The sequence below is a fragment of the Mustelus asterias genome, chromosome 28 (genome assembly GCF_964213995.1).
Source record: "Mustelus asterias chromosome 28, sMusAst1.hap1.1, whole genome shotgun sequence".
Taxonomy (NCBI): Eukaryota; Metazoa; Chordata; class Chondrichthyes; order Carcharhiniformes; family Triakidae; genus Mustelus; species Mustelus asterias.
This window is the reverse complement of record NC_135828.1, coordinates 21,435,103-21,723,460: the sequence shown is the minus strand read 5'-3', so window position 1 is coordinate 21,723,460 and position 288,358 is coordinate 21,435,103. Positions and strand designations below refer to the sequence as shown.

At 45.8% G+C, this 288,358-nt stretch overlaps 3 protein-coding genes across 3 annotated transcripts in view; 2 read left to right on the top strand and 1 right to left on the bottom strand.

Moving 5' to 3' along the window:
• Nucleotides 1–51,963, top strand: part of LOC144480318 (paladin-like) — a 79,046-nt gene extending 27,083 nt beyond the window's left edge. The window contains exons 4-5 of the mRNA XM_078199675.1: nt 19,157–19,312; nt 46,743–51,963. Coding sequence (XP_078055801.1) covers nt 19,157–19,312; nt 46,743–46,892 — 306 coding nt within the window. The 3' untranslated portion in view covers nt 46,893–51,963. The remainder of the gene's footprint in view (nt 1–19,156; nt 19,313–46,742) is intronic.
• Nucleotides 51,964–92,885: 40,922 nt separating this feature from the next.
• Nucleotides 92,886–270,920, top strand: LOC144480306 (A disintegrin and metalloproteinase with thrombospondin motifs 14-like). The gene is made up of 22 exons (XM_078199660.1): nt 92,886–93,214; nt 93,709–94,061; nt 114,232–114,379; nt 155,092–155,288; nt 194,888–194,971; nt 215,757–215,913; nt 225,474–225,579; nt 230,632–230,775; nt 237,313–237,445; nt 239,754–239,867; nt 240,598–240,746; nt 244,308–244,483; nt 246,600–246,733; nt 247,116–247,239; nt 253,074–253,154; nt 253,421–253,584; nt 256,002–256,167; nt 258,407–258,539; nt 259,278–259,485; nt 261,094–261,223; nt 261,676–261,795; nt 268,753–270,920. Exons 1-22 carry the CDS (start codon nt 93,133–93,135, stop codon nt 269,361–269,363), a joined length of 3,714 nt encoding a protein of 1,237 aa, XP_078055786.1. The 5' UTR covers nt 92,886–93,132; the 3' UTR covers nt 269,364–270,920.
• On the bottom strand, nt 270,460–282,204 carry LOC144480140 (steroidogenic acute regulatory protein-like). The gene is made up of 10 exons (XM_078199284.1): nt 282,141–282,204; nt 281,739–281,852; nt 281,073–281,215; nt 280,043–280,201; nt 279,752–279,936; nt 279,284–279,374; nt 278,069–278,161; nt 277,488–277,503; nt 272,480–272,554; nt 270,460–270,710 (listed from the first exon to the last, which is right to left on the bottom strand). Exons 1-10 carry the CDS (start codon nt 282,202–282,204, stop codon nt 270,460–270,462), a joined length of 1,191 nt encoding a protein of 396 aa, XP_078055410.1.
• Between the last annotated feature and the right edge of the window lie 6,154 nt (nt 282,205–288,358).

Here is a 288,358-nt window from a genome sequence, read left to right as displayed (position 1 = left end):
TGTGGGAGGAAACCGGAGCACCCGGAGGAAACCCACGCAGACACGAAGAGAATGTGCAAACTCCACACAGACAGTGACCCAAACCGGGAATCGTACCCAGGACCCTGGAGCTGTGAAGCAGCAGTGCTAACCACCGTGCTACCGTGCTGCCCTGACCCGATCTAGTTTGATCTAGTCTGCCCACATTTAACTTACTGGAAAGGTATATTTAGTGTACTGAGTCAGAATGCATTAGAAACTAACTGATTTGGATGGGATACCCACTGGACACTGAGCTACATAGGTGAGGGACCCATCAGGCATGATCACTGCCCCTTGACACTCAATGGTGTTACCATCACTGAATCCCCCGCTGTCAACATCCTTGGGGTTACCATTGACCAGAAACTCAACTAGTTTAATGTTTTATTAGTGTCACAAGTCGGCGTACATTAACACTGCAATGGAGTTACTGTGAAGATCCCCTAGTCGCCACACTCCGGCGCCTGTTCGGATCAATGCACCTAACCAGCACGTCTTTCAGTCTGTTGTAGGAAACCGGAGCACTCGGAGGAAACCCACACAGACACGGTGAGAATGTGCAGACTCCACACAGACAGTGACCCAAGCCGGGAATCGAACCCGGGTCCCTGGCACTGTGAAGCAGCAGCTCTGTGCCACCGTGCCGCCCTAGTTAGTACATCCACTGGCCACTGAGTTACACAGATGAGGCACATACCAGACAGGGTTGGGCAGACACAGGATATCAAGATCAGTTGGAATTCAGTGAACTGTTTAACTATCGAGGGAGGTGGGATGTCCCAAATCCGGAGAGCTCCTAACGTCACGGGGGTGAATTCAGCAATCGCAGGGCGTGTGTGTATATCCCCAAATAAGTTGATCGTATCCATATCTGTTCCTCAAATGTGGATTGCCATCCTGAGATGGTGGCGCAGTGGGTTAGCACTGCTGCCTCACAGCGCCAGGGACCCAGGTTCGGTTCCGGCCTCGGGTCACTGTGTGTGCAGAGTCTGCACGTTCTCCCCGTGTCTGCGTGGGTTTCCTCCGGGTGCTCCGGTTTCCTCCCACGGTCCAAAGATGTGCAGGTTAGGGGGATTGGTCATGCTAAATTGCCCCTTTGAGTCAGGGGGACTAGCAGGGTAAAGATGTGGGGTTACAGGGATAGGATCTGGGTGGGATTGTGGTCAGTGCAGACTTGATGGGCTGAATGGCGGCACGGTAGCACAGTGGTTAGCACTGCTGCTTCACAGCTCCAGGGTCCCGGGTTCGATTCCCGGCTTGGGTCACTGTCTGTGTGGAGTTTGCACATTCTCCTCGTGTCTGCGTGGGTTTCCTCCGGGTGCTCCGGTTTCCTCCCACAGTCCAAAGATGTGCGGGTTAGGTTGATTGGCCAGGTTAAAAATTGCCCCTTAAAGTCCTGGGATGCGTAGGTTAGAGGGATTAGTGGGTAAATATGTGGGGGTAGGGCCTGGGTGGGATTGTGGTCGGTGCAGACTCGATGGGCCGAATGGCCTCCTTCTGCACTGTAGGGTTTCTATGATAATTCTATGATATGATTCTGCACTGCAGGAATCTCCCCCCCTGCCCAATTTGAAATGCTCTGAGAATGGACTCCTGCAAGTCAGTGCAGGAGTGAGTGACAGCCCCTTCCAGCTGATACCCGATATGGCCCAGGTCACGGGCCTGCTCCAGAAACAGGACTTTAACCTGGTGTTGTTAAACTTCTTACTGTGTTTACCCCAGTCCAACGCCGGCATCTCCACACCAGAAACAGATGACAGATTTAATTTTAAAAGCTGTGTATTAATATATACTCTGGCGGAGCGGAGCATAATGGTTCAGGCTGGTATGGAGCTCCCAGGTGATCAGGCCCGGGGCAGTGAGCACTGTTGACCCAGGGAACCCACAGTGAAGGCTAACTTCACCGCACCGAACCCTGTACATGGTGTTTACATCACAGACAACCCCAACTGCGAAAAATTGCAATTATACACTGCACTGAGATCAACATTGTGTCTGTGTGTGTGTGAGAGTGTGTGAATATCTGTGTGTGAGAGAGTGTGTAAGAGTGTGTGAGTGTGTCAATCTGTGTGAGTGTGTGAGAGAGTGTGTGTGAGTATGTTTATCTGTGTGTGAGTGTGTGTGTGTGAGTGTGCATGTGTGTGTGTCTATCTGTGTGTGAGAATGAGTATGTGTGTGAAAGTGTGCATGTGTGTGTCGATCTGTGTGTGAGAGTGTGTGTATCAGTGTGTGTGAGAGTGTGTGTGTGTGAGAGTGTGTGTGTGTCAGTGTGTGAGAGTGTGTGTGTGTCAGTGTGTGTGTGTGAGAGTGTGTGTGTGTCTGTGTGTGTGAGTGTGTGTGTGTCAGTATGTGTGTGAGAGTGTGTGTGTGTGAGAGTGTGTGTCAGTGTGTGTGAGAGTGTGTCAGTGTGTGTGTCTGTGAGTGTGTGTGTGAGAGTGTGTGTGTCAGTGTGTGTGTGAGAGTGTGTGTGTGTCAGTGTGAGTGTGTGTGTGTGTCAGTGTGTGTGTGAGAGTGTGTGTCTGTGTGTGTGAGAGTGTGTGTGTGTCAGTGTGTGTGTGAGAGTGTGTGTCAGTGTGTGTGTGTGTGTGTCAGTGTGTGTGTGTGTGTGAGGGTGTGTGATGTCAGGCACTGATGAAGTGGGTGTAGTGATTTGAAGGAGAAGTGTTGGGAGTGCAGTCTGGGGCTGTGAGCTGTCTGCAGGCTGGGCCGGGGCACAGATGCCTCTCTGTACTCCTATCAGTGTAAAACCAGACACTTCCTGAAGCTGTGTGAAACATCAGACTCCATCACCGTCTGACGCTTCGGGCAATTCACTACCTCTGCTTCCACTAACCCCTCAAAATTCAGCTGCACAGTTTTAACTCTCTGACATTGAACCGGCAGAGCAGCCAGTGAGGTTTATTCAGTCCTACCACGATCTGAAGCATTTCAATGATATGATTACATCCCAGACTTCGCTCCAGCTGTTTCTCTTTCCCGATTCCTTCAAAGCTGAACGGCACCACGGTAACCGCGTTCAGCTTTAGATAAATGTGAGCTACAGCAACTGAAGCCCAGAGTAAAAAGTATTAATGAGAACCAGGCCGGTGGGGGCATGAGAGGCCCAGGCAGAGGGGGGCAGGCGGGGCCCAGGGAGAGGGGGGCAGGCGGGGCCCAGGGAGAGGGGGTCAGGCGAGGACTAAGCAGAGGGGGGGGACATGAGAGGCCCAGGCAGAGGGGGTCAGGCGAGGACCAAGCAGAGGGGGGGCAGGCCAGGCCCAGACAGAGGGGGGCATGAGAGGCCCAGGCAGAAGGGGGGCATGAGAGGCCCAGGCAGAAGGGGGGCATGAGAGGCCCAGGCAGAGGGGGGGCATGAGAGGCCCAGGCAGAGAGGGGCAGGCGGGGCCCAGGTAGAGGGGGTCAGGCGAGGACCAAGCAGAGGGGGGCATGAGAGGCCCAGGTAGAGAGGGGCAGGCGAGGCCGAGGCAGAAGCGAGGCTCAGGTAGAGGGGGGTATGAGAGGCCCAGGCCGAAAGGGGCATGGGAGGCCCAGGCAGAGGGGGGCAGGCCAGGCCCAGGCAGAGGGGGACAGGCCAGGCCCAGGCAGAGGGGGATAGGTGAGACCCAGGCAGAGGGTGGCAGGCCAGGCCCAGGCAGACGGGGGTAGGCGAGACCCAGGCAGAGGGTGGCAGGCCAGGCCCAGGCAGAAGGGGGCAGGCCAGGCCCAGGCAGAGGGGTGCAGGTGAGGCCCAGGCAGACGGGGGTAGGCGAGACCCAGGCAGAGGGTGGCAGGCCAGGCCCAGGCAGGAGGGGGCAGGCTAGGCCCAGACAGACGGGGGTAGGCGAGGCCTTGTTTCCATACAGCACAAAGAACTTCGAGAGCTAATCTTTGACGCAGAAACTAAGTCAGCATTCAGAATCAGATTGGATGTTGGACCAAAGAAAAGGGATTGAAGGATTGTGCGTGGAAAAAGAGAGGATAAATGTGAGCTGTTGTGTGGATGATAAACATACACAAGATAGGCCGAAGGGCCTGTTTCCCAGCTGTAATGTCTGTATTTCTCCAAAACCTGACTCAATCATGTAGCTTTTTGTTAAAGACTAGGATCTCTTGGCAGCTGAGAAGTTGATCCATCACCAAGAGGTTTCCACCCCACCGGAGATTCAAGGGTGTTAAAAATTGTCTTTTATCCTGGGACTAAGGTCACTGATGTGGGCAGCCAGAGCACTCGATTATAGAGATAGAAATTCCGTATCATATCCTCACAAGTCCCAAAGTGTTTTACTGTCAGTGTGTTACTCCAGAAGTGCCAACACAAGGTAGACAGTTTTCTGCAGAGCAAGATCCCACAAACGGAACGATGAATGAAAGAACAGTTATGCACAGTTTTGGTCCCCTTATTTGAGGAAAGGTGCAGTGGCATTGGAGGCAGATCAGAGGAGGTTCATTAGATTGATTCCAGAGATGAGGGGTTTGTCGTATGAAGAGAGATTGAACAGTTTAGGCCGACACTCTCTGGAATTTAGAAGAATGAGGGGAGATCAAATTGAGGTATTCAAGATGATAAAAGGTGTGGATAATGTAGACGTGGAGCGGATGCTTCCTCTTGTGGAACATTCTGGGACGAGAGGTCTTAGGATAAGGGGCAGCAAATTTAAAACAGAGTTGAGGAGAAACTACTTCTCCCAAAGGGTTGCGAATCTGTGGAATTCGCTGCCCCAGAGTGCGGTGGATGCTGGGACAGTGAGTAAATTTAAGGAGGAGTTGGACAGATTTTTAATGGGTTGAAGGGTTATGGGGAGAAGGCAGGAAAATGGGGATGAGGAGCATATCAGCCATGATCGAATGGCGGAGCGGACTCAATGGGCCGAATGGCCTAATTCTGCTCCTATATCTTATGAAGTTATGATGTTTTACTATTGGTGCTGGTTGAAGAAGGCAGAATGTATAGTGGACAAATTCAGTGAGCTGTCGTGGTACCTCAGGTGATAAAAGAGCCTGAATTTGGACATAATCGATGACAACTCTCTCTCTCGCGCGGAGGTTCTACCACTGAGCCAAGCTCACAGCCGTGCGTAGATTGGAATGTGGCCCGTTTGATCAGTTGTTGACGCTGTTGCAGCGTTGGAGATTCTCTTGCGTACTTTGCGATGTGGCCCTCTGTACTTCAACTTTTCTGAATAGGACACGCCACCACGGTGAGGCTCTCCTTTCAGCCCAGGCCCAGTAACAGCGACAACAACAACTCTCACTTATATAGCGCAGTGATGGGCAACCCAGGCTGGTTGAGTGGCCCTCCTGCATCTCAGTGGGCCACAGGATTGCGACCGGGCTTGTTCACTAACCATGAATAAGATTAAATACATTTAATACACGCCGAATATTTCATAACGAGTTCTAGAAAATTTGTCAACATTTATATATTAATAGAATTGTCAGATGGTAAAAATACAAGAAATATTGACACTTTGGACACAGAGGGAGAGCACGGCTCCCACACTCAGTGTTGTGAGCAATCAGCACACACCTCACTTCACTCACCCTCGCTTTATGTGCGAATCACTTCAGTCACACAGAATAGAATCATAGAATCCATACAGTACAGAAGGAGGTAATTCGGCCCATCGAGTCTGCACCGACCACAATCCCACCCAGGCCCTATTCCCGTAATCACATACATCTACCCAGCTAATTCCCCTGACACTAGGGTCAATTTAGCATGGCCAGTCAGCCTAACCCAGTCATCGAGATTTACAGCATGGAAACAGGCCCTTTGGCCCAACTTGTCCATGCCGCCCTTTTTTGTAACCATCCTGCTTGTCCCAACTGTCTGCCTTTGGCCCATATCCCTCTGTACCCATCTTACCCATGTAACTGTCTAAATGCTTTTTAAAAGACAAAATTGTCCCCACCGCTACTATTACCTCTGACAGCTCGTTCCAGACACTCACCACCCTCTGTGTGAAAGAAATTGCCCCTCTGAACCCTTTTGTATCTCTCCCCTCTCACCTTAAACCTATGCCCTCCAGTTTTAGACTCCCCTACCTTTGAGAAAAGATATTGACTATCTAGCTGCTCTATGTCTCTCATTATTTTATAGGCCTCTATAAGATCACCCCTCAGCCTCCTACACTCCAGGGAAAAAAGTCCCAATCTATCCAGCCTCTCCTTATAACTCAAACAATCAAGTCCTAGTAGCATCCTAGTAAATCTTTTCTGCATATCTTTGGATTGTGGGAGGAAACCGGAGCATCCGGAGGAATTCCACGCAGACACGGGGAGAACGTGCAAACTCCACACAGACAGTGACCCAGAATCGAACCCGGGTCCCTGGCACTGTGAGGCAGCAGTGCTAACCACTGTGCCACCATGCTGCCCATACAGGGGAATAATCTTACAGTAACTCACAAGGCTGGAAACGAGGGGTTTGGGTCAGATACCAGTTTTGCACTCAGTCCCAGTTCACATCCTGTTCATTATTCCCTCCACCCCCCCGAATGCGTGCATGACCCTGCAAGACAGCCTTTCTACCCCTGGGACCAAACAGACTGCACAGAAGAAGCAAGTCTGTTCCAATCAACGGCCATTAGTCTGGGAAATAACCCACTAATTGGGAATGGCCTTTACCATTCGTAGCCCAGTCCATCACACAAACCAGCCTCCCATCCATTGACTCTGTCTACACTTCCCGCTGCCTCGGGAAAGGCAGCCAGCATAATCAAGGACCCCACACACCCCGGACATTCTCTCTCCCACCTTCTTCCATCGGGAAAAAGTTACAAAAGTCCGAGGTCACGTACCAAGAACAGCTTCTTCCCTGCTGCCATCAGACTTTTAAATGGACCTACCTCACATTAAGTTGATCTTTCTCTGTACCCTAGCTGTGACTGTAACACTACATTCTGCACCCTCTCCTTTCCTTCTCTATGAACGGTATGCTTTGTCTATATAGCATGCAAGAAGCAATACTTTTCACTGTCTCCCAATGCATGTGACAATAATAAATCAAATCAAATCAAAATCTACTGAGGGAAAAAGTTTCTTCCTATCTATCCTGTCTATATCCCTCGTAATTGTGTACACCTCAATCATGTCCCCCCTCAGCCTCCTCTGCTCTAATAACCCCAGCCTCACCAGCCTCTCTTCATAGCTGAGGAGCCCAAAACAAACATAATGAATGATTGAGAACAATTAAAATTTTCCAAAATGCACAACCTTGTTGTGAAGTTGCGGAACAATGTGATTTTTAGAAGCTGCATCTTACAAAAGGGACACAGCACACATTTTTTTTAAAAGTTCAGAGAGTAACATCGCATTATAATGGAAAACAAATGGCAACTCCCCCCCCCCCCCCCCCCCGAATGCTTCACTGTGAGGTCACCATACGATGAGGACCATGCGCTTCACATTAACATCATCCACTCATCTTTCCTTGATTGACGGGATCACTTTCCTTGCTGCTGCTTTAGATACGCTGACTGTCTGTCAGTTAAAGGGCCCAGTTCTTGAACAACTCCTTAGGAAGTGGTAATCACTCATTTCATCAAATCAGATCAAACCCAACAACGGGGAATCAGGCAGGAAGCCGGAGGTGTGGCCAATGAGATTAGCCATGACCGTGTTGAATGGCAGAGCCCGAGGGGCTGAATGGCCTCCTCCTGCTTCTGTTCAGAGGACCCCCCGCGTTGGAGCCACCTTCTTTCCAACTCTTTTTTTCTTATTTATGTAACTTTGAATTTTTAAAATGGCTTCAGCCGCTCAGCCACCAATATGAGCAGGAGGAGCCAATCCACAGCCCGGCCTATAGCTGCGGCACCCAGAGAGGGAGGGAGAGAGGGAGGGAGGGAGGGAGGGAGGGAGGGAGAGAGGGAGGGAGGGAGGGAGGGAGAGAGGGAGGGAGGGAGGGAGGGAGAGAGAGAGAGGGAGGGAGGGAGAGAGAGAGAGGAGGGAGGGAGGGAGAGAGAGAGAGGGAGGGAGGGAGAGAGAGGGAGGGAGGGAGAGAGAGAGAGGGAGGGAGGGAGAGAGAGAGAGGGGAGGGAGGGAGAGAGAGAGAGGGAGGGAGGGAGAGAGAGATAGGGAGGGAGAGGGAGAGAGAGATAGGGAGGGAGAGGGAGGGAGAGGGAGGGAGAGGGAGGGAGAGGGAGGGAGGGAGAGGGAGGGAGAGGGAGGGAGAGGGAGGGAGAGGGAGGGAGGGAGGGAGAGGGAGGGAGGGAGGGAGGGAGAGGGAGGGAGGGAGGGAGGGAGAGGGAGGGAGGGAGGGAGGGAGAGGGAGGGAGGGAGGGAGAGGGAGGGAGGGAGGGGAGGGAGGGAGGGAGGGAGGGAGAGGGAGGGAGGGAGAGGGAGGGAGGGAGGGAGGGAGAGGGAGGGAGGGAGGGAGAAAGGGGAGGGAGAGCGAGAGAGAGAGAGAGGGAGAGAGAGAGAGGGAGGGAGAGAGAGGGACGGAGGGAGAGAGAGAGAGACAGGGAGGGAGAGAGGGGAGGGAGAGAGAGAGAGGGAGGGAGAGAGAGAAGGAGGGATAGAGAGAGAGGGAGGGAGGGAGAGAGAGAGAGACAGGGAGGGAGAAACAGAGAGAGAGAGAGAGGGAGGGAGAGAGCGAGGGGAAGGGAGTGAGAGAGAGACAGGGAGGGAGAGGGAGGGAGAGGGGGAGGGAGGGAGAGGGGGAGGGAGGGAGAGAGGGGGAGGGAGGGAGAGAGGGGGAGGGAGGGAGGAGGGAGAGCGAGAGGGAGGGAGAGAGAGAGGGAGGGAGGGAGAGAGAGAGGGAGGGAGAGAGAGGAGGGAGGGAGGGAGAGAGAGAGGGAGGGAGAGAGAGAGGGAGGGAGAGAGAGAGAGACAGGGAGGGAGAAACAGAGAGAGAGAGAGGGGAGAGAGGGAGGGAGAGAGGGAGGGAGGGAGGGAGGGAGAGAGGGAGGGAGGGAGGGAGAGAGGGAGGGAGGGAGGGAGGAGGGAGGGAGGGAGGGAGGGAGGGAGAGAGGGAGGGAGGGAGGGAGGGAGAGAGGGAGGGAGGAGAGAGGGAGGGAGAGAGGGAGGGAGGGAGGGAGAGAGGGAGGGAGAGAGGGAGGGAGGGAGGGAGAGAGGAGGGAGGGAGGGAGAGAGGGAGGGAGGGAGGGAGAGAGAAGGAGGGAGAGAGAGGGAGGGAGAGAGAAGGAGGGAGAGAGAAGGAGGGAGAGAGAAGGAGGGAGAGAGGAAGGGAGGGAGGGAAGGAAGGAAGGAGAAAGGGAGAGAGGGAGGGAAGGAGGGAGAAAGAGAGGGGGAGAGAGAGGGAATGAGGGATCGAAGGAGGAAGAAATGGAGGGAGGGAGAGAAAGGAAGGGAGGGAGAGAGAGATGAGGAGAGAGAAAGGGAGGGAGAGAGAGAAAAAAAGGGAGATAGAGGAAGGAGGAAGGGAGGGAGGGAGAGAGAGAGCGAGAGAGAGAGACAGGAGGAAGAGGGAGAAAGAGGGAGGGCGGGAGGGAGGGCCTCTATCCTTGCTGGAGCACTAGTTGCCTCCTCGGTCTGCCTCAGCGAACTGCCCCTCGGCCTCTGACCTGTTTCCCGGCCTGTCCGGGCCCTGGAGGCTGATTGGAAGAATCTGGAAAGTCTCTGACAGTCGACCATAATCGGCCTTTAATGAGGTGAATTGGCGATCCACCATGTGGAGAAATGGGGAGGGATTTTCCGGTCTTTTTGGTGCTGGCTCAGATGGCAGCACTGGTGTACAGCACACCGTCTGCACCAGCGACCTTTCTCACCATAATCCCCTGCACGTCAGCAAAGCAGGCGCGTCCCACGCCATTGCGCCAGTGGTCTGGACAGGATCCTGCGCCGCCGGCAACCTCGGCTTTCCAAAGACGGGCAGCCCCCAACCCCAACACCAAAAATCAGCAGATAGAACTGCCCACAGACAGGGGATTCCCCCCTCCCCCACCCTCCATGGAGCTCCCCAGTGGGAGCCCCGGACACTGCCCCGTTCTGTGGGGGGAATGTGGTAGGGACGGTATCAAGGGACACTAGAACCGGAAGGTCCACCTGCAGATGTTCCCCCCACCCACTGCTGTGGCTTTCCGGGATCACGAGTTTCCGGCAGCCTCCACCCCAAACTCTGGAGACGGCCCCGGGCATTGTTGAGTCCTGACATCCGCACGCCATGTTGTTCCAGATGTGTCTTCCCGCTGGTGTTGGGCACGGATGGAACATTCCGGTTCATCAGCATCCCATTAGTGGGAATGCCAATCAGCTTCACGCTGGCGGGCAGCTGCGGAAAATCCCGCGGGAATTCACACCGGGGTGAAACCACGGCTTCGGCCTCCCAACAAATTCGCCCACCCTGCCACCCGTCATTAAACCCGCCTCCGGCAGGAACGGGAGATGGGAGTCATAGGCCGGAACTTTACTGACCCGCCCACCACGGGAATCGGAGCGAGCGACGAGCATGGAAAGTTCCGTTGACCTGAGGCGGGATTTTCCAGCCACTCTTTTCCCGAAACCGGAAAATCCCACCCGAGGTCAACGAACCTTTCCATGGACCGCCCCTCGGCCGCTCCGATTCCCATGGATGGCGGGACGGGAATAGTTGCCCCATTGGGTTTGCAGCTGCGGGTTTGTGATGATTGGTTTGGTTTGTTGCTTTCCGCCGCTGTTCCATCAGCGGATCTTTTATTCCCACAACACCTGGAGTTGCCGCTCCATTCAAAGAATCCACTGTACTCCCCGTGCCAATGCAAAGAGGGGCTTTTGTTTGCTCCTGTTGTTGTTGTCTTTTTGTACGAATCAGACACCTTAATAAAGAGCAAGTCCCACGGTGAATCACCTGAAAAAGATCGGAACATAAATAGGAGCAGGCCATTCAGCCCGTCAAGCCCATTCCGTCATTCAATATGACCATGACTGATCAATGCCATTTTCCTGCACTGTTTCCCCCCTACCCCGTATCCCGTGATGTTTTCAAATCTGTCGTTAACTTCCCAGTCTGGAACGTCCTCAACGACTGGGACCCCCACAACCTTCTGGGGTAGAGCCTTCCAAAGATTCACAGCACGGTGGAACAGTGGTCAGCACTGCTGCCTCACAGCGCCAGGGGCCCGGGTTCGATTCCTGGCTTGGGTCACTGTCTGTGTGGAGTTTGCACATTCTCCCCGTGTCTGCGTGGGTTTCCTCCGGGTGCTCCGGTTTCCTCCCACAGTTCAAAAGACGTGCCGGTTGGGTGCTAAATTCTCCCTCAGTGTTACCCGAACAGGCGCCGGAGTGCGGGCGACTAGGAGATTTTCACAGTAACCTCATTGCAGTGTTAATGTAAGCCTACTTGTGACACTAATCAATAAACTTTAAACTCTATGGCAGACTGTGCGAGATGGCGTGGCGTTTTCTGGGGAGACGTGGAGCAGGCGCGGACGTGAGTCTCTGGAAAAACGATCGGGAATTTGTTTTCGTTGGGAATTTCTGGCCATTTATTTATTGTTTAAAAAATGCAAGCTGGAAGTGAAGCGACACTTGATCTAAATCCAGATTGACGTCGAGTGCTGAGTCAGCATGGATCTGCTTTCTGATGCTAGACTGTAAAACCTCGAACGCATTGACCCCATTAAAATACTGGTGGAATGTGCCGGAATGTGATCTGGCATGCTCTGTTGCGTTTGATATTCTTTCAGAGCCATCCAGTGAGTTGTCACATCCATGGCTTCTGTACCGAGAGATATTGAAAGTTTAGGCCAAAGCTTCAGCGTAACTGTAGTTAACTTGAGGACTGGAAAGGTTGTGAGGAATTTTTGGCAAATCGCAGCCTGGAATGTGACACACGTGTGTTCAAATCCAAAGCCGGCATTTAAATACACTTATCGTTTGTCTCTGGAGCTGGTTTGAGTGAGAGCGGCCTAGATTTTGCAGAGCGCTAGGAACAGGGGAAAACTATTCACAAAGAGCTCCCCTTAAACATTTTATCTGAGGCAGTCATTTCTTTTGTTGTTGTGTTCTTTTATTCGCTCAAGGGATGGGCAATAAATGCTGGCCCATCCCTGAGGACATTGCAGAGCCAACCACATTGCTGCGGCTCTGGACTCACAGGTAGGCCGGGCCCAGTGTCAGGACAGGAAATTTCCTTTCTTTTATAGAATCGAAGAATCCCTACAGTGCAGAAGGAGGCCATTCGGCCCACCGAGTCGGCACCGACCACAATCCCACCCAGGCCCTATCCCCGTAACCCCACATATTTACCCTGCTAATCTCCTGACACTAAGGGGCAATTTACCACGGCCAATCAACCTAACCCGCACATCTTGTGGGAGTGTGGGAGGAAACCGGAGCACCCGGAGGAAACCCACGCAGACACGGGGAGAACGTGCAAACTCCACACAGACAGTGACCCAAGCCAGGATTTGAACCCGGGTCCCTGGCGCTGTGAGGCAGCTGTGCTAACCACCGTGCCACCCCCTGAAGGCCGTTAGTGAACCAGGTGGGATCTGAAGACAATCGTCTTCATTAGGCATATAATTCCAGATAATTTTTATTGAATTCAAATTTCACCATCTGCTGTGGCGGGATTCGAATACAGGTCCACTGGATCTCTGGATTACTAGTTCATTGATAATACCACTGCGCCAATGGATCCCACGTGTTGGCAGCACCATGATGGCTTGGACTGGAGGTTAACACCTCACCAACCAGCTAGCCAAATTGGCATTGTGCACTATTACTGCCCAGTGGGCCTGCAAATGGGTGCTTCCCCAAATAAACTGTATCTGTCCTTTTGCTTTTAGCCTGGCTTAAGGAACGCAGATGTTAATGTGCTTACATTTGATGACCCAAGGTTCCGAGCTGGACGGCAAGGCTGGGAATGTCCGTAGGCCCCGCCCGAATTTGGTTTTTTTTTAAATCTGAGATTCCCTCTCCTTTGATTTTTAAAAGTTTATTTATTAGTGTCACAAGTAGGCCTACATTAACACTGCAATGAAGTTACTGTGAAAATCCCCTCGTCGCCACACTCCGGCGCCTGTTCGGGTACACTGAGGGAGAATTTAGCACGGCCAATGCACCCTAATCAGCACGTCTTTTGGATTGTAAGAGGAAACCGGAGCATCCGGAGGAAACCCACGCGGACACGGGGAGAATGTGCAGCCTCCACACAGACCCAAGCCGGGAATCGAACCCGGCTCCCTGGCGCTGTGAGGCAGCAGTGCTAACCACTGTGCCACCAAGGGTGGGACTGGATTGGGAATTTATTTGGAGCTTCTCTCCTTAGGCAGGCTGAAAAGGTCGGGCAGAATTTTCCAGCAGTTCACGTTGGCGGGATTTTCCAGTCCCGCTGCTGTGATTGGAGGCTGAGTGCCAAATTCTCCGTCCTCTCTCGCAGCGGTGACATCAGGGTGTGAACGGCCGGAGAATCCCAGCCGGCATCTCCCATTTCTGAGGGTGTGGGGGAGGAAATAAAACTGTGGTGGAGCAAAAAGACTTTAAAAAAAACACTTCACATTGGAAACGTCAACAATTGGGTTGTAGATTCTGGTGACATACCACAATAAGTTTATCCACTGAGTAACTTGCTTTTTACAGGGAAAGTAAGTTTTTTTTTTAACCAGTCTTTGACTGTTAATAACGAAATACTTTCCAACAATCTTGACCAAGTGGAATAACAGATTGTGGATGGACTGAGGGAATTGAACAGCGCTGCAGTTCCCGAGAGGTTATTCAGCATCAGTATCAAGGCAACTTGCCAGTTGTTCCAATTCAGATAATGGAATTAACCGTGTCTGTGTCCGTGGGGTGTGGAATGAACTGCCTGCAGTGATAGTGGAGTCAGACACTTTAGGAACATTTAAGCGGTTATTGGATAGGCACATGGAGCACACCAGGATGATAGGGAGTGGGATAGCTTGATCTTGGTTTCAGATAAAGCTCGGCACAACATCGTGGGCCGTAGGGCCTGTTCTGTGCTGTACTGTTCTATGTTCTATGTGTTAGAGACAGCAAATGATGCAGACTCGCGATGCCTTTATTGAGGGTCGTGGTGTGAAGATGCCGGCGTTGGACTGGGGTGGGCACAGTAAGAAGTCTCTCAATACCAGGTTAAATACACATCTCCTTAACCTGTGCTTAATGCTCTCTCCACTCACATTGTCTGTACCTTTAAGACTTGATTACCTGTAAAGACTCCCATTCCAACCATTATCTTGTAAATTGAGTTTGTGCCTATTTATGCCCTGTTTGTGAACACAACTCCCACCCACCTGATGAACGGGCAGTGCTCCGAAAGCTTGTGCTACCAAATAAACCTGTTGGACTTTAACCTGGTGCTGTGAGACTTCTTACTGAGGTCAAAGTGCAACAGGTTTATTTGGAACCATGAGCTTTCGGAGCGCTGCTCCTACATCAGGTGAGTCTCAGGCGTTGAGGAAGGAGCAGAGCTCCGAAAGCTGGTGGTTCCAAATAAACCTGTTGGACTTTAACCTGGTGTTGTGAGACTTTTTATTGAGGGTGGCACGGTGGTTAGCACTGCTACCTCACAGCGCCAGGGACCCGGGTTCGATTCCCGGCTTGGGTCACTGTCTGTGCGGAGTCTGCACCTTCTCTCTGTGTCTGCGTGGGTTTCCTCCGGGTGCTCCGGTTTCCTCCCACAGTCTGAAAGACATGCTGGTTAGGTGCTAAATTCTCCCTCAGTGTACCCGAACAGGCACCGGAGTGTGGCGACTTGGGGATTTTCACAGTAACTTCATTGTGGTGTTAACGTAAGCCTACTTGTGACACTAATAAATAAACTTTGATTATTCTGCTCCATACATGGCGTGCATACCAATCGAGATGAGAGGATTCAGTAGGTTACTCAGATGGTAAATAGTACGGTACGTGTTTAATTCTTTCCAAAGCTGTTTGGTATCACCCCGGGACTGATACTGGGAATTCTCAAACGGGACATTACCTCATTTGATCAGTGAGTTGGAAATCAGTCTCCAGACACAAAGGTTCAAGATCCTGAGAGTCCAAAACCACTAACCCATGACTGGAGTTTCCCACGATTGCCTGTGGCTTTTAATTCCCATTCTGTGTTTGCCGCACAATTCCCGATGACTCATGATGTCAGCCTTGTGTAAGGGAGCCCTGAATGTTTTTCACCCCTTTAATGAGTTAAATACTGCCCCCTCCAGCTTCAAATCAAATTCAATCAAACTACGGTTCAAGTACACTCTGTCCACAAACCCCAAAGCCCAACAAATCCAAAAACCACACTTTTTAAAAACTTTATTGACCTTTAATTCTAATTTTCATAGAATACTTATAGTGCAGAAAGAGGCCATTTGGCCCACCACATCTGCACCACTCTCCATCAAGGCATCCCACCCAGGCTCCCTATCTGTAACCCCACATATTTACCCCACTAGCCCCTCTAACCTACACACCTTTGGACACTAAGGGGCAATTTAGCATGGCCAATCCATCTAACCTGCACATCTTTGGAGTGTGGGAGGAAACCGGGGCACCCGGAGGAAACCCACGCAGAAACGGGGGATTTCATTAGATTTGATTTGATTTATTATTGTCACATGTATTAGTATACAGTGAAAAGTATAGTTTTTTGCGTGCTATACAGACAAAGCATACCGTTCATAGAGAAGGAAAGGAGGAGTGCAGAATGTAGTGTTACAGTCATAGCTAGGGTGTAGAGAAAGATCAACTTAATGCGAGGTAGGTCCATTCAAAAGTCTGACAGCAGCAGGGAAGAAGCTGTTCTTGAGTCGGTTGGTCTGTGACCTCAGACTTTTGTATCTTTTTCCCGAAGGAAGAAGGTGGGAGAGAGAATGCCTGGGGTGCGTGGGGTCCTTAATTATGCTGGCTGCTTTTCCGAGTCAGCGGGAAGTGTAGACAGAGTCAATGGATGGGAGGCTGGTTTGTGTGATGGATTGGGCTACATTCACGATCTTTAGTAGTTTTTTGCGGTCTTGGGCAGAGCAGGAGCCACATCAAGCTGTGATACAACCAGAAAGAATGCCTTCTGTGGTGCATCTGTGAAAGTTGCTGATAGTCTTGGCTGACATGTCAAATTTCCTTAGTCTTCTGAGAAAGTAGAGGCGTTGGTGGGCTTTCTTAACTATAGTGTTGGCATGGGGGGACCAGGACAGGTTGTTGGTGATCTGGACACCTAAAAACCTGAAGCTCTCGACCCTTTCTACTTCGTCCCTACGACCCTTTCTACTTTGAGAATGTGCAGACTCCGCACTGACAGTGACCCGAGGCCGGAATCGAACCTGGGTCCGTGGCACTGTGAGGCAGCAGTGCTAATCACTGTGCCACTGTGTTTGTCTGCACTTTGTGGATTTTTGTGGTGAACATGTCAAAAAAGGAGACTTATTCCGTGTAACCTGTATTTACTATTCAATGATACATCCTACATTTCCAGCCAGTTTATTTAGTTTAGACTGTAGCCAACCTGGAGTTGGGTTATTGTGATGTGAGAGGGTCAAGGCCTATTTATGGTATCCAAAAATCCGAATGATCTGAAGACCGATATGAGGCCGGTCCCAAGGGTTTCAGATGAAGCATACTCGACCTGTATACACAGTTCCCTCTCCTGGGACAGTGAGGTTTAGTTCAGTGTGCTAAACTTCCCCTTTATCCAGTGTTTCTGTGTTTCCCTCCATCACCTGTCCTGTTAACCCTCTGTTAAAGTCAGACAGCAATGAGGGTGTTCAATGAGTGAAGATTTAACTTCCGTTCTGGCTTATTTTGAAGCTGAATTTAGTGAATTCAGTGCTAACCACCGTGCTGCTGGTAGCACAGTGGTTAGCACTGCTGCCTCACAGCGCCAGGGACCCAGGTTCGATTCCTGGCTTGGGTCACCGTCTATGCAGAGTTTACACATTCTCCCTGTGTCTGCCTGGGTTTCCTCCGGGTGCTCCAGTTTCCTCCCACACTCCAAAGATGTGCGGGTTAGGTGGATTAGCCATGCTAAATTGCCCCTTAGTGTCAGGGGGACTAGCTAGCATAAATGCATTGGGTTATGGGCATAGGGCCCAGATGGGGTTGTGGTCGGTGCAGACTCGATGGGCCGAATGGCCTCCTTCTGCACTGTAGGATCCTATGTTTCTATGGATTCTGTTTCTAAAATCCGGTATCACGCAGCCTCACACCGGGATAATAATCCTGAAACTGCTGGCTTGCTTTGTTTTTGATAAAAACTCATCTATTAATGTCTGTTCGTGAATCGTTGATGTAGAATCATCGAATCCCTACAGCGCAGAAGGAGGCCATTCGGTCCATCGAGTCTGCAACTACCACAATCCCGCTGAGGTCCTATTCCCATAACCCCACAAATTTACCCTCCTGGTCCCCCTGACACTAAGGGGCAATTTATCATGACCAATCAACCCAACCCGCACATCTTTAGAGGCATAACTCCAGTCCGCACGAGTTGACTCTAAATGCCCCCTGACACCACTGTTGCTGTTAACTGCAAGGGAGGGTTGTAAATGAGCTTGTTACAAGTGGGTAGGAGCAGAAGTAGACCATTTGGCCCATCAAAATGATAAACCTTGGGTGGGATTTTACATCCACGCTCACCCCAAGACCATAAAATCCCACCCGAGGTCAATGGACCTTTGCATGGTCCGTGTCCCGCCCGCTACAATTCCTGTGGCAGGGAAACACCCCCCCCGCCCCTCTCCCCCCAACTCCACTTTCCCACCTTATCCCCATAACCTTTAATTCCCTTACTGATTAAAACTCTGTCTGTCTCAGCCTTGAACATACTTAACAATCCCTGGAAAATGATCTCCCTGCCAGTTTGAAAATGATAGAGTCCTACAGTGCACAAAGAGGCCATTCGGTCCATCGAGCCTGCACTGACAACAATTCCACTCAGGCCCTACCCCTCTAACCCCACGTATTTACCCTCTTAATCCCCCTGACACTAAGGGCCAATTAGGCATGGCGAATCCACCTAACCCGCACAGCTTTGGACTGTGGGAGGAAACCGGAGCACCCGGAGGAAACCCAGGCAGACACGGGGAGAACGTGCAGACTCCACACAGGCAGTGACCCGAGCCCGGAACCGAACCGAGAATGCTAGAAAAGCCCGGCAGGTCTGGCAGCGTCCGTGGAGAGAGGAACCGAGGCCAAGATATTTGGTTTAGTGGGGTTTCCTGCCCTGCAATCCAAAGAGCTGGCGGGGACCACCACCACTGACTGTAACACTACATTCTGGGTGTAGAGGGATATGGGCCAAGTACGGGCAATTGGGACTAGCTTCGGGATTTTAAAAAAAGGGCGGCATGCACAAGTTGGGCCGAAGGGCCTGTTTCCAAGCTGTAAACCTCTATGACTCTCCTTTCCTTCTCTATGAACGGTATGCTTTGTATAGCGCGCAAGAAACAATACTTTTCTCTGTATACTAATACATGTGATAATAATAAATCAAATCAAATCAAACTCCCCTCCCCCCATTTCAGCCCACCAAGATTCCGAGGGTAAATGTTGGAATGTGAGACTCCACCATTTGAGTTGAACCCCAATGGGAGAGTTGAGGGGGGGTGGGGGGAGGGGGGGGGGAGGGGGACAGCGTAATTTCTTGATTTGATTTGATTTATTATTGTCACATGTATTGGGATACAGTGAAAAGTATTGTTTCTTGCACGCTATACAGACAAAACATACCATTCATAGAGTACATAGGGGAGAAGGAAAGGAGAGAGTGCAGAATGTAGTGTTACAGTCATAGCTAGGGTGTAGAGAAAGATCAACTTGATGCGAGGTAAGTCCATTCAAAAGTCTGACAGCAGCAGGGAAGAAGCTGTTCTTGAGTCGGTTGGGACGTGACCTCAGACTTTTGTATCTTTTTCCCGACGGAAGAAGGTGGAAGAGAGAATGTCTGGGGTGCGTGGGGTCTGGAGTCACAGAGCCCGAACAGGTGCCGGAGTGTGGCGACTAGGGGATTTTCACAATAACTTCATTGCAGTGTTAATGTTAGTCTACTTTTGACAAATAAATAAACTTTAAAACTTTAAAGATACTCTGTCAGCAAGTTGGTGTAGACTTGATGGGCCGAATGGCCTCTTTTGCACTGTAGGGATTCTATGATTCTAAGAGACAGTTGGACAGTGTTGTGAATGCAGATGATGTGGGGGTTATTTTAATAAATATTTTCTGTGATTCTATATTCTTATTCTGAAACGCAGCAATTTTGTCTTGGCCGTAACAGATAAAAACAGCAAAATCGAAGAAGGAGATGCAGTTGTTACAGCTGCGGAGTCTGCAGTACCTGGAACGGTACATTTACCTTATCCTCTTCAATACCTATCTACATCTCGAAAAGAAAGATTCTTGGCAAAGACCCTTCAGTGTCTGGATGTGTGAGGTGAACAAAACACCATTTTTAATTTGATTTGATTTATTATTGTCACATGTATTGGGATACAGCGAAAAGTATTGTTTCTTGCGCACTGTACAGACAAAGCATACCGCTCATAGAGTACATCAGGGAGAAGGAAAGGAGAGGGTGCAGAATGTAGTGTTACAGTCACAGCTAGGGTGTGGAGAAAGATCACCTTAATGCGAGGTAGGTCCATTCAAAGGTCTGACAGCAGCAGGGAAGAAGCTGTTCTTGAGTCGGTTAGTACGTGTCCTCAGACCCTTTGATTTGATTTATTATTGCCACATGTATTAGTATACAGTGAAACGTATTGTTTCTTGGGCACTATGCAGACAAAGCAGACTGTTCATAGAGAAGGAAAGGAGAGAGAGTGCAGAATGTAGTGTTACAGTCATAGCTAGGGTGTAGAGAAAGATCAACTTAATGCAAGGTAGGTCCATTCAAAAGTCTGATGGCAGCAGGGGAAGAAGTTGTTCTTGAGTCGGTTGGTACATGACCTCAGACTTTTGTATCTTTTTCCCGAAGGAAGGAGGAGGAGGAGAGAATGGCCGGGGTGTGTGGGGTCCATGGATATTGGTCAATATTGGGGTCACTATGAAAATGTTTCTTGGTATGTTTGTTACTGGAAGGAGGAGGCCTGGTGGTACACTAGTCACTGAACTAGTAATCCAGAGGCCCAGACCCCAGGGACACAGGTTCAAATCCCACCACGGCAGCTGGTGGAATAAAAATTTTGTTAATAAATCTGGAATATAAAGCTAGTCTTGGTAACGGTGACCATGGCAACTATTGTCGATTGTCCATCTGGTTCAAGGAAGGAAATTCTCCGACTTTTGTATCTTTTTCCCGACGGAAGAAGGTGGAAGAGAGAATGTCCGGGGTGTGTGGGGTGCTTGGTAAGAGTTTCTTCCGCTTCAGAGAGAGAGAATCGAAGGTCTCGATCAGGTGGGCAGTGTGTAGCTGGCCGTTCAGTAAACTCCCAGGAGTCCCAGTATGAGGCATGATGATTCCCACTCCGGCTACTCCAGTTTTAAAGCTGCCTCACCCAGAGGGGAGGCTCATGCAGCTGATCAAAGTCTTGCATTGGGAGAGGGGGGGGGGGGGGGGGGGGGAGTAGATTCTCTTTCAAAATGTGGGTCTGAGTGGTGAATTCCTGAACGGTAGATGAATAAGTTGCACAGTGGTTAGCGCTGCTGCCTCACAGCGCCAGGGACCCAGGTTCGATTCCCGGCTCGGGTCACTGTGTGGAGTCTTCACGTTCTCCCCTTGTCTGCGTGGGTTTCCTCCGGGTGCTCCGGTTTCCCCCCACAGTCGGAAGAATGTGCAGGTTAGGTGGATTGGCCATGCTAAATTGCCCCTTAGTGTCCCAAGATGTGTAGGTTCGGGGGATTAGCAGGGTAAATATGTAGGATTACAGGGATAGGGCCTGGGTGGGATTGTTATTGGTGCAGGCTCGATGGGCCAAATGGCCTTCTCCTGCACTGTGGGGATTCTATGATTCAATTAATTTTAAATTGGAGATTGACAGCTTTTTCTGAACTGCAGTTATTGAGGGATAGAAGACAAAGGTGAGTGTATCGGTGGCACGGTAGCACAGTGGTTAGCACTGCTGCCTCACAGCGCCAGGGAGCTGGGTTCGATTCCAGCCTCGGGTCACTGTCTGTGTGTAGTCTGCACGTTCTCCCCGTGTCTGCGTGGGTTTCCTCCGGGTGTTCCGGTTTCCTCCCACAGTCGAAAGATGTGCAGGTTAGGTTGATTGGCCATGCTAAAAATTGCCCCTTATTGTCAGGGGGATTAGCAGGGTACGTTTTATCCTGCATTATTCACGCAGCTTTTAAAAATCACCCCTGTGATATGTGGAACACTATTCGGGCAGAAGCAGTGGGTAAGCATGCTGCCTCACAGTGCGAGTGTGAGCAGGAATCCGAGAAGGTGAACTGGATCTGATGGTTTTCTGAAGCAGTAACAGTTGCTGCTCTCGTTAGAGGGAACAGCGCCTGAAATAAACATTCCTTCAATCGCGACTTGGAAATGGTTTGAATGACTGTTGTTTCCCATGAGTTGTTGCCAAGGAAACCACTGGAAAGTCTTCTGCTCAGAAGGTGGAAAGGCGGGGTGGGGGGGGAAGAGATCTGGCCCATGATTTGATTTGATTTGATTTATTATTGTCACATGTATTAACATACAGTGAAAAGTATTGTTTCTTGCACGCTCTACCGGCAAAGCATACCATTCATAGAGAAGGAAAAGAGAGAGTGCAGAATGTAGTGTTACAGTCACAGCTAGGGTGTAGAGAAAGATCAACTTAATGCGAGGTAGGTCCATTCAAACATCTGACAGCAGCAGGGAAGAAGCGGTTCTTGAGTCGGTTGGTACGTGACCTCAGACTTTTGTATCTTTTTCCTGATGGAAGAAGGTGGAAAAGATTTTGTCCAGGGTGCGAGGGGTCCTTGATTATGCTGACTGCTTTTCCGAGGCAGCGGGAAGTGTAGACAGAGTCAATGGATGGGAGGCTGGTTTGCAGCTCTCCGTTGCCAGTGCCACCTGGAGCTATGGCTGGTCCTGGTAATGCACCCAGGGAGAGGTTCCGGCACATCTAGGGTGCCAGGCGGTGGGTGATTGAGGGCAAGGATGGTGCTTGCGGGGAGTCCCCTGGGGGGTCTCGGATTTGAGGGGGTTGCGGGGGGGGTGGGGGGGGGGGTGGAGAGGCAAGGACAGGAAAAACTAGAGTACAATGATCGGTCTGATATGAGATGACTGTTTTTTTTATCATTTGAAAGGAAATCCAAATTTGAGGTAACGGGATTTTATGAAGCAAGTTTGTGAATTTTCTTGCGTCTAATGGTCCGTGAATTTGCTTTGATTTCTATTGATGCTGACCCAGCCCGCTCTGTGGAATGTCCTGTCTGGCCTCAATGTTACTTCTGACTGAGTCAGCATTGGGAGAAGGGTGAGAGAGAGAGAGAGAAAGTGCGAGGGAGTGAGAAAGTGAAAGTGAGAGAGAGAGAGAGGAAGTGCGAGGGAGTGAGAAAGTGAAAGTGAGAGAGAGAGAGAGGAAGTGCGAGGGAGTGAGAAAGTGAAAGTGAGAGAGAGAGAGAGGAAGTGCGAGGGAGTGAGAAAGTGAAAGTGAGAGAGAGAGAGAGAGGAAGTGAGAGGGAGAGAAGGTGAAAAAGAGGGAGAAAGTGAGAGAGCAAGAGAGAAAGAGTGTGAGAGAGAGAAAGTGAGGGAAAATGAAGAAGAGAGAACATGCGTGAGAAAGTGGAAGAGAGATAATGAGAGGGAAAGGAAGTGAGGAAAAGACAGAAAGAGAGAGAGCGAGGGAAAGTGAGAGAAAGAGAGAAAGTAGACTGAGAGGGAGGAAGTGAGGGAGATAAAAAGTGAGAGAGAGGGAAAGTGATAGAGAAAGTGAGAGAAAGTGAGAGAGCAAGAGAGAGAATGTGTGTGAGAGGAAGTGAGGGAAAATGCGAAAGTGAGAGAGAGAGAGACTAAGAGAAAATGAGAGAGAGAGAGTCTGTGTAAGAAAGAGAAAGTGAGAGAGAAAGAGAGAGAGGAGAAAGCGAGAGGGCTGTAATCTGTTCCTGTTGATGTCTCTTAGCAACGTCTGAGAAAATGACAAAAATACAGCTGTGAGTGAAACTCTTGGGATGGGGTTTCAGTTCTGATTGCTTTGGAGAAGAATGTGATGCTTGAAGTTAACGTGATCTGTAAGCTCAGGGATCGGCCGGTATTTCTGGTTTGTGAGCTATCCTTCCATCCCTTGAGTCCTGAAGCAGCAGCCAATCAGATTTGAGAAGTCCTCTCTGCTGACGTTAAGAATCGCTTTGGAGACTTTCAGCCGAGTTTACGGGAGTTGTAAACCACGATTCAGCGAGTTAGACTATAACGCATGTCACAATTACAAACCGACATTGCGACAGTGTGTTTTCTGGTGTTCAGGAATACGGGGAAAGAAATGCAGCAAAGGGGTCAGTTTGAACAAAATAATGGCAACTTAACGAGGTTTTTGCCCGTCCGTGCCTGCTGTGTCTTTGCCAGGAATGAAGCAGTCTGTGCCCATGGGCAGCAAGACCTGGCAGATATTCGGGCTTGGGCTGATAAGTGGCGAGTAACATTCGTGCCACACAAGTGCCAGGCAATAACCACCTCCAACAAGAGAGAATCCAACCACATCCTCTTGACATTCAATGGCATTGCCATCGCTGAGCGCTTTAGAGCAACACTCAACACATAGGCCAGAATTTTACCATCCCACCCGCCACGGGAATCAGAGCGGGCGAGGGGCGGACCACGGAAAGGTCTGTTGACCTCGGGCGGGATTTTACGGTTTTGGGACGAGCGAGAGCGTAAAATCCCACCCATCTTGTCCAAATCTGCTGCTTTATTGAAGTAAAATTTAAGTAAGTATTCGTACATTTAAATCAAATAGATTAACTAATCGGTTCAACACACAATTACTGCTAAGTCAATCTGAGGCGCGTTGATTGTGCAGTTTGTGAGATGTGTGTGACTGTCTGGGGCTTTGATCTTGAACTGGAGTTTTGAAGGTTTTTCTTTGCTGGAATTTCTAAGCTTATTTTGCTGCTTTTGTCACTGTGTGTTTCACATGTTGAACCGAATGAAGTCTGCCTTTCTGTTGATGCATTAATCGCTCTCTGTGGTTCACACAGCTGTCCTTGTGTAGGGAAGGCCAGAATTGATGCGCATTCTTCACAAATAACTGTCCAGCTGTTTAGCCCCACACCAAATGCAGTGGTTCCAACCTGACACTCATATTGTATCTCTCAATGTAATCGTGCATCCGCCCAACTCACTTTGGACCTTTTTCTCATGTCAGGAACTTAATTGGGCAGCACGGTGGCACAGTGGTTAGCACTGCTGCCTCACAGTGCCAGGGACCCAGGTTCGAATCCCGGCTTGGGTCACTGCCTGTGCAGAGTCTGCATATTCGCCCCGTGTCTGCGTGAGTTTCCTCCGGTTTCCTCCCACAGTCCGAAGGACGTGCTGGTTAGGGTGCATTGGCCGTGCTAAATTCCCCCTCAGTGTACCCGAACAGGCGCCAGAGTGTGGCGACTGGGGATTTACACAGTAACTTCGTTGCAAGGTTAATGTAAGCCTACTTGTGACACTAATAAATAAACTTTGTAAAACTTTGTAAGTCTCTGTGATCTATTTTTAATAATTTGAAATGCAGGACTGATAGCTCTCATAATGGAAGACATCTTGTGAGACTTATCAGGCAGTAATATAGACATGAGCAGAACTCCCATACTAACCCAATGAAGCCTGGAACCAGATTTTTTTTTGTCTGCAGTTGGCCAAGATTTTGCCTCTGCCCAAAAGAAAACATTGCTTGATTGACAGTTCTGACTCGCTGATCTATACTGTCAATTTCACAATGTTTGTTCATGCAAAGCGGTTTCAAGTGAGTGTCGTTTCCACTATTGATACTTTAAAGGGCCTGGATGAGTGACACTTTTATTGGGCTGTAGTAAAAATGAGTCTCTTGTTAAGAAATTGGAAAGTTATAAACAAAAACGTGGGCGCGGAACGGTAGCACAGTGGGTTAGCACTGCTGCCTCACAGTGCCAAGGACCAGGGTTCGATTCCTGGCTTGGGTCACTGTCTGTGTGGAGTCTGCACATTCTCCCCGTGTCTGCATGGGTTTCTTCCGGGTGCTCCGGTTTCCTCCCACACTCCAAAAATGTGCAGGTTAGGTGGATTGGCCATGCTAAATTGCCCCTTAGTGTCAGGGGGACTAGCAGGGTAAATACGTGGGGTTATGGGGATCGGGCCTGGGTGGGATTGTGGTCGGTGCAGACTCGATGGGCCGAATGGCCTCCTTCTGCACTGTAGGGATTCTATGAAATGACTTTTAAAAAATAATTTTATATTCTATCCTCCTGCCGCTATAGTCTATACGGTCTATAGTGGCTGAATGGACATCGAAGAGCCATAGCTTAGTATGAACAGCATGAGGGGCCATAGGGATTAGTTAGGGGGCATACCTTCGGTTGTCATGCAAGACCAGAGGTGGGGGACCTTACTTTAGCATGAGGGCATGAGGAGGACCTTCTGAACTTACCTCTAAAAGTGTCCCTTCAAACAGACAATGGTTCCTGTGACTTCTTGAGGTGTTGCGGACCATGACTATCTGAAAAGCTTCCTTGACTCCTTGAAATTGCTGCAGGTGAGGACATGCCTATAGAGCAGTAAAGCCACTCACAGTGGGAGCGCAGGACGCAGACTCGTCACCAGAGCAACCCACACCCTTACACGGCACTCCTGAACATTTGATTTGATTTATTATTGTCACATGTATTAACATACAGTGAAAAGTATTGTTTCTTGCGCGCTGTACAGACAAAGCATAGAGAAGGAAAGGCGAGAGTGCAGAATGTAGCATTACAGCCTTCGCTAGGGTGTAGAGAAAGATCAGTTTAATGCGAGGTAGGTCCATTCAAAAGTCTGTAACGGACCTCAGATTTTTGTTTCTTTTTTCCCGACGGAAGAAGGTGGAAGAGAGAATGTCCAGGGTGCGTCATCATTAGACTTTTGCTTCCAGATTTTTATTTTCAATTTTCACCATCTGCCATGGCGGGATTTGAACCCGGGTCCCCAGAGCATTACCCAGGGTCTCTGGATTACTAATCCAGTGGCAATACCACTACGCCACCGCCTCCCATTGCTTTATACAATCGCCCAATTGGAGAGAGTCTAACCATTGCTCCCTTACAATCAATGAATCCTCCACCGTCAAATTCCTGTGAGTGGCCATTGACCTTTGAACTGGACCTGCTATGCACGGGAAGCCCGCATTTGACCCAGTTAAGTCCTTTAAGTGACAGCCTAATAGCCACTTCAAATCCATTTCCTGCCTCGCCTCAGCTATGAATAGAGTTGAATCTTGAGTGGAACAGGGGCGCCCCTATCTGAAGCCCCCTTCTGCTTGAGGGTGATGTCTTCTTAAGACCCAGTGACCTCCCTCCCTCCGCACTGTCCACCCCACCCTCAGCCTATCCCCCGATCACCCTCCTCGTACCCCCCTCAGGCCTTCCGGACCCTCACTGCCCAGACCCGTGACCCCTGTTTCTCCAGTTCCTGGGACTTCGGCTGTGACAGCCCCACTGCGGCGCTGGTCCGAGAGGGATGGATTAGCCTTGCTAGGAGGATTGGCCGTGCTGAATTGCCCTTAGTGTCAGGGGCACTAGCTGGGATAAATGCATGGGGTTATGGGGATAGGGCCTGGGTGGGATTGTGGTCGGTGCAGACTCGATGGGCCGAATGGCCTCCTTCTGCACTGTAGGGATTCTATGACCAGAGAGCAGCCGGCCAATTAGATTGACGGAGAGCTCTCTGAGGTGGGACTTCCCCCCGAGGGGGTGTAAAATGGCGGCCGTTGGGGTTGTGTTCCCCACTGACCCTGTGGATGGTGGGGTCCGAGCCCCCATGCCATCCTAATAATTCAGGCTTAAAGCAAATTACTGCGGATGCTGGAATCTGAAACCAAAAGAGAAAATGCTGGAAAATCTCAGCAGGTCTGGCAGCCTCTGTACCCCACCTCAACCCCTTTGTTTTCATTTTATTTAATTTTTAACTCTTTCATTTCTTTATTGTTTTTCTTTATTTTTCTTTCCCCACACTCTTTCCCCACTTTTTTACCCCCTTTTCTTACCTTTTCTCCCCCTTTGCTTCCCTTTTTCCCCTTTTTTTTCCATTTTACCTCTCTCCCACTCATTATGGGCGTGGCCAGGAACCTCCACATCCAGTGAATGAAACAAAACCTTCAATGAACAGGTTACAACCCATGCTCGGTGACGGGAAACCTGGGTCAACGTGCTGGCTGGTTGCTCCAAATGTCGGAACGGTGAAATAACCCGAGATTGGGTGGCACAGTGGTTGGCACTGCTGCCTCACAGCGCCAGGGACCCGGGTTCGATTCCGGCCTTGGGTCACTGTCTGTGTGGAGTTTGCATGTTCTCCCCGTGTCTGCTTGGGTTTCCTCCGAGTGCTCCGGTTTCCATAGAACCGTAGAAAATTACAGCTCAGAAACAGGCCTTTTGGCCCTTCTTGTCTGTGCCGAACCATTTTTTGCCTAGTCCCACTGACCTGCACTTGGAATATATCCCTCCACACCCCTCTCATCCATGAACCTGTCCAAGTTTTTCTTAAATGTTAAAGTATGTTCCTCCCACACTCCAAAGATGTGCGGGTTAGGTGGATTGGCCATGTTAAATTGACCCTTAGTGTCAGGGGGACTAGCAGAGTAAATATGTGGGGTTACGAGGATGGGACCTGGGTGGGATTGTAGTCGGTGCAGACTCGATGGGCTGAATGGCCTCTTTCTGCACTGTAGGGTTCTATGATTGCGTGATGCCTTGGAACCATTTGGTTTGCCTCAATACATCGAGTCGGATTAAACCGAAATTCGAACTTGAGCAGAAACAGTTGTTGGAGAGGACCAGCTGGTCTTGTTTGGCAAAGTTACATTCTTCAGTGACACGCTCCCCCCTCCCTCCCCCCCAGAAACAATCAGTCAGTAGATTCTGATTGCATCACCATGGACTGTGGCTCGATGCTGACGATCCCCTGTTTTCAGTCAGCATGGACTCTTCCAATAGCCCGGGGTAAGGGAGCCTCGCACAGACACAGGACACAACAGCACTGTTCCGACCTCTTGACAACTCACGGGTTTGTACATCAGCCCGGGGGGAGGGGGGGGGGGCACAATGACTCTTGAAAGGAGGGAGGGCAAAGGTCATCGTCACATGGAGGGGATGAGGTCATGTTCAGGAAGTGAGGGTGCTTGACAACCAATCAGTCAACAAGGGTAATGGTGGAATCCTGCTGGCTGGTGCACAAGCTATTCTCCCATTGTTAACAAAAGCTTTCAATCTTCACAAAAGCGCACTCTGTACTGATCAATCTTTCCTCTCCGTTTCTCAATGTGCTGTTGCTTTTCTCCCCCCTAAAGTGTAGCTTTAGTTTCTTCTTCTTAGGGCGGCACGTTGGCACAGTGGTTAGCGCTGCTGCCTCACAGCACCAGGGACCCGGGTTCAATCCGGCCTCGGGTCACTGTCTGTGTGGAGTTTGCACATTCTCCCCGTGTCTGCATGGGTTTCCTCCGGGTGCTCCGGTTTCCTCCCACAGTTCGAAAGACATGCTGGTTAGGTGCATTAGCCATGCTAAATTCTCCTCAGTGTACCCAGGTGCCAGAGTGTGGCGACTAGGGGATTTTCACAGTAACTTCATTGCAGTGTTAATGTAAGCCTACTTCATAGAATCCCTACAGTACAGAACGAGGCCATTCGGCCCATTGAGTCTGTACTGACCCTATTCCCGTAACCCCACATATTTACCCTGCTAATTCCCCTGACACAAGGGTCACTTTACCATGGCCAATCAACCTAACCCGCACATCTTTGGACTGTGGGAGGAAACCGTAGCACCCGGAGGAAACCCACGCAGATACGGGGAGAACGTACCAACTCCACATAAACAGTCACCCGAGGCTGGAATTGAATCCGGGACCCTGGTGCTGTGAGGCAGCAGTGCCAACCACTGTGCCACCATGCCGCTGTGTGACACTAATAAATAAACTTAAACTTTTCCTATACTTCGTTCGCAATGTGGAAATCAGGCTTGCCTCAGAATTTTTAACTTAAGTTATGTTTCAGGGAGAAAAAAATCTCAAGGACTTCAGCTGGAATATTCTGTACAGTTCTGGGCCGCCACACTACAGGGAGGATGTGAACGCATTGGAGAGAGTGTGGAAGAGGTTTACAAGAATGTTTCCAGGGATGGGAAACTTCAGTTGTGAGAATGGATTGGAGAAGTTGGGACTGTTCTCCTTGGAGAGAAGAAGGCGAAGAGGAAATTTGATGGAATGTTCAAAATCATGAGGGGGCTGGACAGAGTAGAGAGGGAGAAGCTGCTCCCCCTCGTAACAGGATCGAGAACGAGAGGTACAAGTTTGAAGCGATTTGCAAAAGAAGCAAATGTGATGTGAGGAGAAGCTTTTTCACACAGCGAGTGGTTGGAGTCTGGAATGCGCTGCCTGGAAGTGAGGTGGAGGCAGGTTCAATCGAGGCATCCAAGAGGACATTGGATGATTATTTGTATAGAAACAATGTGCAGGGGTGCGGGGAAAAGGCAGGGGAATGGCACCAAGTTATGATGCCTGTATTGAGAGCCAGTGCAGACACGATGGGCTGAATGGCCTCTTTCTGCGCTGTAACAGTTCTGTGATTCTGTGACAAATGCGCGGGGCTGGATTCTACGGGGCATCGCAAAGTAGAAAAGTTAGTTCCATTTGCAGCTTCAGACGGGGAAACGCAGAGGGAAGCAGACTATCCTGAATAAACCCTCCCCTCCCTGAGGAACAGTGTTTGAGCTTGCCGGGAGAGAGAATCGCAATCCCATCTTCCTACGTTTTCTCAGTGACAATGGACGGAATGAAATGTTCTCCCCTGAGAACGTTTAACCAGGAGGGAGAGTGGCAAATAGAGGCTGTGCCACCAGGAGGGAGAGTGGCAGATAGAGGCTGTGCCACCAGGAGGGAGAGTGGCAGATAGAGGCTGTGCCACCAGGAGGGAGAGTGGCAGATAGAGGCTGTGCCACCAGGAGGGAGAGTGGCAGATAGAGGCTGTGCCACCAGGAGGGAGAGTGGCAGATAGAGGCTGTGCCACCAGGAGGGAGAGTGGCAGATAGAGACTGTGCCACCAGGAGGGAGAGTGGCAGATAGAGGCTGTGCCACCAGGAGGGAGAGTGGCAGATAGAGACTGTGCCACCAGGAGGGAGAGTGGCAGATAGAGACTGTGCCACCAGGAGGGAGAGTGGCAGATAGAGACTGTGCCACCAGGAGGGAGAGTGGCAGATAGAGACTGTGCCACCAGGAGGGAGAGTGGCAGATAGAGGCTGTGCCACCAGGAGGGAGAGTGGCAGATAGAGGCTGTGCCACCAGGAGGGAGAGTGGCAGATAGAGACTGTGCCACCAGGAGGGAGAGTGGCAGATAGAGACTGTGCCACCAGGAGGGAGAGTGGCAGATAGAGACTGTGCCACCAGGAGGGAGAGTGGCAGATAGAGGCTGTGCCACCAGGAGGGAGAGTGGCAGATAGAGACTGTGCCACCAGGAGGGAGAGTGGCAGATAGAGACTGTGCCACCAGGAGGGAGAGTGGCAGATAGAGACTGTGCCACCAGGAGGGAGAGTGGCAGATAGAGAACATGCCACCTGCCCGCCCCTGACAGAGTTCAGGGCAGAAAGGCTTTCCTGACCAATGAATGATCTTAAATAGGCCAATTGACACTCACCTTAGGGCCTCATCCTGCCACCTGTGGTATTCAACCGGGGGCAGGAGGGGAATTGCCATGTGGGAGGCCTCAAGACTCCTCAGGGGGCGAGATGCGGGGATAGTTCCTCACCGTTGGACAGAGTGGGTAGGATTTTCCGGAGATGGGACTTCCACCCCTTCCCCCCGCAGGGGGTCCCTGATCCCAGGGAAGGCCAGCTACTGCCCACTCAGTGTCTGACAGAGACTTAATTTGGAAGATCCCCCCACCCCCACCCCCTGAAGGAGTTGGCATGGGAAGGCTCTCCAACCAGCAGGCAAGGGGCAGCAGGGTGGCATGGGGTCAGCACGGTGGCACAGTGGTTGGCACCGCTGCTTCATAACGCCAGGGACCCGAGTTCAATCCGGCCTCGGGTCACTGTCTGTGTGGAGTTTGCACATTCTCCCCGTGTCTGCGTGGGTTTCCTCCGGGTGCTCCGGTTTCCTCCCAGAGGTGGATTGGCCATGCTAAATTGCCCCTTGGTGCCAGGAGATTAGCAGGGTAACTATGTGGGGTTACGGGAATAGGGTCTGGGTGGGATTGTGTGTACAAACTCGATGGGCTGAGTGGCCTCCTTCTGCACTGTAGAGATTCTATCACCTTGCTGTCTGTGCCACCCTCACCCGGGTAATACCAGCTGTAAAGGTGAGAGAGAAAGTTGCAAAGATCCAAAATGAAGCACGAAAAAGCTATTACAGTTGAATCCAGCCACTCATTTTCCCAAGCAGAAATCAAAATGTGCGAATCATGTTCATGAATTATGGAGAACATGTAATTTTGTTTGATTTATTATAATTGCAACTTTGGATTTGTAACACTCTTCTGCGGATTACTTAATACATAAAAAATCTTTAGACAAACAGCCTCATTATTCAGGAATTCCCCACAGATCCCTAGCTGGATCTCGGCTACTCACTGGCGAGATGGATAAACGATACGGAATGTGCAAATCCCTCCGACGTTTCTGCAATTTCAAGCACTGGTTTCAAGTGACACTTTTGAAAAACATTACAGTTTAACATTGAACAAGTGTCAGAAATTACAATCCACTCTATAAGGGAACAGGAGGAGGCCATTCAGCCCTTCGAGCCTGCTCCACCATTGAATAAGATCATGGCTGATCTAACTCTCGCTAAGTCCACTTTCCTGCCTGATCTCTCTTGAGAATCTACACCTTCTGCTCTGCTCCAGCCCCTCTGATACAAATGATAAATGGATGGCATGATAGCACAGTGGTTAGCACTGCTGCCTCACAGCGCCAGGGACCTGGGTTCGATTCGCCTTGGGTCACTGTCTGTGTGGAGTTTGCACGTTCTCCCCGTGCCTGCGTGGGTTTCCTCTGGGTGCTCCGGTTTTCTTCCACACTACAGGTTAGGGGGATTGGCCATGCTAAATTGCCCCTTAGTGTCCCAAGATGTGTAAATTAGGTGGATTGGCCATGCTAAATTGCCCCTTAGTGTCTTAAGATGTGTAAATTAGGTGGATTGGCCATGCTAAATTGCCCCTTAGTGTCCCAAGATGTGTAGGTTAGATGGATTGGCCATGCTAAATTGCCCCTTAGTGTCCCAAGATGCGTAGGTTAGATGGATTGGCCATGCTAAATGTGCGGAGTTACGGGGAGGGAGCGGTTGAAAGGGCCTGGGTTACTTTACTTAAAAATGAAGAGTCAGAGGCTCTCGCTAAAAAGCTGAAACTTTGGTTTTACCAGGCTTCTATAAAAGAGAATCTAAATGTCCCTGTCAGAGAGCTGGTGCAGACTCGCCGGGCCGAATGGCCTCTTCTGCACTGTAGGGATTCTTTGATAAAATCCCATCACATATCTTCCCCATCCTCAGCTCTGAAGAAGAATCACACCAACCCCAAACTTTAACTCTGGCCGGGATTCTCCAGCCTCGTCCGCGGCTGGACCCGTCGCGAGCGAGAATGGAAAATGTGGCCTTCCAGCCGAAACTCCGTTCACTCTCAGCGGCAGCGGAAAATCCCAGCCTCGAAGGAGGGCGGAGGAATTCGGCCTCTGTGTCTCTCTCCGCAGACGCTGCCAGACCTGCTGAACCGTTCCAGCATCTTCTATTCTCGTTTCCGATTTCCGGCATCTACATGACCTCTTCGAATCTAAATTCGTGAATTGGAAAGTAACACTTTGCTGCGGTTATTTGTCATGTGTGTGGGATAAATAGTGAGAAATGGTATTAGGTTGAATAATCAAGCAGAATTTTAACCCTTTCTTACTCGATTAGGTGTTTTCTAGCAAACCTCCTGTAACTGGACACATGTCCAATATCCAACAAGGGATTTCTTAGAATCATAGAATCCCTACAGCACAGAAAGAGGCCATTCGGCCCATCGAGTCTGCACCGACCACAATCCCACCCAAGCCCTACCCCCATATATTTACCCACTAATCCCTCTAACCTACGCATCCCAGGACACTAAGGGCAATTTTCGCATGGCCAATCAACCTAACCCGCACATCTTTGGACTGTGGGAGGAAACCGGAGCACCCGGAGGAAACCCACGCAGACACGAGGAGAATGTGCAAACTCCACACAGACAGTGACCCGAGCCGGGAATCGAACCCAGGTCTCTGGAGCTGTGAAGCAGCAGTGCTAACCACTGTGCCACCGTGCCGATTTCAGTCGCAGAGTTTGGGGTGAGTGCGTTGCAAGATAAGAGGGAACTTTAAAGGATTAAGAAGGACTTGCCGGTGTTCCGTTGCTGTACATGGTACAGTCCCACCAGCTGTACAGCACGTCAGAGGCCGCGACACTGTACTGTGGGAAACCTTCAGCCCCCTGCGTCTCCAATGGCTCTGGTGATTCAGATTGGCATGTTTGATCTGAGCAAGGGCACATGAAAGGGACGACTGCCAGGTTAAGTCACAATCAGTGCTGATGAACTCGGAGAGTGCAGCATGTTCACTTAAAAGCCGCGTTGGAGCCAACATCCATCTGAGCCCCTCTCCTTCAGCTATCGAAGCCATTGTCTTTGGCTCACATTGTTCTGATCCTGAAGTGTGTGGGACAATGGATCTCATCGCGGTTTTTTGAAATCAAAAGTGGGGGAATGGGGGGGTGCAGGGTCTTCCGTGATGGGTTCGCTGACGGCGGAACAGGCGAGCCTCGCATCACGCCGTTTACATCAGTGGTCGATCCCGCCAGCGTCCAAGCCTGAGAAAGCACACCGCGGGAGAGCGGGCTGAAAGGGTGGGAAATATCCCACCCTCAGTGTATCACTCTTGCATTGAGCACTTGTCCCATATCCCTTGAATGTTACGATATTTCAGGTGCTCATCTGGGGCAGAGAATTCCACACACCAATCACCCTTTGGGAGAAAACATTTCTCCTCATCTCCATCTTAAAACAGAGATCTCTTATTTTTAGACAACGCCCGCTAGTTTTAGTCTCACCCACAAGAGGAAACACCCCCTTGAGTATCCACCCTATCGAGTCCCGCTAGGACCTTATATATTACCTTATATATTAGGACCTTATATTGATTCTACCAAATTGGGTCCGAATCCTGGAATTCCCTCCCAAACGGCATCAACCCACAGCATGTGGACTGCAGCGATTCAAGATGGCGGCTCACCACCACCTTCTCAAGGGGCAACTGGGGATGGGCAGTAAATGCTGGCCCAGCCAGTGACGCCCATGTCCCATGAATGAATTAAAAAAACCTCCCATGGGTACAAGCCCAGCCTGTTTGTACATAAAACAACCTCGTTATTCCAGGAATATGTCTAGTGAACTTTCCCTGAACTGCTCCTAAAGTAATTATATATTTTTTAAAAACAAAGCAGCGCACCATTCTGCGGATGTGGTCTCACCAAGGCCCTGTAGGAAAAGTTTCTGGCTTGTATACTCCATTCCCCTTGCAATAAACACCAACATTCCATTTGCCTTCCCATTGTACCTACAACAGTGATTACGGGCAGGCGATGGTCTAGTGGTATTATCGCTAGACTATTAATCCAGAAACTCAGCTAATGTTCTGGGGACCTGGGTTTGAATCCCGCCACGGCAGATGTTAAAATTTGAATTCAATAAAATGTATCTGGAATTAAGAATCTACTGATGACCATGAAACCATTGTCGGAAAAACCCATCTGGTTCACTAATATCCTTTAGGGAAGGAAATCTGCCGTCCTTACCCGGTCTGGCCTACATGTGACTCCAGAGCCACAGCAATGTGGTTGACTCTCAACTGCACTCAGGCAACTAGGGATGGGCAATAAATCCTGGCTAGCCAGCAACGCCCATGTCCCACAAATAAAGTTTTAGAAGTCGTAGAGTGGTACAGTGCAGTAACGGCGAGTCTGCACCCACAATAACTACCACTAAAGCCGCGCTAATCCCATTTTCCTGCACTTGTCCCATATCCTTGAATGTTAGGATATTTCAAGTGCTCATCCAAATATTTCTTAAAGGTTAGAGTCGTAGAGGTTTACAGCATGGAAACAGGCCCTTCGGCCCAACTTGTCCATGCCGTCCAGTTATTACCACTAAGCTAGTCCCAATTGCCCGCGTTTGGCCCATATCCCTCTATACCCATCATATCCATGTAACTGTCTGAATGCTTTTTAAAAGTCAAAATTGTACCCGCCTCTACTACCACCTCTGGCCGCTTGTTCCAGACACTCACCGCCCTCTGAGTGAAAGAATTGCCCCTCTGGACACTTTTGTATCTCTCCCCTCTCACCTTAAACCTATGCCCTCTCGGTTTAGACTGCCCTACGATTGTGAGGTCTCCGGCCTCCACTGCTTACCCAGACAGTATGTCCCAGAATCCCACCACCCTCTGAGTGAAAAAGATTTTTCTTAAATCCCCTCTGAATCTCCTGCCCCTCACCCTAAAATGATGCCCCCTTGTGGTTGACCACACAACCAAGGGGACCAGCTGCTCTTCCTCCTGAAAGTGGAGTCACAGGTGGACAGAGTGGTGAAGAAGGCATTCGGCGTGCTTGGTTTCATCGGTCAGAACATTGAATACAGGAATTGGGACGTCTTGTTGAAGTTGTACAAGACATTGGTGAGGCCACATAGAACCATATAAATTACAGCTCAGAAACAGGCCTTTTGGCCCTTCTTGTCTGTGCCGAACCATTTTTTGCCTTGTCCCACTGACCTGCACTTGGACCATATCCCTCCACACCCCTCTCATCCATGAACCCGTCCAAGTTTTTCTTAAATGTTAAAAGTGACCCCGCATTTACCACTTTATCCGGCAGCTCATTCCACACTCCCTATACTCCAAGCGTGAGGAAGCCCTCCCTAATATTCCCTTTAAACTTTTCTCCTTTCACCCTTAACCCATGCTCTCCAGTTTATTTTCTCCCCTAGCCTCAGCGGAAAAAGCCTGCTTGCATTCACTCTATCTATACCCATCAAAATCTTATACACCTCTATCAAATCTCCCCTCAATCTTCTACGCTCCAGGGAATAAAGTCCCAACCTATTCAATCTCTCTCTGTAACTCAGTAACCACAGTAACTCTGTAACTCACACTTGGAATACTGTGTGCAGTTCTGGTCACCCTATTATAGAAAGGATATTATTAAACTAGAAAGAGTGCAGAAAAGATTTACTAGGATGCTACCAGGAGTTGATGGATTGAGTTATAAGGAGAGGCTGGATAGACTGGGACTTTTTTCTCTGGAGCGTAGGAGGCTGAGGGGTGATCTTATAGAGGTCTATAAAATAATGAGGGACATAGAGCAGCTGGATAGTCAATATCTTTCCCAAAGTTAGGGAAGTCTAAAACTAGAGGGCATAGGTTTAAGGTGAGAGGGAAGAGATACAAAAGTGACCAGAGGGGCAATTTTTTCACACAGAGGGTGGTGAGTGTCTGGAACAAGCTGCCAGAGGTAATAGTCGAGGCGGGTACAATTTTCGCTTTTAAAAAGCATTTAGACAGTTACATGGGTACGATGGGTATAGCGGGATATGGGCCAAATGCGGGCAATTGGGATTAGCTTAGGTGTTTTTAAAAAAAATAAGGGCGGCGTGGACAAGTTGGGCCGAAGGGCCTGTTTCCATGCTGTAAACCTCTATGACTCTGACTCTATCCTGTCCATACCCTTCATAATCTTATACAAAGATTTAATGTTGAAGCTTTTCATCTTGCACTTGCCAGGACAATTTGCAAGCATAGCAAACGTGAAGGCCACAACAATTTAAACTTCAGCAGAAAAGAGTATTGCTCCCTTGACATTTAGCATTATTGTGAGTTGTCCTGGTGAGTCCAAGATGAAAAGCTTCGACAAGATGTGTCTTTTTTTCCCATTTAGGTAATAATTTGCCTTTGTAGTTTTTCCTGACAAAATGGATTACCTCACACTTATTCGCCATCTGCCACATTTTGCTGAGTTTCCGGATTTTTCCATACATCTACAAAGCTGGACGCTATCTTGCTCTGACCTTGCTCTTGGATCGTGTCGACATAGGAGGACTGAGAAGCAGGAGTAGGCCACTCGGCCCCTCAAGTCTGCTCCACCATTCGATGAGAGGTTTTGCAAATGACAATTTATGGGGGGGGGGAGTATCTGCATAAAACGCCAGTGATATGGTCGCATGTGAGTGAATTCCTGGGTAAGTAATAGTGTAGAAATCTGCACATTTAATGAAAGGCTGTTTTCAGGAGCTTGGGAAAGAATTGAGGGGTAATTTTCTGAATTCATGCCTGTGGGGAGAAAACGTTGGATTTGTCCCAATCAATTTTCCGATCTTTTACGTTGGTGGCACCTTGAAAAGTTAGAAGAGCCTGAAGGAAGCCGCCTTGGATTCCCGACAGAGATCCCTCGCAGGCACGGTGTCGCGCCAGGGATGTGATTTTGGCAAATGTCCCCCTGCGGCGTGGCGTTTGAGCTGATTGGTTATGGGCTTCTGGCCAAAGCTGATGCCTTCTGGTGATGACTAAATAACCGGTTCAGTCAGTGAAGCTGACGTGAAAATGATGCCAGACTCCTCGACTTTGTCTGCCTCCCGCACCTTGAGACATTACTTACCCGAGGATAAATAAAAGCACAGAAAGACCGCAACAATGCCAGGAATGCAGTCTCGGAGGAATTCCGCAGTCAGTGAGAATGGGAATCAAGGATAAAACTGGCTGCAACTTAGACATTGAGAGACTGTAGTGAGTGGTATAATGGTATTGTAACTGGACAAGTAATCCAGAGACCTATGGTACACCGGGGTCTCAAACTCAAATTGAACAAAGAAAATTACAGCACAGGAACAGGCCCTTCGGCCCTCCAAGCCTGCACCGACCATGCTCCTGACTGAACTAAAACCCCCTACGCTTCCGGGGACCAAATCCCTCCATTCCCATCCTATTCATGTATTTGCCCCTTAAAACTCACTGTTGTATCCGCTTTCACTCCCTCCCCCGGCAGCGAGTTCCAGGCACCCACCACCCTCTGTATAAAAAGACTTGCCTCGTACATCTCCTTTAAACCTTGCCCCTCGCACCTTAAACCTGTGCCCCCCTAGTAATTGACTCTTCCACCCTGGGAAAAAGCTTCTGACTATCCACTCTGTCCATGCCCCTCATAATCTTGTAGACTTCTATCAGGTCGCCCCTCCGTCGTTCTAGTGAGAACAAACCAAGTTTCTCCAACCTCTCCTCATAGCTAATGCCCTCCATACCAGGCAGTGTTTCTGTAAATCTTTTCTGTACCCTCTCCAAAGCCTCCACATCCTCCTGACAGTGTGGCGACCAGAATTGAACACTACATTGCACTAAAAGTCTACCATCCCTTATCCTAAAACCATGACCTCTTGCCCCACAAGAGGAAGCATCCTCGCCACCTCTACTTTGTCCATCCCCCTTATCGCCTTGTACACCTCAACTTGATCTTCTCTCGCTCTTTTAAACTCCAGGGGGTTTTGGCCTAAACTGCCCAATCTCTCCTCCTAAGACAAACCCTTTATCTCTGGAACCAATCTAGTGAACCACCTCTGAAGGGGGAGCAAATTTAAAACAAGAGTTGAGGGGAAACTACTTCTCCCAAAGGGTTGTGGAATTCGCTGCCCCAAAGTGCGGTGGATGCTGGGACAGTGAGTAAATTTAAGGAGGAGTTAGACAGATTTTTAATGGGTTGGAGGGTTATGGGGAGAAGGCAGGAAAATGGGGATGAGGAGCATATCAGCCATGATCGAATGGCGGAGCAGACTCGATGGGCCCAATGGTCTTGGGATGCACTCAGGCACAGACAATCAGAAATAGCAAGTGAATGTTTCGTCCTATCAATCCTTCTTCCTTTCTTTGCACCAAAATCCTGCGGTCTCTTCCCCACCCCCCACTATCCAGCTCCCACCCCACTGCCCTCTTGTAGCCTCTGTCTCTGAAAACTCATCCGATGTTTGTGCACCGCAGCCCAACTTGTGAAAGCAGTGAGTGCTAATTGTCTAAAAGTCAAAGGACAGAATGTTATCCAGATTAGATGGATTGGCCGTGGTAAATGTGTGGGGTTATGGGGATAGGGTGGGCCTGGGTAAGATGCTCTTTCGGAGAGTTGGTGCAGACCCCCTGGGCCGAATGGCCTTTTTCAGCGCTGCAGGGATTCTATGGCTCTAAAGTATTCCTGCCTGACAACCACCCGTACGGTGAAAGCTGCAGGGTTATCGATCTGGCTTCTGCTTTCCCCTGTCGAGGGGTAAAATAGCGGCGGAGACCAAATGATGTCCCCAAATGGTCATTAATGGTCCACTTAGGGCCTCAAGAGGCCTTAGAGTGGAGTGCCTGACTCTGCTCACCATGAGATGGGAGACAGAGTGGGGGGAGTGGACATGAGAGCAGCGGCAAAGCCAACCAGCTCCTTCAGAGGTGCCAGCGGGGCCCATAAAACCCAGCCCAGTGCCTTACAGTCTATTCCAAGAGCAGTGCAAGCCAACTTATGTTGGCTTGTCAAGGTAACAAGGTGCTGTTGTCAAGGTAAAGATTTCAAACATGGAGAGATTTGTTTGAATTTGAAAAAAACAACTCAGGGTTTGAGGTGCTTTGCTGTAGGAAGAATAAGTAGGCCGCACTCTCGTTGGGAAACAAGTGTCCAGTGGGGGGGGGAGACAATCAGAGGGATCTGGGGAGAACAGACATATCAAATCAATCAAAGTTACAACACAGGTTGGTAAGATCATAAAATGGAGGTAGAAGCATTGGAGGAGGTGCAAAAAATATTTGCTAGGCTGATACTAAAACTGAGAGGGAATATGTGGAAATTTGAACAGGGCAGAGTTCTTCTCCTGCGCAGTCTTGGCCTCCTTACCTAAGAACGGATATACTTGCCACAGAGGGAGGGCAGCAGAGGGTCACTTGGCCGATACCAGGGTTGTTGGGACTGTCCTACGAGGAGAGATTGGTTTGACTGGGCCTGTACTCAGTGGAGATAAGAAGGATGAGAGGAGATCTGATTGAGATGTATAAAATTCCAGTGGACACACTGGATGCAGGGAGGATGTTTCCCTGGTTGGGGAATCTAGAACCAGGGGACACGGTCTCAGGATACGGGGTTAGACCATTTAGGACAGAGATGAGGGAAACAGTTCTTCACTCAGAGGGTGGTGAAGCTGTGGAATTTGCTACCTGTGGAGGCCTAGTCACTGAATGTATGCAAGAAAGAGAGAGATAACTTTTTAGGTTTTAATAATGTAAGAACTAGGATCAAGAGTGGGCCATTCAGCCCCTCGAGCCTGCTCCGCCACTCAATTCGATCATGGCCAATCTCATCTTGGCCTCACCTTCCTGCCCGCTCCCCATAACCCTTCATCCCGCTACTAATTAAAAACCTATCTATCTGCTCCTTAAATTTGTTTAGTGTTCCAGTGTCCACTGCACTCTGGGGTAGAGAATTCCACAGATACACCCCCCCCTTTGAGTGAAGTCATTCCTCCTCATTTCTGTTTTAAATCTGCCACCCCTTAGCCCAAAGCTACAGCCCCTCGTTCTAGAATGTTCAACAAGGGGAAACATCCGCCCTATGTGCTACCGTATCAATCCCCTTTGGCATCTTATGAACCTCAATTAGATCCCCTCTCATTCTTCCAAGCAAGAGGAATGGGGAGAAAGCGGGGATATGGCATTGGGATCGAGATTTGATCGTATTGATTGGCAGAGCAGGCTCGAGGGGCCGAATGGCCTACTCCTGCTCCTAGTTTCTACGTTTAAAAGAGAGGGCTGACCAGATAGAATTTGAATAAAAAGGTTAGTTTGATATTTAACTGCGCATAAAGGCGATAATGAAATTCTAGCACATGTTGCAAGAATACTTGCCCATGTCCTATTCTAATCAACTCAATCCTCCAATTTATCACTGCCGATATATTATTATTTCCACAGTGTTCATTCTCAGGGGTAACTGAGTATCCACAATGGGATTTTGAACTTGTTTTTTGGGGCAAGCAAAGGAATGGATTTGGGTTTGCCCGCTCCACTCTGAGCATTGGCTTTGTAAATTTAAGGATGGAGTAAAGATAATTTTAAGAAAAGGTCTTCTACTTTTTGTCGGATGGAAACTAAGTAATATTCTTAAAAGTGGCAGAACGGGGGTTAACGTGACATAAAAGGAGGTGGTAAAATCTTTTGTGATACCTTGGCACCGTGTTTTTCTGCCCCTTGTGGATTGTAAATGTTGCTCTCGAACCTATTCAGGATAATTATGAGGCTGTATGTGGTGATCTAATAAGAAAGCAAGACTCTTAACCAACAAACCAATTATCCTGGATTGAAAGAAACAAGTTGCAACAAATTAAAGAGGAAAGCAAGTCTAAGAAACACATTGTATTGAAGATACTTGCTCGTTTTAAGATAGACTAACCAAGGCTGGTGAGTGGGCCTCATGAGTGGCCCTCCTGCATCTCAGTGGGCCACAGGATTGAGACCGGGCTTGTTCACCAACCATGAACAAGATTAAATACATTTAATACACGCTGAATATTTCATAACCAGTTATAGAGAATGCTTTATCGTTTATGTACTAATAGAACTGTCATCAACTTCAACGGGCGGCACGGTGGCACAGTGGTTGGCACTGCTGCCTCACAGCGCTAGGGAGCCGGGTTCGATTCTGACCTTGGGTCACTGTCTGTGCAGAGTCTGCACATTCTCCCCGTGTCTGCGTGGGTTTTCTCCGGGTGCTCCGGTTTCCTCCCACAGTCCAATGATGTGCAGGTTAGGTGGATTGGCCATGCTAAATTGTCAGGGGGACTGGCTAGGGTAAATATGAGGGGTTATGGGAAAGGGCCTGGGTAGGATTGTGGTCGGTGCAGACTCGATGGGCCGAAAGGGCCTTCTTCTGCACCATGGGGTTCTATGTAAAAACATTAAAAAGCTGACACTTTGGACACAGAGGGAGCGCACGGCTCTCACAGTCAGTGTTGTGAGCAACAGCACACACCTCACTTCACTCACCCTTGCTTTACGTTCGAATCACTTCAGTCACACTGGTAGGAAAAAAACTACACGGATGGAAATCAGCGGAATGTGGCAACACTGTGCATGGGCAATAGTCAACAACATGTCTCGTGGAGCTGCACTCAGAACCCATGGGTTTTCCCATTGTTTGAACCCTCTGCCACTGGGGAAACCCCTCCGGTGGGGGAAGTGTGTGTGTATGTGTGTGGGGTGGGGGGGGTTTGCCATCAGCGGAACTGGAAAATTCCACCGGCAGGAATGACTGGAAAATTTTGCTCGATAGTTTTCTAAATGTTGCTGCAAAGACACATTTTCTATATTTAGAAAAGCATGCCATGAATGAGCTGATTGAACCCAGCATGTGGCCCCCCTCAGGCTGCAGGTTGCCCACCACTGGGATAGACAGATCAAATTGGGTCTAGGATTTGACGTCAATGGATGTACTAATGCCGCACTTGTTTTACCTTCTAATAATACCAGGATAAAGTCTTCCGGAAAATCTCAGCAGGTCTGGCAGCATCTGTAGGGAGAGAAAAGAGCTGAAGTTTCGAGATAGGACGACCCTTTGTCAAAGTCTTGGACAAAGGATCATCTGCTTTGACAGAGGGTATTCTGGAGTCGAAACGCCAGCTCTTTTCTCTCCTTACAGATGCTGCCAGACCCGCTGGGATTTTCCAGCATTTTTCTCTTTTGGTTTCAGATTCCAGCATCCGCAGTAATTTGCTTTTATAAAGTCTTTCGGAAGAATTTGTCATATGCCAAAAGGGAGCCGTTTCACCAGTCGTAATCTTGTTCAGCGATGATTACAATTTCTTTCCTCACTAACAGACGGTCGGCGGGATTCTCGGTGTCCCCCCCACCACCCGTGTTTTGCCGTGGAAGTCCGCCATTGGCCGCTGGGCAGGATCTTCTGGTCCCGTCGCTGTCAATGGGTTTTCCCATTGTTTGAACCCTCTGCCACTGGGGAAACCCCTCCGGTGGGGGAAGTGTGTGTGTGTGTGTGTGTGTGTGGGGGGGGGGGGGGGTGGTTTGCCATCAGTGGAACTGGAAAATCCCACCGGCAGGAATGACTGGAAAATTTTGCTCGATAGTTTTCTAAATGTTGCTGCAAAGACACATTTTCTATATTTAGAAAAGCATGCCATGAATTAGCTGATTGGAATCATGTGTTAACAATTTTTTCAAACACTGGTTTCAGATGAAAAACATACGCGGTTGAAATAGGCCTGTAGAAATCTTTAATAAGGGAACAGATGAATTTCATTTGCGACATTAAAGGTACATTGTTGTTCGAATCTAATCTGATCTAGTATTTTCAAGTTGTTTATGGTACTTTTAACATTTATATTCACCCTGAACTCTAAGCGACTAAAGTAACCGTGTTTGAAGAAATGTTGGTGTCCAGGAATAAGCAAGTGGTTGTGAGGGATCTTCATCTTACCTCACTATCTTTGGAGGAGACGGTGGCACAATGGTATTGTCACTGAACGAGTAACCCAGAGACCTGGGGTTCGAATCCCACCACAGCAGACGGTGAAATTTCAATTAAATAATCTGAAATTAAAACTGGGGTGGCACGGTAGCACAGTGGTGAGCACTGCTGCCTCACAATGCCAGGGACCCGGGTTTGATTCCCAGCTTGGGTCACTGTCTGTGCAGAGTCTGCACGTTCTCCCCGTGTCTGTGTGGGTTTCCTCCAGGTGCTCTGGTTTCCTCCCACAGCCCAAAGATGCGTGGGTTAGCTGGATTGGCCATGCTAAATTGCTCCTTAGTGTCAGGGGGACTAGCTACGGTAAACGCATGGGGTTATGGGGACAGGGTCTGGGTGGAATTTTGGTCGGTACAAACTTGATGGCCCAAATGGCCTCCTGCACTTGTAGGAGTCAATGATTCTAAAATAAATCCAATGGTGACCATTGTCGTAAAAACCCATCTGATTCACTAATGTCTCTTTAAGGAAGGAAATCTGCCATCCCTACCCGGTCTGGCCCACACATGACTGCAGAGCCACAGCAATGTGGTTCTCTCAACTGCCCTTGGGCAACTAGGGATGGGCAATACATACTGGCCAGCCAGCGACGCCCATGTCCCACAAATGAATAAAAAGAAATTAAATAGCCCCTCAAGGGCAACTAAGGATGTGCAATAAATGCTGGCCCAGCCAGCGCCGCCCACATCCCATGAAAGAATTTTTAAAAACAACTGTTTCCTTTCCTTTTGAGCTTTGTGGGAAAGGGGAGGACTTCTTAGGGTGGAAGAGTCAATTACCAGGGTGCATAGGTTTAAGATGCGAGGGGCAAGGTTTAAAGGAGATGTACGAGGCAAGTTTTTTACACAGAGGGTAGTGGGTGCCTGGAACTCGCTGCCGGGGGAGGTAGTGGAAGCAGTTACGATAGTGACTTTTAAGGGGCGTCTTGACAAACACATGAATAGGATGGGAATGGAGGGATACGGTCCCTGGAAGGGTCGGGGGTTTTAGTTAAGTCGGGCAGCATGGTCGGTGCAGGCTTGGAGGGCCGAAGGGCCTGTTCCTGTGCTGTAATTTTCTTTGATCTTTGTTCTTTGGCTGTGGATACGAACTTTGCTATCTGTGGGGTTGTGTCTTTCAGGCAAACATCTCCTGGTCTGTCACTACGTGGGCATCATGCCCAGTGTAGTGATTACAGCAGCTAAGGTGGAACACATAAACATGCTGATGCATGAATGTAGCTCATGTGAATGTGCTGTACTGGCTGGCTATGCTTATTGTGAAATTACAGGTACATGCCCCGCTCTGTGCAGAAACAGAAAACAGTAAACAAACTGCTTCCATTTCCTCTTGTGGGAGAAATGGGCCAAGAAACAGGGAGCCGGTGGGTAGTGGTAACGTAATTCAGAGACCAGGCTAATGCTCTGGTGAAATGGGTTCAAAACCAACTTCAATTCATAAAAGCTGGAATTGTAAGGTAGGCCTGAAATTTCAGGCTGGCGAACTCTCAGCGCCTGCCATCCTGAGAGTTGGCGTGTAACCCATCCCCGCCAACCCCGACAGGCCCACTGCCAGTTCAGGCCCAATTGAGGGGCTGATTGGCAGCGGGCAGGCAGGACTTCCAGCCGCCTTTGGAAGGAAGTCCCGCCTCGGAGAGCTGCCGGCCAATTAGATCCATGCCAGAGGACAGTGCCCAGGTACTGCCCGGGCATGACCCTGCCATGGCAGGGGGGGGCTGTACTCTCTCCTGTATGCCCCTGGTGGGTCCTGTTCGCCTGTTGCATATCCTGGAGGAGCTGTGATGAATCACGTTGGTGTGCCCTCACGCCAATGGGAATGGACAGTCCAACGTGGGGGGAACATTCTGATCTGCATATTCAAACAGATCGAATTCTGTCATTGATGGTGGGGGGGGGGGCAGTGTAAAAGCTGTTTTGCGGCTCTCACTCAATTCTCCGGCTCTCTGCCGTTCCCCCCCCCTTCCGCCCCCCAAAAACAGGGATGGAAAATTACCACCCTCATAGACTTCTTTAAGTAAGGCGAATGATGACCAGCGCAAGAGTTTGCAATTGCTGTCGTTTTTAGCGTCCCTCATGTAATGCCAATTGTATAGGGGAGGCGGTGGCGTAGTGGTATTGTCACTAGACTAGAATCCAGAGACACATTTGGGAACCCTGGTTCGAATCCCACCACGGCCAATGGTGAAATTTGAATTCAGTAACAATCTGGAATTAAAAGGTCATTAATGATGACCATGAAACCATTGTCGATTGTTGGAAAAACCCTTCTGGTTCACTAATGTCCTTTAGGGAAAGAAATCTGCCGTCCATACCTGGTCTGGCCTACATGTGACTCCAGACCCACAGCAATGTGGTTGACTCTCAAATGCCCTCTGACATGGAAGGCAGTTAGGGATGGGCAATAAATGCTGGTCCAGCCAGTGACATCACGTAAAATGAATTTTAAAATTTTCTGGTATCCACCTTCATTACTCGTGGGGTAAGATGTTATGTACACTTGTTGTTTGCATTAACACTGGGTCACATTGGAGGGTAAGTATCTTTGATTCAAATATACTTTAGTTTTTTTGTAAGTAATAGCTTCCCTTAAAGCATTGGATGTAACTGGGCAACACGGTGGCACAGTGGTTAGCACTGCTGCCTCACAGCGCCAGGGACCCGGGTTCAATTCCCGGCTTGGGTCACTGTCTGTGCGGAGTCTGCACGTTCTCCCCGTGTCTGCGTGGGTTTCCTCCGGGTGCTCCGATTTCCTCCCACACTCCAAAGATGTGTGGGTTAGGTGGATTGGCCGTGCTAAATTGCCCCATAGGGTCACGGAGATTATCAGGATAAACACGTGGGGTTGCGGGGATAGGGCCTGGGTGGGATTGTTGTTGGTGCAGGCTCGATGGGCCGAATGGCTGCTTTCTGCACTGTAGGGATCCTATGATTCGCTGACTGTGTAGCAATCACCCTACGGGCGGGATTTTATACCCTCGCTTGGGCGAGGCTCGTAAAATCCCGCCCGAGGCCAGTGGAGAATTCTGTTCTAGGAGCCTGCGGTAAAATTCCAGCCTATGTTGCAAAAGCCCAGGCTTTTCCCTTTGACATCTTGAATATTGTTCTTTATTTAAAATGGTGCAGATTAAGTTGACGTCAGAAGGGACATTTGGAATCGAGGCTCAATCATCTTCTTTGTGTTTGTGTTATTCAGGTCGCAGCCATGGCTGGAATTTATGAGATCCTCAATCAGCTGGGGTTCCTTGAGTTTGAAGAGCCAGAGGAGATGCCTCTTTCTAGACTGTGTTACCGTTGGCTGCAGCACAGCAGCAGCAGCCTTCCCTTCCGAGGAGAGTTTGTTTAATCTGCATTAGCCACCAGAGGAGTGCTGCTTTGCCAGTCGTTGCACAGCTTTGACCTTCCTAAGCCTTCGGAACAGTTTGTTACTTTGCTAGAACGTACATAAAACACACGGGGAAAGGTAGTGGCCAATGGACAAAGAGTTGAATCAAAGCAGGTGGCCGTAGAGAGACGGTAGGGTCAGTCTATTTTGGATTGCTCCAAAAGGGCTGGCACAGATGCAATGGGCCGAATGGTCTTCTGTACTGTGAGCACACCCATGGCTTTGTGCGAAATGTCCAAAAGTTGTTGTTGAGTACTTTTGAATCCATGCGCCCTGAAATTTATCAGCAGGGCCCCTTCAACTAAAATGAAAAGAACAAGACTTAGTCATTCCACAGTGCTTTGAAAGTTTGCAATAATCTATCTAACAATCAACACCAACCTTAATAAGACATCAACATTAGGCACCTCGTTGCCTTCACAGTTCCCTGGAGGGGGAGCGTGTTGTCTTCCAGCACCGTCGAGGTTTTCCGTACCCGTTGCACACCGCAGGGGCTGGGGTGCGGTACTGACCCCTTCAATCCACATTTTCTTTTGGTGTTTAAAGTTTCCATTACAATTTGTTTTTGGCATCCCTTTTAGGGGCTGCTGTCTTGATTCACCCGTTACATTGTTTAATTTAGTTCAGTTGTTTCACGCTGGCACAGTGGTTAGTGCTGCTGCCTCACAGCGCCAGGGACCCGGGTTCCATTCTGGCCTTGGGTCACTGTCTGTGTGGAGTCTGCACCTTCTCCCCGTGCCTGCGTGGGTTTCCTCCGGGTGCTCCGGTTTCCTCTCACAGTCTGAAAGACGTGCTGGTTAGGGTGCATTGGCCATGCTAAATTCTCCCTCAGTGTTATCCCAACAGGCGCCGGAGTGTGGCAACCAGGGGATTTTCACAATAACTTCATTGCAGTGTTAGTGTAAGCCTACTTGTGACACTAATAAATAAACTTAAGATAGTATTATCCCCTTCACATGAAATGAGCATTATTACAAGATGTTATGTCAATGAAACATGGGGTACAGGTATTCAACAGTATGTTCATGGTATGTATCGTGGACAGTGGTGAGACACTGACTAGGAAAAGTACCAGTGTGCCATTTGAACCTTTCACTCGCTTCAGTTATTCCTTCAATAGCTCACTGTACATATCCTCCTTATTGTTCATTCTTGCTGTGTGAATATGCTGTAGAGGAAAGCATTAATTATAAGTCAAAACACATTCCACCATTTCACGGGGCATTTTTGCATTCTGCATGTCATATCAAACACAAAGGCATCTCTCCGCACCTGTGTATCAAATGTGTGCGATCAAATTGCCGTTGAAACATCAGGGGGTTCATTTGGCACAAGAAATGGGCGGCACGGTGGCGCGGTGGTTAGCACTGCTGCCTCACAGCACCAGGGACCCGAGGTTCAATTCCGTCCTCGGGTGACTGTCTGTGTGGAGTTTGCACGTTCTCCCTGTGTCTGCGTGGGTTTCCTCCGGGTGCTCCGGTTTCCTCCCACACTCCAAAGATGTGCAGGTTAGGTGGATTGGCCATGCTAAATTGCCCCTGAGCGTCTGAAGATGTCCCTTGGTGTCCAAAGATGTGCAAGTTAGGTCGATTGGCCATGGCAAATTGCCCCTTGGTGTCCAGAGATGTGCAGGTTAGGTGGATTGGCCATGCTAAATTGCCCTTTAGTGTCCGAAGATGTACAGGTTAGGTGGACTGGCCATGCTAAATTGTCCCTTGGTGTCCAAAGGTGTGTAGGTTAGGTGGATTGGCCATGGCAAATTGCCCCTTGGTGTCCAAAGATGTGCAGGTTAGGTGGATTAGCTGTACTCAATTACCCCTTAGTGTCAGGGAGGTTAGCAGGGTAAATGTGTGGGGTTTCGGGGATAGGGCCCGTGTGGGATTGGTGCAGACTTGATGGGCCGAATGGCCTCTTTCTGCACTGTAGGGATTCTATGATTCTATGAATGAAGTCGCATGCATTGGTTAAAGTTTTCAACTTCCAGATTCCGATGTGCTATCTTACTTTCCAATTAACTCGGCTGAGATGCGGGCTGTTTGTTTTTCGGTATATCCGACACAGTTTAGTGCTTTTGTTCTTGTTAGCGCACGAGAGTGTTATCACAAACAATGCAAAGTGTACCTCTGCTGTGCCTTCCTAAGTGGAGACAGACTGTTAGAGCAGTCTCGGTTTTGCGAAGTATAATCAAAATAATTTCAACGATTTGCAAATATTTTTGTAATTACTATAATAGGACTTTGGAAGCACTGCCTGGGATAGATACAAACTGAGCGAACTGTCCACCTGAGTGTCTTTATTGAAGACAATATCTCATTGAATCAGGCAGTTAATGAAGGTTTTTCTGATGCTGAAAAGTATTTGTAAATAAAGGGAATATTTGTCTTTTTTTTAACTTTTAGAGAATTTATGTATTTAAAACATGGCATCATGAATAACCTTAAAGAGGGGGAATTTTGTGCTTGTCCCACCTCCCCTGCAAAATCTACCTGCTTTAATTTTGAATCATCTTCTTGATGACAAGCTCACTGTTGCTTTCCTAATCTCCAGAAACTTAATGTTCAAAATATAACTTAATTGAACCGTGTATGGAACCATGATGAGTGTCAAATCTTACGCCAAGAATAGTGTGCACAGTTTCTGCTATTTTTACAGTCCACAGTGTTCCCAGCTTCTGGAAGTGTTAAGATAAAAACATCGCTGTCCAACTTGGGCTTGATCCGACTCTTAATCTTAGCCAAAAGGCCATTAAGCGCTTAAAGGACCATTAACTACTGTACTGCCGTGGTTCACATGCAGATTTCTCAGTGGATGTGGAGGCTAGACTGCTGCCAAGTAAGATCCCTTGCCCTCCAGTCGAAGAGGGGTCACGTGTTAAAACCTGGCATGGACAACTGATCGAGTTCGGAATTAAATGGAGGCACAATGGCATCGCTAGGGAATAGAAAGTGGGTATCAGGGACTGGGAGGGGGTGATAAGTTCATAAGATATAGGAACAGAATTAGGCCATTCGGCCCATCAAGTCCGCTCCGCCATTCGATCATGGCTGATATGCTCCTCATCCCCATTTTCCTGCCTTCTCCCCATAACCCTTCAACCCATTAAAAATCTGTCCAACTCCTCCTTCAATTTACCCACTGTCCCAGCATCCACCGCACTTTGGGGCAGCGAATTCCACAGATTCACAACCCTTTGGGACAAGTAGTTTCTCCTCAACTATGTTTTAAATTTGCTACCCTTATCCTAAGGCTATGAAGGACAGCACGGTGGCACAGTGGTTAGCACTGCTGCATCACAGTGCCAGGGACTCGGGTTTGATTCTGACCATGGCTGACTGTCTGGGCAGGTTAGGAGCATTGGCCATGCTAAATTGCCCTTTAGCATCCAAAGATGTGTAGGTTAGGTGGATTGGCCATGGTAAATTGCCCTTTAGCGTCCAAAGATGTGTAGGTTAGGTGGATTGGCCATGGTAAATTGCCCTTTAGCATCCAAAGATGTACAGGTTAGATGGATTGGCCATGCTAAATTGCCCCTTCGCGTCTAAAGATGTACAGGTTAGATGGATTGGCCGTGGTAAATTGCCCCTTCGCATCTAAAGATGTACAGGTTAGATGGATTGGCCATGCTAAATTGCCCCTTCGCGTCTAAAGATGTACAGGTTAGATGGATTGGCCATGGTAAATTGCCCCTTCGCGTCTAAAGATGTACAGGTTAGATGGATTGGCCATGCTAAATTGCCCCTTCGCGTCTAAAGATGTACAGGTTAGATGGATTGGCCATGGTAAATTGCCCCTTCGCATCTAAAGATGTACAGGTTAGATGGATTGGCCATGCTAAATTGCCGCTTAGCGTCCAAAAATGTGCAGGTTAGCTGGATTGGCCATAGGAAATGTGTGGTGTTACGGGGATGGGATGGAGGGATAAGATGCGATAAGATGCTCTGTCGGAGAGTCGGTGCAGACTCAATGGGCCGAATGGCCTCTTCTGCACTGTAGGCATTCTACGAACTCCCGATTTGTCAAAAAGGCATTTAGGTTAGGTGCAGAATAGGTGCATTGGCCATGCTAAATTGCCCCTTAGTGTCCCAATATGTGTAGGTTAGATGAGTTAACCATGGTAAAAGTGTGGGTGATAGTGGAGGAGAGGGCCTGGGTAAGGCACACTGTCAGAGAGTCGGTACAGCCTCGATGGACTGAATGGCCTCCTTCTGTACTGCAGGGATTCTATGATTCTAACACATTTAGTGAACATTGACTGTGCTTCAAAAGTGCTTCATTGGCCACGAAGCTCTCCTTTGACATTCTGAGATCACATAAGGAATTTTTGAGCGTGAGTTCTTTTGTTTTACTTGTGTCCGGTAAGGCTGCCCGAGGAGGTAGCCTGATTTAGATTCATCCTTGGCTATTTAAGGAGACTGTTTTATATTTGTATAAATTCAATAATCAGCTACAGGCCTGCCATTCTGGAAGCAACATGGTAAAAATGAATGATGTCGAAATCTCATATAGTTTCAAATGTTGATGGTTACAGGCAAACAGCTGGTCAAAATATGAAACTGTGCCTTCCGCGTGTTTGACAGTCAGGAAATAAATGGAATTCACCAGAAAATAAGTGCTAAAAATCATGATTTATTTGATTTTCTGAGAACCGTCTAATTTCCCGATTCGTAATTCGAAAAAAATGTAAATTACTTACTCTGTTAACTCTTTCCGTCTGTAGATTTATCTTCGCCTTGTTTCAATAACGTGTTTTTTTTACTTAAGCTGTGCTAAGTTAGAAACAAAATTGTGAATTCTATTTTTCAAAAGGAGGAAGGAAAATCTTTCACAAGAGTGTTAAATTTTATCCCCGAGTAATTCAGTGTTGTGTCGAACTGGCAGAGTGCTGTTGGGCTTCTATTTAATAGCTTTTACCGTTAACTATTGGAAACGTTTTTATTTTTGCAGAGAGCAATTTGTAAATTTTTTTTGTGGACTGCAACACATTTCACACTGCTTAATTTTGTAGTGGAGAAGAGTAAATTATTAAATGTTTTGCACCAAACCTTCTTTTGACTTTGTTTCCTTTCTAAAGAATAAAAATCGGTACGCCTGCTTAAGATGAGAATTCACGGTTTGCTTCATATGAGATGCATATTCCAATCACCTATGTTCCATGTGCGGCACGGTGCCGTTGTGGTCAGAACATAAGAACTAGGAACAGGAGTAGGCCATCCGGCCCCTCGAGCCTGCTCCGCCATTCAATAAGATCATGGCTGATCTTTTCGTGGACTCAGCTCCACTTACCCTCCCGCTCACCATAACCCTTAATTCCTTTACTGTTCAAAAATTTATCTGTCCTTGCCTTAAAAACATTCAATGAGGCAGCCTCAACTGCTTCACTAGACAGGGAATTCCACAGATTCACAGCCCTTTGTGTGAAGAAGTTCCTCCTCAATTCAGTCCTAAATCTGCTCCCCCTTATTTTGAGGCCATGCCCCCTGGTTCTAGTTTCACCTGTGGAGATGCCGGCGTTGGACTGGGGTGAATATGGTATTTGCTACCAAATAAACCTGTTGGACTTTAACCTGGTGTTGTGAGACTTCTTACTCTAGTTTCACCTGCCAGTGGAAACAGCTTCCCTGCTTCTATCTTATCTATTCCCTTCATAATATTCCACTCAAGTAGATAGAGCCGTGAAGAAGGCCTATAATGTGTTGGCGTTCATTAACAGGGAGTTTGAGTTTAAGAGCCGTGGGGTTATGCTGCAACTGTACAGGACCTTGGTGAGACCACATTTGGAATATTGTGTGCAGTTCTGGTCACCTCACTACAAGAAGGATGTGGAGACACTGGAAAGAGTGCAAAGGAGATTTACCAGGATGCTGCCTGGTTTGGAGGGTAGGTCTTATGAGGAAAGGTTGAGGGAACTTGGGCTTTTCTCTTTGGAGCGGAGGAGGTTGAGAGGAGACTTGATAGAGGTTTATAAGATGATGAGGGGGATAGATAGAGTGAACGTTCAAAGACTATTTCCTCGGGTGAATGGAGTGGTAACGAGGGGGCATAACTATAGGGTTCGTGGTGGGAGATATAGGAAGGATGTCCGAGGTAGGTTTTTTACTCAGAGAGTGGTTGGGGTGTGGAATGGACTGCCTGCAGGGATAGTGGAGTCAGACACTTTAGGAACATTTAAGAAGCTATTGGATAGGCACATGGAGTACTTCGGGATGATAGGGAGGAAATAGCTTGATTTGGGTTTCAGACAAAGCTCGGCACAACATCGTGGGCCGAAGGGCCTGTTCTGTGCTGTACTGTTCTATGTTCTATGTTCTATAATCTTATACGTTTCTATAAGATCTCCCCTCATTCTTCTGAATTCCAATGAGTAAAGCCCTAGTCTACTCAGTCTCACCTCATAAGCCAACCCTTTCAACTCCGGAATCAACTGAGTGAATCTCCTCTGCACCCCCTCCAGTGCCAGTATATCCTTTCTCAAATAAGGAGACCAAAACTGTACACAGTACTCCAGGTGTGGCCTCACCAGCACCTTATACAGCTGCTTAGCACGGCTGCCTTACAGCACCAGGGACCCGGGTTCAATTTCAGTCACTGTGCGGAGTCTGCACGTTCTCCCCGTGTCTGCGTGGGTTTCCTTCGGGTGCTCCGATTTCCTCCCACAGTCCGAAAGATGTGCTGGTTAGGTGCATTGGCCGTGCTAAATTCTCCCTCAGTGTACCCGAACAGGCACCGGAGTGTGGCGACTAGGGGATTTTCACAGTAACTTCATTGCAGTGTTAATGTAAGTCTACTTGTGACACTAATAAATACACTTAAAAATTTAGATATTCGGGCATTTTCACTACATGTGAATGTGTACGTTTTACTCCTGACACTGATAATTGAGGAGCAGAAATTGCGACAGACCTGGATTGGCACGGTAGCACAGTGGTTAGCACTGCTGCCTTACAGCACGAAGGACCCCGGTTCAGTTCCAGCCTCGGGTCACTGTCTGTGTGGAGTTTGCACGTTCTCCCTGTGTCTGCGTGGGTTTCCTCCGGGTGCTCCGGTTTCCTCCCACACTCCAAAGATGTGCGGGTTAGGTGGATTGGCCATGCTAAATTGCCCCTTAGTGTCCCCAAGATATGTAGTTTAGGTGGATTGGCCGTGGGAAATGTGTGGGGTTATGGGAATGGGGTGGGGGAGAGGGCCTGGGTAAGATTCCCTGTCAGAGAGTTGGTGCAGACCTGATGGGCCGAATGGCCTCTTCTGCACTGTAGGGATTCTACGAACTCCCAGTTTGTCAAATAGGGATTTGAAGAAACCTTCGCCAGAATTGTACTGCCCTGCCAACCACGGAATCGGAGTGGGCGAGGCGCGGACAACTGAAATGTCCGTTGATGTCAGGCAGGAATTTCCAGTCTCGCTCATACAGCTCCGGTGTAAAATCCTGCCCCTTGCGTCTTTTTGCAATTTGGTAAAAGAAGGTTTAAAACTTAAAACAGGCAAGTTCTGGGTCTGATTGCCTGTGTGTAATCCTATCATTGGGAAGCATTTTCTCCTCAGTTGAAGGGCTGTTTATGCGGCTTTCAGTTCAATAGTTCATTTGGTGGTAATTACTTATAATCACTGGAAAATAATTAACTTAATTAGATTGTAGTTTAATCCATCCGTGGCAAAGGGTGATTCAAATTTAAGGATATCCAAAATCAGTCGGATAGAATCCTTTCATCAAGGCCAGTAGGAACCTAGTCATTTAGTTTGTGCCTGTAGTGTTTGTCACGTCTATTTCAGTCCATTGACACAAATGCCCCTTACGCTTACAACCTGAGGGATAGGTTTTTACTCCAAGGTAAGAATGCAGCAAAGCGAGTCACGTGCCCCACCTGGGAGCTTCAGCAGATTCGGTCCATTGTAAGGGTCAACCTCATCAATACGACCAAGTGGTCCAGGATGTTGATGTGAAAAAGCAACCTGCCCATTAACACTGTGCAGTTCATCAGGGACCCACGGCAAATGGACCCAACACAAAGCAAGTCCTCGAGAGAGCCATCGCAGTCAGAGGGGAGGGCCGCCAGGGCTGACTTTTACGATCAAAGTGTTGGCTTAACCGGATGCAAACATTGGTCTGTGGACACTGGGGCAATGGGCGAATAGAAACATAGAAAATAATTAAGAATCGACTGATGACCATGAAACCATTGCCGATTGTCGGAAAAACCCATCTGGTTCACTAATGTCGTTCAGGGAAGGAAATCTGCCGTCCTTACCCGGTCTGGCCTACATGTGAATTCAGAGCCACAGCAATGTGGTTGACTCTCAACTGCCCTCCAAGGGCAGCTAGCTCCAAGAGTGGTGGGTGCAGTCGGGGGGATAGACAATCTGCTGTAACATCGCAGAATCTGTTTGCTGGCGGGAACCGCTCTTGCTCCTCTTAGCCCACAAGCAGTGCACTAAAAAGCACTTACCCCACCCCGTCCCCTCCTCGGACCTGGCTACTGCCACCTGCCTTTGGCTTCCTGGTTTTGGAAGCCTCAACAAATGCCTTACTGTAGTCACCAACTCACATCTCCAGTGCAGATTACTTGGACAGCACCAAACCCACCGCAGAAGTAGGCATCGTTGCGATGGGTTGCAGTTGAGTTCAGTGCCCCTCCTGCCAGTAATGGGCAAACTCCCCTCCCCACACCCCCTGTCTAAGCCTCGGCCTTTTAATAATCCATCAGCTGAGACATAGAAATGTGTGATATGATAAAGAAGACTGCACCTGTTTTGAAATACTGTTACCTGGAGAGGCAATATCCACAGACCATCCCATGTTTGTGCTTGGTACCGCTCGCAGGTAAGTGGTGTGGGGAAATGTTCAACTATAAAGCCATTGCATATCGCACTAATTAATTAGCAACCAATTAAGAGTATTGGGAATATATTTGGAAAGCAAGAATCTAAATGGGGTAGAGAGACTTCTTGAGTTTTATTCCTTTATGGAATGTGGGCATCGCTGGCGAGGCCAGCATTTATTGCCCATCCCTAATTGCCCTTCAGAAGGTGGTGGTGAGCTGCCTTCTTGAACCGCTGCAGTTCCTGTGGTGTAAGTACACCCACAGTGCTATTAGGGAGGGAGTTCTAGGATTTTGACCCAGCGACAATGAAGGAACGGTGATATATTTCCAAGTCAAGATGGTGAGTGGCTTGGAGGGGAACTTGCAGGTGGTGGTGTTCCCAGGTATCTGCTGCTCTTGTCCTTCTAGGTGGTAGAGGTTGTGGGTTTGGAAGGTGCTGCCTAAAGAACCTTGGAGAGTTGTTGCAGTGCATCTTGTAGATGGTACACACGGCTGCCACTGTACGTCAGTGTTGGAGGGATTGAATGTTTGTGGAAGGGGTAGCAATCAAGCGGGGACTGTTTTGTCCTGGATGGTGTCGAGCTTCTTGAGTGTTGTTGGACCTGCACCCATCCAGGCAAATGGGGAGTATTCCATCACACTCCTGACTTGCGCTTTGTTGATGGTGGACAGACTTTGGGGAGTCAGGAGATGAGTTACTCGCCGTATTATTTCCAGCCTTTGATCAGCTCTGGTAGCCACAGTATTTATATGGCTAGTCCAGTTCAATTTCTGGTCAATGGTACCCCCCCCAAGATGTTGATAGTGGAAGATCCAGTGATAGTAATGCCACTGAAAGTCAAGGAAAGAACGAGGAAACATTCACTGTAGGTTATGATGCAGCTCAATAGTTGGTTCTGCTAAATTTGTATCGACTTGAATATACGAAATAGAAGCAGGAGAAGGCCATTCAGCCCCTCGAGCCTGCTCTGCCATGCGATACGATCATGACTGATCAGTTTGTGTTTCAAATATACTGGCGCTGGAGGGGGTGCAGATGAGATTCATTAGGTTGATTCCGGAGTTGTGAGGGTTGGCTTACGAGGAGAGACTGAGTAGTCTGGGACTATATTCATTGGAATTCAGAGGAATGAAGGGAGATCTTATAGAAACATATAAGATTATGAAGGGAATAGATAAGATAGAAGCAGGGAAGCTGCTTCCACTGGCAGGTGAAATTAGAACTAGGGGGCATGGCCTCAAAATAAGGGGAAGCAGATTTAGGACTGAGTTGAGGAGGAACTTCTTCACACAAAGGGTTGTGATTCTGTGGCATTCCCTGCCCAGTGAAGCAGTTGAGGCTACCTCATTGAATGTTTTTAAGGCAAGGATAAATACATTTTTGAACAGTAAAGGAATTAAGGGTTATGGTGAGCGGGCGGGTAAGTGGAGCTGAGTCCATGAAAAGATTAGCCATGATCTTATTGAATGGTGGGGCAGGCTCGAGGGGCCAGATGGCCTACTCCTGCTCCTAGTCCTTATGTTCTTATGTATTGCACATTCCCATCTGCCACAGGTAACTTCTAATTCCCTTCCTTTGCTGGACAGAAATCTATCTATCTTCACATCAAAAAATATTCAACGACATTTCTTCCACCACCTCCTGAGGCAGAGTTCCAAAGTTGCACAACCAACAGAGAAGGAATATTCTCCTTATCTCTGCCCTAAAAGGGGCAAACTCTAATTTCAAAACAGTGCCTCCTAGTTCAGGACTCACCGACAAGGGGAACCATTCTTTCCTTGGTGTGTACATGTTGTATGTAATATTCAATAGCTGGTTATGCTAAGTTGGCATCGATTCTGTTTAGACCACACATTTGGTCAGTTCTGGTCACCATGTTATATGAAGGTTAGAGAGGCGCTGGAGAGAGTGCAAAAAGAATTTAAGCGGGAGATACGGAATACAGAGGTTCTGAAGAAAGGACGGAGATGGGATTTTCCAGCCTTTTCTGCTGGCGTGATCTTCCAGTCCCGCCAAAGGCGACACCACTTCTCCCCCTATGTCCCTGCCATTGCGATGTGAGGATGGGCGAGTCACGCAAAGCAGTATAGACCTCTGGATGATCCCACCAATGGCCAATGGCGAGCCAACTCTGCCACAGGGATACACACCACGGGGGGGGAGGTTGCGGAATCTCACTCTCGGTCTGTTGCCGTTGGTTCAAGGCCAAGGGACGATCTAAGTTTAAGTTTATCTATTAGTGTCACAAGTAGGCTTACATTAACACTGCAATGAAGTTACTGTGAAAATCCTCTAGTCGCAACACTCTGGCACCTGTTCGGGTACACTGAGGGAGAACTTAGCATGGCCAATCCACCTAACCTATATATGTTTGGACACTAAGGAGCAATTTAGCATGGCCAATGCACCTAACCCGCACATCTTTTGGACTGTGGGAGGAAACCGGAGCGCCTGGAGGAAACCCACGCGGACACGGGGAGAACGTGCAAAGTCCACACCGACAGTGATATGAGGCCAGAATCGAACCCGGTCCCTGGCGCTATGAGACAGCCGTGTTAATCACTGTGACACCATGCAGCCCAAATAGGGGCCTTAAGATTACGGAACTTCTGATAGTGTGGACAGAGAATGAGAGCCTTCATTTCGGGGAGAATCAGAGGAACTTTCTGATGGATATTCACGGGAATAATAGGTACAAGAACAAGGATGGGAGGAGGTTAGAGTTGAGAGCAAACATCAGCAGGGGCTGGATGAGGTAAATGACTGGTTTCTGAGAGACATGTTTTATGTAATTCTACTTAAACAAGTAAACCTGGGGTAATTACTGCTATTAACTCCAAGTACTGGCGGGGTAATTAGTGGTATTTACCCCCTGAGCAATGTTTTTGCATCTTAATTGATCCCTGGCAGTAATTTCCAGCAATCCACAGAATGCCGGATGCAATCATGCAAATTAAACCTAACTGGAAATCTACCCGTCGACTTTTCATTAATCACGGTGACTGGAGGAGGGAACAGAAATTCAGCAAGACATGCTTTAGCCATTATGGGTTTCATATTTTAGTTAAGGATTCTTAAAAAAAAGTGGCGGTTTTTGGCTCAAAGAGACGCAGAAAAGAGGTTTTCGGTTAAAGGAGTTACTTCCTCGAAAAGTGATTTGGAAAATTGCAGGAATGGCGAAATGGGGCTGGCAGGGATTAAAAGTGGCACCTTGGTTTTGAAAAAACGCTCATCCTGCAAAGCCCAAAGATGCACAAGGTCAAAATGACAAACTTCAGCAAAGAAGTTTATGTCACAGAAGTTCATGTAACCCCCCACGACTTGCCTGGGTTTGCAAAATCTCACTAACTGTCCTGTCTGGAGACAACACACATCTCTTTAACCTGTGCTTAACGCTCCCTCCACTCACATTGTCTGTACCGTTAAGACTTGATTACCTATAAAGATTCGCATTCCAACCATTATTTTGTAAATTGAGTTTGTGTCTTTAAATGCCCAGTTTGTGAACAGAACTCCCACTCACCTGATGAAGGAGCAGCGCTCCGAAAGCTAGTGGCTTGTTTACCAAATAAACCTGTTGGACTTTAACCTGGTGTTGTGAGACTTCTTACTATGCTTACCCCAGTCCAACGCCGGCATCTCCCCATCAATTGCACTGGGCCAGGGGAGGAAATTTCAGTTCCCACAGTCACAGAATCACAGAATCCTACTGTGCAGAAGAGGCTCTTTGGCCCATCGAGCCCACACCGACGCATGAAAGGCTCTGGCCTGCCCACCTAATTCCACCTATGGACCAGCACTTGGCCCATAGCTTTGAATGTTATGACATGCCAAGTACTCATCCAGGTACTTTTTAAAGGATTTCACAGGTCCCTGAAAGTGTCAACACAGGTGGAGAAGGTAGTCAAGAAGGCATACGGCATGCTTGCCTTCATTGGCCAGAGCATTGAGTTTAAACATTGGCAAGTCATGTTGCAGCTTTATCGAACCTTAGTTAGGCCGCACTTGGAATATCGTGTTCAATTCTGGTCGCCACACTACCAGAAGGATGTGGAGGCTTTGGAGAGAGTACAGAAAAGATTTACCAGGATGTTGTCTGGTATGGAGGGCATTAGCTATGGGGAGAGTTTGGAGAAACTTGGTTTGTTCTCACTGGAACGACAGAGGTTGAGGGGTGACCTGATAGAAGTCTACAAGATTATGAGGGGCATGGACAGAGTGGATAGTCAGAAGCTTTTTCCCAGGGTGGAAAAGTCAATTACTGGGGGGGCAATAGGTTTAATGTGCGAGGGGCAAGGTTTAAAGGAGATGTACGAGGCAAGTTTTTTACACAGAGGGTGGTGGGTGCCTGGAACTTGCTGCCGGGGGAGGTCGTGGAAGCGGATACGATAGTGACTTTTAAGGGGCGTCTGGACAAATATATGAATAGGATGGGAATAGAGGGATATGGTCCCCAGAAGGGTAGGGGGTTTTAGTTGTCGGACAGCATGGTCGGTGCAGGCTTGGAGGGTCAAAGGGCCTGTTCCTGTACTGTAATTTTCTTTGTTCTTTGATGTGAGGCATCCCACCTCTACCACCCTCCAGGTAGCGCATTCCAGACCATCACTCACCCTCTGGTGCTTTTCCTCACATCCCCCCTAAACTACACACCGTCATTTGTCATAGTATACTTCCCCTCCAAACTTTAAACAATGGCCGAGATTCTCCAATATTACACGTCCCGCCTCCGCAGCCAGCGAGAACGGAGAATTTGACAGTCAGCCAAAACTCCATTCACTGCAGCGGGACCGGAGAATCCCAGCCGCAGGTGAGGTCGGAGAATCCCAGCTGAGAATTCTGAGGAAAGGTACATCACTGCACGACTAAAATAAAAGTATGAATTCCTGTTAATCAGTGAATTGTGTCAATCTATTTTAGCAAAAAGACGATAAAGAAAAATTCACCTCTGGATCACTTCGGAATAGGTTCTCTAACTCAATCCCCAAAGTTTTTGATTATGAACATTGTGATTTATTTTTCATCCAATCACAGCTGATTTCAACTGAACTTTGACCTCAATTCTGGAAAAAGAAATCGGGAGGTATTTTTGGTCCCAAAATTTACAGGGAGGTGGTTTTGAAGAAACATCGATGTTTCCCTTGGAATCTGCTGGATTTAACTGTAGGCTATCATTATTGGACCCTCTTTCCGGCCACAGTCAACCCAACTGATTGGCTAGTGGAGGGTTGACCTTTGGCACCAGCTCGCAGCCGAGGATTGGAGGAGAGGGAAGGAGAGACCGAGGGTCAGGACATTGATCAAGCATCTGAGGTATGCAGCCTCATGAGGCCCAGTGCTGGTTAAAGCTGGAAGCAGGCAAACTGGTTTCTGGTCGGATGTTTGTACTTGCTAACCAACCCAAACATTTAGTGGGAGGCAGACTGTCATCAAGTGGCTGACCAGGAATCTCTCCCGCGCTCTTCCTGCTTGCCATTGTCAGGAAGGATATACAAGTTACTGATCAGTCTATTCTGGCCGCATTATGAAAGCACCGTCCTTGGCCATCAAGTCCTGTGGTGGGACTCAAACCTGGCGTTCCTAGCTCAAAGGCAGGGACACTAACCCACTGCGCCACAAGAGCAGTGGGTTAGTTGACAGGTAGCCATTTTAAATATGGGAAAAGAACCTTTCCTCTGGGTTACCGCTGTTTTTTTTTAAAGAAACAACAAATACAACCATAAATGCAAATATAACTAAGCCCTTTGAGGTTTTATTAGAAGCAGAATCCTAGCCAGTTGTACAAGGGTCCAGTTGTGATGGGAGCATACATCTTGGCTGGAATTCTCCGGCCATAAAATGTCAGCAGGAATTTCCACTCCGGATCACAGGCGGGATTGGAGAGATGGATGAGAGAGCAACCAGGACTCCATTGACTTCCCACCCATGATTACAGTGTGGGATAGGCTGAATGGACGTAGGTGTTTGCCAATCCGATATTTTCTGTATCTTTGTATACAGCCCATATTTGCAGTTCGAAGTCAGGAAGAAGATTGCGCCATGGACTACTTAGAACGCACAGTGGCACAGTGGTTAGCACTGCTGCCTCACAGCACCAGGGACCTGAATTCGATTCCTGGCTTGGGTCACTGTCTGTGTGGAGTCTGCACGTTCTCCCCGTGTCTGCATGGGTTTCCTCCACGTTCCCCGGTTTCCTCCCACAGTCTGAAAGACATGCTGGCTGGGTGCATTGGCCGTGCTAAATTCTCCCTCAGTGTACCCGAACGGGCGCCAGAGTGTGGCGACTAGGGGATTTTCACAGTAATTTCATTGCAGTATTAATGTAAGTATGTGTATTATTGTGTAAGGGTTTCATCAAAAGGCAAAGCACAGCTGTGTAAAAAGCGCTGCGAATAACAACTTCCATATTAAACAAAGACTGCATTCTCTTCTCATCATTTGCCAGTGTTAACATGTTTCGAGGCTTTTGTAATGCAGTTATGATCCATTAATGAGAGATGAGGTAATCAAAAAGATACAATAATCTATCTAGCTAACTTGCTGACAGGGTGATAAACTGTGATCTATGCTGTAAAACTCAAAAGCAACAGGAGACAAAATGACGGACAAATTTAGCTAGAAGTACCAGGAGAATAATCTGTGAAAATCACAGATGGTGATGATGTGGAGATGCCGGCGTTGGACTGGAGTGGGCACAGTAAGAAGCCTCACAACACCAGGTTAAAGTCCAACAGGTTTATTTGGAATCACGAGCTTTCGGAGCACTGCTCCACTCACCTGATGAAGGGGCAGCGCTCCGAAAGCTCGTGATTCCAAATAAACATGTTGGACTTTAACCTGGTGTTGTGGAAGTAAGTGTGAGATTCACTTATTACTTTAGCAGACACCTCTCCAGTTAAAATCAATCCGATAACTCTGTTTTCCTACACCTAATTTTATTTGATTATTCGTTCATAGGATGTGGGCGTTGCTGCACTGTGCCAGCACTTATTGCCATCGCTAATTACCCTTGTCCAGAGAGCAGTTAAGAGTCAACCACATTGCTGTGGCTCTGGAGTCACATGTAGGCCAGACCCAGGTAAGGACAGCAGATTTCCTTCCCTAAAGGACATTAGTGAACCAGATGGCGTTTTACGACAATCGACAATGATTTCATGATCATTATTAGTCTTTTCATTCCAGATTTTGATCACGTGAATCTTCCTTACTCCCCCTTCCCCCCAGCCCAGGAGGTGACAGGTTGGCCACACGGTTTTAAACCACATGATGACATGTCCACCCGCCATTAATAATACCAGCAGTAGCGGGATGAGGCCCCCAAGTGAGCTTCAGGTCTCTATGTGTCAAAAACACCAACAACCTGTCCTGGTCCCTCCATGCCGACACTTTAATAAAGAAGCCCACCAACTCCCCTACTTTCTCAGGAGCTAAGGAAATTTGGCATGTCCGCTACGACTCTCACCAACTTTTACTGATACATTATAGAAAGCATTCTTTCTGGTTGTGTCACAGCTTGGTATGGCTCCTGCTCTGACCAAGACTGCAAGAAACTACAAAGGGTTGTGAACGTAGCCCAATCCATCGCGCAAACCAGCCTCCCATCCATTGACTCTGTCTACACCTCCCGCTGCCTCAGAAAAGCAACCAGCATAATCACCGCACCCGGATATTCTCTCTTCCACCTTCTTCTGTTGGGAAAAAGATACAAAAGTCTGAGGACACATACCAACTGACTCAAGAACAACTTCTTCCCTGCTGCCATCAGACTTTTGAATGGACCTACCTTATATTAAGCTGATCTTTTTCTACACCTTATCTGTGACTGTAACCTGCACTCTCTTTCCCTTCTCCCCTGTGTACCCTGTGTACTCTATGAACGGTATGTTTTGCCTGTATAGCGTGCAAGAAACAATACTTTTCGCTGTATCCCAATACCTATGACAGCAATAAATCAAATCAAATCAGATCAAAGACCAGGATGGAAGATCCAGGGCAAAGCACCAGTGAGGAGGGGCAAAAAAAGGGGGGGCTATATAAGAGTGGTATACAAGGAAAATTGAGGGAAGATAAAACAAGGGCATGGAAGCTATATTAATCTGATCTTTCTCTGCACCCTAGCTGTGACTGTAACAGTACATTCTGCACCCTCGCTTTTCCTTCTGCCCTGTGTATTCTGAATGGCATGCTTTGTCTGTATGGCGCGCAAGTAACAATACTTTTCATTGTATCCCAATACATGTGACAATAATAAATCAAATCAAATCAACATTAATTAGTTACTTGAGGACCTCAATAGGTGCCTGGCTCCAGTGTGCCACCCTCCCACTGAAATACATACCCTTCCCACCCTGTAAACACATCAACCAGCCAGAGCAGAAACTTGCTTCCCATTAACATGTCAATCCAGGGATAGACACATTCACACAAAGGTTTCTCAGAAGCAAAATTAAGCCATTAATTATCATCTCTTCTTGGGAACCAATCCAAAAAAATATGATTTTTCAGCCCGTGTTTTTGTAACCGAGAGAGCGTCATTGGCTGGAAGACTGGTGGACAGTTCATAGAAACAGACTAAACATCTCCAATTCCTGTTTATGTTTCAGACGTAACTGTAGCCACTGGCTCCGAGTGTGGAGAAAGCATCCAGACACATTAAGAACATTCCAGGACACTTGTCGGGGCTGCTGGGGGAGAGGGGGTGGGGGGAGAGGAGAGGAAACTTGATAAATCCCTCGTGCCGATCATTTTGCTTTGGGAACCCGGCTCCTTTTCTGAGTGATGCACGCGACGCCCAGATTCCTTCGCACTCAAGATGCTCGGAGCCTTCACAGGCCACGTGGCAAGCTGGCTTCAGGACAACTGCAGTAACAGAATCTCATCGCACGAGGGGTACAGCGGCTAGATTAGCAACCCTACAAACAAAAGCAAAAGAGATAAATGCGGTACGCTGGCACAGTGGTTAGCACTGCTGCCTCACAGTGCCAGGGACTCGGGTTCAATTCCAACCTTGGGTCACTGTCTGTGCGGAGTTTGCACATTCTCCCCATGTCTCCCCGGGTTTCCTCCGGGTGCCCCGGTTTCCTCCCAAGCTCCAAAGATGTGCAAGTTATGTTGATTAGCCATGCTCAATTGTCCCTTAGTGTCCAAAGGTATGTGAGTCAGGCAGAAGGGCGGCACGGTGGCTGCTGCCTCACAGTGCCAGGGACCCGGGTTCAATTCTGGCCTTGGGTCACTGTCTATGTGGAGCTTGCACCTTTTCCCCGTGTCTGCGGGGGTTTGCTCCGGTTTCCTCCCACAGTCCGAAAGATGTGCGGGTTAGGTGGATTGGCCATGCAAAATTGATTCTTAGTGTCAGTGGGGGACTAGCTAGGTTAAATAATTGGAGTTACGGGGATAGGGTCTGGGTGGGAGTGTGGTCGGTGCAGGTTCGATGGGCCAAATGGCCTCCTTCTGCACTGTAGGGATTCTATGATTCTAAGGAAGTGGTCTCCAAAGTCACAGTACTAACTTGGTATGTTTTTCGGCACTTTAGTTGCTTACCAGTAGAATTTTGTGTCCTCCTGTGTTAGAATCTGGGATGAAATATGAAGTGTCAGTTTGTTGAATGTCTCCACAATTTTGAAAATTCTGATCTTGCAAACCTGTTGTGTGATGAGGGTTGGTTGGACAGGCTGGGCTTGTTCCAGCTGGAGTTTGGAAGAGTGAGGGGTGATTTGATTGAAGCCTATGAGGCCCTGAATGGTCTGGACAAGGTGGATGTGGAAAGGATGCTTCCTCTCTGTTGACGTGTTGGCCTCCAATGACTGGCGACCAAGAACTTACAACAACAATCGTTTATTCAGTGATCTGGGCAGCTCTTAGATGCTTCAACTCTGCACGCTCTCCGCGGAGAACTCCCGTGAATCCATCATGTGACCTTTTACATCATGACATCATCAAGTGACCACTCAATCTACACCCTTTATGTGGGAGTCCAGAACTAGGGAGCACTGTCTTAAAATTACAGGTCGTCATTTCTCAAATGGCGCTCACAGGATGGTATTTCTCTACTTAAAGGTGGCAATGCCATCTGTCAACACTGGAAAGAACTCCTGAAGTGTTCAGTGGTTAACACTGATGCCTCACAGCGCCAGAAACCCGCGTTCGATTCTGGCCTCGGGTCACTGTCTGTGTGGAGTTTCCACATTCTCCCCGTGTCTGCGTGGGTTTCCTCCGGGTGCTCCGGTTTCCTTCCACAGTCCAAAGATGTGCGTGTTAGGTGGATTGGCCATGCTAAATTGACCCTTAGTGTCAGAGAGATTAGCAGGGTAAATACGTGGTGTTATGGGGATAGGGTCTGGGTGGGATTGTTGTCGGTGCAGGCTTGATGGGCTGAATGGCCTCCTTCTGCACTGTAGGGATTCTATAAAAATCCTCCCAGAGACACAGTGGGGATTTAGAACTTCCAGAGGAACATCCAACATGGTCTTTATTGCCAGAACAATACCAAGAAAAACGTCGAGAACAACACCAGGAAGTCTTCATTGCATTCATCGATGTGACTAAAACATTTGATTCAGTAGATCACAAGTCTCTGTAGACTGTGGTTCATCCCAATCCTGCAACTGCTTCATGATAATGAGTGCAACTGTCCTGAGTGGAAGATCTGAAATAGATACCTTTAGCATTCAGACTGGGTTCAAGCAAGACTGTGTATTAGTCCCCCGTACCATTTACAATCCACCTGACAGTGACTCAGTTTAAAGTTTCTTTATTAGTGTCACAAGTAGGCTTACATTAACACTACAATGCAGTTACTGTGAAAATCCCCTAATCGCCACATTCCAGCGCCTGTTCGGGTACATTGAGGGAGAATTTAGCTTGGCCAATGCACCTAACCAGCACATCTTTCGGACTATGGATGGAAACCAGAGCACCCAGAGGAAACCCATGCAGACACGGGGAGAACATGCAAACTCCACACAGACAGTGACCCAAGCCAGGAATCGAACCCAGGTCCCTGGCGCTGTGAGGCAGCAATGGTAACCACTGTGCCACCATACTATTCACCTGATCGAACATCAACTCCCTCTGGTGTCAGTATTAAATACCACCTAAATGGAAACTCTTTAACCTCAGTCACCTCCATAATTCTTTGAGAACATTACGTGTGCGGTGGACAATGGGGAACCTGTGGGTGTGGTGCATCAGGATTTCCAGAAGGCATTTGACAAGGTGCCGCACCAAAGACTGCTACATAAGATAAATGTGCACAGTGTTACGGGTAATGTATTAGCATGGATAGAGGATTGGTTAACTAACAGAAAGCAAAGAGTGGGGGTAAATGGGTGTTTTTCTGGTTGGCGATCAGTGACTAGTGGTGTGCCTCAGGGATCAGTGTTGGGACCGCAATTGTTTACAATTTACGTAAATGATTTGGAGTTGGGGACCAAGTGTAGTGTGTCAAAGCTCGCAGATGACACTAAGATGAGTGGCAGAGCAAAGTATGCAGAGGACGCTGAAAGTCTGCAAAGAAATATAGATAGTCTAAGTGAGTGGGCAAGGATCTGGCAGATGGAGTACAATGTTGGTAAATGTGAGGTCATCCATTTTGGTAGGAATAACAGCAAAATGGACTATTATTTAAATGGTAAAAAATTGCAGCATGCTGCTGTGCAGAGGGACCTGGGTGTCCTTGTGCATGAATTGCAAAAAGTTGGTTTGCAGGTGCAGCAGGTAATTAAGACGGCAAATAGAATTTTCTCTTTCATTGCTAGAGAGATGGAGTTTAAAAACAGCGAGGTTATCTTGCAGCTGTATAAGGTGCTGGTGAGGTCACACCTGGAGTACCGTGTACAGTTTCGGTCTCCTTACTTGAGAAAGGATATACTGGCACTGGAGGGGGTGCAGAGGAGATTCGTTAGGTTGATGCCGGAGTTGAGAAGGTTGGCTTATGAGGAGAGACTGAGTAGACTGGGACTATACTCATTGGAATTCAGAAAAATGAGAGGGGATCTTACAGAAACATATAAGATTATGAAGAGAATAGATAAGATAGAAGCAGAGAGATTATTTCCACTGGCAGGTGAAACTAGAACTAGGGGGCATGGCCTCAAAATAAGGGGAAGCAGATTTAGGACTGAGTTGAGGAGGAACTTCTTCACCCAAAGGATTGTGAATCTGTGGAATTCCCTGCCCAGTGAAGCAGTTGAGGCTACCTCATTGAATGTTTTTGAGGTAAGGATAGATAAATTTTTTGAACAGTAAAGGGTTACGGTGAGCGGACGGGTAAGTGGAGCTGAGTCCACAAAAAGATCAGCCATAATCTTATTGAATGGCGGAGCAGGCTCGAGGGGCCAGATGGCCTACTCCTGCTCCTAGTTCTTATGTTCTTATACCAAAACCAAACCGACCACCATAGACATATGCAATCCACAGTTTGTGGATGTTTACAATGTCATTGGCCACTCTGCAAGAGATTTTTAAGCCCTCTCAATCTCTTCAATTCTGTATAGAAGAAACTCAGTCTTCTTTAGAGTGTTGGCAAAACAAAAATTCATATCAATTCAGCCCTGGTCAGCCAAATATTCCACCTCCCAGTAATGCTGACGGAGAGATTCTAGAGTATGTTGGTATTCCCCAGACCTTGGCAGCCACCTGTCTCAAAAAGCCACCATTAATGAGGAGATCCAACACCGGATCAGCTGCATCAACTCAACCTTTGACAAGCTAGGGCAGCGAATGTTTGAAACAAAGACCCCCACAAATCAACAACAGTCCCAGTAGACGGAGAAAAAAGGATTTTGAATCATTTTTTAATGGTCAGACTCGCACAGGAACACTGACGGAGTGGAAAGGATCTTGGCACCACGGACATAGTGGGCGGGATTTTCGGGCCTCGCTCGGGTGAGACCGGAAATTCCCGCCCGAGCTCAATGGAGATTTCCGTTGTCGGACGCTACCAAGTACCAAGAGGTGGTAGAGTTCCGGCCAGTACCTCAAACATTAGTCATCACCTCAGTGGAGCTGGGGGACAAATGTTAATTTTGGGAGATAATGGTTTATCAGTGCTCCAGCATTTAAGATTCGGCTTAGAAATAGAAACGCAACAGTGAAGAGGCCATTCGGCCCATCGAGTCTGCACCCACAATAATCCCACCCAGGCCCTATCCCCGTAACCCTACATATTTACCCCGCTAATCCCTCTAAGCCACGCATCTCAGGACACTAAGGGGCAATTTAGCATGGCCAATGCACCTAACCCGCACATCTTTGGACTGTGGGAGGAAACTGGAGCACCCGGAGGAAACCCATGCAAGCATGGGGAGAATGTGCAAACTCCACACAGACAGTGACGCAAGCCGGGAATCGAACCCAGGTCCCTGGAGCTGTGAGGCAGCAGTGCTAACCATGCCGCCCAATGTGCCTGCTTCTTGACAGGTTATTACTGGCTTAATGAGTACTTGACTATTTTCTAAATTTCTCAGGTTGTATAAGCCATGCGTGGCCAATTCAATGTTTGAGGAGACACAGTAGATGCCTGGCTGTACTCACACATTACCTGCTCTGTCAATGTGTCAATGACAGTATTTTGCTGACAGTGGATGGGGGTGCAATGCTCCCCTCATCCTGAAGGGGGCTGCAATAACTCCTCAGGAATAAGAAAGGTCTTGCCTGTAATTTTCAGTGATGCCCAAGTAAGCTCCCACCCGTACATAACACATGCTTCCATTTTGTTCATGGGGGACGGATGTTAGCAAGGCCACCATTTATTGTCCAGCTCTAATTGACCTTCAGAAGGTGGTGGTGAGCTGCAACCTTGAGCCACTTCAGTCTGTGTGGTTAGGTATACCCGTGGTGCTGTTAAATAGTGACTTCCAGTATTTTGACTCAATAAAGATGAAGGATGAGTCATGTATTTCCAAGTCAGGATGGTTTGTGGTTTAAAGGGGAACTTTCAAGTGGTGATGTTTCCATTTGCCTGCTGAGGCCGCAGGTTCCGAAGGTATTATGGAAGGAGCCTTGGCGAGTCTTGTAGATGATACATTCTACAGGCATGGTGCACCGGTGGTGGAGGGAGTGACTGTTTAAGGGGAAATGGGTGTTAATAAAATCCCTGCTTTGTCCTAGATGGTGTTGAGCTTCTTTTGATTTGATTTATTATTGTCATGTGTACTATTATACAGTGAAAAATATTCTTTCTTGCGCGCTATACAAAGCATACCGTTCATAGAGAAGGAAAGTAGAGAGTGCAGAATGTAGTGTTACAGTCAATGACTAGGGTGTAGAGAAAGATCAGCTTAATATAAAATAGGTCCATTTAAAAGTCTGATGGCAGCAGGGAAGAAGCTGTTCTCGAGTCGGTTGGTACGTGACCTCAGACTTTTGTATCATTTTCCCAACGGTAGAAGGTGGAAGAGAGAATGCCCGGGGTGCGTGGGGTCCTTGATTATGCTGGCTGTTTTTCCGAGGCAGCGGGAAGTGTAGACAGAGTCAATGGATGGGAGGCTAGTGTTGTTGGAGCTGCACTCAACCAGGCAAGTGGAGAGTATTCCGGCACACTCCTGACTTGTGTCTTGTAGATGTTGGACAGGCTTTGTGAGGGGCTCAGGGGGTGAGTTACTTGCCGCAGAATTCCCAGCCTCTGACCTGCTCCTGCAGCCACTGGAATTATGTGGCTGGTGCAGTTACATTTTTGGTCAGTGGTGATTCCCTGGATGGTGGGTTTAATAACCTCACTAAGGTCAACACTGGTATAACACTGTTTTATTAAATCTCAGCGCCTGGGTGTCTCCGTCCTGCTGCAGCCTCCATCCGCCATCACAGCCTTTGATATCATAATGAGTACCTTCCACCTGATCTACCATTGAGGACTTGTTTTGGATTGTGCTTTGTGTCTGGTTTCTGCCCTCTGACCTTACCGTCATGGGTGACCCTGTCAGGGGTTGAAGACTCCCAACCACATGGCTCTCGGGATCAACGGAAAGCTCAAGCCTCTCCACCACGGCAAGGTGGCAATCCAAGGAAAGGGTTAGCCGTGTTCGACACCTTCGCAGAAGCAGACCAAAGAATCGGTCTCAGCCTCAACCACAAGAAGACTCAAATCCTTTACTAACCCGCCCCAGGCAAGATCCGGTCTCTCCCTCCACCAGGATCGGTGAAGAAACCCGTCCAAACGTGGAACATTTCCCCTACCCTGGGGATCCACCTCTCATCTAAGGCTGGTGCGGGGATCCAACGTTGCATCCAATCCGCGAGCGCCACCTTTGGACGTCCAAGGATGAGAGTCTTTGATGATTGCGACATTCCTGCTGACACCAAGATCCTTGTGTACAAGGCAATCATCCTGTTGTGCCTTGACACACAGTGTGTTTTTAACCCTTATACAGTGGACAAAGAACTGTGAGTCGACTTCTTATTAATACAATAACTTTTATTCATTCACACAATTAATATTAGTTACTGTAGTTATTTTTACAGAACAATCAGAAGATTCAAACTTAACGTTGGACTTTGACTTAACTTTGAGTGACTGACAAGTACCCAAGCAGATATTGGCCTGTATCCATGTGTTAGTCTCTGCAGTCTCCTCAGTATGGTCTGGTCTGATCCTCTTCTTCTGGGTCTGGTCTGTTCTTCCTTCTTCTCCTCTGGATGGTCCAGAGTCGTCCTTCATGGTGGTTGGTCTGTAGAGTCGCCGCCGCTGGTAGCGTGTTGCGTAGCACCTTTATCCTTTGATTATTTTGCACTTTTTAGGGCAGGCCCTCGATCACTGCCAATCAATCGATCAGGGCTCGATCGCCGTGATTGATAGAGTCCAATCAGGTGCTGCCACACCGATTCCGGGGTGTGTACAAGCAGCCATGCCTGAGGGTGCTGGAGGCACGCAGGTCACATACCTCCCTCCTGAATAAGGTGCCCCTTTGTCTGGTAAACACGTATGTTTGACCAGAGAGTGTCCATTGTCTTCGAGATTGCCTATTTCCTGTGTAATCCCGATGTTTAAGGCTGCTTGTCTCAGTCCAGTATTCATTTAGAGCTGCAGCCTGTTTGTCTCAGTCTTCACACACACTTGGCCATCCTATCCCATCATGCTTTGCAATCGCCATCTTTGGTGGCCTGTTTGTCCATAATCCTCCCAACTCTTAAATACAGCTCAGAAACTTGGATCGTGTACAGGTGCCACCTCAAGCCTCTGGAGAGGTACCATCAACTCTGCCTGAGTTCTCCATGTCAGCTGGGAGGACAGGTGTACTAACATCAGCGTCCTTGCAGGAACCAAGATCATCAGCATCGAGGACATGACCATTCGAATCCAACTCCGCTGGGCCGACCATGTGCTTAGGATGTCAGAGTCCCAACTACCAAAGCTAATCTTCTTCGTCCAGCTCAAGGAAGGCTCCCAACAAGAGGAGGGAAAAGGAAGAACTTCTAAGACACCCTGAAGGCTTACCACAAGAAATGGAACACAGGCATCAACATCTGGGAGACGCTTTCTCAGAAGAAATCTACCTGGAGGAACCTCCTGATTGAAGGGATACAATTCTTCGAGAATATACAACAGCAAGAGGAGGTCTAGAAAAGGAGCAATCTCCACTCCAAGGACCAATAGTAAAATTTGCAGATGATAGTAAAATGGGTGAGAAAGTACGCAGTGCAGAGGATATAAAGATTCTACAGACGGATATAGAAAGGCTAGGAGAATGGGCCAAAATTTGGCAGATGAAGTTTAATGTGGATAAATGTGGCAGTTGTCCATTTTGACAGAAAAAATAGAAAGACAAATTATTATCTAAATGGAAAACAGATTCAAAATGTGTCTGGGCAGAGGGATCTGGGTGCCTTTGTTCATGAATCACAGGAAGTCAGTATGCAGGTACAGCATGTAATAAAAAAGGCAAAAGGGATGTTGACATTTATTGCAAAGGGACTGGAGCATAAAAGTAGAGAAGCATTGTTGCAATTGTATAGGGTGTTGGTGAGACCACATCTGGAGGATTGTGCACAGTTTTGGTCTCCTTATTTGAGGAAGGATGTTGCGGCAGTTCAGAGGAGGTTCACCTGACTGATTCCGGGGATGAAAGGGTTAACGTATGAGGAGAGCTTAAACAGTTTGAGCTTACACTTGCTGGTGTTTAGAAGGATGAGAGGGGATCTGATCGAGGTTTATAAAATTTGAAAAGGGATTGATAAAGTAAATGTAGACTAAATGTTTCCTCTTATGGGTCAATCTGGAACAAGAGGTCACAGGTATAGGTTGTGGGGCAGTAGATTTAAAACTGAGATGAGGAGGAACTATTTCCCGCAGAGGGTGGTGAATTTGAGGAACTCGCTGCCCCATAGCGCGGTGGAGTCTGAATCGTTAAATGGTTTCAAGGAGGAGATAGACATATTTATGATTAAAAAAAGGGATAAGGGGATATCCCATATGGGGAGGTGGATTTGAGATCAGGAAGAGATCAGCCATGATCTGATTGAATGGCGGAGCAGGCTCGAAGGGCTGAATTTGCCAACTTCTGCTCCTAATTCCTATGTTCCAGATCCGCCTCCCAGAAACACCTGCCGAGTGTGCAGCTGAAGTTGCGTCTCTAGGATGGGGCTCATTAGCCACGCAAGGACCCACAGAAACCATGACACAGAGTTTCTTAGCTGGACAACCATACCTGTTAGCAACTGATTGCTGAAGAAAGAAAAAGAGCTTTATTGATACAGAGGGAAGGCCAGGCTGCAGCTTACAGCAAATCAAGGCCAGTGCTATAGACTCGACATACCCCACAGTCCAGACCATGAGTGTGGCTTTTGAACTCCCACCACTCATCTCTCATTAGATGAGCTCCCTCTTGCTCAGTAAGGAAAATTCTATTCCAGGAAGTCCATGGGAAGATTTATTAATGACCGCCCACTATAACAGTGGGAGATTCAGCAGTCACAATCCTATCAGGTGTACTGTTCGATCCAGGACAAAACAGTGCGCTTGATTGCTACCCCTTCCACAAACTCACTCGCTCCACCACCAATGCACAGTGGCAGTCGTGCATGCCATCTGCAAGATGCACTGCAGGAACTCACCAAGGCTCCTTCAACAGCATCTTCCAAACTCGCGACCACTACCATCTAGAAGGACAAGGGCAGCAGACACATGGGAACACCACCACCTGGAAATTCCCCTCCAAGACACTCACCATCCTGACTTGGAAATATATCGCCGTTCCTTCACTGTCGCTGGGTCAAAACCCTGGAACTCCCTCCCTAACAGGACTGTGGGTGTACCTACAGGGACAGCAGCGGTTCAAGAAGACAGCTCACCACCTCAAGGGAATTAGGGATGGGTAATAAATGCTGGCCTAGCCAGCGATGCCCACATCCCATAGAATCATAGAATCCCTACAGTGCATAAGGAAATTAATTTTGAATAATTGGAGATTCCTGAGGGTGACTGAATTGTGACTAACCAAACAAACTATGAGAGCAACACTGCTGCTTGAATCGAGGTCTCCAAATACAAGTGAGCCATTTGTATGGCAATGCCAGTGGCACAAGTCAGTACGCCCTCAATCTGGTACATACAATCGGGAACCAACTGCCTCGCATCTCACTGCTCTTCAGTGTCTATTGATCTGTCCAAGGTCAGAACCTTGGAAAGCTATCAGGCCAGTGAATCCCTACATCAAGGTTATCTGTATCTAGTTTCCAAGCATGCTGAAGGCAGTCAAAAGACAAGAGCCAAGGCCTGTGAGGCATGTTGCTCAGGATACCCAGTGCCGGATACCACAGTGCGACATCTATGCCGATGCGGATCAGGGTAATCTGAATTGCGTCTGGAGGTGGACGGCTCAACTCAGTTCCTAGTGGGCAGGAATTGGTCCATGGTACTAACTGGCAATTGGAAATGGGATAAAATTGGCATATCTCCGAGTCCCCTTCTGGAGGTTATGCTGAGGATGAGTAGAAAGAGTACATTTGGGGTTGAGAAAAATATCAACCATGGTCGAATGGTGGAGCAGACTCGATGGGCCGAATGGTCTAATTCTACTCCTACATCTTATGGTCCTATGGTTACGTTCTATCTGATTGGCATGGTGGCACAGTGGTTAGCACTGCTGCCTCACAGCGCCAGAAACCCAGGATTAATTCCGGCCTTGGGTGACTGTGTGGAGTCTGCATGTTCTTGCTGTGTCTGCATGGGTTTCCTCCGAGTGCTCCGGTTTCCTCCCACAGTCCAAAGTTGTGCAGGTTAGGTTGATTGGCTATGCTAAATTGCCCCTTAGTGTCAGGGGGATTAGCAGGATAAATATGTGGGGTTACGGGGATAGGGCCTGGGTGGGATTGTTGTTGGTGCAGGCTCAATGGGCTGTAGGGATTCTATGATCTGGGAATGCTTAATGTTGGCTTGGGAAGAGTTCCCCTTGCCATGATGTGTGCAGTAAATGAATCGAAAAGGACGCTATAGTCAGATCCCTGATTATATTATACTGTCACATCCGAGATGTCTTTATGCAAGTCAGTGGTACTCCGATGTGGTTGTATATTATTTTTGGAAAGCCACGGGAAATGAACAGCTTATGAACTTGGCATAACTTGAAATGCATAACTCGGACAGCCTCCCAGTCTATATCCGTGATCCCACCCTGATGCTGAAAGTAAACTCTCCGAATCAGAAAATTGTTCAGTATTTTCCTGCTAAAATCAGCCAAAGCACATCTTCCAGAAATAGGCTGGAGTTTGAAGGATTGTCCAAACAACAAGAGTGTGCTTCAGAAAGGCAGTTTTATAAAATATACACTCAGTTCTACTTTATGGGCGGAATTTTCCCGTCCCGCCCGCCACGGGAATTGTAACGGGTGGGACACAGACCATGAAAAGGTCCGTTGACCTCGGGCGGGATTTTCCAACCTTGGGGCGGGCGCAGCCAGAAAACTTTGCCCTATGTGTATGACCAATATGGCGTACAAATGGCTTGAACATTTTAAAATGTTACCTGACATACATGCACCTTTACGAAGGTTGTTTACCTTGGAGCAGAGAAGGCTCTGGGCGGGGACCTGACTGAGGTGTACAAAATTATGAGGGACAGAGATAGGATAGATAGGAAGAAACGTTTCCCCTTAATAGAGAGGTCATTAACCAGGGGTCATAGATTTAAAGTTGTTGATCCAGCAAAAGGGACTCTTCAGCTGTAGGCAATAAATTGAAACAAAACTTACTCCAACTTATAAACCAAAGAAAAAGGCTTAATAAAGAAACTTCATTATTCCAACACTTGAGGCCTCACCCTGGGCCATTCCAAGCTCCCACAAACCCCAGCAGCTTCTTATTTATACTGAGTCAGCTGGTCAACTGAACACCACATCATTTTGTCATTGGTTACATAGTTTACTGCTGACTCTTACAGCAAGTTACCATTCCTCAGATCCAATGTTATCATTGGTTACATTCTAACACAGATAAGGAACAGGAGATTGAGAGGGGATTTGAGGGAATGGTCTTTCACCCAGAGGGTGGTGGGAATCTGGAACTCACTGCCTGAAAGAGTGGTAGAGGCTGGAACCCTCATAACATTTAAGAAGCATTTAGATGAGAACTTGAAACGCCAGAGCATACATGGCTATAGGCCAAGTGCTGGAAAATTGGATTAGAATAGATTGGTGCTTGATAGCCAGCACAGACATGATTGGCCAAACGGCCTCTTTCTATGCTGTAAAACTCTATGACTCTAGTACATGTTGGCAATTCAGGCACTGATGTAATTGGTCATCATGGAATCAGATGTTCATTCATTTTAGACTTTTGAAATGTCCTCTGGGGCACATCGGCATGGTGGCACAGTGGTTAGCACTGCTGCCTCACAGCGCCAGGGACCCGGGTTCGAATCCGGCCTCGGGTGACAGTGTGGAGCCTGCATGTTCTCCCCCTCGTGTCTGCATTGGTTTCCTCCGGGTGCTCCAGTTTCCTCCCACAGTCCAGAGATGTGCAGGTTAGCTGGATTGACCATGCTAAATTGCCCTTTAGTGTTCAAAATGTGTAGGTTAGATGGATTTTACATGGTAAATGTGTGGAGTTATAGGGATAGGGCAGGGTAGAGGACCTGGGTATGATATTCAGTTGAAGGGTTGGTGCAGACTTGATGGGCCGAATGGGCTCCTTCTACACTGTAGGGATTCTATGATACATCCATGCCCAAATTCCTGACGCACAAAATCCATCCGTCACCTTCCAGCTGGTGTCAAGCACAACACAAATGCCAGTCACCTGGACTATTTGCAAGGTCCACATTCAAAAGTAAAGAAGCTACCCGCCGAGATGGTCCAAACAAATTCATGACCCTTTGTAGTTTCTTGCGGTCTTGGACAGAGCAGGAGCCATACCAAACTGCGATACAACCCGAAGGAATGCTTTCTGTGGTGCATCTGTAAAAGTTGGTGAGAGTTGTAGCTGACATGCTAAATTTCTTTAATTGTTGTAAAAGCCTATCTGGGTCACTAATGTCCTTTAGGGAAGGAAATCTGCTGTCCTTACCTGGTCTGGCCTACATGTGACTCCAGACCCACAGCAATGTGGTCCACTCTCAAAGACCCTCTGAAATGGAGGGCAGTTAGGGATGGGCAATAAATGCCAGCGACGCTCTCATTCTGTAAATAAATAAATTTTAAATAATTTGAAACTCTCGTTCATGGAAATTGGAGTAAAGTAACATCAATTAAAAAAAAGATTACTCTGCTCAAATCAATATTGCGAGACAAACTATTCATTGGCATCTGCTAGCATATCACTGCTGAAAAAAAGGACGCAACGTGAAGCTACTCAACAAGATCTGTTTAGTAACCAGAATAAAAGAAATGAGGATGTACAGTTCTAATCTCATCTCCAATTTCAAATGATGGTCATAAGTGACTTGAGGTTTGCTTTGAACCCTGCGATGCCATCTATATCCTTTGAGATTCCGGCTTCTTAATCATCGCAAACTGCCCAACTTCCTCGAGCTAGTTCACATCAGGAAGACACCAGAAAGGGGCTGATATGGTTCACTGGTTTGCAAACGACAATCCCAGACATGTGTTTGAATACGTTATCAATGGAGAGGAAGTGATTTCCGCTTTATCGAGCTACAATCATCGTGGGATTGGAGAGAGAGTCAATTGGTAGAGGTTTAAGGAGCTTTGCAGTTTGTAGTTGTTGAAGGTTAGTGAGGAAAGTGTGTTCCAATGGAGCTTAAACTTCAATAGTCAAACAGTTAGGTAACATTTGATTTGATTTATTATTGTCACATGTATTAGTATACAGTAGAAAGTATTGTTTCTTGTGAGCTATACGAACAAAGCATACCATTCATAGAGTACATTGGGCACAGTGGCACAGTGGTCATCACTGCTGCCTCACAGCTTCAGGGGCCTGGGTTCAGTTCCTGGCTTGGGTCGCTGTCTGTGTGGAGTTTGCACGTTCTCCCCGTGTCTGCGTGGGTTTCCTCCGGGTGCTCCGGTTTCCTCCCACAGTCCAAAGATGTGCGGGTTAGGCTGATTGGCCGTGCTAAATTGCCCCTTAGTCTCCTGGGATGCATAGGTTAGAGGGATTAGCGGGGTAAATATGTGGGGTGATGGGCAAAAGGCCTTAGCAGGATTGTTGTTAGTGCAGGCTCGATGAGCCGAATGGCCTCCTTCTGCACTGTAGGGATTCGGTTCAATATAGGGGAAAAGGAAAGGATGCAGAATGTCACATTCATAGAATAGAAATCATAGAATCCCCACAGTATATAAGGAGGCCATTTCAGCCTTTTGAACCTGCACCCACAACAATCCCACCCGCCATATTTACCTTGCTAACCCCCCTGTCACTAAGGGGCAATTTAGCATGACCAATCAACCTAACCTGTATACCTTTGGAATGTGAAAGGAAACTGGAGCATCTGGAGGAAACCCATGCAGAGAATAGGCAAACTCCATATATGTGGAGATGCCGGCGTTGAACTGGGGTAAACACAGTAAGAAGTTTAACAACACCACGTTAAAGTCCAACAGGTTTATTTGGTAGCAAAAGCCACACAAGCTTTCGAGGCTCTAAGCCCCTTCTTCAGGTGAGTGGGAATTCTGTTCACAAACAGAACTTATAAAGACACAGACTCAATTTACATGAATAATGGTTGGAATGCGAATACTTACAACTAATCCAGTCTTTAAGAAACTACTGCCTCCCGAAGATACACAAGGCAAACACACCCGGCCGTCCCATCGTATCGGGCAATGGGACCCTGTGCGAGAACCTCTCCAGCTATGTCGAGGGCATCCTGAAACCCATTGTACAAAAAAACCCCAGCTTTTGTCGCGACACGACGGACTTCCTACAGAAACTAGGCACACATGGAGCAGTTGAACCAGGAGCGCTCCTCGTCACAATGGATGTCTCGGCACTCTACACCAGCATCCCCCACGATGATGGCATTGCTGCAACGGCCTCAGTGCTCAGCGCCAACAACTGCCAGTTTCCAGATGCAATTTTACAACTCATCCGCTTCATCCTGGACCACAATATCTTCACCTTCAACAACCAGTTCTTCATCCAGACACACGGAACAGCCATGGGGACCAAATTCGCACCTCAATATGCCAACATCTTCATGCACAGGTTCGAACAAGACTTCTTCACCGCACGGGACCTTCAACCGATGCTATACACTAGATACATCGATGACATTTTCTTCCTTTGGACTCATGGTGAACAATCACTGAAACAACTCTATGATGACATCAACAAGTTCCATCCCACCATCAGGCTCACCATAGACTACTCTCCGGAATCGGTTGCATTCTTGGACACGCGCATCTCCATTAAGGACGGTCACCTCAGCACCTCACTGTACCGCAAGCCCACGGATAACCTCACGATGCTCCACTTCTCCAGCTTCCACCCTAAACACGTTAAAGAAGCCATCCCCTACGGACAAGCCCTCCGTATACACAGGATCTGCTCGGATGAGGAGGATCGCAACAGACACCTCCAGACGCTGAAAGATGCCCTCATAAGAACAGGATATGGCGCTAGACTCATTGATCAACAGTTCCAACGCGCCACAGCGAAAAACCGCACCGACCTCCTCAGAAGACAAACACGGGACACAGTGGACAGAGTACCCTTCGTTGTCCAGTACTTCCCCGGAGCGGAGAAGCTACGGCATCTCCTCCAGAGCCTTCAACATGTCATTGATGAAGACGAACATCTCGCCAAGGCCATCCCCACACCCCCACTTCTTGCCTTCAAACAACCGCACAACCTCAAACAGACCATTGTCCGCAGCAAACTACCCAGCCTTCAGGAGAACAGTGACCAAGACACCACACAACCCTGCCACAGCAACCTCTGCAAGACGTGCCGGATCATCGACACAGATGCCATCATCTCACGTGAGAACACCATCCACCAGGTACACGGTACATACTCTTGCAACTCGGCCAACGTTGTCTACCTGATACGCTGCAAGAAAGGATGTCCCGAGGCATGGTACATTGGGGAAACTATGCAGACGCTGCGACAACGGATGAATGAACACCGCTCGACAATCACCAGGCAAGACTGTTCTCTTCCTGTTGGGGAACACTTCAGCGGTCACGGGCATTCGGCCTCTGATATTCGGGTAAGCGTTCTCCAAGGCGGCCTTCGCGACACACGACAGCGCAGAGTCGCTGAGCAGAAACTGATAGCCAAGTTCCGCACACACAAGGACGGCCTCAACCGGGATATTGGGTTCATGTCACACTATCTGTAACCCCCACAGTTGCGTGGACCTGCAGAGTTTCACTGGCTGTCTTGTCTGGAGACAATACACATCTTTTTAGCCTGTCTTGATGCTCTCTCCACTCCCATTGTTTTGTTTCTTAAAGACTGGATTAGTTGTAAGTATTCGCATTCCAACCATTATTCATGTAAATTGAGTCTGTGTCTTTATAAGTTCTGTTTGTGAACAGAATTCCCACTCACCTGAAGAAGGGGCTTAGAGCCTCGAAAGCTTGTGTGGCTTTTGCTACCAAATAAACCTGTTGGACTTTAACCTGGTGTTGTTAAACTTCTTACTGTGCAAACTCCATATAGGCAGTCATCCGAGGCCAGAATTGAACCCGGGTCTCTAGTGCTGTGAGGTAGCAGTGCTCATCACTGTGCCACCATGCCGCCCCTTGTTGTAGTTACAGGTAGAGTGTAGAGCAAGATGAGCTTAAGAAATGGTAGGTCCATTCAAAAGTTTGATGGCAGCAAGCAAGGAGCTATTCTTGACTCGGTTGGTACGTGTTCTCAGACTTTTGTATCTTTTTCCCGATGGAAGAAGGTTGTTCATCCCACAGTTGGATCTCAACCTTTCTAATGGTCTCCATCAAACAAATGAAACATTTCTTTCTCATGATAATCCTTGAAGGCTTATTGCTGGAACTGCGATCTTAGAGGCTATCTCTTTGGACTAAGCATCTGAATATTTCTTTGTATTTTCCACATAGGGGAAAACTACTGAGAGATTCAAAGCACACACTTGGAAGGAACTGCTTCACACTCTGGCATTAGATGAATGTGCCTTTAAAGCTTGCTTATTGTTACTACTTTGAAAAAAATATTTCACTTGGATCAAGTTAAATGACAGGAGCAGCGAGAGAGACTGTCAATTGGTCTGGTATATCTGTAAATCTTATTGCAGAGAAAACATGGACAGGATTTTCCAGCCACGCTCGCTCCAAGACCAGAAATTTCCCACCTGAGGTCAACGGTCATTTGCATGACCAGTGTCCCGCCCGCTACGATTCCCATGGTGGGCGGGACAGGAAAATTCTACCCCATGTCTATCTGTCTAACTTTTCTGAAAATAATTATTGATATCAAATGTGTAGGAATTGCTAAGGTACTATTTACAGAAAGATCACACAACTGGAAACTTAGCAGAGATGTGTTGAGGACCAGAGGGACCTTGAAGGCAGCAGGACAGGTAGATAAGATGATTAAGAAAGCATACGGGATACTTGCTCTTATTTGCTGAGGCTTAGAATATAACAGCACGGGGGTTATGATGGAGCTGTACAAAACACTCATTAAGTCACAGCGAGAGTACTGTGTGCAGTTCTGGTCGCCACACTATAGGAAGGATATGATTTCACTCGGGAAGGTGCAGAGGTAATTCACCAGGATGTTGCCTGGACTGGAGCGTTTCAGCTATGAAGAGAGGCATAGTAACCATTGAATCCCCACAGTGCAGAAGGAGGCCATTTGGCCCATCATATCTGCGCCAATTCTCTGAAAAAGCATCTTATCCAGGCCCACCCCTTCTCCCTATCTCTGTAACTGAATTCCATGGCAAATCCACCTAACCTACACATCTTTGGACACTAAGGGGAATTTTTTCAGCATGGTCAATCCACCTAAGCTGGAGTTGTTTTCCTCAGAGCAGGGAAGGCTGAGGGGAGATCGAGGTACAAAATTATTGAGGTACAAAATTATATAGATAGGGTAGATAGGAAGAAACTAATCCTGTTAGTAAAGGGTTCAATCACCAGGGGGCAGAGATTTAAGGTAAGGGGCAGGAGATTTAGACAGGATTTGAGGAAAAGCTTTTTCACCCAGAGGGTGGTGGGAATCTGGGACTCACTGCCTGAAAGGGTGGTAGAGGCTGGAACCCTCACAACATTTGGATGAGCACTTGAAAAGCCAGAACGTACAAGGCTACGGACAAGAAACTACAAAGGGTCGTGAACAAAGCCCAATCCATCACACAAACCAGCCTCCCATCCCTTGACTCTGTCTACACTTCCCGCTGCCTCGGAAAAGCAGCCAGCATAATCAAGGACCCCACGCACCCCGGACATTCTCTCTTCCAACTTCTTCCATCGGGAATAAAGATAAAAAAGTCTGAGGCCACATACCGAAAGACTCAAGAACAGCTTCTTCCCTGCTGCTGTCAGACTTTTGAATGGACCTACCTTGCACTAAGTTGATCTTTCTCTACACCCTAGCTATGACTGTGACACTACATTCTGCACTCCCTGCTTTCCTTCTCTATGAACCGTATGTTTTGTCTGTATAGCGCGCAAGAAACAATACTTTTCACTGTATACGAATACATCTGACGATAATAAATCAAATCAAATCACTCACTCACTCACACACAAACACTACCACTCACTCATTCATAGATGGATGGACACACACTCAAACACTGACACACACATACACACTTACTCACTCACTCTCACACACACACTCACCCACAAACACTGACACACACATACACACACTCACCCACAAACACTGACACACACATACTCACTTACACACACACACACATACATTTTCTCCTGTGGGGAATAGTGGGGAAGTGGTGGAAGGATTCCCCAGCTGATTGTCAGCCTGTTGAACACACGTTATGAACACTCTTTCCACGGCCAACAAGTGCTGAGCTTCTCGTCCAGAGGTCGGGATGCTACCACTGAGCCACAAGACCTCCTGCAACATTCCATCTTTTATGAGTAAGGAGGGTAAATCTGGATATCATTAGGCGAATTATATTTCAGCTATAAACATATGCAAATCCTAATATGCATAAAACATACCAAGTACAGCCAGAACAAGTTGGCAGTATAAAATTCTGCATAACAATATGCAGCTTAATGTTATATAAACTTGACTATATATTATTTTTGTTGTAATGGTATAGATTAGCCATATCTTTCACTGATGCGTAAAGGATTTTTCCAAATACTTTTTCGATAACCACATTAAATCCAATAGTTGGAATGTTTTTTTAAAAACTCTTTATTAATTTTTCCTCCTCCTCTGCTGAAGGCACTGACTCATTCGGGGGTAAAGTTGCTCAAGAATTCAGACCCCCTGTCTCACCTGCGTGGGTAGACAGTGGCTGACTAGTCGATGATAGGAAAACCCTGACCTCAACTTTGTCCTTAAACACTGTACACAAACACACCCTTTCCATTGGGATCATTGGGTAGTGGAACAGGAACATTGGGATGTGAGTATGCGATTGTTTACTCACGAATACCGTCTTCCAGAGTTCTGGAAGCACTAGTAGAAAGCATCGAATTTGGAGTTTATGAAATGAAGGATCTTCTCTCAGAGTTACTACCATGAATAGAAGTAGCAGAAGAGATCTAGAACTTGGAAGATATGAAATCTGTAGAAATCTAGGATGAGCCAGCATTACTGTAATGTAGAGCAAACAGGTCCCACAAGTAGGCATGCATAAAGACGCTACCTATTTAAATAGCAGAACAATTCGCATGCTTGCGATCTTACAGTGTCATTACAAAACTACTGGCAAACGATATTTGCAAATTTCCATATGTGTGTAGTTCACAGCAGGAGATGACAATAAATCTATGGACTGGATTCTCCAATCTCACTCGCAGCTGGGATTCTCCAGTTCCGCTGCAGTGAACAGAGATTTGGTTGTGTGCTAAATTCTCCATTCTCGCTGGCAGTGGCGGCGGGGTGTGAATGGCTGGAGAATCCTGGCCTATGTATTTATCATAGAATCATACAATCATAGAATCCCGACAGTGCAGAAGAGGCCATTTGGCCCATTGGGACTGCATCGACTCTCCCACAGGGTATCTTACCCAGGCCCTCTTCCCCATCCCCATAACCCCACACATTTAGCATAGCTAATCCATCTAACCTACACATCTTGGGACACTAAGGGGTAATTTAGTATGTCCAATTCACCTAACCTATACATCTTTGGACACTAAGGGGCAATTTAGCATGGCCAATCCATGTAGCCTGCACATCTTTGGACACTAAGGGGCAATTTAGCATGGCCAATCCATCTAACCTACACATCTTTTGGACTGTGGGAGGAAACCGGGGCACCCAGAGGAAACTCACGCAAACACGGGGAGAATGTGCAAACTCCCTCAGTCACTCAAGACGAGAATTGAACCCCTGGCGCTGTGAGGCAGAAGTGCTAACCACCGTGCCACCCCTATTACAAGGGGTGAATATAACTTTGTGATTTAAAAAGCTTACCAGACTAATGAATTTGGGATGGAATTCTGGGGTTCGATATAATTGCAATCCGCAAGTTCTTCCCATTTGCTTAAAATACGAACAAATAAGAAAGCGACAGTGTGTACCTAATACATAATAATTCTATTACAGCCCTGAACCAGGCAAAAATATGTGATACAAGAGCAGCAGAATTTTGTTTTTAGACATTTGCAAACATTTGTTTAAAAGCATTTACATTTTGAGTGATAAGGAAAACAAGTCGACTATTTTGCTTTCATTTTATTGCAATCAAATTTTCTTTTATTCAAATCAGTTATTCTGAGAACTTTGTAGGGTTGAAGTACATATAACAACCTTCAGTCGTTTGTTCATAAGGGGAGTAAATCTGGATATTATTAGGTGAATTATATTTCAGCTATAAAAATATGCAAATCCTAATATGCATAAAACATACCAAGTACAGCCAGGACGAGTTGCCAGTATAAAATTGTGCATAACAATATGCAGCTTAATGTTATATAAATTCGACTATATTTTTGCTGTAATGGGATAAATTAGCCATATCTTTCACTGATGCATAAAAGGAGTTTCCCAAATCCTTTTTTGATAGCCAAATTAAATCCAATAGTTAAAACCATTTTTTAAAACCCTTTAAAACTACCCATAGCTTTCATTGTTTTAAGTTTAAAGTTTATTTATTAGTGTCACAAGTAGGCTTACATTAACACTGCAATGAAGTTACTGTGAAAATCCCCTAGTCGCCGCACCCCGGCGCCTGTACACTGAGGGAGAATTTAGCATGGCCAATGCACCTAACCAGCACGTCTTTCAGACTGTGGGAGACAACTGGAGCAGACACGGGGAAAACGTGCAGACTCCGCACAGACAGCAACCAAAGCCAGAATTGAACCCGGTTCCCTGGCGCTGTGAGGCACGTGCCGTAAAAGGGCTTTTCCAAATACTTTTTTGATAGCCAGACTAAACCTGATGTTGGAAAAAAAATGTTTTTTAAAAGACTTTTTATTAATTTTCCCTAATCCTCTACTGAATGCACTGACTCACTCTGGGTTAAAGTTGCTCAGGAATTAGACCCTCTGTCTCATCCGTGAGGCTAGAGAGTCAATGGTGGCTGTCTATTTGATGATAGGAAAGTGCTGACCTTAGCTTTGTTCTCAAACGCTGTGTATAATCACACCCTTTCCATTGGGATCATTGGGTAGTGGAACAGGAACATTTGGGATGTGAGTATCCGATTGTTTACTCAACAATACAGTCTTCCAAAGTGCTGGAAGCACTATTAGAAAGCATCGAGTTTGGAGAGACAGAGTGTGATGACAATATGCTATTTTATGTTTCAGGGGACTCTTTTAAAGTTCAGCTTTTTTTCTAGAGGTAGTCAGTATGTCTGGAAGGAATACAGCTCAGATGCTGGGAAAGCAGCATAATTACTCATTTTAGCCACGTAGTTTTTACGTAAGAAGAGAGTACTTTTGTTTACAAAAAAAAGGTCCTCTGGGTTTTTTTGATTAAAGAAATGGAATGTGGGTTTCTGATTTGGTTGATTGATAGGGTCATGTGATAATGTGGTTAATGGGAAGAGCTAGGTATGTAGCAGAGCGAGGAAAACAGCTTTCTGTTGAGTGCTATCAGTGGTTTATTTAAAGACAGTAGACTGCGAGCTGCTCTGAAAATCAAAACCTCTCTAAAAGCTTCAAGGCTGTCGACCCAATTTATAGCAAGTATGCCTGGGTTTGCTAACTGTATTGAAAGTGGCATTTAAGTTGAAATGGAATGTTGCTTATTTGAAACTGAAGTAGTGATAAGTTAGAAAATAGAGTTGTTCCCTTTCATTTTTAACCATTCTTCATGTGTTAAAAGTTAAGTTGCTTCATTTAGTTGGAGTTATATTTAAACTGTGTTATGAATAAAGCTTGTTTGACAAAAGATCCCTAATTTGTCAATGGAATTACTCCAGGAGCGAAGCATCCTATCCTCACATTTATGCCAAAATAGAAAAATTGTTGGGGTCTAGTCTGACTTCAAAATATACCTTGGCGTCTGGGTCCAAGACCAGAACAAGAGTTCATGAAATGGGGGTTCCTCTCTGGAACCATTTATTTCCAAGACATCTTATCAATGCAAAAAGCTGCAAAAAGAAATTGTCACAGCCCCATCACTTGAAATTTCCAAAACCCACCTTTAGATTATTTCCATTAAAAAAATTTCACCATCTCGGCAGCTCATGCCTGGTTTAGCTAGTGAGTCAAGGGAATCAAACCCGGGTCCCTGGTGCTGTGAGGCAGCAGTGCTAACCACTGCACCACCGTGCTGCCCCTCAAATCTAAAGTAAAACTTGGGGGAAGAAAAAGAGATTCAAAAAGATAGCACCACATTAAAGTGGCACTCTCCATCGGAAATGCGACAGGATTTTGTTTCAATGTGGTCAAATTTCAGAAGGGAGAGAATTTAATCCTTGGAATTTCTCGTCAGCTGTCAACAGTGGAATCAGCACTGCTAATTAGCCAGCTGGCAAGTGGTTTCAGTTAGAAGTCGTCTGTGCCAGGAATGGCTTGCTACAGCATCCACCACCGCGCTGTGCAGAATAACAACAGACAAGGTGCCAATGAACAAACTGTTGCATAACCGTCCAAAAATAAAGGTGTGATTACAATGAAGACTTGGCACCAGCAAATTTACCTTAACGCAGTCAACACTTCCCGGGTTGCGTGACTGTGTGGAGTTTGCACACTCTCCCCGTGTCTGCGTGGGTTTCCTCCAGGTGCTCCAGTTTCCTCTCTCAGTCCGAAAGACATGCTGGTTAGGCCCATTTGCTATGCTGAATTCTCCCTCAATGTACCCGAACAAGCGCCAGAGTGTGGTGACTAGAGGATTTTCACAGCAACTTCATTGCAGTGTTAATGTAAGCCTACTTCCGACACTAATAAATTAACTTTAACTTCTTGTTAATTCAAAGTTCTTTTTTTGCCCTAAAAATTAAGACGTTTAATTAGGCCACGTCGATAATACAGCAAAACATTACTTTAGTGTTTAGCAATGAATTAGTGGACAATTTAAATTAAAGTGAATAGACTGTATTTAAAACAAATATCCATGTAAAATATTGAAACCTGGATTTGTGTCATGGAACAGTGTGTGTGTTTAGTTCCACAGGCTGATGTTTACAAAAACAAAGGTACATGGAACGCTTTGCTTTATTGGGCGAATTATCGAAAACAAAAGCAGGGATTTAACGCTGGTTAGGACACAGCTGTAGTTTTGTGTACAGTTCTAGTTACCACATTACAGGAAGGACATAATTGCTCTGGAGAGAGTACAGAAGAGTTTTGGAAGAATCTTGCCAGGAACTTGAAAATTGCATCAGAGAGGAAAGATTGGATTAGGCTGGGGTTGTTTTCCTCAGAGCAGAGGAGGCTGAGGGGGGACCTAATGGAGGTGGACACAATTATGAGGGCCTGGATAGGGCAGACAGGAAAGACTTGTTTCTCCTGACGGAGAGGTCAATTAGCAAGGGGCACAGATTTAAAGTGATTGGTGGAAGGATTAGAGGGATTGTTGGGAGAAACTTTACCATCCAGAGGCTGGAATTCGCTGCCTGGGTTTGGTGGTTCCGGGGAAAATAGTCAATTCCTTTAAAAGGTAGCCATGATGTGGAGATGCTGGCGTTGGATTGTGTTGGGCACAGTAAGAAGTCTCACAACACCAGGTTAAAGTCCAACAGGTTTATTTGATAGCACGAGCTTTCGGAGCACTGCTCCTTCATCAGGTGAATGGAGAGTTGGGTTCACAAACATGGCATATATAGGCACAGACTTAATTGTAAGATAATGGTTAGAATGCGCGTCTTTACAGGTAATCAAGTCTTTACAGGAACAGACAATGCGAGTGGAGAGAGGGATAATGACAGGTTAAAAAAGTATGAATTGTCTCAAGCCAGGACAGTTAGTAGGATTTTGCAAGCCCAGGCCAAATGGTGGGGGTTACGCGTAGTGTAACATGAACTCAAGATCACGGTTGAGGCCATCCTCAACTTGGCTATCAGTTTCTGTTTGGCGATTCTGCGTTGTCATCTGTCTTGAAGGCCCCCTTGGAGAACGCTTACCCAAAAATCAGAGGTTGAATGCCCTTGACTGCTGAAGTGTTCCCCGACAGGAAGGATACACTCCTGCCTGGTGATTGTCGAGCGGTGTCCATTCATCGACTGTCGTAGTGTCTACATGGTCTCGCCGATGTACCATGCCTGGGGACATCTTTTCTTGCAGTGTAACACGTAGACAACGTTGGCACTCATGCGACTCGAGAAATGGTCAAGAGCTTCAGGTTTTTAGGTGTCCAGATCACCAATAACTTGTCTGGTCCCCTCATGCTGACACTATATTAAGAAAGCTCACCAACACCTCTACTTTCTCAGAAGACTAAGGAAATTTAGCATGTCAGCTATGACTCTCACCAACTTTTACAGATGCACCATAGAAAGCATTCTTTCTGGTTGTATCACAGCTTGGTATGGCTCCTGCTCTGCCCAAGACCGCAAGAAACTACAAAGGGTCGTGAGTGTAGCCCAGTCTATCACGCAAACCAGCCTCCCATTCATTGACTCTGTCTACACTTCCTGATGCTTCAGAAAAGCAGCCAGCATAATTAAGGACCCAACGCATCACGGACATACACTCTTCCACCTTTTTCCATCGGGAAAAAGATACAAAAGTCTGAGGTCACCTACTCAAGAACAGCTTCTTCCCTGCTGCCACCAGACGTTTGAATGGACCTACCTTGCATTAACTTGATCTTTCTCTACATCTAGTTATAACTGTAACAATACATTCTGCACCTTCTCCTTTCCTTCCCTATGTACAGTATGCTTTGCCTGTATAGTGCTCAAGAAACAATACTTTACGCTGTATACTAATACATGTGACAATGATAAATCAAACCAAATCAAAATCAAAACATCTTTGGACTGTGGGAGGAATATGGAACACCTGGAGGAAACCCACACAGACATGGGGGGAATGTGCAGACTCCACACAGACAGTTACCCAAGGCTGGAATTGAACCTGAGTCCCTGGTACTGTGAGGCGATTTTATGAATGGGCTCTTCCTGTGCCGTAACTTTTCTATGGTTCTAACCAGGATTCTAGCAAATACAGCTATCGTAAAAGATTGAACGAGTTGGTGCTTTTTCTCTTTGGAAAGACTTGGAGGATAACTAATAAAAGTCTTTAGAGGTTTCGGATTCCAGCTTCCGCAGTATTCTGCTTTTATATTAGGAAATGTCTATGAATGTTCTATATATGGACTTCGAGAAACATTTAATAAAGTCCCTCATAATTGACCGCTAGCTAAGGGTTAATGGAATGCGAGTCTTTACAGGTAATCAAGTCTTTAAAAAAAGGCTTGTGGAACTGAAGGCAAATTGTTGACATAGTTGCGATAAAGCTGAGCAACACTAGACAGACAGGAGAAATTACAAACAGATTTTCAAATTGGCAAGATGTGGTGACTGGTGTCCCACAAGGATCTATGTTGGGATCTAAACTATTCACATTAGTTATTGATGACTTGGATAAAGGGATAGAAAGCTCATACCCAATGTTGTTGATAATTTCCTCTGGGTGGGTTTCCTCCGCGTCCAAAAACGTACAGGTTAGGTGGATTGGCTGTGCTAAATTATCTCTTATTGTCCAAAAGATGTGTAGGTTAGGTGGATTGGCCATGGGAAATTGTCCCTTGGTGTCCAAAAGATGTGCAGGTTAGGTGAATCAGCTGTGCTAACTTGCCTTTTATTGTCCAGAGGTTGTGTAGGTTAGGTGGATTAGCCATGGCAAATTGCCCCTTAGTGTCCAAAAGATGTGCGGGTTAGGTGGATTGGCCATACTAAATTGCCCCTTAGTGTCAAAAAATGTGCAGGTCAGGTGGATTGGCTATGCTAAATTGCCTCTTATTGTCCAAACATTGTGTAGGAGGATTAGCCACTATAAACATGTGAGCTGTGGGCTTGAGTAAGATGCTCTTTTGGAGACGGTGCAGACTCGAGGGGGCCAAATGGCCACCTGCGATGTAGGGCCAGGTGTCATTAAAAGAGATGGTGATATATTAAGTAAATGGGCAAACTGTGACAAATAGATTTCAATGTCGACAAATGGGAAGGCATCAACTTTCCACCTAAAAGGGTAGAACTGGGTACTTCCTAAATGGCGAAAAGCTAGAAACAGTGAACTGCCAGGGATCTTGGGGTCGAGATACATAAAATGCCATGAACAGGTACAGAAAATAAGTCAAGAAGGCTAATGGAATGCTCACTTTAAGAGAAAATGAAGGTAGGATTATTGCATGTACAGTGAAAGGTTTAATAGATGTTATGGGAGGAGACTGGTGCAGAGTATAAGCACTATCACAGACTAGTTGGGCCGAATGGCCTGTCCCTGTGCTATGTTAGTTGATGAAGGGACTGAATGAGCCTCCAAGTCTCAATCCACTGACTGGGAGAAGGGGGGAGGGGCGGCACCGCTACCGCCCTCGCGCCCAACAGTTTAAACCGCCACTGGCGCGCGGGAAGAATTCAAATCTGAACGAATGGGCGGGGAAAGCCGGAGCAGTTGTGCGCCTGCGCCGACTCCAATGTGGAGGTGGGCGAGGAAAGCCGGAACAGTTGTACGCCTGCGCCGACTCCAGTGCGGAGGTGGGCGGGGAAAGCCGGAGCAGTTGTACGCACGCGCCGACTCCAATGCGGAGGTGGGCGGGGAAAGCCGGAGCAGTTGTACACGCCTACGCCGGCTCCAATGCGGGGAAAGCCGGTGCAGTTGTGCGCCTTCGCCGGCTCCACTGCCGGGGGTGGGTGGGGAAAGCCGGTGCAGTTGTACGCCTGCGCCGACTCCAGCATGGCAGTAGACGGTGAAAGCCAGAGCACTTGTGCGCCTGCGCCGACTCTACTGCGGGGCTGGGCGGGGAAAGTCGGAGCAGTTGTGCGCTTGCGCCGATTAGCCGCTAGAGTGCGCATGCGTTAAGCCGGCTGGAAGCGGGCGCGCAACGAACGGTCACCGTTCGTCCGAATAGACAAGACGGTTCACGGAAAACGCTCCGTTTTCCTTCGGTTTTCTTTTAAAAAAGTCCCAAAAACAAGCAGAAATAAAACATGTTAGGTGGTGGGAGACGAAACAAGTGCCCTTGGATGAGTTCCCCCCCTCACACTAAAGACTTTTCTCTCAGCTTTGTGCTGCATTTCTCCCTCAGGCTTGTCCCTTCCCGCAGCCCAGGAGAAAATAACACCAGATGCCAGAATATAAAATTGGTTTTGACCGCCCAACTGCAATAATGTGGCAAATACCCTCTAGCGGGGGGAGAAAACCCATGGTGCAGAATGCCCCACAAGGGGCTGTTCTTAGGAAAAAAATTCAAACAAAAAAAAGTTAACATATTGAAAAGTTATGCAAATTGGACAATTTTAAACCCCATTTTCCTTTTGCTCGGGTGCGCAAGCAACAAAATAAAGAAATGATTGAAGGTTTTTAGGGTAGATTTTGGGGTTTGCGTGAAGGGCATAGTCTAAGGAGTTTGGGTTGTGGGGTGAGGCTCGTGTTCAGGTGAGTTTTAACCCTATGGTGCAAAATGCACCACAAGGGGCTGTTCTGTCTTAGGACAAAGTTTAGCAAATGAGCATTTTTAATGCCCTCCTTTTTGTTAGGGTGTAATGCAAGCAACAATAAAAACGAAGGTTTTTAGGACAGATTTTGGGGTTTCTGTGAAGACTAAAAGTCTCAAAGGGTTGGGTTGTGGGTTGAATTCTTAAGTTCAGGTGAGTTTTGTCCATCCTTCCATTAAGTTGATCTTTAAGTTGACCCTAGCTATGACTCTAACACTACATTCTGCACTCTCCTTTCCTTCTCTATTAACGGTATGCTTTGTATAGCGTGCAAGAAACAATGCTTTTCACCATGTTAATACATGTGACAATAATAAATCAAATCTTTCTCTTCATGAGATCTGGTTTGCAGCAAAGCTCAGTAGAAAAATCACTGCAGGGTGTCAATCATTTGGCGTCAGTGATCTCTCCAGCAGCTTTTAAAAAGTGCTCCTGCCTCCCAGAACTTCATTGATTTTAAAAAAGAGAGGGCTCGGCCAACAGCTTACTACAGCACCCTCCCTCAAAATAGTGGATCACCTTTCCTTCCCTCCCTCTCTGTCAGTGGGATCAGGGGGTGTGTTTGTGTTGGGGGAGGAATCCCCCACACCTCCCCCTTTTTCTTTTCCATTGCATTGCAATCCCCCACCGTGCAAGAACTGGAAGCAGAAAGTTTCTTCGGTTGCTTCTGCAAGACCTGTGCTACTGCCCACCCTCTCCTCTCCCTCCTTCCCTTCCCTCTTCTCCTTCCCAGTTTGCTCTGCCTCTCCTCAGCCCAGCGACATGGACTATTTCTATTTATTGTTTTCTTCCATCCCGCTCCTGTTGGAATGCAGCAGGCTTCTCCAGGCACTGGGGACAGAAGGTAAGGAGGCACCGGGCACACACAACTTTTCCACATTCTTTGTCCTCTGCGATTAAAACCTACTGGGGACGTTTTCTTCCCTTCCCCCAAACTCGGAAGATGCAAAAACAGAAATTTCGATCTCCCCAAAGTTTAAGAGAGATAATAGCTGATTTTAAAAAAATGTTGATACAAGTTGCTAATGCTAATTCTTGAAAATGTTGATGCAATCTGCTAATAATGCTGAATTTTTAAAATGATGCAATTTGCTAATAATGCTGATTTTAAAAAATGATGCAAGTTGCTAATAATGCTGATTTTTAAAAATGATGCAAGTTGCTAATAATGCTGATTTTTAAAATTGATGCAAGTTGCTAATAATGCTGATTTAAAAAAAATGTTGGTGCAGATTGCTATTGATGCAGTACAAACTGGGCAGGATTTGGTTAGTCTAGTGCATGCGCGCGCGCGCACACACACACAGTCTAATGGTATCTGGTTTTGTTTTGCTGCAGATGCCCTCTCCAGGAGATTTGGGGACTATGGGCTGATGATACCCCTCAGTACCGATGGCCAGGGTCACTACATCTCGCACGTCCTGTCTACGAGGGGCTCAGCCCGCCGCTCTGCCCGGAGCACCCCCCGCCGAGGGGCAGCCGAGCTGCACTTCAATGTCACCCTCTTCGGGAGGGAGCTGCACTTGCGCCTGCGGCGTAACGCCCGGCTGGTGGCCCCTGGGGCGGCGGTGGACTGGCAGGAGGACTTCCAGGAGCAGCTCTCCCAGCCCCTCCACGGTGGCTGTCTCTTCACCGGGGTGGTGACCGACATGCCGGGGGCCACTGTGGCCATCAGCACCTGTGACGGCTTGGTGAGTGTGGGAGGAAAGGAAAGGAAAGCTTTGTCTGCCACCCCCCCTCCCCCTCCCCCTCCCCCTCCCCCCCCTCCTCCCCCTCCCCCCCCTCCTCCCCCTCCCCCTCCCCCCGATTGCTCTGATCCTTATCATTGTGCAGGCTTTGTATACAGTCTTTGTGTGTGGGGGAGACCATAAGATATTGGAGCAGAATTAGGCCATTCAGCCCATCGCGTCTGCTTCACTATTGAATAATGGTTGATAAGTTTCTCAACCCCATTCTCTTGCCTTTTCCCCGTAACCTTTGATCCCCTTACCAATCAAGAACCTATAAATACACTCAATGATCTGGCCTCCTCCAGCCTTCTGTGGCAGTGAATTCCATAGATTCACCACCCTTTGGCTGAAGAAATTCCTCCTCATCTGGGTTCTGTAGGGTTGCCCCAATACTTGAGGCTGTGCCCTCGAATCCTCGGCTCTCCTATTAATGGAAACATTATCCCCATGTCCACTCTGTCCAGGCCTTTTGGTATTCATAGAATCCCTACAGTGTAGAAGGAGGCCATTCAGCCCATTGAGTCTGCATGACAACAATTCCACCCCAGGCCCTATCCCCACAAATTTACCCCACTAATCCCTCTAACCTACACATTCCCTGACACTAAGGGGCAATTCAGCCTGGCCAATCAACCTAATCCGCACATCTTTGGACTGTGGGAGGAAACCGGAGGAAACCCACACAGACACAAGGAAAATGTGCAAACTCCAAGCAGACAGTGACCCAAGCCGGGAGTCGAACCTGGGTCCCTGGAGCTGTGAGGCAGCAGTGCTAGCCGCTGTGCCACCGTATTCTGAAAGTTTAAATGAGATCCCCCTCATTCTCCATTGAGTACAGACCCAGAGTCCTCAAACACTCTTCATACGTCAAGCCTTTCAATCTCGGGTCGTTCTCGTGAACATCCTCTGGATTATTCTCATGAACTGTGTGGAGTCTGTCTATGTGGAGTTTGCACATTCTCCTCGTGTCTGCGTGGGTTTCCTCCAGGTGCTCCGGTTTCCTCCCACAGTCCAAAGATGTGCGGGTTAGGTTGATTGGCCGTGCTAAAATTGCCCCTTAGTGTCCTGAGATGCGTAGGTTAGAGGGATTAGCGGGTAAATATGTAGGGATATGGGAGTTGGGCCTGGATGGGATTGTGGTCGGTGCAGACTTGATGGGCCGAATGGCCTGTTTCTGCACTGTAGGGTTTCTATGATTTCTATGAACCTCCTCTGGACCCACAAGAGGAGTTGCTTCCAGCTAAAGTTTCAGCAATAGCATTGGAACATGTTGCAGAGTCCCCTTCCCTTTTACTAAAGATTTTTTCCCAGCAAATCAACAAAGACTTCTTTCACAGTCAATTGAAAATACATGGATAAGGTTGTTCAAAGGTCTGCACTGTAGAATATGATTCAAGTCTGGTATGCACTTGGCTAAAGCTATTGGTGTATATTAGGTTATTTGTTGCATGAATGTTAGAAATTTGGTCACTCACTGTATAGAATGATTATTTGCGATAGCTATTGGTGTATATTAGATTATCTGCTACAGTCCAGAGATGTGCAAGTTTGATGGACTGGCCATGATAAATTGCCTCTTAGTGTCCAAAGATGTGCACGTTAGGTGGAGTGGCCATGCTAAATTGACCCATAGTATCAGGGGACTAGCAGAGTAAATACATGGGGTTATGGGGATGGGGCCTGGGTTTGATTGTTGTTGGTGCAGACTCCATGGGCCGAATGGCCTTCTGCATCGCAGGGATTCTATGAACATTAGACATTTGGTCACACTGTATACAATCATTATTTGCGCAATGACTGTACATTAGCTTCAATGTCTCATCCCATTTCTTTAAAGTAGAAAGTAAATAGGCTGAAATGTTTCAATGTACTTCAAAGTAGAAAGTTTTGATTAGTGGGGCACAATTTGATGCGTTATTGTGCAATGGGTATGAATGGTGAGACTATTTTGAAAGGGCAGTCCTATATACAGTGCACACCGGCGTTTTGTTTTAGATCGAGAGGGGTTGGTGTTTTTTCGCCTTTCCTTTGTGCTGTAATTGGTGTTTGGGTGATTTGGATGTTCACTTCCTTTCCGGATTGGACTTGGCTACATCTGTGTGGGGTGTGCTGAGGGAGAGGAGAGAGAGCAAAGGGGGTAACTTTTGAACAGATCTCATCAGGAGATCAACTTGGCAAAATAAAAAAGTTTGTTTGTGGAACTGACTAAAGGTAGGGTTTCATCATCTCACCATCGAGGCTGGTGTGCAATCACCAGATGCATTGGGATGGTGCGTTGCTGAATCATTATTGGGTTGCGTTCGACTCTAATTCCTTATCTTGCTTGTAGCAGATGTGTCAAAACCATGCCGTGATGGGGTTGGTAGAATGCTCCTGCAATTGTGTTGTAACCATTTCAAGAGAAGCCCCTCCAAGGCAGAGGGAAAAATTTACTGACTAGCATCTCCAGTTTAATACTTCATGCACAGCTAGCGACATCATAGAATCCTACAGTGCAGGAGGAGGCCATTTGGTGTTGCTGAAACTCCCTTCCTGGGCTGTTTATGTTCTCATTAACCTCCCGAGGATATGAAACACTTGGGAATCAGGATAATGGTCCAGATGTTGATGTAATTTCGCAAGTTGATGTTTTCATTTGAGTGTTTTAAATTTAGAAATTCAATTAAAGTTAGATTGGACTGGTTTTAACTAGGACATAACAGAGGCAGTAAATTATGATAATTATAGCTGGGGTGAACCAAGACACTGATCAATCCACTATGCTATCATGCATCAAACACATGTAACAGTATAAATTATAAAAAATCAGGGATAATATAAATGTAACGCTGTGTCAGTTATACACTCCATGAGTAAATCATAGAATCATACAGCGCAGAAGAAGCCCATCGGGCCTGCACCGACACATTAGAAACGCCTGAATTTCCACCTAACCCCATCTGCCAGCACTTGGCCCAGAGCCTTGAATGTTATGATGTGTCAAGTGCTCATCCAGATACTTTTTAAAGGATGTGAAGCAACCCGCCTCCGCCCCCTCCCAGGCAGCGCATTCCAGACCATCACCACCCTCTGGGTAAAAATGCTTTCCCTCGCATCGTAAACCTTTTCCTAAACTTCCTGCCCCTCACCTTGAACCCATATCCCCTCGTGACTGACCCTTCAACTAAGGGGAACAGCTGCTCCTTATTCACTTTGTCCATGTCCTTCATAATCTAGATGTGGAGTTGCCGGCGTTGGACTGTGGTAGGCACAGTAAGTAGCCTCACAACACCAGGTTAAAGTCCAACAGGTTTATTTGGTAGCACTAGCTTTTGGAGTGCTGCTCCTTCATCAGGTGAGTTGAAGGAGCAGCGCTCCGAAAACTTGTGCTACCAAATAAACCTGTTAGACTTTAACCTGGTGTTGTTAAACTACTTACTGTGCCTCATAATCTTGTACACCTTGGTCAGGTCACCCCACATTCTTCTCTGCTCCAGTGAAAACAACCAAGCCTATCCAACCTCTCTTCATAACTTAATTGTTCCATCCCAGGCAGCATCCAGATGAACCTCCTCTGCACCCTGTCCAGTGCAATCACATCCTTCCTATAATGTGGTGACCAGAACTGCACACAGTTCTCTAGCTGTGGCCTCATCAAAGTTCCATATAACTCCAACATTACTTCCTTGCTTTTGTATTCTATGCCTCGATTGATAAAGGCAAGTGTCCCAAAAGCCTTTTTCACCCCCCACTAACATGCCCTTCTGTCTTCAGATTTGTGGGCAAACATGCCAAAGTCCCTTTGTTCCACAGAACTTCCTAGTGTCCTACCATTCATTGAGTAGTTTGCAGTTTCATGCTTTATTTGGTAATTAAATTGGATTTACCTATAAATCACTGAAAATTGCATGCCATCAAGATCGGTTCATTCTGTCTCATGTAAGTTGCACTTTGTTGTTTTGATATTCCATGTTTTGTGCGGGAGGGAAGTTCTCTTAACGTGGGATGTGAGTGTGAGATTTGGTTTGTGATCAACTTGTTGAGTAGAATCATTGCCAGAATTAACATGGATGAAGTAGTGGCCACGTTCCTCCAGAAATAAAGTATGTGTTCCATTTTTGGGCGGCACAGTGGTTAGCCCTGCTGTCTCACAGCACCAGGGACCTGGGTTCGATTCCCTGCTTGGGTCACTGCCTGTGTGGGGTTTGCAAGTTCTCTCCGCGTTTGCTTGGGTTTCCTCCAGGTGCTCTGGTTTCCTCCCAGTCTTAAAGACAGTGCGGGTTAGTGCACTGACCCGAACAGACGCCGGAGTGTGGCGACTAGGAGATTTTCACAGTAACTTCATTGCAGTGTTAATGTAAGCCTTACTTGTGACTAATAAATAAACTTTAAAACTATATCTGTTTATCAATGTTTCAGTCAATATTTCATCCAAAATTCATAACAAAATAATACCTTGAGGTTTAACCGTACCAATATTTTCTCTTGCTCCAGAGGGAGTGCAGAGAAGGTTTATTAGACTGATTCCTGGGATGGTGGGACTGACATATGAGGAGAGATTGAGTTAGTTAAGATTGTATTTGCTGGAGTTGAGAAGAATGAGAGGGGAATCTCATAGAAACCTATAAAATTTTAACAGGACTAGGCAGAGTCGATGCAAGAAGGATGTTCTCAGTGTGGGGTTGTACAGAACAAGGGGTCACAATCTGAGGATACAGGATTTAGGACAGAGATGAGGAGAAATTTCTTCACCTAGAGAGTGGTCAGCCTGTGAAATTTGCTACCACAGAAAGCAGTTGATACCAAAACATTAAATGTTTCCAAGAAGCAGTTAGATACAGCACTTGAGGCGAAGGGGATCAGTGATATGGGGGGAAAGACAGGATCAGGCTATTGAGTTGGATGATCAGCCATGATCAAAATAAAAGGCAGAGCAGGCTTGAAGGGCTGAATGGCCTCCTGCTCCTAGTTTCCATGTTTCTATGTTTGGCGCATTCTAATATGTCACTTCATTCTATTCCACTGACATTGGCAATTGAATACTGAACTGTTGTAAACCTCTTTCTTGAAACTTGACTTCCTCAGAGCTCTGCACCTTCTCTCCATCCCATCTCGGCGTTGGATTTCCCTTCTTGATTCTCTTCAGCTGCATTTTTGCATTCGATCGTGATCTGTGCCCGTGTCTCTCACATGGATTCTTTGTGTTGTTTCATTACCTCTGCTTGACAAGGATGTAATCAGTTTGATCCCTCTTCAGATCCATAGATGACTCAAATGTACTATTTCCTCTGGTTACACTTAAAAATTTGGTGCTGCGTTGCACAGCTTGCACCTTCTACAGAACTCAATCTGCATCTCTAGACTGTTGTTTCTTAGATCGAGTCTGTAGTTTCTAACTTGATTTCCATCTCTGCCTTCACTGGTGAAATCATTCCAGTCTCCTGTGATCAGTAAGAGACTGAGTTTAAGTTTATTTATCTATGTCTCAAGTAGGCTTACATGAACACCTCAATAAAGTTACTGTGAAAATTCCCTAGTCGCCACACTCCGGTGGCTGTTCGGGTACACTGAGGGAGAATTTAGCATGGCCAATGCGCCTAACTAGCACGTCTTTCAGACTGTGGGAGGAAACCGGAGCACTATTTTTCCTTTTCTGTTTCCTTTCCTTTCCTATCAGTTCTTCCAGGTATTTCTGTCTCTACTTCTTAATCTGGGTGCTCCAATGTGGGCATGTACACAGCTATTATAACTTCCACTGGGCCAGCATGGAGCACCACCTTCAGCAAGCTGTCAATGTCATCAATTCAGGCCACACACATTTCATTATCCAGCATTATAGCAATATCTCTTTGATTCTGTTTGCCATCTGCATAAATCACTTTTGTATCATTACTTTCAAGATCACCACAATCTCTGTCGTACTTTTGTTGCAGTAAGAAGTCTCACAACACCAGGTTAAAGTCCAACAGGTTTATTTGGTAGCAAATACCATAAGCTTTCGGAGCACAGCTCCTTCGTCAGATGGAGTGGATATCTGTTCTCAAACAGTGCAAACAGACACAGAAATCAAATTACAGAATACTGATTAGAATGCAAATCTCTACAGCCAGCCAGGTCTTAAATGTACAGACAATGTGGGTGGAGGGAGCATTCAACACAGGTTAAAGAGATGTGTATTGTCTCCAGACAGAACAGCTAGTGAAATTCTGCAAGTCCAGGAGGCAAGCTGTGGGGGTTACTGATAATGTGACATAAATCCAACATCCCGGTTTAGGCCGTCCTCATGTGTGCGGAACTTGGCTATCAGTTTCTGCTCAGCGACTCTGCGCTGTCGTGTGTCGTGAAGACCGCCTTGGAGAACGCTTACCTGAAGATCCAAGGCTGAATGCCCGTGACTGCTGAAGTGCTCCCCCACAGGAAGAGAACAGTCTTGCCTGGTGATTGTCGAGCGGTGTTCATTCATCCGTTGTCGTAGCGTCTGCATGGTTTCCCCAATGTACCATGCCTCGGGACATCCTTTCTTGCAGCGTATCAGGTAGACAACGTTGGCCGAGTTGCAAGAGTAGGTACCGTGTACCTGGTAGATGGTGTTCTCACGTGAGATGATGGCATCCGTGTCAATGATCCGGCACGTCTTGCAGAGGTTGCTGTGGCAGGGTTGTGTGGTGTCGTGGTCACTGTTCTCCTGAAGGCTGGGTAGTTTGCTGCGGACAATGGTCTGTTTGAGGTTGCGTGGTTGTTTGAAGGCAAGAAGTGGGGGTGTGGGGATAGCCTTGGCGAGATGTTCGTCTTCATCAATGACATGTTGAAGGTTCTGGAGGAGATGCCGTAGCTTCTCCGCTCCGGGGAAGTACTGGACGACGAAAGGTACTCTGTCCACCGCGTCCCGTGTTTGTCTTCTGAGGAGGTCGGTGCGGTTTTTCGCTGTGGCGCGTCGGAACTGTTGATCGATGAGTCGAGCGCCATATCCTGTTCTTATGAGGGCATCTTTCAGCGTCTGGAGGTGTCTGTTGCGATCCTCCTCGTCCGAGCAGATCCTGTGTATTCGGAGGGCTTGTCCGTAGGGGATGGCTTCTTTTACGTGTTTAGGGTGGAAGCTGGAGAAGTGGAGCATCATGAGGTTATCCGTGGGCTTGCGGTACAGTGAGGTGCTGAGGTGACCGTCCTTAATGGAGATGCGTGTGTCCAAGAATGCAACCGATTCCGGAGAGTAATCCATGGTGAGTCTGATGGTGGGATGGAACTTTTGTTGGGCAGAGAATGTTCCGGCTATGTCTTCCCATTTCTAGAAAAGCCATAGCTCTCAGAAGAACTGCCAAAGAAAATGGATGAGAGAAGTGAAAGAGTGAAAAACACAAAGGCTTGGGCCTTAGCTATTTACTAGAATATCGTCATCAATTACTCCGATGAGGGGACCAGGTGTAAAATTTCTACGTTTACTGACAATACAAAGGAATATAGGCTGGTTAAGCAATGGAGCAAAAAGGTGGAAAAAACGTGAGAAAATGTGAAATTATTAGCTTTGAAAGGAAGACTGGAACGCTAGAATATTTCACAAAACGTCCGGGATATTGGTATTCAGAGGGATTTGGGTGTCGTTGTACACAAATCACAAAGTTACCGTGTATACACATCAAACAATTAGAAAGCCAAATGCTCTGTTAGCCTTTATTGTAAGATTATAAAGAAGAAGGAAATCTTGCTGCTATTATACAGTGTTACGATTCCAGACCAGACCCCCAATTTGTTCGGATCTGGTGTAAATGAAATTTGAAATCCTAGTTATTGACTAAGAGAAGAAAGCTACAAGATTCAAGCAAACGAGAAATTTTATTGTGCAACAGTCAACAAATCAAACGGTTATTGCTATCTGTATTCCAACATCCAGAGTTAACAAGAGGTGAACTATAGTGGAACACAGCACAAACTGCACCTTGAATTCTTTGAGGTGTTGGCAGGGTAGTTTGAGAGGCTGTTTGCCCTGGCTGCAAAGTCCTGAACGAGAGATGCGCGGGGTTATGGAGATAGGGCTTGGGGGAGTTGGGAAAGATGCTCTTTCCCTCTTTGGTGCAGACTCGATGGGCCAAATGGCCTCTTTCTGTGTGTAGGGATTCTGTGGTTCTTTAATTGTCACATGAAAATGGGATGGCCATTTAAAGACTGAGGATAGGGAATCTTTGAAATTCTCTATTCCATAGGACTGTGGATGTTCAGTCACTATACAGTAGGTTCTTGCTTTATGTTGTCCCAGTTTTAAGTTGTTTTGATTTAATGTTTTTAGTGGGGCTGGGATTAGCGTTGTGGATTTGCATTAATGTAGATTTGTGCCAGGTGCGACATAGACCTCTCCCAATCCCCGACTCTTGCACTGGTTGACCATCTCAGTTGCTGCCGACCCTTCTGCTGGTCACTGACCCTTCTGTTCTGGACAGTGTACCCAAACAGGCTCCAGAGTGTGGCGACTAGGGGATTTTCACAGCAACTTCATTGTAGTGTTAATGTAAGCCTACTTGTGACACGAATAAATGAACTTTAAACCCTTCCCCCACCCATCTGACCCCTCCCACTTGCTGGCAACCCTCTCGCTTTGGGCTTACCTCCCCGGCCTTGCAGTTTAAAACGGCTCTCGTTCTGTAGGTTTCTTTCTGCCTCTCATTGCTCATCTCCCGAATCCTCACTCGCAGCCAAATTTCAGAAGAGGGGAAAGGACTAGTGTGAAGTTTGGGACTGGGAGAGGGGTAAGAGTTGAAGAGCTGGTGATTGGGAAATAAGTTGAAAGAGATTTCAAAATTGTATTCTTATAAAATTATCTGGTTTACACATATAGTAATTTAGTGATGGTCAGTATTTAAACTTGCAGGGTAAAGGAACAGATTGATAGAAGATGTTTCCTTAGGTGACAGAATCCAGAACGAGTGAACATAATTAGCTCTAGGCAAAGGAGGAATGAAATCAGGAAGCATAGAATCCCTGCAGTGCAGAAGGAGGGCACTCGGTCCATCGAGTCCGCACCGACAACAATCCCACCCAAGCCCTATCCGTGTAACCCACATATTTACCCCACTGATTCCTCTAACCTATTCATCACAAAACAATAATGGGCAATTTAGCATGGCCAATCAACCTAACCTGCACATCTTTGGACTATGGGAGGCACCCGGAGGAAACCCACGCAGACACGGGGAGAACTCCACACAGTTATCCAAGCTGGAAATCGATCCACTTTTTCATTCAAAAGTCGATAGCAACATGTAGAGTTCTCGAATCCCAAAAGACTGTGGATGTTAGGCATTTAGAGTTTTCAAGATTGAGATGGACTGATTAGGGTGCAGATCAGCCATGATCTTATTGAATGATGTGATGGATTCAAGGGGCTAAATGGCCGACTGTAACAGATGATAGACTCACAATGCAACTTGAAATTTCATTCTGGCTGTGCAATGAAACAATTGTCTTTAGTACAAGCGGTAAGCAGGGGCTTTAGTCCAGATAAACCCCCAGCCTCTACAACTCTAATAGACATCGCCATTCAACAGGGCCACTAATTTTCAGTGCTATCTCTTCCATCCAGGTGAGGTCAAATACTCAGCGGTCCTCCCCAGATCTTACCCCGTTCTGGTGTTGGAAGCTATTTTCTCCTGCAGCAAGCAAATGCAAGAAGTAGGGAGTGTCTGCTGAAAAGGAAAGCACATATTTGTGAAGCTTCTGCGTAAACTGAGAGGGAAAGGAAGCAAGATACAAGCAAGGTGAAATATATTGAAAGGAAAGCAAGTAGCTGGAGTGTGAAGTGAGGAACTAGTCATTGGAGGAGACCATAAGATATTGGAGCAGAATTAGGCCATTCGGCCCATCGAGTCTGAGACATTGGTTCTGCAGTTGCTAGAAAACAATGCTGAAAGCATCAAGCAAGTGGTGTGTGTTTGGAACGAAAATGAGAGGGTGTATAGTGTGACTTTTGTGATTTTTGGTGAAGGATGTGTTGCAAAGGAAGTATGGAGGAGGGCTGTTGTCAGGCATTATACTGAGAGGGAGAAATATAGAATCGTTACTCTTCCAGGACATTGAAGTGTTCCAGATCTCAGGGATTATGCTCTAGGAACTGACCCATCTCTGCTATCTTTCCCAAGGCCTGGTCTAGGTGGATCTTCTTCCCACTGGTGGGGAAGAGAGCATCTCTAACCTCTCTGAGGCATCAGAGAACCTGGGACAGCCTCGCGACTCATTTCGCATAACAAGCTCCTTCCCAAAAGGTGACCTCTCTTTAAGAGGTGTGTTCAAGCTTTAAGTCACAATCTGGGGGTTGACTGGAGATCCTTCTCAGAATGGGCAAGCTGCCCATTTCTGGCAAAATTGTCAACGGAATTTGGAAGTTAAAGTGACTAGGCTTCAAACTGATGATGTTACCTGTGTTTGACGTTGCCCCTCTGCCCACCTGGAAATGGCTCCCAGTTAATATCACCGCCATTAAATTTTACACTGTAAGAGAAATCTGAATTGAGTTTCTTAAAGAGCCGTCTACAGATCCCTTTTCCCCATAATATTTAACTTATTCTTCAAATATTCTCTTCCCCGTTTAAAAAATGAAATCCTTGTTTCTTGTAGGGCACTGCGTTTTCTCCCAGGTTAAAAGAAATTCCACCAATCTTTCTTCCAAACAGTTCTCTTTACCTTTAGTTCCAGTTTCAGTCTCCTGGTTGATATCCTTCCAATCACATTGATGTCCTTGTACTTGAGGGATGCTACAGAAGTGTTTGTTGTAACTGTTAATAAAATGGACTTTAAGACATCTGATCATCGAAAATCATATATGCGATCAGCGCATAATTTTTAAAAGTTTATTGATTGGTGTCACAAGTAGGCTTACATTAACGCTGCAATGAAGTTACTGTGAAATCCCCTAGTCGCCACACTCTAGTACCTGTTCGGGTTCACCGAACCAGCACGTCTTTCGGACTGTGGGAGGAAACTGGAGCACCCGGAGGAAACTCACACAGAGAGTGACCCAAGCCAGGAATCGATCCTGGGTCCCTGGCGCCGCGAGGCAGCAGTGCTAACCACTGTGCCATCGTGCCACCCATGAACTCATTTTAGTAAACAACCGCTGTTGCTCTGTAAACATGTGATAGCTTTGCCGCTCCGAATCATGCAGATGTTACATCGTTTTTAAGCTTGATTTTGCTAACGTCCATCATGGTGCAATAACCTTCTCCCATTTGTTAATTTCTGCAATTCCTCTCATGAATTTACCCATGAGCAAAACGTCTCATTCGTGAGCCTTGGCAAAGCTCTAAAAACTGTGCTCAGTGTGTGTGAGAAAGAAGCAGGTTTCCTGACAAAGTCCTTCAAGAGATACAAATACAGCTGCTTCTCAAAATAAAACAAGACATTGCATTATATAAGCATCACTGCTTTTTTTGTTGGCCAGCATACGCTGGCTGTAATACAGCTGAATAATAACCGACTGCAGGAATTATGTAATTTTAGCACTACCCACATGGACTGTGGCACACCACCACCTTCTGGAAAGCAATTAGGGATGGGCAGTAAATGCTGAGCCAACCAGTGACACCCACAGCGCATGAAATCATAAAAAATAAAGTCTAGGTGAAAATTTGATATTTTAACTCTTTAAAAGATACACATACTAGAAGGTACTGAATTTAATCCAATGTCATTTTCTCAAAAAGGCAATGGACCGAATTTTCCAGTCCTGCCTGCCACAGGAATCGTGGAAGGGTGGGGGGCATACAAAGTTCCGTTGACCTCAGGCAGGAATTTCCGGCCTTGGGAATGAGCCCAATAAGTCCATTAACATATATTAAAAATGTTTTGAAAGTTTTTAATGGTGAAAGCAGTAACAACAAATAAAGTGTCTAACCATAAAGTTGCCTTAGATAACATTAATATACATCAATCCTAAACAAAAAATTCAAATTTCCTTAGGCTAGTTCTGTTGGTTGTTTGGAGGAGTAAGGGAAAACTGGGCAGGGGGGGTGGGTGGAGTTCTTTCCTGCACTCACTAATCACATCTTTAAAAATATTAGCTAATGTTGGGTGTCAACAATTATGCCCTTAGAAATGGCTATGTTCCACCCTAAAAGCCATCAGCAGCTAACCTTTGGTGAGAAGGTGGGGAGAATTTAAAATCAGTCACATAATACTGAAGTACAAACTGTGGAGACTGGATAACGTCATTTGTGAAATAACAAACACATGATAAACCAAGTTGTATTTATTCAATCTAAAGACGCAGCTGCTTCACTGGGACCCGCAGCCCGAGACTAAACTGATGACTATGTGACCCTCTGCAAAAATCTGGAAGTTCAATCCATGGTTTGAGGTTTTATAAACAAGCAGACGGGAGAACACTGGAACCGACCGATTTTCTGGTGCTCTTTGCAAACGTGCAGATGGTCCGGATTGTTACAATTTTCAAGGTTTTACTTGCACTGGTTTGCATTGTATTCCACTACGACTGACATACAAAAACAGTCCTGCTTTCAGCTAAAGCCCTTTAAATTACCAGTCTCACTTGGGTAAAAATGAACTGACTGAATGTTGAAAAGCAATGTACTGCCTGAGGCTTGCTTTTTTTTTTGAGATCCTCGCCTCTAACAAACTGCTTGAACGCAGCTTTAAAATAATCATCAATTTCTCCATATTTGAATGTAATCTTTTCTCACTGGAACCATCAAAAAATGATGTGGAGATGCCGGCGTTGGACTGGGGTGGCCACGGTAAGAAGTCTCACAACATCAGGTTAAAGTCCAACAGGTTTATTTGGTATCACGAGCTTCTGGAGCGCCGCTCCTTCAGCAGGTGGGTGGAGGGTTGGGCTCCTGATACCAAATAAACCTGTTGGACTTTAACCCGGTGTTGTGAGACTTATACTGTGCCCATCAAAAAATGTAATGGATGGAGCAGCAGCACGGACTCGGCGTCCCTTTTTGTGTGTGTGCGCATATCCTGATCATTATCCACTAAAGCCTGACCAAACAATGCACTTATGCTTCAGAGGTTACTCTCAACCTCATTCCTCTGTCCAGTTGAAGAGCTCTGCAAATCAAAATGGCAGCTTGGGAGGAATTTAAAAAAAAATACTTTTCCAATTCAATCAAATCAAATCCAATTCAGAGTCTCAACAAGTTGAGACATTTCAGATCCAGGCTGACAAGACAGGGCAAGCGACCAAACCACCCTGTCCTGGGCCTGATCTACATGAGCCAAACTGATTGGAGAAGGGGGAGGTTCCTCCTCCAAGACTTGAGCTCATTTGCATCTTAGCCAAAAGGCTGAGATGCCGCTTAAAAAAATTGCTTCATATGAAACATATGAAGCTTCAGTGTGACCTAATGACCTCAACCAAGTGCGGCCGACCATGGGCTGCCGACCATACTACACTTGATCTTAGCCAAAAGGTCGAGAAGCGATTGCTGGGAGGGATACCAGAGGAGGCCGGCACCTTGGGAGCTGGATTCCTTTTGGAAAGTTGGAATAATTTTAGATGCCTGACTTTAGGCATATCAAGGTCATTGGGAGGATGCAACGAGATGTACTAAAATATATACCGTGGATGAGTGATTTTACCTATGATGGGAGACCAAAGAAACTGGAGTTATTGCCGTGAAAATAAAGAACTAAGGAACTTCAGCAGAGGCATTCAAAATTCTGGAGGGTTTTGATAAGGTTGGTCGTGAAAATCTACTTCTACTGGTCTTTCTATTACGGTGGCACAGTGGTTAGCACTGCTGCCTCACAGCACCAGGGACCAGGTTCGATTCCTGGCTTGGGTGACTCTGTGCAGAGTCTGCATGTTCTCCCCATGTCTGCGTGGGTTTCCTCCGGGTGCTTCGGTTTCCTCCCACAATCTGAAGGACGTGCTGGTTAGGTGTATTAGCCATGCTAAATTCTCCCTCAGTGTTACCTGAACAGACGCCAGAGTGTGGCGACTAGGGGATTTTCACAGTAACTTCATCGCAATGTTAATGTAAGCCTACTTGTGACTCTAATAAATAAACTCTAAACTTTATCTTTGATCTCAGAATATGAAGGTTTGTGGAGAGAAAGTGGTTGCACTGCTTGAGATGGTCCAGCCAGATCTGGCAGCAGATGACTGTAGCTGATGAAGTCTTTAGAAGGGTAGAATAGTGGCATGGGACACCGTTTATCACCTGTTGAGGGCAGTGAAGGGAGAGGCAATGGAGCTGTGGATTCTATGATGCATTCTTCTTCTATTTATCCAATGAGAGCAAATAATTCACCCCATTACACATGTACTCACCTATCAAATCCTAAAGAATGGCTGTTTTCCAATGTTACAGATTTGGTGCACCCTCAATGTAATCAGTCAGTCAATGTTTTAAAATTGACAGAATCGTGGAGATGTGTGTGCTTGATGGGTCAGAGGAGATGTCGGGAGCTGGAGAGACCAGCAGTGACAGGCAAGAAGTTAAATTAGTCACTAAAAATTCATAACCAGAAATGAGCATCGTAGGAATTTAAGTCTTGAGATTTAATCAAGTTTTAAAACATTGATTGACGGATTGAGGGTGTTCCAATTTGAGGGTGTTCCAAATCTGTAACATTGGAAAATAGCCATTCTTTAGGATTTGGTGGGTGAGTACATATGTAATGGGGTGAATTATTTGCTTGTTGGATGAATAGAAGAAGAGAAATGAATCATAGAATCCCTACAGTGCAGGAGGAGGTCATGCGACCCATCGAGCCAACACTGACAACAATCCCACTCAGGCCCTATCCTCGTGATCCCACGTGTTTACCCTGCTAACCCCCTTGACACGAAGGGGCAGTTTAGCAATAGCCAATCAACCTAACCCGCACATCTTTGGAGTGTGGAAAAAAACCGGAGCACCCGGAGGAAACCCACACAGACACAGGGAGAATGTGCAAACTCCAGACAGACTGACCCGAGGCTGGAATTGAACCGAGGTCCCTGGCGCTGTGCTAACCACTGTGCCACCGTGCCACCATAATATTTAGTGCGATAATAAATTTTAGTCTGGGTAGTTGATGCAGAGCTGAATGGATATGAAGAAATGCGTGCATTATTGAGACAGAAGTTGCTGGTTTGTTTGGCATTGATGCGTCTGCTCTTTGTATTCTCTAACTTAAATAAAATGATATTTTTGTTTAGAATGCGGGTGAAAGGGAGAGGAAGTGGTGCTGTACATTAGAACATTGTCCTTTTATCTCGAGACCCTGGGACCAATGCAGCCAAGGGTCATTGGATAAAAGTCTCTTCTCTGACGTTTATAAAGGCTGTGAAGTAAAATAAGTTTGTATAGTTTCAACTCCATCTCTAGTGGGCATGAGTCTACAGCATAAAGCTGCCTATAGTTCGTTGCTAATTAGGAATGTCCCTCAAGGAGGCCCATTGCATGGGTAGCGTGGGAATTCAAATGTAACTCGTAGTTGCTGTATTTTTCTCACTGTAGTTGAAGCAAATTATTTGCAATGTAGGGTGAGCTTTACTTTGTATCTAGATTGGCTTGACTCTCAACTAAGATTACTTGATGCTGACATTAGATAGATTTGAATTCCGTCGGTATCACTGCAACCCGTCCATTGGAAGTATACTTTTTTTTTAAACTGCAAAAACAAAAACTAGTCTCTAATAGTGACCACAAAACCACTGTCGATTGTCGTAAAAACCCATCTGGTTCATGAATGTCCCTTTAGGGAACAAAATCTGCCATCCTTAACTAGTCTGTTCTCCGTGTGACTCCAAACCCACAGCAATGTGGTTGACTCTTAACTGCTCTCTGAAATGGCCTAGCAAGCCACTCAGTTGTGTCAAACTGGTACAAAGTCTACAAAAAGGAATAAAACTAGATAGATTATCCGACACTAATCTGGACACTGGAAACAACAATAGTAAATTCAGCCTTGTTGACCCTGCAAAGTCCTCCTTACTGACATCTGGGGGCTTATGCTAAAATTGAGAGAGGAGTCCACAGACTAGACAAGCAACAGCCTGACTCACTGAATCATACTTTACAGATAATGCCTCCACCCCCCAGCTGATAAATCAATACACCACTTAGGGAAGCACTGTGGGTGGTGAGGGCACAGATTGCAATGTCCATCGCCAGGAGTGGCTCGGTAGCATTACTACGGGTCGAGGCCTAAAGGACATGGCTGCTAGACTGCGTCTGCAGCAAGTGATGAGGAAACTAACTAGAGGGAAAAACCTACCTGACCTTGTGCTCACCAATCTACCTGCCACAGGTGCATTAGTGCATGACAGGATTGGCACGAGTGACTACAGTACAGTCCTTGTGGAGATGAAAGTCCCATCTTCACGTTTCAGGAAACACTCCATTATGTTGCGTGGCACTACCATTGTGCTAAAGGTGATAGACTTTTAACAGATCAAGTGACTCAACTGGGCATCCTGAGGCTCTGTGAACCATTGGCAGCAGAATCGTATACAAATGGAATCTGTAACCTCATGGCCTGGCATGCGCCACTCTACCAAAGACAGATCAACCTGATTCAATGAAGAGTGCAGGAGGGTATGCCAGGAGCAGCACATACCTAAAAATGAGGTGTCAACCTGGTGAAGCTGCAACATGTGATTGCTTGAGCAACAAAAGCAGCATGCGATAGACAGTGCTAAGTGATTGCATAACCGCCAGATCAGATTTAAGTTCTGCAATCCTGCCACATCCAGTCATAAATGGTGGTGGACAATTAAACAACTAAATAGAGGGGGAGGCTCCAGAAATACGGTATATAAATAAACTTTAAAATTCGAAATGAGGCGGCTAACCGTATCAGTGCAAAAGGAAAGGCTGAAGCATTTGCAACCATCTTCAGCCAGACCTGCTGAGCGGATGATCCATGTTGGCCTCCGTCAGAGGCCTCCAGCATCACAGATGCAAGTCTTCAGCCAATTTGACTCACTCCACATAACATCAAGAAATGGCTGAAGGCACTGGATATTGCAAATGATGTGAGCCCTGACAACATTGGCAATAGTACTCAGGACTTGTGCTCCTAGCTGCTAGAACTAGCTGCGCCCTTACCCACTGTTCCACTACAGGTACAACACTGGAATCTACCCAGCAGTGTGGAAAATTGCCCAGTTATGTCCTGTACACAAAAAGCAGAAAAAAATCCAACCTGGCCAACTGCCATTCCATCAGTCTACTCTCAATTGGAAGGTGTCATTGATGGTGCTTTCAAGCGGCACTTGCTCAGAAACAGCTTGCTCGCTGACTCTCAATTTGGGTTCTGCCAGAACCACGCAGCTCCTGACCTCATTACAACCCGAGTCTAAACGTGGATAAAAGATTTGAGAACTCCAGAGGTGAGATGAGAGTGACTGCCTTTGACATCGAGGCAGCGTTTGACCTAGTGTGGCATCAAGGAGCCCCAGCAAAACTGGAGTCAATGGGAATCATGGGGAAAGCTCTCCTCTGCTTGGAGTCATACTTAGCACAAATGAAAGTGGTTTTTGGTGGTCCATCATCTCAGTCTCAGGAGATCACTGCAGGAGTTCCTCAGCATAGTGTCCTAGGTCTAACCATCATCAGATTCTTCATTAATGACCTCCTTTCCATCAGAAGGAGAATGTGCAAACATCAGTGGACAATGTTCAGCACCAATTCCAAGTCATATACTAAAGCACCCCGTGTCCATATGCAGCAAGACCTGGACAGCAACTCGACTTGGGTTGATAAATGGTAAGGGACATTCACACCACACAGGTGCCAGGCAATGACCATCCGCAGTAAGAGACCTTTGACATTCAATGGCATTACCATTGCTGAATCCGCCACTAACAACATCCTTGTGTTACCTGACCAGAAACTGAACTGGACTAGCCATTTAAATACTATGACTACAAGAGCAGGTTAGAGGTTAGGAATCCTGTGGCGACTAACTCACCTCTTGACTCTCCAAAGCCTGTCCACCATTTACAAGACGCAAGTCAGGAGGATACTTGCTTGGATGAGCACAGCTCTAGCAACACTCGATCTTGACACCGTCCAGGAAAAGCAGCCCACTTGATTGGCACCCCTTCTGCCACCACCTCCTGCACCCACCCCTCCAGCGCAGGTGCACAGTGGCAGTAGTGTGTGCCATCTGCAAGTTGCATTGAAGCAACTCACCAACGCTCTTTCCACAGCCCCTTCCAGACCTGCGACCTCTACCACCCAAGAATAGGGCAGCAGGTGCATGGGTGTCATCCGGATTAGGAACTATATTGGCATTACTTCACTGTCACTTGGTCAAAATCCTGGAACTCCCTGCCTAACAACACTGTGCATAGACTTCAGTAGTTCAAGAAGGCGGCTTATCACCACCCTCTCGAGGGCAATTTGTGATGTGCAATAAAAATGCTGGTGTCCACATTCTATGAAAAAATTAAACTTGCATGTTATGTTTTGTCCTGTCCTCCACGCTATTTGCCACAGTGTGTGATGCCTGCTGCTGAACTATGCTAAGTCATATTGTGCTGCCTAGATGCAAGTACTGGAGTTCTGTCTATTCTCCAGTATGCTTGACAAATGTATCAAACTCCTCCACCTCCCATATTTTCTTTCCCCAATTCATTTTGTAAGTCTTCACAGATACTTGAAACCCATGATTGCATCCAAGTGGCTGTTTTTCATTCAGCTGATGCATTTTGGCAGTCTATTCAGTTGTGGCAAGTGGCACCACTTTGTTTGGTCCTGCCCTCATCTGACCCGTCTGATATGAACCACTCTATAGCTGGGCCACTCGTTGTTTTCCTTGTCCTAGCCTCTGGTGTTGATGCCCATTATACCACCCCTAATGCAGCTGCAGCAGAAAATGAACTTCCTTTTATGTCTTGGAAGTGGATCAATTGATACCTTTATTCACCAGATCCTTTAGACGAACTCTGACCGTTTGCTTCCAAGTTGATACAATCCAGCACCAATCTCTCAACTTGATTGACATAAATGGCTTATCTGAGACAAGTAGCAAGGGAAATAAAATCTGGGATAAAACAAAATACATGTATTTTGTACATCCCACGGTGGCGCAGTGGTTAGCACTGCTGCATCACAGCGCCAGGCACCCGGGTTCAATTCCGGCTTTGGGTGACTGTCTGTCTGTGTGGAGTTCGCATGTTCTTCTGTGACTGCGTGGGTTTCCTCCGGGTGCTCCGGTTTCCTCCCACTATCTGTGTGGAGTTTGCATGTTCTCCCTGTGTCTGCATGGGTTCCCTCCGGGTGCTCCGGTTTCCTCCCACTGTCCAAAGATGTGCAGATTAAGCAGATTGGCCATGCTAAATTGCCCCTTAGTGTTGGCGGGGGGTGGGTAGCAGGATGAATATGTGGGGTTATGAAGATTGGATGGAATTGTCATTGGCGCAGGCTCGATGGGCCAAATGGCCTCCTCCTGCACCGTAGGGATTCTATGATGATCAATGATGGGGCGACACGGTGGCACAGTGGTTAGCACTGCTGCCTCACAACACCAGGGACCTGGGTTCGATTCCCGGCTTGGGTCACTGTCTTATGTGTGAAGTTTGCACATTCTCCCCGTGTCTGCGTGGGTTTCCTCCGGGTGCTCCGGTTTCCTCCCACAGTCCAAAGATGTGCGGGTTAGGTTGATTGGCCATGCTGAATTGACCCTTTAGTGTCAGGGGGACTAGCTAGGGTAAATGCATGGGGTTGTGAGAATAGGGCCTGGGTGGGATTGTGGTCGGTGCAGACTCGATGGGCAGAATGGCCTCCTCCTGTACTGTAGGGATTCTATGATCAAACACATACTTAAAGGTAAGATTAGAATGAACATTTGAGCATTGAATTGTTAAACACCAATAATTTTCCATTATTACAATCTCACTGTCATTTGATCTATTTCCATTTGTGCATTAAATTAGTGCATTTTTAAAAAAGCATGATCAGTGTCCCTAATTTTGCTATGTTGTTTAGCCAGCCTGCTGCAAGAAATAATTAGTGATAGATGGGGGAGGAGTCAGTGAAAACATTACCAGATGCTGGCTCTTATTGGCAAGAGCCACTACAATGTTGTATTTTTAAAAAATCTACATTTGAAAACATCCGCAAGAGCCCTTTCCTCTTAATTTATGCAGAAATATTGCACCTTATGGTGACTAAATAATGTATAATTCCCTCTTTATATTTAACAGGCTGGATTGATTCGGGCAGACACTGGCGAGTTTTTCATTGAGCCATTGGAAAAAGGGCAGCAGGCACAGGAGGAAAAAGGTCGTGTTCATGTGGTGTATCGTCGGTCATCTGTCAAACAAGCACAACCTGAAGATCTACATGTTGAAGGTATTGAAAGGACTCATGGCTTCTAAAAGTTTCAGCTTAAGTAATTTTTTTTACAAAGCGTTTGTTGGATACAAAAATCTTGGTTAATTTTGTTAACTTGGTTTATTAAAGCTAGTGTGGTCTCCAGACTACATTGTGCATATGGTGATGATACTGAGCCTTTAAGAAGTGTATTTTTAAAAGCATGTTTCTTGTAAGGGTAGGTTGAAAATTCAGCTTTGTTTTATACGCTGACAATTTGCCTGGGCAACAGGCTGCTCAAATGTTGAGAATCCAGGATAATGACTGATTTTCGCTAATGGTGTGTTTGTCTAAACAGAGTTAATGCATTTGTGTTTACTTGGGTTTCCTTTGGGGTTTCAGAGTAGGGTTTTGATTAGATTGATTGACAGTCATGTGCTAATGGGCGGAGCTAAGCTTGCAGGGAAGATGCACAGCTTTTTAAATAGTCAGTTTCTCCTTGGTTCTGAAAGAAGTAAGAGATATCTTTCTGTCTCTCTCTGGAGGTTGCTGGCAGGAGCTGTTTGAAAGTGATGGCTGTTCTCTCTGTGAAAAGATCTCTCTCTCTCCAGAGGTGCTCAAAAAGGTCTAGGGCTGTTAACAAGTACAAGCATGTAAGCCTGTGTTTGCTAACTGATTTTTGAAGAGGGGTTTTAAGTATGTAAGAGGAATATTGCTTGAATTGGAACTAATAGAGACAGGTTAGCAGTTAAGAACTGTATCTTGTCATGTTTAAGTATTGTTCAGTTGGTAAATGTTAAGCTAATTCATTAAACTGCTTTGTTAAATAAAGTTTATTTTGATATAATTCCCAGTTTGTCAGTAGAATCACGCCTGGAGTGAAACATCATTTCCTCACAACGTCAAAATAGCAAATAACTGGGATCGAGACTAACTTCATAACATACCTTGGGATTTCTGATCTCGTAACCGAACAATATTAATATTGCACGATATTAAGTGCTTTTTAGTATTTTAGTTCTGAATCCTTTATAAGTCCATATGACATCCACCCTGTAATATATCTTTATTTTCAGAAGAATCTCTTCTGAATTGAAATAGTATTTGCAGTTTTGCCAAAATATTAATAAAGAGAATCCTGTAAATTGATAGTTTAAGGTACTGCTTAGTAATTCTGTAAAATGCTTAACTAACATAACTTGCCTGTGTAGGCTTTTACAGTCTATTCATTTTAACGTTCAACATTCCTGTGTGATATGTTGCATTCTTTAAGGACACTTGCACTTGTCTTCTGTACACACTTCATACACACAGAGCGTTTCAATGAAATGAGAAAACATTTTAAAAAGCTGAAATATTTAGACGCTCCTGAAATCTCGTGGCTCAGCCTCCATTTAAAAAAATCTGAATATACCTCAATGAAGCCCATCGCCTTTGACATTCAGTGGTGTTACCATCACTGAATCCCCCACTCTCAACACCCTTGGGATTACCATTGACCAAAAACATCACAGTGGCTACAAGAGCAGGTCAGAGGCTAGGAATACTGCGGCGAGTAACTTACCTCCTGACTCCCCAAAGACTGTCCAGCATCTACAAGGCACCAATCAGGAGTGTGATGGAATACTCTCCACTTGCCTGGATTTGGCAATCCTTGATGGACGATGTTGGCCAGTTCGTTAGGGCTCTATGTCAGGATGGAAAATAGTGACCATGAGATTTGTTCCCAATACAATTTCGGTTGACTGGAGTGTAAGGTGGTAAATTATTGCAGGTGCACATTAGTGAAGATAAGGCATTTGGACAACAAAGCCAGTGAGAGAACTCACTAACGCCGGAGTTCCTGATATATAAGAAAAAGAGAATTAGTCTTGTGTTTGCTGTAATTGCTCTACCTGTGGACTGATTACTGCGATCTTGGGGGCTGACACAGATTAGGACTGTAATTCTACATAACAATTACCTGCATGATTTTCCGATAAGGGGCATAATTCAGATGAGAAGAGGAAACGTTGGACATTTAAAGCAAGACATGACAGTCTAATCTAGAATTTGAACCTCGAACTTTCTAATGAGAAGGGTCTAATTGTACCAATCACAGTAAGATGGAAGCCCTCGATTTGAAATGTGTTTTGCATGATATTTAATTTTGGATGCTGAGATAATTTGCTTCCATTTAATTGTAATCTGCATAATGTGAAAATTATTTTGTTTAATTGATCTTTAGTGTCAGACATTTATCGTATTTTTTTTGGTATGATTTTTAAAAACCGCTGTTCTTCATAAGCCTTTGTTACCAATAGTTCCATCATGAAATGTGGCAATAGAAGGAAAACAGTAACAGATGGGGAGTGTGGAAAGAACGGAGAGTCTCCCTGAATTTTGGCCTTATGCAATTGCTGGCCCACATCCAATTTGAGACCACACACATGTGTAATTCATACCTCATCACTCGTTAGCCTAAAGACTAGACCATAGGAACTCAAATGGTACTGTTCCTGGACTTTTTAATCAACTGATTTGAGAATGGTTGTTAATTGCTAAGCTTTGGTTATTAATATTTGTAGTTTTGTTCCTTCATTGGTTCTTCCTTCTCTCAAGTTACCGTTCTTCAATGAAGCAAATGATTTAACTTTCGTCCTACTTTATAGTGTAATCTATGATGAGCAGCTTCTAGGTCTATCTGTCAAAAATACTCCTAGCTCCCTTCTGAAAAGGAACACTCACTATCTTAACCAACTCTACTTTTTCTCCAAGGTCCTACAACAAGTCATTAATGTCCACAAGACCAGTTTTCTCTGTCTGAGTTCCAGCAATCCAGTTTCCTATTCACCTACAGCACTGAACCCTGGTCACGGTTACCAGTGTCGTGATGTTTCTCTGCAGCTGCCGTTCTCTGTCCTCTTGACCTGCTACTTTTTATATTGTAGACAATTCCATTCTTACTCCCAGCCTCTCCTGTGGTTTCTATTTTATCAGTATCTCATGATTACACTCGTACAGTTTCAAATACAGTTGCAATATCTCCAAGAGTTTGTCCTTCATGTCTTCACAATTCGCACGTGTGTGCCACGAGATTCCTTTATTGATCCATTCCTGTTATAGACATTGCCCCATCAGTATCATCATCTGAAAATTTGGTGGCAGCTTCTGTATGTAGTCAGTGGCACTTGATTCTCCTGGTATGGCCTACATATGACTCCAGATCCACAGCAACGTGGTTGACGCTTAAAATGCCCTCTGAAATGCATTAGGTTCACTGCACCGCCATTGATTGTAGGCTTGCTGCTGTACTACAGAATTGTTACCCCACAAAAGCAGGCCATTTGGCCCATCTGCACCGGCTTTCTGAATGAGCAATTCACTTAGTGCCATTCTCCTGCCTTCTTCCTGTAACTGTGCACAAAACAGTCTAATTCCCTTTTGAATGTTTCAATTGAACCTGCCTCCACCACACTCTTAGGCAATGCATTCCAGATCTTAACTTCTTCTCACAGCGAGTGATTTTCCCTCATGTCGCATGTGCTTCTTTTGCCCTCTGGTTTTTGATCCTTTCACAAGTGGGAACAGTTTCTCCCTATCTACTCGATCCAGACCCCTCATGATTTTGAACACCTCTATCAAATCTCCTCCCAGCCTTTTTTTTCTCCAAGGAAAAGAGCCCTAACTTCTCCAATTTGTCTTCATAACTGAAGTTCCTCAACCCTGGAACCATTCGTGAAACCTTTTCCGCACTTTTATACATTTGTTATGCAGCTGGTTATTGAAAATCAAGTACTAGGTCTTAAAACATGATGTTAACAGGAGTGAAACAAATTTTTTGGGGGTTTTGTTACGTATTTTTGGCTCTAACTTCAATCTTTTTCTTCACACGAATCCTTGCCATTCTGTTTGGCTTTCAAGTCCATGTCTAGTCCATCATTAAGACCTCCTTATAAATTGTCCATTTACTTCACCTCCACAGCTGCTTGAAGCCCTCACCATACCTTCATAAGCATCAGCTTTCCGGACCCCTACGCAGAATTGTAAATGACAATTACCTCTGTCCTTGCCAAGCTCCCCGTGCTCAAGTAAATTAATTTTAGGAATTTTATCTTCTGTCTTCGAAACCCCCATGTCCTTTATTCCACTCTAGCTGGGAAATTTTGTCTAGCCCTACAATCTCCATGCCCCAGGCTGTTTGCCTGGTTCCCATGTTTCTTCTTCATGTGTTGAAGTAAACAAAGAACATTCAGTTACGTAAAACTGTGTGTCCCCTCAGGACATCCTGAAGCTTCATGGTCAGTGAAGCACACTGGCAATGTGCACAATGATGTCAGAGCCATGAGAAATATGAGCAGGATTAGACCATATGGCACTGTGGGCCTGCTCTGCCATTTGGTTTGATGATCTCTCTCAAATCTACTTTCCTGCACGCTCCCCTTGATTCCTTGAGAGACCAAAAATCTAACTGAGTTTTTTTGCTGTCCATTCATGGGATGTGGGTGTCGCTGGCTGGGCCAACATTTATTGCCCATCCCCAATTGCCTTTGAACCTAATCCATTTCAGAGGGCATTTTAAGCGTCAACCACGTTGCTGTGGATCTGGAGTCATATGTAGGCCATACCAGGTAAGGATGGAAGGTTTTCTTCCCTGAAGTATGTTAGTGAACCAGATGGGTTTTGTTTACGACAATCAACAATGGTTTCATGATTATTATTAGACTTTTAATTCCAGATTTTTACCATCTACTATGATGGGATTTGAACTGGGTTCCCAGAGCATCACCCTGGGTCTCTGGATTACTAGTCCAGCGACAATACACCATGCCACTGCCTCTCCCTAACTGAATTTTGAACATAATGATACAGTATGTATGTGTATGTATATATATTTGTCTTTGGTGATGTTTATTAAGGGATAGTTGTAAGTCAGGACACTGGGGGCTAACAAGAACAGAGGATGCTGCAGGTCTGGCAACATCTGGAAGGAGAGAAACAGAGTTAACATTCTAGGTCCTTTTAGCTCTTCGTCAGAAGCAGTGCCGGATTTAGACTTGGTGAGGCCCTAAGCTATATAAAGCTTGGAGGCCCCTTGTTAAAAAGTTACACCAAAAGATCTCACAAAGGTGCGTCCCAAAACAGGACCTTGGGTCGCCACAAAAAAATTGAAAACATAATTATGCCTTTTAATTATTTAATAGCAAGGTATTTAAAGTGAAAAATACAAATTATTTTCAAATGAATGCATTTACTGATTACATATTTATCATTTGGCTGGCTTGATCTCTCTCATAGAGTTTGGTAATTTTTTGAGTTTTTCTTCAAGCTGGTGCTTGCTTTTTCTTTTCTGGTATCCGCTCTTAAATATTCTCTTCATTGTAAACCTTCTGAAATTTTGAGAGGCCCCTGCGGATTGTGAGGCCCTAAGCTGTAGCCTGTTTAGCTTATGCCTAAATCCGGCACTGGTCAGAAGTGAAGGGAGGGAGAATGTGTTGGATATTAAATTGTAGCTACAACAAAAAGTACCAACTTTCAGAACAAAAGCTTGGTGTGGAGGGGGACGGGGTTTGCATTGAGGCAATACATGTATGGGATATTTAAAAACAGGGTCTTAAGATAGAGGAGAAAGGTCAAAATTTAAAGCTGCCAAACTCAACGTTGAGTCCTGAGGACTATAACATGCCCAACTGGAAGATGAGGTGCTGCTCCTCCAGTTTACTTTGGGCTTCACTGGAGCATTGCAGCAGGCCAAGGACAGACATGAGACAGGCATGAGAACAAGGTGCTGTGTTAAAAGGGCTCGCAACAGGAAGGCTGGGGTCATGATTGCGGACTGAGCGAAGGTGTTCCACAAAGCAGTCACCCAGTCTACATTTAGTCTCCCCATTGTAGAGGAGACCGCATTGGCGGCAGCGAATACAATAGACCAAACTGAAGGAAGTACAAGTGAAACGCTGCTCAACCTGAAAGGAGTGTTTGGGGCCTTGAACGGTGAGGAGGTAAATGGATAGGTGTTGCACCATCTGCGATTGCAATGGAAGGTGCCGAGAGAAGGGGATGGGGAGTTGTGCGTGATGGAGGGGTGGACCAGGGTGTCACTGAGAGATCACCTCTATTCCTCTTCAAACAATACAGGCTGGAGGGACCACAATTTGACGTTTCGCCCAGAACCTCCAATAATGCAGTGACTCCTTTGTATTGTGCTGCATATTTGGCCAAGTGCTGACAATATAGAATTGGGCTTCAGTCTACTATCTTTGGACAGAGCCAAGCTGATAGCCAGAAGCCAATTTTCCTTGTGTCTCTGACCCATGTCATTTACTTTGAAACTCATTTTTCCTTGTTCAATCTCCCTGCTTGAAAAATTACATCTCAGATTGTGGCTTCTGTGTTTGTTTGGTCTCAATCTCTCCCCATCATAATGTGCAGTTAAATATTTTCCAACGTAAGGAAGCAAAGCATTAATGTAAGTTGGTGCTGAGGGAACTGGTCCAGACAGCACTTCCTTTCTTCAAGATGCAGCACTGTGCTGCCTCTCACTAATTGCTCAATCTAGAATTCCCTCAGCGACAACAAAAAGTTCAAATAACAGTTGCAGCTGGGATTCAAGCCTATAATTTTCAGTCTTAAGTCAAATACAACCAACCTGCTTATGTACAAGACTTTTTCTGTCAGCATCAAGCATTCATAGGCCTGATGTCTCTCTGCTCTGACCCTAATTTGAGAAGAGCTTCCTTGATTGAAGTAATATAACATTTTCCATTTCTAGCCTTGGCCAACCCCATAGAATCTCTACAGTGCAGAAGGAAGCCATTCGGCCCATCAAGCCTGCACCGATAGCAATCCTACCCAGGCCCTATCCTCATAACCCCACATATTTACTTGAGCTAATCCCCCTGACACTAAGGAGCAATTTAGCATGGCCAGTACATCTAACCTGCGCGTCTTTGGACTGCGGGAGGAAACCGGAGCACCTTGGAAGGAACCCATGCAGATATGGAGAAAGTACAGACTCCGCACAGACAAGGGCAGCATGGTGGCGCACTGGTTAGCACTGCTGCCTCACAGCTCCAGGGACCCGGGTTCGATTCCCGGCTTGGGTCACTGTCTGTGCGGAGTTTGCACATTCTCCCCGTGTCTGCGTGGGTTTCCTCCGGGTGTTCCGTTTTCCTCCCACAGTCCAAAGATGTGCGGGTTAGGTTGATTGGCCATGCTAAATTGCCTCTTGGTGTCCCGGGATGTGTAGGTTAGAGGGATTAGTGGGGTAACTATGTAGGATGATGGGATAGGGCCTGGGTGGGATTGTTGTTGGTGCAGACTCGATGGGCCGAAAGACCTCCTGCACTGTAGGATTTCTATGATTTTTATTTCTATGAGTTTCCCAAGGCCTGAATTGAATCCAGGTCCCTGGCGCTGTGAGGCAGTAGTGCTAACCACTGTGCCGTTCTTATAACCTGTTCATTGATATTGACAATTTAGTATTTAGTAAGCTCAAAGTGGGCTTAAATTAGTGCTGAAGTTATTTTAAATTATAATTCTCTTCTACCTAAAGCCTCCATTAGACTACATGAGGATCTGTCTATGATGTAGGAAGTGTGGAGTGGTCTAAGTCATCAAAGTCTGCATCAGTGTTGATGCATGCTGGTCCAGTTTGCATCTACCATTCTGGCCATATGTGTTCATCCTGCTACTCTCTCGCTTGTCCGTTCTGATTTTACAAGGCAGCACATCAAAACAAGCCTCTTAAGAAGTGTCACCATAATTCAACCATGTACCGTTTTAAGTGAAAGGAAGCTCTTGGGTTCGATGTGAGGCCCATCTGACCATCGAAATAGTTCATGAATCTATTTCTCACAGGCGAAAATGAAATGTGCCTAATCTTTGTAAAAAGATATGGGCCTGATTTTTGATGTTATGTGCACATTCTCTGAGGAAGAGAAGCAGGATATGATGCTGATTGAGTTAGACCAGTAAAATTGCGCATTATTCGGACAGATTCTTTAATGACACTTCAAATGTGCTTACTTACCATTGCCTGGTTCTTAATAGATGCATACGTAGTGGTGAGCATATGCAATGTTGAACAAAGGAGCAGCTATATAATTTGCAATTGAAGAGTCTTGGCAGGTTTACAAGGGTCTCATTCATAAATGTATTCACAAATAGGGTTGTGTGTTGCTGAAGAACTAGAGAGTGGGGATTATTTCTGTTTTGTGTTCCTCAGACGTCATCTTAAAATCACGGCATTAACTCAATACTGGGCCAGCTCTGGAATCACGTCAAGTTTTGTTTAAAAAAAAGAAATGTTCATTTCTAACCTTGGGATATTTTTTGTTCCTTTCCATGAATTAAGAACTGTTTGTGAATCTGTTTTAAACCAAGTTATCTTCCTTCATTGATTTTGTTACCTGAAAATGGAAAAATGTACTTTCTTCCTGTCCTGTGAAAATACCGTGACTAAATTGCTGTCCATTTAGATTTGTGGAGCAAAGAAATAATGGTTGTAGTACATGCAAATTATCAGTGTTTATTCCATTTCCCCTGACCCAAGGGGCTTGGAGCTCCGAAAGCTTGTGTGGCTTTTGCTACCAAATAAACCTGTTGGACTTTAACCTGGTGTTGTTAAACTTCTTATAGAGCTGAGATGCCAGACTTTTCACAGAAGCATTTTGGGAGTGTGTATATGTATGTATGGTTAAAGCTTTACTGAGCAAAAGCACATTCATGTTTAAATAGTTGATGGAATGAGTCCTCAATATCTGTGTAACAATTGACGCTTTCACCCCCCAGCTCTGGACAGTGTTTGGTCCTGTACTGTTGTCTGAGTTCTTGATCAGTGATGACGTTACATAGAAACATAGAAAATAGAAGCAGGAGTAGGCCATTCAGCCCTTCAAGCCTGCTCCACCATTCGTTTTGCTCATGGCTGACCATCAAATTTAATATGAACCCACCACCCCTCCCCGATATCCCTTGATCTCTTTAGCCCCAAGAGCTATATCTAATTTCGGTAATATAATACACGCTTAAACTTGTACTTGAGGAATGAAAACTCTGGTCTGCAAATTCTGGCATTGGACAAACGTCATAACGAACCTACGACATTGATCAACCCAAAATCATAATTGAGCCAAATGCTTAAGGGACATTGAGGGATTTGATTTATTATTGTCACATGTATTACGATACAGTGCAAAGTATTGTTTCTTACGCACTATACAGTCAACGCATATCGTACATAGTATTGGGCAGCACAGTGGTTTGGCATTGCCTCAGGACCAGGGACCTGGGTTCGACTTCTGGATTGGGTCACTGTCTGTTAATGTAAGCCTACTTGTGACACTAATAAATGAACAAGAGTACGTAGGGGAGAAGAAAAGGTCAGGGCGGCACGGTAGCACAGTGGTTAGCACTGCTGCTTCACAGCTCCAGGGTCCTGGGTTCGATTCCCGGCTCGGGTCACTGTCTGTGTGGAGTTTGCACATTCTCCTCGTGTCTGCGTGGGTTTTCTCCGGGTGCTCCGGTTTCCTCCCACAGTCCAAAGATGTGCGGGTTAGGTTGATTGGCCAGGTTAAAAATTGCCTCTGAGATGCGTAGGTTAGAGGGATTAGCAGGTAAAATATGTGGGGGTAGGGCCTGGGTGGGATTGTGGTCGGTGCAGACTCGATGGGCCGAATGGCCTCCTTCTGCACTGTAGGGTTTCTATGATTTCTATGATTTTCTATGACATAAAAGAGTTGGAGTTCATTTTTAAATACATAGAACAAGAGTAAAAGATGGAATTAGGGGGTATGCTGGGGACAGCTCGCAAGAAGTTGTCTCGCTCTTGCCGTGTTTATTTTTTGACTTGGAACTTCAACACCATTCCTTCGCTGGATCAAAAGCCAGGAACTCCCTAACAGCTCTACACCTATGCCATGTGAACTGCAGAGATTCAAGAAGGTGGCACACCGCCTTCTCAAGGGCAATGAGGAATGGGCAAAGGTTGGCCTTCCCAGCTCACATTCAATGTTCCCTCTTAAGCTCAGCGACCACAGGAAAGTTCCTATTCCGGCCACATACAAATCAGCCCCTTCAATTCACTGAGCGGCAACAACACATTGTTCAGGGCCTGCACACTTTAACAAATCACCTGCTCATTACAAAACAAATGGGGTGGCATAGTGGTTAGCACTGCTGTTTCAGAGCGCCAAGGACTCGGGTTTGATTCTGGCCTTGGGTCACTGTCTGTGTGGAGTTTGCATGTTCTCCCCATGTCTGTGTGGGTTTCCTCCGGGTGCTCCGGTTTCCTCCCACAGTCCAAAGATGTGTGGGTTAGGTTGATTGGCCACGCTAAATTGCCCATTAGAGTCAGGAACATTAGCAGGGTAAATATGTGGGGTTACGTACGGGGATAGGGCGGGGGTGGGATTGTTGTCGGTGCAGGCTTGATGGGCCAAATGGCCTCTTTCTGCACTGTAGGGATTCTATGACTCTATTCTAAAAATTCAACACATTGAAGAAAATTTACTCATTGAGGATGAGGCATTGTTTTAAGAAGGGAGGAGGAAAATGTTACAAACATCGGTAAATCCTTAAGGTGAAGTGATCACCAACATTTAACCAGAATCCAGCTGGAGTGGAGTTTCACAGCTCTGCCGCTGTGGGGGCTGGAATGTGAAATCCAGCAAACTGCTCAAAACCCGAGCCAATTTGGCACGACCTGGAAATCTCAGGGGCCGCAATATTCTGCCCAATAAGGTCCCAGTACTCATCATCCAGCTCTTAACCTGGGGAATAACTTAACAGTGCATGCTACAGTAACCCTTCCCTCTCCCAACTTGGCACAGTCAGGGATTGGTGGGAGAAATCGCAACAATCTCTAATTTTCCCAGTTTTTAAACAGGGTAGTGGGGCACGGTGGTTAGCACTGCTGCCTCACAGCGCCAGGGACCTGGGTTTGATTCTCAGCTTGGGTCACTGTTTGTGTGGAGTCTGCATGTTCTCCCCATGTCTGCGTGGGTTTCCTTCGGGTGCTCCAGTTTCCTCCCACAATCCGAAAGAAGTGCTGGTTAGGTGCATTGGCCATACTAAATTCTCCCTCGATGTATCTGAACAGGTGCCAGAGTGTGGCGACGAGGGGATTTTCACAACTTCACTGCAGTGTTAATATAAGCCTACTTGTGACACTAATAACTAAACTTCAAATAAACTTTAAAACTTAGTGCAGAGGCTGTGAACATAAGAATTCGTTACACACGTTTAACCATGTTGCAACTCTGAATATAGTCTAATCTTAACTCGTTGTTGCTTAGTTCGGTTATTGGTGAAGGTGAAAAAAGATCTGCAAGGATAATACTAGAACTGAGAAGATATGCTGATCATGAGAAGGGACAGAGAAGGCTGAGGATGAACAGAAGGAGATCTTTAAGACAATGAAAGCATTGAGCAGAGTAGACCAAAGAAAGTGTTTCCATTTGTGGGAATGAGATAATGAGGGGATCACAAATCCAGTGGGGGATTCAGGAGTGAGTCTTCAGTCAGAGACTGTGGTATAAATGTATTAAGGAGCATGCTACATCAAGGAGTAGTTGAGTCCAATAGCATAGATTTATTTAAATGGAGGGCGAAAGGATATCCCAAAAAGGTCACATAAAGGAGATTGGGAGGGGGCCCACTTACAGCATAAATGTTGGTGTAGACCAGTTGGGTTGTAGATTCTGTGTAATGTGATGAAATTTACTCTCGGCTTAATCCTGCTGGAAAAATAATAGCATGTTAACGCCTTACTCTGTTATTGGTGTGTAGATCGGTTACCAAATTCCGGGATTAAGGGATATGGGTGAGTTGCAATCTCCACAACTCGTTGGTTTAGCTATCTCATTCCGATGGGTGCTTCTCGGCCTTTTGGCTAAGATGCAAATGAGATCAAGCCTTGGAGGCAGAGACGTCTGCACACTCCAATCAGCTTGGCTCATGTAGATCAGGCCCAAGACAGGGTAAAGGGTTGCATACCCTGTCTTGTCAGCTTGGATCAGAAATGTCTCAACTTGTTGAGACTCTGAATTGGACTTGATATGATTGAATTGGAAAAGTATATTTTTAAAAAAAATTCCGATGTATGCTTTGTACTAAAGGAATCTTGCCTTTAACCTCCACTGTCTTTTTAAGAAGTTGGTGGCTTTGCACATTAATTACCATTAAACTCACCACAGATAATTAGCGTTTTAAGTTAAATGGAAGTACATTTTTATTGATGTGATAATTGTTAATGCAATACCAATCAACCTCATTAGTCCAGAAAGAGAACAGTTCAAACTGTTCCAATTCATTCTTGTGTGTTGTATTTTTTCAGAGATTTAAAATGCTTTTAATTTCATACTTCTGTTTTTCTTTTCTGTCCTCTTTTCTCTTCCTCAATCCAATGTTTTTTACCCTCTCTTTCTATTTCTGTACCTGATTTGACTCTTAACTCACCCAACTCCTCTGTCGTTTCTCTGCTCTTTCGTGCAAACCTTAAATCTTACAAATTCAGGAGATAAACCATTGGTGCCAAGTTCACTAAGGTCCCTGATGCCCTATTACCAAGTTCACACCTCTGGCAAGCTGCAATGCAAATTGTTTTTAAGCTGAAGTGTGCATCGAGTTGGCTGCTCCAACAAGATTTGGCCCAGTGTTATTTCATTCATTGATAAAAGCATCTGATGTGCTGTTTAATTTTAATTGCTTGATTTGAACTGTTGGCTAACTTGGTTTTGTTGACGTAACGAATTACTTTGAATTGACAGGAGTAGACTATTTGTTACTGGTGCATTATGCTGAAGCATCAATCCGGGCCTTAATCACACAGCATACTAGTTTAAGTTTTTTTATGTTTAATTTTATTTATTAGTGTCACAAGTAGGCTTACATTAACACTACAATGAAGTTACTGTGAAATTCCCCCAGTCACCCCACACTCCGGTGCCTGTTCGGGTACACTGAGGGGGAATTTAGTACGGTCAATGCACCTAAATGGCACATCTTTCAGACTGTGGGAAGAAACCGGAGCACCCGGAGGAAATCCACGGAGAGAACGTGCAGACTCTGCACAGACAGTGACTCAAGGCCGGGAATCGAACCCGGATCACTAGCTCTGTGAGGTAGCAGTGCTAACCACTGTCATTATGCTGGAACATCAGTCATAATCAGTCCAGGCCTTAATCACAACAGCATATTGAAAAACCAGTGCAGTAATTTTTTTTCTTTATTTGATTTTAAAATGTGTTAATTGAAATGACAGTAAGGACCATTCTACTGGGCAGAATGGAGAAGAGATACAGATGTGCGTACATTGCTGTACACTGCAGTGGGTACATCAAACTTGCCACTGTATCTTGCATTAATGCACTTTTTAGAATGCACTCATCACATCTGGGTACAGGTGCAACATTACATGGAGGAAACCAAAAGAGATTTTCCAGCATTTTCTCTTTTGGTTTCAGATTCCAGCATCCGCAGTAATTTGCTTTTATTACATGGAGGAAACCATTTCTGTGTTGAAACCGGCACAGGTGAAGATAGATCCTAAAAAAATGCATTAACCGCAGTATAAGGGATACTACTTGTGAATGAACAGTCCAGAAACTTGCTACCACACCCAGGAGGTGTTTCAAGAGCCATTCTGCATGTAAATTCAATTTGGAAGACTAGAAAACCTGAAGGGGGAAAGAAACGAAGATTCTGGACAGAGAAGTAAGTAAGAAAAATAAATGTCTTTTACTTTTCTAATTTGAGAAAAAAAATGTTATGAGGATGAAAGAGGACTCTGGAAACAGAAGCAAGAAAATTAATTCCGCAGCAACTGGTGAATTTTCTGTAGTGAAGTCATTCTCTGTAGCTGTCTTCACAGCAACTTGAAATTGATAAATTTGAAGGAATTGATAATATACTTTAGAAGCATGTTCATGCAGTGTCGCAATAATTCTATTTATCACGTAAGCGATATGTACCAAGAATAGAAAGCTGCATTTGTGACTGAGATTGTTAGTATTGATTTTTGTATTAAAATTCATCCCTTTGCTTTGTTTGCAGATTTGCAGAATTGTTGACAGGCATGCTTGGGAGGATTATTGACTGGAAGGATCCTGCACAAGATAGCATTGTGTATCCCGTCAGCCACCAAAAAAAACCACTGGATGCAGGTTTCATATCCTCCGAATGGTAACCTGCCAGAGTATCATGGAAGACCATCACTGACCTTCCGTAACTATGTTGAACAGGTTCACTGGAGATTCAGTTTGCTCCATCAGCTGTGCCCCATCCCAGTTGTATTATGCAATGTGTTAGTTTGATTCTACCTGGGCATTGCCAAACTGGGCATTGGCAAGAGCATGATCAGTGCCCTGATCAGGTCTGTCCACATCTTCATCCAGGAGGCTTTGGGACAGCGATGAGAATGTGGCACAGTCAGCTCCTGTCGCTGGAGATTAACTTGTTACCTGGCCTTCAAATCCTCTGACTTGAATGGTGCTTTTTTTAAGGATCCCTGTGGAAGAGACCGTAACAGGTACAATGCCTTTCCCACTGCCCAACTGCACAGTGGCGCTGAAGGGGGCACGTGACCAGTCTTTGGTTTTCCCTTGCCAGATGACACTTCCTCATGCTTGGTCCTCCTTTTGAAATGCTCAGGGTCTTGACAAGGATGGTTGAAATCCTTGAAAACAACATGTCTATGGAAAATTAAAGGGAGTTGTTCTGTTTTTTTTTGGAGCACATTGTAGGAGAAAGGACAGATGCACATATAATGTACTTGAAGAATTATTGAGGAATACGGATACAGGGCTTTCTTCCTGTGGATAACCGTTGAACGAAAAATGCTTTCAAAATACTATTATTGATAGTGGCAAATAATCTGAGAAAGTTAATTTTAATAATTTTAAATTGTATTGCAAAGACACATACCAAACTTCTGAGACTCCCCAACAATACATGTTTCCCTCCTGTAACTTCACTACTGTGGAACTTTAATTTATTACTTTTGATACCTTATGGTACTCTATTTCTAATTTTAAAAAAAAGCCAATTCAAATTAAGTCCAATCATGGTCCCCACATGAGGGCCAAAACAGATCCAAGCTGACAAGACATTACATCCAATCTTGCGATCGATCACACCAGTGACAGTGTGAGGCATTGCACCCCCTCCCGGGCTTGATCTGACGCTTCATCTTAGCCAAAAAGGAGAGATGGCTTTAAAGAATTGCATCAGGGAAAGCCTTGGTTTAACTTCATTGCTCACCCTGATCCTTTGCTCTACCCTAGCTTAGGCAAACCATGACTGCAGGCATCAGCACAGTCCCACTGCAGTGGGCTAGCCTTCTCCCCTGTTTGATCATATAGTTTTACCCCTGCCAGGAGTTGTTATTAGAAACCGTAGAATTCCTACAGTACAGAAAGAGGCCATCAAGTCAGCACTGACTCTCCGAAAAAGCATTCCATTCAGGCTCTCCCCTCCACTCTATCCCTGTAACCCTGCGCACTTATCATTGGCTAATCCACCTAACCTATACATCTTTGGAGTGTGGGAGGAAACCGGAGCACCCGGAGGAAACCCATGCAGACACAGGAAGAACATGCAAACTCCACGCAGACATTGACCCGAGACCGGAATGTTACATCTACTTTTTGTCACTTTAATATCATTTATTCGCTAGGAATTCAGATGCTGTGCACAGCTATGATAACTGTGCTCAATTTAAAATCCATCTTTAGACCTTAATTGTAAACAGACCATGAAAACTTGAGAGCATCTGGTCACTAGTGAGGATGATCAAGGCATTGCTGAGACTGTTAATGTTCTTGTCTCTATGTATGGTTGCCTTATTGGGTTAGCAACATTAATTTTGTGACATAAGTTTGATTGTTTAAAGAACTGTGTGTCAGAATATTCAGCATTGTCACCTTGGCAGGAAATAAGTACACTCAGCATCATGTATCATCCCACTGCCCAAAGTTAGGATGTCTACGTTCAGTGTAGATTGAACAATATTAGTTTTGAGCGTTAGAATTCATAACGTGTGCATATCCGTGATGGATCTGTTTTAAAACGTTGCCCAGATCTCCTCCCCGCCCCCGTCCTTCTCTGTAGCAATCACCCTATAGGCGTTCTAAGGCTCATGAACCATCTATTGCAAATGAAGAATTCTTATGCATGTGTTGGAAAATGTGCGAGTCATTACAGAGCAGAGCGACAGAATGCCAAAAGGATGGTGAATTATATAATAGTCATTCCACTTAATTCTGTGGAATTCTCCTAACGCTTAACTGTTTATTCTGTTGAGATTTTTGACAATATTGTCTCTTATAATTTATTTTGTTTCCTATATTGTCGAATGGATCATTTCAAAGTATGGGTATTATTCACAATAAAAATTTTAAGATAATGAGCCTCACTTGTATTTTATTTTCACTCTTCCTCTCTTAGCCTAAAGCAGTCATCTCTTTACCCTCATATCTTTACCACCTCCCACAATTGGCCATTCTACCCGTGTAGGTTCAGACAGTTAGTCTTGGCAGGTGTTTAATTTGTGTGGGCACACTGCTCATGTCTACCGTCGAATCATGTACACCTCGTGCAGGGATTGTGAAAGAATACTCAGAATCCAGATACTTGCTTGTTTCTTTCCCAGAACCCTGAAACTTGGGGCTGATAACAACTGTGATGTTTCCATCATTGTCCCAGCTTTGTCCAGCGTGGGGATCTAACTTGAGGCCTGTCTGTGTCCTTCAGTTTCTCACTGTGAATCAACTGAGCCATCATAGGAGTAAGATTAGTGGAATATTTGGGGCAACACAGTGGTTGGAACTGCTGCCTCACTGCGCCAGTGACTCAGGTTCAATTCCGGCATTGGGCGACTGTCTGTGTGGAGTCTGCACGTTCTCCCCATGTCTGTGTGGGTTTCCTCTGGGTGCTCCAGTTTCCTCCCACAGTCCAAAGATGTGCGGGTTAGGTGGATTGTCCATGCTAAATTGCCCCTTAGTGACAGGGAGATTAGCAAGGGTAAATGTATGGGAATATGGCCTGGGTGGGATTGTGGTCGGTGCAGACTCGATGGGCTGAATGGCCTCCTTCTGTACTGTAGCAATTCTGTGATTCTAAAAATATTTTCCTGATCATTCATAACATCTTAATTGCCATAGCTATCCTTGTTTATACAAGTGCTGAAAATATAAATAGTCAATGTAGTTGTATCCAAAATAAGGGCAAAACATGAGTGGCTTGTAAACATCCTAATATCATGATGGATCAAAAACTGCATCAATCCTCCAACTCTGTTTACAAAATGTAGTTTAGCTCCCTTTTTGGTTTTGTTTCCATTTGAGTTTCCTTTCTTGTAATTCCTTCTCAATATTTGCTGCTAAGCTTTGCTGTGATGCTTTGCATCATGCCTTGATGGTGTATAGAGTTATTGACATTATATGGGTGACATGAGCTTTCCCATCCATGTTTGGTACCAGTTTGTTTCATAAATAACATGAATTTCTCACATTTTCTCTCACCTGGTTGAATAAGGGCTGTTAATTTTCAGTAAGTTGACTTTCCCACACTTCATTAGACTTGTCCTGCAAGTTATGAACTTTAATTCTACATGGGAGAAAAAAAATCTTTAAAAATGCAAGCTGCTTGAAGCTATGGATAGTAGTTCAGGCAGTGGTGATGTCTGGAGAGTTGCAGGGCAGATAAGTTTTTGGTTAACAGCAGAAAAAAGGCAGCTCCTATCCAGTATTATCTCTGGAGGATGACCCTTACTCTACTGTGTTGCCCTTCAAGGGATACTCACTACGTAACCCAAACATTAGAAGGATGGATAGTGAGTTAGTATCTTGTCCCCTGCCTCAGACTTCTTGGCTGCTTCCCACCGTCAGTGCTAAGAATATGGGCATAATATAAAGAGCAGCACTGTCCTCAAAGAAAGCACTACCTGCAATCAGCAGCGTGTTGGCTTATCGATTTGGCATCAAGACCATCTAGCGCTGCTGTGTGTGAACAAAAAAGGTTTTTTTAAAATTGCAAAAGAAAACGGATGCAAGTACCATAGCAACAAAATAATGGTTCAAGAAGAAATGATAAAGGAAAATGGGAAAGACAACTGCTAAAAAACCAAATGGCTCTAGGAAATGGGTCAGTGAATGACTGGCACACATTCTAACCTGGACTGGTAAACCAGACTTGCTTATTGTTCAGATATTGCCGTGAGTATATTCAGTTAATTGTATCTATGTTCAGGTATGTGACCTTGTGACGAAAAGCTGTGACACTGGGGACATCTGGTACTTTACTCTTTCTTTCTTACTTAGACTTAGTTCCTCCAGTCCAGTGTGGGGCAATGGACACAAAACACTGGCACCAGCACCGGTTCAGATGGTGTCCCACGCTTGAAGGTGCTCCCTGAATGTACTTTGCTTGGTCTTTCTGGCTGGCCCTGTCCTCCTCTTCCATCCATGCTGAACCTGATTGAAAAAAGGAGGGTTGAACGTGGGGATAGCACCCTCACTCTGTAAAAACCCTCCGCTGCGACCGAAAGAGCAAGAAGTTGCCATACCTGCAAAGGTTGATGTTCCAGTATTTGAAGAAAGAGAGGCAGTGGCTCCTTGGAGGTGAGAGAAGAGGTAGTGGCTCAGTTGAAAGAGGTGTACACGAAAGCTGGGATCTGGGAGCAGAGATATGGGAAAATAACATTAAACTAAGCGAAGCAGCAACAATAGAGGAACCGTTTGACCATATAGTGCACAGGGGTGTTCTTGGGGGGTCAGATAAAGCTACTTCTGGTGAATCGACATCATCAAGACTGCAGTGAGCAAAGCTGAGGAGGTTATGAGGAGGTATGCCATTTTGGTGAAGACCGTGCTTGTGGAACTGAGGTCGGTTGGTGAAACATAATCCTTGTTGCCCTTGATTATTTCTGAATGCTAATTGCTGTCCACTGAGGATCGGTGACTAAATCCTTGAAGAAAAGGAGCTGGAATTCTGCCTCAGCACATTTAGCGCTTTGAAAGACTTTGTGGCTGAAATTAGTGCCATAAATGTTAAATTGACTCTAGTAAACCCATGAGGTCCATTTTTTTTGTTGCATCTTCCATTTAATGTTTCGTTTACATTGACCACATTTTTGCCTGTTAATTCATGTTTAACTTGCGTCGACTTTGGTTTGGCTGTTAAAGTTATGAGTGAAATCTTGTCCTTTGGTTTTCACGTTGGGGTTGTTCAGACTGGGTTCGTTTGGTATGTTGGCCTCCACAGGAATCATAAATCTAAACGTGTCATTATTTTAGGTTGACAAATATTTGCCGCAATTTTGCTGTATTAGTTAAGCACGTCTGATCATACATTTTTCAATTCTTGCAACTTGGCTGTTCAATTGGTTCCCCCCTCTGGCAGTTGTCATTTATAAGTGATTTTAAAAAAATAATCTAAAGACTATGTACAGTCCACAACTGCGAAGCTATCATTATGACGGAGCTTTTCCTGATTGAGGGATCATGATTCAGGCATCATCGGGGTTTTTCAGGTCAACAGTGGCCGTTCACTGAAGGACACTAGCACATTACTGTATTACTACTTATAACTCTTACTCCAACTGCGTTATACTTGAGATTTAAATACGACACTATCGTCTTATCTCAGCTATGCTATTTGAGGAGCTGCCCATGTCCCTCACGCTAGATTGCTTGCAGCGCTGCTGAGTCCTAACCACCGGGGAGGGGAGAGTTGGGAGAGCAGTGAAACTTTGAGAATGAGTAGCCTAGAGCTATGAGAATTTTCACTGTGCCAGTTCATTAACAACGAAGAAGTTGGCCAGGTTCTGACCATGTTTTTTTCCCCCCTTCAAATCACCTCTGTTAAAAGTTATGTTCAGCCCTCGATGGAATTCAGCGACTGTGCAGTTTACCACAAAAATAACTTCTGTCCACAGAATTCAACCCGCTCCAAAAGTAAAGCTGAAGAAAAATATTTTCCCCTCTATCCCTATATCTTGAGAGCTATTCAATTATTATTCCTGTTACGGGACCAGTTTCTATTGTTATAAGATGTAGCTGTTTGCACTCTTATTTTCTTGTGGGGAAGAAACCAATTGGATGTAACAATATTAACCCATTGAGTTCTGAAAATATGCAGGTCTTTTTATTACAGAATAAAATTACAAACCTAGCTATGACTGTAACACTACATTCTGCACCCTCTTTCCTTCTCCCCTGTGTACTCTTTGTCCATATAGTACACAAGAAACAATACTTTTCACTGTATCCCAATACATGTAAGAAAGTAAAGCTTATATATTGGTCAGAAGAGGTCTTACATTAACACTGCAATGAAGTTACTGTGAAAATCCCCGAGGCGCCACACTCCGCCGTCTGCTCAGGCACACTGAGGGAGAATTTGGCATGGCCAATTCACCTAACCTGGACTGTGGGAGGAAACCGGAGCACCCGGAGGAAATCCACGCAGACACGGGGAGAATGTGCAAACTCCACACAGACAGTGACCCAAACCAGGAATCAAACTCGGGTCCCTGGTGCTGTGAGGCAGCAGTGCTAACCACTGTGTCACCCATAAAAAAAGTAGGTTCTATGCTCATTCTGCCTATCCCCCTGACTCATTTAAGACTCTCCTTAAAACCCAGCTGTTTGACCAAGCTTCTTCTTATAATCTTTTTTGGCTTGGAGTCGATTTATGACTGATTTATGCTTCCATGAATCACTTTGGGAGGTTTTTCGACTTAGAGTGCTTATAAATGCAAGTTGCTGCAACATCTGCACTCAGCCTATAGGCTAGAGTACCATTGTTAATCAATTGGCCTTTGTTGCATTGATTACTGATGCACACTGTTTCACGTCGCTTCCATAAAATAGAAAGTACAGCACTTGAAGCCCACAATATTTATGCTGAAACTACAAGAAACAGTTTGAAATCCTTGTTGTCCTTATTATAATTTCTCAATAATAGTTTCTGATGGATGCTATGGCGTCCACAAGGAACCACCCTCAGCCTTTTACATAGAAGATAGCAGCAGAAGGAGGCCATTTAGCCCTTCGAGCCTGCTCCATCCATCACGATCATGGCTGATCGTCCAACTGTGGGTGGCACAGTGGTTGGCACTGCTACCTCACCATGCCAGGGACCCGAGTTCGATTCCCAGCTTGGGTCACTGTCTGTGCGGAGTCTGCACCTTCTCTCCGTGTCTGCGCGGGTTTCCTGCAGGTGCTCCGGTTTCCTCCCACAATCCGAATGACTTGCTGGTTAGGTGCATTGGCCATGGTAAATTCTCCCTCAGTGTACCCGAACAGGCGCCAAAGTGTGGCGACTAGGGGATTTTCACAGTAACTTCATTGCAGTGTGAATATAAGCTTACGTGTGCTCAATAAATAAGTAAACTTTAAATGTAGCGTCGTAACCAAACTTGGAACTAAAAGGCATGGTAAATTCGCCAGTCTTGCATTCTTGGGGGCAAGGAAAGGTTTCACAAGCAGTCCGTTCTGGCCCCATCTCTCATCCACCTTCACTTTGCGTAGAGGCTACTCAATCAGTCAATTCTCCCTTCTGAAGGTTCCCTTAACAGGACCCTTTGAACAAATAATTTCTTCTGCATGGTCAGGCCATTATGCAAACTGCTTTGAATACTGAAGTAGGTGATGACTGAAATGTATCGGTCATCTAACGGCTTGTCTTTGAAGGCCTGGGTGTTTGAAATTGAATCGGCATTTGGAGAAATTAGAATCATCTGTTTCGCCGTGTATCTGATCACAACTTTCCAAATACACAGTTCCAACCACTTAACTGCTCATGATCAAAGGGATTGGCAATTTTCCCAGAGATGTAGCGTTTGTGGCCCGCCACTGAATTTTGAGAAGACAGTTACCCTTTAACTCTCGTTCCCCTGAAAACGATATGAAGATGGACATTTTCCCACTTGTAAGAGGGTTGACTGTAGTGTTCTGGAGTATGTCCATACAAGTGGCAGGAAATTTGTAACTTGTTAATATGTTTCCTAGATAGAAATATTAAAGTTTAGTTGAGCAAATAATGAAAACATACTCCAGTAAGCGACGCTAGTAATTTTAAAAATTCATTCATGGGACAGGGGCGTCACTGGCTAGGCCAGCATTTATTGCCCATCCCTAATTGCTCCTTGAGAAGGTGGTGGTGAGCTGCCATCTTGAATCGCTGCAGTCCGCATGCTGTGGGTTGACCCACAATGCCGTCTGGGAGGGAATTCCAGGATTTGGACCCAGCGACTGCGAAGGAACGGCTAATATATTTCCAAGGCAGGATGGTGATTGGAACCTGGAGGGGCAGTTGCAGGTGGTGGTATTCCCATGTATCTGCTGCCCTTGTCCTTCTACATGGAAGTGGGCCTGGGTTTGGAATTTGGAAGGAATACTGGTGTTATTTCCAAAGTTAATGCATCAGAAGCATTTGAATTGATCTTTTTCCGATTGCCGATATTATTAATCGGTTGTTTTCTGCTGGTAGAAAGAACTAACATGAATGCAATACATCTCATGGGCGGAATAGTGGCACAGTGGTTAGCACTGCTGCCTCACAGCACCAGGGACCCGGGTTCGATTCCCAGTTTGGGTCACCGTCTACGTGGAGTTTGCACATTCTCCCCATGTCTGCGTGGGTTTTCTCCGGGTGCTTCGGTTTCCTCCCACAGTTCGAAAGATGAGCGGGTTAGGTTGATTGGCCAGGCTAAATTGACCCTAGTTTCAGGGGGATTAATAGGGGTAAATATGTGGGGTTACAGGAATAGGGCCTGCGTAGGATTGTGGTCAGTGCAGATTCGATGGGCCGAATGGTTTCCTCCTGCACTGTAGGGATTCTATGATACCAGAGACCATTGCTATAAAGATGTCCATGCTAAGCAACTGTTGTCAGTCTCAGCAATGCAATAATGAATTGATTTAGAGATCCTTTGGAGACCAATAAGTTTTTAAATATAAATGAATTTCTCAGCAACTGACAGATCCCAGAACCAAACCGCAAGATTTCCTGTTTTAAGATTTTTATTGAAACAATCAAACCAAAACCAACATAGTTCTAGCATTGCTGAAGGCAACCCATGCACTGAAACATGTCTTATGAAACACTTACAGGTAATGCCGTTCCTGGCACAAATGCCACATTACAAGAAAAATACCCCAGTTCATGCTAGCTTTCCAACATAGAATCATAGAATTCTTACAGTGTAGAAGGAGGCCATTCAGCCCATCAAGTCTGCACTGATTCTCTCTGACAGAGCATCTCTCACACCCTATCCCTGAAACCCCATGCACTTACCATGGCTAAACCATCCAACCTACACACCTTTGGACACCAAGGGGCAATTTAGCATAGCCAATCCATCTAACCTGTACATAAGACCATAAGACCATAAGACATAGGAGCGGAAGTAAGGCCATTCGGCCCATCGAGTCCACTCCACCATTCAATCATGGTTGATTTCAACTCCATTTACCCGCTCTCTCCCCATAGCCCTTAATTCCTCGAGAAATCAAGAATTTATCAATTTCTGTCTTGAAGACGCTCAACGTCTCGGCCTCCACAGCCCTCTGTGGCAATGAATTCCACAGACCCACCACTCTCTGGCTGAAGAAATTTCTCCTCATCTCTGTTCTAAAGTGACTCCCTTTTATTCTAAGGCTGTGCCCCCGCGTCCTAGTCTCCCCTGTTAATGGAAACAACTTCCCTACGTCCATCCTATCTAAGCCGTTCATTATCTTGTAAGTTTCTATCAGATCTCCCCTCAACCTCCTAAACTCCAATGAATATAATCCCACGATCCTCAGACGTTCATCGTATGTCAGGCCTACCATTCCTGGGATCATCCGTGTGAATCTCCGCTGGACCCGCTCCAGTGCCAGTATGTCCTTCCTGAGGTGTGGGGCCCAAAATTGCTCACAGTACTCCAAATGGGGCCTAACCAGTGCTTTATAAAGCCTCAGAAGTACATCCCTGCTTTTGTATTCCAAGCCTCTTGAGATAAATGACAACATTACATTTGCTTTCTTAATTACGGACTCAACCTGCAAGTTTACCTTTAGAGAATCCTGGACTAGGACTCCCAAGTCCCTTTGCACTTTAGCATTATGAATTTTGTCACCGTTTAGAAAATAGTCCATGCCTCTATTCTTTTTTCCAAAGTGTACGACCTCGCACTTGCCCACGTTGAATTTCATCAGCCACTTCTTGGACCACTCTCCTAAACTGTCTAAATCTTTCTGCAGCCTCCCCACCTCCTCAATACTACCTGCCCCTCCACCTATCTTTGTATCATCGGCAAACTTGGCCAGAATGCTCCCAGGATTTCTGCATCTGCAGGATTTCCTGTGGGAGGAAACCGGAGCACTCGGAGGAAACCAATGCAGACACGGGGAGAATGTGCAAACTCCACCCAGTCACCCAAGGCCAGAATCAAACCCAAGTCCCTGGCATTGTGAGGTAGCAGTACTAATCACTATGCCACCATGCCGCCCTTAGGCTCACTTCTCCCTGCCACGTCAGGTTGAAACATCCAGTGTCCTTGTGGGTCCAATAAGGCATAGCTCAGTGCCTCTTCATTTCTTAAATCCACATGAGCCAAGTCTGTTCTTTTCCCTTCCCTTTTAACTGAAGCTGAACTCTCACAAGCATCCTACTTGGTTGGTAACAAAAAACAGTTCACCTGCTTCCCCACAGCAATAGATGCTTTGTTTTCGCATCTCCAAAAGCAGTTGTGCTTATTCTGTGAGATACTGTAAATAAAATGTTAAAAGTGGCACCTGAACACTTTGGTGGGTTTCTCTGAGTTCCTCTCCTTATGGCAACCAAGTCACTTTAGGCATGTCTCTGAGCAGGTCCCTTTTCAGAATACTCTGTTATATCTTGTGTTAAAGACAACATTTTGTAACATAACTGTCCTGTAACGTTCAGCATTCATGACAATATTTCCTTAAACCTCCATATGAAAACCCTACACCCTAGCTATGACTGTAACACTACATTCTGCACTCTCTCCTTTCCTTCTCTATATGCAGTATGCTTTATCTGTGTAGCGTTCAAGAAACAATACATTTCACTGTGTACTAATACATGTGACAATAATAAATCAAAATCAAAACCATCCAAAGTTTATTGCAAAGGCAGTCATTCTGAACAAAATTAATTGGACTCTTTGGGAAAGTACAAATTGAGCAGTTAATGTTCTGTACTGGGGCTGCTTTGCCTTCCAGTGCCTTTGCTCCAAGGAAGTATAATATTGAAATGAAGGAAGTCAGGGTATGTCACCTGCACTTGCAGTGGACAAGACTAATTGTCACACAACAAATGACCCAGCTGCAGCCAGTGCAGGTATTAGGTGTAGACTTGGGGCAGCACAGTGGTCAGCGCTGCTAACTGGGTGACCCCAGTCCAACGCCGGCATCTCCACATCATGGCTTCACAGCACCAGGGACCTGAGTTCAATTCCTGGCTTGGGTCACTGTCTGTGTGGAGTTTGCACATTCTCCCCGTGTCTGCGTGGGTTTCCCCCGGGTGCTCCGGTTTCCTCCCACAGTCCAAAGATGTTAGGTGGATTGGCCATGCTAAATTGCCCCGTAGTGTCAGGGGGATTAGCTAGGGTAAATTTATGGGGATAGGGGTTGGGTGGGATTGTGGTCAGTGTAGACGTGATGGGCCAAATGGCTTCCTTCTGCACTGTAGGATTCCCGATTCTACTATATGGATATGACTATGTATTTAGTAAATGAGAACAGCAGTGTGACTTTTGTGCACATACAGTCTGATTTGATTGTGGCCTCAACTCTGCTTTTCTGCCTTCCGCTTATACCCTTTGTCTCCTATCTAACTCAGCCTTAACAATGTTCAATGATCCTTCCCCTACTGTCCTCCGGGGTGGTGGGAAGAGGGGTGGGGTGGGAGAGAATTTCCAAGGTACTGAGAGGATTTAATAGTATAGGTAGAGGAAAAGAACCAAACAAGTAGAATTATTTTCTTATCTGGGCAGCCCAACAACATCTGATGGGGCAGTGATCAGGAAATGTTTTAAAGTTTATTCATTAGGCTTACACTAATGAAGTTACTGTGAAATTCCCCTAGTCGTCACATTCTGGCGCCTGTTTGGGTACGCTGAAGGAGAACTTAGCATGGCCTGTGCACCTAACCAGCACGTCTTTCGGACTGTGGGAGGAAACCGGAGCACCCGGAGGAAACCCACACGGTGATCCAAGCCGGGAATCGAACCCCTGGCTGCTGTGAAGCAGCAGCGCCAACCATTGTGCGTAAAACGTAGCTTCAGAAAAAGACACCCCTTCAGCAATTCTAATATCTCTGTGAAAAGCAGACTGAGATTACTAAAATGCTACATCTGGTCAACGTTACTGTATGGATGTGAAAGTTGGAACACAAGCAAGACAATGTTGGTAAGCCTGGAATGGTGAGTCTGTGGAATTCATTACCACAGGAAGTAGTTGGTGCCAAAACATTGAATGTATTCAAGAGGCGGCTGGATATAGCACTTGCGGCAATGGGATCAAAGGTTACAGTAAGAAAGCAGGATGAGGCTGTTGAGTTGGATGATCAGCCATGATCGTGATGAACAGTGGAGCAGGCTCGAAGGGCCGTATGGCCTCCTCCTGTTCCTATTTTCTATGTTTCTATGTAATGTGGATTCTGAGATGTCTGATGAGGATCAGCTGGGCAACACTAAGTTTTGATACCGAAGTTTTGAGGAAAGCAGGCACACAAGAAGTTTTGCAGATGAACACCAAGTTACAATTACAATTCTTTGGGTTCGTACTTGGAGAGAAATGAGAACATTTGGTAGTGCCTGGCAAAGTCGAGAGGGGCTGAGCAATTGGGCGGTGAAGGAGAGGATTTGAGAATGACATCAAAGTGCTGACTGCTATTAAGGCCCGTGCAAGTTGAAGAGCCATGATCACCGACATTGTAAAACCTGGCACCTGAAGAAGGTGGAGGAAAATTTCCCTCTGGCCAGTGGGTCAAAAGCTAGGAGGTAATGGATTCAAAATCATTGGCAAAAGATCCAGAGGGGAGATCTTTTTAACACCGGATTGTTGGGATTGGGAATGTCCTACCTGCAAAGGTGGTGGGAACTGACTCCGTAAATAATTTTAAAGATTAAGTAGACTTGAAGGATTAGGATTACAGACAAAGCAAGCATGTGGGACTAAGCATGATTACACTTTCAAAGAGCCAGCACCAGAATGATGGGCTGAATACCTCCCCATGTGCTACAAGTTTCAATAGAAACATAGAAACCCTACAGTGCAGAAGGAGGCCATTCGGCCCATCGAGTCTGCACCGACCACAATCCCACCCAGGCCCTACCCCCACATATTTTACCCGCTAATCCCTCTAACCTACGCATCCCAGGACTCTAAGGGACAATTTTTAACCTGGCCAATCAACCTAACCTGCACATCTTTGGACTGTGGGAGGAAACCGGAGCACCCGGAGGAAACCCACGCAGACACGAGGAGAATGTGCAAACTCCACACAGACAGTGACCCGAGCCGGGAATCGAACCCGGGACCCTGGAGCTGTGAAGCAGCAGTGCTAACCACTGTGCTACCGTGCCTGGGTCTCTCGATTACACCTAGTTTCTCCTTTTCAAGGAGGTGACCAAAGGTACAGAACAACAAAGAACTGTACAGCACAGGAACAGGCCCTTCGGCCCACCAAGCCTGCGCCAACACATGACACTTTTCTAAACTAACGACCATTTGCCTCCATGAGGTCCGTATCCCTCTATTCCCTGTCTATTCATGTGTCTGTCAAGATGCCTGTTAAACGTTGCTATTGTATCTGCTTTTACCACCTCCTCTGGCAGCGCATTCCAGGCACTTACCACACACTTCATTCACCCTATTCATTTGTGGGACATGGGCATCGCTGGCTGGCCAGCATTTATTGCCCCATCCCTAATTACTCTTGGAGGGCAGTTGAGAGTCAACCACATTGCTGTGGCTCTGGAGTTCACATGTAGGCCAGACCGGGTAAGGATGGCAGATTTCCTTCCCTAAAGGACATGAGTGACCCAGATGGGTTTTTCCGACAATCGACAATGGTTTTCATGGTCATCAGTAAATTCTTAATTCCAGATTATTGAATTCAAATTCCACCATCTGCCGTGGCGGGATTCGAACCCGGGTCCCCAGAACATTAGCTCAGTTTCTGGATTAATAATCTAGCGATAATACCACTAGACCATCACCTCCCCCCATTGACATTTCTACCCAAGGAAAAAGACTTTGACCATCTATTCTATCCTTGCCTCTCATAATTTTGTAAACTTCTATCAGGTTGCTTCTCAGCTTCCAACGTTCAAGTGAAAACAAACCAAAGTTGTCAAATCTCTCCTCAAAGCTAATAACCTCCAAACCAGGCAACATTCTGGTAAAGCCTTTCTTTGCTGTCTCCAAAGCTTCCACATTAAATGCCTATTTTTATACAATCCATTAAAAACCTTGAGTATGCAGACATTTCCGATCTGTAAAACTGTTTTGGATGATTCCTCTGATCTGTAGACTCTTTAAGAAGTCTCACAACACCAGGTTAAAGTCCAACAGGTTTATTTGGCAGCACTAGCTTTCGGAGTCTCAGGCTCCTTCATCAGGTGAGTGAGGACTTGTGTTCTCAAACAGGTCATATACAGACCTAAACTCAATTTACACGATAATGGTTGGAATGCGAGTCTTTACAGGTAATCAAGTCTTAAAGGTACAGACAATGTGAGTGGAGAGAGGGCCAAGCACAGGTTAAAGAGATGTGTATTGTCTCCAGACAGGACAGTTAGTGAGATTTTGCAAGCCCAGGCAAATCGTGGGGGTTACAGATAGTGTGACATGAACCCAAGATCCTGTGGACTCGCCATGGTTCTTGGTTATTGGCATGTACAACCTATCTTCCTTCAGGCTGTAGTCTACTCTGGCACTTACTTAAAACAGGTTTCTTAGTAATGTATCTAAACAGGTTATGGAACAAACATATTTCTCCTGAGCATGACAATCTCTTTCTCTCTTGATAACACATTGATGCCAGTGAGACATCATCATCATCTACGTCCTCCATTGGCACATCCATTTGCTTCACCCATACACGCCACAAATCTTTTGTCAGCTTTTTCCATGAGAAATTTCCAGATAGGCATTAGTAACGGAAGCAGTGTATGTAAATTTGTCCCATTGGAATTGCACCATTCTATCAGAAATAGTACTGCAGTTCCTGAGTTTTGCAACTCTTAGCTTCTTGGTCTTGCACACTGAAAAGCTCTACTCTGCTCCCCAAATGTAACTAAGTTTAAAAAAATATATTTTCGGGCTAAAGGCATCTCTCGGAATATGTATATTTATTGCCAATCTCCAATTGCCCTTGTGGTGGTGGTTTGATTTGATTAGATTTGGGGAGGTGATGGCCTAGTGGAATTATCGCTAGGTTATTAATCCAAAAACTCAGCTAATGTTCCGGGGACCCGGGTTTGAATCCCGCCACGGCAGATGGTGGAATTTGAATTCAACAAAAAATATCTGGAATTAAGAATCTACTGATGACCATGAAACCATTGTCGGAAAACCCATCTGGTTCACTAATATCCTTTAGGGAAGGAAATCTGCCATCCTTACCCGGTCTGGCCTACATGTACAAAGAATAAAGAACAATACAGCACAGGAACAGGCCCTTCGGCCCTCCAAGCCCGTGCCGCTCCCTGGTCCAAACTAGACCATTTTTTTGTATCCCTCCATTCCCACTCCGTTCATATGGCTATCTAGATAAGTCTTAAACGTTCCCAGTGTGTCCGCCTCCACCACCTTGCCTGGCAGCGCATTCCAGGCCCCCACCACCCTCTGTGTAAAATATGTCCTTCTGATATCTGTGTTAAACCTCCCCCCCTTCACCTTGAACCTATGACCCCTCGTGAACGTCACCACCGACCTGGGGAAAAGCTTCCCACCGTTCACCCTATCTATGCCTTTCATAATTTTATACACCTCTATTAAGTCTCCCCTCATCCTCCGTCTTTCCAGGGAGAACAACCCCAGTTTACCCAATCTCTCCTCATAACTAAGCCCCACCATACCAGGCAACATCCTGGTAAACCTCCTCTGTACTCTCTCCAAAGCCTCCACGTCCTTCTGGTAGTGTGGCGACCAAAACTGGACGCAGTATTCCAAATGCGGCCGAACCAACGTTCTATACATCTGCAACATCAGACCCCAACTTTTATACTCTATGCCCCGTCCTATAAAGGCAAGCATGCCATATACCTTCTTCACCACCTTCTCCACCTGTGATGTCACCTTCAAGGATCTGTGGACTTGCACACCCAGGTCCCTCTGCATATCTACACCCTTTATGGTTCTGCCATTTATCGTATAGCTCCCCCCTACATGTGACTTCAGAGCCACAGCAATGTGGTTGACTCTCAACTGCCCTCCAAGGGCAGCTAGGGATGGGCAGTAAATGCTGGCCAGCCAGCGATGCCCATGTCCCAAGAATGAATAAAAAAAAGATTTATAATTGTCACACATATTGGGATACAGTGAAAAGTATTGTTTCTTGCGCTATACAGACAAAGCATACCATTCATAGAGTGCATGAGGGGGAAGGAAAGGAGAGGGTGCAGAATGTAGTGTTACAGTTATAGCTAGGGTGCAGAGAAAGATCAACTTAATATAAGGTAGGTCCATTCAAAAGTCTGATGGCAGCAGGGAAGAAGCTGTTCTTCAGTCGGTTGGTGCGTGACCTCAGACTTTTGTATCTTTTTCCCGACGGAAGAAGGTGGAAGAGAGTGTGTCCGGGGTGCGTGGGGTCCTTGATTATGCTGGCTGCTTTTCCGAGGCAGCAGGAAGTGTAGAAGGAGTCAATGGATGGGAGGCTGGTTTGCGTGATGGACTGGGCTTTGTTCACAACCCTTTGTAGATTAGTCAGAGGCAAATAATATTCTTTCTCACGGGTCAGTATTAATTTTTTAATATACGTTAATGATCTGGACGCGGACATGCAGGGTACAAGCTCAAAGTCTGCAGATGACATGAAGTGCAGAAACGTTGTAGAGGAGGATAGTGACAGACTTGTGAAATGTGCAGACACCAGGCAGATGAAATTTAACGCAGTAATGTCAAGTCCTGCATTTTGGTAGGAGGAGTGAGAAAAGGAAATATGAACGAGGTGATAAAACTTTAAAAGCGCTGCTTGATGTACATACATGAACCTTTGTGATAGAACAACTTGAGAGGGCTGCTGGAAATGTGTATGGGATCCTCGGTTTTGTTATGCATGGGATAGAATGGGGCAGCACAGTGGTTAGCACTGCTGCCTTACAGCGCCAGGGACTCAGGTTCAATTCCAGCCTTTGGTCACTGTCTGTGCAGAGTCTGCATGTTCTCCCCGTGTCTGCGGGTGCTCCAGTTTCCTCCCACATTCCGAAAGTGCTGCTTAGGTGGATTGGCCATGTGGGTGCAGGAGCTTAAAGGAGCTAACTTGTGCATGGCCTGCGCAGGAAGTTACAATTTGCTGTGTGGCTGATGTCACAGTTTAGAGGGAACATAAGAACATAAGAACTAGGAGCAGGAGTAGGCCATCTGGCCCCTCAAACCTGCTCCGCCATTCAATAAGATCATGGCTGATCTTTTCGCGGACTCAGCTCCACTTACCTGCCCGCTCACCATAACCCTTAATTCCTTTACTCTTCAAAAATGTATCTATCCTTGCCTTAAAAACATTCAATGAGGTAGCCTCAACTGCTTCACTGGGCAGGGAATTCCACAGATTCACAACCCTTTGTGTGAAGAAGTTCCTCCTCAGCTCAGTCCTAAATCTGCTCCCCCTTATTTTGAGGCCATGCCCCCTAGTTCTAGTTTCACCCGCCAGTGGGAATAACTTCCATCTTCTATCTTATCTATTCCCTTCATAATCATATATGTTTCTATAAGATCCCCCCCTCATTCTTCTGAATTCCAAAGGTTGCTCATGGCTCTGTCATATACCTCAATTTGAATAGAGTGGCTCCTTCTCGTGCAGTGGGTATGAATGTGATTCTGGGAGCACTGTGGATAAAACATTGAAGTCAGTCTAACCACTGTAGCAATGTTCTGTTATTTTGAATGCGAGTGAGCTGGGGATAGTTCTGCATACCGATTGCTTGCCTTGAACCTTACCTCTGCTGTAAAAGCTGGAGTAGGAGGGGAAAGCACTGCTTCATCGATTTGCAGAGAGTACTTAGCAAGGGAACTTTGAAGTGGTGAACCAAGAATAGAATGACAAGAATATCCCACTGGGAAAATCACCGGCAGAGATCAGGTGAGCGGGAAAATAAATACCACTGAAAATAGCAGCAGGAGTAGGCCATTCGGGTCGCACAGTGGTTAGCACTGCTGCCTCAGTGTGATAGGGATCAGAGTTCAATTCCGGCTTCGCGTCAATCACTGTCTGTGCGGAGTCTGCACGGTTCTTCCCGTGTCTGCGTGGGTTCCCTCCGGGTGCTCCGGTTTCCTCCCACAGTCCAAAAATGTGTGTTAGGTGGATTGGCCTTGCTCAATTGCCCCTTAGTGTCAGGGGGACTAGCAAGGGTTTACGGGGATAGGGCCTGGGTGGGATTGTGGTCGGTGCAGACTCAATGGGCCGAATGGCCTCCTTCTGCACTGTAAGGATTCTATGATTCTAAAACAAAAGGAAGGAAATTGTGATAAACCTTTATAAAAGATTGGTTAGACTTCAGCTGGAGTGGTCCCACACTTCAGGAAGGATGTCAAGGCTTTGGAGGCGGTTTGAAAGAAGTTTGCTATAGCTATACCAGGAATTAGGGACTTGAGTTATGTGGCGAGAGTGAGGAAGCTGGGTTGTCCTCCTTGGAGATGGGAAGACACTGGGAGATTTGATAGCAATGTTCCAAATCACAAATGGTTTTAATAGAATAAAGAAAGCTGCTTCCTGTGACAGAAGGATCGATAACCAGAGGTTAGAAGTTAATTCTGAAAGAATCAGAGGTAACACGAGGAAACGACTTTTACACAGCGAGCTATTGTGATCTGGAATTCACCACCTGAAAGGCTTATGGAACCAGATTCAATAGTAACTTTCAAAAGGGATTTGGATAAGTACTTGAAGAGAGAAAAAAATATATGGGTATGGAAGAAGAAGCAGGAGTGTGGGATTAATTGGAAAGCTCTCCAGACGAGGCACACTGGCAGGGTGGGCTACTGTCTGACATCTGTGCTGTATCATTTTGCGATTCCATTGTAAGAATTTGAAGGCCCCCCGAACCTTTTACATTTTTTGTTCTAATGGTTAGTGTATTGGTTTGTTGCAGAAATATTGCCGCAGTAGTTGATATCCAGATGTAGGAAGGATATCAGCTACTGAGTGCTGCTCCCAAAATAATAATTAGTCACAGAAAGAGTTTACATTTCTATCTGTGAGAATCCAAGATATCAGTTGTCCCATTGATTATTGTTTGCCTTACTGTCTCCGACTGTGTTTGTGGGCCCTGCTGTTCACAGTGGAAAATTGTAACGGACACACTGGAACAGCTGGCAGCAGACAGAGAGAGCCAGGGCAGCATGCTTTTATTTTTGTTCGTTCTTGGGATTTGAGTATCCCAGGCAAGGCCAGCTTTTCTCGCTCAAGTCTAATTGCCCTTGAGAGGGTGGTGGTGAGCTGCCGCCGCCTTGAACCACTGCAGTCCATGTGGTGTATCTACATCCATAGTGCTGTTAAAGAAGGAGCCCAAAGATGTGCAGGTTAGGGTGGATTGGCCATGCTAAATTTCCCCTTAGTGTCCAAAGATGTGCAGGTTAGGTGAATTGGGCATGCTAAATTGCCTCTTACTGTCCAAAGATGTGTAGATAATATGAATTAACCATTGTAAATGCACAGGGTTACAGGATAGGGCAAGGGATGGGCATGGGTAAGATGCTCTTTCGGTGAGTTGGTGTAGACTCGATGGGCCAAATGGCCTCCTCCTACACTGTAGGGATTCTGTGGAGTTCCAGGACTTTGACTGAGTGACAGTGAAGGAATGGTGCAATATAGTTCCAAGTCAGGATGGTGTGTGACTGGATGGGGAACTTGCTGGTGGTGGTGCTTCCATGCATCCGCCCCCGTTTTAGGTGGTAGGGGGGTCAGTAGTTCGAAAGATGCCATTGAAGAAGCCTTGGAACTGCAATGCAGATGGTACAGATGGTACAGGGCGGCACGGTAGCACAGTGGTTAGCACTGCTGCTTCACAGCTCCAGGGTCCCGGGTTCGATTCCCGGCTCGGGTCACTGTCTGTGTGGAGTTTGCACATTCTCCTCGTGTCTGCGTGGGTTTCCTCCGGGTGCTCCGGTTTCCTCCCACAGTCCAAAGATGTGCGGGTTAGGTTGATTGGCCAGGTTAAAAAAAATTGCCCCTTAGAGTCCTGGGGTGCATAGGTTAGAGGGATTAGCGGGTAAAATATGTGGGGGTAGGGCCTGGGTGGGATTGTGGTCGGTGCAGACTCGATGGGCCGAATGGCCTCCTTCTGCACTGTAGGGTTTCTATGATTTCTATGAGATGGCTGCCGCTATATGTAGGCAGTGCATGTTTCAAGTAGTGAGTTGGGGGTGGGGGTGGGGGGGTGGTGTTGAGCAGAACAGCTCACATAAGGACTAAGATATGGTCCAGACAAACAAAAGAACAGAGATCAAAAGAATAAAATATAAACACAATGGTGGGCATTAAGTGATAAAGTATTAAATAAAGCACCATGTAACAGTGCCAAAGCTTTGTCAACACCTGATGTATTTGCATAGTATTGTTCCAAGTGGATATTGCAGAGAAACCTGCTCGTGCAGTGGTCTTGTGGAAGTGCCAACTTCTTCACGCGTATAACAAAAATTCTCCTAGGGAAGGCATGGTTACAATACTGATAAGGTATGCCCTATGACTGTACTTGTTGTGCTGTGAACCAGGTCAGCTTCCAGTCATTGCTGACTTCTTGCTTGTAATTGCCGACTGTCAGAGCTGGGTCTGGGGTTGATTCTTTTGGTTGCAGGGTGAGACAACACTTGAGTACAGTGGCAAGCAAATACAGCAGTCTAAAGTGATTAGGTAGAGCTGAATAGTCAGCATATACAATGAAATGAGCAGGAGCCAACACAGCCAGAGTCCAAAGATGTGTGGTTTATAGAGTCAGAGTGATTGAGTAATACAGCACAGAAACAGGCCTTTTGGGCCAACTGGTCCATGCCGACCATGGTGCCCTCCCAGCTATTCCCAATTGCCTGCTAATCCTTTCCCATCCATGTACTTCTCCAAATGCTTTTTAAATGTTGCTGTTGTACTTGCCTCAGCCACTTTCTCTGGCAGCTCATTCCATAGACGCACCACCTTCTGCGTGAAGAAGTTGCCCCTCAGGTCCCTTTTAAATCTTTCCCCTCTCACCTTAGGTGGATTGGCCATGCTAAATTGTCCCTTAATGTCCCAAGATGTGTAGGTTAGATGGATTAACCATGGGAAATGCATGGGGTTACGAGGGTAGGGCCTGGGTAAGACACTGCCAGAGAGTCAGTGCAGACTTGTTGGACCAAATGGTGGCCTCCTGCAGTGTAGGAATTCTACTCTGGATCAGTCATGAAGTGAAGTATAATCCATTCTAATGTGCATCTTATTATAACCACTTTTGATATCCTCTGATCTATTTGCGATATCGAGGTTACAGTGTTTTACCAACAGCCGAGTAAGCGCCATGAGAAAAACAGGATAAGAGTTTTCAAGTATATTAAAGTTTCATATTTATCTGGCTGTTTGAATAAACATCTTTAAAGCACCACATTTCCATTTCAGTACTGAACTTCAGACTATGAATGAACCATTACACTATTCAAAAAATCATACTTGCTTGTACTGAAAATGCTAGTGGCTTTGCGTCATTATATCTGAGAGTGTAATGGATTATTGTAACCTTGCATACTATTGAAGACTTTATGGTTTCTATTTTCTCCCCTTTAGAACCAATAACTTTTTAATAAAGTAATGCGTCATTTTGTTAAATAACATTTTAATATCCCTGACTAAAGTCGGCATGAGGTTTGCTCATGAGAGGGAGGATGTTATTTTATAACTTTGTGCTACCAGATTAGAGCTTCTCCCCTGGGAGTGCACAGCTGAAGCTTAGGCATGCACTGCCTGTAATTTTCCATCCGTTACGGACAAAAGAATTGTGGGCAGTGCACATAATTTCCTGGAAGAGGAGTAATCCAAACTTGTAAAATTGTCCCTACTGTCTTCCTTGCCTTGGCAGAGGGACAGTTGAAAACTTGGATGGATTTGGGTCATATTGCCACAGGGAACTGCCAAAGTCTCGGAGACTGTTATTATTTGCAACATTCTGCACACGTTTTGGGATCCCGAGGCCCAACGGTGGACCAGGCAGCCCACCGTCAAGGTTAGAAGGGGCAATGAGCCAGAAAATACCCCCGCTTAAATAAAAAACCTGAAAGCAATGAACAATTATCTGACAGCCAGGCACTTAGACTACTGAAACCTTCATCGAAATGCCTGAGCAGATAAGTACGCCAAGGGCGGCATGGTGGCACAGTGGTTAGCATTGCTGCCTCACAGCACCAGGGACCCGGGTTCCGCTCCAGCCTCGGGTCACTGTCTGTGTGGAGTCTGCACATTCTCCCTGTGCCTGCGTGGGTTTCCTACGGATGCTCCGGTTTCCCCCCACAGCCCAAAGATATGTAGGTTAGGTGGATTGGCCATGCTAAATTGCTCCTTAGTGGCAGGGGGGCTAGCAGGGTAAATTTGTGGAGTTACAGGGATAGGGCCTGGGTGGGATTGTTGTCGGTGTAGACTCGATGGGCTCAATGGCCTCCTTCTGCACTTTAGGGATTCTATGGTTCTATGAACTGCCTGATTAACACATGCATAATGTGATTGCCGAATACAATTGCTATGTTTTTGGGTCGTTGCCGTCTTTCTTTTGCATACTGAAGTTTCTGTGCTTCAGATTACTATCAAGCCACGAGTCTTCGCTTCCTAAAGTCTCAAATATCTGCAGCGGCCCTGATTACTAATCATGGCATGAGCCTGTTAGAACAGATTTGTGTTAATTGCTTTAATTACTAAATTTATGGGTGGCACAGTGGCTAGCACTGGTGCCTCGCAGCGCCAGGAACCTGGGTTCAATTCCAACCTGGGATGACCGTCTGTGCGGAGTCTGCGTGTTCTCCCCGTGTCTGCGTGGGTTTCCTTCGGGTGTTCCGGTTTCCTCCCACACTCCAAAGATGTGTAGGTTAGATGGATTGGCTGTGGTAGATGTGTGCAGTTATGGGGATAGGATGGGGGGAATAGGGCCTGGGTAAGATACTCTATGGTGGCACAGTGGTTAGCACTGCTGCCTCATAGCACCAGGGACCTGGGTTCAATTCCGGCCTTGGGTCACTGTCTGTGTGGAGTGTGCACGTTCTCCCCATGTCTGCGTGGGTTTCCTCCGGGTGCTCCGATTTCATCCAACAGTCTGAAAGGCGTGCTGGTTAGATGCATTGACCGTGCTAAATTCTCCCTCAGCGTACCCGAACAGGCGCTGGAGTGTGGCGACTAGAGGATTTTCACAGTAACTTCATTGCAGTCTTAATGTAAGCCTACTTGTGACACTAATAATTAAAACTTTAAAAAAAATGAGTGAACATATCGTAATAACATTCATGTGTGTATTTACAAGTAGATGGATACTAACCAGCTCTTGAATGGAATTATAATGGTTGTAATCTTATTGCTAAGCTATTTGTAGTTGGGTTGTTGCACATAGTATTCTTTTCTTGGTAGCCTCCCTAACTCCATGAGCTATCTTTAAAAGTCCAAACCTTCCCTACTCGCTGGTTTGAACTAGCACTCCAATTAGTCATGAATATCTGGAATAACTGCCAGTTCTCTTCAGAAGTGCCAGTCATAACTGAGCAACATCTATTTTTATTTCAGTGAATGGTTTTACTTGTCTCTCGAGCTCAAGTATCTATAGGGTGGCCAAATCCACACATTTATATCAAGTTGAGTGTCCAGTTCTAGCTACAGTTGGTCTTTAACCTTCAGCCTTGTGATTCATTTAAAGGACTGCAGATGAACAGAAGCTCAACAAAAAGATTTCCATTTGTTATGGCCTTTATATACATGTTTTGATTCTTTAGATCGGCAAAGTCTTTATTAAGCAATGTCGAATCCAACACTGTCCCAGACACCTCATTTCCTAACTCCGCGTTTGTTTTGCCATAAATGCGTTCTGACTCTTTGTCGTCCTTTCACCATCACCACCATTGGCTACTCCTCGAGTCGAAAAAGATTCTTCCTTGGGAATGGGTTGGCGGAATTGAAATGTCAGTATTGGCTGTTGGCTTGTAGTTGGCTTATGAACCCCCCCTTAGCCTCGCAGTCTCTCCCACATGGCATTGGGTTGGGTATGAGCGAAGGTGGCAGATTGTTCTCTTCAGCAGCCTCTCCCCCTCACCCACTTTCTGTCTCTCATTCTCACCCTCTCTCTCGCTCTCACTCTTTTTCTTTCTTTTAATTCATTTGTGGGACATGGGTGTCGCTGGCTGCGCCAGCATTTTTTACCCATCCCTAATTACCCTTGAACTGAGTGGCTTGCTAGGCTATGTCAGGGAGCAGTTAAGAGTCGACCACATTGCTGTGGCTCTGGAGTCACATATAGGCCAGACTAGGTAAGGACAGCAGATTTCCTTCCCTAAAAGACATTAGTGAACCAGGTGGATTTTTCTGACAATCGACAATGGTTTCATGATCATCAGTAGTTTCTTAATTCCAGAGTTTTTTCTACTCAATTCAAACTCCGCCATCTGCCGTGGCGGGATTCGAACCCAGGTTGGCAGAACATTAGCTGAGTTTCTGGGTTAATAGTCTAGTGATTATACCACTCGGCCATCTCCTCTCTCTCTCTCTCGCCCTGACAGTGGTGGTTGATCAGCCAGTTGCGACACCATTTCCGATGATGAATCACCACTATGGTTGTGATTGGACATCTGCTTCCAATGTGTTGATGTTAGTAGAGCACCCCACGTGGAAGATTTTAGATTCCCATCGCAACATTTCCTTTTGCACCCCTGTGATGGGGGACTCTGGCATAGTTCTGAGTAATGCAACTGTTTACAAAATCTTGAGTCGGACACTTTGACGACATCTCCCCCTCATCTCAACCGATGTGAGATTATCGTGGTGTTTTGAAAATGATTAATTTTGTAATTCATATATTTTAGGTTGGGTGTTAAAGTGTTAAATGTAAAATAAATGAGTTTGGGAGGTTAGTAAACAAACATAAAGTAGTTACCATTCAAAGGGTAGTCTGATTTTGGTTAATAAGGTCAGAGTTCGTAGTATGAATATGATAAACCATGGCTAAGCCCTTTCCAAATCTGGTGGCAAGAGATCCACAGATATCTTCATAATGGGGGTAAATTGCTGATGTAGGTGCCAGATCACGGAACGGTCTTAAAATATCTATATACTTTTCAGGTCAATGCACAAATTTGGGAATGTAGATGCTAGGTTTGAACCTCTATCTGGGATATTCCGAGGGTGCTATGTTATCATGGGGATAGGGGGAGTTATCCATTTTGTGTTGGGTTATCTGTGTTTGTCTCACAGATACAGGGAGTCAGTTTGAAGATTGTGAGAAGGCAGTTGTGTATCCCCCAGCAACCAGAACAAGGAGTATGGAGCCATGACAAATGAAAACAATCTTGTCTATGTAGCCATTCACCAGTTTCCCATCATCAATATCTTTTACCATGTACCAAAGGAAAAGGCCACTCCTGTGGCTTACAGTCAGATAGTCTTCACCTCGGGACCTACAACTCTGGTGTGGATGATGTTACAGGCTTAAAAACCCCCACTAGCTGCTCCCCATTGGGTAAGCGTCCACTTGTTCAATAAGGCAGCTTGTACTCCACGAAGACTGCAGGTAGATTTATTGGTGATCCCCCATGGTCATCGTGGTCCTCAGAACAGTCCAGTTTCTATTCCTGAGTTGGGATCACTGAGCAGAAATTGCATTGTTTGGAATGAAAAGTCCAAATTCATGAGGAATTCCAATAGATTAAATTAAATCTGCCTGCTAAAGCTAGTGGAAGAGGTTGGCAGGGGAGTTCTCGCAGAGAAAGTGCGCTGGAAGCCTAAGAGCCAGAATGACAAATTGAGGAGAGTCAAAATTGAATTCTTGAGAGCTGTGACACGCCTTGATTGGCCCCAGGAGAAATGGCAGAGCCCAAAAGATCTGCAAAGTATAGAGGAACTTTTGGGTGGAATTGCCCAAAAGATCTGCAAAGTATAGAGGTGGAATTAAAAACAATGCCTCCATTGCCTGTAGTTAGTAATACATGAATGCGTGTTTAGTCCCATGTGCTGGAGTAATCGATGATATTATACACTAAACATCAGAATTCTAAGCAGCATACTCCAAAACTGAAATCCCGTTTCAATGACTTGAAAGGAAAGGTTAAGCTAGGATAATTAACTTGTAAGTTTGGAATGAAGTACAAAATACCTGTGTTTCAAAACCGTAACGTTAGTGTTAAGTTGTTTTAGGTTAATTGTTGCTAACTTTGGTTTATAAACCTTACTGGCGACGAGTAAGCAGACAAGGCAATTATTTTGCACATCAAATGTTTTGGGAACCGCGTATAAGATGGATCATTTCAGCGATGTTTATCTATGTCAATTAACTTATATCAAAGCAATACTGATTTTGTTTTTGTTTTGCTAACTTCATTCCTCCAAAGCCCCGACGTTTGCTGTTGGCGACCTTGCAAACTCTCTTGACGTCATTGCGGGGAAGTTAAGTCATTCGGCACGAAAAAGGAGACATGCAAAGAAAGATGACTACAACATAGAAGTTCTGTTGGCCGTAGATGATTCGGTTGTTCGCTTCCATGGAAAAGAGCATGTGCAGAACTATGTTCTGACATTAATGAATATTGTAAGTGGCCTGATGTACTATTTATTATATTTTACACGTGATTTTTTAGTAATAGTTTAACTTCACACACTCATATTTTATACTGTAAGATATCTTGTTCAGTGATATTGAGGTATTGCCATGTATCATAGAACATAGAAATTCTGGACGGCACGGTGGCACAGTGTTCAGCACTGCTGCCTCACAGCTCCAAGGACCTGGGTTCGATTCCCGGCTTGGGTGACTGTCTGTGTGGAGTTTGCACGTTTTCCCCGTGTCTGCGTGGGTTTCCTCCAGGTGCTCCGGTTTCCTCCCACAGTCCAAACATGTGCAGGTTAGGTTGATTGGTCGTGCGAGACTGCCCCTTAGTGTCCTGGGATGTGTAGGTTAGAGGGGTTAGCAGGGTAAGTGTGTGGGGTTGTGGGGATAGGGCCTGGGGTGGGATTATTGTCAGTGCAGACTGGATGGGCCAAGTGGCCGCCTCCTGCACTGTAGGGTTTCTATGATCTATGATTCCTATGAACTATACTATGTTTATCTTTTTGTCTTGGGGCTCCACTGAGTAATAACACATTCATCTGAGTGTCCTCTGTTTAGCTGTTGGAGTAGAACTGTTAGTTAAATGGATTAGTATTTTCACTAAAACAGCAGGAGGATTTACAACTGAGTGGGTTATGTGCACAGATATATATTATTCAAGATCAGCGTGCTTAATTATCATTTGCTATGTATGTTTGTATACATATAAATGTCTGCACTCAATGACTAATAATGTTCACACAGTATTTAAAAGTAGACGTTGGATTTTGGAAATTTTGAATGTCACAAATACAGTACATGGGTACATCCACAAATTTTTTATAGTCTTCAACAAATCAGTGATAAATCTGACTGTTGAAATCAGTAAGTGATTTATCTCATTTTTTTCTGTGCATGTTTTTCTATATCCTGGCCAAATGGTTTTAGTTATGTGTTTTCCCCATTGTTTTTGGAGATTTCTTACCTTGAAATCATAGAGAATTAGATCATGGAAGACTGACCACTTGGCCCTTCAAGTTGATCCCTTAACTTTCCCCATGTGATCTACCTAGTTTAATCCCACCTTCCGACTTTATGTGCCTTTTAGTCATTGAGATCAAGATTACCTCCACCATTTTTAAAATATTCATTCGTGGGACATGGGCATCGCTGGCTGGCCAGCATTTATTGCCCATCCCTAGTTGCCCAGGGGCAGTTGAGAGTCAACCACATTGCTGTGACTCTGGAGTCACATGTAGGCCAGACCAGGTAAGGATGGCAGATTTCCTTCTCTAAAGGACATTAGTGAACCAGATGGGTTTTACCAATAATTGTTTCATGGTCATCAGTAGATTCTTAGTTCCAGATGTTTTTTATTGAATTCAAATTCCACCATCTGCCGTGGCGAAATTCGAACCCGGGTCCCCAGAACATTAGCTGAGTTTCTGGATTAATAGCCTAGCGATAATACCACTAGGCCATCGCCACCCCCAGCATAGGTTTAATCAATTCATTTAAAGGCTATATTTAAGCTTTAGGGAAAAGACATTTCCTGCAGTTGACAGTCTTGATTGGTGACTTTTAGACATTGTTTGGGTTATGACAAAGTTCTGAAAGAAAATCAGCAAGAAGGTAGAAGTTAGCCGCGAAGCATTAGACCTTTTCCATTTCAGTCTGCTACAAGGAGCTATGTGAAAAAAGTGAGTTGGTTCATCTTTCTCTCCCTCTTTCACAGAAGGGCTTCGGTTTCACTTGGCCCCAGCTGAGTGCAGCTCATCAGATGTAGAAATGTGTTTATTTGTTATGACCATACGTACATGCAAACATACAAATGAAGAGCAGGAGTAGGCCATTTGGCCTCCTTGAACCTGCTCTGCCATTCAGTAAGATCATGGTTGACCTGATTGTGGCCTCAGTACCACTATCCTGCCGACCCTCAATACCCGGCACAGTGGTTAGCACTGCTGCTTCACAGCGCCAAGGACCCGGGTTCGATTCCTGGCTTGGCTCACTGTCTGTGTGGAGTTTGCACATTCTCCCCGTGTCTGTGTGGGTTTCCTCCGGGTGCTCCGGTTTCCTCCCACAGTCCGAAAGACGTGCTGGTTAGGGTGCATTGGCCGTGCTAAATTCTCCCTCAGTGTTACCCAAACAGGCACCGGAGTGTGGCGACTAGGGGATTTTCACATTAACTTCATTGCAGTGTTAATGTAAGCCTACTTGTGACTAATAAATAAACTTTACTTTACCTTTTAATTTCCTTATTAATAAAGAGCCAATTTATCTCTGCCTTAAAAATATTCCATGACTCTGCCTCTATCACTGTCTGGTGAAGAGAGTTCCACAGACTCACAATCCTCTGGGAGGAGACAAATTCTCCATCTTAAGTGCAAGACCTGTTATTTTGAAACTGTGTGCCCTAGTTTTGGTCACTCCCACATGGGAAAACATCCTTTCAGCATCCACTCTGTCTAACCTCCTCAGGATCTTATATGTTTCGATAAGATCACCTCTCATTCTTCTAGATGCCAATGGATGCAGGCAAAACCTTTCTTCATAGGGTATTCCCCTCCTCCCAGGAATCAGTTGATGGAACCTCCTCTGATCTGCTTGTAAAGCAATTATGTCCTTTCTTAAGTGAGAAGTGCACACAGTACTCCAGATGTGGTGTCTCTAATGCCCTATACAACCAGCAAAACATCCCTGCTTTTATATTCCATTCCCCTTGCAATAAGGTTTAACATTTATTTAGAGTTAAAGTTTAAAGATTATTTATTGGCTTCACAAGTAGGCTTATATTAACACTGCAATAAAGTTGCTGCGAAAATCCCCTAGTCGCCACACTCCAGCACCTGTTTGGGTACACTGAGGGAGAATTTAGCATGAAACCCACGCAGATACGGGGAGAATGTGCAGACTCCCCACAGGCAGTGACCCGAGCCGGGAATCAAACCCATGTCCCTGATGCTGTGAGGCACCTTTAGTCTTTCGAATCACTTGCTGTACCAACATGTTAACGTTTTGTGATTCATGTACCAGAACACCCAGATGCCTCTGTAGCTCCGAGTTCTGCAGTCTCTCCATTTAAATAGTACACTGCTTTTCTGTTTATGCTGTCAGAGATCAAGTTCACATTTTCACATTATACTGCACCCACCAAATCTTTGCCCACTCACTTAACCTATTTTTTTAACTATGTGAAATGCATGTTCTGTATTTCACTCTGTGGATTTTTGGTTAGACTGTTTTTACAGATTGGGGAATTCACATTGGTAAAAAATAAATCTGTTATCGTGGCAATGAAAGATAAGCAGAGAGTAACCGGAATGCTTGAGGAGATTCAGGAAGTGGATTATAAGAAATGATTGCATGATTGGGGCACATTCACACTGGTAAGGAGAAGGTTGAGAGGTGGTGGGATTTTTATTCATTTATGGGATGTGGGCAAGACTGCAAGAGCACGAATTTATTTTTGTCCGTCCTGAATTCCCATTGAAGAACTGGTGGTGAGCCGTCTTCTTGCACCACTGAAATTCATGTGATGAAGTTACTCCAGGATTGTGATCCAGGAATGTTGAAGGAATGGTGATATAAATATATATATAAAAGTCAGGGTGGTGTGTAAGGTGGAGGCAGGTTTGCAAGTGGATGTGCTCCCACGCATCTGCTGCCCTTGTTTTTCCATGATGTGGAGATGCCGGCGTTGGACTGGGGGGTAAACACAGTAAGAAGTCTAACAACCCCAGGTTAAAGTCCAACAGGATTATTTGGTAGCGAAAGCCACCTGCAGATCCTCTCCACTTGGAGCCGGCAGTTTGCGGTGTCGATGGTAGTCATGATGTGGAGATGCCGGCGTTGGACTGGGGTAAACACAGTAAGAAGTCTCACAACACCAGGTTAAAATACAACAGGTTTATTCGGTAGCAAAAGCCACCTTGTTTTTCCAGGCAGTAGAGTTTTGGGATGTGTTGATGAAGAAACATTGCAGCAACCCGCTAGGACATCTTGTAGACGATGCACACTGCAGCTATGGTGCGCTGGTGGTGATCCAGTGACTTTTAAGATGGTTGATGAGATACCATGATGTGGAGATGCCGGCATTGGACTGGGGTGAACACAGTAAGAGTTTTAACAACACCAGGTTAAAGTCCAACAGGTTTATTTGGTAGCGTTGGACTTTAACCTGGTGTTGTTAAAACTCTTACTGATGAGATACTAGCCAGGTGGGCTGCTTTGTCCTGGGTAATGTTGAGCATCTTGACGGTTGCATTGTCTCCAGGTAAGTGGAGACTATTCCATCACACTCCTGAATTGTTCCTTGTAAAAGGCTTTGGGAGTTGGGAGGTAAACCACGCGCTGCAGAATTCCCAGCCCCTCAATCTGCAGCTGGAGCTACAGTATTTATTTGGCTGGTCCAGTTCAGCTTCTGACCAATATGACCACCCCCGGAATATTGATGGTGGAAATGCGGTTGAATGTCAAGGGGGGAGTGGTTAAATGATCTATTGTTGGAGATGGTCATTACCTGGCACTTGAGTGGTGCGAGTAGTTCCTTGCTAGTTATCAGCTCAAGCCTGAATGTTGTCCAGGTATTGCAGTGTCTGGGCAGGGAATGCTTCATTATCTGAGGAATTGTGAATTTTACAGAAAACTGTGCAGTCATCAGGGAACGTCCCCTCTCCTGACCATGGCGGGGAAGTCATTGATAAAGCAGCTGAAGATGGGTGGGATCAGGACATTGTTCTGAGGGACAACTGGAGTGATGTCTGAGGGCTGAGATGATCATCTTGTGCTTGTGTCTCCACCAGTTGAAAGCCTGCCCCTATTGACTTCTGTTTTAGAGGGCTCCTCAATACCATGCTCAGAGTGATTGCCATTGGTGTACTCCGTTAAAAAATGTCAGTGGCAGTCACTCTTGCCTCTGGAATTCAGAATGTTTGTCCATGTTCGGACCAAGGCTGGAATGAAGTCCGAAACCAAGTGGTGCTGGCAGGACTCAAACTGAACATTAGTAAACAGGTTATTGGTGAATATGTGCAACTGGGTAGCTCGAGCACTGATACTTTCCATTGCCTATCAGTCAGGACAGACTGGCAGTCAGCTGTAATTGGACAGACTGAATTTGATCCATTTTTTGCAGACAGAATATTCACTTTATTGATGCCAGTGTCGTAGCTGTACTGAAATAACTTGCCTGAGGCATGACTTGTTCTGGGTCACAAGCTTTCAGCTTGTAGTTAACACTGCTGCCTCACAGCGCCAGGGATCCGGGTTTGAATCCTGGCTTGGGTCACTGTCTGTGCGGAGTCTGCGCTTTCTCCCCGTGTCTGTGTGGGTTTCTGCAGTAGGGCAAATGCTTGAATCTATCATCAAGAAAGAAGTAGTGAGACATCTAGATATAAATTGTCCCATTGGTAAGACGCAACATGGGTTCATGAAGGGAAGATCATGTTTGACTAATTTGGTGGAATTCTTTGAGAACATTACATGTGCAATGGACAGTGGGGAACCTGTGGATGTGGTGTATCTGGGTTTCCAGAAGGCATTTGACAAGGTGCCGCACCAAAGACTGCTACATAAGATAAAGGTGCACGGTGTTACGGGTAATGTATTAGCATGGATAGAGGATTGGTTAACTAACAGAAAGCAAAGAGTGGGGGTAAATGGGTGTTTTTCTGGTTGGTGATCAGTGACTAGTGGTCTGCCCCAGGGATCAGTGTTGGGACCGCAATTGTTTACGATTTACATAGATGATTTGGAGTTGGGGACCAAGTGTAGTGTGTCAAAATTCACAGATGACACTAAGATGAATGGCAGAGCAAAGTGTGCAGAGGATGCTGAAAGTCTGCAAAGGGATATAGATAGTCTAAGTGAGTGGGCGACGGTCTGGCAGATGGAGTACAATGTTGGTAAATGTGAGGTCATCCGTTTTGGTAGGAATAACAGCAAAATGGATTATTATTTAAATGGTAAAAAATTTGCAACATGCTGCTGTGCAGAGGGACCTGGGGGTCCTGTGCAAGAATCACAAGGAGTTGGTTTGCAGTTGCAGCAGGTAATTAAGAAGGCAAATGGAATTTTGTCCTTCATTGCGAGAGGGATGGAGTTTAAAAACAGCGAGGTTATGTTGCAGCTGTATAAGGTGCTGGTGAGGCCACACCTGGAGTACTGTGTACAGTTTTGGTCTCCTTACTTCAGAAAAGATGTACTGGCACTGGAGGGGGTACAGAGGAGATTCACTAGGTTGATTCCGGAGTTGAGAGGGTTGGCTTATGAGGAGAGACTGGGTAGACTGGGGCTATATTCATTGGAATTCAGAAGAATGAGGGGAGATCTTATAGAAACATATAAGATTATGAAGGGAATAGATAAGATAGAAACAGGGAGGTTGTTTCCACTGGCAGGTGAGACTAGAACTAGGGGCATGGTCTCAAAATAAGGGGAAGCAGATTTAGGACTGAGTTGAGGAGGAACTTCTTCACACAAAGGGTTGTGAATCTGTGGAATTCCCTGCCCAGTGAAGCAATTGAGGCTACCTCATTGAATGTTTTTAAGGCAAGAATAGATATATTTTTGAACAGTAAAGGAATTAAGGTTTATGGTGAGCGGGCGGGTAAGTGGAGCTGAGTCCATGAAAAGATCAGCCATGATCTTATTGAATGGCGGAGCAGGCTCGAGGGGCCAGATGGCCTACTCCTGCTCCTAGTTCTTATGTTATGATTTCCTCCGGGTGCTCCGGTTTCCCCCCACAGTCTGAAAGACTTGCTGGTTAGATGCATTGGCCGTGCTAAATTCTCCCTCAGTGTACCCGAACAGGCGCCGGAGTGTGGCGACTAGGGGATTTTCACAGTAACTTCATTGCAGTGTTAATGTAAGCCTACTTATGACACTAATAAATAAACTTTAAACTTCAAAAGCAACTTTGTTGTCGGGTCCTGTGGTCTTTTCTGAATCTAGTAGGCTCAGCCTTTTCTTGATTTAACATGGAGCGAATGGAAATGGCTGAAACCTGGCGTCCGTAATGGTGGGAGGATGAACCACCAGCTCAGCAATTCTGGCTTCATATTGTCCTTTGCATGACATGCTGGGCGCCATCATTGTTGTGTATGGGGGTAATTGTGCAGCCCTTTCCTCTGGTTTGCAGTTTAATTGTGCACTCCCATTTACCACTGAGTGTGGCAGGACTGCAGAGCTTTGATCTGATAAGTTGGTTGTGGGATTGGTTTGCTGCTTCCACTGTGGCATTGCCTGACTTATCCATGGTTTGAGGATGGAGAAATATCATGCATTAAAGGAGATAAACTTCAAAGTCATGGAGTCATTATGAATCATAACTGTCTTTCCTTTGTGCGAGTATAAGGGTGAAGAATTACATTGCCATTTCAGTGATCATAGAATCCCTACAGTGCAGAAGCAGGTCATTCAGTCCATCAAGCCTGTACCAACTCTCCAAAGGAGCATCCCACTCAGGCCCCATCCTCCTAATCCCACATATTTACCCAGCTAATCCCACTAAACTGCAAATCTTTGGACACTAAGGGTCAATTTAACATGGCCGATCCACCTAACATATTTCGGACTGTGGGAGGAAACCTACGCAGACATAGGAAAAATGTGCGGACTTCAAACAGACAGTGACCCAAGCCAGGAATCGAACCCAGGTCCCTGGTGCTGTGAGGCAACAGTGCTAACCACTGTGCCACCGTGCTGCCAGTGATCACCTTCAGTTTCCATGCAGTTGGTGGGAAGGCCTGTTCAGTCTGGAGGTGGTTAAGTATCTATGGGTTTGCACAGGGCTATTTGTTTGCTTCTAAGTCTGTAAATCAATAGTGACGTACAAGTGATGAGTAGTGGAGACAGGTTTTTAAACATTAGTATAACTTTACTATGTTAAAATCTACATTTAGGTGGTGAAAATGCACTGCTATTAGAGTAAGAGTGTTTAATGTGTTGGGATAAAATTCCTTTGTCGACTGTTGCAAGCATGGTTTTCACCCAGCATAGTTTAGCACCACAATATTACACTCGCTAGATGGCTCAGTAGCAATGTTGGATTTAACATGAATCATCTTGAGTTGTTAATTTTTCAGGGTTTATGCAGCAAAATTGAGACTCATAGGTTGCTAATGTGCGAAGCATAAGATTTGGATTACCTTTGGTTATCTTGGAGATGAGTTAAAGGTGACTGAATTATCTACCTTAAGGTTATTGTTTAATGATTTATTCACAACTTTGATGTCATATTTGACCCCGCGATAAGTTCCCCGCCACATTGGGTGGCAGCACAGTAACTATTCAGTTACACCCTTGAGCAGCTCTGGTTTTGGTTGCACCAGAATTGGCCAGTTATCTTGGCCCCGAGCTCTGGAATTCCCTCCCTACATCTCTCCGCTTCGCTTAAGTTTATTTATTAGTGTTACAAGTAGGCTTACATTAGCACTGCGATGAAGTTACTGTGAAAATCTCCTAGTCACCACACTCCAGCGCTTGTTTGAGAATTTAGCATGGCCAATGCACCTAACCAGCACATCTTTCAGTCTGTGGGAGGAAACCAGAGCACCCAGAGGAAACTCTCACATCCACGGGGAGAACGTGGAGATTCCACACAGACAGCGACCCAAGCTGGGAATCGACGGCTGACGCTGTGAGGCAGCAGTGCTAACCACCGTGCCAGGTACATCTCTCCGCCTCACTTTCCTCCTTTAAGGCACTCCCTAAAACCTACCTCTTTGACCAAGCTTCTCCTTCAAATCTCCTTCTTTGTCTGTGTCCATTTTTGTTTTGCAATGCCTCTGTCATAGAGGGAAGGTTCACCAGACTGATTTCTGGGATGGCAGGATTGTCGCATGAGGAGAGGTTGGTCAACCGGGTCTGTATTCACTGGAATTGAGAAGAATGAGAGGGGATCTCATTGAAACGTATAAAATTCTGACAGGTCTGGACAGACTGGTTGCAAGGGTGTCATTTCGGCTGGGGGGGTTCTAGAACAAATGCCATTAGCTTTCAGAGCGCTGTCATGATGTGGAGATGCCATGTTTGTGGATGCGCCCTGTTTGAGAGCAGATTTCCACTCCATCTGACGAAGGAGCAGCGCTCCGAAAGCTAATGGCATTTGCTACCAAATAAACCTGTTGGACTTTAACCTGGTGTCATTAAAACTCTTGCTGTGTTCAAAATTAAAACATAAATGTTTTATTCACTTCCATAAACATATCATGATGTTCAAAGAATTGAGACATGAAGCTGGAGATTGCAGACTGCTTCCCCGGATAACCATCATTTGCCATCAGGCTCAATACAAGTGTTGTCAGCGTGGATTTAGAAGCTATAGCTCATTCCTCAGGAATCTGCTGCTGTTATTTAAGGAAATATTTAAATCTCTCAGCTTATCCAGTGGAAACAGTTGTTTCGATTTGCAGAAGGTACTCGATAAAGTTCTGTATGTAAGACTTCTAAAAACAGTTCAAAGTGAATGCCGTCTTTGCTGGTTGAATTTATAGTTTCCTTGAGAGTAAATACTAAGAAGGCGGTTCTGGCTGGGGGCGGTGAAGATCTGTTGGATGAGGCAGAGCAGAGTGGATTTACTCTTGCCATTTTGACCTGTACAAGTCTCTGACTCATCCGTAACTTTGTTTTCCGTTGAAGCCAGACAGGGAGGAGGAGAGGTTGTGTGGGAGCTGCTGGATTAGCACTGAGTGTGGCTGGAGGAACACACTGAATTAGAGGGAGTTAACTAAAGCAGTGGGTTCCAAAGTGGCAGAAACTGGCACTGCCGGATCAATAATAAACAGCGGTCCAGATTTTGCTAATAAACATTTTTTTAGATCTCTCATTCTTCTAAATTCCAGTGAATTCAGGCCGTGTTGACCCAATCTCTGCTCATAAGACCATCTTGCCACCCCAGGAATGAGTCTGAACCTTCCCTCTATATCAAGTATGTCCTTTCTTTAGATAAGGAGACCAAAACTGCACACAATAGTCCAGGTGTGGCCTCACTACTGTCCTGTGCAGCTGGAGTAAAGCATTCTTAGTCCTGGAAATGAAATAAGTTGTAGGATTGTAACAGGGTTATTATGATACAGTGGAATCCAGGGCTTTAACGAGAAGCTCTGTTTTGAAGTTTAGGGTTTAATTAATTGAACAAAATAACTAATTGTAGTGTCCACTGATTAATTTGGGAAGTTTAACAGGTTAGTCCATGGCTAAAGCAGTTAACAAGCTCTCTGTGTATTGAGGCAGCTGCATTGTTTAACACAAGGAGGGGGTTCTGATGATTTAATGAACTGTGAGAATGAAGCTCATGCGATTCATAAACTCATTCTCACAGATTGTTTTACGAGCTGAAACACATTTGCAGACAGCTGAACAATAATGCCCGTGACCTTCAGTTTTGCCATTTTGAGTAATTTCCTTTACTGCTGTTCCTGCCATATTTTGGTGGTTGAGTCAGATTCCAGTGGGACAGATGTTAAATTTGTTGTGACCGGAATGATCCTTATCTCATAGAATAGGATTGCATAGAATCTCTACGGTGCAGAAGAAGCCATTCGGCCCATCGAGTTTGCACCGACTCTCTGACAGAGAATCCCATCCAGGCCCTCCCCCCTGTCCTATTCCTGTAACCCCCACACACTCCCCATGGCCAATCCATCTATCCAAGTATCATTGGACACTAAGGGGCAATTTAGCATGGCCAACCTCCTAACCTACACATCTTTGGACACTAAGGGGCAATTGACCATGGCCAGTCGACCTAATCTTAAATTCTTTGGATGCAAAGGGGCAATTTAGCTAATCCACCTAATCTGCACATTTTTGGACGCTAAGGAGCAATTTAGCATGGCCAATCCACCTAACTTGCACATCTTTGGACTGTGGGAGGAAACCGGAGCACCCGGAGGAAACCCACACAGACACGGGGGAATGTGCAAACTCCATGGTCACCCAAGCCGGGAATTGAACCTGGGTCCCTGCACTGTGAGGCAGCAGTGCTAACCACTGTGTTGCCATGCTTAAACATGAAATTGCTGCTATCGATTTTGGTGGAGAATGGTAATGGAATTCCTTCCTAAAGGGAAAGAATCGAAGAACAGAGGTGTTGATCAGAACTTTTGCTAACGGGACAGGAAGCTGGAATTTTGATATTTTTATTTGATTTGATTTAATTTATTAATGTCACCCGTGTTGGGATACAGTGAAAAGTATTGTTTCTTGCATGGAATTTTCCCCAACTGTGATCTTGATATCTGTATGCATGCCAACTCAAAATTAATTGTCATCAGTAAATTTGTGCCTGTACGCTTCGGAAGTCATGATTTCAACTTGAATTATCTGACTACAAACCTCACTGGATATATGGAGAAGGCCCATCACTTAGGTTGATCATCAAAACGGGAACGGCACAGTGGTTAGCACTGCTGCCTCACAGTGCCAGGGACCCGGGTTCAATTCCGGCCTTGGGTGACTGTGTGGAGTCTGCACGTTCTCCCCATGTCTGCGTGGGTTTCCTCCGGGTGCTCCGGTTTCCTCCCACACTCCAAAGATGTGCGGGTTAGGTTGATTGGCCATACTAAATTGTCCCTTTGTATCAGGGGGGACAAGGAGGGTAAATATGTGGGGTTATGGGGATAGGGCCTGGATGGGATTGTTGTCAGTGCAGGCTCGATGGGCTGAATGGCCTCTGTTTGCACTGTAGGGATTCTATGAAAGCTGGGAGAAATGGTGGCTTGCAGGGACTTGCATCACACAGAAACAAGATTGTCTTGGTCCTTCAAGGAAAGATGCTGTAGTGTCTCTCGAAACAAGATGCCATGTAACCAAGATAACATCCCAGATTGATTCAAGTTGAAGTTGAACCTCAACTTTTGAAGTTGGATCCTCTGGTGAACAGTATTGCTAATGGAACGTATGCTAAGGAGAATGCATATACTGTGCATTGTGTGACTTTTTATATATGATTAAATTAAATCTGTGTATTTCATTACAATGTCGAGAACCTGTGATTGGTATGCCGTTTGCTGCCATGCTTTGTAACATTTGTGGACAAAGTGTCTCTGTATTGTGTTGGTGGGTGGAGAGACGATTCAATGTTGTTTGCTGTTAAAAGGTATTTGAGTGCCTACCGACTCCAAAAAGAAAATTTAGCCTCACTTTTTCTCTTTTCCAGTAGGGAATTTTCACAGTAACCTCATTGCAGTGTTAATGTAAGCCTATTTGTGTCATTGAAAAATAAACTTTAAAAACCCCTTGCTGGCAATATTGACTTGTATTCTTGCAGATATGCAGTCCCTTTGCTGCTTTGGCTAATGTTGAATAAGTTAGTATCTCGCTGGATTCTTCATCGCTATAATTCAGTGCTTCATTATGGAGCGTGAGAAGGAAATTGAAGTGTTTGATCTTAGTCCATCTCTACTTGTTTTGTGACCAAAAGATTTCATAGAATCCCTACAGTTCAGAAGAGACCATTCGGCCCATTGAGTCTGCACTGACTATCTTACCCATGCATCCACACCCCCATTCCCATAACCCCACACACATTTCCAATGGCTAATCCATCAATTTAGCGTGGCCAAATCCACCTAACCTATACATCTTTGGATTGTGGGAGGAAACTGGAGCACCCGGAGGAAACCCACGCAGACACGGGGAGAATGTGCAAACTCCACACAGACAGTGACCCAAGCCGGGAATCGAACCTGGGTTCCTGGCGCTGTGAGGCAGCGGTGCCAACCACCGTGCCGCCCATTTAATTTAAAATGATTGACCTATTGAGATTTGATTTTGAGAGGTGAACTCTATCAACTGTACAAAATCAGAAAGTAGTGGTGACCTGATGACTTAAGAACTGGTTTGCATTATTTTACACAACAGTCAGATCAGTCATGATCTTATTGAATGGGGGAAGCAGACTCGAGGGGCCGAGTGGCCTCCTTTTTTGTGTGTAATTCTGTTGTGGTCTTTTCATCCATAATGTCGAAGGTGCGCAACCATAGATTACAGCATATTGAAAACCTTTTAAGATGGGAGTTTTGAGCTACACGTAAACTAATTCCGTAACTGGTTACGAGCCTTCCCGAATGCTGCTTTCAGTTAGACGTTCCGTCAGTTCCTGACACCTTAATCAGATTATTTCAGAAATCTCTCAAGTCAGATTTTGTAGCAAATTGGTTTCAATCTGTAACAGTTACGATTTGGCTCCAAAGGTGGTCTGATTATCGTACATGGTTAATGACTGCTGCCGGGGAGGTAGAAACTGCCGCGGAGGTCCACTTAAGTAATGGAAGGAGAACATGCAATAGCCATGAAATCTTATTTGTTTCTAAATAGCGAGCAAATATTTTGTTAGCTGATCAACTATTTACAGCATGTGAATCCTTCATTACACCCACTGTCTTTTTTGTTCCATTACTTGTGGTTAATTTAAGTTAATGTTTGAAATTGTACTGGTTGTAATAAGCCCACGGAGGAAAAGTCCCTTCACCAAAATCCCTTTATTTACAACTCTGCAGTTCACACAGTGCTAGTAGTTAGCAGTCTACCTCCGGGGGCCCAGAGGAACTGACACTCCCGGTTAAATACAAGGCAAAGATTCCCTGATTGGCCCACCAATTGGATCCTTAATCAGGGAGCTCATACTCCAATAGGCCAATCTCAATGGCCTGATTGAAGTCATTAAACTGGTCAAACTTAGTCACGACTTTGACATTTGATGTGTAAGATGACTGGTCTATGTGAATGCAATCCGCAGCCAACAATGTTACAGTTGATACATGGAACTAGATCCTGCACCCACTGTTCCCTCTCCCTCTCCACCTCATTTACTTTTGTAAGTGGAAAGTTACTCGGGGGATGCACCCCATTTCCCTCTGGAAGGGAAGTCTTAAGATGTGGCCAGCTGGCAGGCTCAGGTGTCTTGCGCTCAAAAGATTGATGGAGGAATCAGTATCATGAGGCCTGTGCCACAATTCTTGGTTGTGGACATGGATAGACCCTATCACCGTCACTCTAGTTAAAACATAGCTGTGGTGGCTGCCTCTTTCATCCAGTGTCGCAGGTCTCTATACACCCCCCCCCACTCCCCAGTTTGATATTGTGCAGGGGTCTGCATTAAAGCTTGCTGAGGACCAGAACTTTGGCCAACATTGATAGGTGGTAGTCCTATGCTGTGTCAATGATTCCATCAAATCAGAACATCCTGGCCTAGTATTCACTGATTGTGGTTTTCCTGAATCTAAAACAATCCCAGTGGATTGTCTAACTTCCAATGCTACTCAGGAAATGAGGGAAAGAGAAAACAGGAAACTGCATCAGTTATCAGGAAAATGTTGGAATCTGTTGTTAAGAAATCATAGAATCCCTACAGTGAAAAAGGAGGCCACTCGGCCCATCGAGTCTGCACCAACTCTTACCCAGGCCCATCCCCATGTATTTCCCTATGTAACCCCATGTATTTCCCCGGTAATCCCCCTAACCTCCTAAATATTTTGGGGCACTAAGGGGCAATTTAGCATGGAGGAAACCCACACAGACATAGTTGGACGAATTGGGGAGGTGTTGGCCAAGTGGTATTATCGCCAGACTATTAATCCAGAAACTCAGCTAATGTTCTGGCTTCAAATCCTACCATGGCAGATGGTGGAATTTGAATTCAATAAAAAATATCTGGAGTTAAAAATCTACTGATGACCATGAAACCGTTGTTGGTTGGTGGAACAACCCATCTGGTTCACTAATGCTCTTTATGGAAGAAAATCTGTCATCCTTACCCAGTCTGGCCTACATGTGACTCCAGAGCCACAGCAATGTGTTTGACTCTGAACTGCACTCCAAGGGGCAACTAGGGATGGGCAATAAATGCTGGCCAGTCAGCGACGCCCATGTCCCACGAATGAATAAAAAAACAGGGAGAACGGGCAGACTCTGCACAGACAGTCACCCCAAGGCTGGAATTGAACGTGGGTCCCAGCAGTGCGAACCACTGTGCCACCGTGCCACGTTTGACCAATAATGCTTCGAAAATCATAGTGTGATCAAACAGAATCAACGCAGTTTTACGTCATGTCAAATTTGCTCGAGTTTTTAACAGATGTAACTAGTAGAGTAGATTAAGGGAAACCGTAGCATGTGGTATACTTGGATTTCCAATAAGCATTCAATAAGCTGCCACACTTCTTTTCTTTATTCTTTCAGGGGATGTGGGCGTCGCTGGTAAGACCAGCATTTTGTTGCCCAACCCTAGTTGCCCTTGAACTGAGTGGCTTGGTTGGCCATTTCAGAGGGGCAGTTAAGAGTCAACCACATTGCTGTGGATCTGGAGTCACTTTTGGCCAGACCAGGTAAGGATGGCAGATTTCCTTCCCTAAAGGATGTTGGTGAACCAGATGGGTTTTTACAACAATAGTTTCCTTGGTCTGAGACTAATTTTCTATTCCAGATTTATTGAATTCAAATTACCAGTTCCCAAAGCATATGACTGGACCTCTGGATTATTACTCCAGTGTTGGTACCCTGTACTTCCCTAACCCCTATAACTGGTTAATACACAAGATAAGGGCTTAGGAGTTGGGGGTGATATGTTAGCATGGATGGAGGCATGAAAGTTTGGTGACAATACAAAGCTAGGCAGGAATGTAAGCTGTGAGAAGGACACAAAGAGGCTGGAAAAAGATTTAGACAGGTTAAGTGATTAGGCAACAAAGTGGCTGATGGAAGCCTGAGGTTATTCACTATTGTAGAATGGCATGAAAAGTTTACCTGTTTCTCAAGACTCAGCGAAACTTGAGTCTACTTCTACAAGGAACAAAAATAGCATGCAGGTCCAGCAAGCAATTCAGAAAGTGTACGGCATGTTAGCTTTCAATGCAAAGGGTCTGCGGTGCGAGAGCAAGGAATATTGCTGCAGTTATATAGGACTTCGATAGGACCCATTCATGGAGAATTGTTTGTAAGTTTGGTGTCTCTATCTCAGGAGGGAGATCGCTGACTTGGAGACAATGTGGCAAAGTTTCACTAGTTTGGTTGCTGGCTGAATAGGGTTGTCCTGGCACAAGAGGGTTGTCCCATGATGAGAGGCTGAGTGAATTGGAGCTATACACTCGAGTGAGACCGGGAATTCCGGCCTGAGGTCAGTGGACAGTTCTATTGTCTGCCCCACACCCGCTCCGATTCCGCAGCAGGCGGGACGGTAGAATTTCAGCGACAGTCTCTGGAGTTTAGAAGAGTGAGAGGTGATTTCATCAAAGTATACAAGGTTCTGAAGGGGCATGACGGGATAGACACTGAAAGGTTGTTTCACTTGACTGGGGAATCTAGAACATGGGAGCACAGCCTCGAGATAAAGGGTCAATCATGTCATACAGAGATGAGGAGAAATTTCTTCACTCATAGGATTGTGAATCTTTGGAATTGTCTCCCCAAGAGGATTGTAAATGCTCCATCAAAGGGTATATTTAAGGCTAAGATAAATTTTTAATCTCAATGGATCAAGCGGTATGGGCAAGTGGCATAGAAGGAGAAGATGGACCATTATTGTACTGAATGGCAGAGCAGGCGTGAAGACCATACAGTCTCCTTCTGCTCCTATATCTTGTGTTCTTATGTAATGAAGATCCACTGGAGATGTATGTTCTACCAAGCTACAGTTTGATTAGATACCCTTTTATATTTACTTGCAAAACAGTAAATAAGGGTGGCGCAGTGGTTAGCACAGCTGCCTCACAACACCAGGGACCTGAGTTCGATTCCGGCCTTAGGGGACTGTGTGTCTGGAGTTTGCACGTTCTCCCCGTGTCTGTGTGGGTTTCCTCTGGGTGCTCCGGTTTCCTCCCACACTCCAAAGATGTGTGGGTTAGGTTGATAGACCATGAGAAATGTGTGGGGCTGTGGTGATAGGGTGGGGGAGAGGGCCTGGGTAAGATGCTCTATTGGAGAGTTGGTGCAGACCAGATGGGCCGAATGGCCACCTCCTGCACTGTAGGGATTCTGTGAATAGTGTTTTCAGATTTAATCTATAGCAATCAGTTCCAAAGTTAACGGTCTGTTAAACAATTTTCTTAAAAAGTTTACTTTAACCCAATTCTTCATTTGAATAGCATTTTGGGAATTAAAATTTTTTTGATGAGGATAAAATATTTCGACGTTGTTTGGCCGTGAAACGCCATAACCCATCCAGCAAGCCCTGCCAGTCTTTTGGAAGAGCTTGTTCATAAACTAATATGTTAGGATGCTTTCATCGACTGAGATATTTTATACCTAAAAGTAAATGGCATGCACATGCGCAAAGATAATTCCTGCTGGAGTATTATAGAACATAGAAAGCCACAGCACAAACAGGCCCTTCGGCCCACAAGTTGCGCTGATCATATCCCTACCTCTAGGCCTATCTATAGCCCTCAATCCCATTAAATCCCATGTACTCATCCAGAAGTCTCTTAAAAGACCCCAACGAGTTTGCCTCCACCACCACCGACGTCAGCCGATTCCACTCACCCACCACCCTCTGAGTGAAAAACTTACCCCTGACATCTCCTCTGTACCTACCCCCCAGCACCTTAAACCTGTGTCCTCTCGTAGCAACCATTTCAGCCCTTGGAAATAGCCTCTGAGAGTCTACCCTATCCAGACCTCTCAACATCTTGTAAACCTCTATCAGGTCACCTCTCATCCTTCGTCTCTCCAGGGAGAAGAGACCAAGCTCCCTCAACCTATCCTCATAAGGCATGCCCCCCAATCCAGGCAACATCCTTGTAAATCTCCTCTGCACCCTTTCAATGGCTTCAACATCTTTCCTGTAATGAGGTGACCAGAACTGCGCGCAGTACTCCAAGTGGGGTCTAACCAGGGTCCTATAAAGCTGCAGCATTATCTCCCGACTCCTAAACTCAATCCCTCGATTAATGAAGGCTAGTACGCCGTACGCCTTCTTGACCGCATCCTCCACCTGCGAGGCCGATTTAAGAGTCCTATGGACCCGGACCCCAAGGTCCTTCTGATCCTCTACACTGCTAAGAATGGTACCCTTCATATTATACTGCTGCTTCATCCCATTGGATCTGCCAAAATGGATCACTACACACTTATCCGGGTTGAAGTCCATCTGCCACTTCTCCGCCCAGTCTTGCATTCTATCTATGTCTCGCTGCAACTTCTGACATCCCTCCAAACTATCCACAACACCACCTACCTTGGTGTCGTCAGCAAACTTACCAACCCATCCCTCCACTTCCTCATCCAGGTCATTTATGAAAATGACAAACAGCAAGGGTCCCAGAACAGATCCCTGGGGCACTCCACTGGTCACTGACCTCCACGCAGAGAAAGACCCCTCCACAGCCACTCTCTGCCTTCTGCAGGCAAGCCAGTTCTGGATCCACAAGGCAACAGCCCCTTGGATCCCATGCCCTCTCACTTTCTCAAGAAGTCTTGCATGGGGGACCTTATCGAACGCCTTGCTGAAGTCCATATAGACCACATCCACCGCTCTTCCTTCGTCAATGTGTTTGGTCACATTTTCAAAGAACTCAACCAGGCTCGTAAGGCACGACCTGCCCTTGACAAAGCCGTGCTGACTACTTTTGATCATACTAAACTTCTCTAGATGATCATAAATCCTGTCTCTCAGGATCCTCTCCATCAACTTACCAACCACTGAGGTTGGAGCAGTTAGGTTTCCTTGTGACCCACTCATTTCATAAACCTGAACATCTCACCATTCTTACTTTATGATAATGCAGCATTAATACAAGAACAAAACTCAAGCCTCAACATGTGACGAATTAGGTACCGGCCAATAATTCAACAAAGGGCAATAATGCAAATCAAGAATTGCTTCTGACCGCCTTTTGTAATGGTTAAACAAACCTGCGTGCGGTACAATATTGCACTGTTTGTCTTGCATTCTTAAATGCTGGGTGAAAACAGGATTAGCTGAAACGTGAGAAATTCCATGTCTGCTGCTGCTTCAGGGCCTCGCTCCTCAGGCACACCCATCGGGATTTCTTGTTGTGTTCATTGTGACTTTCTGGCCATTAGCTCTTTCACCACACAGTTAGCTCAGATAGTTAGAGCGTGGTGCTAATAGCGCCAAGGTTGTGGGTTCAATCCCCGTACCAGCCCAATACAATTGCCTGTATCCTAAAAAAACTTGAATGATAATTTACTTCTGGACGGCACGGTGGCACAGTGGTTAGCACTGCTGCCTCACAGCACCAGGGGCCCGGGTTAGATTTCTGACTTGGGTGACCTTCTGTGTGGAGTTTGCACGTTCTCCCCGTGTCTGTGTGGGTTTCCTCCGCGTGCTCCGGTTTCCTCCCACAGTCCGAAAGACGTGCTGGTTAGGTGCACTGACCATGCTAAATTCTCCCTCAGTGTACCCAAACAGGCACCGGAGTGTGGCAACTAGGGGAATTTCACAGTAACTCCATTGCAGTGTTAAATGTAAGCCTACTTGTGACACAAATAAATAAACTAAATAAGCTTAAACTTAATGGGTGAGCAAATAATGGCAGATGCACCCATTCTGATGTGCATAACCAGGTGGGCTGTGCAGCAAGAAGTCTCAATTAGAAAATCAACCCCAAGCATCATGATTCAGAATTGAAGAATGGGTGCATTCCTGGACAAGTGCCGGTACCAGTGAGTCCATACTCTAGCAAGGTGCAGCACCTTCAAGACAGGTGGGGAAACAGTGGTGTGAGAATTGGGGAAGGAGAGGTGTACATTAAATTAGTTTTCAAGTTAACCTACTTTATAGATTCAACGTTTGAAAATTTGCCATTGCTAACATCATGGGGGGCACAGCGGTTAGCACTGCTGCCTCACAGCGCCAGGGATCTGGGTTCAATTCTGGCCTCGGGTCACTGTCCGTGTGGAGTCTGCACATTCTCCCCATGTCTGCGTGGGCTTCCTCTGGGTGCTCCGGTTTCCTCCCACAGTCCGAAAGATGTGCCAGTTAAGTTGATTGATCATGATAAATTCCCCCTTAGTGTTAGGGTGACCAGCAGGGTAAATATGTGGAGCGACTGGGATAGGGCCTGGATGGAATTGTTGTCGGTGCAGGCTCGGTGGGCCGAACGGCCGCCTCCTGCATTGTAGGGATTCTATGATTCTATATCTGTCTTAGCATTTGTAGTCAGTGCTATAGTAAGAGGGTTTCTGGCCTATCTGAGCAATGTGTCATACCAGACAGGAAGCTCAGTCTGGAATCATCGTCACCACATTTATAAACAGCTGACTGGTGCTGAATGCCATGGATTGCAATCGTGCCTGGAAGCAGAAACATTGCATATCTTCAGTAAAGGCATTTCGGGGCACACTTACAGAACCAGTGAGAATGGCTGATATCTGCTTTTAATTTCACAAATGAAATTTATCTTCCTCCTGAAAGTTTTCTCTTGGAATCGTCAAGAAGAAAGCTGATGTTTTATGCCACTCATCAGGAAAGCGGAACGTGGTCAGTCTGAAACACAGTAAAGGTTGGAGATGCACTGCGGGGTCAGATTCCAAAGAAGTTTCTTCCTCACGCTGCTGTCACTGCCTTACAACCCTGCATCTTTCCCAAATGTTATCCCTCAAACAACATCACTAAAACTTATCGTAGGATCCCCACAGTGCAGAAAGAGGCCATTCGACCTATCGAGCCTGCACTGACAACAATCCCACCCAGGCCCGATCCCTGTAATCCCAAGTATTCACCCTGCTAATCCCCCTGACACTTGGCATGGTCAATCCACCCAACCTGCACATCTTCGGACAGTGGGAGGAAATCAGAGCACCCGGAGGAAACCCACACAGACACGGGGAGAATGTGCAAACCCCAGACTAGACAGTCACCCAAGGTGAATCAAACCCGGGTCCCTGGCGCTGTGAGGCAGCAGTGCTAACCACTGTGCCACCCTATCATCACGTTGCTGTTTTTGGGACCTAGTTGTGTGTACATTTGCTGCCATCTTTTCTACATCACAACAGCATCTACCCTGCAAATGTATTTAACTGGCTATAAAATGATAAATGGTATCCTGAAGTCATGAAATGTGTTATATTATTTTATATATGAATGTAGATGATATATATCACACAGGTTCTTTCTTTACTGTGGATGGCCAGCATTTTTAATTCTAGTAGTAGTTGATGTTATTGATTACTGGAATTAAAGGAGTTACAACATAAGAAATAGGAACAGGAGTTGACCATGTTTCCTTGTCACTGTCCTGCCATTAGATACGATCATGGCTGGTCCTCAACCTCACTTTGCTGTCCCACCCAATCCCCATATCCCTCCATTCCCTTGGACACCAGAAGTATAACGATTTCACCTTTGAGTCCACACCACAACTCAGCACCACAGGAATAGAGTATCCAAATGATGGGAACAGCCTCTCAGCATCTATCCTACCATGACCGCTAAAAATTTCATATTTCAATGAGATCATCTCTCATTCTTCCAAACTCCAGAAAATAGAGACTCTTTTATTCAACTTCTTCTCATAAGCAAACCTTTTCGATTTGATCTGATTTATTATTGTCACATGTATTAGCATATAGTGAAAAATATTTGTTTCTTGCGTGCTATACTGACAGAGCATACCGTTCATAGAAAAGGGAAGGAGAGGGTGCAGAATGTAGTGTTTGTGGTAAACCACTGTTATATCTTATCTGTAGTGGTTAACCACCGTAGTTAGTATTTCAGTACCTGTATATGTGGCACATCCCTGTCGGTTCCGCCCAAGTCTCCTCCCCCTGGTTTGGGTATAAAGGCGGTGGCTCCACCCCCCTTGCTCTCAGTTCAGACCAGATCCACCGACAGGGATGGCTCCCAGTTCTTGCCAATAAAAGCCTGTTTGTCTTGCTCTCAACTAGTCTCGGCTCGATTGATAGTGCATCAGTGTTACAGTCATAGCTAGGGTGTAGAGAAAGATCAACTTAATGCGAGGTAGGTCCATTCAAAAGTCTGATGGCAGCAGGGAAGAAGCTGTTCTTGAGTCAGTTGGTACGTGACCTCAGACTTTTGTATCTTTGTCCCGACGGAAGAAGGTGGAAGAGAGAATGTCCAGGGTGCGTGGGGTCCTTGAATCATCCTCGGAATCAATCTAGTCTCGGAAATTTGTTTGTTTTCAGTCACATTAATTTCTCCAGGACTTTACTAACGCTAATTAGTTTAAGTTCCTCACTGTCATTAGCTTATTGGTTTCCCAATACTTCTGTTTTATTTCTTGTGTCCTGCTGTGAAGGCGGAGATGAAATCTTCGGGGGAAAGGTTCAGTGGAGATGTGCGGGGAAGTTTTTTACACAGAGGATGGTGGGGGCTTGGAATGCGCTGCCAAGTGAGGTGGTTGAGGCAGATACGTTAGCAACATTTAAGACTTATCTTGATAAGCAGCTGAACAAAGGGGGAATAGAGGGATATAAGCGGTTGGTTTAGATAGGTAAACGTGATCAGCGCAGGCTTGGAGGGCCGAAGGGCCTGTTCCTGTGCTGTACTGCTCTTTGTCTTTGTTTAACGTCTCTGCCATTTCTGTATTCCCCATCACAATTTCTCCAGTCTCGCCCTCGAAAGGACCCGTATTCCACTCAAAGCGAGTATTTGCGGGGAATGACTCTGATGCATCTTTAACCTAAGCGAAATTGATACCCGCGCATTAACAGTTTGACTCTTTGTAATTTGAAAACATCTGTTTCCCAGTGCGCTTTTGAGGTTGCTGGGACAGGGGATTGTGAAGTGGGTGGTCCTCTGCAATGTAACAGGGTGGGGGGTAACAGGGCGGATTTTCAGGTTCAAGTCTTTGTTGTGTGGGATGGCCGCACCATGGAGCAATGAAGATGGCAAGACAGGAGGCAAGAGACCACAGCTGAGGAATTGAATTCTGGCAGGCTGGATGAATAACAGTCATGCGACTGGCGAAGCAGAAGATGACAGAGGAAAGATATACAAGAAGCAGGCCAGGAAACATTGTACGTTGCCGAGGGATTTGCCGTTGTATTTTCAGCTTTGCTCTCCAGGGTAGAGCAGGAAGCTTTTAATGTCTGTCACACTCCCACAATATACCAGAGGCCACCTTATTTTTACCATTAATAAATGCACTTTTCTCATTTTCTCCAATGAAAATAATTAGTTTTGGCCGGGCTGAATTGAAATGGCAGGTGCTTCTGGTTTAGCTTTGACTAACTCGAAGTCGGAACCTGGAATGATGGGAAGCTACCTATCGCATGGCATCTGCAATGCTCATGTTGCATTCAGTTACATTGGCACATAACCGGTGAATATTTTGTCCGTCCAGCTGTGGTGTGGTTATTTTTTGCAAAGTTTAATTGGCCCGGCCAAAGACTTTATACAGATCATTTTCCAGACTTATACAAAGGCCTTGTTTGCGAGCTTAACTGGAATGACGTGTAGTATCCTGACCCGACCCTTGCTGGCAGCTCATCCGTGCACAGCTGACAAGTCAGTTGCTCGGGAAGTGTACAGGATATGCATAAAATCGTACAACCTTGCAGCGTGGAAGGGACCATTTGGCCCAACTTTCCATGCTAGCTCTTTCCTATGTTGGCATGGTGGTACAGTAGCTAGCACTGCGGCCTCACAGCACCAGGGACCCGGGTTCGATTCTGGCCTTGGGTGCCTGTCTGTGTGGAGTTTGCACGTTCTCCCCCATGTCTGCAAGGGTTTCCTCCGGGTGCTCCGGTTTCCTCCCACAGTCCAAAGATGTACAGGTTAGGTGTATTAGCCATGTTAAATTGCCCCTTAGTGTCCAAAGATGTGCATGTTAGGTGTATTAGCCATGCTAAGTTGCCCCTTTGTGTCCAAAGATGTGTAGGTTAGCTGGATTGGCCATGCTAAATTGCCCCTTAGTGTCCAAAGATGTGCATGTTAGGTGTATTAGCCATGCTAAATTGCCCCTTAGTGTCCAAAGATGTGCAGGTTAGGTGTATTAGTCATGGTAAATTGCCCCTTAGTGTTCAAAGATGTGCGGGTTAAGTGGATTGGCCATGCTAAATTACCCCTTAGTGTCTCAGTTTGTGTGGGTTAGGGGGATTAGCAGGGTAAATACATGGAGTTAAGGGTATAGGGCTGGGCAGGTGCAGATTCTATGGGCTGAATGGCCTCCTTCTGCACTGTAGGAATTCTATGAAAGAGAAATGGCGTTGAGGTAGAAGATCAGCCACGATCTCATTGAATGGCGATGCGGGCTCCAGGGGCTGAATGGCCGACACTGCTCCCATTTGGTACATTCCTAAATTGCTGTAGCGACAGGTTTGGCAGCGAATTGGACTTTTCTGCTTCTTATTGATATTGCACTGTATTTATGTTGGAATGTTGATCTGAAAATGGCCCAGCAATGTCAACTTCATCAGGGACCTTGTAAACCTCATGTCCATTAGCTTATCACTTTGAGGTAGAGCCAAGCAGAGTGTAAAGAGTGGAGGGGGGAGGAAGGAAAAGCATGATAAGCATTTAAAAGAATAATCAGAAACAAGGATGTTTGTTGTGTTTGGGATTTACTTTTGCCTTGAGAAGCGATTGGCAGGTTTAGATGTGTTGACTATGAAAGTGGACAACCATTCACCCATCTGTCATGATCAGTAACATTCCAGTGGGTGAGGCATTGTACTGTTGTCATAGAAACATACTTCTTGTTGTCTGACGCTTCCTAAGGCCCGTGTAATTTGTCTGCCATTGTTTTGGTAATCAGATGATACTACAATAATGGAGTTATTGACTAAGAATAACAATCAACTCCTAACAGTTTGTCTCTAATATCAGCAGCGAGAACACCAGTTATTGAAAGTTATCATCTTGTAATTCCCCACAGGTGTAGAGAGCCCAGGGAGCTGTGAGTCCAAAGTCACTTTATGTTCTTCGCACTCATGCCGCATGTCATGTTTCAAATCACTCAGTGGTTAGCATTGTAGCGTCACAGCGCCAGGGACCCGGGGTTGATACCAGCCTCAGGTGATTGGCTGTGTGGAATTTGCACATTCTCCCCATGTCTGTGTGGGTTTCCTCCGGGTGTTTCGATTTCCTCCCACAGTCCAAAATGTGCAGGTTAGGAGGATTGGCCGTGCTAAATTGCCCCTTAGTTTCCAAACGTGTGCACGTTAGGTGGATTGGCCATGGTAAATGCGCAGGGTTACAAGGATGGGGTGGAAGGGAGGGCCTGGGTGGGATTCTCTTTCAGAGAGTCAGTGCAGCCTCCATGGACCAGGAGGTCTCTTTCTGCACTGAATGGATTCTCTGGCTCTGAGGTACTCACTCACATTCTAAATCCCAAAATATTAAACAAAATATTTTGGATAGAATCTATTTGACTGTGACCATCTTCTGAGCGCCAAAACAGCTTTGCATTGTGAAAGCAATTGCCTTGTGACACTAACCGGAGTACAGATGGCAAGACCAGGACAAAAAGATAGCTAAGACAGAGAAAAAGTTTAATAAGCCAAGTAATGGCACGGTAGCACAGTGAGTTAGCACTGCTGCCTCACAGCGTCAGGGGCCCGGGTTCGATTCCCGCCTCGGGTCACTGCTTGTGTGGAGTTTGCACGTTCTGTGTGAGTTCCCTCCGGGTACTCCGGTTTCCTCCCACACTCCAAAGATGTGCGGGTTAGGTACATTGGCCGTGATAAATTTCTCCTTAGACGGGCAGCATGATCGGTGCAAGCTTGAAGGGCCAAAGGGCCTGTTCCTGTGCTGTAATTTTCTTTGTTAAAACAATATTTTTAGGGTCTGGTCTACATATATCAATGGTTATTTTAGCACATAAGGAATTAAGAAAAGCATTTCTAAGCCAAAATACAACAAAGCGGGTTAGCGGGATTAGTTTGGGGTTATGGGGATAGGGTCCAGTAGGATTGTTGTCAGTGCAGACTCGATGGGCCGAATGGCCTCCTTCTGTACTGTAGGATTCTATGATTTCTAAGCATCTAGGAGCAATTCAATATATGCAGGGGTGAGGCTCCAACGCTTTGTTTGTCTGTTTGAATGTCCAAGGTTGAATCTCACCTGAGGATCTTAAATGGGGTCCTCGATGATATTAACTGCCAATCTCAAATCACTGCAATGAAAAAAGTGTCGTACACCCAGCAGTTTTACAATGGCCATTCATCTCAATCGAGAACCTCACAATGAGAACAAACTTTTATTTGCTTTGGCTACACAAGTGGCAGTCCCACTTTGTGGAGAATTGAATTCATGGCGTATCTCTATCACTCTGTACATTGTTTGATATTTCTGCGAATCCATAACTTTGAGCCAGGTTACTGAGCCAGAAATTTCCCGTTCGCCGTTTGCAAATAGTTTCTACGAATAAGTTCTTGTGTCGATAATTGAAAAGTGCATGTCATTACAGCTTGCCCTTTGCAAATGGATTACAGAATCTACTGTATATCACTATGATAGCAATCAGACCTCGTTTTGCTGAATTCTTTAGAGTAATTGAGTTTGTGTCTATACATGCCCTGTTTGTGAACCAAATCCTGTGCTCACCTGATGAAGGGGCAGCGCTCCGAAAGCTCATGCTACCAAATAAACCTGTTGGACTTTAACCTGGTGTTGTGAGACTTCTTACTGAATTCTTTAGAGACATCGGAGGAAGTGTTGCTTTTCAAAGAACAATACAAATTTAAAGAAGCAACTTAAAGTCCCTTTAAAACTATTTTTTGGATTGATAAAGTAGAGAAGCTGGTGATAACGTAGCCAGAAGAAGTTAATTATTTTGCTTTGTTGTATTTTGGCTTAGAAACTCTTTTCTTAATTCCTTATGCGTTAAAATCACCGTTGATGTATGTAGATCAGACCCTAAAAATATTGTTTTAACAAAGTACAAACAAAATTACAGCACAAGAACAGACCCTTCAGCCCTCCAAGCCTGCACCGATCATGCCACCCGTCTAAGGGGAAGCAATGGCCAGTGGTATTATCGCTAGACTATTTATCCAGAAACTCAGCTAATGCTCCGGGGACCCGGGTTCGAATCCCGCCACGGCAGATGGTGGAATTTGAATTCAATGAAAAATGTCTGGAATTAAGAATCTTGATGACCATGAAACCATTGTTGGAAAAACCCATCTGGTTCACTACTGCCCTTGAGGGAAGGTAATCTGCCGTCCTTACCCGGTCTGGCCTACATGTGACTCCACAGCAATGTGGTTGACTCTCAAGTGCTCTCCAAGGATAACTAGGGATGGGCAATAAATACTGGTCGGGGGGGGGAACGCCCATGTCTCATGAATGAATAAAAAAAACTAAAGCGGCCCTTCCATTTTGTTTATTGTTAGTACAGCTAGTCACTCACAAACACCACGCAAATTATGCAACTTTTCTGGTATTTTGCTTATTTAATCCCGTTCAGCCTTCTCCTAAACAATATAAAAGAAAACTGGAAAATGCTGGAAAAGCTCAGCAGGCCTGGCAGCCTCTGTGGAGCGAAACAGGGATAATGGGTGAGATTTTCCAACCTTGGGGGCAAGCGGGGACGGAAATTCCCGCCCAAGGTTTCGAGTCTGTCTGACTCTTCTTCGGAACACCCTTCTGACCATCGTCCCAAGCAACGATGTGTTGTGTTTTGATCCGAACTGCAATACTGATTTTGCAAAGAACATGCCAGTGAAATTCCCTGTGAGAGCATAATTGGGATGCTACTCTGAGAATTGCATCCAATTGTACCCTCATTTTGCCTGGCAATTTACGTTCCTGCTAATCTCATTAGTTTATGTCCGATGGTAAGGTTCAATATGAATCAGTGGAAATCAGTGTAAACAATTGAGCTCCAAAGATGTTAACTGACATCATATATACCTCCTTTAAGTGTGAAAATTAAAATTTGAAACTGATTAGCCATCAGACATGCACATTAGGAGCAGTGCGTTAGCATATCTGCAATTGTAGAAGTATTATAGAATCCCTCCAGTGCAGAAGAGGCCATTCGACCCATCGAGTATGCACCAACTCTCCGAAAGAGCACCCCACCCAGGCCTAAACCCCCCCTCCCTAACCCTGAGGGTGGCACGGTGGTTAGCACTGCTGCCTCACAGCACCAGGGATCCGGGTTCGATTCCCAGCTTGGGTCATTGTGCGGAGTTTGCACGTTCTCTCCGAGTCTGCGTGGGTTTCCTTCGGGTACTCCGGTTTCATCCCACAGCCCGAAAGACGTGCTGGTTAGGTGCATTGGCCATGCTAAATTCTCCCTCTGTGTACCTGAACAGGTGTTGGAGTTGGTGACTAGGGAATTTTCACAGTAACTTCATTGCAGTGTTAATGTAAGCCTATTTCTAACACTAATGAATAAACTTTTTAAAGCTAAACTTAACCTTGTAACCCTGCACATTGATGATGGCTAATCTACCTAACCTGTATATCTTGGACAATTTAGCATGGCCAATCCACCTAACAATCTAAGTAATTCAAAATTGTACTATAAAGATACATTCAAAAAAACTGAAAATGCGGTGTTGGTTCCAATGAGGATTGAATAAAATAATACTTTAAATATAATTATGAAGCATCAGAACTTTCCTGCTGTGAATGAAATCTCTAAAACAAAAGTGATTTACAATCTGTTGGGTATGTGTCCGTTGTGTGTTTTTGTAGTAGTATGTTTTGAGCCTTTTCTTGGGGAGACAGGACACTTTGTGATCCTACCATGCACTTGGTAATTTCATTAAAGTTTAGAAGCTGCCGCTCAGCTTCCCACAACTTGGGGAAACCCGTGTACTTCACAGGTGAGAACTGCCAGCACAACAAGGTGTTTTTTTTTATAGCACCCCTTGTGGGTCAAGTGGAGTAGGCACGCTCCCCTAGGCCACTTTGATGGGCAGCATGATCGGCCTCCCTTTAGCCAATCATGGCCTCTCTGTTGTGATCAGCAACCTCCCATGACCTGAAGCTTGCGATTGTCAGAAACCAGCCCCCCCTCGCCCACCTTATTCCATTCTCCCCACTCCCCCTCCCTCCCATCCAAGGGTCCCCAGCTGAGACTGCCTCCTTGCTACTGGTTTTCCCATTGGGTGGAAAATAGAAAAGAAAATTACATTGAGGACCCACCATTAAATTGGACAGGACTGTGTCCTCAACCTGGCTGAGTGGGTGGCACAGTGGCAAGCACTGCTGCCTCACAGCGCCAGGGTCCCAGGTTCAATTCCAGCGTCGGGTCACTGTCTTTGTGGAGTTTGCACGTTCTCCCCGAGTCTGCGTGGGTTTCCTCTGGGCGCTCCGGTTTCCTCCCACATTCCAAAGGTGTGCGGGTTAGGTTGATTGGCCAGGCTAAATTGCCCCTAGTGTCAGGGGGATCAGCAGGGTAAATACGTGGGGTTATGGGAGTAGGGCCTGGGTGGGATTGTGGTCAGTGCAGACTTGATGGGCCAAATAGTCTCCTTCTGTACTGTACTGATTCAATGGAGTTTCTCCACATCCTTGTAACTATCAGGACCATAGATTTGGCTGCAAAAGTTAACTCATAGTAAATTCCAATATTGAGGGAAAGGACAAAATGAAACGATAATCAGGAATGGCACAATTGTTAATGTCCAGCTTTTAATAAATATATTTTATTTTGCATGCAACTGAATTTAACCATGCACCTCAGTTTTTTGAGATAAAGCATTTGATTCTTTCCAGTAATATGAAATTATAGCTAAGTTGGTAGATATACATTTATCATGCATTACATTTTAACACGGAATTGTTCCAAGTGGATTAGCTCCTCTGCTAAAATAGTAACTGTTATCCGGTTAAGTCAGCAGTTTTAATTTCTGGGGTGAACAGTTTCCACCATGGCAGCGATCAATTCTACTAACGTTGATCCAGTGATGAAGAGCTTAGCTACCTCAGGAATCTGTCACCACAGCCCGCCAGTCTGCTGTTCTTTAAATATGGCCCCGGCACTATTTTGCTGTGTAAATCAAAATGATTTTTTTGTAGGCATTAGCCAATCTTCAAATTGCGTCTGCACCATGTGTAAATAGCACTTGACTCTGGCACAAGCAACGCCTGTCTATGCCAAGAATTGTAAATGAGGGTGCAAACAGATTGGGCTGGGCGGGACTTACTGCAAGAATTCTTCATATTTTTCGCTTAAACTGAGCTGAATTTTATACCTCAAAGAGAAGCAAAATAGTAACATTTTGATAAGTCATCCCTCACCCATACAAGAAAAGTGAATGGAATGCATTTAGGCATTTGATGGTAAAGGTTTGCAATACAGGAGTCAAATACACAAGTGGAGACTGGGTATGTTTGAGTGAGAAGGTTATGCGTTCACTCTCATTCCAGGAATTTGAGCCCATAGGCCAGGCTGCGACTCCGATTGCAGCACTGAGTGTACACTGCACTGTCACAGGTGCCTCTCTTTAATTCGTTCTTGGACTGAGGATGTTGCTGGCAAGGCTGGTATTTATCACCCGCTGCTAATTTTGCCCTTGAGAATGTAGTGGTGAGCTGCCACCTTGAGCTGCTGTGGTTCTTGTGGTGTAGGTACACCCATAGTGCGGCGAGGAAGGGCGTTGCAGGGTTTTGACCCAGCAATTGTAGAGGAACAGCAATATCATTGTGAGGCAGGGTGATGTGCGACTTGCAGGGGAACGTGCAGGTGGTGGTGTTCCCATGCACCCCACGTCCGTGTCCTTTTGCGTGATAGAGATTGAGGGTTTGGAAGGTGCTGTTGAAGGAGCCCTGGCAGACTGTTGGAGTGCATTTTGTAGTTGGTACATTCTGCTGCCAGTGTGAGTCGTTGGTGAGGGAATGAATGAGTAAAAGTGTTGGATGGGGTGCCAATCAAGCGGGTTGCTTTGTCCTGAAAAGCATCAAGCCTCTTCAGTATTGTTGGAGCTGCGTTCATTTCATTTGATTTATTATTGTCTCATGTACTGGGATACAGTGAAAAATATTGTTTCTTGCGCACTATACAGACAAAGCATACCATTCAGAGAGTACATAAGGGAGAAGGAAAGGAGAGGGTGGTGTTACAGTCATAGCTAGGGTGTCGAGAAAGATCAACTTAATATATGATAGGTCCATCTAAAAATCAGAAGCTGTTCTTGAGTCGGTTGGTACCTCAGACTTTTGTATCGCTTTCTCAACGGAAGAAGGTGATGTGGGGTGCGTGGGGTCCTTGATTATGTTGGTTGCTTTTCCGAGGCAGCGGAAATGCAGAACGTACCTTCACACTCCTGACTTGTCAATGGTGGACAGGCTTTGGGGAATTGGGAGGTGAGATACTTGCTGCAGAATCCCCAGCTTCTTATCTGAGCTTGTCACCACAGTATTAATGTGGCTGGTCCAATTAAGTGTCTGGTCAATGATAAGCCCTAGATTGTTGATGGTGGGGGATTCAGTGATGGTAATGATGTTGGAATGTTAAGGGGGAGATGGTTAGATTATCTCTTGTTGGAAACAAGAGATGGTCATTGCCTGGAACTTGTGTGGTATGACTGTTACTGGCCACTTATCAGTCCAAACCTGCATGTTGTCCAGGTCTTGCTATTTGCAGACACAAACTGCTTCAGTATCTGAGTAGTTGCGACTGTTGTGAACATTATGCAGTCATCAGGGAACATCCCTTATGTTGGAGGAAAGGTCATTACTGAAGTGGCTGAAGATGGTTGGGCCTAGTACACCATCCCGAGGAACTCCGACAGTGATGTCCTGGGACTGAGATGATTGGCATCTAACAAACACAGCCATTTTCCTTTGTGTTTAGGTATGACTCCAACCAGTGGAGAGTTTTCTCCCTTTATCCTCATTGACCTTTGTTTTGTTAGGTCCTTAATGCCGCACTCGGTAAAATGCTGCTTTGATGTCAAGGGCAATCACTCTCACCTCACCTTGACTTCAGCCCTATCCCCTATGAGGTCAGGAGAAGAGTGGCCTTTGCGGAAGCTTCCTTGCCTATGTTTGCCCCGGTGTCTTGAGACACGGGGACTGGAGTTGATATTTAGAACTTTCAAGGCAACTCCCTCCCAACTGTATACCACTGTGCAGCCACCCTGAGTGGATCTGTCCTGTTGCTGGGACAGGACAGATCCAGGCATGGGGATGTCTGGGACATTGTAAGATATGATTCTATGAGTATGACTGTGCCAGGCTGTTGCTTGACTAGTCTATGGCACACTCTCCAATTTTGGCACAAGCCCCAGATGTTAGTAAGGCGGGCTTTGCAGAGTTAGCAGGGCCGGGTTATGCTGTTGTTGTTTCTGGTGCCTAGGTCGGTGCTGGGTGATCCGTCCCTTCTGCATTCTGCTTTGAACCAGGGTTGATCCTGCAGCTTGATGGTGATAATAGAGAGAGATGCCCTAATGTGAGTTCGCAGATTGTGGTTGAATACAATGGTGATGGTCCACAGTGCCTCATGGATGCTCAGTTTGAACTGCTAGATCTGTTTGAAATCTTTTAATTTGATTTATTATTGTCACCATGTGGTAGTATACAGTGAAAAATATTGTTTCTTGCGCGCTATACAGACAAAGCGTACCGGTCATAGAGAAGAAAAGGATAGGGTGCAGAATGTAGTGTCATAGCTAGGGTATAGAGAAAGATCAACTTAATATAAGGTAAGTCCATTCAAAAGCCTGATGGCAGCAGGGAAGAAGCTGTTCTTGAGTCGGTTGGTGCGTGACCTCAGACTTTTGTATCTTTTTCCCGATGGAAGAAGGTGGAGGAAGAAGGTGGAAGGGAGTATGTCCAGTGTAATTATGCAGGCTGCTTTCCTGAGGCAGACGGAATCAATGGGTGGGAGGCTGGTTTGCGTGATGGCCTGGGCTTCGTTTATGACCCTTTGTAGTTTCTTGCAGTCTTGGGCAGAGCAGGAGCCATACCAAGCTGTGATACAAACAGAAAGAATGCTTTCTATGGTGCATCTGTAAAAGTTGGTAGCAGACATGCCAAATTTCCTTATCTATCTCACTTAGCATGGTGGTAATGCCACACAACACAATGATGGGGTATCCTCAATGTGAAGGCTGGACTTTGTCCCCAATAGGACTGTGCAATGATAACTCCTACTGATACCATCATGAAGAGATGCCTCTGCGACATGGTAGATGGTGGATGAGGTCAAGTAGGTTTCTGTCACTTGGTTCCCTTGCTGCAGAGCTAGACAAACGCCTTCTGTGCATATTCATTTATCAAAGATAGTTTCTGAAATCGTTTGGAATTGGGGCTTTCCTCTTAAACTTTTGGAGAGCCTTTCTGCAGGCTGCTTTGCCAAGAAATATTTGGCATCTCGTGAATTACAGCTTACATGAAGAACTATTTCCTGTTGGCCTGGAGGATCATCAATTAACATGTAGTCATTATTGTATTATTAAAAATAATTCTGAATCCCGGGCACAAAAAACCTCGTTCATATACAAACTCAGGACGGTCGTTTTTTTGACAGAAGTGTGTCCTTTTGTTGTAGTCATGCCATAACTCTTTAGGTAGATAAGAGTTGTAGAAAGACCTATATCTCTGATATTGTCGCTGATTTCTTGAGAACAGGTGTGTTCTTTCAAGCTTGCCCATTCTCCCTGTAGGGATTGGAATAGCTGAAGAAATATCACTTTATATGACCTGAACTTGTGCCATATTCAACTCAACACAGAAAATTCAAATGACATGAAGTGTGTTTTTATAATTCAATAAATATTTGACTTACTGCATTAGCTCGCAAAAGGGTAGCGCTACACTGCACTCCCAACTTTCGGATTTTTTATTCTTACCTGGTGTCCGTGCAAATGCACTGGATGGTATTAGATTCGGGAAACTTGATTTCTCTCTTCCTGGGGTATTGGACACAGAGATCAATTATATCTCCATTGCTGCCTTGGCGTAGTTGGCCACCTTTGACAAGACTGGTGATTGTAATTGGCAGATTTCTGCTCTCTACAACTCTAGCTGGTGCTATTCATAACTTCATAGAATCAATACAGTGCAGAAGGAGGCCATTTGGCCCATTGAGCCTGCACCGACAACAATCCCACCCAGGCCTTAACCCCCGTAACCCCACGTATTTACCCTGCTAAGCCCCCTGACACTAAGGTGAAATTTAGCATTGTCAATCTATCCAACCTACACATCTCTGGACACTAAGGGGCAACTTAGCATGGCCAATCTATCTAACCTGAACCTCTTTGGAGTGTGGGAGGAAACTGGGGCATCTGGAGAAAACTCACACAGACACGGGGAAAACTTGCAAACCCCACACCGTCACCTGAGGCCGGAATTGAACCGGGGTCCCTGGCGTTGAGGCAGCAGTGCTAGCCACTGTGCCGACCATTTTTCATGTAGCGTTCAGAATGCATATTATAGAGGTAATTTTACAAGTTCCTTTACCTGCCCCACGATTCTAGCTGCCAGTAGCTCATGAATCACCTCTCAGCCAATCCTCCATCCAGTCATTTTGATTAACTCTTTATTGGGGTCCTTTTTGGAAAACATTGAAAAATGAAAACAATGCCATTGATTCAGAATCAACACACATATCATCAAGCATCACATTACCGTGACGTTTTAATTAAATATAGAAATTCTAATCCAGCAATAATACCAAGCTAATTATAGGTTTATTGGAACTTGGTTTTATCTCAAAAGCCACCTTCAACGCAAACTTCGTAGTTGGGAAATCAACTCAGCTTCGTCGTTCTTTTTGACTGTCGTAACTGAACCTTTCCTTTTTCCTGTTCATAGATTCATAGAATCCCTACAGTGCAGAAGGAGGCCATTCAGCCCATCGAGTCTGTACCGACAATAATCCCACCCAGGCTCTTTCCCCGTAACTCCATGTATTTACCCTGCCAGTCCCCCTGACAGTGAGGGGCAATTTAGCACGGCCAATCCACCTAACCGACACATTTGGACGCTAAGGGGCAATTTAGTATGAACGATCCACCTAGTCTACGCATCTTTGGACACTAAGGGGCAATTTAGCATGGCCGATCCACCTAGGCTGCATATCTTTGGACACTAAGGGGCAATTGAGTATGGCCAATCTACTTTGGAGTGTGGGAGGAAAGCAGAGCAGCCGGAGGGAATCCATGTAGACACAGGGAGAACGTGCAAATTCCACACAGTCACTTGAGGACGGAATCAAACCCGGATCCCTGGCGCTGTGAGGCAGCAGCGCTAACCACTGCGCCACCATGCCGTCCTGCACGGTGTTCTGCACGTTGGTCTTAGAATGCATACTTTTATCATGAACACAATGCTAAAGGTCAGAATGATAACTGCCCAAGTACAGCCGTTGAAGACGGTTCTAAATAACTGCTCAGTTGAAACATTTTTGTTCTGGTTTGGGTCCTCTGCCTTGCAGAGAAGAATCTTTCCCTTTTCCAGCAACAGACCCTGAGCCCCTGAAGGGCCTCCGATTGCACTGGTGAACTTGCCTGCAGCCTGGCTGGAAGCTTTTCCTCCACTCTGAGTGCTTTTTCTTTATACGGGACAATTGGGGTACTTTTTAAATTCTTCACTGCGGAGTATTTCCACAGAGCTGATACCATGCGTATTGGTGACTTTAGGGAACGACAATCCGAGCAGATAAATCGGATCACGCAGTGGAAGACAAAGTTACCATCCCCTTGCTGTATGCAGGCTACAATGAAATAGGATGCGTTACCGGAGACTCCTCGCTGCCAGGAGATTGATCTGTCGTTCAGTACGGGTCTGTGAATGGGATTTCTGAATGTTAGCTTTGTCCTCTGCTGATGTCAGCCCTGCTATATTTATTTTTTCACAACCAATCAGTTTATTGTTCGACATTAGCAACTCCTCGAGCCTTTCTTCAGCCATTGAATCCCTTCCAGTGTCAACACGCTGGCTCTGTATGAAGCTGTTAAAAGCACAGGACGTGTTTTCACAGATTAAGGCAATATTTCTCCTGATTAAACACGGTTACTATATGCACAGCTAAGGGAGACGGACTTGACCATTCAGGAGAGATTTGCCTTTTTAATCCGACCGGTCGAGATGTTTGCTCAGCAAAGGGCTCAAAGGAAACACGTGACTAAAAATTTGGGCGCCGAGTTCTGTTGTCTTCATTCCCAAATGAGATTGTCTTGCGTGACTTTTCATTTGAGCAGAAGAGGTAGTAACTCTCTATTTCCTCTCCCTCTTAAAAGACATTTAAAGAAATGTCTGAGTAGCTTTCATGATAATTATGCACAGTTGCCATCTACCCAGTAAAATTACACTGGCTTTTTCCATCCAATCTCTCATCATTGTTAAGTTGAAGCTATCAATAAAAATTCATTTTCAATGACAGGGAGTTTAAGCAGCTAGAAATTAGATCCTTGATCCCCGTAAACTGTAATGTTGGCAGTGTTGCTTGTTGTCATGCAGAAAATATGTGTTCACCTGAGAAATGGAGGAAACCTTAATGTACTAAGCAGAGAGTCCAGTTCTCGAGGGAGATAGTTCTGAGGGAAGTCTTCGGAATGTTATAAATTCTTCCAAATGGTGCATTGATCCCTGTGGAGGAATTGCTTTCCTGTGCATGGATGGTTGGAGAGGAGAGGGTGGTGAAACTTTTAAAGGGGATATTTGCAGAATCCATAGAATCCCGACAGTGCAGAAAGAGGCCATTCAGCCTATCGAGCCTGCACTGACTCTCCAAAAGAGCATCCTACCTAGGCCCTCCCCTCCGCCCTATGTAACCCCGCGTGGTATTTTTTAGCCATGGCTAATCCGCCTAAGCTGTACATCTTTGGACACTAAGAGGCAATTTAGCATGGCCAATCCACCTAACCGACACATCTTTGGACACTAAGGGGCAATTTAGCATGGCCAATCCATCTAACCTGCACATCTTTGGAGTGTGGGAGGAAACCGAGCACCCAGAGGAAACCCACGCAGACACGGGGAGAATGTGTAGACTCCACACAGATATTCACCCAAGGCTGGAATCGAACCCGGGTCTCTGGTACTGTGAGGTGGCGGAGAAACATTATTTGTGGCAGTGCTGATTCTGGTGACTGTGAATAAGTATAAAGCACAAACAGCCAAGGCATGTTGCTCAATACATAGTGTATGAAAATCTGTGTTTGCATATTCCTTTCATTTCTCCCTGTGGCCTGTTACTGGTGAATATGCCAACAGATTATCAAGATACAAAGGTATTGCTTTGTCTTGGGGCACCATATTGCTGTCAGAAAACTTCACCAACATATTCCAAATCTGTGGCCTGGATACATGCACATTACCACAAGAAGGCAGATTATACTTCGTACATCATTGCAGAGCCAGTGGACATCAATTTAATTTGCACCTTCAATCTTTAATTAAAGGAAGCGGTGGCAGTAGTTAGTACCAGGGACCCAGGTTCAATTCTGGCCTCAGGTGACTGTGTGGAATTTACAATTTCTCCCCATGTCTGCGTCGGTGTCCTCCCACAGTCTAAAGATGTGTGGGTCAGGTTGATTGGCCATGCTAAATTGCTCCTTAGTGTCAGGGGGATTAGCACGGTAAATACATGGGGTTACAGGGGATAGAGCCTGGGTGGGATTGTTGTCAGTGCAGGCTCGATGGGCCTAATGGCCTCCTTCTGCACTGTAGGGATTCTATGATCTAATCGATGAAGCGGTAATTAAAAATAGTTAGATTTGGCTACGACCCTCCATTTATTGAATTTATGTGTTGTACCGTTTAGCTTGTTAAATGGGGTAAACAAAACTCCCATTCCATATTTCAGAGCTAGATCTCCATGTTTTCCTATCTGAGATCTGTTTAGGTTATCGTTATCTTTTATGGGCGAGCTGTCGAATATGATGAGGACTTCAGACCATTGACAAGTGATCAAGTAGACCTGTTGAGTTTTAAACTTTTGTGAATCATATTTACCAATGGAACCATTGGTGAATGATATTGGTATTTTAGTTCATTTTACAACAGTGGCAAGGGCATTTATTACACTGAAATACTGTTCACCAATGGTTCATCAATTGCTACAATCGGAATCATTTTTGGAAGGGGGGTGTCAGAAATGAGTGAGTTCAATTGCAGCAACACTGGCCAGTAACATACTGGTAGGATTGAAGTTTGCCACGAGATATCATCTGTGTTGAGAGCATGGCCGGAATTCTCCCCAAAAAAATTCTAAGCCCCTAATTTGCGGGAAAATTGGAGTAAATCCCGTCATTTTTTTAAGCCTATTCCCACCCAAGAGGCCGGCAGCATGGCGCTGAGCGGGCCATGCGCATGCGCTGATCTGTCAGCACTGAGGTTGGCACATGCGCAGTGGCACCGCATTGCCGGCCTCCAGATCACTGGCCAGCCTGATCGTTGGCCCACAACCCCTCATTGCTGGCCTTCTGACCCTCCCCCCGATCGTTGACCTATGGGATTCCCCAAGCAAGCCCATATGTTCCCCGCTTTTCCCAGCCAGCCCCATTCTCCCGACCCCACCCCACTCTCCAACCCAGATGGCCAGCCCGGATCACCTCTTCCCTACCTTTGCCTGTGATCCCAATTGATGGCAGAGGGGCTCCCCACTCCCACCGATCACCCCCCCAATAGGCCCCCCCTTGTCACTGCCCAATGCCTGGTGAGCAGTGCCAAGGTGCCCCTTGGGCAGTGCCAGGGTACCAGGCTGGCACTGCCGAAGGGGCACCCCTCCCCTTACCTCCGACCTTCTGGGGGGCCTCAATGGGCTCTCTTCCCTCCAGTGGGGTTGGCCGCCTGTTCCCCACTAGTGGGGAGCTTTTGTAAACCCCACTGGAGTGAAACACTCCTGGCGCTGGGGAGACGCTAGCGGGCCCAGAGACCTCAGTCCCGGGCCCGTGAATGACATTGAAATCTTGATTTCCATATTGTAACCAGCCAATTGGCGGGGAGCTGATTAGTCTGGAAACCTTGGGAGACGTACAGAGGCCGTGGCGCCCAGCGGGAAGCCTGTGAAACGTCCTCTGCTGGCTGGGAGAACCGCCCCCCCATATTTCTCATTTCTCTCAATGTCAGTTTTATAGATGACGTTTCTTTTATTCATTTGTGGGACATGGGCATCGCTGGCTGGCCAGCATTTGTTGCCCATATGTGAAGCAAAAAGTAAAGTAAAAGAGAAGTTTATTTATTAGTCACAAGCAAGGCTTACATTAACACTGCAATGAAGTTACTGTGAAAATCCCCTAGTTGCCACACTCCGGCGCCTGTTTGGGTCAATGCACCTAACCGGCACGTCTTTCAGAATGTGAGAAGAAACTGCAGCACCCGGAGGAAAGCCAAGCAGACATGGGGAGAAGGTGCAGACTCCGTACAGACCTGAGACCGGGCCCCTGGTGCTGTGAGGCAGCAGTGCGAACCACTGTGTCGCCCAATGTGAGAAAACACAAAAAATAAGTCTCCACAAATCTCCAAATCATAAATACATTTTAAAAGCACCTTAATTAATAACGTTCAAAAAATGTGCAACAAAGTTCAATGTCTCTGCGACTTTGTTAGCTGGGTGTTAATTACAGAGAAATATTAGCATTGTCCTGTGTTCTATTTTTGGTTTTTTCCCATGCTAATTGCTTGAGTAAAAAGAGAAAACTTGGAGAAAGGATGGAACACATTCCTAAGGTTAGGAATCACCGATGTGTGGTCGCTTGCCCAACAGGAACACACTGACTTGGACATACTCGAGTTTGAGACCATTTGGTTTTTGTTGTTGCAGGTTGATGAAATCTACCATGATGAATCATTGGGTACCCACATCAACGTGGTATTGGTCAGAATGATTATGGTGGGCTACAGACAGGTGAGTCAGAGTCAACATCACTTTGATTTTTAACAGGGGTCTTTCCCCAAGTTGCGCATTGGGTGTTAATTGGAGCGATTAATCATTTATTTCCCAAAACAGATCACAGCATTTTTTGAATGAATTATGATGTGTTCTAGGAAATTCCGATACTTTGTGATTTCAGAACCGCAAGTCATAAATATAAGATGGTCACGAGGGAATGCAATAGTGAATTCAGGAGAAATGTTTGTATCCCAGGAGTGGTAATGATGTGAAACACCCTTCCTCCAGGAATATCTGAGGCATTTGGTATACATACATTGAAAGGGAAGCTAGATGAGCGCATGCGACACAGAGGCACAGTGGTTAGCACTGCTGCCTCACAGTGCCAGGGACCCGAGTTTGATTCTGCCCTTGGGTGACTGTCTGTGTGGAGTTTGCACGTTCTCCCTGCATCTATGTGGGTTTCCTCTGGGTGCTCCTCTGGTTTCCTCCCACAGTCCAAAGGTGTGCAGGTTGGGTGGATTGGCCACGCTAAATCGATCCTTAGTGTCCAAAGATGTGTAGGTTAGGTGAATTGGCCACGCTAAATGCACAGGGTTATGGGGGTAGGATGAGTGGCAGTACGCCTAGATAAGACGCTCTTTTGGAGAGTTGGTGCAGACTCGATGGGCCGAATTACCCCTTTCTGCACTGTAGGGATCCTGTGGTTCCATGAGGGAGAAAGGAATAAAAATATATGATAGTAGTGTAAGATAACGAAATGCAGGAGGAGACTGGTGGAGCATTGGGATGTGGTAGGACCTACCCTTAGTCCCATCACATGCTCGTGGTGGATTTTCTAGTGGTTTAGATATCGTTGGCACTTGAGGCAACTTCAGAGGGCATTCTCGCGGTCATTCGTGGGTCCATCCTGTTGGTGCAGGCCCAGGTTTTCTTTTCAGAAGGCACTAAAGAGCTAGTTGAGTTTTTCCAATGCTCCCTAATGGCTTCATGGTTGCCTGTACTGGCATCAGCCATTGGTCCCTTCGAGTCTGCTCAGCCATTCAATTAGAACATGATTGATCTGATATGATAATCCTCAACTCCACTTTCCCGTCTTATCCCCATAACCCTCGATTCCCTTACTGATTAAAACCTGTCTGTCTCAACCTTGAACATACTTAACACAATGCCTATTGGGCCTTCCGCCATGCCTATTGCGAGCTAAATGACTATTGGGCCTTGTTGCAGCAGCAAAATAGTCATAGTGACTGCTTGAAACCCCACAGCCAATAAATAAGTAATCTGCACGCACTCAGTCACTTTCTCCCAATGATCCCAAATGGACATTCTGGTATAAAGTCAGACAAGTAGTCACCTTACGTAGAATATTGTAAAATAGATTCTTTGTTGGGGCAACAGGATATTTGTGGGATCTAGCTGAAAATGCTTTATTGTTCCATACTTGAAGGAGGTTTATGAGAATACTTATCTAACTTCCCCCTGCCCCCACAATCGGGGAAATGAGATGGGAGAGGCTGCTGTGATTGCACGCAGCCACGGAAAGTTGACGGCCCCGAATGATCTCTTTGGGTCTCCTGTCTTCATTTTTTTTCACCCTGGGAGCCTTTCCAAATTACAGCCTTGGCTGGCTGGCTCGCAAGAGTTATGAGCCAGTATTAGCTACCTCGAACTAAAATTATTTCCATGCTCATGCGTCTCCAGTTGATTGCTCACAGTGGTTCAAATGATATGCAATTGCGTAACGTCGTGAGATGCTAATGTTAGTAAAGTGCTCACGGCAATGATACATTTAAACCCTTTGATGTGGCACAGATTACAGTCGTTTCAGGGGTTACGTTTCTAATTCATTTCTTTTGAGCTTTCACAACACTTAACCTCTTGTAAACAGTGTGCTGCGTGCTTTAGACGTATCTATTTTAAAAGGCTGAAGCAGAATTGTACTTTAAGGTGGCCACAGACAAAATAGCCTTGGGGTATTCCTGTCTGTAAATACCTCAAATAAGCTTAGTCTGCCAGACGGTTGCTGTCCGTTATACTTTATTTATTGGCAAGAGTCAGCACTGCGGAAGTTTGCTATGTTCCAGCTGGCCAGCGTTTTCTGAAATTTATCGTCAATATAAAACTTTCAACTTGTCGTGGGTTTTTTGTTACCATAACAATTTTAATTGTTGTGGCGGCACGGTGGCACAGTGGTTAGCACAGCTGCTTCACAGCGCCAGGGACGTGGGTTCGATTCCCGGCTTGGGTCACTGCCTGTGCGGAGTTTGCACATTCTCCCCGTGTTTGCGTGGGTTTCCTCCGGGTGCTCCGGTTTCCTCCCGCAATCCAAAAGACGTGCTGGTTAGGTGTATTGGCCATGCTAAATTCTCTCTCCGTGTACCCGAACAGGCGCCGGAGTGTGGCGACTCGGGGATTTTCACAGTAACTTCATTGCAGTGTTAATGCAAGCGTACTTGTGACACGAATAAATAATAAATTAAATACTTAATTGTCATCTATGAAGATAGCTAACCAAAAATTCTCTTTCTCAAGTTTCACAATGTACCTATGCAGCGTAACTTTATTCTCTCTGGGCACCAGTAATCATTATTATTTCTTTCGCTTCAGCAGAATTTTATGTTAAAGACCCTTATCATTATATCATTATTGGAAAAAAGGGCAAAAGATTTTCCCACAGCTTCATTATGCATACACCAATATTTCAATCACCACACAGGACCACCAGGTTCCATGTGGACTCAGCTTAGTGCTGTAATTAAATGCAGACTTCTGAATTCAACCTTTATGTAGTATTCCGGTCATTTTTAAAATTCATTCTTGGGGCATGGGCATTACTGGTTGGCCAGCATTTATTCACCCCAGTCCAACGCCGGCATCTCCACATCATGACTACCATCAGCATCTATTGCCCATCCCTAGTTACCCTTGAAGGGCAGCTGAGAGTCAACCACATTGCTGTGGCTCTGGAGTCACATGTAGGCCAGACTGGGTAAGGACGGCAGATTTCCTTCCCTAAAGGACAAAAGACAGTAAGCCAGGACTGCGTATGTTGATTACCGGTCTTCCAGAATTCAGAATTGCCATTTAGTTGCTTAATTATTTGATAATTCACTGAACTCTTACACCAGTAAGACAGTGGCATGGTCGTTAGCACTGCTGCCTCACAGAGCCAGGGACCTGGGTTCAATTTCGGCCTCGGGTCACTGTCTGTGCAGAGTTTGCACATTCTCCCCGTGTCTGCCTGGCTTTTCACCCTACCTATTTTCAAATCATCCGCAAACCTGCTGATTATATGTCAAATAAGTAGGAGCAGCCCCACTACGGACCCCCATGGAACACCATTCCCCATACCTTATTGGGGTGGCACAGTGGTTAGCACTGCTGCCTCACAGCGCCTGGGACCCGGGTTCAGTTCCGGCCTTGGGTGACTGTGTGGAGTTTGCACATTCTCCCCGTGTCTGCGTGGGTTTCCTCCGGGTGGTCCGGTTTCCACCCACAGTCCGAAAGACGTGCAGATTAGATGGATTGGCCATGCCAAATTGCCCCTTAGTGTCAGAGGGATTAGCAGGGTAAATACGTGGGGTTACGGGGATAGGGCCTGGGTGGGATTGTTGTCGGTGCAGGCTCGATGGGCCGAATGGCCGCCTTCTGCACTGTAGGATCTCTATGATCTATATATCATGGTTTTAAAGTATGTTCGTATCCATCTTACTTGTCCAGATTTGATTAATGTTCCCAGCTGATAACTATACTTCTCTAATGCGGTGAAGCATTTTTCACTTGAGAAGTAGTTCAGATTTCCACTCTGTGTCCCCAATGAGGGGGATGTGGGTCTAACCATGTGGTTCCCTGTGCGATGAGTTCATTTTGTTTGGTAGATATCGTGCACTTCAATTGAACAACTTTACCAGACGCCTGGAGAGCAGCCACAAACTCTCCGTCTGGTTTTGAGCATGGAGTGTGACCTGGGGAGCAGAGTAAATAAGAAACAAAATGATTGCAAAGCAAACTTCATTTGAACATGGACTAAGATGGATGGAGTGTTCACTGGAAAGGGGAGGTGTCCAGACTGCACTTGAAGCATCTGTCTGTGGTGATGGGCATTCTTTGCTTGCAGCACATATAAATTTACCCAATTTAGATGGTTGGTTCATCCGATTCCCACGCTATGTGGCAATTTTTAATCTTAAGCCCCAAATGTGGGGAGGCGGTGGCATCATGGTATTGTCACTGAACGAGTAATGCAGAGTACCCCGGGTAATGGTCTGGGGACCCGGGTTCGAATCTCACCACGGCAAATGGTGAAATTTGAAATCAGTAAAAATCTTGAATTAAGAATCTGCTGGTGACCATGAAACCATTGTCGATTGTCGTAAAAACCCATCTGGTTCACTAATGTCCTTTAGGGAAGGAAATCTGCCATCCTTGTCTAGTCTGGCCTATTGGTGACTCCAGACACACAGCAATGTGGTTGACTCTTAACGTCTTCAGGGATGGGCAACAAATGTTGCCCCAGCCAGCGACGCCCACATGGATGAATTTTTTTAAAAATTAGAGAGTCAAGGATTTTTTCTTTTAAATTTCAATTAATTCAGGCTTTCTCAGTATCGTCCTTCATGTGTTGGGTGCCAATGCCTCACAATTGGACTGTGCGTCACTAACCAAACCATTCAGTCAGAATTATTTATCTAACAATAAGGTAAAACAAAATTTATGAACTAGAATTTTGTGGTCCTTGGAGCTTTTGTAGCAATTCTCCTGTTGATTTCAGACATAACATTGTTTGAATGTGCACATTGTGTTCACTGCTCATTGACGTACCTTCAAATTAGAGCATTGACTTTGATTCAGTAGACATTTGACATGCTCAAGGAACGCTAAAGTTCAATTCTCTGCTACATTGATACCTTTCTCAAAGAATGAGGCATTCATTACTCAGAATAGTGAACCCAGAGTCCCTGATTCTATTCACTAACATAAACTGACTGCACTGAGCAATGTAGTGAGCATTGTAATCCCTTCATTCTCACTTTGAACTGCGCTCTTGTCAGGCTTTTATTCTCTTCCAATGGAGTGTTGATCTTGAGAGAAAAAGTGATAGAAAACCTGACAACCTTGTGCATGTTAGAGAGAACTTGGCTGGTGGGTTTTCAAGACTGAACATCAAGTGACCTCCAGTTTTTTGCACCCTATCCAACCTGACACCAATCCTTTAGCCGTTCTGGATAATACCTCAGTTTTGAAAGGTGTAGGTGCTAACTGATGATGACTTGGACTAAGTGATAGAAAAGGAGAGAGTGCAGAATGTAGTGCTACAGTCATAGCTAGGGTGTGGAGAAACATGAACTTAAAGCAAGATAGGCCCATTCAAAAGTTTGATGGCAGCAGGGAAGAAGCTGTTTTTGAGTTGGTTGGTATGTGACCTCAGACTTTTGTATCTTTTTCCCGATGAAAGAAGGTGGAAGAGAGAATGTTCGGGGTGCATGAGGTCGTTGATTATGCTGGCTGTTTTGCCAAGAAAGTGTAGATGGAGTCAATGGATGGGAGGCTGGTTTGCGTGATGGTTTGGGCCACATTCACGACCTTTTGTAGTTTCTTAAGGTCTTGGGCAGAGCAGGAGCCATAATAAGCTGTGATACAACCAGAAAGAATGTTTTCTATGGTGCATCTGTAAAAGTTGGCGAGCGTCGTAGCTGACATGCCAAATTTCCTTAGTCTTCTGAGAAAGTAGAGGCGTTGGTGAGCTTTCTTTAACTATAGCATCGGCATGGGGGGACCACGACAGGTTGTTGCTGATTTGGACACCTAAAAACTTGAAGCTTTCGACCGTTTCTACTTCGTCCCCATTGATGTAGACAAGGACATGTTCTCCTTTACGCTTCCTGAAGATGCCAATCTCCTGAGAAAAAAAGTGATAGAAAAACTGACAACCTTGTGCACGTTAGGGAGAACTTGGCTGTTGCATTTTCAAGACTGAACATCAAATGACCTCCAGTTTTTTGCACCTCATCTAACCTGATCCCAATCCTTCAGCCCTTCTGGATAATACCTCAGTTTTGAAAGGTGTAGATGCTAATTGACGATAACATGGACGAAGGGGTAGACATTATCTTGACATCCAATTGACATGGGGAGGCGATGGCCTAGTGGTATTATCATTAGACTATTAATCCAGAAACTCAGCTAATGATCTGGGGACAAAAACAAAAAATGCGGGAGAAACTCAGTAGGTTTGACAGCATCTGTGGAGAGAGAGCCAATGTTTCGAGTCTGGATGAGCCTTCTCCAGAGCTGGAGACCCGGGTTCGAATCCCGCCACGGCAGTGGAATTTGAATTCAATGAAAAATATCTGGAATTAAGAATCGACTGATGACCGTGAAACCATTGTTGATTGCCGGAAAAACCCATCTGATTCACTCACGTCCTTTAGGGAAGGAAATCTGCCATCCTTACCTAGTCTGGCCTAAATGTGGCCATGATGTGGAGATGCCGGCGTTGGACTGGGGTAAACACAGTAAGAGTTTTTTAACAATACCAGGTTAAAGTCCAACAGGTTTATTTGGTAGCAAATACCATTAGCTTTCGGAGCTCTGCTCCTTCGTCAGATGGGGCTCCAGAGCCACAGCCATGTGGTTGATCCTCAACTGTCCTCTGAACAAGGGCAATTTGATTTGATTTCCAGTTCCAGGACAATCACTTTACTTTCAGAAGCTCCTATAGAAGGATTGAGAAGAGGCAAGATTGTCAGACCATCGTAATCATCAGCAAAACTCTTCAATTTCATCTACTGCCTTTCTAGCTTGCTAAAACTCTCTAGAAAGGAACGCCTCCCCGCCCCCCCCCCCCCCCCCCCCCCCCTCCACCTTCCCCAGTCTAGAGGTTTAGGAGAAATGTTTTGTCAGACACTTGATACCATCATATGACCTTAATCCTGTTCTCCACACATGCATGTATATTCCATCATCATGTGTCATTGAGTCACTTCAGTCTCAAAGCAGTAACACTGCTGGCTCTGGTTGCTGCATGCAAAGTCATTGAGCTCGAAGCTATGTGACGAGTGAGCTCTGTTTTCTTTGGCATTTACTTGGGGCTATCTATAGCCCACATTTAGATTGTGGCCTAAAATTGTTTTCAGTATCATCTCTCACCAGAGATTATGTTACAGAATTTTAAACCACTGCAGCATCCTGTAGAGGCCAAGTGCAGATTTCATGAGGAGGTGTAGGGGGGGTTGGGGGCATGTTTCTAGTTTTCATGGTTGCACCATGTCAGTGGGATTAAAAATATTTGTGTTGCTCTCTCTGCGAACAAATACTTCCTCCTCCGTCTATCACACTACTTCGATATCATCTTAATGTACCTCAGGAATAAATGGGCGAGATGGTGGTGATGTCACTGAGATCCAAGGCAGCTGGTGAGAGTCTAATTCAATTGATTTTTTTAAAAAACTGTCTGGAATTGAAAGCTAGTCTCAGTAATGGTGACCTTGAAGCTATCATTGATTGTCATAAAAAGCCCATCGGCAAGTAGGGCCAGCCCTGCTGAGTTTTTTCAGCATTTTCTGCTTTTAGTTCAGATCTCCTGCATCCACAATATCATCCCATAGAATGGAAACATAGAATCCCTACTGTACAGAAAAGGCCATTTGGCCCATTGAGTCTGCACCGACTCTCTGACAGAGTGTGTTACCCAGGCCCCACTGCCCCTGCCCTTTCCCCATAACGTGGAGATGCCGGCGTTGGACTGGGGTAAACACAGTAAGAGTTTTAACAACACCAGGTTAAAGTCCAACAGGTTTATTTCGTCGCTAATGGTATTTGCTACCAAATAAACCTGTTGGACTCTAACCTGGGATTGTTAAAACTCTTACTGTCTTTCCCCATAACCCCAGACATTTGCCATGGCTAATCCATCAAGCCCACACATCTTTGGACACTAAGGGGCAATTTAGGGTGGCCAACCACCTAACCTACACATCTTTGGACTGGGAGGAAACCGGAGCATCCGAAGGAAATCCACGCAGACACTATGATTTTGATTTGATTTATTATTGTCACATGTATTAGTATACAGTGAAAAGTATTGTTTCTTGTGCATTATACAGGCAAAGCATACCATTCATAGAGAAGGAAAGGAGAGAGTGCAGAATGTAGTGTTACAGTCATAGCTAGGGTGTAAAGAAAGATCAACTTAGTCGAGGTAGGTCCATTCAAAAGTCTGATGGCAGCAGGGAAGAAACTGCTTGAGTAGTTGAGTTACACTTTTGGTGCCATACTCAGAGTGAGAGTATCATTGCTACCCCCCATCCCCCCAAATGGACTATGATTTAAATGGTAAAAAATTGCAGCGTGTTGCTGTGCAACACCTGGTGTCCTTGTGCATGAATCACAAAAGGTTGGTTTGCAGGTGCAGCAGAATGAAAATTAAATTTTGTCCTTCATTGCTGGAGGGATGGAGTTTAAAAACAGGGAGGTTATGTTGCAGCTGTATAAGGTGCTGGTGAGGCCACACCTGGAGTACTGTGTACAGGTTTGGTTTCCTTACTTGGGAAAGGATATACTGGCACTGGAGGGGGTGCAGAGGAGATTCACTAGGTTGATTCCGGAGGTGAGAGGGTTGGCTTATGAGGAGAGACTGAGTAGACTGGGACTATACTCATTGGAATTCAGAAGAATGATTATAGAATTTTGTAGAAACATATAAAATTATGTCGGGAATAGATAAGGTAGAAGATGGAAGTTGTTTCCACTGGCAGGTGAAACCAGAACTAGGGGGCATGGCCTCAGAATAAGGGGGAGCAGATTTAGGACTGAGTTGAGGAGAAACTTCTTCACCCAAAGGGTTGTGAATCTGTGGAATTCCCTGCCCAGTGAAGCAGTTGAGGCTACCTCATTGAATGTTTTTAAGGCAAAGATAGACAGATTTTTGAACAGTAAAGGAATTAAGGGTTATGGTGAGTGGGCAAGTAAGTGGAGCTGAGTCCACAAAAAGATCAGCCATGATCTTATTGAATGGCGGAGCAGGCTCGAGGGGCCGGATGGCCTACTCCTGCTCCTAGTTCTTATGTTCTTATGTGATGTTTTGAATCCAAAGTGCTGTATAGAATTAGCCTAGTTCTACTCTGTTTGTGTTTGTGGTGAAAACAGTCTTGGAGTGGTCTGCACTAACACTAGATACTCAACATGGAGGAGTGTTGCATTTTCCAGCAATGGCACACTTAAGTTGCTGGACATAAATACTACAAGAGAGATGGACACCAAGCTAAAGAGCATAACATTTCACTCCTTTATATCCTATGAAATGCCCTGCCATTGATCCTTAAGGCAAAAATCAACACTCCTCAAATACCACGTATCTGCTTATACTTGAAGGTTTATTAGCCTATGGTCCTTGGATATAAATAGATTTGTCTTTTTAAAAAAAAAACTACAAAACAATTAAATGCATTAAAATGATTAACAGTGCTTGCGGTGAAACAACCATTCATAGAATCCCTACAGGAGGCCATTTGGCCCATCGAGCCTGCACCGACCACAATCCCACCCAGGCCCTATTCCCACAACTCCACATATTTACCATGCTAATCCCCCTGACACTAGGGGCAATTTACCACGGCCAATCCACCTAACCTACACATCTTTGGACACTAAGGGGCGATTTAGCATGGCCAATCAACCTAACCTGCACATCTTTGGACAGTGGGAGGAAACCAGACCACCCAGGGGAAACCCACGCAGACACGGGGAGAATGTGCAAACTCCACACAGGCAGTGACCCAAGGCCAGAATTGAACCCGGGTCCCTGGCGTTGTGAGGCAGCAGTGCGTACCACTGTGTTGCCCCTATTGTTGAAACGGTCTTTATCAAGTCCAGGCAATTCTCCAACATCGCTTGTTTTTCGGTCTTAAAATACGTGCGTGGTATCTTAATTTCCTTATCACCTCTTAGATTCTATTTTCGAACCAGTGAGCAGGATTTATGATATTCCTTCCTAGGGGTACCGAAGCTTGACGAAATTTGTCCACTGCTGGTTCGCTGTTAAAGTGTGAGTTTTGCATAGTGGAAAATTAAGCTTAAATAAAATGTTCTGAATCTCACAATAGCCCCTCTTTCCCGTCTCACGCACCAACACTCTGTCCTCCTCACACTCATTCTTGCACTAATTTACTCACGTGGTCATCAGGACTCTAGTTTGTCATTCTATTAAGAACTTCATCATCTAGTTGTTCAGGGGCCACTTCTTTGCTGACAGTTTAGCGGGCCATGACTTCTGCAAACACGAATATAACGCATGTATTTCATGTTCCCCGAAATAATTTAATTCTCGAACTGTTTACCTTTTACTGCCTAGTAAATGCTAGTCAATCCATATGGTAGTTGTGAGGTGAACTATTTCACTGATCGTTGGATCCATATAAAATCCCCAGGGTGCAGAAGGAGGCCATTTGGCCCATCGAGACTACACAGCTATTATATTTATTCACCAGATGTTTTGATTTGCAACTGGTGACTAATACACCAATATTGAACAATGAGAGTAATATAAAGAGGAGTATACTTTCTAGCCCAAGCCTTTATGTTGGAATAATTGATGAATATTTTAATAGATACTCTTTTCTTGGAACCTATGTTGTGTTGACCTTGTTTCGTTTCATAGAATCTTCATAGAATCCTGACAGTGTAGAAAAAGGCCATTTGGCCCGTCGAGGCTGCACCGTCTTTCCGACAGAGCATCTTACCCAAGACCACCCACCCACCCTATCCCCATAACTCCATGCGTTTATCCCACTAACTTATACATCTTGGGGTGCTAAGGGGCAATTTAGCATGGCCAATCCATCTAACCTAGTCATCTTTGGACACTAAGGGGCAATTTAGCACAGCCAATCCATCTAACCTGCACGTCTTTGAACACTAAAGGGTAATTTAGCATGGCCAATCCACCTAACCTGCACATCTTTAGAGTGTGGAAGGAAACCGGAGCACCCGGAGGAAACCCACACAGGCACGGGGAGATACTGCACACAGATACTCACCCAAGGCTGAAATTGAACCCGGGTCCTTGGCGCTGTGAGGTAGCCATGCTAATCACTGTGCCCCCCGTATTTATTTAAAGTGTATAGACGAGTTTTTAATTTATCTAGCTGCAAACTGGTTCAACAGTTGTCTTGCAATAAAGTATAGTGTACCATTTAAGGGCGGCACGGTAGCACAGTGGTTAGCACTGCTGCTTCACAGCTCCAGGGTCCCGGGTTCGATTCCCGGCTCGGGTCACTGTCTGTGTGGAGTTTGCACATTCTCCTCGTGTCTGCGTGGGTTTCCTCCGGGTGCTCCGGTTTCCTCCCACAGTCCAAAGATGTGCGGGTTAGGTTGATTGGCCAGGTTAAAAATTGCCCCTTAGAATCCTAAAAAATGCGTGGGTTGGAGGGATTAGCGGGTAAATATGTGGGGGTAGGGCTGGGTGGGATTGTGGTCGGTGCAGACTCGATGGGCCGAATGGCCTCCTTCTGCACTGTAGGGTTTCTATGATTCTATGATTTAAAGAAAATCAGATTCTTGAACTAAAGCAATTCATATGATTTAGAAGCAAGTGGAAGGATAATCAGACACAGTTATGAAGTGCTTGGCCCACATCTCTCGTGGTAATTCCATACAGGTCGAGGAATTTAAGCTTTCTGCACTTCAGTGTGCATACCTTTGAGTGTCCCTGTTTGCCGCACTGATCTGGCTGCTATGTTTAATTGCTGGACAAGTGGTTTCTATTCTAACCAGAGTTTTAGCACATAGGGATTAGTTTTTCCACTTGACTTCAAAATTGCTGAATGCCAAAATGAAATATGACAACGATGCAAGTGTGTGCGGCGTAACGTCATGTCACCTCATTTGTATTTACTTTAAAATCCTCATACATGACCACTGGAAAGAGTACCGCTGCCCCTGGAAATTCAGTATCAAAACCCCACAGGCGTACCTTTCACTTCACGGTAGCTGCAGACAGGGCTGTCTTATCTCGATGCTCTTTTGGAAGAGACTAATGTACCTAAAGAATGAATGTGGATGGAACGTTGCACAGTGGTTAGCACTGCTGCCTCACAACGCCAGAGGTCCAGGTTCACTTCCTGGCGTGGATCACTGTCTGTGCGGAGTCTGCATGTTCTCCCCGTGTCTGCGTGGGCTTCCTCCAGCTGCTCCGGTTTCCGCCTACAGTCAGAAAGACGTGCTGGTTAGGTGCATTGGCCATTGCTAAATTCTCCCTCAGTGTACCCGAACAAGCGCCAGAGCGTGGCAACTAGGGGTTTTCACAGTAACTTCATTGCAGTGTTAATGTAGGCCAACTTGTGACACTAATAAATAAACTTTCGTCGCCACACTCCTGCAGGTTAACACATGGCATCTCATCGCTACTCTCACACACACAAAGTTTAGACACAGATGATGGTAAAGTAATAAGATTGAAACTTATAATTATCTCAGTCTCTTTTGTGACAGGCTTAAAGTTTCTTAGATGAAGATGGTTCTTTAAGTGAGTCTGGTTAAGTGAAAGATTCTCAGGAAGCTGCGAGGTTAATTGTCAAATTTCTAGAAGGTTGTTCTCAGATGAACTCGAAGTTGGAACTGGTTGGTGAGGGTGTGGGGGGGTGGTCATGGGCAGCAGTATTCTCCTACTTTCAAGTTTACTGTTATTACCTTGACTGCTTTGATAACTTTTTCTTATTCATTTATGGAATATGGACGTTGCTGGCTGTGCCAGCATTTATTGCCCATCCCTAACTACCCTCCATTCAGAGGGCATTTAAGAGTCAACCACATTGCTGTGGGCCTGGAGTCACATGTAGGCCAGACTGGGTAAGGATGGCAGATTTCCTTCCCTGGAGGACATCAGTAAACGAGATGGGTTTTTACAAGAATTGACAATAGTTTCATGGTCACCGTTAGACTTTCAATTCCAGATTTCTTTTATTGAATTCAAATTTATTGAATTTTATTGAATTCAAATTTCACCATCTGCCATAGTGGGATTTGAACCCGGGTCCCCAGATTTTGCCCTGGGTCTCTGGATTGCTAGTCCAGTGACAATATCACCACGCCACCACCTCCCCAAAACTTTGGAGTGTGGGAGGAAACCGGAGCACCCGGAGGAAACCCATGCAGACACGGGGAGAACGTACAAACTCCACGCAGTCACCCAAGGCTGGAATTGAACCCGGGTCCCTGGCGCTGTGAAGCAGCAGTGCTAACCACTGTGCCACCGTGCCATCCCAAACTTGCCGCTGGTTCAATGGCTTTTGATGGAACATTCACTTCGTAAGCAGCATCTGCTGGGTTTAAAACAGACCACAAATGTGGCTTCCTCATCACGCCGCTTCCACAAGTTCAAATTCCTTTTTACAAATAAAGAGTGGTGTGTTGGTTACACATCTTCTATTGTCCTTTGATACTGTGAAAGTTTGAGACAACCAGTGTCCTTGTGTTTGAATGATCCATTCAACTGGATTTAGAATCAATTTCAGGGGCGGCACAGTGGTTAGCACTGCTGCCTCACAGCTCCAGCGACCCGGGTTTGATTCCCGGCTTGGGACACTGTCTGTGCGGAGTTTGCACATTCTCCCCGTGTCTGCGTGGGTTTCCTCGCTCCAAAGATGTGCGGGTTAGGTTGATTGGCCATGCTGAATTGCCCCTTAGTGTCCCGGGATGCTTGGGTTAGAGGGATTAGCGGGGTAAATATGTGGGTCGATGGGGATACCTGGGTTGGATTGTTGTCGGTACAGACTTAATGGGCCAAATGGCCTCCTTCTGCACCGTAGGCTCTCTATGGTTTCTCTGAAAAGGTATTGATTTAACAACATTATGGATGGTTCCTTTTGCTCCCTCTTGGGAAAGGTTTCAATCCACAAAAGAAGTCAGGTGTCCTACGAGCAGCCACCTTTTGCAGCCTTTTGTTTACTTTTTAAAGTATAGAGTATTGATTGAAAGCCCATAATATATTGGAACATGACACAAGTTCTTCCCAGCATTCTGTCTGGTAGCTAACAGAGAAAGCAGCCTTTTCTTCCTGCAGACCGCAGTAACTGCTATATTGTCTCTCTCTCTCTCTCTTTGCATCCACGGTTTTTCAGTCAGTTTGGGTGTCTGTAAGTCTGTACGAGGTCAAACAGCTGCCATAGTGTATAGGGTGAAATATAGCACATAGGTTGTTTACCTAGCATCTGCGCCCCCGTCTCCATGTCAATCACCACCGAGCCTATTGCTGAGCCAAGCTGGCAGGACGTGACATGTACCTTATCATAGAAACCCTACAGTGCAGAAAGAGGCCATTTGGCCCATCGAGTCTGCACCGACCACAATCCCACCCAGGCCCTACCCCCATATCCCTATATATTTACCCGCTAATCCCTCTAACCTACACATCTCAGGACTCTAAGGCGCAATTTAGCGTGGCCAATCAACCTAACCCGCACATCTTTGGACTGTGGGAGGAAACCGGAGCACCCGGAGGAAACCCACGCAGACACGAGGAGAATGTGCAAACTCCACACAGACAGTGACCCAAGCCGGGAATCGAACCCAGGTCCCTGGAGCTGTGAAGCAGCAGTGCTAACCACTGTGCTACCGTGCCATAACATCATTTTAATTTGAATGGAAAGAGAGAGTCTAAAACATAACCACCTTATAAAACCTTGCATTCGTAACCAAGGGGATTCAAAACATTACAATAACAGGATTATGATAGGATCATAGAATGCCTACAGTGCAGAAGAGGCCATTCAGCCCTCGAGTCTACACTGACTCACTGACAGAGCATCTTACCCAGGCCCATCCCCCGCTCAATGCCCGTAACTCCACACATTTATCCCATTAACCCCCCCTAACCTACACATCTTGGGACACTAAGGGGCAATTTAGCATGGCCAATCCACCTAACCTGCACATGTTTTGAGTATGGGAGGAAACCGGAGCACCCGGAGGAAACTCTCACAGACATGGAGAACGTGCAAACTCCGCACAGACAGTCAGCCAAGGCTGATGTACTTTTTGATACCTTCATCGTCTTTGAAATATGCAGAAAGATATTCATCGAGGAGACTTCAGATCTGAAAAATTGCAAAAATGTAAGTTCTAACTATTTTTCCGAACCCTCAGCTCCATCAGATGAAGAGAGTGGAGTGCTGCACTGGTCCCTGTGATTCCCAGCACGGAAATGTGTGTACAGTGGAGGAATGCCAATCTTCAGTGCCTTCATAAAAAAGGATTCTGATGTGAATTTTGCAGTGTTCAGTGGTTGCTAATAACTAGGTGAAGCAAGGCAATTAATCAAATATGAAATTCCTTTTGGCTATCATCTTGAAGAATCACTAGCTAAGAAATTGGAAACAGGGCTTGCAATGTACCCATAGCCTCACTGAAAAGCTAAATCCCGAGGGTGAGACTTGACGATTACAGTCCAGTTTTGAGCAATAGAACAAGTATTTCAATTTGCTCGGCTGAGTCCTCCAGGAAATTAGAGTGGTCACACTGTCTGTGCGGAGTCTGCACGTTCTCCCTGCGTGGGTTTCCCCCGGGTGCTCCGGTTTCCTCCCACAGTCTGGAAGTTGTGCGGGTTAGGTGGATTGGCCGTGCTAAATTGCTCCTTAGGTTCCAAAGATGTGCAGATGATGTGGATTGGCCATGCTGAATTGCCCCTCAGTGTCCAAAGATGTACAGGTTAGATTGATTAGCCATGGTAAATGTGTGGGGTTACACGGATAGGGCAGGGAGTGGACCTGGGTAAGATTCCCTGTCAGAGAGTTGGTGCAAACTTGATGGGCCAAATGGCCTCTTCTGCACTGCAGGGATTCTATGAATCTCAACCAGTTCCCAGGGCATGTGGTTCAGAGAATAGACCTATCCATTATTTGATGATACATTTGCAGTCTCGATGGGGTTAGAAAGCAATGTGTTATAGGATGGTGGGTTTGAGGCATTTTATTTTTGGGAGCGTCAGAATATTTGATGCGGTTGCCAGCATACTTTGAATTTTGTGCTCATCAAAAATATTTTTCTTCCCTCACTTTCATTTCCAGTTTCTCTAATCCTGTTCTGTTGTGTTTGTGTGTGTAAGAATGTTTAAAGTTTATGTATTAATGTCACAGGTAGTCTTAACACTGCAATGAAGGGGAGAACGCACCTCGACCATCTTGGCCTCAACTCCACTTTCCTGCCCATTCTCAATAACTCTTCAACTGATTACTAATTAAAAATCTGTCTCACATCCTCAAATTTATTCAATGTCCCGGCATCACCATAATTAGCAATGCTGCCTCACAGCGTCAGCGACCCAGGTTCGATTCCCGCTTGGGTGACTGTCTGTGCGGAGTCTGCACATTCTCCCCGTGTCTGCGTGGGTTTCCTCCGGGTGCTCTGGTTTCCTCCCACAGTCCGAAATACTTGCTGGTTGGGTGCATTGGCCATGCTAAATTCTCCCTCAGTGTTACCCGAACAGGCACCGGAGTGTGGCGACTAGGGGATTTTCACAGTAACTTCATTGCAGTGTTAATGTAAGCCTACTTGTAATACTAATAAATAAACTTTAAACTTAGTCAATTCCACAGACTCACCACCCTTTTAGAGAAGTAATTTCTCTTCATCTCTATTTTAAATCTGATACCCCTTAATCCTAAAACTATGACCTCTCGTAGAAACCCTACAGTGCAGAAGGAGGCCATTCGGCCCATCGAGTCTGCACCGACCACAATCCCACCCAGGCCCTACCCCCACATATTTACCTGCTAATCCCTCTAACCTACACATCTCAGGACTCTAAGGGGCAATTTTTAACCTGGCCAATCAGCCTAACCCGCACATCTTTGGACTGTGGGAGGAAACCGGAGCACCCGGAGGAAACCCACGCAGACACGAGGAGAATGTGCAAACTCCACACAGACAGTGAGTCAAGCTGGGAATCGAACCCGGGACCCTGGAGCTGTGAAGCTCTCATTGTAGATTGCCCCGCAAGAGGAAATGTCCTCTCCCCGTCTGCTTTGTCAATCCCCTTTATCATCTCATATACCTCAATTCGACCTCCTGGCAATTTAATTAGGTCATAAATCGGTGGACTCGTTTGTGCATTGCCCGCAGATAACTTTTGTCCATCAGAGCAGGAGGAAAACATGTTTTTTTGTTTGCCTGACACATACTTCTTACAAATCCATAGCACTTTTACACCTATAGATCACCCAGCTGCCAAAGCAGAAAAGAACAGCAAACAGTGGTTGCCATCTCGACAGCAAAAATGCCAGTGTGTATGAGCTCCTGTGTGCAGATGTGACAAATGGTACTTGGTACAGTGCGAGAGGCAGACACAATTAATCTGTCAGAAACGGGGACAGTGCTCAGTCCCTTTCACACAACTGAGTGAAATAAACAAGTAGTGAAATGCTTTATTGATTCACGATATTTGGAGTGGTCTTGTTATTTGTTCAGTTGGCTGAGTTGCTTACTCGTATGACACTAATCAATTTGCATTTATGAAATACTGGATAGTTCTTTGGTTGTTAATTGGAAATTATTTGAACTGTATTAAAAAATTGCAATAAAAATTAACCCTATCATAGTTCAGTGTGTAATCGCATCTCCTGGTTCACAGGCATGCTGGATAGCTGATCCTTGTATTTGTTTGATGAAGGCTCAATCACCCGCTGTTACATTGCCCCTCAGCCCTTAACCTCTGTCAGTCTGTGTGACAATCAGCCCACTGGATGCGACAGTGGAGGGATGTGGGTGTGAACCCACACTCCATGGCATATGTTAGTACCTTTAAATGTTATCCAGACAAGGGAAAAATCCTTAAGGGCCAGAATCTTACGGTAGGCTTACATTAACACTGCAATGAAGTTACTGTGAAAATCCCCTAGTCGCCACATGCCGGCGCCTGTTCGGGTACACTGAGGGAGAATTGAGCACGGCCAATGCACCTAACCAGTACGCCTTTCGGACTGTAGGGAGGAATCCGGAGCACTCGGAGGAAACCCACACAGACATGGGGAGAACGTGTGGGGAATCTCACGCAGGTGGGATTTTCCCATCATGCTGCAGTGAACGGGAGATCTGGCGCCAAATTCTCCTACCTCACTGCAGCGGGAGCGTGGCGTGAACGGCCGCTAAGATCGCGCCCAAGAAGTTTCATGTTTATAAGTTTGTTAGTATGAAAGCTGCCAAAGTCCCAGAGAACCATGGGCTGCCCTCCTCTCCCTTTTTTGAGAGAGACAGAGAGCTGACTGGTGGTGATTTAACCTGAGGATCAGCACACCTCAGGTGAGGGGTGAGGTTGGGAAGGTGGGGCCTTTGTGATGTGGTGTATTTGGATTTCCAGAAGGCATTTGACAAGGTGTCGCACCAAAGGCTGCTGCATAAGATAAAGGTACACGGTGTTACGGTTAATGTATTAGCATGGATAGAGGATTGGTTAACTAACAGAAAGCAAAGAGTGGGGGTAAATGGGTGTTTTCCTGGTTGGCGATTAGTGACTAGTGGTGTGCCTCAGGGATCAGTGTTGGGACAGCAATTGTTTACGATTTACGTAGATGATTTGGCTTTGGGGACCAAGTGTAGTGTGTCAAAGTTCGCAGATGACACTAAGATAGGTGGAAGAGTAAAGTGTGCAGAGGTCGCTGAGAGTCTGCAAAGGGATATTATTAGTCTTAAGTGGGGGGGGTGAAGGTCTGGCAGATGGAGTACAATGTTGGTAAATGTGAGGTCATCCATTTTGGTAGGAATAACAGCAAAATGGACTATTATTTAAATGGTAAAAAATTGCAGCATGCTGCTGTGCAGGGGGACCTGGGTATCCTTATGCAAGAATCACAAGGAGTTGGTTTACAGGTGCAGCAGGTAATTAAGAAAGCAAATGGAATTTTGTCCTTCATTGCTAGAGGGATGGAGTTTAAAAACAACGAGGTTATGTTTCAGCTGTATAAGGTGCTGGTGAGGCCACACCTGGAGTACTGTGTACAGTTTTGGTCTCCTTACTTGAGAAAGGATATACTGGCACTGGAGGGGATGCAGAGGAGATTCACTAGGTTGATTCCGGAGTTGAGAGGGTTGGCTTATGAGGAGAGACTGAATAGACTGGGGCTATACTCATTGGAATTCAGAAGAATGAGGGGAGATCTCATAGAAACATATAAGATTATGAAGGGAATAGGTAAGATAGAAACAGGGAGGTTGTTCCCACTGGCAGGTGAGACTAGAACTAGGGGGTATGACCTCAAAATAAGAGGGAGCAGATTTAGGACTGACTTGAGGAGGAACTTCTTCACCCAATGGGTTGTGAATCTGTGGAATTCCCTGCCCAGTGAAGCAGTTGAGGCTACCTCATTGAATGTTTTTAAGGCGAAGATAGATAAGTTTTTGAGCAGTCAAGGAGTTAAGGGTTATGGCGAGCGGGCGGGTAAGTGGAGCCAAGTCCATGAAAAGATCTTATTGAATGGCGGAGCAGGCTCGAGGGGCCAGATGGCCTACTCCTGCTCCTAGTTCTTATGTTCTAACCTCAGCCGGTGCGGGAATTGAACCCAGGCTGTAGGCTTTGCTCTGCATCATGAACCAGCCGTCCAGCTAACTGAAAATTAAAGTCAGCAGATAGTTCCTTCATACAAAAGAGGAAAGGTTCTGCAGAATACTCAGATGGCTTCTAACGGTGGAAACGTTCTCACTATTGAACATGGATTATTATTCCCCTTACTGTGACAAATCAGTGGCACTAACAGTTTAAAGAATATTAGAAATAAAATTGCAGATAATGAACTAAATGTGGTGTCAATGATCTTTTGACTACTAAAGTGCATTTTGTGATTCGGTGCTAAGCCAAGTAGACAAGAGTGTTTCAGGCAAGTACTGATTTGCTGGACACCAGGAGGACAGCATTTGGAGTTGCTGCACTTGGTCTCAATAGCTCTGGCCATGATTTCATAGAGAGCTTACAGAGCAGAAGGATGCCATTCGGCCCATCGGGTCTACACTGGCTCTCCAAAAGAGCATCTTATCCAGCTCCCTACCCGTAACGCCACCATGGCCAATTTACTTAACCTACACGTCTTTGACAATAAGAGGCAATTTAGCATGGCCAATCCACGTAATCCGCACATCTTTGGACACTAAGGGGCAATTTAGCATGGCCAATCCACCTAACCTACACATCTTTGGACACTAAGGGGCAATTTAGACTGGACAATCCACCTAACCTACACATCTTTGGACACTAAGGGGCAATTTAGACTGGACAATCCACCTAATCCACACATTTTTGGACACTAAGGGGCAATTTAGCATGGCCAATCCACCTAACCTACACATCTTTGGACACTAAGGGGCAATTTAGACTGGACAATCCACCTAATCCACACATTTTTGGACTGTGCGAGGAAACTAGAGCACCTGGAGGAAACCCACACAGACACAGGGAGAACGTGCAAACTCCACACAGACACTCAAGGCTGGAATTGAACCCGGGACCCTGGCGCTGTGAGGCTGCACTGCTAACCATTGTGCCACCATGCCACCCCCCACCTCATTCACTCCTCATTGTTATCCAAAATCCCCAAGTGAATACACGTACAGAGTTTAGCAGGATAACCAGATGAAATGTACCCTGGAAAATACCAGTTTAAAGAGAAAATTGCAGTGACAGTTTTACAATGAGAATTAAGTACAATTCTCCCAACGAACAGACTCGTGGAAAAAAAAGACGGAATTTTGTTTGGAGCAATGTGGAGCTAGCTATCTTATTTAAAAAGTTGTTGGCCGAACTCTCTTCGTTTTACAGTCTATCAGCTTAATAGAGCGTGGGAATCCGTCTCGAAGTTTAGAACAAGTTTGCCGCTGGGCTCACACTCAACAGCGCTCCGACCCTGGGCACACAGAGCATCATGACCATGCCATATTCCTTACCAGGCAAGATTTTGGTCCTGCAGGTATGCAAGGTACTGTATTGTTCTCGATCAGGTATGTGCAGTACTGCAGTGTGTGCAGTCTGACCTCAAAATCTGTAAAGGTAACCTCTTGAGAATACACTTGTAGAATTCAAATTTAATACAAATAAAAGCCTGTATATGCTACATGTCAATGACATTTAAAAAAAATCTAATATACAGAGATGTATCTTTAACTCTATGTGCTATTTTTTGAACTGCCCAGTTTTGAAGCTTACAGATTCTGTAGTTTCTCATTCCCAAGTGCTCCTTTGTTTTGTACAGCATGTTTTTTGCCTTCAACGTCCCTTCCATTCCCAGTCTGGTGTTTTTACCCTTTTATATACGTATATTACTGTACTTAAAGTTTCCAAGTGGCATTCTCCCTGAATAAATTACAGCTGTCAGAAATACCCGAGCTTTGCCTGTTAGCAGCGAGGTTATTGCCTGCACGATGTCTGTGTCTGTCTCGCTCTCCCCCTGGCAGTTATTTTGTGCAACAGATTGCAGACTCAGTTCAGCGTTTCGTTTCTCACGTTTATCTAGTCAACTCCAAATGAATATGGTGGCTCCTTATATTTTATTGGATTAGAAAATTGACACATGATTGTCCAAAGTCGGAACCTTCAATGTACCAAACCATTGTATTCAACCAGTGAACGTAGGAACATAGGAATTAGGAGCAGAAGTAGGCAAATTTAGCCCTTCGAGCCTGCTCCGCCATTCAACCAGATCATGGCTGTTCTTCTCATGATCTCAAATCCACCTCCCCACCTGTTGCCCATATCCCCTTATCCCTTTTTTAAAAATCAGAAATATATATAGCTCCTTCTTGGAACCATTCAACGATTCAGACTCCCCCGTGTTATGGGGCAGCGAGTTCTACAAATTCACCATCCTCTGTGAGAAGTAGTTCCTCCTCATCTCAGTTTTAAATCTACCGCCTCTCAACCTATACCTGTGACCTCTTGTTCTAGATTGCCTCACAAGAGGAAACATTTGGTCTACATTTACTTTATCAATCCCTTTTAAAATTTTATATACCTTGATCAGATCCCCTCTCATTCTTCGAAACTCCAGCAAGTGTAACCCCAAACTGTTTAATCTCCTCCCATACATCAACCCTTTCATCCCCGGAATCAAGTGGTGGCAATTAAAGACATTTAAAGTTGTGCATTTGTTTATCATTACTTATAGTTTTCAATTTCTTTGCTTACATTGTTCATATGTTACTGCTGAACAGCCTATTATTCATGTTGCAACCTAAAGTAATGCTTGCAAATTGTATAGCGCCGCATGTAATTAAGAGCCATTGTACCATTTTTCTATAACTGTTTGAATATAATTTTTTTTATTACAGCTTATGATTGTTAGACAGGATTGACAGGATATGGTGAAATATTCTGATCTTCTGTCTATGGAATGAATAAATCCATTGAAGCAGTAATCAGAATCATTTATCAGAGTGTGAGTTAGTGAGGGATAAAATTAAAGTTAAACTTTTTTCATGAGTCACAAGTAGGCTTACATTAACACTGCAATTGAGTTACTGTGAAAATCCCCAAGTCGCCACACTCCGGCACCTGTTCAGGTACACAGAGGGAGAATTTAGCACGGCCAATGCACCTAAACAGCACTTCTTTCGAACTGTGGGAGGAAACCGGAGCACCCGGAGGAAACCCATGCAGACACGGGGAAGAATGTGCAGACTACGCTCAGACAGTGACCCAAGCCGGGAATCGAACCCGGGTTCCTGGTACTGTGAGGCAGCAGTGCTAACCACTTTGCCGCCCGGGTACTATATTCATTACGAATAGATGAAATTAAAATTTGCTTTGAGCAGTGGCTTTAGTCATCTTTACTAACAATCCTCCCCGCATGCCTAATTTCGTGAAAGGTTAGATTTGCATGAGGTGCATAAAATTAAATAAACTGAGATGCATATCTTAATCGAACACTTTCTCGCCTTCACTGTGCATAGCTGGATGACTGCACACTACTTGATCGAGGAATGTCTGTAAAATGTCGTGTGTAGCTTTTATATTTTCATGTTAAAGGTCTGTGCCATACTGCTATGTATCTCAGTATTGCTGCTAGTATAGGTTATGCCTTTGCTGATACGCATTATCTTGGTGAAGGGGTATTTCTGCAATACAGTGTCTGAATTAGGTCGGTTGGATGAGAAGTTTGTCTGCAGGGATTGTGGTGACTGTCGAGGGGTCTGCTTGAATTCTGCTGCTCATTTGCATTATTTTCAACTTTCAGTATGGTAGCAGTGAGGAAATGATCCTTCAGATTACGTACCTCTCCTTGTACGTGACAGATTTATCCTGGGGTAGAAAGTCTGAATCACACTGCTGTGATTTTCAAAATGGATTTAAATAATTTTGGAACCCTATCAAAAATTAGCAAAGTCCATAGACTTCCCATAATGCAGAAGGAGGTTATTCGGCGCACCAAGTCCGCACTGACTCTCCGAAAGAGCATCTTACCGAGGCTCAAACATTGCCCCATAACCCCCGCACATTTACCAGGGTTAATCCACCTAAACGACACATTTTTGAATAGGGGCAATTTAGCATGGCCAATCCACCTAACCTGCACATCTTTGGACACTAAGGGGCAATTTAGCATGGCCAATCCACCCAACCTGTACATCTTTGGACACTAAGGGGCAATTTAGCATGGCCAATCCACCCAACCTGTACATCTTTGGACACTAAGGGGCAATTTAGCATGGCCAATCCACCCAACCTGTACATCTTTGGACACTAAGGAGCAATTTAGCATGGCCAATCCATCTAAGCTGTACATCTTTGGACACTGAGGGGCAATTTAGCATGGCCAATCCACCTAACCTGTACATCTTTGGACACTAAGGAGCAATTTAGCATGGCCAATCCACCTAACCTGCACATCTTTGGACACTAAGGGGCAATTTAGCATGGCCAATCCACCCAACCTGTACATCTTTGGACACTAAGGGGCAATTTAGCATGGCCAATCCACCCAACCTGTACATCTTTGGACACTAAGGGACAATTTAGCATGGCCAATCCACCCAACCTGTACATCTTTGGACACTAAGGGACAATTTAGCATGGCCAATCCACCCAACCTGTACATCTTTGGACACTAAGGAGCAATTTAGCATGGCCAATCCATCTAAGCTGTACATCTTTGGACACTAAGGGGCAATTTAGCATGGCCAATCCACCTAACCTGTACATCTTTGGACACTAAGGAGCAATTTAGCATGGCCAATCCATCTAAGCTGTACATCTTTGGACACTAAGGGGCAATTTAGCATGGCCAATCCACCTAACCTGTACATCTTTGGACACTAAGGAGCAATTTAGCATGGCCAATCCACCCAACCTGTACATCTTTGGACACTAAGGGGCAATTTAGCATGGCCAATCCATCTAAGCTGTACATCTTTGGACACTAAGGGGCAATTTAGCATGGCCAATGCACCTAATCTGCACATCTTTGGAGTGTGGGAGGAAACTGGAGCACCCAGAGGAAACCCACGCAGACACGGGGAGAACATGCAGACTCCATACAGACAGTGACCCAAGCCGGGAATCGAACCCAGGTCCCTGGTGCTGTGAGGCAGCAGTACCACCGTGCTGCCCTGAATGTTTATATGCAACTTAAAAATGTACCTGAAATATGTTTCAATTTTACTATTGATGCAGATAGAGTGGGGATGAAGGGTCATCCAGTCTCAGAATGTTGGCTCTATTCTCTCTCCACAGATGCTGCCAGACTTGCTGTGAATTTCTAGAATTTTCTGTTTTCGTTTAGGATGGGTCCTACTGATGTTACCCATTTATGAATACAATCTTAATTCTGACTGAGACTGTTAACATTACTAATGCAGGTCAAAGCTCCATTGGATGGACCCCAAAAGTGGATATGGGAATGGTGATAGATGCTTGTTCAATTAATGCTTATTTGAATCATTGCTGTGTACAGCCAGCACTAACTGCTGTTCATTGGCTATGTGCATTAGCATGAGGACCCAGCATTGTAACTTGCTGCCGTTAAAGCTAACCAGCACTTGTTAACTGAGAAGTACATTGTATCCGGAGCCGGAGCTGGCAGTCTTTCCAGGAAATGCAACTGACCTGGGAAACGGGATATAGGAGAGCGCGGGTTCCAAGTCTTTCATGCACTGCACAGGAGGCCTGGGTGGTAGAGTTGGACTGTGATATCCTGTACCCACGGGGGCCAGGTGGCATTCTGGACACATGCTCAGAGTTTTATTTCACCATCTGCTGTAATGGGATTCGAACCTGGGTCTCTAGAGCATTACCCTGGGTCTCTGGATTACTAGTCCAGCGCCAATACCACAACGTCTCCGCCTACCCTTAGACACGTGCTCAGAAGGCAGTGGAAGGTGATAACCACAGGATTAATGCCAGCTGTCAATCTCTGGACATAATGCCACAAGAAGTTCAATTACCTCACACAGCTGGTCAAGGTTGGTGAATGCATCTTCAAATGCCAGATCCTATCAAGGGCACCATTAGCCACACGCCCTACTCGAGGAACCACATTTCTATCACTCACCACCTCCCAACGATCTCTTTCAATGCCTAATATTCACCTCATGCTCACACACTTCACGCTGATACAAGTCATAGAGTCATAGAGATTTACAGCACAGAAACAGGCCCTTTGGCCCAACCCATCCAGGCCAACCAAGTCTCCTAAACTGAACTAGTCCCATTTGCCTACATTTGGCCCATTTCCCTCTTAACCTTTCCCCTCCATGTACCTGTCCAAAATGTCTTTTAAATGTTATAATTGTACCCGCCTCTACCACCTTCTCTGGCAGCTCATTCCATATACTCACCACTCTCTTTGTGAAAAAAGTTGCCCCTCCAGTCCCTTTTAAATCTTTCCCCTCTCACCGTAAACCTATGCCCTCTAGTTTTGGACTCCCCTAACCCTGGGGAAAAGACCTTGGGCTATTCACCTTATCTCACGATGCCCCTCATGATTTTATAAACCTCTATGAGGTCACACACTCACACAAAGTCTTGCGCACACATCTTACAACTTTGAACACACTGCCAGCTGTGCACCCAAAGCAGCTACATCAGGCAGACTACTTGCACAATACTCGCTAACACACTTCCCTTCCTTTTACAGGGCAAGGTGGCACACAGCCAGAAGCAAGAGGATGGAACCAGAGAGTGATAGGCACACTTACAGGTCCCAACCATCATGGAGGAGATGGTGCTGACAATTGTTATGACATCCGTTGCTAAGATCACAGCCAGTACCAAAACCATTGAAGATGATGACACTCTCAAGCCCAGCCAACCTTCTCTCCCCTCACTTCCCCCTCTTTTGCTACACAAGATGTAAGCATGCACCTTTCTGCTTCCCACACCACAGCCTTACCCTAGTACCATTTTCATTTTGGATAACCCAAGAGGCGCAACCTGACCAGGCAGTGAAGGGACGCCTAGAAGATGGTGGAGGTGATGAAGAGACAGAACCATCACTCGATTACACACTCTCAGCCACCAGCACAAAAGCTGAAACTGCGCTGACCTCGGGGGATTGAGTCGAGTTGTGATCTGCATTGTTGAGTGGGCTGCCAGAGTAGGGCCAATGGGCACTGGTGCCAGCTCATTGAAGGACGAGATTGCACACACATTCTGCTACAACCATGAGGACTTTGTTGGAACAGCTTGCAGAAGAAGATCGATGGGTGTGTACAATAAAATCCTTGGTGCTCAGGGAAGTCAGCCAGAACGCTTGTGATTGATGTCAGGAAACACGAAGGAGCCCGGAACCAACTTGGCACTGGGCTTAGCTCAGTGTTTGGAGCACATCCGTTCCACCAGGGAAAGGCGGCCAACTCCATTGACACACATTTAGATCTGACCATAATGCAGGCTCTTGTTGGCTGATGATGCAACTTCCGTTTCAGCACGGATAGTAATCACCTTCTAAGTGCACCAGTGAAAGCTCCAACTGCTACCATCGTGGATTACAATGTCCAAAGAGACTTTTAAGTCCAGTAACCTGTCCTCCCACAGGTTACTTGGAGGCACAACCCTGGTTAAACTGCTGTCCTCTCTCAGAAGACATGACCCACCTTCCCAACCTCTCCCTCTCCCCACAGTGCCCCAGCAGATATTTGCTACCAAATATCCCTTGTTTCCCCCCCCATCCCCTGTCATCCCCCTTTGGTTTGCCGTGATGGCACAAGTGCAATTAGCACAGCAGAATGAAGGCCTCATGACTGGTGCCAAGAGGCTGGTATCGACCTGAATTATTTGCCGCCTGTGGTCACACGCACCAGCTGGGCATTGAGGGAGTGAAATCCCTTTCGGTCCCAGTAGACGGTAAAGTCAACATGGGGGTGCCTGCAAGTCAACACGCTTGGGAGAAGCCTGCAATTCTAACAAAGCCATGTACTTGCTCCACCTGTTTAGTCCCTGGCAAGAAGAAATGAAGTGTAGTTAGTTCACATTGAGTAGAGAACTACCTTCACTGACTTCCAAACAGCGGACCGATGTGTTGCAAATATCTCCAGCCTGGAAGGAACCAGGCTTATTAAAGTTCAACGTCACCTTCACAGTCTCTGACAACACAGCCCTGCCCTGCTGCGAGCTTGCAGTTGTGTCCAGTTTCTTGCCTCTCATCTGAATGCTATACCACACACTGTACAAATCTGTTCCCTTATTTGAACACAGTAAGAAGTCTCACAACACCAGGTTAAAGTCCAACAGGTTTATTTGGTAGCAAATACCATAAATACCATACTTATGGTATTTGCTACCAAATAAACCTGTTGGACTTTAACCTGGTGTTGTGAGACTTCTTACTGTGTTCACCCCAGTCCAACGCCGGCCTCTCCACATCATGACTACCATCGACACCCCTTATTTGAAGACAGATTATTTAAACAGTGTTGGAGCTCAAGTATCATAATTTCAGTAACTGTACTTCATGCTGAAACTTCATTATCAGGTTTTCAACTCATTCCAAAATCTGAATCTGATTTCTGATTTCCACCTAACCTGCACATCTTGGGACACTCAGGGGGAATTTAGTGTGGCCAATCCACCTAACCCGCAAATCTGACAGGAAGCAGATTTCTGTGGATGATCTGGATAATTTTCCACGAGATGAAAGAGGAATCTTTTGCACCGTTGATCATTTGCATCACTTCAGTAACATTTCTTTCAATATCAGAAAAATTTATCAATACCATAAAACATAAAATCCCTACAGTGCAGAAGAGGCCATTCAGTCCATCGCATCTGCACCCACTCTCTGAGAGAATACCTTAACCAGGCCCTCACGCCCACCATATCCATGTAACCCCACAGATTTACAATTGAAATAACCTACACATTTTTGAACAGTAAGGGGCAACTTAGCACCAATCAACCTAACCCCCCTAGCTATGACTGCAACACTACATTCTGCACCCTCTCCTTTCCTCCCCAATGTCCTCTATGAATGGTATGGTTTGTCTGTATCGCGCGCAAGAAACAATACTTTTCACTCTATACCAATACACGTGACAAATCAAATCAAACCTGAGGATATGGGGTAAACCTTCTAGGATAGAGATGAGGAGAAATTTCTTCACCCAGGGAGTGGTCAACCTGTGGAATTCGCTACCACAGAAAGCAGTTAAGGCCAAAACATTGTATGTTTTAATGAAGCAGTTAGATATAGCACTTGGGGGGGGGGAAGGGGATCAAAGGATATGGGGGGGGGGGGGGAGGCGAGATTAGCTATTGAGTTGGATGATCAGCCATGATCATAATGAATGGTGCAGCAGGCTCGAAGGGCCGAATGGCCTCCTTCTGCTCCTATTCTCGTATGTTTCTGTGTATCCCAATCATTTAAATCTCATGTCAATCTAAAATTTGAAGAAGCAATATTACACTGTAAGCGCTTAAATATTGAGAGATATTTAGCTCTGGGTCTGAATTAAGAAAGAAAATAGCAAGTCAATATCTCCATTACAAGTGCGGAGAGGAATTCAATGGAAGTGCATTAAGCACTTGTATGATAAGGTCATTCATCAATGCCATGGCTTCCTTTCCATTTGATACTAATGCAGTCAATGCTGGCACAGAGACAGGTTATTTTTAAATGAAAGGAATCAATCCCTGTTACAATTAGATTTAATGCTTTAGAACCTTGAGTCTGGTATTGACAACATTATGAAAGCCAGTGCTTAGCTGTAGGATATTTATAAAGTCAAAGAGGTTTACAGCATGGAAACAGGCCCTTCGGCCCAACTTGTCCATGCCACCCTTTTTTTAAACCCGCAAGCTAATCCCAATTGCCCACATTTGGCCCATATCCCTCTATACCCATCGTACCCATGTAACTGTCTAAAATGCTTTTTAAAAGACAAAATTGTACCCGCCTCTACTACTATCTCTGGCAGCTTGTTACAGACACTCACCACCCTCTGAGTGAAAAAATTGCCCCTCTGGAGCCTTTTGTATCTCTCCCTTCTCACTTTAAACCTCTGCCCTCTAGTTTTAGACTCCCCTACCTTTGGGAAAAGATGTTGACTAGCTAGCTGATCTGTGCCCCTCATTATTTTATAGACCTCAAAAAAGATCACCCCTCAGCCTTCTACGCTCCAGAGAAAAAAAATCCCAGTCTATCCAGCCTCTCCATATAACTCAAACCATCAAGTCCTGGTAGCATCCTAGTAAATCTTTTCTGCACTCTTATTTAACCTCGATACATGTCTTATCCCTGCAAAACGAAAGTTATTCGCACGTTTTGTCAAATTATTTTTCAAGTAAGCCAACTATGGCAAAGAAGAACTTAAGAACAGAAAACATTGAGAAATGTTCAGCAGGTCACATTTCACCATCTGCTGAGGGTGGGATTCAAACATAGGTCATAGAATCCCTAAAGTACAGAAGGAGGCCGTTTGGCTCGTCAAACCTGTACTGACAACAATCCCACCGAGGCCCTACCTCTGTAACCCCACGTATTTACCTTGCTAATCCCTCTGACATTAAGGGGCAATTTAGCATGGACAATCCACCTAGCCTGCAGATCTTTGAACTGTAGGAGGAAACCAGAGCACCCGGAGGAAACCCACGCACGCACTGGGAGAACGTGCAAACTCCGCATAGAAAGTTACCCAAAGCTGGAATTGAACCCGGGCCCCTGGCACTGTGAGGCAGCAGTGCTCACCACTGAGCATTACCCTGGGTCCATGGATTACTAGTCCAGCGACAATGCCATTGCGCCATCACCTTCCCTTAACTCCGCTTCTGCCTCCACAGATGCTGCCTGACCTGCTCAATATATCCCACGCTTTTTGTTTTATATTTCAGATTCCCGACACCTGCAGTGCTCTGCTTTCCGACTTGTGGCAAAGGAGACATTTTATATTGATGCTTTTAGCTTACGGTTTGAGTCTTCCAAAGGATTTACACAGCTGTGAGATTGATAAGCCAACGATCTGCCACGCTTTGTGTGTGTGTATGCGTGTGAGAAATGGATTTGTGCAGTTTCAGTGTTTTCACGAACTCTCTGGTCTATATTGTGCTTAGGTTATGCTCCAGTGACAGGCATGTGCCATCCACTCCGAAGCTGTACGCTCAACCACGAAGACGGATTCTCCTCTGCGTTTGTTGTCGCCCACGAAACCGGTCATGTGTAAGTGTGAGCTGCACAAATACTCCAAACTAGACGCCGAGAGGGGCAAAGTCCCATCTCAACTCAACTGCAATCTTTGGGGCGCAAAGCAAGCAGGCAGCCCTGACAATATTGGCCAATAAATTGAGCGGAGTTTGGTGGGAGGGGTGGAGACAGCGCCGGCACAAGTGAAAGAGGGAAGAAGTCATATTTGGCAATTTGAAACTGGCTTAGCACAGTTGTGTTATTCTGCCGTGAGTAGGTTATGGAATTAAATAATGTGCTATCACTCCCAGCCACGTCAGGGATTAAATCGTGTCTAATACCATTGGAATTCTTCTCCCGAGGAGAAATGTTTACATATAGGCGCATGTCAGACGTCTTTCTCTGGCCTGTTAATACAGGCAGTTTGGGCTTTCTGAATTGACTTTTTATTTTGGCTCCAGTCACAGTTTAGCCAGCTTCCTCTTGGTCTTCTCTGCACTAATAATGCTGTTGATCAAATTAGCAGGGGATTTGGGGCAGCAGCACTTACAGTAGAAACATAGAAAAATAGGAGCAGGAGGAGGCCATTTGGCCCTTTGAGCCTGCTCCGCCATTCGTTATGATCACGGCTGATCATCAAATTTAAGTTTCAAGTTCATTTATTAGTGTCACACGTAGGCTTAGATTAACACTGCAATGAAGTTACTGTGAAAATCTCCTAGTCGCCACACTCCTGCGCCTGTTCGGGTAACACTGAGGGAGAATTTAGCATGGCCAATGCACCTAATCAGTACATCTTTCAGATTGTGGGAGGAAACCGGAGCACCTGGAGGAAACCCACGCAGACACGGGGAGAATGTGCAGACTCCGCAATGACAGTGACGCAAGCCAGGAATCGAACCCGGGTCCCTGGCGCTGTGAGGCAGCAGTGCTAGCACTAATATCCTGATCTTCCCTCCTCCCTGCACATCTCCCCCCCCCCCCCCCCCACCATATCCCTTGATCCCTTTAGCCCCAAAAGCCCCTAATTTCTTCTTGAAATTACATCATGTTGTGGCCACACTGACGAGCAGGAAGTCAGGCCACTCTTGGTAATGACGCCAAGTTTCACTGTGGCAAAAATCAACCTCGCATTAACATAGCTGTGAATTAATTTTCATTGTTGGCTTTGTCCCTCTCGTCCCTTCCTAGTTCCTCCTGATGATAAAAGGTTGAAAACCTGAAATGTTAAATCAGTGGATTCTGTCTGACCTGTTTGGCATTTCCAGCATCTTCTGTTCTTCTTTCGGTGTGAGAGTTTGTCACCAGGTTTTCATTTTGCTCAGATTCACTATTTTGCCATTTCATCCCTTAGTGAGATTTGCTACTGCGCCACAGAATTGTAGAATCTCTATAGTGTAGAAGGAGGCCATTCGGCCCATTGAGCCTGCACTGACAAGAGTTGTACCCAGGCCCTATCTTCCGTAACCCCACGTATTTCCCCTGCTAGTTCTCCTGACACTAAGGGGCAATTTAGCACGGCCAATCCACCGAACCTGCACATCTTTGGACTGTGGGAGGAAACCGGAGCACTCGGAGGAAACCCACGCAGACACGGGGAGAACGTGCAGGCTCCACACAGTCGCCCAAGGCCGGAATCGAACCTGGGTCCCTGCCGCTGTGAGGCAGCAGTGCTAACCACTGTGCCACCGTGCCGCCCCATTCTCACAGTGCAAAAACTTGAGTTTGTTCACAGCCTGCCCTTTGTTGGATTTTGTTCTGAATCGAGCAAAAAGGAACATCTGGGAAACCTGACCTGAGAACAATATTTTTGATTTTCTTTCAATCCAGTTCAAACAATGTCAGTGCAGCATGACGGTCTCAGTGCTGGAGTTCACCAATGTGCAAGGTTAGAAATTACAGTCAGTATTGTTCTCGTATGTGTGCTTAATGCACTCAGACCAAGTTCCTCTGCACCATTTTAAAGTGAGTTAGTGTCTTTACTACATTTGGAATTCTGGTACAAGTGATTTACGTGTTCATACGATAACAACATTGATGGTGATCTACCTGTTTGAGATACAGGCCAACAATCTTGGCATTTCAGAGTAGACTGTATTATGCAAGGTTTTCCTTCTTTACTCTGTGACATACTCCGTATAAATAGTCATTCGACAGTACAGAGCTTGAATATTGCTGAAAGATGGCATTTTAGAATCAGACAGTGCAGAAGAGGCCCTTCGGCCCATCGAGTTTGCTTCGACCCATTGGGTGGGATTTTGCGGCCTCGCTCGAGCGAGACCGGAAATTCCTGCCCAAGGTCAACGGACATTTCGGTTGTCCGCCCCTCGTCCGCTCCGATTCCGTGGCCGGCCAGGCAGTAGAATTCCAGCGATTTTGTTGAAGCTTTCCGTCTTGCACTCATCAAAGCAATCGCAAGAATACCAGTGCCAGGGGTAAGCAACAACTTTATACCTATGAGAAGATGGTGCTGATTGGTTGGCTAGTGGACTCTGGTAGAGGCGTTGTGCGGAGAATGCACATGTTGATGGCGACTGACAGTTAACTGCCGAGTATTGTTTGAAATTGAAACCAGGCAGCTTGACTCTGATTGGTAACGATGTGGTGGAATGAACCAGTGAATGGATATCACTTACTTTGTTTAGCTGAAACAGGCTCAATGTGTGTACATGTTCTTTCTGTCTGCAAAGAAAAGGGCTCATTTTATTAATATATGTAGCTTCCAGTACAGGCAAATGCGCCGTAATACCCTGTGTTGCAAAAATGTGGGAAGTATTTGTAAGATTTTCATAGGAGCTTTTAGATTGACTTGGAGTTGTAGGCATCGAACATACACTGCAAGTGTTCATGGTGCAGGTTGTGTATGAGCACCATCTACTGGACCCAATTAGAAAGGCTTCAGTTCATTGGTAAAGCAATATATTGCAACACAGTACTGAACCATTCAGCCTCTTGAGTATTTTCAACCATTCAGTTCATTCATGGTTTATCTATATCTTAACTCCATTTGCCCACCCCTGGTTCACATTCTTGGTTTCCTTACCCAAGGAAGATATACTGGCCTTAGAGAAGCTACAATGAGAATTAATCCCTGTGATCAGGGTATAGGTCTGTTTTTTTTTATTCATTCATGGGACATGGGCATCACTGGCTGGCCAGCATTTATTGCCCATCCCTCGTTGCCCTTGAGAAGGTGGTGGTGAGCTGCCTTCTTGAATCGCTGCAGTCCACGTGCTGGGGGTTGACCCACAATGCCGTTAGGGAGGGAATTCCAGGATTTTGACCCAGCGACTGTGAAGGAGCGGCGATATATTTCCAAGTCGGGATGGTGAGTGGCTTGGAGGGGAACTTGCAGGTGGTGGTGTTCCCATGTATCTGCTGCCCTTGTCCCTCTAGATGGAAGTGGTTGTGGGTTTGGAAGGTGCTGTCTAAGGATCTTTGGTGAATTGTTGCAGTGCATCTTTTAGATGGTACTCACTGCTGCTACTGAGTGCCGGTGGTATGAGGAGAGACTGAGGAGAGTGGGGCTATATTCCTTTGGAGTTCAGAAGAATAAAATGTGATCTCTTTGAAACATATTGGGCGGGATTTTCCGGCCCACTCGCCCCAAAACCAGAAGACCGTTGCATGGTCCTGCCCATTACGACTGCCGCGGCGGGTGGGACAGGAAAATTCCAGTCATAGAGTTCTTAAATGGATTGACAGGGTAGATGAGGGGATGCTGTTTCTGCTGTAGAACTCAGGGTCTTAGTCTCAGGATAAAGGATCATACTTTTAGGACTGAGATGAGGAAAGATATCTTCACTCAGAGGGTTGTGAATCTTTGGAATGTTCTACCCCAGAGGGCTGTGGAAACTCAGTCATTGAATATATTCAAGGGTGAGATCGATAGAGATTTTGGGAACTAAGTAATATGGGTAAAAGGTAGGAAAATGCAGTTGATATAGGCATTTAACCACAATCTCACTTAATGGCACAGCAAGCCTCATGGCCTTTTCCTGCTCCTGTTTTGAATGTGTCTGATTTCTTGATACCTGTCCCAGTGAGGTTCGTATCGGCTGGGGTCAGGGACTTCCTGTTCTAAAGATCGGGTGCGGTCAGTGAGGTTCGTGTTGGCTCGAGTCAGGGACCCAGAGGTTGATGAGGTTCAAAAAAAGTGTTTTTTTGGGTGTGTTCCATTTTGTGGGATTTACGAATAAGGGATAATCGACCATTAATATTACAGATGGAGAAAATTAAATTTAACAATGTAGATCTTCAATTAAATTGTGAGGAGCCGGGAAAGTATGATTTTAGTGTAGGGAATGATGTACTGCATCTGAATTCCAACAGGGGGGGGGTGTGGAATGAAATTCAACAAGTAGTCTGGAAAACAGCGCTGATTAAATGGGAAGACTAGAATGATGGAAAGGTGGCCGTAGAGAAGAATGTCAGATTTTCTTGTTCATAGAATCCCTACAGTGCAGAAAGAGGCCATTTAGCCCATCGAGCCTGCACCGACCGCAATCCTATCCAGGCCCTATCCCAATTGCCTCATGTTAATGCCCTGCTAATGCCCCAAGGGGCAATTTAGCATGGCCAATCAACCTAACCTGCACATCTTTGGACACTAAGGGACAATTTAGTTTGGCCAATCAACCTAACCTGCACATCTTTGGACACTAAGGGGCAATTTACCATGGACTATCCACCTAACCCGCACAACTTTGCACTGAGAGGGGAAACCGGAGCACCCGGAGGAAACCCACGCAGACACTGGAAGAACGTGCAGACTCCACACAGACAGTGACCCAAGGCTGGAATCGAACCTGTGTCTCTGGCGCTGTGAGGCAGCAGTGCTAACCACCGTGCCGCCCACCCCCACTTATATTTTCTGTGGGAAACATGAGAAAGGTGCTGCAAGTGCCCGGTCAGATTTTTATCTGGCTTCCCTTGGTTAGAGCTGTTGGAAATTGTGTTTGTATTGGTGAAATTAGTTGTACAGTCCCTACTTTAATGCAATAATTAATGCCTGAGCCCAGGTTCAGGTTATTTCGTCTTTCGTGACTGAATGGATTTGCGAAATGATTGACATGTGCTTGCTAACAGTTTAGGAATGGAGCATGATGGGCAAGGTAACCGCTGTGCTGACGAGACGAGTATGGGCAGCATCATGGCACCTCTGGTACAAGCAGCATTCCACCGCTATCACTGGTCTCGCTGCAGCAAACAGGAGCTCAGTCGATACATACAGTAGGTCCTTATATTTTCGTATCGTAATTACCTGTGAAATTCTGTGCTCTGGTTCCACATTTTACTCAAACACGTGTGTATCCGTGACATGAATCAAAATGTGAAAATAATGCTGGATTACTATTACACTGACTACATAATAATCCTAAAATACAACATGTTGGTTACAGTTCAATAGAAGCATGTCTCATTCTACAGGTATCATAGAATCCCTACAGTGCAGAAGGAGATCATTTGGCCTATTGAGTCTGCACTGACTCTCCCAACACAGCATCTTACCAAGGCACTATCCCCGTGACCCCACATATTTACTCGGCTAATTCCCCCTAACCTTGGGGCTCTAAGGGACAATTTAGCATGGCCAATCCATCTAACCTGCACATCTTTGGACACTGAAGGACAATTTAGTATGACCAATCCACCTAACTTGCACATCTTTGGACTGTGGGAGGAAACCGGAGCATCCGGAGGAAACCCACGCAGACACAGGGGGGAGAACATGCAGACTCCGCACAGGCAGTCACCCGAGGCCGGAATCGAACCTGGGTCCCTGGCGCTGTGAAGCAGCAGTGCTAACCACTTGAGGTTCTTGAGGGATTTTAGTTCAACTGTCGCGAGTAATTTTTCAATCCTGTGCCGGTGAACAGCTTACTGCTATTTTACATTCATTGCTAACTTGAAATTCCCGACACGTGCAGTGAGTGGTGAGGCTCCCCAATGTGAAGGTGTGTTTGGAAAATTACTTGTCACAAGTGTGTAAGGATTGCGGAGTCAATCCTGCTTAGGAGTGAAAGTAATAGGGCAATTGTTATGGGGGATTTTAACTTGACTAATATTGACTGGAATTGTTATAGCTCTAGCTCGTTAGAGGGGTCAGTTTTTGTTCAAAGCGTGCAGGAAGGTTTTTTGACTCAGTATGTAGACAGGCCAACTAGAGGTGAGGCTATATTGGATCTGGTGCTGGGAAATGAGCCAGACCAGGTGCTAGACTTGGAAGTTGGTGTGCATTTTGGTGATAGTGACCACAATTCGGTTACGTTCACCTTAGTGATGGAAAGGGATAGGCATGAACCTCGGGCCAGTGGTTTTAGCTGGGGGAAGGGTAATTATGAGGCTATTAGGAGAGAATTAGGAAACATAGGTTGGACTAGGAGATTACAGGGACTGGGAACGTCCGACATGTGGAGTTTTTTCAAGGAGCAGCTACTGCGAGTCTGTGATAGGTATGTCCCTGTCAGGCAAGGAGGAATTGGTAGGGCTAGGGAACCGTGGTGCACCAAAAAAGTTTCTTTGTTGGTTAAAAAGAAAAAGGAGGCTTATGTTCGGATGAGACGTGAGCACTCGGGTAGTGCACTAGAAAGCTTTAGATTGGCTAAGAGGGAGTTGAAGAGCGAGCTTAGAAGGGCTAAAAGGGGACATGAGAAGACTTTGGCGGATAGGGTTAAAGAGAATCCTAAGGCGTTCTATAGGTATGTCAAGAACAGAAGGTTGGTTAGGGCAAGTTTAGGGCCAGTTATAGATGGCAGAGGGAAGTTATGTGTGGAACCGGAGGAGATTGGTGAAGCATTGAACCAATATTTCTCTTCGGTGTTCACGCAAGGGGACATGAATATAGCTGAGGAGGACACTGGGTTGCAAGGGAGTAGAATAGACAGTATTACAGTTGATAAGGAGGATGTGCAGGATATTCTGGAGGGTCTGAAAATAGATAAATCCCCTGGTCCGGATGGGATTTATCCAAGGATTCTCTGGGAGGCAAGAGAAGTGATTGCAGAGCCTCTGGCTCTGATCTTCAGGTCGTCGTTGGCCTCTGGTATAGTACCAGAAGATTGGAGGTTAGCGAATGTTGTCCCATTGTTTAAGAAGGGGAACAGAGACTTCCCCGGGAATTATAGACCGGTGAGTCTCACTTCTGTTGTCGGCAAGATGTTGGAAAAAATTATAAGGGATAGGATTTATAGTTATTTGGAGAGTAATGAATTGATAGGTGATAGTCAGCATGGTTTTGTGGCAGGTAGGTCGTGCCTTACTAACCTTATTGAGTTTTTTGAGAAAGTGACCAAGGAGGTGGATGGGGGCAAGGCAGTGGACGTGGTATATATGGATTTTAGTAAGGCGTTTGATAAGGTTCACCATGGTAGGCTTCTGCAGAAAATGCAGATGTATGGGATTGGGGGTGATCTAGGAAATTGGATCAGGAATTGGCTAGCGGATAGGAAACAGAGGGTGGTGGTTGATAGTAAATATTCATCATGGAGTGCGGTTACAAGTGGTGTACCTCAGGGATCTGTTTTGGGGCCACTGCTGTTTGTAATATTTATTAATGATCTGGATGAGGGTATAGTTGGGTGGATTAGCAAATTTGCTGATGACACCAAAGTCGGTGGTGTGGTAGACAGTGAGGAAGGGTGTCGTAGTTTGCAGGAAGACTTAGACAGGTTGCAAAGTTGGGCCGAGAGGTGGCGGATGGAGTTTAATGCGGAGAAGTGTGAGGTAATTCACTTTGGTAGGAATAACAGATGTGTTGAGTATAGGGCTAACGGGAGGACTTTGAATAGTGTGGAGGAGCAGAGGGATCTAGGTGTATGTGTGCATAGATCCCTGAAAGTTGGGAATCAAGTAGATAAGGTTGTTAAGAAGGCATATGGTGTCTTGGCGTTTATTGGTAGGGGGATTGAATTTAGGAGTCGTAGCGTTATGTTGCAACTGTACACAACTCTGGTGCGGCCGCACTTGGAGTACTGTGTGCAGTTCTGGTCCCCACATTACAGGAAGGATGTGGAGGCTTTGGAGAGGGTGCAGAGGAGGTTTACCAGGATGTTGCCTGGTATGGAGGGGAGATCCTATGAGGAGAGGCTGAGGGATTTGGGATTGTTTTCGCTGGAAAGGCGGCGGCTAAGAGGGGATCTTATTGAAACATATAAGATGATTAGAGGTTTAGATAGGGTGGATAGTGATAGCCTTTTTCCTCTGATGGAGAAATCCAGCACGAGGGGGCATGGCTTTAAATTGAGGGGGGGTAGTTATAGAACCGATGTCAGGGGTAGGTTCTTTACCCAGAGGGTGGTGAGGGATTGGAATGCCCTGCCAGCATCAGTAGTAAATGCGCCTAGTTTGGGGGCGTTTAAGAGATCCGTAGATAGGTTCATGGACGAAAAGAAATTGGTTTAGGTTGGAGGGTCACAGTTTGTTTTTTTTAACTGGTCGGTGCAACATCGTGGGCCGAAGGGCCTGTTCTGCGCTGTAATGTTCTATGTTCTATGTTCTAAGTGGATCCTTCATATTTAGATAATGCACAAGAGGTACGACACAACATGATTTATAACACTTCCTCTTACTGTAGGTTTATGAGGCAAATTCAGTGAGATTACACTCACAAATAGAATTGAAGGAAATTGCAGCACAGAAGGAAGCCATTTGGCCCGCGATGCCTGTACTAACTCTTTGATAGAACAGTCATGCTTCCATTCCAATCCTCTTTCCACACCTAGTGGCGCACTAAGGCAGACTTTTGTCTGTTTCCATAGCTAGTCATTCCCGGAACAGGTCACTAGTCTGTCGCCAGGGGGCTTATAGCTTGAGGGGGGGCCACTCCACATCAAGCGTGGCTGACCAGGAGTCTCTACTGCTCTTACTGCCAGCCATTGGTGTATTTGGAAGGATTTTTCAGGTTGACACTCGATTTGTTTGGCTGTGTTATGAACGCACCTTCTTTGGCCATCAAGTCCTGGGGTGGGACTCGAACCAGGAGCTCCTGGCTCAGAGGTAGGGTCACTAACCCACTGAGCCACAAGACTTCCATGCCGCCATGCTTACTCCACATTCGTATTTAGTGCCTGTAACCCTGTAAATTCCTTATCCTCAATTATCTTTCTAACTTTCTTTCAAAGTTGTTAATACGTTCAGCTTCCACTGTCTCTCCAGTAAGAAGTCTCACAACACCAGGTTAAAGTTCAACAGATTTATTTGGAATCACAAGCTTTCGGAGCGCTCACTCACTCACCTGATGAAGGGGCAGCGCTCCGAAAGCTCATGATTCCAAATAAACCTGTTGGACTTTAACCTGGTGTTGTGAGACTTCTTACTGTGCCCACTCCAGTCCAAAGCTGGCATCTCCATATCATGACTGTCTTTTCAGATAGAACATTCCAGATCCTGACAACTCTCCAATTGAAAATGTTTCCACTCATCTCCCCTTTAGGTCTTTTGTCAATGATTTTAACTCTATGACCTCTGGTTATTGTGCCACTTTCCAGTGGGTATCGGCTCTGTTCTGTGTTTATTCAATCTACCAAAACCTCAATAGAGCCTTGTTAGACAAGAGTCAGTGTCATACATTCTGAGCTTTTGCCCCATGTCTGACTAACACTCTCCTATAGCAGCAAGCCTCCACTGGGGAAACATAGCCTGCTTTGTCCTTGTATACATTGCAAACAATGCTGGAGGAGCCCAGATAACCTTATGCAACTCCCCGCTTCTGATAATAGTCAACTGTTGGAAATGCTGGGATACTGCCAATATCTGGGGGTCCCTTCTAATGACTATTTCCGCGAGAGTAGCAAGGGATATGAGGAGATTTTAAAAGAGTGTCTTTAATTACATAGGGTTTTTGAGAAGATGAACAGTGGAAGTCTATTTCCAGTGGCTGTTGAACAGACGGCATGGACCTGGGTTCAATTCTGGTCTTGGATGATGGTCTGTGTGGAGTCTGCACATTCTCCCCATGTCTGCGTGGGTTCCCTCCAGGGGCTCGTTTTCTCCCATAGTGCAAAGGTGTGCAGGTTAGGTTGATTGGCCATGTTAAATTGCTCCTTAGTGTCAGGGGGATTAGCAAGGTAAATCCGTGGGGTTACGGGGATAGGGCCTGGGCAGGATTGTTGTCGGTGCAGACCCGATGGACCGAATGGCCTCCTTCTGCACTGTAGGGATTCTATGATTCAATGACAGGGTTGCCAGTGTAAGAGCTCTGATGAAGCTCCAGACTCGAAACGTTGGCTCTATTCTCTCTCCACAGATGCTGTCAGACCTGCTGAGATTTTCCAGCATTTTCTGTTCTTGTTGCCAATGTAAGAATTTCATTAAAGAGTTAAACAAGGTGGAAAGTTATTTATGTAGAAGTTTGTACAAGCTTGAATTCCTTTGCCACTGGAAGTGGTTAATGCAGAGACCAGGCCTGAGCGGATAAATACTTAAAGCAGGAATTGTAGGGCATTGAGATTAGTTTTGGATCGTTCTAGTGAAGAATTAGCACAGACAGGATAATTTGAATTGCCTCAGCTGTTTTGCTGTATGTCCTATGGTAACTTGTGGTGTTCTTAATAAGATAGTGGGGTTGCACAAGAAGAAGGCTTGTCATTAGTGGTTGAAACCAACAAAGCAAAATAGATAGTCATGATCCTCCTAGGTAGATCTGGAGTCCTGTGAAGTGCAGCATCAGTGTAGGGGAGGTCACGGCCGAGTGTTATTATCGCTGGACTGTTAATCCAGAAACTCAGCTAATGTTCTGGGGACCCGGGTTCGAATCCCGCCACGGCAGATGGTGGAATTTGAATTCAATAAAAAATATCTGGAATTAAAAATCTACTGGTGACCATGAAACCATTGTCGATTGTCAGAAAAACCCATCTGGTTCGCTAATGTCCTTTAGGGAAGGAAATGCTGCCTGGTTTGGAGGGTAGGTCTTATGAGGAAAGGTTGAGGGAGCTAGGGCTGTTCTCTCTGGAGCGGAGGAGACTGAGGGGAGACTTAATAGAGGTTTATAAAATGATGAAGGGGATAGATAGAGTGAACGTTCAAAGACTATTTCCTCGGGTGGATGGAGCTATTACAAGGGGGCATAACTATAGGGTTCGTGGTGGGAGATATAGGAAGGATTTCAGAGGTAGGTTCTTTACGCAGAGAGTGGTTGGGGTGTGGAATGGACTGCCTGCAGTGATAGTGGAGTCAGACACTTTCGGAACATTTAAGTGGTTATTGGATAGGCACATGGAGCACACCAGGATGATAGGGAGTGGGATAGCTTGATCTTGGTTTCAGATAAAGCTCGGCACAACATCGTGGGCCGAAGGGCCTGTTCTCTGCTGTACTGTTCTATGTTCTATATGAAATTTACTACCCTTACCCGGTCTGGCCTACATGTGACTCCCAACTGGTCTCGGGCAAACAGGGATGGGCAATAAATGCTGGCCAGCCAGCGAAGCCCATGTCCCATGAATGAAGCAATCAGGGATTTTGTCTTCCTCTTAGATTCGCCACCTCCAACAATTTTGCAGCTGAGATTAAAATATCTCATAGAAAAGTTACAGCACAGAAGGAGGCCATTCGGCCCATCTTGTCCATACCAGAACATTGTGCGGCAGTGAGTCTAGGGCAGGTGTTGAATCCACTACACCCCATCTTTCCAATATGCTGGGCAATTCTTCCACACAACAAATAGATAATTTCCTTTGACCCAAAAATTAATTATTTAAAGCCAAGTAAAAGCTGACGTGACTTAAAACTTTGTACGCCTAATTTCTCTCTCCTGATGTGTGCCAGTTCCTATGACTGCCTGCTGGATGACCCATTTGAACACAAGTGGCCAAAGTTGCCAGAGCTTCCAGGAATTGACTATTCCATGGACGAGCAGTGTCGTTTTGATTTTGGAATTGGATACAAAATGTGTACAGCTGTAAGTATTGTTTCGCTTCACGGCCTTATTGCTCATCTCCTAGTGTTTTTGTTTATAATTGCATTTGAAACTTCTTATGGGAAAAAAAAGCAATGAACTGATTTTTGGTGCGCAGTTCAGATTCTATTCTGTTTTTATTCGATGCTGATATGTGTACATCTGGTTTGTAAGACGTACGATGATTTGTCCAGTGTTGGTCCTCTCACAGGGGGGTGGTGACACTCAGGCCTTGATAAAGTTTGGAGGAAAGTCATGAGGTGGTGTTGATCTTAAAAAGCCTGAATTATCAAGATAATATCATCAAATTGGTCTTTGTACCCTTTTTTTTAAGAAAAGAAGTGGACTCGGGGAGATTTGATCTGTCATTTTGAGTAGACAATTTGGGAGGCGATGGCCTAGTGGTATTATCGCTTGACTCTTAATCCAGAAACTCACCTAATGTTCTGGGGACCCGGGTTCGAATCCCGTCACGGCAGATGGTGGAATTTGAATTCAATAAAACAAACCTGGAATTAAGAATCTACTGATGACCATGAAACCATTGTCGATTGTCAGAAAAAACCATCTGGTTCACTAATGTCCTTTAGGGAAGGAAATCTGCCTCCCTTACCCGGTCTGGCCTACATGTGACTCCAGAGCCACAGCAATGTGGTTGACTCTCAACTGCCATCCAAGGGCAACTAGGGATGGGCAATGAATGCCAGCGATGCCCCATGTCCCATGAATGAATAAAAAAAGGATTTGAATTAGTTAGTTAGAACTGGGGACATTACCCACAGATCCCTGAAGGCAGCAGAGCACATGAATAAGAGAGTTAAGAAGGCTTATGGGACACTTGCTTTTATCAGTCATGGCATAGAGTTGAAGAGCTGGGAGGTTGTGTTGGAGTTGTACAGTGAGTTGGTTAGGCCACAGCTGGAGTATTGTGTGCAGTCCTGATCACCTCACTATAGGAAGGATGTGATTGCACCAGAGTGGGTACAGAGGAGATTCACCTGGGATAGAGCATTTGAGCTACAAGGAGAGACGAGATAGGCTTGGATTGTTTTCTCTAGAGCGGAGAAGGCTGAGGGGAGACATGATTGAGGTGTATAAGATTATGAGGGGTATAGACAGGATGAATAGGGAGCAACTGTTCCCCTTGGTTGACAGGGTCAATCACGAGGGGGCATGGTTTTAGGGTAAGGGGCATGGTGGCACAGTGGTTAGCGCTGCTGCCTCACAGCACCAGGGACCTGGGTTCGATTCCCGGCTTGGGTCACTGTCTGTGCGGAGTCGGCACGTTCTCCCTGTGTCTGCGTGGGTTTCCTCCGAGTGCTCCAGTTTCCTCCCACAGTCCGAAAGACATGCTGGTTAGATGCATTGGCCTTGCTAAATTCTCTCTCAGTGTACCCAAACAGGTGCTGGAGTGTGGCGACTAGGGGATTTTCACAGTAACTTCATTGCAGTGTTAATGTAAGCCCTACTTGTGACACTAATAAATAAACTTTAAAGACTCAGGGGGGATTTAAGAAAAAACCTTTTTCACTCCGAGGGTGTTGGGAATCTGGAATGCGCTGCCTGGGAAGGTAGTGGAGGCTGAAAACCTTACAACCTTTAAAAAAATATTTAGATGAGCACTTGAAGTTTCATAACATTCAAGGGTGTGGGACAAGTGCAGGAAAATGGGTGGGATTAGCGTGCCTTTAGTAGTAGGTATTGTCAGCACAGACTCGATGGGCCAAAGGCCCTTTCTGGCTGTCTGACTCTATGACATGCATGTAAGTTATGTAAGTGAGGGACCTGGATAGATGCCAAGGCTTTTCTTTTCTGGAGGGGGTTCTTTGTCCTCAGGAACAGTTGCTACTTTATACAGTGAGCCCTGATTCACTGCGAGTTTTCAAAAGGGAACTGGATGAATTCCGGCTGATAATTATCCTGTACAAAAGGAAGGTGCGATGTTGGGTGATCTACCACTTGGTCACTGTGGCCTCCTGGAACTCATTCAGGTTGCCTTCAGCAGATGGGAAAAGCATTCCCAAATTTGCAGCATCCACCTCCCCTCCCCACTCCCCTCAGACTAGCGTTGTGCTCTTTGATGTTTTTATTTTACCTCTCCCAGGAGGTAATATGAATGATGAGCAGAACCACTGCGGCTTAAGATAGCCAGTTATCCCAGTTGTTTGAGACTGACGTGCTTGAGCTGTTGGTCTTTTTACCTGCCATTGTTTTCATCTGTTAGTATGTGCAATTGATTCTCATAATCCAGGATAACTATCTATCTCTGTATCTCACTGTCTGTCTAAAGCTATGTTTGTCTTTATTGCAGTTCCGAACCTTTGATCCCTGCAAGCAGTTGTGGTGTAGCCATCCTGATAACCCCTACTTCTGCAAAACTAAGAAGGGCCCACCACTAGATGGAACAGAGTGTGCGCCTGGAAAGGTAAAAGAGCATTCTACAGATTAAAAAGAGATGGCGAGGGTATACATTTGTTGCAAGCACCATCTTGATGAGTAATGGGCAGCACAGTGGGGCAACATGGTGGCACAATGGGGCAGCACGATGGCACAGTGGGGCGGCACGGTGGCACAGTGGTTAGCACTGGCGCCTCACACCGCCAGGGACCCGGGTTCAATTCCAGCCTTGGGTCACTGTCTCTGTGGAGTTTGCACGTTCTCCACGTATCTGTGTGGGTTTCCTCTGGGTGCTCCGGTTTCCTCCCAAAGATGTATAGGTTGGGTGGATTGGCCATGCTAAATTGCTCTTTAGTGTCCAAAGATGTGTATGTTGGGGGATTAGCATGGTAAATATGCGGGGTTACAGGGATAGGGCCTGGGTGGGATTGTTGTCACTGCAGGCCCAATGGGCGAAATGGCCTCTTTCTGCTCTGTAGGGATTCTATGATTCTATTCTATGTTTAGCAGTTTTCTCTTCTGTTATACGGAGTCTTTATGATAGGAGTCTAGGATATGAAAGACAGCTCATCCGGACTGTGGCCTGAACTCTTTTCCAACTAATGAAATTAATGGATGGAGAATTATTGAGGCCGTAAACAGGCTGTGCTGTTTTCTGCTCCCAAATATCCAAATACACCCCTGTCACATAAAGCCCTGTAAATCTGCAGCCAATAGTACCAGGCACTGAGGTTGGTTTAATTGCTTCTACTTTTCAGTGGTGTTTCAAGGGTCACTGCATTTGGAAAACCTCAGATCAGTCCTACAGTCAGGACGGAAGCTGGAGTTCCTGGACAAAGTTTGGATCCTGCTCGAGGACCTGTGGTGGTGGAGTGCGCTTCCGTAGTCGACAGTGCATCAATCCCCCGTAAGTCCGTATTTGTTGACACGTGATTGCAACCTGGGGACATTGTTCTTCCACAGCCACTGGCTTAACTCGGGTAGCTGTCCAGGGGATCATGCAGCCGGAAGTCTCAGTTCATATTACTGACTGCACTTGCTCTCTCTCAGGATAACCTGAGCTCCGCGCATGGCTGCTTGCTGGTAACATGCTAATGCCATCAAAGAGCTAACAAGTCAAACTGCAGTCAGTGCTCTGCAGGATAATGCAAGATTTCTACTCTTTTGATTTTGATTTGATTTGATTTATTATTGTCGCATGTATTCGTATACAGTGAAAACTATTGTTTCTTGTGCGCTGTGCAGACAAAGCATACCGTTCATAGAGACGGAAACGAGAGAGTGCAGAATGTAGTATTACAGTCATAGCTAGGATGTAGAGAAAGATCAACTTAGTGCGAGGTAGGTCCATTCAAAAGTCTGAAGGCAGCAGGGAAGAAGCTGTTCTTGAGTTGGTTGGTACGTGACCTCAGACTTTTGTATCTTTTTCCCGAAAGAAGGAGGTGGAAAAGAGAATGTCCGGGGTGTGTGAGGTCCTTAATTATGCTGGCTGCTTTTCCGAGGCAGCGGGAAGTACTCTTGAGGTAACCTAGACCCCATGACTAAGTTCCATTCTTATTTCAAGGAATGGACTTGATGTGAAACAAAAGCTGTTTCATAATGATCCTCTTCTGTGCTCCCCAGCCTCTGACTTCCCCATTCTGTTTTAGTCAACAGGAAAATCTTGGGCGAACAGGGCACACTTTCAAGTTTTCAATGAATAACCGCTGAATACCTGACCTTCGCTTCTAAAAAGAGAACCAAGTAAAAAGGAAAGGCATCAAGTGGTTATTACATCAACTGTAGTACACGGTTCTGTTTGATACTGTACTACGCAATAGGCACGACCATGTAAGCCATTCTGCACATCCACGCTCAGTTTATTTGCAATGAATTGTTTTCTTTTGCAATGGAAGATACTTCATAGAATCACCAAATTGTTATGGTGCAGAAGGAGGCCGTTTGGCCCATCGTGTCTGCGTGGCTCTCCAAACAAGCATCGCGACTTGGTGCCATTCCCCTGCCTTTTCCCTGTACCCTTGCACATTGCTTCTATTCAAATAGTCATCTAATGTCCTCTCGAATGCCTCAATTGAACCTGCCGCCACCACACTTCCAGGCAGAGCATTCCAGACCCCAACCACTCGCTGTGTGAAAAAGCTTCTTCTCACATCGCATTTGCTTCTTTTGCAAATAACTTTAAATCTGTATCCTTCTTGTGCTTGACCCTTTTACGAGGGGGAGCAGTTTCTCCCTCTCTACTCTGCCCAGCCCCCTCATGATTTTGAACAACCCTATCAAATCTTCTCTCAGCCTTCTTCTCTCCAAGGAGAACAGTCCCAATCTCTGCAATCTATCCTCCTCACAACTGAAGTTCCCCATCCTTGGAACCATTCTTCTCTGCACCTCTTCTGCGCTCTCATCTGCGTGCATATCCTTTCTGTAGTGTGGTGCCCAGAACTATACACAATATTCCAGCTGAGGTCTAACTAATGTCTTGTATAAGTTCAGCATAACCTCCTTGCTCCTGTACTCTATGCCCCTCTTAATAAAGCTGAGGATAATAATACTTTATTAACTGCTCTCTTCACCTATCCTGTCACCTGCAATGATCTATGCGCATATACACCCAGGTCCCTCTGCTCCTGCACCCCCTTAAGAATTTTACCCTTTATTTTATATTGTCTCTCCATGTTCTTCCTACCAAAATGCATCACCTCACACTTCTCTGCACTGAACTTCATCTGCCACCTGTCTGCCCACTCCCAACAACTTATCTGTGTCTTTTTGAAACCCTTATTAATGGGTAATTGCTTCTTTCAGAATTGTTTCAATTCCTCCATTTGCAATGATTTGATTTGCAGTTTAAATGCACCATACACAGCAAGATCCCACAAACAGTGCTAAGCTGACCAGTCTGCTTCTGGTGACGCTGATGAAGGAAGGAACGGTGGCTGGGGGAATTCCTTTTCAAATAGAGCATCCTGACGTCCATCTGCACGTCTTGGGTTTATGCCTTGAATGAAGGAACGAACCCCTCCCATTGCAGCACTTCAGGAACACGGCTAGACTGTGTGCCCATATCCTGCAGCAGTAATTGAGCACAACCTTCTCACTCAAAGGAAAGAATGGTATTTACTGAGGCAATTTGATTAGAAGTGAATGCTGGCTAGCAATAGCCCTCTGCCCTATTAATATTAGGATCTATCAGAAAATGCATAAGAATATTTTTATGCTTACGTGAAGTACAACATTAAAGGTTGCATCAACTGTATGTACAATTTTAGATGCCTCTAGCATCAGGTAAACCTTTGCTTTAATCTACAAACTATGTTTTGTACTCTTGCCCTGTGTGTATAAAGAGCTAATATTTATTCTTTAATTGGAGATAAACTGGAACCATACCCAGAATAACCAGCCATTGTCCTCTTCTCCGACCACGTAGAGCCAACTTTCACATTGCCAATCTCCTCAATACACTGCCATTGAAGCCCGTGCAGCCTTATTAACACATTTAATGCTTGTATGTAAAATGCCTGGGGTGTTAAGATAGTTTAAAATGCATGCAACTTGAAGTTTGTCTCCATCGTTACTGTGCGCAGTCTGCACAACACGTGATGAATTTGAAATGCAGCTTTTTCCAAGTTACTTAATGAACAGTGGGCGGCACAGTGGTTAGCACTGCTGCCTCACAGCGCCAGGGACCTGAGTTCAATTCCCGGCCTCGGGTCACTGTCTGTGTGGAGACTGCACATTCTCCCCGTGTCTGCGTGGGTTTCCTCCGGGTGCTCCGGTTTCCTCCCACAGTCCGAAAGATGTGCTGGTTAGGTGCATTGGCCATGCTAAATTCTCCCTCAGTGTACCCGAACAATGCTGGAGTGTGGGCGACAAGGGGATTTTCACAGTAACTTCATTGCAGTGTTAATGTAAACCTACTTGTGACACTAATAAATAAACTTAAACTACCCCTTGTCACAGTAAATGGTGTGTTCACTAAGATTTACATCACCGATTGTCGCTCCAGAATTATAGAATCCCTACAGTGCAGAAGGAGGCCATTCGGCCCCTCAAGTCTGCACCAACCATAATCCCACCAGGCCCTATTCCCGTAACCCCACAAATTTACCCTGCTAATCCCCTGACACTAGTGTCAATTTAACACGGCCAATCAACTTAACCCGCACATCTTTGGACTGTGGGAGGAAACCGGAGCACCCGGAAGGAACCCACGCAGACACGGGGAGAACATGCGGACTCCACCCGAGCTGGGAATCGAACCCGGGCCTTTGGCGCTGTGAGGCAGCAGTGCTAACCACTGTGCCGCCCCAGGTTGGATTGTGACTCTATTCTCAGATTCTGTTCCAGGGTGTTACACCAGGGAACCTTTTGTAAATTACCGAGAGAGCAAGCACACACCTGTCTATCGACAGGTTGCAGAGTGAGGTGAGGATGTGTATCCTGCTACTGATTATCTTTCACTTCCCTGCAGCCCTGCCTACGGTGGCCGAGACTGCCCAGGCCCCAGCTCCGAGTACAAGGTTTGCAATTCTGACGATTGCTCGGGGACCTATGAAGATTTCCGGGCTCAGCAGTGTCAACAAAGGAACTCCTATTATCTTTACCAGAACATCAAGCATACCTGGCTCCCCTATGAGCATCAAGGCGGTAGGTTTTCCTTTGAGAGTGTACATGTTATCTGGTTTCACTTTTGACAGTCACAACAGGAGCAATATTAACCTTTAGGACACTACCTTTATGGTATACTGCTCATTACTAATCAGCAATGATGGTGCACATACGGGAGGAGTTTCCTTTGCCCTGCCTGTGAGGAGCTTTGCCAGCTGGAACCTTGCCTGGCAATTTCCGAGGAACATTACACGCAATTTTCCTCCTGTAATTTAATTTTAAATGGTCAGAAAATGAAACTCTGCAGCCAAAATCGAAAAATTGCTTGTGTAATAAAGTTTAAAGTTTTTTTTTAAGTTTATTTATCACGGCGGCACTGTGGTTGGCACGACTGCCTCACAGCGCCAGGGACCTGGGTTCAATTCCGGTCTCGGGTCGCTGCCTGTGCAGAGTCTACGCGTTCTCCCTGTGTCTGCATGGGTTTCCTCGGGTGCTCCAGTTTCCTCCCACAGTCCAAAGATGTGCAGGTTAGGTTGATTGGCCGTGCTAAATTGACCCTAATGTCAGGGGGATTAGCAGGGTAAATATGTGGGGTTACGGGAATAGGGCCTAGGTGGGATTGTGGTTGGTGCAGACTCGATGGGTCGAATGGCCTCCTTCAGCACTTTAGGGATTCTATGATTCTAGTCACAAGTAGCTTACATTAACACTGCAATGAAGTTACAATGAAAATCCCCTAGTCGCCCACACTCCGGCGCCTGTTCGGGATACACTGAAGGAGAATTTAGCACGGCCAATGCACTTAACCAGAATGTCTTTCAGACGGTGGGAGGAAACCGGAGCACCCGGAGGAAACCCACACAGACATGGGGAGGACGTGCAGACTCCACGCAGACAGTGACCCAAGCCGGGAATTGAACCCAGGTCCCTGGCGCTGTGAGGCAGCAGTGCTAACCACTGTAGTGCCCACTGTTCATTCAGTAACTTGGAAAAAGCTGCATTTCAAATTGATCACATGTCGTAAACTGGTGTTAGAAAAGGGTTCTGAGACTATTTTGCGGGTGATGTGATCTCAATAACACTGCCCCTCTCGCTAAAGTAAAATTTATTCCTGCTTACGATTGTCAGCAATCCAGACAAGCTCTTCATTATTTTCCTCACCCGTTCCTGTTCCCCTCCCACCACCCTGTCTGTCCCCTGCAACCGCATTAAGGGCCATTTCCCTGTCATGTGACAATACATTACCGGTTGCAAACAATGCCTCCATGAACCTGTGTTTCTAATGACAACAATTTATTGTCACAGGCCTCAAGTCGACATTTTAAAATTTCTCCATTGCATCCTCAGTGATCCTCGGAGAACCCAGGGATTTTGGCACGTGGAACAAAATGTGTTGGGGCATATTTATCTCTTATGGAGACTTTCCTTGCATTAATGTTTTCTACCCTCAGGCTGCCAAGTGTGCAACCTTCAGGACAATACCATGGCCAACATAGTTTAGCACCATTTTCTTCAGGAAATAAACAAAATGGGAGTATCCTGTATAAAACGAAAGATGCTCATAAAATCCATACAGTGCAGAAGGAGGCCATTCGGCCCATTGAGTCTGCACTGACTCTCCGACAGAGCATCCCACCCAGGATTATTTCTACACATTTACCTCGCTAATCCCCCTAACCACATCTTTGGACACTAAGGGGCAATTTAGCATGGCCAATCTACCTAACCTGCACATCTTGGGAAACTAAGGGGCAATTTAGTATGGCCAATGCCCCTAACCTACATGTCTTGGGACACCAAGGAGAAATTTAGCATGGCCAATCTACCTAACCCGCACATCTTTGGACTATGGGAGGAAACCGGAGCACCCGGAGGAAACCCTCGCAGACACGGGGAGAATGTGCAAACTCCACACAGACAGTGACCCGAGGTTGGAATTGAACCTGGGTCCCTGGTGCCGTGAGGCAGCAGTGCTAACCACTGTGCCACCATGCCGCCCTTATCACTGCGTCACCCACTCACGATGAATTAATGATAAAACCATACCTCAAATGTTCAGCTCTAATCCTTTTAGACTTTGTTTCCGTGTCTTCTATTACACAATGCTCGGCACAAACCTGCGTTTTGTTTTTCTTTCACCATCAACGGATTGCAGACGCTCAAAAATGTGAACTAATTTGTCAGTCCAAGGAAACCGGGGATGTGGTGTTCATGAACCAGGTTGTACATGACGGTACACGCTGCAGTTACAAAGATCCCTTCAGCGTATGTGCTCGCGGAGAATGTGTGGTAGGTGCTCATCACTGGTACAGTCTCTGTACTCTGTGCTCCCCTCCTGGCCTGTTGTCTATGCCCAATCTCAATCGGTTCTGAACGCTGGAATTCCCCCCTTAAGCCTCTGTGCCTCTTCCTCCTACTTTATGACGCTCCCTGAAATGTGTCACTTCAGCCAAGCTTTTTGATCACCCCTTCTCATACCTCAACGTGACTTGGATACCGCTCCTGTGAAGCACCTTGGAATATTTTTCCAAGTCAAAGACGCAAGATTGTCCTTGTGACATTTTTTTAAGATTGTGATTATTTAAATGCTTGATTGTGTGGTTTCTAAATTCTGACCGTTTTGTCAATGGATGAAAATTCTGATAGTACTGAATTCTTCTTCTTCTTGAAGCTTGTGGACTGTAACAAGGAAGTTGGTTCCTTTAAGCGGGAAGATAAATGTGGTGTCTGTGGTGGTGACAATGCGCATTGTCGAACTGTTAAGGGAACTATTGCCAAAACTCCCAAACGAACAGGTGAGTTCAAGCCTCATCTGTCAAGTCTTAGATCGCATTCTGGTTTAATGTAACCTATTTGAATACACGTCACACTCAAAAAGAAACATACCTGCACTTATTTAAATAAGTTTATTTTCTCACTCTTAAAGTATCCTCATTGTTTACGACTTTGTTTAAAGCTTACACCAAACATTGAGAAAGTTTTGAAGTTTAACATTTTTTAAGTTTATTTGTCAGTGTCACAAGTAGGCTTACATTAACACGGCAATTAAGTTACTGTGAAAATCCCCGAGTCGCCACACTCCGGCGTCTGCTCGGGTACACTGAGGGAGAATTTAGCATGGCCAATGCATCTAACCAGCGCCTCTTCTGGACTGTGGGAGGAAATCGGAGCACCTGGAGGAAATCCACGCAGACACGGGGAGAACGTGCAGACTCTGCACAGACAGTGACCCAAGCCAGGAATCGAACCCGGGTTCCTGGCGCTGTGAGGCAGCAATGCTAACCACTGTGCTACCCCAAATCTCCATTCCCTGATCAAGAATGGAACCCAGGTGATCCTAACCGCTAGACCATCAGGAATATTTTAGCAGAATGGTACAGTTCCAGTGGCAGTTTTTCATTTCTTCCCCAACATGGGTCGGAATAAGCTTGAAGTGTAAAATGGAATATTGTTTTTCTTTTCCCTCCTGTGCACAAACCTTTTGATAAGATATGTTCTGCATTCAATAGTTCTAAGGTAGACAAACGTTGCTGCTATCTGGAGTTGAGTGCCATTCTCCAGTTGCTATGACAATTGTGAAATCAGATACTCTGACCACTTGATGCGTGCTGAGAGGTACTGGGTCAGGCTGAAAGTTTTTCTTAACGAAGTTTGGTCAGGCTGGTTTATAGGCTCAGGTGATAGAGCACAGGCCATGTCAAGCTGTGAAAATTCAAGCTATGGCCTCACACTTTTGATTATGTGCTCCTCTCTTGGGAATGAACTTGCACAGTCGAAGAAAACATTGCAACACCGTGTGGTCAGAATCTATTTTAACCAATGAGGCATTAAAAAAACCATTTATTCCAAAACCTTTTAGAATAAACACATTCTCCCGAGAGGAAAGAAGGAATCCTTTCTAAAATTTATCAGGCACAAAGGTTATACAAGATGTGAATGATTTATTGACACATGATGAATTTCGCCTGCCTGAAGGCTGTTTTTGCAAATGCTGCCTCTCATTTTAACCTTGTTTTGAGAAATCTAATTCCCCTCATTCAAAAGGACAGAAATTGATCAATACTGGATAGTGCAGGAGAAAACTAGATGTCTTCTATATCACACTTGCATTCTCCGAGACATTTGAACATAGTTTAGAAAAAATGTAGCAATGATCTGGAAATTGAGTTTTGCACGGACAATTTCAGGTAGCAGTATGGTTGAAAAAAGACACATATTGAAGCTTTTTGTCTTTGCACTCATCAGGACACTTGACAAGAATATTAGAATAAGGAGGAAAAGATAATTTATACTGTATGAGAAGAGATTGGTTGGCAAGTTGCCTCTGGTAGAGGTGTTGCCATGAAGAATGCACCAGTTGATGATAAACTGACAGATAACTGCCAAACATTGTAAACCAAGCAGTTTGACCCTGATTGGTCAAGGTAATGCTTTGGGGAATGAATCAGCAAATGGCTGTCACTTGTGTTTCTTTTTGTTTAGCTGAAACAGGTGCAATGCGTCTACCAGTTCTTTCTGTCTGCAAAGAGCAGGCTTTAGCATAACATTGGCAACCAGTTTAAGATTGTCAGTCAGGATCGCACTGTGGTGCACTTACATCTGCTGGAAGCTGCAGATATTAATACACAAGGCCTATTTGAGCTGCAGACTCTGCAAGTCATCAAGCAGCCAAAGTATTTTACCTGTTCCAGTCTTCAAATTCACTTGCGAACTGACCCCTAGATATTCAACTACAAAAAACCTGCTCTGAACCCATTGCTTTACAAGACCCTCACATCAACTTTAAATCATTAGAGAAACCACAGGCCTGCCTTGTGGGAGATTGGAATTTGTAAATAGGTGACTGAATTAACTGTAATCTGTAAAAGTGCATTCTCTTTATCTGTATCTAATATTTGCATGTGTTTGGCTGTGAGATAGAACATAGAAACCATAGAAAATTACAGCTCAGAAACAGGCCTTTTGGCCCTTCTTGTCTGTGCCGAACCATTTTTTGCCTAGTCCCGCTGACCTGCACTTGGACCATATCCCTCCACACCCCTCTCATCCATGAACCCGTCCAAGTTTTTCTTAAATGTTAAAAGTGACCCCGCATTTACCACTTTATCCGGCAGCTCATTCCACACTCCCACCACTCTCTGCGAGAAGAAGCCCCCCCTAATATTCCCTTTAAACCTTTCTCCTTTCACCCTTAACCCATGCCCTCTGGTTTTTTTCTCCCCTAGCCTCAGCGGAAAAGGCCTGCTTGCATTCACTCTATCTATACCCATCAAAATCTTATACACCTCTATCAAATCTCCCCTCAATCTTCTACGCTCCAGGGAATAAAGTCCCAACCTATTCAATCTCTCTCTGTAACTCAGCTTCTCAAGTCCCGGCAACATCCTTGTGAACCTTCTCTGCACTCTTTCAATCTTATTTACATCCTTCCTGTAACTAGGTGACCAAAACTGTACACAATACTCCAAATTCGGCCTCACCAATGCCTTATATAACCTTACCATAACACTCCAACTTTTATACTCGATACTCCGATTTATAAAGGCCAATGTACCAAAGGCACTCTTTACGACCCTATCCACCTGTGATCAAGGGGATATACTTACCAGTGTTTGGCAGAGTGTCGGTTCCCGCGAGAAAAACTGTGTGTTTCGAAACAGGTCGGATTTCTCTCCAGATCTCTGTCAAAACAAAACAGTTAGGCGAGTTTCACTCCGTCATGCAGGGGGATTGGCTAAACACGCCGGCAAAATCCTGGATGCACTGAGACTGGGGTGCCATGTTTAAATGCCAAGGGGCACTGCCAGGCGTGGCCATGTTCCTCTCCCTGGAGGCTATAAATCCCAGGTGGATCCCCATAACAGGTTTACATTTGGGTGAACCTGCTGTCAACTGCGCTGATGTGATGTCACGTCGACGCGGTGTGAATATACGGTGGGGATGGCACAGTGGTTAGTACTGCTGCCTCACAGCGCCAGGGACCCAGGTTCGATTCCCGGCTTGGGTCACTGTCTGTGCGGAGTCAGCACGTTCCCCCCATGTCTGCGTGGGTTTCCTCCGGGTGCTCCGGTTTCCGGAGTGGATCTTTCTCTGAGAGTTTCTGATTTGAAAGCTGCAGAGAGAGAGAGAGGTAACCCTTTCTGTCTCTGAAGTCTGGAGACTGGGAGCTGCCAGAGTGTGTGTTTTGAGATGGTCAACTGCATTAGCACACTGCCCCTCTCATCTCCGTAACCTGGACTCCATACCAGCCCTGATGGATGGATCTTTTGATTTATTATTGACACATGTATGAAGATACAGTGAAAAGTATTGTCTCTTGGGAGATATACAGACATAACATACCATTCATAGAGTACACAGGGAAGAAGGAAAGGAGAGAGTGCAGAATGTAATGTTACAGTCAGAGCTAGGGTGTAGAGAAAAATCAACTTTATATAAGGTAGGTCCATTCAAAAATCTGATGGCAGCAGGGAAGAAGCTGTTCTTAAGTCGATTGGTACATGATCTCAGACTTTTGTATCTTTTTCCCGGCAGAAGAAGGTGGAAGAGAGAATGTCCGGGGTGCGTGGGGTCCTTAATTATGCTGGCTGCTTTTCCGAGGCAGTGGGAAGTGTAGACAGAGTCAATGGATGGGAGGCTGGTTTGCATGATGGACTGGGCTACATTCATGAATACACATTCATTCATAGTTCTCTGAAGTTTTGCTGTGTTGAGGATATATCCTTCTCTGGAAACTATTGTTTGGATCTCTGTCCAGAAGTGTTAAAAAGCTGTATATCGAGCATCACGTAAGCATCTTTGATTTCTGTGCTAACTGGTTCTACAAAAGGGATTTATATCTATGGTGGATACTGCTGAATGGAACAATAGAGATAGCTAGCTGTAAAGAATTATATATTGTCACGTTTAAGTCTTTTAATTGGTAAAAGTTATGCTAATTATTTTTGTTATCTTCTAACTGTGTTCTTAAATTTAAAAAAAGCTTCCATGGGGTCACTTGAACCATACCTGGAGTGAAACATCTTATGCTCACCAATACCAAAATCAAATGTAAAACTTAGGGTCTAGGCTAACTTCATCAAACATCTTGAAGTTTCTGAGGTCTTAACACCTCTTTCCATACAAAATGTACTGATCTTGAGTAGTAAGAGATACATTTTGTCCATGGCACCCAGCCAAAGATGAAGGCAATGTGTTGAAGGTTGGAGCATTTTGGACAACCCCCTGATTGTCTCTCTATGGTTTGGTGACATTCAAAAAGCAAAATCTTCAAAAAGTAGACACTGGCACTTCAATTTCCTTCAGTCCACCTTTAAGTGAACGTTTGAACTATTTTAAATATGGTGAGGAGGAATGAGTGTTTAATAGTTTCTTCGTTTCACCGTGTACCAGTTCTGAGGTTTCCAAAATAAAATGTTTAACCTTGTTATCGATTTCCAGTCATTTGACAAGTTGATCTCAGCTCTGTCCCTTGTACCACCCACCCTGTATCTACAACTGAACCCTGCCACAAAACATATCTCCATCACTTAGCCATCTCTTTTTGACAGGTCTGCATAAAAGTCTGCTGTCAGACTTTTGAATGGACCTACTTTGCATTAAGTTGACCTTTCTCTACACCCTAGCTATGACTGTAACACTACATTCTGCACTCTCTCGTTTCCTTCTCCATGAACGATATGTATAGCGCGCAAGAAACAGTACTTTTCACTGTATGTTATTATATGTGACAATAAATCAAATCAAATCAAAAAAGATTATTTTTGCTAGTGGCAAAATTCGAGCAATTATGTGTAAATTTGTGTGAAAATTAGATCAGAACTTCCGAGATTAATTTATTTGCAATCATTGTAGTCACACTGAAGATCCGTGTGTATTCATGAACGTAGCCCAGCCCATCACGCAAACCAGCCTCCCATCCATTGACTCTGTCTACGCTTCCATCTGCCTCGGAAAAGCAGCCAGCATTATCAAGGATCCCACGCACCCAGGACATTCTCTCTTCCACCTTCTTCTGCCAGGAAAAAGATACAAAAGTCTGAGGTCACGTACCAACCGACTCAAGAATAGCTTCTTCCCTGCTGCCATCAGATTTTTGAATGAACCTATCTTATATTGAGCTGATCTTTCTCTACACCCTATCTGTGTAAATGCAACACTACAGTCTGTAGCCTCTCCTTTCCTTCTCCCCTTTGTACTCTATGAACGGTATGTTTTGCCTGTATATCACGCAAGAGACAATACTTTTCACTGCATACCAACACACGTGTCAATAATAAATCAAAAGATCCATCCATCAGGGCAGGTATGGAGTCCAGGTTGTGGAGATGAGAGGGGCAGTGTGCTAATGCAGTTGACCATCTCAAAACACACACTCAAAAGGAACAAATCTCACCACATGTCTATATAGCAACATGACGAATAATTTTACTCTTGTGACATTCGCTCCTATCTTATTTTTTGCAGAGCCTATTAATTTAAGCTGAGTTTTAGGTTGCAAATAAATGACAATTACATTGGGCAAACCAAGGACTTGAAAACACTCTGTAACTTTTACAGTTCTCGAATCGAAAAAAAAAACTTAACCTGAAGTTTGAATTAATTAATTGCAATACCTCAAATATTGCAGGGATGTTCAAAATGTTTGAACTGCCAACCGGAGCAAGACATATTCAGATTGAAGAAACGGAACCATCCACAAATCTCATTTGTAAGTTTATTTCAAGGATCTAATGACATATCAATATTTAGCTCTTTAAATAGTTCCATAATCTTTGCTATATGAAGACAAATTGAGAATTAATCTTGGGAGGAAGTAAGTTGCTGTAGAAACTCTTAATTTATTTAGCAAACATTGCATGCATTTATGATGTTTTCATTATGTTGAATTACGTTCAACTGCGATAGCTAGAACATTTCATATTTTTGTGGTAAGTCATGTTGGACATTTATTTAATGGTTACATTTTCTTAACAGCTGTGAAGAATCAAGCGACTGGTAGTTTCATTCTCAATGCCAAAGGTGAAAGTTCAAAGCCAAAAGTGTTTATAGAAATGGGTCTGGAATGGGAGTATTCCATAGAAAATGACAAGGAAGTTCTCAAATCCAGTGGCCCACTGCACAACAACATAATTGTTTTCGTAAGTAATGCAATTATTAGATGTTCTTTTTTCAAAAGATGTTTTTTCTTCACCCTTCTCCCCCTATAAGGTGCCAACTCACTCCATAATTCCCCCAACATCTCACCCAGATGTCTAAAGTTTATTTATTCGTGTCACAAGTAGGGCTTACATTAACACTGCAATGAAGTTACTGTGAAAATCCCCTAGTCCGCCACACTTTGGCACCTGTTCGGGTACACTGAGGGAGAATTTAGCATGGCCAATGCACCTAACCAGCACGTCTTTCGGACTGTGGGAGGAAACCGGAGCACCCAGAGGAAGCCCACGCAGACATGGGGAGAACGTGCAGACTCCTCACAGACAGTGACCCAAGCCGGGAATCGAATCTGGGTCCCTGGCGCAGTGAAGCAGCAGTGCTAACCACTGTGCCACCGTGCTGTAAGAAGTCTCACAACACCAGGTTAACGTCCAACAGGTTTATTTGGTAGCAAATACCATAAGCTTTCGGAGCGCTGCTCCTTCGTCAGATGGATTAGCTAATGCTAATCTAAACATTGAGAATGGGCTGGCTGACCAACATAGGGTGAGGGTGGGGTGGGGGAGAGAGGGTGGTTTAGCCTTCTCCTCCATCATTTAGAATCATAGAATCATACTGTGCAGAGGCCTCAAGGACAGCAGTTGCACCTCAACAACCACTTGAGAGGAGATCACTGAATTCTCACCTCCGATCCTCCTAGTTTATACGCTTCTGTCTTGATAGTGGGTGCATTTCTCAATTTCTAAGAGGATAACGAATAAACGTACAAGCGCATAGAATAGGCTGGATGCAAAAATTCAAACATCTCGATGGTAAATCTATGTCATTGGCAAGCAAGGTAAAAATCCTTTGTGAATGCAATCCAGAATGTAATGCACTGGGATAGTCACCATCCCTTACAATAAATAGCCTGTTATCTCCTTTATTCCAGGGAGACATCAGTGAAAGCTTTAAAATGCAAGTTTTAAATGAGTGGCACGGTGGCACAGTGGTTAGCACTGCTGCCTCACAGCGTCAGGGACCCGGGTTCAATTCTGGCCTTGGGCCACTGTCTGTATGGAGTCTGCGCGTTCTCCCCATGTCTGCCCGGGTTTCCTCCGGGTGCTCCGATTTCCTCCCACAGTCCAGAGTTGTGCAGGTTAGGTGGATTGGCCATGCTAAATTAGCCCTTCGTGTCCAAAGATGTGCAGGTTGGGTGGATTGGCCATGCTAAATTGCCCCTTAGTGTCCAAAGATGTGCAGGTTAGGTGGATTGGCCATGCTAAATTGCCCCTTAGTGTCCAAAGATGTGTAGGATAGGTTGATTGGCCGTGCTAAATTGCCCCTCAGTGTCAAAAGATGTACAAGTTAAGTGGATTGGCCATGCTAAATTGCCCCTTAGTGTCGAAAGATGTGCAGGTTAGGTGCATTGGCCATGCTAAATTGCCCCTTAGCGTCAGGGGGATTAGCAGGATAAATATGTGGATTTACGAGGATAGGGTCTGCGTGGGATATCAGTGCAGACTCGATAGGCCAAATGGCCTCTTCCTGCACCGTAGGGATTCTATGACTTTTGGAAGCATGGTTTAGTTTTGATTCATTTCTGGAATTATGCAGCACAGATGAGGTCATTTGGCCCACTGTCCCTTTATTGACCGAAGACGCCCTACTTAATCCAACTCCCTTCCTCTTTCTCCATAGTCCTGCAAGATCCTTTTCAATTCAACCCTGCTTGCTGTGTGAAAGCTGCTGTCTGTAAATCACCTTGGGCTGACCTGACAATGAGAAAGACAATCTTAAAGTCCAAGTGTGTTCTTTGTGATGCCCATGGAGTTACTCATTTGTTGGAGCGTTCAGACTGTTCTCAGGGAAAAGGGAACCCGGATTCAAAGCTCACAGTTGTGTGATAGCACATGTTAATTTTCAGTTGGTATTAGAGACTGCTTCCAAAGAGGTAGGGTGAGATTCTCTGGCTTCCCCGCGGCGTGTTTCTCAGTGGAGGGAGGTGGCGTGCCGTTAGCCAGTGGTGGAATGTTCTGGTGTCGCCGCTGTCAGTGGGATTTCCCATTGTCTGCACCTCACAGGGAAACCAGAGAAACGAGAAGATTCAGCTGGTGTGAACAGCCGGATTCTCTGGCCCATTATAATTGCATTAGACGTTTCAGTATTTAATGTCAAACTTATGCTTGTGGTGGCACAGTTTATAAATCTGAAAATAATACAGCTTTGTGAAAGTAAGCAGAGAACGTGCTTTCAATGGTTGGCCTGTGGCCAGAAGAGAAATGTTGGAAGGAGATATGTAATTTAAAAACAAACACAATTCAGGAAGACGTCTTCGCAGGGAATCTGTGCACAAGATTAAAACATTCCGGATTTATTGAAGCTTGTTTTAAACGGAAGAGAATTTCTCTTATTTCAGATTAGCCCACAAGGTGAAGATGCTAAATCAAATTTAATGTACAAGTATGTCATTCACGAAGACCTGCTTCCTGTGATCGGCAACAACGATGTCCTCCTGGAAGAGACGGAAAGTTATGAATGGGCACTAAAGAGCTGGTCCCAGTGTTCGAAAGCCTGTGGAGGAGGTCTGTTGCCAGTGACATGGGTAACAGCACGCTACTGCATGTTCATTCATACGTTGCAACTATCCCACTTCACTGCAAACAGGACTTTCCGCTTCCAATAAATTCCCAACCTGTTGAAACTTTCCACATTGAGGTTTTAAGTTAGGAGTTTAAAAGACCAGTAGAGTTTTGCCATCTGAATAACCATAGAATCCCTACAGTGCAGAAAGAGACCTTTCGGCCCACTGAGCCTGCACTGACTCTCCGAAGGAGCATTTGCCCATGTCTTCTCCCCTGCCCTATCCCCGTAACCCTGTGCATTCACTGTGGCCAATCCACCTAACCTGTACATCTTTGGACACTAAGGGGCAATTTAGCACGGCCAATCCACCTAATCTGTACATCTTTGATCACTAAGGGGCAATTTAGCATGGCTAATCCACCTAACCTGTACATCTTTGGACACTAAGGGGCAATTTAGCACGGCCAATCCACCTAATCTGTACATCTTTGGACACTAAGGGGTAATCTAGCATGGCCAATTCACCTAACCTGTACATCTTTGGGTACTGACATACTCTACTGGAACAGCACAGTGTTCTATGCTCAGGAAGGATCCTTCAGCCATCAATTTGAAGTTATTTGGTTTAGGATTACTTGCGAAAAAATCTGAAATCATGCACAAATATTGGAATCGACAATGGACCTAACCTGTACATCTTTGGACACTAAGGGGCAATTTAGCACGGCCAATCCACCTAATCTGTGCATCTTTGGACACTAAGGGTCAATTTAGCATGGCTAATCCACTTAACCTGCACATCTTTGGACACTAAGGGGCAATTGAGCATGGCCAATCCACCTAACCCGCACATCTTTGGAGTGTGGGAGGAAACCGGAGCACCCGGAGGAAACCCACGCAGACATGGGGAGAACGTGCAGACTCCACACAGACAGTGACCTGAGGCTGGAATTGACTGTACATTTTGAGAGAAATGAATTGAGATAAGTAGGGTAGGTTTAATCTATCAAAAAGGGAACTGGCTGCTTGGATCCAATGTCACCATCCTGTTCGAAATAATTATTTGCAGGTCCATTGTCGATTCCAATATTTGTGCATGATTTGAGATTTTTTCGAGAGTAATCCTAAACCAAATAACTTCAAATTGATGGCTGAAGGATCCTTCCTGAGCATAGAACACTGTGCTGTTCCAGTAGAGTATGTCAGTACCTCTGTTCACTCTTTGGCTCAAATCAGGATTGTCTGAAAACCTTTGCAACTTGTTGGTTCTGAGCTTTTCAATGCTGCTCTACAGAAAGCAGCATACAATCGATGGAAGGGAGCCATCCCGTTTCAACCTTAAGGCTGCAAAGACAGACGATGGTATGCATCATCCAAATAGGACTGAGCAGGAGATTAAATCTGGCCTTTGCAACAGATTGCCAGATACTTTTAATTTTTTTTTTTTAAAGTACAAATATTTTGGGCTTTATGGTTCCCCCAATTTAGTTTAAAAATGAACAAATTCTAAGTTTTTCTCCATTGTACTTGTGAAAATTGAGACTCCCCCGGGAAGACCTTTGCCTGAAGTGAACAGAATGCCACCACATTACACCTTTTTCTTTACTCATTCATGGGACATGGGTGTCACTGGCTAGGCCAGCCAGCATTTATTGCCCATCCCTAGTTGCCTTTGAGAAGGTGGTGGTGAGCTGCAGTCCATGTGCTGTAGGTGCGCCCACAGTGCTGTTAGGGAGGGAATTCCAGGATTTTGACTCAGTGACTGCAAAGGAACGGCCAATATATTTCCAAGTCAGGATGGTGAGTGGCTTGGAGGGGAACTTGCAGGTGGTGGTGTTCCCAGGTATCTGCCGCCCTTGTCCTTCTAGATGGAAGTGATCGTGGGTTTGGAAGGTGCTGTCTTTAGAGTTAAACTTACAAATTCTTACTACTCAACACAGAACTTTATGTATGGATAGTGCAGTGCAGATTATCAGGTGCAACATCTTTCTCAGGCTGTTCTGCCCATCTGAATGACGCATTGCTTTGTGCTGAGCCCCATGCCTGAACTCCAGATTTATATCGCTGTTTTGCAAAGAAAGTCTAATTTGCAGAATTTACCCTAGTCCAAAAGGATCCCTGAATTGTAATGGTAGATTAACTAGTGCAGAGAACATAAACACAACTCCAAATCCAGGTTTCAGTATTCATTTGCAGATTATTTTGATGCCGTTACTAATATTGTAAATATTCTTTTAGGCATACAATACACAAAGTATGGCTGTAGACGAAAAAGTGACAGCAAGATGGTGCACAGGAATTCCTGTGACAACAACAAGAAACCCAAGCCTATACGGAGACGCTGCAACCTTCATGAATGCACACAACCATCGTAAGCACAATTATCTATTCAGAACGAGCTGAAAGATTGGGAGCAAATTTTCAGCAAATGGTCTCAGCAGGTAGCTGTGGAGGACAACCTTCAAGGGAGTAGATTGGAATCATAAAGCTATTTTTGCCTTGATATATATTATAGAATCCCTACAGTGCAGGAGGAGGCCATTTGGCCCAACGAGCCTGCACTGACCACAATCCCACCCAGTCCCTTCTCCGTAACCCCACATATTTGCCCTGGTAGTCCCCCTGACACTAAGGAGCAATTTAGTATGGACAATCCACCTAATCTGCACATATTTGGACTGTGGGAGAAAACTAGAGCACCCGAAGGAAACCCATGCAGGCATGGGGAGAATGTGCAAACTCCGTAAAGACAATCACCAAAGGTGGGAATCAAACCCAGGTCCCTGGCGCTGTGAGGCAGCAGTACTAGCCACTGTGCCGCCCATAAGTCAGGCCAGTAACAAAGGAACTTTTTGCACCCGGCTAGAATCTGCTTTGTGTGTGATTTATTTTCAGTGTTCTGGGAATGTCAAGGATTAAGATATCGATCTGTCAGAGGCTCCAAGTGCATAAAGTTGACCTCTCATTTTTTTTCTGCTGTGTACTCCCAGCATTTTTCATTTCAGTTAAGAAAAGCGTGGTTGTTTATTGAAGGTAACACTATGGCCGCCCAAACCACCAACTTTCAATGCTGAATGATGATTTAATGTTTAATTCTGTTCTGTTGCAGGTGGTTAGCAGAGGAATGGGGATCCTGTAGTAAGACGTGTGGGAAAGTAGGATTCCAAACGAGAGTTGTACAGTGTGTCCAGCATCTTAACAAAGGTGCCAACAGAACAGTGCATACCAAGTACTGTGCTGGAGATCGTCCTGACAGTCGGCGGGCATGCAACCGCACTCCGTGTCCAGCACAGTGGCGGACGGGAGCTTGGTCTCAGGTATATGAGCAACTTATCCCTTCCAACAATTCGAGACATTGTGGGTGAGTCCAAAACTACAGAAGAACAATATCAGATAGTTCCTAATAAATCCAAACAGAAATTCAGAAGAAAATTTGTGACCCAAAGAGCAGTTAAAATGAGGAGTGTGCTACCATGTGGAGTTGTCGAACCATACATAGCATTGATACATTTAAGGGGAAGTTAAGTGCACAAGGGAGGGAGGGATAGAGAGGTGGGTTGATGGTTTTAGCTGAAGTGGGGTGGGATGATGCTCGTGTGGAATATAAACACTGACAGTGACCGATCTGTTTCTATAATGTGTAATGAAAAATGCATCAGCAGACAAGTTATCTTAGAATAGAATCATAGAATCCCTACAGTGCAGAAACATAGAAAAACTACAGCACAAACAGGCCCTTTGGCCCCACAAGTTGTGCCAAACATATCCCTACCTTCTAGGCCTATCTATAACCCTCCATCCTATTAAGTCCCATGTACTCATCCAGGAGTCTCTTAAAGGTCCCTATTGAGTTTGCCTCCACCACCACTGTTGGCAGCAGATTCCACTCGCCCACCACCCTCTGTGTGAAAAACTTCCCCCTAACATTTCCCCTGTACCTACCCCCCAGCACCTTAAACCTGTGTCCTCTCGTAGCAGCCATTTCCACCGTGGGAAAAAGCCTCTGAGAGTCCACCCGATCTTTGCCTCTCAACATCTTATACACCTCTATTAGGTCTCCTCTCATCCTACGTCTCTCCAAGGAGAAAAGACCGAGCTCCCTCAGCCTATCCTCATAAGACATGCCACACAATCCAGGCAACATCCTTGTAAATCTCCTCTGCACCCTTTCAATCATTTCCACATTCTTCCTGTAATGAGGCGACCAGAACTGAGCACAGTACTCCAAGTGGGGTCTGAGGAGGCCATTCGGCCCATCAAGCCTGCACTGACAACAATCCCACCCAGGCGCTATTCCCCGGAACCCCATGTATCACCCTGCTAAACCCCCTGACACTAAGAGGCAATTTAGCATGGCCAATCTACCTAACCTACACATCTTTTGACTGTTGGAGGAAACCGGAGCACCCGGAGGAAACCCACGCAGACATGGGGAGAACATGCAAACTCCACACAGTCACCCAAGGCCAGAATCGAACTCAGGTCCCTGGTGCTGTGAGGCAGCAGTGCTAACCATTGTGCCGCCCCATTTTTGTTCTGCCAAAAACTTCATTTGAACTAATGGCATCATATTCAGGGGAGTCAGTTGGTACAGTTGGCTGAACTGCTGGTTCGTGATGTGGAACGATGCCAACAGCGTGGGTTCAATTCCCATACTGGCTGAGGTTGTTCATGAAGGCCCCGTCTTCTCAACCTTGCCCCTGCCTGAGGTGAAGCGTGATGACCCTCAGGTTAAATCACCACCCGTCAGTTCTCCCCTTCAAGGGGGAGAGCAGCCTATGGTCATCTGGGACCATAGGCGTCTTTTATTCAGGGAATATGATCGTGAAGAATGGTGAATTTTGGACAGTTACAACTTTTGTTGCTAGACTTGCCTGTGCCAGAATGTCACTCTTGTTTCTCTGGTCTTTCTTTCCTTGGCGTAGTGCTCTCTGACTTGTGGAGAGGGTATCCAGCAGCGGCAGGTGGTGTGTCGGGGCAGTGACAACAGCATTAGCCAGTGCAACGGTGAAAAGCCCGAAACTGTACAAGTCTGCAGAGTGATACAGTGCAATGGTAAGGACGCAGGCACGTGTTGCGTGGGTCGGCCTCCATTGATTGTGTTTTCTGACTATACCGTAGACCTTAGTGTTGTTCAGATTGTCACACCCCAGTGTGGAATGCTCTTAACAAAAACTGCAACATGTTAATAGAACCTTTTCCTGTTGGTTTCTTTTGAAAATACTCAATGAAAGCGTTTTTATGGCATTCCCAAAGCAGATCTTTGGATGATGGGAGTAGACGTTGAGAATTCTCTCCGGAGATCTGCGATCCATGCTTGTGATCTTCTCTCCATTAAGATCAGTGGACAGAAAATGGTACAGGGCATGTTGACCTTCGTGCCAAAGTTTCCAACTTGGGGGTGCTAAGTTGGGAAATTTAACTATTGAGTTTTAAGTTTTATAATTGAAAGGCAATGCATTATAGGATGAAAAATAAAATGCTAACTCTCTCAAAAATCTCTTCAGTCCATCTAGGAAAGTCCTCCGTTTTCACCCCAAGCACGGAAACCACTGACCAGGTCACTGCACGAGGCCACTGGGGGTCGCAGCTCGTCCCAGAGAAGCCTGTTCATAAAATTTCAACAAGTAACTCAGATTTTACTATTTTTTTCATTGTCTTTGAATGTTGGCGGCGATTCTCCAAGCTCACACTCCTGGGTTTGCCATGTTGGGATATTAATCACAATATTGGGTGCGGAGGTTGGGGCAGCACGGTGGCGCAGCGGTTAGCACTGCTGCCCCACAACGCCAGGGACCCAGGTTCGATTCCCCGGCCTTGGGTCACTGTCTGTGTGGAGTCTGCACGTTCTTCCCGTGTCTGTGTGGGTTTCCTCTGAAGGACGTGCTGGTTAGGTGCATTGGCCGTGCTAAATTCTCCCTCCGTGTACCCGAACAGGCTCCGGAGTGTGGGCGACTCGGGGATTTTCACAGTAACTTCATTGCAGTGTTAATGTAAGCCTACTTGTGACACTAATAAATAAACTTCAAACTTCAAGAGGGAGATGGTCCAGAGAGTGGCTCAAACCACTGCCACAAACCTTGCTCTTGCATTTCCCAGCATCCCTAAGCACCCATTTTATAAGGATAGGTGGATGATTTTTTCATTCGTGGGACATGGGCACCGCTGGCTGCCCAGCATTTATTGCCCATCCCTAGCTGCCCTAGGAGGGCAGTTGAGATTCAACTACATTACTGTGGCTCTGGAGTCACATGTAGGCCAGACCAGGTAAGGATGGCAGATTTCCTTCCCTAAAGGGACATTAAGGTACCAGATGGGTTTTATGCATTCACCGTATGCCAGGAAATTGTATGAAGGCGTAACTGACTAGGGCCTCCTTAACCCAAGGTACCTCCAAACTGTTGGGCACTCCTGAATGGAAAGTGCTAACATCACTTTGAAGGACCTTGGCTCATAGCTGGGCCTAAGCATTCTAATTTCGGATCTTCCCATTAGTAGCAGCCCTGAGCTCCCTTAATCCAGATGCACGCAAAACGGATTCTCAAGTTTTAGGATTGTGTTTGTTTGTGGAACCAGTTGCAGTAAAGGTCTTACCTCAAATGTTTAGACAGCTCAGTGTACAGTGCCTGCCCCAGACTGCATATTGCCAGGGGATGACTATCTAAATAAATAGCAAAGCCAATTGCCAGAGGATTTGAGGCTGTGTGCCTGCCTGATGCGAGTTGTATCACTGATTACACAATAAAACCACAAAGCTTGAAAGCAGCCGTACTCAAAATAATAACATCTTTCTGGGTCACAGACACCGCACGCGAAAAATAAAACGATGCGATTTACTCCGCGAATAGCTGCCATATATGCCAAGTCACAAAGTGACTAACTCCCTAATTAAAGATTATTTTCATTGCTGTAAATGAAGGCAGTACCTGAATTAAATTAAATTTAGGATCCGAGACGGTGCCGCTTGGGAGTTGCTCCATCCCAGTGTTCAGCTGTGTCTCACAACCTAGACTAAGTAAAACAAATCTCCCATTTATCCTTTAGCTGTAAAGATTCTTTTGAATCCCCTCTACCCCCTCCCATGATGAGATAACCATGGCACTCAGCTGTTGAATTCAAGGAACCCAAGCAGTAAGTAGGATTTGATCTGATTTGATTCGATTTCTTATTGTCACATGTATTAACATACAGTGAAGAGTATTGTTTCCTGTGCGCTACACAGACAAAGCATACCATTCATGGAGAAGGAGAGGAGAGAGTGCAGGATGTAGCGTTACAGTCATAGCTAGGGTGTAGAGAAAGATCAACTTAATGTGAAGTAGGTCCATTCAAAAGTCTGATGGCAGCAGGGAAGAAGCTGTTCTGGAGTCGGTTGGTACGTGACCTCAGACTTGTGTATCTTTTTCCCGACGCAAGAAGGTGGAAGAGAGAATGTCCAGGGTGCGTGGGGTCCTTGATTGTTTGCTGCTTTGCCAAGGCAACAGGAAGTGTGGACAGAGTCAGTGGATGGGAGGCTGGTTTGCGTGATGGATTGGGCTACATTCACGACCTTTTGTAGTTCCTTGTGGTCTTGGGCAGAGCAGGAGCCAAACCAAGCTGTGATGCAACCAGGAAGGATGCTTTCTATGTTGCATCTGTAAAAGTTGGTGAGAGCCGTAGCTGACATGCTGAATTGCCTTAGTCTTCTGAGAAAATAGAGGCATTATTGGAGGTTCCTACTCTGCATCCCTCACTATGTCTATAAAACCTGTCCCACCATGGGTCACACAGGGGCTTCGATCTAAATAAATAACAAAGGGACAAGATGGTAGCCGTAAGATAAAGGCAAAATATTGTGGAGGCTGGAATCGGAAACAAAAACAGAAAGTGCTGGAAAATCTCAGCAGGTCTGACAGCATCTGTGGAGAGAGAATAGAGCCAACGTTTTGAGTCTGGATGACCCTTCGTCAGAGCTGTTGGTAGCCCTACCTCTTAATGTTGAGGCAGTATACCTATTGTTTGATTGACAACCAAGGACATATTCCTCAGGCATTGCTGCTCCTCCTGGTAAGTAAATGTGATGGAAATTACCTTACAAGTCCCAGGCAATCCCAAGATCTAGTTTCCTTGTGTACATGTAGTGCTGGCTGGCTCAAGGCAACCCAGTTTTGATGTGGGGACCCTGGAGCAGGCGTTTTTAGGCCCCTTATTTTTCTCTGCTTCTGGCATGAGTAAAAGAGTGTTGTGACTTTTCCCTTTCCCAACATGGTGAGTGGGGCACTGCAGCAGGGAGTAAGCTTGCTCATTTTGCCTGCCATATTGGTGGTTGATCAGGCCTTATAGATAATTAATTATTACTGTTCACTTTTGACAAATGGCCAGGGCCTGCTTTTGGAAGATCAGTCTTGCTGGAAAGATTGAGAAAACTCAGGCCCATACTCCCTAGATACTGTCCTACTTTGTAACAGTTCCTTTGGTGCGTGAAGGCAATTATAGTGAGCATAAATAGATCGCCTATCTTTGGGGAGGCGATGGCCTAGTGGTATTATCACTGGACTAGTAATCCAAAAGAAAACTCAGCTAATGTTCTGGAGACTTGGGTTCGAATCCAGTCATGGTAGATGATGGAGTTTGAATTCAACAAAATAAAATCTGGAATTAAGAATCTATCATGAAGCCATTGTCGGAAAAACCCGTCTGGTTCACTCATGTCCTTTAGGGAAGGAAATCTGCTGTCCTTACCCGGTCTGGCCTACATGTGATTCCAGAGCCACAGCAATGTGGTTGACTCTCAACTGCCCTTGGGCAACTAGGGATGGGCAATAAACGCTGACCAGCCAACGACGCTACGATTGAATAGACCTGTTGGGTTGTCTTTATTCTTCAGAGTAGAGGCATTTTTAATACATACGCTGCATGACAGCGACCCTTTAGCCCCTTGTTAGCCCACTATGAAGTCTGTTTAAAGAGCTTTCAGTCAATGTGAGTTTACAGTAAAAACCATAGTTATTCGATATGCACCAAAGTGGTTCATTCAAGTGATGTGGCCAGATGACCTCATCCTAATTATATAACAAACTGCAAAGCAAGCATCTTCCATTTAAGTGCTACCAAAGTGACCCATGTCTTTCATTATCTTTGCCTGTGTGTACTCGCTAGACAACTGCAGTTGATTTCTATATTATTACAGCAGCATTAGTTTTTTACTTCCACATGTGATTGGTTCCCTGTATCGAAGACTCAGGCAAACGTTAAGAAGGGAACTCAGAAAAATGCCCTTTCATTTGTTTTTACTGTGCTGTAAGACATTCTTTCATGGAACCATGAAGTCATGAACCAGACCCTTAGCTTTACATGGGCAAATGACAGCAGTCCATTCATATCTCTGCCCTCTGGTACCAACCAGCCTGCTATTCCAACACTGCTACTAATCCATCCACCTCTATGACCTGGAGTTCTTATAGACACATCTTACAGGTGAGAAATGTTGACCCTGCATTAATGTGTAATCTCACCCAGTAGGATCTGCAGAAGCCTCATTGCCTTATTCCAAGAGGCAAATGTGGTTGTAACTGACAACGTTATAAATGCAGGTCCCTTTAAGAGTAAGCGGCAGGGACCCGGGTTCAAATCCGGCCTTGGGTCACTGTCTGTGTAGAGTTTGCACGTTCTCCCCGTGTCTGCGTGGGTTTCCTCCGAGTGCTCCGGTTTCTTCCAACACTCCAAAGATGTGCATTTTAGGAGGATTGGCCATGCTAAATTGCCCCTGAGTGTCTCAAGATGTGCAGGTTAGGTGGATTGGCCATGCTAAGTTGCTCCTTAGTTTCCCAAGTTGTGCAGGTTAGGCGGATTGGTGGGGTAAATACGTGGGGTTACGGGAATAAGATAAAAAGGATCGGTGGAGAGTCGATGGGCCGAATGACCTTCTTCTGCACTGCAGGGATTCTATGATTAAAGCGGGTCTTGCTTCAGAGTGAATTGAGGGCAGGTGATGCTTATAGAAATTTGTACTGAGATTTTCCCCCCCAATTGGGTTTGCTTCTGAACAGGGAGAGGATCTCCAAGGGTAGAGTGGAGACCAGTGTTTCTACTGAACTCTAGTGAACCAGTTGTGACCTATCAGAATGTCTCCTGCTGCCTAATTCGGTTAATGGATGTTCACTTGTTTAACAGTAGTGGGGGAGTGAAAGGTAAAAGAGTTAAGAATTGCCAAGCTTGAACAGATGGAGGTCACAAGAAGCTAAGCAAGTTGTCCTAAGTACACAGTGAAAGAAGCTCCTCGGGCATAGCAGAAAGACATTCTAACGACTTGGTAATATGTTTCTCTGTTGGACCCTAATCGGAGGCAGAACTTAACATCTGCTCAGAAAGCTTGTCAGAGTGAGATGATGCATTATTCTGTCACTGTCTGTAAAGTGCACAGTTATTCCGCACTCCTGTTCATTTCTTTATTCACTGCTGGGAACAAACGTGACTTGTTCTTGAAGATTTTACCATTATCAGTCACTTACATAGCTGCCACCATTAAAAGAGTCATAAAGATTCACGGGGGCAGCACAGTGGTTAGCACTGCTGCCTCACAACACCAGGGACCTGGGTTCAATTCCCGGCTTGGATCACTGTCTGTGTGGAGTCTGCACGTTCTCCCCGTGTCTGCGAGGGTTTCCTCCGGGTGCTCCGGTTTCCTCCCACAGTCCGAAAGACGTGCTGGTTAGAGTGCATTGGCCATGTTAAATTCTCCCTCAGTGTACACGAACAGGCGCCGGAGTGTAGTGACTAGGGGATTTTCACAGTAACTTCATTGCAGTGTGACACTAATAAATAAACTTAAGCTCCCTCTGCACTGTCCCCATCAAACACTCCCAGGACAGACACAGCACGGGATTAGATACCGAGTAGAGCTCCCTCTACACTGTCCTCCAACAAACACTCCCAAGACAGGTACAGCACAGGGTTAGATGCAGAGTAAAGTTCCCTCTACACTGTCCCCATCAAACACTCCCAGGACAGGTGCAGCGCGGCGTTAGATACAGAGTAAAGCTGTCCGACAAGTGATCTCTATAAAATCAGTAGACTCGGGGTCAAATTGTTATTCATTCGTAGGACATGGATGTCGCTGGCTGGCCAGCATCTATTGCCCATCCTTCGTTGCCCTTGAGAAGGTTGTGGTAAGCTGCCTTCTTGAAACGCTGCAGTCCACTCGTACTGCTGACATATTATTGTTTTGGAATGGGATGTGAATGTTACAAACTATTTTCATTTTCGTAACAGAATTGTTCTTTGATATTCCGCATGGTAGGTTGTTGCATAAGGTTAAATCTCACGGGATCCAGGGTGAGATATCTAAATGGATACAAAATTGGCTTCTTCACAGAATGTGGAGATGCCGGCGTTTTGTGGCTTTTGCTACCAAATAAACCTGTTGGACTTTAACCTGGTGTTGTGAGACTTCTTACTGTTCTTGACAGAACCCAGAGGGTGGTTGTAGAGAGTTGTTTTTCAAACTGGAGGCCTGTGACCAGCGGTGTGCCTCAGGGATCAGTGCTGGGTCCACTGTTATTTGTCATTTATATTAATGGTTTGGATGAGAATATAGGAGGCATGGTTAGTAAGTTTGCAGATGACACTAAGATTAGTGGCAAAGTGGACAGTGAAGAAAGTTATCTCCAATTGCAACGGGATCTTGATCAATTGGGCCAGTGGGTTGACGAATGGCAGATGGAGTTTAATTTAGACAAATGCGAGGTGATGCATTTTGGAAGATTGAACCAGGGCAGGACATACTCAGTTAATGGGCGTTGGAGAGAGTTACAGAACAGAGAGATCTAGGGTGACATGTTCATAGCTTCTTGAAAGTGGAGTCACAGGTGGACAGAGTGGTGAAGAAGGCATTCGTCATGCTTGATTTCATCGGTCAGAACATTGAATGCAGGAGTTGGAATGTCTTGTTGAAGTTGTACAAGACATTGGTAAGGCCACACTTGGAATACTGTGTGCAATTCTGGTCACCCTATTATAGAAAGGATGTCATTGGACTGGAAAGAGTGCAGAGAAGATTTGCTGGGATGCTGCCGGGACTTGATGGTTTGGGTTGTGAGGGGAGGCTGGATAGACTGGAACTTTTTTCTCTGGAGTGTAGAGGGCTGAGGGGTGATCTTGTGGAGGTGTGTGGAATGGTGCGGGGCACGGATCAGCTGGGTGGTCGGTATCTTTTCCCAGGGGTGGGGGAGTCTGGGGCTGGAGGGCGTGGGTTTGGGGTGAGAGGGGAGAGATACAGGGGTGTCCAGGGGGGCAGTTTTTTCGCGCGGGGGGTGGTGAGTGTCTGGAGCGGGCTGTCGGGGGTGGTGGTGGAGGCGGGTGCAATGTTGTCTTTTGGAGGGCATTTGGGTGGTTGCATGGGTACGATGGGTGTGGAGGGATGTGGGCTGGGTGCGGGCACTTGGGATTAGCTTGGGGGTTTTGGAAAAGGGGGGCGGCATGGACAGGTTGGGCCGGGGGGGGGCCTGTTTCCGTGCTGTAAACCTCTATGACTCTACTTCACTCTCAGATTCAATATTCCAACATTTGAAGAATCTTAACTACTTTTGTTTTGATTTAATTCACAGGGGAGCCCTGCCTTGGGGATAAATCCATTTTCTGTCAGATGGAGGTTTTGGCTCGATACTGTTCCATTCCTGGGTATAATAAGTTGTGCTGTGAATCCTGCAATAAAAGGGACCCAACTTTGCCCCCATCTCTTTCTCAGGCAGACACTGAAGGTGCGAAGGGCACCATCCATCCCAGCCCCGTCCCCGAAATAGTAACAAAGCCAACCCTCTATAGCCATTACCCAACAGTCAAAAGCACCACCATCAGGAAGGACGTCGGTTCGCCAACACCTCTTACCTCCACCCGCGTCAGTGGCACTTACCATTCGTCAACCAACGCTTTTGCAGCAGCGTCTCAGGGAACCACCAACAGCTTCACTCTGCCAAATACCCGCACTTTTGCAAGCACGTTTATGTTGCCCCCTGCTCAACAGGCAACACGGCATGGTAGCACGGGTATGTCTGACTCCACCACAACTCATCAGCTGTTTACAAACAGGGAAAGAACTTTGCCTCACACAGCGAGCAGGAGCGAGACTTGGAGCGCAGGAGCCACAAGTCGACAGAGAAGGGAAGACGGCAAATCAGCAGCAGACTTGACCCACAGTATCTCACCCGTCGTAACATGAAGTGGCAATTCCGCGACCATGCCGTCCTTCAAACGGAACTGCAGTTTTGCAATGCTCTGTCAGCGGAACCGTACGCCCCTGATAAACTGCTCGATCCTCTTACCCGCTTGGAGGCGGTTTCTGCCAGTGTCAACCCACAGCTGCAGGTAAAGGTGTGTCCTGGTTTCAGTACTGGTGTTGTATCATGTCCACTCGAGATGGTGACACTTATACACGCGAGTACTGTAAAAGGTAACCGCAGCCTCCTCCGTTGCAACACTCAAATGTTTCCAGATACTAAATGGTGCTAATTTAACATAAATGAACTGCATTGGCTTGAACCTCAAATTTGCATCGAACAGTTTAATCCTCTGACACCTTAACAAAATATCTCATATGGTTACGCTACACGTGATGCATGTAGCTTCTCAAGTTTTCTGGTGCCGTACGATGCGCTATGTTTAAGCGGTTTACACATTGTCTTGAAAACACTTTCAGTATTGTTGTGGTAATTAAATGATATACAGTATTTACATCCATCGTGTATATAATGTAAATGTCAGCATCCAAAAAGATAATAGGTTTAATAATGTGTTATATTAGAGTTAGCTGTCTTGTTGCTTGTACAAACCTGCCTTACCGGTGCTCTTTGGGCACACTGTTCCTTCCAGAGTACATATATTAACATAATTCCTTTTGCAGTTTGTATAGTTCCTGTACATAAATGAATAAGAGCTTTTAATTTTAATATTTATTGAATTGGAAAAGAATCTGAGTTGTGCATTGTTGAAAGAATTTATTAGCAATGGCTTCCGTGTCTAGTCACTTGTCTCCTCATTTTCCTTTTGAGTTGAATGGAGGCTGAAGCAGTGAAATGTAATTTATAAAACTGTTGGATGTTGCCCACACAACGTTACAGGCAATGCATTTTCATTCAAAAATATAGAAGTGAATTTTTTTTTTATAAATAATATCTAAGGTTTATTTTTTAGTTTTTTTTTAAATTTACTTGTGTGAAAAAAAAATAAACAGGGAATCTGAGATTTTGTGCATTAATGTATAAGATCTAAATGTCCAGCCTGATAACAGTGCAATGGCCGGGCACTAACTGTGAAACTTACGCAGTCTGAACAGTCTTGAGTCTCCTCAGGTGGTGTGTGAGCTGATGGAACGCCAGTGTTTTTGGACTTGCTTTGATGAAAGCCAAAATAGACTGCAACTTGAATGTATCAAGACCCACATTTGGTGCTGTGCTTTGACTTGCAAAATACCGTTCGTTCTTCAATGGATGCACGCGGCTCACGAGGTTTTTAAAAACCTTACTTGCTGCCGAGGGATCAGTATTTTCATAAGGAAGTAGTTTGAATCCTGTAAAAAGAAATTAATACTCTCAACGCTTAACACAGTGATTCTGACTCAATCCACATATTTAAATGCTGATTGTATTGTTAAAGATTGTATTTGGTTAGAAACTAATCCCTAATATGCAAAAGCAATAGATCCCTAGAATAATTATTTAAACCACTGTTTAGTTTACCGATGAATCGTGCTAGAAGTGGTAATAAATGCTATTTCGGTATCTCTTTGTCAAAGGTTTTGTTATAAACACTGCATCCTACTAGTAATGTGTAGGCATGATTACGATCTTGACACAGTTGATATCGGCACTATGTAATATTTCAAATCAATGTACTTCCCGTCCCTCATAGAAGGTAGCACAGTGGTTAACACTGCTGCCTCACAGCGCCAGGGACCCGGGTTCGATTCCCGGCTTGGGTCACTGCCTGTGTGGAGCCTGCACGTTCTCCCCGTGTCTGCGTGGGTTTCCTCCGGGTGCTCCGGTTTCCCCCCACAGTCCGAAAGACGTGCTGGTTAGGTGGATTGGCCATGCTAAATTCTCCCTCAGTGTACCCGAACAGGTTCCGGAGTGTGGCGACTAGTGGATTTTCACAGTAACTTCATTGCAGTGTTAATGGAAGCCTACTTGTGACCATGAATAAACTTTAAACTCATTACTGATAAATATTATTCGATGTTCAATTCACATAGAACACTTAGAATCCTACAGTGCAGAAGGAGGCCATTCGGCCCAACGAGACTGCACTGATCACAATCCCACCCCCGGGCCCTATTCCCATAACCCCATGTATTTACCCTAGCTAGTCCCCGTGACACTAAGGGGCAATTTAACATGGCCAATCCACCTAACCAGCACATCTTTGGACTGGGAGGAAACCGGAGCACCAGGAGGAAACCCACGCAGGCACAGGGAGAACGTGGAAACTCCGCACAGACAGTGATGTTGTGCTGTGAAGCAGCAGTGCTAACCACTGTGCCATCGTGCCGCCCCGCACTGAACATGGCAAAATATGTCCAAGTGCAGCAATTATTTTGTCAAATCGTTCACACTCGTGCTGTGAGATATTCTGTAACCCTCAATATTCTGGCCTTAGATTTCATCGCATAAAGCTACTGCCTGCCACCTTTGATCTGTATGGCCTGCTTTTTGTGTGAAACGCCTGGAACTTTTTGAGCCGGATTCGTGCTGCAAAATCAATGATTTTTTTCTCTCAGTGGGTGGGGCTGATCCTGGGAGTTTTGGACTCTCATTCCCCACACTCGCTCCATCCAGATGGGTGATGTTCCAAGCTGAGAATTCACCCGGTTACCCCTCGTTTCCATTTCTGTCGTTCCCCGACATCTGTGGCATTATTCAGTATGTTTAGCCGAGCTTTCCATAACTAATCTGTTGGAAATCCAAGCACATGGGATTGCAGGTAATGTCTTGAGATGGATAGAAAGCTGGTTAGCAGATAGGAAGCAAAGAGTTGGCATAAATGGGTCTTTTTGAGGGTAAAGTGGGTACTGAGGCCAGCATGGAATCAGACGTTGGTTTGCTTGAGCTGCCAACACCTGCCCTTCCCGCGCAGGTTGAAGTGATGAACTTTGGCCTACTTGCCTCAATAGCTCCGCAGAAAAGTAAAACCTCTTGAATAAAAACATCCAGCATCCTCTGGGCGCTGGTCACTAATAACTGAAATTGGCTCTCTTTGTCCCTGTTATTGGCTCTCTTTGTCCCTGTAATTGGCTCTCTTTGTCCCTGTTATTCAAAATAAACCTTCAGAATTTGTTCATACCAGCCAATCCCTCAAAGCTTTGTTGTGCATTGTTGGAGGTACCATCATCATTGGCGCTAAGGTTCTTTGAACTCCCTTAAGGTCATGAAAACATAGAAACATAGAAAAACTACAGCACAAACAGGCCCTTCGGCCCACAAGTTGTGCCGAACACATCCCTACCTTCTAGACCTACCTATAACCCTCCATCCTATTAAGCTCCATGTACTCATCCAGGAGTCTCTTAAAAGACCCTATTGAGTTCGTCTCCACCACCACTGACGGCAGCCGATTCCACTCGCCCACCACCCTCTGTGTGAAAAACTTACCCCTAACATCTCCCCTGTACCTACCCCCCAGCACCCTAAACCTGTGTCCTCTCGTAGCAGACATTTCCACCCTGGGAAAAAGCCTCTGAGAGTCCACCCGATCTATGCCTCTCAACATCTTATATACCTCTATTAGGTCTCCTCTCATCCTTCGTCTCTCCAAGGAGAAAAGACCGAGCTCCCTCAGCCTATCCTCATATGGCATGCCACTCAATCCAGGCAAAATCCTTGTAAATCTCCTCTGCTCCCTTTCAATCTTTTCCACATCCTTCCTATAGTGAGGCAACCAGAACTGAGCACAGTACTCCAAGTGGGGTCTGACGAGGGTCGTATATAGCTGCATCATTATCCCCGGAATCCTAAACTCAATCCCTCGATTGATAAAGGCCAGCACACCATACGCCTTCTTAACCACCTCCTCCACCTGCGGGGCCGATTTTAGAGTCCTATGGACCCGGACCCCAAGGTCCTTCTGATCCTCTACAGTACTCAGAGTCTTTCCCTTTATATTGTACTCCTTCATCCCATTTGACCTACCAAAATGGACCACGACGCATTTATCTGGGTTGAAGTCCATCTGCCACTTGTCCGCCCAGTCTTGCATCCTATCTATGTCCATTTAGTTATGACTAAATGCAAATCAGTCTCTCTTGTGTGAAGAGAGACACAAAGTATTTGTTTAAAGTCACTATCTGTCCTTATCCCCTAATAATTAGTCCTATCTTTCTCTCTAAGGGACAAATGTTTACTTTAATTAATCTCTTCCTTTTTTACACTCTTGATATCTGTTTTTATATTTCTTGCTGCTTTTTAGAAGCATTGTAAGCTTATTTTAATCTAATATTGTCCTTAACTTGTTAGCCATAACTGTACCACTTTTGCCATGGAGTTTTTAATTCTCTGAGGAAATATGCCCTTGTTGAGTATTCAGAATTATTTCTTCAAGTCCTTGCCATTGCTTATCTCGGATCCTTTAATTTCCTCAACTGTTTGACTCAACTTATCCCTCATACCTCCTTAACTGTCATTCTTTAATTTTAATTTTAACCGCATCACTTCCAAATTTAACATGAAATTCCATCATATTATGATCACGGGATAAAAGCAAATTACTGCGGATGCTGGAATCTGAAACCAAAAGAGAAAATGCTGGAAAATCTCAGCGAGTCTGGCAGCATCTGCAAGGAGAGAAAAGAGCTGACGTTTCGAGTCCAGATGACCCTTTGTCAAAGCTAAAAGACAGAGAAAGTGGGAGATATTTATATCACACCTTCTATCCTCTCTATGGGCTGCCATTAGCAGCCTTTCCTCTTGATTTTGTGGCTCTGACTCATCTTTCATTCCCTCCCCCTGCAGTATAAATATCTCCCACTTTCCATGCCTTGTAGCTTTGGCAGAGGGTCATCTGGACTGGAAAGGTCAGCTCTTTTTTCTCCTTACAGACGCTGCCAGACCTGCTGAGATTTTCCAGCATTTTCTCTTTTGATATTATGATTACCCTTTCCCAAAGGATGCCTTACTATAATGGTGCTTTGGCTGAGTGTTTTAAATTTCCTTTGTGATTTGTTTTTTGTTGACACAGTGTGCCTTTAAGGACTGATGGGTCCTTTAGTTTATTTAATTTTGTTTAATTGGCGATGGACAAAAGAGTATGATAGTGCTCATCAACCCTTTCCTTTTATGAAATGCTAGATTTAAAACAGGCTACACGTCTCTAATTAGCAATGGATGAGAAAGCATGCTATGTTAAAGCTTAGAAACAGTAAAATGTCTCACAACACCAGGTTAAAGTCCAATGGGTCCAACAAGCCTGTTGGACTTTAACCTGGTGTTGTGAGACTTCTTACTGTGTCTATCCCAGTCCAACGCCGGCATCTCCACATCAAAGCTTAGAAAGTCAGCTTTCACAGAGCTGAGAATTGTCAGTGCCAAAAGCCCCAATCAAAATTGCTACCAGTGTATTCCCAGTATTTGTTTTTCATTCATTCACGGGACATGGGCGTTGCTGGCTGGCCAGCGTTTCTTACCCATCCCTAGTTGCCTAAGGGCAGTTGAGAATCAACCACATTTCTGTGGCTCTGGAGTCCACATGTAGGCCAGACCAGATTTCCTTCCCGAAAGGACATTAGTGAACCAGCTGGGTTTTTAAGACAATCGACAATGGGTGGCACAGTGGTTAGCACTGCTGCCTCACTGCACCAGGGACCCGAGTTCGATTCCCGACTTGGGTCACTGTCTGTGTGGAGTTTGCACATTCTCCCCGTGTCTGCATGGGCTTCCTCCGGGTGCTCCGGTTTCATAACAACATAACATAGACATAAAAACTAGGAGCAGGAGTAGGCCATCTGGCCCCTCGCACCTGCTCCGCCATTCAATAAGATCATGGCTGATCTTTTTGTGGACTCAGCTCCACTTACCCGCCCGCTCACCAAAACCCTTAATTCCTTTACTGCTCAAAAATTTATCTATCCTTGCCTTAAAAACATTCAATGAAGTAGCCTCAACTGCTTCACTGGGCAGGGAATTCCATAGATTCACAGCCCTTTATGTGAAGAAGTTCCTCCTCAACTCAGTCCAAAATCTGCTTCCCCTTATTTTGAGGCTATGCCCCCTAGTTCTAGTTTCACCTGCCAGTGGAAACAACTTCCCTGCTTCTATCTTATCTATTCCCTTCATAATCTGATATGTTTCTATAAGATCTCCCCTCATTCTTCTGAATTCCAATGAGTATAGCCCCAGTCTACTCAGTCTATCCTCATAAGCCAACCCTCTCAACTCCGGCATCAACCTAGTGAATCTCCTCTGCGCCCCCTCCAGTGCCAGTATATCCTTTCTCAAGTAAGGAGACCAAAACTGTACACAGTACTCCAGGTGTGGCCTCACCAGCACCTTATACAGCTGCAACATAATCTCGCTGTTTTTGAACTCCATCCCTCTAGCAATGAAGGACAAAATTCCATTTGCCTTCTTAATTACCTGCTGCACCTGCAAACCAACTCCTTGAGATTCCTGCACAAGGACACCCAGGACCCTCTGCACAGCAGCATGTTGCAATTTTTTACCATTTAAATAATAGTCCATTTTGCTGTTATTCCTACCAAAATGGATGACCTCACATTTACCAACGTTGTACTCCATCTGCCAGACCCTCGCCCACTCACTTAGACTATCTATATCCCTTTGCAGACTTTCAGCGTCCTCTGCACACTTTGCTCTTCCACCCAACTTAGTGTCATCTGCAAATTTTGACACACTACACTTGGTCCCCAACTCCAAACCATCTATGTAAATTGTAAACAATTGCGGTCCCAACACTGATCCCTGAGGCACACCACTAGTCACTGATCGCCAACCAGAAAAACACCCATTTACCCCCACTCTTTGCTTTCTGTTAGTTAACCAATCCTCTAACCATGCTAATACATTACCCGTAACACTGTGCACCTTTATCTTATATCGCAGTCTTTGGTGCGGCACCTTGTCAAATGCCTTCTGGAAATCCAGATACACCACATCCACAGGTTCCCCATTGTCCACTGCACATGTAATCTCAAATAATTCCACCAAATTAGTGAAACATGACCTGCCCTTCATGAACCCATGCTGCATCTTACCAATGGGACAATTTATATCCAGATGTCTCGCTATTTCTTCCTTGATCATAGATTCAAGCATTTTCCCTACTACAGAAGTTAAGCTAACCGGCCTATAGTTACCTGCCTTTTGTCTACCTCCTTTTTTAATTTGCTGTTTTCCAATCTGCGGGAATCACCCCAGAGTCCAGCGAATTTTGGTAAATTACCACTAGTGCATTTGCTATTTCCCCCGCCATCTCTTTTAGTACCCTGGGATGCATTCCATCAGGACCAGGAGACTTGTCTACCTTTAGTCCCATTAACTTGCCCAACACTACCTCTTTCATGATAATGATAGTTTCTAGGTTCTCCCCTGCCACAGCCTTCCTGTCATCAATTTTTGGCATGTTATTTGTGTCTTCCACTGGGAAGACCGACACAAAATACCTGATCAATAACTCAGCCATTTTCTCATTTCCAGTTATTACATCCTCCTTCTCGTCCCCTAAAGGACCAATGTTTACTTTAGCCACTCTTTTTCGTTTTATATATTTGTAGAAACCTTTGCTATCTGTTTTTATATTCTGAGCTAGTTTACTCTTATAATCCATCTTACTTTTCTTTATCGCTTTTTTCGTGGCTTTCTGCTGACCTTTAAAGATTTCCCAATCCTCTCGGTTCCCACTAATCTTTGCCACTTTGTATGCATTTTCTTTCAATTTGATACCCTCCCTTATTTCCGTAGATATCCATGGCTGATTATCCCTTTTTCTACAGTCCTTTCCTCCCGCAGTCCGAAAGACGTGCTGGTTAGGTGCATTGGCCGTGCTAAATTCTCCCTCAATGTACCCAAACAGGCGCCGGTGTGTGGAGACTAGGGGATTGTCACAGTAACTTCATTGCAGTGTTAATGTAAGCTACTTGTGACACTAATAACTAAACTAAACAATGGTTTCACAGTCATCGGTAGATTCTTAATTCCAGATTTTTTTTTTATATTGAATTCAAATTCCACCATCTGCCGTGACGGGATTCGAACCCGGGTCCCCAGAACATTAGCTGAGTTTCTGGATTAATATCCTAGCGATAATACCACTAGGCCATCGCCTCCCTGAAGTCATATACCTGGCAATTTAAACGTCTGCGGGAACAAGTCGTAGCCAAGAGGCTTTTAATGCGTCTGAGTGACTAAAAACAAAAAAGCAAAGATCTTGAACTGCAAATAGTTTACTGGCAAATCTTTCAAGTAATCAGAAATAAATTAATAATGTTATCACAAAAATAGCAGCAAAATCAAGCCAGCACTACCGATTTATAACAGTCCTCAGTTGCATCCATTCCTCGAAATTCAAGTACTGTTTACGCCTTTCAAAATATTAACACGGCTAAAAGACAAATGGATCACATAACTGTGCTCCTACAGAATTGACACAGGTCTCATCTGATGCTTGCGTGAACTTTACAAAGTATTCTCTTCAAATGTGCACTTGAATCATTTTGTAGAATATATTGATGACGTGTCTCAAGTATCTAATGCCACAGCAAAGCTAAAGGCACTGTTCCTTCAAGTCTTGATTCATTGTTCTGAAGTAATATCTTGTGTTGAAGCCTAGCAGCTAGCCAATCAATGTAAGGTGCCTTCTGGTGATTCAGTTTATATTTGCATTGTCTTGTAGCTTGATATGCACTCAGCAAGATGCAGAAACCGAGATCGTGGCGAGTTGCTGGCGTAAATGTTCTGTAAAGTCCACCTGTGCTTGCGACAGTGCTTGGTTGATGAGGGACTTTGGCAGCCAACCCTTTAAATAGAACAAAAATAAGTCTTCAGCAAGAAGTCCTGACACTCAATCAAGAGGATATGAAAACAGACAAGCTCACTTAACAGGACGGCACACTGGTTTGCACCGCTGCCTCACAGCACCATTGCCCTGGGTTCAATTACGGACTTGGGTGACTGTGTGGAGTTTGCATGTTCTCCCCGTGTCTGTGTGGGTTTCCTCCCACAGTCCAAAAGTGTGGGTTAGGTGGATTGGCCATGGTAAATTGCCCCTTAGTGTCTGAACATGTGTGGGTTAGGTGGATTGGCCATGCTAAATTGCCCCTTAGTGCCCAAAGATGTGCAGGTTAGCTGGATTGGCCATGGGAAATGCATGGAGTTATGAAGATGGTGGGGGGGATCGGGGAGGAGTGCGGGGAGAAGTGGGCCTGGGTAGGGTGCTCTTTCGGAGAGTCAGTGCAGACATGATGGGCCGAATGGCCTCCTTCTGCAGTGTAGGGATCTATGGTTCTAAATGTAGAATATTTAGGGAGAAACCAATGACCTTAATAAATACAATAAGTTTTTGTTTAAATTCACAGTTCCAAATCGATTTGAACAGTGATGGTATCGTGCAGTTAGTTCCTCTGGAAGTCGGGGAGTGCAATGCTTGCTGTGATGCTAAGACATGCAGATCCAGAGATTCTCCGAGATTATCGCTGTTAATTCATCCCAGCGAAGGCAATGCAATTTAGAAACCAACTTCTCTCAGCATGGGTCAGGCAAGGGTCCTGTTCTAGCTACAAGCGCTAAAAAGCTGTTTGGGCTCAGGGTGAGGCAGGGATGTGTGGCTCCCCGTGCTTCAATCATTGGTGCTCTGAATTAAATCGTTTGTGGTTGCCCCAGCGAGTCACTCGCACCACCAAGCTGACTGAAAAATTGCGGGTGTCGAGCTAGCAACTTTCTGACAGTGCTGGATGTAAGGGGCAGTCAGTAGGGGCTGGGATCTGGGGGATTTGTTACAACCTCCTAGGCTCCTGAATAAAGAACGGGCGCTTGGGAAGGTCGTGGCAGTGCACCTAGAGCCATCTGTGGCCGCTGACAGAGCAGGAGAAGTGAGCAGTAATCTGGAGATGGACACACAGCAATGGAGTAACAAGCTCACCTTAAGATCCATGCTGAGAAGCCAGGTAAACCGGGTCTTGTTGGTGTTGTCCACTCGGTCGAGGATGATGCAGGAAATGCTGGTTTCAGCTCTGTGTGGGTGAAAACATTTATTAGAAATCATAGAAAATACAGTGTAGAAGAGTCCTCCACTGACAACAATCCCACCCTATCGTCATAACGCTAGGTATTTACCCTGCTCATCCCCACCACACAAAGGGGCAATTTAGCATGGCCAATCCTCCTAACCTACACATCTTTGGATTATGGGAGGAAACCGGAGCACCCAAAGGAAATCCGTGTGGACACATGGAGAACGTGCAAACTCCACACAGACAGTGACCCGAGGCCGGAATTGAACCCGGGCCCCTGGCGCTGTGAGGCAGCAACGCCAACCACTGTGTCACCGCGCCATGATGTGCGGTAAAAGTCTGCTTGAGCGATCGCAACATTGTGCACTTGTTCCTACCTCACAAAGCCTTTCTGTGGTGGCATGGACTTGGATTCTGTTGCCATCCCAGTCAAGTAGCAGCAGGATCCTTCTTTCCAACAGTGCCTGACGCTCACAAAGTCCCTCCGTCCGATGATGTTGCTGGCTGTGTCTCCCATGATTTCGTACGTTACCATGGTTTCTTTGCCGATTTTCTGCAGGACCTGAATGAATTGTTGAGAAGGATTAGTCAAAGCGAGATTCCTGGGCAGTACTACCCAGTAAGTACTCAACATGCGATAGCAAAGACTTGTGTCTCGTTTAACCTACATCTATGTGTTTGACGCTTGGATTCCACAGGTTCATCTGGTCCACTTTCTCATAGAGTTCATTATACACGTGCTCCGTAGATGCATCTAGCACAGCCTCCAACTTGAAGACTTTTCCAGTTTCCGGCAGAACTTTGCTGACCACAATGTCACCATTCTCCTGCAAACAAAGACATTTACATTCCTCGTTAAAATCTTTAAAACCTTCACTCTTCCCCAGTTTTGCATAGCAACCCCGGATGGCTTTTATTGGTTACAGCCTAGTGGCAAGGACCAATTATAGAATTCCCACAGTGCAGAAGGAGGCCATTCAGCCCATTGAGCCTGCGCCAACAACAATCCCACCCAGGCCCAATCCCCGTAACCCCATGTATTTGCCCTATTAATTTCTCTGGCTCTAAGTAGCAATTTAGCATGGCCAATCAACCCAACCCACACATCCATGGGAGGAAACCGGACCACCCGGAGGAAACCCAGCAGACACGGGGAGAATGTGCAAACTCCACACAGGCAGTGACCGAGGCCGGAATTGAACCTGGGTCCCTGTCGCTGTGAGGCAGCGGTGCTAACCACTGTGCCACCGTGCTGCCCTTAACACCCTGAATTTCACTCCCGTTACAATAGTAACTTAGACCAGGTATCAACCTGGCAACTTCTGAACCTGCAATGTCCAAAGGTGGATCTAACCTCTGAATCATTATTATGGCCCTGTTCTAACTTAAACAAATGAAAATAACATAAAGTCATCAAATAAAAATCATTTTTAAAAGTTAACAAAAATGCTTAGGCACCGTGTTATTGTGACCAGTACGATGGAATATTCCTAACTGAACCTTTCTTGGAGGCTTGGGAAATTTGGCGATTCATTTTAATGGCTTCCTTCTGCACTGCAGAGATTGTGAATATACTCAGGGTGGTGATTGATAAAATTAAGGGGTATGGGGATAGTGTGGGGAAACAGCCTTGATGTCGAGGAATTTAGTCAAAAGACCGACCCCACATACTGTTTCTGATATTTGAGAGGAAGTTACCATTTTGATTTCCGTTGTCCATTCCGCCTCCTGGTTTAAGATGCCCAGCGCCTTTTGTAAAGCCTCTTCCCCTTGCTTGACGTAGAACAGTTCATCGGCATCGAGAGTCTTTGGTTCCAGCCTTGCCTCTTCAACCTTAAAAGCTGTGATAAAATCCAACGTTATTGCACCAAGTCGGTGAAACAAAGATCACATACTGCTTTCCTTTCTCCCCCCCCCCCCCCCCCCCCGTGCTGCCCCTCGCCTGAGGTGAAGTGATCTTCAGGTTAAGTCACCACCGATCAGCTCTCCCTGTCATAGCAACTTATGGTCACCTGGGACTACGGCAATTGTAGCGAGCAAAGAAATCCAGTAACCATGCGTTACTAAACGGCCATCACCTGAAGCAGGTGATCTGGTCAAAATCCTCCCAATCACCTACACTGTTCATCTCAAACTGCGATGAGTTTTCTCGACTACAACCAAGGTTTGACCCTCGGAGCTCTGTGGATGGCGTGGTTTATTGCCAGTACCAATTAAGGAGTAATTTTGTTTAATAATAATATTATTAATTAATAATTTTATTATCGTCAAATTGTTGCCGGAAATGCTAAGAATTGCCCTGAACACAGACTGGATTCCTGCAGTTACTACCTCAGATGTATGAGTATCCAAATGCAGGCTTACCTTCCAGGAACTTCTTGTGAGCTAGAGTATCCCAGTTCTCCGAGAGGAAATTCTCTTTGATTTTCATTCTCCTCAGCTCCTGGGCTAATGCAGCCACAGCAGTCCGTTTCAGTCCTGCGTGAGTAAAGAAATGGTTCAAATAAATCCTTTTCCCCTGCCTGATTGCATCGCACAGCAGAGGGAGAGGCAGAGGGTATTGCTGTCTGCATCTCTTCATAAGAGTCTGCTTCATTCAAAGTAACCCAGACTTCAGTCTTAACTTTAACAATTGCTACTACTGCATTATTTTCACTGCTCAATTCCAATTATTTGATGGCTGACTTTTTAAGAGCAAGATCTAACCTTTAAGCACCAGATTACACATGGTGCATGATCATTCGTGAGTTCCAAGAAGTCGCTTACCTGTCATGTTTCTGAAGTGCTGATGTGAGATCCCACAGAACAGTTTGAATGTTGCTGGTAACATGGTCTTCAGCCAATTTCCTGCACCGCTCGGAACTTTCTGCTGCATACATTTCATTTCTCTGCCTTTATACTCACCACATGAAGGCCAGCGGTTCAGATAAGGGGAGTGTCGATAGATACCCACCAGATGAACACAGCATTCAAGGACAGAGGTAGAGGGACCGATGAATGTAACGCTATCAGAGGGCACTGTGCGATAGCTTGCTGAGTAATGTACAGTGCAGTGAAAAGTGGAATTACTCACTGATGGCCATAAGGCATTTCTTCATTTATTACAATAAGGCAGCAAGTGTGAGCAAATCATTTATTACCAGGAGGAAGCTGGCTCTGAAACAGGCAACCGACTCGAATGCACTCTTTCACATCCAGGTTCCAGGTTCGATCCCTGCCTTGGGTCACTGTCTGTGTGGAGTTTGCACATTCTCCCCGTGTCTGCGTGGGTTTCCTCCGGGTGCTCCGGTTTCCTCCCACAGTCCAAAGATGTGCGGGTTAGATTGATTGGCCATGCTAAAAATTGCCCTTAGTGTCCTGAGATGCGTACGTTAGAGGGATTAGTGGGTAAATATGTAGGGATATGGGGGTAGGGCCTGGGTGGGATTGTGGTCGGTGCAGACTCGATGGGCCGAATGGCCTCTTTCTGTACTGTAGGGTTTCTATGATTTTTCTATGCTAAATTCTCCCTCAGTGTACCCGAACAGGCGCCAGAGTGTGACGACTGGGGGATTTTCACAGTAACTTCATTGCCATGTTAACGTAAGCCTACTTGTGACACTAATAAATAAACTGAACATCCAGTTAGCCTGCTTGTGCATGTTTGAGAACGGGAGTACACTTGTTTCCCCTTGTGGGAGAGTCTAGGACCAGAGGGCATAATCTCAGAGTAAAGGGGGTTGTCCATTTAAGACAGACCCATAGTGTCGGCGGATTAGCTGGGCAAATATGTGGGGTTATGGGGATAGGGCCTGGGTGGGATTGTTGTCGGTGCAGACTCAATGGGCGGAATGGTCTCCTTCTGTAGGGATTCTATAAGGAGGAATTTCTTCTCTCAGAGGGTAGTGAATCTGTGGAATTCTTTCCCGCAGAGGGCTGTAAAGGCTGGGTCATTAAGTATATTCAAGGCTGAGACAGACAGATTTTTAATCAGTAAGTGAATCAAGGGTTATGGGGATAAGGCGGGAAAGTGGAGTTGAGGATTATCACATCAGATCAGTCATCTCATTGAATGGCGGAGCAGACTCGATGGGCCGAATGGTCTACTTCTGCTCCTATGTCTGATGGTTTTACAGAATACTGGAAATCCACTATGAATCTGATCTAGGATTTGGGCGTATTTCCAGAACTTTCTTCATTTGATCACATGTCTCCAACCACCCTATCGTAACACTGCCTTCCACCATTGTTCATGATTTAATCTTTTCCTCAACCAATCACAAGGCAAACTGATGCTTCAAAACCCAATAGATGATGTTCGACTCTGTCAAACTGTCTTCCCCACCCCCCCCCCCCCAAGACCCCCGATCAACCTGCATATTTTTAGAAATAACAAATAATTAGATTGAAAGAAAATGAAAGAGAAGCTCTTTTCAACGGGTTAATTGGCCCTCGATTCCTGGAGATTGCAAGTCAGTCCTAGAGTGTGGTGGGAAACCTAGCATGATCACATCAGGAGCAAGGTGAGCTTTGCTTTCAAGCATCGGAGCGCAAAGGAAGGGCAAAAAGGGATTGGAAAATGATATTGCTGACAGGTCTGTACGGTGAAGAAAAGATTTGCAAATTAAACCGTGTAAATTGTGGTGTTGGTTTTACGCTGTAACACGTTGCATTATATCCTTACCTGCAAGTTCGTTCAACTGAGGCAGCACCTACCTGTGAACATAAACTCAAAAGGTCCCCTGTCACTATCCGAAGAGGAGCAGGGACATATTCCCGGGAAGCAGTACTCCCAAAACAAATACCAACAGGCGGATCAACCACCGATTCTCGTCACTGATGAAACCTTCAGGAGACATCCGCGCATCCATCCCTTATAGAAATGTAATCCATCGGAATTCCTTTGGATCCAATATCCTTTGAGCCGCAGGGAAAACAAAACAGAATTGGGATGGGAATGGAAGCCTTGGATGTTTTAATTCTCTGCTGGTTTAGGCTGAATAAAAGTTTGTTTTATTTTATTCATGTCAGAAGTAGGCTTACATTAACACTGCAATGAAGTTACTGTGAAAATCCCCTAGTCGCCACACTCCGGCGCCTATTTGGGTACACTGAGGGAGGATTTGGCATAGCCAATCCACTGAGGGAGAATTTGGCATAGCCAATGCACCTAACCAGCACGTCTTTTGGACTGTGGGAGGAAACCGGAGCACCCGGAGGAAACCCACGCAGATTCGGGGAGAACGTGCAGACTCCACACATACACCCAAGCCCGGAATCAAGTAATATTTATCAGTGATGATTTTAAAGTTTATTTATTAATCTCACAAGTCGGCTTACATTAACACTGCAATGAAGTTACTGTGAAAATCCCCTAGTCGCCACACTCCGGCGCCTGTTCGGGTTACACTGAGGGGGAATTTAGCACGGCCAATGCACCTAACCAGCAGGTCTTTCGGACTGTGGGAGGAAACCAGAGCACCCGGAGGAAACCCACACAGACACGGGGAGAATGTGCAGACTCCACAAGCTGGGAATTGAACCCAGGTCCCTGGCGCTGTGAGGCAGCAGCGCTAACCACTGTGCCACCAGATAAAGTCCCAGGTAATTCACAGATGTGCCCGCCAACGCTTGATGTGTTGATTGGAAAAGAGGAAAAAGGGAGGGGAATGATAGTGGGAAGAAACTAAATAGACCAAGAGTGAGGATGAGAGGGAAGATCCATGTGGAGGGAAGCGTATGAGTGACTGATGGAGAGAGAGAGAGACAGAAATGCATCAAGTTCTCATCTTCAGACTCTCTGTACAGAACCCAGGCTGTGTGGACTCACATCCAAGGAATGTTAGAGCACTGCAAGACAACAGCAAATACCTCTTTGCAACTCATTCCTCGATTTAAAATCCTTCCTCTAACGATTATTAGCTTGTGCAGCAATCTGTGTAATTTTTGAGAGTTCTGTGACTGTTGAATGTGCTGTAATATGTCATGCCAACCACAAGAGGGTAGTGTTGCAATTAGTGTCGGTGCTCATGTTGTGACCTATTTTATATTTTTCCAAAAATTAAAAACTTCGTGCTTATAACATTGTAAAACACCCCAAGGCTCTTTGTGTGAGCGTTATCCAGCAAATTTTAAAATCAAACCACACACAGATAGAATTATAAAATCCCTACAGTGCAGAATGAGGCCATTCAGCCCATCGTGCTGCACCAACCACAATCCCACCCAGGCCCTATCCTCAACCCCATATATTTACCCTGCTAATTCCCCTGACACTAAGGGGCAATTTATCATGGCCAATCCACCTAACCTGCACATCTTTGGAGTGTGGGAGGAAACCGGAGCACCCGGAGGAAACCCACGCAGACACGGGGAGAACATGCAGACTCCACACAGACAGTGACCCAAGTCGGGAATCGAACCCAGGTCCCTGGCGCTGTGAGGCAGCAGTGCTAACCGCTGTGCCACCGTGACACCCCTGTAGGGCACAAATAGAGGGGAAAACAGGTAGAGAATGAATAATAATTAATGACCCCAAGGTGCTGCGGTGGTAACATCGGAACACAAATTCTAAAACTCCTATTCGTAAGATGCCAATGGTGTTCACGCTCTGCAATGCTTTGCATCGATTTCTTATCCATTTGGACAGCTCCTGAAGCAAGGCAGCTATTAAAGGTCACACTGATTAAAGAAGTGTAGTGTTCTCCTGCGCTCCAAACAGTCAATCAACACACTGCTGATTGGCCTCAGTCTGGCCAACCGTGCTTTAAAATAGTGACCTGCTGTGGCAGAGCCTTCAGCTGTCCACCGAGGCTGCTCAGAAACTGAAAATGCACCAGACCCATATCTGATTCGATTTATTATTGTCACGTGTACTGATATACGGTGAAAAATATTGTTTCTTACGCGTTATACAGACAAAGTATACTCTTCATAGACTGCATAGGGGAGAAGGAAAGGAGAGGGTGCAGAATGTAGTGTTACAGTCATAGCTAGGGCGTAGAGAAAGATCATCTGACGGCAACAGGGAAGAAGCTGTTCTTGAGTCAGTCGGTACGTGCCCTCAGACTTTTGTATCTTTTTCCTGAAGGAAGAAGGTGGAAGAGAGAATGTCCGGAGTGCGTGTGCTCCTTGATTATGCTGGCTGCTTTTCCCCGAGGCAGCGGGAAGTGTTGACAGAGTCAGTGGATGGGAGGCTGGTTTGCGTGATGGATTGGGCTACATTCACAGCCCTTTGTAGTTCCTTGCGGTCTTGGGCAGAGCAGGAGCCCATACCAAGCTGTGATACAACCAGAAAGAATGCTTTCTATGGTGACTACAGACAGTGAAGATACAAGGATTGCCGTTTGTAAGCAGTGGGATTCTTAAACATAGTTTAAACCCTCTCCTATAAGAAAAGCTGAAAGTGTTGATGATAAATCGATAAATTGAGCAACTGAAAAGGAGCAATTAACCTTTTAAAAAAATGGCGCAGGCAGGTTTGAGGAGTTGAATGACCTATTCAGGATTGGAACTGTTATCATCGTAGAACCCCTGCAGTGCCAGTCGGCCCATCGAGTCTACATCAACCACAGGTCCTATCCCCATAACCCATGTATTTACCCTATTAATCCCCCTGAAACTAAGGTGCAATTTAGCATAGCCCATCCACCTAACTTACTGTCCAAAAGATGCAAAGGTTAGGTGGATTGGCCATGCTAAATTGCCCCTTTGTGTCCAAACTACTTCTGTTTCTACTTCACGGTGGCACAGTGGTTAACACTGCTGCCTCACAGCGCCAAGGTCCCAGGTTCAATTCCGGCCTCGGGTCACTGTCTGTGCGGAGTTTGCACGTTCTCCCCGTGTCTGCGCGGGTTTCCTCCAGGTGCTCCAGTTTCCTCCCATACACCAAAGATGTGTAGGTTACGTTGATTGGCCTGTGTCAGGGAGATTAGCAAAGTAAATGCGTGGGGTTACGGGAGTAGGGCATGGGTGGGATTGTGGCTGGTAGAGACTCGATGGGCCAAATGGCCTCCTTCTGTACTTTTGGGATTCCATGATTCTATGTGCAGGTTAGGTAGATTGGCCATGCTAAATGTGTGGGGTTACAGGGATAGGGGTGGCATGGGTCTGGGTAAGATGCTCTTTCCGAGAGATGGTGCATTCCTGATGGGCCGAATGGCGATTACCTTTGATTTCTTTCCCTGGACAAAGGCGCAAAACCCCCAACTCTCTAAAATAGTGAGTGAGTGTGGGAGGATTGGGGCGGCACAGTGGTTAGCACTGCTGCCTCACAGCGCCAGGAACCCAGGTTCAATTCTGGCCTCGGGGGTCACCGTCTGTGTGGAGTTTGCACGTTCTCCCCGTGTCTGCATGGGTTTCCTCCGGGTGCTCCGGTTTCCTCCCACAGACCAAAGATGTGCGGGTTAGGTGGATTGACCATGCTAAATTGTCCCTAGTGTCAGGGGGATTAGAGGAGTAAATATGTGGGGTTGCGGGGATAGGGCCTGGGTGGGATTGTGGTCGGTGCAGACTTGATGGGCCGTATGGCCTCCTTCTGCACTGCAGGATTCTATGATCTATGATTATGGTGTGGATGTGCCTGAGAGACCGCCCTCCCACCACACCCCCCACACCACTCACTGACCCGCTTGTGGTCAGACAGATCAGCTAAAATCCAGCTCCTTATCTCAAGGAGTGCTAACTTTTGAGGTCTTGGCAAAATGCAGAGATCCAAGGTTAGGGTTTGAAACCAGCTGTGTGAAATTGTACAGAAGGACACGGACGACCACAGTCCTCATTGTGTTCACATCACATAATGTTCCACATCAGCAGGAATATGCTTCCTATCCAATGAATGCTAAACAGCAACAACTTGTTCTTGATGTAGCACCTCTAACATCGCAAAACCTTCACAGTGCTTCACAGGGGCTTCACAAAACGAAATTCGACACTGGGTTACATAAAGAGATTTACAGTCATTAGCTATCCCTTTCTCTCGTGTTCGTGCCACCTTTCTCCTACCG

Excerpts from the sequence above, each read along its gene's own strand:
- LOC144480140 (XM_078199284.1), bottom strand. The coding sequence starts at position 282,204 with ATGTTACCAGCAACATTCAAACTGTTCTGTGGGATCTCACATCAGCAC. Across the intron at positions 281,216-281,738 it reads TCACAAGAAGTTCCTGGAAG|CTTTTAAGGTTGAAGAGGCA; the intron begins GTAAGCCTGCAT and ends ATTTTATCACAG. Across the intron at positions 278,162-279,283 it reads TTCTCAGCATGGATCTTAAG|GGTTGGCTGCCAAAGTCCCT; the intron begins GTGAGCTTGTTA and ends TTCTATTTAAAG.
- LOC144480306 (XM_078199660.1), top strand. The coding sequence starts at position 93,133 with ATGGACTATTTCTATTTATTGTTTTCTTCCATCCCGCTCCTGTTGGAA. Across the intron at positions 114,380-155,091 it reads TGAAGATCTACATGTTGAAG|CCCCGACGTTTGCTGTTGGC; the intron begins GTATTGAAAGGA and ends ATTCCTCCAAAG. Across the intron at positions 253,155-253,420 it reads ACCATCCACAAATCTCATTT|CTGTGAAGAATCAAGCGACT; the intron begins GTAAGTTTATTT and ends TTTTCTTAACAG.